The sequence below is a fragment of the Corapipo altera genome, unplaced genomic scaffold (assembly GCF_003945725.1).
Source record: "Corapipo altera isolate COAL_440 unplaced genomic scaffold, ASM394572v1 51, whole genome shotgun sequence".
Lineage (NCBI taxonomy): Eukaryota > Metazoa > Chordata > Aves > Passeriformes > Pipridae > Corapipo > Corapipo altera.
Window position 1 is genome coordinate 5,154,951 of NW_020884892.1, and position 250,917 is coordinate 5,405,867.

Here is a 250,917-nt window from a genome sequence, read left to right on the forward strand (position 1 = left end):
ATCTATGTATTACACATCCTTAACTAGCAGATAGTGAAGGAAAAGAAAAGGAAAAGGAAAATATTTTCCCATCTCTTGATATTTTATTGCTATAGTTAAAACATTTTGTGTGTTATTTTTTTGTTATCTTGATAGAAATATTAACTATCATTAAAAAAACCAAAGTAAATTCTACCTTTCCTGATGATGGGAAGAGCTGGAAAATATGATCCAAATAATTATGTCAAGACTTAATAGCTAGAAAACAAATGTAAAGAAATGAAGTTCTTTACATTACAATTCTTGTCCCTTTGAAAATTCTTTTGATCATGAGAGTCTCATTCAGGGTTAGGAAATACTTGGACTGTCAGTGGCTCTGTTAGTGGGATTCCTCAGCTAAGAGTCAGAATGAGCTGAAAAAATCAAGTTTAAGGTGACTCATTACAGGTCACATAAGGCATAAATAGCAAATGTAATCAATCCTCTGTTCTTCCCTGTTAATCAACAGTGGAAATAAACTGACTTTTCTATTTTCAAAGTAAGGTGTGTAATCACTAATTACATGTGGCAGACCAACTGCTAAACTGACATCACAGTAATTTTTAAAAATAAACTTATGACAAACTGAAGCATATCCTTCACTATTTCTATCCTGTGGTGCTAGTAGAAAACCTTTCTACATCACTTTTGTCAAGGAATATTCTAAAATCACCATCTCAGTCCAGAATCAGTCTACTGGGTGATTTGTATCTTTTCCAATGAATATAGAAGGATGTCCACACTCAGGAACAAACCAATGTACTTCTCATGACAGAGCTGTTTGAATGGTTTGAGTTTTCTGGAAAAGATTTTTTCTGGGGAAACCTATTTTGAAAGCTGTATAAAGCAATTAAACCTAACTTTAGTGTTACTGTTAACCATGGAGCAGGTTCCTCGGAGCATTTTACTCCACTAAGCTACAGAATCTTCACAAAAATAGAAAGCAGTCACAGGTGCTACAGTGAGTGTCGCCCTAATGTAAGAAAATCTGCAGAGGGTGTATGATTACATATCTGATACTACTTAAGGGTGTTGCCACATTTGGTTTTCAGTTCTATCTCCTTTTCCCCTCGCTAAATAGTACCATTTTAGAAAGGAACCTTCATTTCATAGGAGCTAGTCTAAGTTCAGGATCAGCCAGTCTTTTACGCTGCTATTTCAAGGAACTAAATGGCCTGAGAGAAACTGGCAAAGGGAGGACTCAGCAATTCTTTCCTCTTCCCTCCCAGTGACAACTAGACCGGTGGCAGAAGGAGGAATCAGCTGAAATGATAGATATTTGTAGATACAGGGAATCGGAGGGACGAGGTTACAGATAGTGCTTCCCTGTAATGTTGTGGATGGCTCAACTACTTCCTTTAAAAAACTCCACCTCTCTACCTCTCAGTAGTTCTGTTATCACCCGCCTTTCAGAGTTAGGTGGAAAAACAAAGTCAAGTGAAATCGACTGGAATTGCTTTTCCACTGTTTACCCAACCTCTTGATAAAGCCAACAGTCAGCTGCGTTCAGCAACAGTTTGTGTGAGTAGTGGATCAGTTGTTCTGGAAGAGCAGAGGCTTCAGAGGTGACCGTGCAAAGAATTCCCTGCTCCCCACCTGTCAGGGTACCCCAGCTGTCTGTTACCAAACATAATGGAGCGTTTATTTTCTTGTTTTCATGACACTATTTTAAGGATTCCTGAGCTGACCATTCCACATATCAGAAAAACTTTCTGTCTCTGAACTGAATTCATCAAAGAAATACTTATTTCAGCGACTAATCTTATTCTTCAAAGAGATTGTGCCTGTCTCTTTCTCTGACTACTAGTATTGTTAGATATCTGAGTTCAAATTATAACCCATTCATTCTTTTGTCTTCCTCCGAAATTAGACTTATCTAATAAACCCCCCTGAACTTACAGATGTGTAAGCTTTTGCAGGTTAGCTGCAAAAACCCTGTGTTCTGGTTGTGCCAGGTTGCCTGCCAGGAATAGAAGATGTACACCAACCACACTGATTCTAGTTTGCTAAACATAGAGTTTACTTATTCTAACCTCCACAGGCTGCAGTCACCTGTGTTGTAGTGGCACAGTTCCAGGATGTAAAAATATTAACCATTTTCAAAGCTCAGTTTACCAGACAGATGAAATTATTGGTGATAAAGTTAATTTTCATAACTTCTTGTTTTTGATTAATTAGTATTAAGATGTGTTTACTTGACAGCATTTATAAGACCATCTGTACTTTATTGAACATCTTTCACTGATTTAGTTGGAAGACTGATGTCTGCACTGCCAAATTCCTAGCTTGCCTTCAATGCTGTCTGAACTAATGGTATATTTAAAATAGGAATAATAATTATTCCAAACAAGATGGGGAACGAAGCTATGGCCAACACCTTCGGAAACCAACACCGTTAACTTTTACTTCTTGTACACTTGTGTGGATTCATTAATAGTCATCTATGGACTTATGCGAAGGATGGAAGAGACTTGTGGAAGCTCCCTCTCACATCACAAATTTCCTTTTCATAATGTATGTGAAAGATGGGAGCACTGGTGATAGAAAATTTTACCTAAAAAAAGTTGTACTTTCAAGAAAGGACTTATGATTTCAAGGATTTTTTTTTTTCCCTTTAAGAGTCTATGCAAATTTGTATTGTGTCTTCATTTTGTTAAAAGAAAGGATATAAATATATTTTTAAAAATAATTACTTTCACTCTTGAGGTCTGTGTTTCTGAAACTTACAGTTCTTAGAGAGAAGACACATTTATCTCTGTGCGTTTTCAACATCTTCTTTTTAGTCATGATACCAAACCACCCCAGTCCTTGTGGTTTACGTTTTTGGCAAGTTTGACATTTAGTTCTTTAATGGTTGTTAGAGAGCAAAAGGCAAAGGAGTTTCCATCTTTACTGAGGCTACATGAGGTTGTCATTGTCTAAACCCAGATGGCAACTAAGGCCCACACAGCTGCTCGCTCAACCGCCCCCATGAAGGGTGATGAGAATCAGAAAAGTGAGAAATCTCATGAGTTGAGAAAAAGACAGATTAACAGGGAAAGCAAAGGCTGCAAACACAAGCAAAGCAAACCAAGAGATTCATTCACCACTTCCTATGGGCAGGCAGGTGTTCAGCCATTCCCAGGAAAGTAGGGCTCCGTCACACATAACAGTGACTTGGGAAGACAAACACCATCACTCTGAGCACCCACCCTTTCCTTCTTCTTCCCCAGATTTATATGCTGAGGATGATGCCATATGGTCTGGGATATCCCTTGGGTCAGTTGGGGTTCTGAGACCTTTTCCAACTCCTTGTGCACTCCCAGCCTCCTTGCTGGTAGTGTGGGGTGAGGAGCAGAACAGGCTCTGTATAAGCACTACTCAGTGGCAATGAAACATCCCTGTTTTATCAACACTGTTTCCAGTACAAATCCTAAGCACAGCCCCTTACCAGCTGCTATGGAGAAAATTAAATCTACCTCAGCCAAAACCAGCACAATGGTTTACTGATGTTTGCACTTCAGCTGTTATACTAGAAACCCTGTATGAGGAAAAAAAAGAAACACATCTTATATGCAAAGCTGGAGAATTCATTGTTCACTTAATTAAAGTAAAAAAGTCTAATAAAAATAGAGGAAACACTTGTTGTTGCAATGATGCAGACAGTCACAGATCATCTTATCTATATAATCCAGGAATGTCTTAATATAATACCATAAAGATTATTGCATACATTTTTCTAATACTTACTCCTTTTCTGTGAAGTTTTGCTCAACCTTTTTTGTTTTCCTGGGTCTTGAAGTCAATGGCAGCAGCTTTTCTTGAGAAAAAGGGAAGCAGGGTGAGTTACATCAAATCTCAACACCCAAAGTTCAGAGGACTGCAATGCAGATGCTAGGACTTCATTTATTCTCATCCTTGGGTTAAGAGAATTTTTATACTTTGAATGTGCTCTGCACCCTGTTTTTCTTTTTTGGTCTACAGTTCTGCATTACGTCTGACTTTAGTCTATACTGAATATTTTAAATTTATTGGATATTTGATCCTTATTAATTTCATTATCCCTAAAAGCTTTTCTTACCCAGCTCCTAAAGTTACATTCCTTTAACAGTCTGGAACCGAACAGTGCTGAGCTTTTTATAAGTGTAGATGCTCTGGTGTAATCCATTCCTTATACTTTCAAAGCCTGTGCTATCTCTTCATACTTGGACCCTGCACCACATCATTATTCAGGAGTCATAGATCAGTCATTCTAAAGAGATTAAGTATTTGTTAACACAATCTGTCACAGATAATATATCCAAATTATTTCAGCAATGGGCTTTATGCCACACAGTTGTACAAAGCAAATAAAAGCAAGACAAGTTAGTTACCAGTTACCTGCTCCCCAGGCAACTCCTGTAATCTAAACCAAAACTCAAGGCACAGTCTAGACCCAACCAGACACAGTAAGCCTGACAAACCCCAGGAAAGAGGGTTTGCAGCTTTTGAAGCCTTTCATCTTTTTATTAGCAGTGCCAGCACTAGAAGTACTGGATTACAGAATATTATGAAGATTCCCCATAAATTACTGGGACTAGCAGCACCTTGGCAGAGCTCCGAGTGCTGTTCCAGCATGCAGGAGAGGAAGCCTACGGTGCAGGTGGCTGCATCTCCAGCTGGCCAAAACCACCCTGCTACTTGATACAACTCACTGAACATGAATTGTCATGTGCAGGATGACAGTGACTCCAGTCATTCCTATCTGCAGTGTATGAGGTCTGTTACTCCTCTTACCCTTTTAGGAGAGACCCTACTGCATTTTCAGGCCTACTGCATGTTAATGGTTGTGCTCAATGATCTGGGATGTCCTTTCCAATCTTAATGATTCTATGATTAAATGGTTCTATGAGATATACAATGTATTGGAAAGAGAGGGGAGATATCTACATCTTCACACAGTTTATATTCAACATAGGCTGATCTCTGTGTTCAGGGTGTGTAAGGGCTATACTTCAATGGGATCTGGGTTCCTAAATATGTGAATGTCTCTAGCTGAGTTTGCGTATTTCACCTATATGCTGTCTATACTTAGCAGCTGGGCAACCCCCAGGTAACCCTGTTGGGCATGTCCCCAGGGCATACCAGGTGGTATTTGAAGGTGGGTGATATTTGAAGGAATATTCTCTCCCTGCATGTGTTTACAGGATCACGGATTTACTTGTTGGGTGAGCAGAGACAGCAGTTTAAAAACTGTCACAAGCATGACCCTCAAGGTTAAGAAAGAAAACCTCTGGGTTGTGAAGTTCTGAGATCAAACAGGAATATAATATTTAGCAGCACTGTGATGCTGTGATGGCAAACCAAAAAAGCAAGTAACAAAATGTTCTTTTTCCAGCAAGTACTGCTGCACATGGCCTGGATGGTTTATTGTATTTAAAAAAATGTGGCCCTGGAAAGGTTATGGAGAACTTTACTGTCAACTAAATTCTTATCATGCTGCCCAATGACATATCTGGCTGAAAATTACTGTTTAATTCGAATCCAAGAGACGAATTTGTTTGCTATTATAAAAAAAAAAATGGAGAGCCGTTCTTGATAAAAGAACAGAAAAGAGACTTTATGGTCTCTTTTACCTGCAGTTCCAGCTGGTTACTGTTGTGAATTAAAATAATATATTTTTCAATAAAACACCTTCTTTTTTCCCTCCCAAATGACTACCCTTTTATTCATTATATATATATTATACTGACTTTTTAAAACTGTTCAAAAATTTGCTACAAATGTGTAGGAGTTGAATGATATATTTTCTTGTTAAAAATTTCTTCTATATGAGCTCCAGTGTTCTCTGCTTATCACTCAAGCTCCCGAGTTTCTGATTCTGAACATGAACGCCACAGTTCATGTCATTCATACTATAAAGGGGCAATTAGATTCATCATTATTACTTGGACAAAATATGTATCTGTACCTTGTAAATCTTCTTTACATCTGAGGATTTTTCAATATACCATAATTGAATTCACATTTTCTGGCATCTCTTAATAACCTTTCCTGTTCTTAGTATTACAATGAAGTAAAATGCTCGTAAGTGGATGCAGAGTGCAGCAAAGTGAGAGTCTCCTCTTTCTCCTGTGATACAGATATTTCAGTCAGTCTACACAGTTCAGAAGACATTCAGGGCTCAGTAGCTGTGGCTGCTGTAGCACAATCCAAGCATATTTAGCTTTTCCAAGACTTCCACTGAGTTTCACTCTCCTGGAGGTCACTGAATTTCTTTGAGATAATAGACCTGGTTGGTGGATTTCAGGGTTTCCAGAGGGAACAATTTTAATATGAAGGTAAGACAAGTTCAGTGATAGGTAGATTGACAAGGGCTTCCAAGGTCAGCCTTGCCTGAGAGACACAGGTGGCTCCCTTGACCTAACACAGACATCCATTCAAGTGACCAGAGGTTCTGAGAGACGAGGGAAAAGACAGGTGATTCTCGCAGTTTTTATACCATCACTTTCATGTACAACATCTGAAGGACAAAAATCGGTGTGTTTGAATTTACATTTCCCCAGTTGGGGAATCTAAATCATTGTACCAGCTGGTGTAGTATCACAGTTCTTTTCAGAACAAGAAAAAAAGTAACTGGGGTGGATTTCAGTAATAACTAGAGGGGATTCATGAGCTGTAACACAGTTTATAGCATCTATAAACTCAGTTTTTACTGTTCCAATACAAGATCCATGGTCAACTGAGTAAAAAATTCCAGAGTCTAATAAGTTTCACAGAAAAATTAAGAAGCGAAGAGGAAGGAAATGTGAAGGCAGTTGGCAGTTCTTAATACTGCATTACTACTAACCTCCTTTATTTATTGCCAGCTTCTTGGTTTATCTACCTGTCATGTCTAATTTTATTTAATTAAGTCCATTGAAAAAAATTCCATATTTTTCTTTTTATGAAACCATCACCAATTCAGACTTGAAACCTCTCCTTTTCTCAAAAACTTTGTTCGTCATTTAGAAAGTTGAAACAGTAGCAGGTGATGAATATTGATGTGCTATTTCCTGGTTTGTTTTTAGTTTTTCCACTGCACTCATTCAGAGTAATAGTAACAGTTAAAAATCCCTCCTCTTTACCACTCCTGCACATATTTCTCATATGAGCTTCAAATTTCAATTCCTGTAAATAGCTCAGTGATCATATTTTCCTGTCAACTCCTCCACCCCCCCTGCACTGGAGCCAATGCTGGATTTAATGACTTCATTTCCCAACATTTTCAATATCAAGACTTTTATAGGCAAAAAAAAAAAGATAAAAAAATGTACGGAAGTCTATGGGACTGTTTCTTGCTGAAGTGTGCTCAGGAGAAGAAGGAATGCACCCAAAAAACCTGTTTGTGCCTTGTATGCTGGGCTAAAATACGTATGTTAGGTACACACCTATGCTACTTCATCTATATACTGATGTCTCTTACCTCTCTACCTTCTGTCAGGTATAAATGCAGGTGTGAAGGGAAGTTGTGTCTATTTCCTGTTTTCACCTGATTTGTTTGATAAGTCTCTGTGTCTGCATTTATCTTCATCTATATTAATGCATGCTATTAGATAATCCTCTTGGTCTCTGCATTTCTGCCTCTAAGTGACATGCATTCAGCAATGTTCTTGTACTTCTTTGATTTAAGTTGCTTAGCTTAGAACAGCAAAATCAAGCAGTATTGCAGTGAAAGTCATGGTATTGCATGAATTTAGAAGTCATCTCCTGGGCAGGACCAAAGCCCCACAAGTCATCACCTTAACCAAGGAGTCAGACTGGAAGGATCATTTGTTAGTAATGTCAATGTCTGTAAAATAAAGAGTTTAATCCCCTGCATTGCGTCCTGTTAAAATCATATTTATTATACCGATCTACAAAGGTTACATGCATTCCATTGGGCATCAGGACAAAATTAGATTTGATATTATGGCTAACAGTAACTCCCAGAAGGCAAATGTTGTGACACTGAACTGTGAAAGGGCAAACTCTAAATGCTGATAGAAAAGGTTAACAGCATGCTGGCGAATATAATACAAAAGGAACACCCTACACTCTACAAATTTGACATAGAAAGTATGTAAGGAGCAATTCCAAAGACAGTGAATACCAAGAGAAAAAAGACAGCTGTTGTGGTTTAAACAACTAAGTGCCACACAGGCACTCATTCACTTCTCCATCACTGTCCATCATTTGTGGGATGGGGAAAAGAATCAGAAAAAAAAATAAAACCACTGGGTTGGGAAAAGGACAGTTTAATAACTTAAATAAATCAAATAGTCTAGTTATCATACTGACTCTGAAATACAGCAGTGCACCAGTTATTTGGAAGAAAATTAACTCAATCCCAGATGAAACCAGAACAGAAGACCACATCATTAGGCAGAAAAATGAGCATATTTTCTGAGGCTAAAGAAGCCTTCTTAAAAAACATATGGGAATCTTGTGTAAATAACACAATATAAGACAGATCTTGTCCAAATAAGACAGATGCCAGGTCTGGTGTAATTCAGAAATAAGGAAAGCCAAGGGAAGCTCAGAATAGTGGCAAAGTAAATGAAATAACAGTTATCCATAACAGAAAAAAAAAAAAAATCAACAACCCCCCCCCTCCCAAAACTCAAACAAACCACCAAATCCAAACAAGGAAGAACATACAGTAACACAGGATCCAAGAAACTAATGATGTGAGAAGGGCCATAGATGAAATTAAAGAAAAAGTAAAGGAAATGAGTGTTCTTTTCAAACAATCTTTACAGTAGAAAAAAGACAGGGAAAGTTTTACACCAAAGTCCTTTTTTATCCTTCTTCCATTACTTTAAAGTCTCTGGAGACTTAAAAAAACTTAAAAGAACTTATCAGGTCTCAAGTGCAGTAGTAAATAAGCTGTCATAGCTGCATTTCATCCAGGATCAGAATTAAATGAAGTGTGAAAAAGGTGACATACCTATGGGATCTGCTATCTTTCTCCTGAAAAAAACCCCTGCTTGTCAATGCAGAAGAAGCAGGATTTTATTACCCCTGGTTCCCACCTTTCCCTGGAGTTTTTTCTTTTGTCTTGATGGCTTTTTGCCACATCTTTCTGGGGCTTTAAACAATCCTTTCTGCTTCTACAAACCTACAGTGTAGTATATTTCCTCCTAATTAAAATAATCATAATTGATTCCTCCTAATCAATTCTTCCTAATTTTCCACCTTTACTATTTATATCTTCCTTGTCCATCTTTTCTATCCAATGTTTTCTGCAGGCTTCAAGTCACTCCTTTCTAACAAGTTTCATTTATATCGTCACAGCAAGAGAACTGTGGTTTCTTCCTGTTTCGTTAGAAATCTGCATTAGATGTTTAAGCTCTCGATGATGATGACAACACCTCCTTTTAGGAATGCTGTCTGACAAAAGGAAGGAGGGTGATACCATAGGGGGGTAAGAAACACTATGAATATTAAAGTAATTATAGGTGCTGAGAATTCAGTTACTATCACTTACAGTTTCACATTTTAGAGAATAATTTTCCAGCTTTAGTCATGCACATGTTGAACATCCGACTTCATTTTCTTCACTAGTCATCCAAGAGAGACAGGGTGTTTCTGAAGACAGTTGACCACATACCAAGGGAGGCAGTTGGTAAAGGCGTTTTATTGAGCAAGGTTGATTCTGCTCATGTTAGTGTGACAATGTCTAGTGCAGAGGTTCTTGGGATTAAAACCAATAGAGTTCTTTATGTTGATTTCTTATGAAGCTATTAAAAAGAAATTAGCATAATTGGCTTGAGGTTTCACTAAAATTAGAATTATTCCAAAGGGAAAGAAAGGCTGTTTGGGTTTGGGGAAGACTTATTTCCTGAGTTTGAACCATTTACTTAACCCTAAATTAAAACAAACAGGAAAAAAAGTGTATGATTTTTTCATACTTTGTCTTTATTTCATAGATACCAGGGATCAAATTCGGGGTTGAGAAATACCCTTGCAGAAAACAAATGAAGTGACAGAAGAGTGGGAGGAATAAGAGTTGTTATCCAAAATGTTCCTGACACCATCACACCCCTTCAAGTGTTTGTTAAATAATATATTAATAGTACATGTAGCCTGGGAAAACGTCATTCTGAACAGCTGCTGTAGAGAAGGCAAATGTGATCATGGTGGTAAGGCAATAGGGTGGGCTCTAACAAATGGCCTGGTAGCAAAACCTGTTCAATCCCAGTTGCTCTTAGAAACAATTCAGTACTACTTTCTGTGTGCAGCTTCGGTATATTTACAGTTCCAAGTGCAGCTTTATGAGGAGAACAAGTTCAGAGACTACTGATGCTCTATGCAACAGTCATTGGTGCACTCTCTTGCCATCTTTCACTTGCTCTGGCAGGCTGTCATGTTATATTTCAAGATGACCAAAAACTTAAACACCCATAGTCCTTGATGACCTTAATATCTGGTCTGAGGCAAATACCAGTAATGATCTGCATCTTGCTCATATGTCTGTCTCCATAAAATCCGTTGGTCTAGATGTTGTATGTGAAATACTAAAGCTGACTCTAAAAAGACATCAGTCTGAGGTGTGAAATTTGCCCACTCACTACAAAAGGGCACCATGCTTCTCTGCACGTTAAAGACTTGTTAGACATTTAGACAAGAACAAAAGTTGCTATTAACACTCTAGCAACACAGGTTTGTGCCAGACCCACAGACATCAGCATCCTTCAAGCAGGTGTGATGATAGGAAGTCCTCTTTCTGCTTGGATCAGAGACATGGGACATAGAAGTATGAGTGATCCCAACAGATGGATTACAATTATGATCCATCACAATTTAGGTGTGCCCTAAATGTTTGAACTTTCCTTCAGACAAACTTGTGCAGTGCATTTTCAGCAGCAAAGAGGAAGACAGACTGTCAGTGTATCAGCCAAGGTATACAGAGATTGTCTCTAGGCAGGTGGATGTATTTTTTCTTCTTTTCACTTCTATAAAGATTTGCAGATGTGTCTGGTTTGGGTTTAGTAAATGTATCCTTTTCCATTTTCCTCTGACTTGAATTAAGTGTGAACTTTGGGATGATTTTAATTGGTTATAATAAGGTATTTCATACCTTCATGTGTGGTGCTTAGGGACTGGGAGTTATGCTTTGAAACTACACAAGCTATTTTGGGAAATGGAAATTTGGTGTCCTTGGGGAGCTTCTTCCGGTAAACGTTGTCAACCAGAAGATTATTCTGAGGCTCAACAAGAAAATAGGAAGGACATTTCAACCAGTGGTTTCAAGGCAAGCTGTGATGTCAATTAATTTGTAGGTTTAGATTTCTGTGGTAAAGAGAGGCCAAGAAACCCTATGAAGCTAAATATGGACCTGTTTTCTTGAAATGATGTAACCAATCTAAACCTGCTGCATGGATTTGAATGTTAGATCTCATGAATTGCTTCAGGAAATCTTCATTAGAATTTTTCAGTCTGACCGTGATTGGTCAGCCCACCATACATGTCTGTGTCAGCTAATGATGGGATTTTGTTATCAACACCAGAATATTAGTAAAAACTCTATTACAGACCTTAAAGAATTAGTGTTGTAGTATTTTTTGTCACTTGTACATATGGTTTATGATTTGTGCCAGCTACCAACCAGAACATAACTTCTTGCTTGTGAAACATTTGCATGACTCCACAGCTGATCTCTCCCCATCTCAAATCTACCCCATCTTCCTGCCACCTTCCTACCAGGCCTTCTCTGTCCAGGTAACTGCCAACATGGTACCTCCTTCTGAAGTAATGTTTCTACAATATTATTGCAGATTTTCAACCTCATCTTGAAAGCAGACCCTGAGCCAGACCTCTTTTCCCCTCAGGTATAAACAGTGAAGCCCTGTGGTGGTTAGAATTTTAGCTAGTGCTTGGGATAATATACTAAAGAAAGCTCTTGGTACTTGCATTTAGTTACATTTTTGTAACAGATCAAGTGCTTATGTCCATAAAATCATCTTCATTTCTTCCCATTCTTTCTCTTGTGTAACAAACACCTTAAGGCAGAAAATGCTTTCAGATGCACTTGACGAAAATAGGTGTTCTCTCTCCATAGAAAGAATAAAATTTCAGTAGATAGATTGGAGAGTAAAATATGATTTAATAGCCTAAATCAAAGCTTAGTGATGCCAGTGAAAACATCCCTGTGGAAAGACGGCAAGAGGAAAAGCAAGTCGATATGAAGGCCATCAGATCAAGGGTTCCAGATATCAAATTTAGGTGATTTCTTTGGAAACGACTTAGCATGAAGCCAAATACACCTCCACACATAAACAAACACCCCCACAGTTTTACATAAGCTTGATTTTGGTCCGAAAACAGAGAAAAAGAGGAGAATCTCAAAATGTTTTTTTTGGCTTTTGTTAGAATTTTTACTTATCTTTCTTTATATCTGTGTTCCTTTCTCATAAGTGAGGTTTTCCTTTTTATTGCTAGTTGATGTGCAATTTTTCTGTCTGAGATCATTCACAAAGGACATAAAAGATGGATTTTTTTGATCCTGACTTCAGAGAAAAAAGTCAGCAATGCATTGAGAAAGAGAGTTAAACCTTACATGAACAGAAGGGAGAGAGCTGGCTGGTGTTTGTGCTCTGCACAATGACCGTTGTCTCTCAACTTTATTCCTAGGACATGGTAGAAACATGGAGCAATTCAGTCATTATTGGAAGTAACTCCACTTTCTGCTAACATTTTTGACAATGTAATAATATTCTGTGCAGGAGCACGTGCTACTAAGGGGTGTTTAGAATTAACACTAAAGTTTAGGTCATTTTCCCACATCCAACTACAATATAGTGTATTCTACAATCACTTGTCAGAGCTGTCAGTTACTTTGTCACTTTTGATTGCCTCTCTGTGAGTCTCAGGTTGCTTGACATGGCTCCAGTCAAGGAAGTCTGGTGACAAATATGTCAATGGCCTCCCTAGGAACCTGGCATGCCAACCATCATGTGATGCATATTCTTCATAATCTCAGATTAAAAGGCACAAATGTAAAAAAAGCCTATGTACCTCAAATAATGCAAGAATCCATCAGCTTTTAAAGGACAGTCCTTGTAAAAACATTGGTGTTTTTTCCCCCAAACATTTAGTAATTTTACTGGTAGCTGCCACTAATGAAAGTATTTTACATTCCATTTACTTGGTATTCAACCCGAGAGAGAGGGGAAACAAGACTGCTAAGACAGTGCATCATTCAGCCTTTGCTCTCAAAATAGTTGTAATACATTGAATATTTCTTTGCATCCTTCTCTACCATCACAATTTGTCTTCCAGTTGTGGAAACTTTGTATTCCATTGCATTGCTTCTCATGTGCACTTCAGATAATGAAATTTTTATAGTATGTGTACTTTGCCAACAATTATCACCAACTCTCATTTTTAATATCTCACTTTCAGCTATCTTGGCAGCCAGGGATGTTCCTGGAAAGGCTATTTTTTCACAGCTCAGCACTGCCCAAAAGCTCTCCTCTGTAGTGGAGGCAGTTTGATGTTGGTGTCAAGGAGAGCCATCCTGATTCTGAGGAGACTTACCTTTGTGTGACTGCAAATTTAATATTTTAAGTGCCTTCTCATATCTATCATCAACTCTCATGGGCTTGCTCATGGCCTGTAACTGAAGTTTGTCGAGATGCACATTTTGCAACCTCCACATCTGTCTTATTTGCAATAGTAAGGACTCGAGTGAATTAAATGTCCATTCACAGTCTTGTTACAAAATTCTCCTTCATGCTGCATTTTCTTCTGAGACAATAGTCTGTTCTTCAGATCCTCCATAGTGCACAGCTGAAAGGTCTTCAGCTTTTCTCTGTGGATCATTCCTTTGTCCTGCACTTTTTCGATTGTCATTTCTGTTACTGATGGAATTATGTGTGGCAAGATATGACAGCACCTTGACATCAGAAATTGCACAAAGTTGTTAATAATATCTTTTGTGATAATGTTTCTACATGCAAGTATAGCCTGCCATAGATTTTCTCTGACGCTTACAGTTCCCTTTAAAAGAGTCTTAAATATTTCTACTGCTAATTCAGTGCTGATATTTGACTGGCTGTGGGGAGGTGATGATGTGCTGTGAGTGAATTCTCTTTGCTGAGTAAATTGTACAGACTACCTGCCAGTAAACTGCAGTTTTCTGTCTGAAACAGAAGAGGCTGGAATAGCAGGCCCAGTGGAAAAGCCCCACTGCTCTCTCTTGTTTCTTTACAGAAACAAGTAAGAATTTGGAATACTGAAGCAGTGAAAGAAATAATTAATATTTGCTTCTGGTTTGTTCTGTGGTCTGTGAGTTACACAGTGCCCAGATATTATATCTTCCTTCTGCTTTCCCTGCTTTTCATAGCTTTTATGAAACCTGGAGACAATCAGGAAAGCTACTGAAGGAGCTGGAGCTTGCACAGTAGTAAACTCTGTCCTCCTCATTGCTTTGAGAAGAACTTTTACATATCTCCAACCCTCTCTTATCACCCTATATCTTTTGCACTTCATCTGCATGAACAGGTGATGGTGGGTAGTCAAAAATATGTGACTTCTTGGAAAATATTTTATTTGCGTACAGTTAATTTACATGAGTGTTCTAGTTGAAATTATCCCTGACTGCCCACATCCCTTTTCATGTGGATGGTGTCTTTCTCCTAGCAGTGAGAGTGGACCTGACAGAAAAGCCACTTTTCCCCACTCCATCACCATGCAGTGCCGCTTCCTTGTACACAGAGGCAGTTACAGTTGGAATTGCTGCTTTTCCAGTCCTTGCTGCACACGGATTTTGTGAAAGTAAAAATATCAGCATTTACCCCTTGCTCAGGCATCATCCAAACCACTCAGACAGTGTAGACAACTTAAAAGGAAGATGTTGGTAGAAAAGTTTGAATTTCTTTTATCCTTAGGTGTGACTCTCCTCTATTGCCCAGTCTATGTCCAGAGTCAGGACATAGCTCCTGGGAGGTAGTGAGGGTCCTGAATATCATTTTACAGTAACTGACATAACAATCTGGTTCTGATGGAATTTTAGCTTTGCTACCCTGCTGTTCTTAGTAGAGGGACAAGACAGTGATCTGCCACATCTTGCCTCTACTGTTTTCAGTTCCAGACACCAGTGTTGGCATCTGCAACTCTGTGCAGGATTCACAGATGCTCTTTACCACAGTTCTGATTCCATATGACCTGTTCAGTTCTATGTATCAACCAGTGCTCTCCAAGGTGCTGTGGAGCAATTGCCCTCCTAATGAAACAGCTTCCAGTGACTAGCTCTTGCCAATGCCTGTCTCTGTGCCAAGCACCCCAGTTATGCCTTAAGTGAGTGACACTTCAGTGTGAGACTTTGGCAGTGGCGTCATTTTAGTTCTCTCTAGGCAAATATAGTGCTTCCTTACCCTTCAATAGATACACTTCTGTTTATGCAGCTTGTGAACCCATTAATGATGTTAAATGGACTTGTTTGCTTCTATAAATTTACTTTGGACCATTATTACAAGCAGATATTGTACTAAGTAAAGGGTAACAGAGTAACATACAGGACCCATGGAAGGCAGGTAGAACTTTCCTGGTACCCAGTCAATAGCTCTGTTGAAAAATTTCATCATGCATTGTTTGAGCTCAGTATTTTTTCATTTTCTGTCTTTTTTACTTTTCTTCCTGAATACCCTGTCTCAGATTTAGTGCTGGTAAGCTGATGCATCCACAGGTCTTAGTTGAAATTGGATGTATGTTAACAGAATCAGCAGAAATTTTACCCTTATCTTTTCTTTGGTACTCTACTTTGATTTTGCATTACCAAAGTAATTTTATGATTCGTCATACTTTAATATTAATGTAGTTTTTCTTGATTCTTTTTTCTCTGATACAGAGCTGAGGTACTCTTTGTACTGGGCTCACAGTTGATGTCTCTTACACTGAGCTGCTTTTGATGCCTGCGTTTGCCCCTCTTCCTGGTCTCAAACGCACAAGGCAGGATGGTTGGTTTTGTTATTTCTGTATTAATAAATATAATTCATATTCAAGTAAAATTATTTCCTTAAAATTGCTATTTATTTTCTTCATACAACATACCTTTTAGTTAGGCTTTAGTATTAAAAAATTGCAAACTAGTATTTATGACTTAAATATGGAGGGCATTTCCTGTACTATCCCCCAAATACCTTTTTACATTCTGGTGCTCCTATGGGTTTCTGCTGCTGCTTTGAATCAGCCGCATTTCAGGTTTTCGCTATTAGGCCAGGTATATGCCTGCCTCATTTTCACAAGTCATTTGAAATATGAGCTCTGTTCCTGCTTTTGCATGCAAATACGGGTTTCAGAAAAGATAGTTTGGCTCCCTAAGCATTTGTACTAAAACCTTTTATTTGTTCTACTAAACACTCTGAAATCTGGTGGTATATTGATATCTTCTTCCATTCTCATAGATTTAATATTTGACATTGATGTGGTGCCTTGTGGATTGGCAAATGCTTTTCAAAATTTCCTAAGAAGTTACCTGAATTTGAGCATACCACAGACTTACTCTCTCACAGTGTTTTCGGTCCTTGTTATTCCTCTGTGTAGCTTGGGAGTAATCCTGTAATTCTACTGTTACAATCAAAAGAAGGTGTGACTTTTAAAGGATTGATTTCCATGTTGTTAGAGTCACAAATTTTGTAGGCTGCCACGCTTAATATTTTCATTATGTTGATGGAAATTATTCACTTATTTATCCTCCTTTGAGTGAACTTTATAATTAGTTTTAACTCCTGGATTCTGGTTTTTCATCATGCTAACACCATATTTAGGATTCAACAAGGGTGAAAAGAAACAAAAGACCTGACTTAGTCTTTCCATTCCTCCTTCATTACATGGCACTGTATCTCTTACATGGTGTTTTTTAAAGTACTGTTCCCTAAGGATATCATTGCAATGAATGTCCAGAAACATTGTGCTCGATGTGCATTAACCCATGTTTAAAACTACAGAGAGCACTGAGCAATAATCTCTGGAATTTGACTGGAGGCATTGCTTCTCACCTGTGTCAAGGAAGGATATGTTATAGACCTCAATGACTTCTGAGGTCCTGATATGCACCCCAGAGACATCTCATCTACAACAAACTCTCAGCACAAGCCCCTTCTCAGAGAAAGGAGAAGCTGTCTCACATGCCAGGGGGAAGAATAGGCAGTCTTTGAGTTGAGCAGTTTCCACGTCAGGATTTTGGTGAAACACAGCTAAAACCACCCATAGATGAAGCTTGTTTATTCCCTTTTACTGCTGGAGAGGGACATGGTGCCTTTAAAGCAGGCACAGCTGCTCACAACAGTGATGATTGCTGGAGGTCTGACTGCTTCTTGGCTTCCCCAAGGTTTCCACTTCAGAGGAGTATGGTTTGTCCCATCCTAAACCACTGTTCTCCAAATGGTGGTGATCTAACTTCTCATGTGACGCATGAAAAGGAAGAGATTTCTTCAAACCCTTAGTGTTTGATTAGTCTGTCCATGCCCCAGGAAAGCCAAGACCCTTGTGCCTGCCCAGTCTGTCGGAGGCCCGTTATGGAGACTCTTCACTGAGTGGTTCACCAGATTGGAGGGTGGCTTGACTGACTTGTTTGGAGTCATGAGTCAAACAGAGAGATCCCTCTTCGATCTCCACACCTTTACCCACTGCCAGCCACTGCTGGCACCTTTGAAGGACTCTCATTAACAGTTTACAGAATAATAGTATCTCACTGCAGAAACATTTTAAAGCAATATACTAATTCAAAGCAATATACTAACAAGCTCTAATCCCTACTAAAAGCCATCTCAAGACAATCATTCAGCATGCACAGACTATGGTTCTTAGGCTTCTTCTATGGGTGAGAAGACAGGCTCACCCTGCTGACTGACCCCAGAATTCTTCCAGCATACAATGGAGTCTTCCCCAGCTTTTCCCCATTTTTAACTTTTATATTATTTCTTTATGTTCAGGTGGAGCTTGACTGACTTTAGTCATATATGTTACTCATTGAGGGGTGGTTGTATCTTGGTGGTGGGTATCTCAGGATGGTACCTGAGATAACCTCGGGATGGGGACATGTGTCAGTCCAAGAAGAGTGATGTCCCCACAGTTGCTAATTCAACAGCAGGACAACTCCCTTGATTTTCAGCTGCTGTATGGTTTATTAGCTAGAAAGTACCACTGAGTTTCCTCCTTTGCAAGGGTTTACACAGAGCCTGGCCATGGTGTCTCCACTCTGCCCTGATAAGTTGCCCTTAGATTATATTGTATGTGGGAGATCAGGTTTGTTGACCCTGTTCAATTTCAGGGAGTAGCAACCTCATTTTACCCTATAATTTCTGTACCTTTATCTATTAACCTCCACTCATCTTCCCATACCATGGCAATGCCTCTGAGGCAAAGGCATTTCTCTGTAAAACTGTACAGACTTCATTGTGTGGGATACAACCAGTTCCTGTTCTCAAGCTTTCCTCTGAAACAGAGAACAGGAAAACTTTCCTTTTTCCTTAATGGGAGTTGCAACTGAGATGTTGTCACAAGCCTAAGATATTTATATCTCAGATTTATACTCCTGAGCCAAAGTCCATACTTTAATCCAGCTCTGGCTCATGGAAGTGTTTCAGATAAGAATTAAATTCCTTTGCCAGTGAACACTTCAATATTTTTTTTATTTATTAATTCTTTTCAATGAAGGATGATGAAACAAAACTAAAATGATAACATGATTCTTTCTGGTCAGAGAATTTGTATCACTATTTTTTTTTTATGAGTAGAAACACCCTTGAGATATTTTTTCATATCCACCTGCCTTTCAGAGAGCTGCTGGATAATGTAGTATCCCACCCAGTATCCTCCCAGGGTGGTTTTAAATACTGATGAGGCAGGGGAAATACATGCAACAGCTAGGCTATTTTCAGAAGCTTAAAACTGAAAACCAAGACCTAGAGGCAAGAAGAATTTTGGTCTCAGAGTTCAATGAGAGAACACAATAGAGATTCCTCGATTCAAATTTAGCTGCAATAAGAGCTTTATATTTAAAAACCCCTTTACAATTGTTACCCTGACATTATCTGACTTGCTAAAATCCCTGTTCAAATTGACATGACTTCCATGGGAATGGAGAATTTAGTTTTAACTGCTCAAACACTCAACTAGTTACCTGCTCAGTGAAGGAAAAATGAAAATGGTAAAGGGGTGGGGACGGATGATGATGAAAATTTGAAAGCCTGTTATGCAGAGGGTTGGAATGGAAAAGCTTAAGTTTTATTCTGGTCAGATTTCGTGGTTTAACCTCAACTGGCAACTAAGCACCACACAGCTACTTTGTCACTCCTGCCCTGAAGCAGGATTGGGGGAAGAGAAATGGAAGAGTAAAGTAATAAATCTTGTGGACTGAGTTAAAAACTGTTTAATAATTGAAAGAAACTTATTATTACTAATAATAATAGAAAAATTGTAATAATGATTTGTAATGAAAATAACAAAGAGAAAGAAATAAATCACAAGAAAGACAGAGAATGCCAATAAAAAACCTGGTCACAATCAACCTGCCAATGCCCAGGCAATGACTGAGCAGAGGCCTCCCCTTCAACCTTCTTCCACCTGTCATTGCTGAACATGACACTATAAAATATGAAATACCCCTGGGGTCATTTGGGGTCAGCTGTCCCAGCCTCCTCACTGGTGGGGCAGGATGAGGAGCAAAAAAGATTTTGACTCTGTGTAAGCCCTGCTCAGCAATAACTAAAACTTTCCTGTTTTATTAACACTCTTTCCAGCACAAATCCAAAATACAGCCCCATGCTAGCTACTATAAAGAAAATTAACTTCACACTTCACACCAACCAAAACCAGCACATCAGAGACTCAAAGATATGTGATTCCAGAAATGTGCTTTTATTCTCAAATAATATAAAAGTTTTTCATTGCAGCTGCTTAAATATTTGAACTTCTTTGAAAGGTTTTGTGTGTATAATCCTATCCATTATAATGAATAAAATACCTTTCTCTCCTTCTTTTTTCTCATTTTTTTTTCCAAAGGGATTTAAGTTTAGCATTGAAAAGGTCTACTTGAAGTTCCTTTCAACTGCAATTTATTATATAATATCTCATATATGGACCTACATTTATCTCAGGAACTTCTTTCCTCTTTTCATGAATTATGTCTGGAGTTCCAATCGTAAAGATCACACTTTCTTTCCTTTTTTCTCAGTCTTGTGCACTCTGCATATCACGGTCTGTCTTTCTCATCTTTTGACGGCTGATTGGTTTTCTTTTGAAGCTCGTTTTGTTCTTTGAACAATACAAGAATCCACTGCTTCCGATATCTTTTCTTTTTGTAACTAGTCTGTAAATTAAATTACTTTCAGTAGATATTTCGTGTGAAATAATAGTACACAAATACACTAATACCAGATCAAGAAAACAGCTCATAAAATGTTGCTTATCTGTTGTTTCTTTTGTCTTCTTTACTCCTTCTTCCAATCATTTTTATAATCAAAGACTGGGAATTTTGATTTTCACAAATCTCTCTCTCCTTTGGCCTGGTAAGTTCCATCATCCATTTGTCATTTTAAAGTTATTGTGCTTTTGATTGTTGCATGTGAGTCATTAGTTATTCAATATCATATTTTCTCTGCTTGGGTAGCTAAGTTAAATGAGGAGTTTACTTGTTGTTTGTGATAAAAGTCTGATCTCGCTAGCAAAGTATAACACTGACATCTCTCTGCCTGCCAGTTCTGTTGAGGAAGCTTCATAGTGAAAAAACATCCCTTCCAGCTCCTTCTTAACACCCTTTTTTGTCAAGTTGTCTTTTCTTCTTGGTTCTGGCTTTGTGCTCTCACTTCTGCTGCCGCCACTCTTTCTGCTGCTCAGCTTCTCCATGTTTCACACAGGTCCCGTCGGCACCCGTGTCCTGTGTCCTTTTCCAAGGTTATGTGCACTTCAGCACTACACCCTTTTCATTTAGTGACTACGCATCATCATCTCTTTACCTGTGATTCCCCCTGCTCCCAGTGAAAGTCAGTGAACATTTTACAGACAACGCTTTCTACTGGTTTTCCAAAGGGTTCAGGTTGCAGTCAGGCTTCCATGTGGATTTCTTAAGGAAATTCTCTGAAGATTTGAAGGAAAAAATACCAGTGTATTTTCCAGCAGCTCTCTGAAAGGCAGACAAATGTGAATATGAATAAATATCTCAAATCTGTCTGACAGTTGGAAACAGGGGTTGACACTGGATAAAGGTGTTAATGTGATTATCATCACTTTTATACTATTAAAAGTTGTTGGTAAACATAAGGAAGTTGACTCTGGGGTAATTGCTAGCAGAGTTCAAATACCATATCACTCAGGGTTGCATATTCATGGCCATGGATATCCAAGACAAACACAATATCACTCCTTAACACCCACTGTTCACAACCATGGCTGTTACCCAACAATAAGTTCAGCTTTCATCTATACCTGTGCTGCGGCACACACCTGCATCATTCATATAAAATTCCCTGCTATATGGACAATCACATTATATGCCAAAGTTTGATTTCACACTTAACTTTAGATCCCATATGTTGTCTGGTACTTTTGTGAAAAAATATTTGCTTACAGCAGGTAAGAGCAAACTGCATTGAGCAATTGAGAATCCCAGTATGATTCTCACTTTTAATATTGATTTTCTTTATTTTTCTCTATGGAAATCCCTTAGCTTTAACAAGAGGTTTTTTCCTAGATCAGACCTCACCTTCACTAAATAATAGCCTTTTAAAAGAGGTAGTGTTAAGACAGAGCTGTAAGTACTTTGCTTCCCCTTTTCCCCATAAGGAGTACAAGGCATAGGAACAAACAGGAATATAGACAGTTCATTGACATCAAATTGCAGTTCATAAGCTGTCTGCAGGCAGATACCCCAAATCACAGCAGTACCACTATGGGGACCTTGGCGCCTGTGCACTTTAGAGACTCCAGAGCACCTGTCACTTTCTGGGTAAGACAGATTCTCTTACCAACAGGTTCTTTCAGAAAAGATGTGAATCTCATTCTGAGTGACTCAGAGACCCGTTTAAGCACCAAAACTTGTTCTTTTTACTTTGAGTGAGGGTGCCAGGCTCAGTCATGATGTCATGATTCCAGAGTTGGCAGTAGAAGCCAGTCACTTTTGTGCAATTTGATGGCAAAGAAGAATCCCCAGTCAGGAGAATTATTCCGCTCCCCCCTGCAGAGAAACCACTAGGTTTATGTTATTAGGACCTGAGTTCTCTAGAGTTCTGCCTATATCAGTGTATTAAGGAGTGCCAGGGCAGTGCCAGGCAATCGTGTACACTGCTGAGGTACTGGAGGGGTCCCTGGCACCATTTTGACAGTCACCAACTGAATTACCTTTCAGTAATTCCCAGGCATGAAGGAGCTGTCACAGCTATCATCTTCTCCAACCGGCAGATGGTATGGAACCACTTGTCTTGAAAGTAAACTATTCTGGAATTATTGACAAGACATGATCAAAGACACATCTTGCTGCTGTGGATGTAGTCCTAACGTTCACAGTGCCAGTGCTTCGGTATCCAAACAGAACTCTCTTGAGAAATTCACAGCTTGTTTACACAGAAAATTCGATTTTGTGTAGGACTAACATTCACTCATAATGTCACATTCTTCCTAGGTTTTGCCAATCTGTTCTTATTCTGACCTAGTATATGCCATTGTCAACACTTAGGTAAGGTCATACCAGAAAAAAAAAAATCAGTGTATTGAAATCAGAGTATACACATGTGCATGAATTTAGAAAAACTGATCTAGAATATTTTAGTAAAGAATGGACTCCCCCCGAGCTCTTCAAACAGACATGAGAATAGACAAACCCTGCATTTCCCATTTGTAACTAATTCTAAAGGCTCTCACCATGACACTTTTCCATCTGAGAGTTTTTTTCCAAGAAGACTTGATATCACCTAGTAAAGTTAACAATTGCCTGTGCAACTGGCTTTATGTATTAAAAAAAAAAAAAAAAGTTTAATTTAGTTCTCATTTTTGAAAGAATTGTTTGTACTGTTTTGTCTAACTAAAAGCAATTCTTTAAAGAACAAAATTATCTGGGACATTTTGTGGTAAGTAATCTTTGTCTTCAGATGAAGACTTTGTCATTTTTACAAGATATGTTCCCTATTCTTAATCACATGGCTGCTTGAAGAATTGTATTTAAAAAATTTAATTCCCTACAGTAAGGTTCAGGGATTTCCCTGCTCAGTGAGTAACTGTCACTATCTGAAAACTGTGATATTAAGCACAATTTATGACATTAAAAAGGGTAAGCACTTCACCCTGATCAAATTGTGGTGACTTCCAAGAGTCAAAAATATCATTTCTTCCCACTACTCAAACCTGAAAATGTTCAATTGAAAAGCAGAAATGTCAACCTGGAATGAATTCCTAAATTCGTAAGCAGTTTCTCTTTTAGCAGCAGCATTTTCAGGTAACTTAGTACTTCATATGTCCCTTCTCATCTTCACCTCATTCAGCTACCAGCTGGATACCTCATGAAGCCCACAACAGCTGTCTCACAGCTCTGTGTGAGGTTAACCAGACTAACACACTGCCTTTCTCCTACTGTCTCTCTCTGGGATATATCTTAAAGATCTTTTTTCGTCCTAGACTCAGTTCATAGGATTGCAGTTATAGGATTGCAACCCACAGGGGTTGATCCTTTCAGAGCCAAGCAGGTCAGTCTATTTCTACAGATTTCTTTAAAATCTTAAGTAAGTGAAGTCTTAGAATGGGAAAATTCCTTTTTTCCAGAGCAGAAAAATAAACCTGAGAAGCACAAGTAATGGGGAATAATTAATGATTTTAAGTGCCATTTTGAAGGAAAGGAGAGCAATAGATGCACTTAGTGGAAATAAATCAAATGAAAGGAAAATTGCCTGCTAATAAATGTAAGATAGAAACTAAGAGGAAAATGTTTATATTCCTCTTTTCTTTATCTTTTTTTTTTCACCTAGATATTGAAGATACTAAGGCATCATTCTCAACTACTTAAGTTGTCTAATACCTCACTTCCAACTTTATGTTTTCTATTATTCATAGCATATATTTAATACCTGGGAGATACTGATATCCCAGTATGATGTAGAAACAAGAGCTTAGGTTTCCGCAACATAAACATTTACACTGTCAATTACAAGGAGATCCAAATTCTGCAGATAATCTAACACAATATGAATCACTCCTACTTTGGTTCTTCAGAAAGCATATACGATGTAGAAAGTTATTTGTCTGAACAAAGTTGGTAATCTGAAGGGTGGGATTTGCCTGATTATTTTTTCATTTTGTTGCTGAAAAAATTCAAACACTTAAATCATAAATTAATCACTTAGGCTTCCTCTTTCCTCACTGAAGTGAGGTTTTTTACATCTGAAGACTGAGTTATGGTTATGTTAGACACCCATTTTAGCACAGGATGACCCCTCTAAAATGGTGATTTTAGGTGAGCTGTATTCCAGTGCATGAGTGCTGTTTCTAGAATTCAGACCAAAACGAAATGATCAGTTTTGCTTGTTGAAGTATGTAGATGGAGTCAAGAAATATTTAACCAATAATTTTATGCCAAGGAAAAACATTTGCTTTATAAAAAGCTTATGGTAAAGAGTTTTAAATGTCTTATGTCAAAAGCTGGAGTATTTATTTAGGGGTTATTTTAATGCAGTTGTACTTAAAATATAGCCCAGAGATGATGCATAACCTTCAACTCTCCCTTTACATGTTCTATGTTGTGAAACACTTGTCAAATTAGTTTGTCTCCAGTTAATTAAAATGAAACATAAGCAGACCAAAACATTTTCTAATTTGTAGTTCTGCTCCTTAAATCAGTATTTTTGAACAATATGAGCTGTGTGGTTTAATTAACAGGGAATAAGGCTCTTCAGTTTGGCCCTGTATCACATTTTGTATAAAATGGTGTTTCTAATCCTTCATTAATTTACTCCCCACCATGACTAGCACAGTTCAAAGACAAAAATTAATATTTCCAGGGCTTAGTTATGCACAGTTATCTAGGCTCCTATCTTTTAATCTTGATTTCCACCCACGCCGCAGCTCCACAAGCAAGAGGATTAAGAAAATAGGACAGTGAGTGTGTTACTATCATTGCACTCTAATGCGTATGGAAGTTATTGGAGGATAATACAGTACATTATCTAACCTCAACCTACTCCAAAATGTGCTCTTCAAGTCACATTTAAGTGTCCCACCATGTATATCATTATTTTGTCCTTGCACAGTCCTTGGCAGCAATGGGAAATGGCCTGTGAATTTTGATTCCAACTCTTACAGACGGAAATGACTTAGGAAGTAAGAACCAAGAAGGATTTTTCCCATTCCTACCCACACAGCTCCTCTCAGATCAGTCCTTAGGTGAGATATCTCAGTGGGATGTGGTTTCCATAGGGGGTTAGAAAAAGTCACTTTGCTTGCAGATGTCAGTGTAAACACTGGTTTTAATGTTCACATTACTTCTCACTGCGAAGATACTGATCCCCTGCACCTGCAGATGATGTGTTGGCAGCAAAACTGGTGTGCTTTCTGGAATGGCTAGCAGTTCCATTTAGCAGCCAATCACAATTTTTGGAAAAAGGAAGTAAAGTTCCCTTGGATTGGTAATGCAGTGATGATAGATTTCCATCCTATCATCAGTTAAAGGATATAGTACATATGAGGTAGATTTTCTCTCTGAGACACTTTTTTTCACGAGGTTCATCCTTGTCTGGGAAAATGTGTAGCCTCCATGACTGGGCCTGCAATAGTTGTTCTCATGTTTTCATGTAACCCAACAGTGCTTTATTGGTGTAAATAGACAGAAAAGATGGGAGAAGGGGGTTGAAGACCATAAAATTAGGTTCACTTCAGAAGAATAATGACTATGTCCTATTTTTACATGTTCATTGCTGTCAGTGACACAGTTGCATCTTGCTGCTGCCACCTGTGTGGAGTAGAGTTCAGGCACTCAATCTGATTAAATTTAACTCTGGTTCCTTAAGATTCTTCTCCCTACTATTCCAGTCAGTGAAATGCTTAATTAAAGACAAGTTCTCATTATTGTTTGATTCTTTGAAGTTGTTATTCTACTGATATATATCTCTATTAGCAAATATAAAATTAATGTTCATGCCTGTATGCTTCATTAAAGAACTGATGCAGAACTGTAAACGCTTTGCCTAACAAATGGATTCTGCAATTTCTATCACATTACAGAAAGAGAATTAGATGGTATTTAGAAAAATAACAAAAAAAGGTTAGTGACAAAGTTGGTTAGCAATGGACATTAAGCCTGAACTTTTAATTTTATTTTTTTTTTTATTTGGACATATGACTAATGTGGTATTCTAACAGAAACAGAGAAAACAAAACATATGTGACTGTTCATTTGTATGTTCTTAATTCAAAAAGTAAAAAAGGAGACGTTGTTTTCTCACTGATGTGTTGGGCTAAGTCACATCACCTCACAGGGGATGACTTAGGTGCAGACTTATCACAGAATCACAAAATATGCTGAACTGGAAGGGACCCACAAGGATCACCGAAGTCCAGCTGCTGGCTCTGTGCAGGACCATCCCCAAGAATCACACCATGTGCCTAACAGCATTGTCCAAATGCTTCTTGAACTCTGTCAGGCTTGGTGCTGTGACCACTTCCTTGGGGAGCCTGTTTCCTGCCCAACCACGCTCTGGGTGAAGAACTTTTTTCTGATATCCAACCTAAACTTCCCCTGACACAACTTCAGGCTCTCTGGTCCTGTCACTGCTCACCAGAGATAAGAGATCAGTGCCTGCTCTTCCTCTTCCCTTTACCAGGAAGCTGTAACTGCAATGAGGTCTCCCCTCAGTCTCCTCTTCTCCAGGCTGAACAGACCAAGTGCCCTCAGCCGCTCCTCATACGGCTTCCCCTCAGGGCCCTTCACCATCTCTGTTGCCCTCCTTTGGACATTCTCTAATGGTTTAATATCTTTCTTACATTGTAATGACCAAAACTGCACAAAAGTTTCAAGGTGAGGCCATATACACATACAGTTACTTTGCAGTTCATCACTGGCACCATTTGCTGTGCCACAGTGTTTCTCTTGTCTGATTTCAAGTACCTACTCCAGAAATGTCTGTCTTAACATTTGTGTTGCATCTGCCAGATCTTTGAGGATGTCTCAGGTACCATGAGACATCTGAAATAGTGCTAAGTAGATACATGCAGTTGACTGAATCAAGTCCTTACAAGCAGCTGCAGAAGCACAACTGGCACGTAGTAACTTAGTGCACCACACCTTCTTCATTTCACAGAGCATTGGAGGAACATCTTTAATCCATATGAAAGTCTCATTATTTTCAGTACTTTGCCTTTGTTAAGAAACAGAATATGTTTTTTCTCAATTAAAAGAAAATACTGCAAAAGAAGTTTAGTGATTTATCACCTTCAAAAAGTACATAGAGTTTCATAATTTTTGAAACTTCTTCAAAAGACTTCAGTCTTTTCATGTGTGATCCTTGGATCCTTCATCTCTTTTTCAATTACTCTAATGTATTGTCTCCAAAGCAAAAAATGACCTCTTTTTGATCTACACTTAACCACAGCATGTGAGATGTTGGATCTGATAATTACCATACAAAAATAGGCATATTGTGTCAGAACTGAGATACAGTTATTCCACTATTTTATCTCTGACAGTGACCAACAGTTATTATCTGGGAGATGACATTAGACAGCAAATACTCATACTTCCCAAAAATACTCTCCTTGACTTCAGCAGTTTATAGAAGCAGATCCATTTAGATGACTCAGTGACTCCCAGAAACAGAGAGCTGTCCTTGTAAACAGTAGCCTGGGCAAATTCTCCATCCTGTGTGAAAGCTTCTCTCTTTAATTTCTTTTTTTTTTCAGTCTGCTACTTGCTAGTTTCCTTAAGGTTCATTTCCATTAAGCAGTCTGGTTTTGTACTACAAAAGACAACAAACACTCTAATCCCCATCCATCTTCTTTAGGATACCTGTGGTTTATAGGTCTCACTAATACTGTCCCGGACTGTTTGCAGGTTGAAAAAGCCTGCCCTACATAGGATGCAGAGCCTCTTCCAGACCTGTTCCAGACCCTTCCTCGCCCTTTTTTCTCTTCTGAAACTGTCTATTCACCCTTTTTTTTTGAGATAAAGATGGGCAGGGGTGAGAATATCATACTCTACAGAAGATTGGGACACATTGTGGACCTTTACAGTGGCATAATTATGTTCTTTAATTTATTTTTTTCCTGTAATTCTGAACATTCCACTTGCTTTGTTGACACTGTTTATCAGTAAGTTAATATTTTGATCCAATTATGTACTGTAACCACAGGTCTTCTTCCTGAGTGATAACAGTCCACCTGAAACCAATAATTTTCTATTAAAGTTTGGACTCTATTACTGCTTGAGTATCACTTAAAATTTATCTGCATTGAATGTTATTTGTCATTCTATTACTTCATTATTCAGTATTGTAATATCTTCCTCAAGTCATCAGCTGCCCTTTCTTCCCTACCATAACTTACCGAGTACCATCAGTGAATTTTATTGCCTCATTATTCACATCCCTTTCCCAGGACAGACATTGGGGAATTCCACTACTGACCTACCTGTACCATAAGTCTGATTGCTCACTGCTGTCCCCCTTTTCCTAGCAATTAATAAATTATTCTGCCGGACAAGGGGTTCATATTTTATATCACAGTAGCTTAATTTTGGTAAGAGCACTTAATAAGTTCCCTCGATGCCTTTCTTTGGCATTTTATTCCATATCTTTTGGACTCAAAATAAATGTATTAATAACTCCACATATTTATTGGTTCTTCAAAGTACCCCAGTAGGCATGTAAGATACGAATTCTTTTCCAAAGGCTACCTTAGCACACACACACTACTTATCCAGGTGACCATCAATTCTGCTCATCATTAAAGGATCTACTGGTCATCACACTATTATTATATAGTTTCTGGAGTTTCCCTTGAATGACCTGTTGGCTTCACATTAATGAACTTCCAATTCTCTGGAGCTTCTGCACTTCAAATATATTGATCATATCTAGCCTATTCAATTTGATTTAGAATGATCACATCAGATTTCTTATATATGAAAATTCACGCAATATTTTTGTTATGAAAAGACTGTTAAGTTATACAAGATAGGATCAGCCACTAGATTCTGTTTATTGCTTCACTTTTTCAGTAAATACAGTACTTCAGTGAGGAAAAAAAATCACAATTCATCCTTTTTTTAAGTGAAAATATCCATTAGCATAATCTCTGTGAGACTTTATTTTCAGTAGTTCTGAATTCTCTGTAGCTTATGGGCTACATTAAATATCTATTATCATAAACCACTACTTTCTTCTGTCATTCACTGCTCAGTATTTAGCATTTTTTCTTAGTCAGAGAGAAAAAAATGACAAAGGATTCTTTGAATAGGGTCCACTACAGAAGTGTACAGACCTGATATAAAAAAGACATTCAAATATATTTTAACTTCACCCAGTACAACAGCATATAGCCTACTTAACAAATAAATGATAATTTCACAACCAGGTAAGACCAACTCTTTTAAAAGCTATGAAATCAGGCCTTAATTGAATCTCACTTAGCCCTGTCCTTGTATTGGGAAACAGCATCAGAAAAAGTGAAAATAATAGCATTTTTCAAATTAAAGTAAATAACTTATTTTTTTCACAGCTGAAGTACATTATGCTTCTGAAGATTGGTATTTTCCCAACATAGCAGTTCTACACTCCATTGACCTGATATTGACTTTTAATTCAATTTGGTGCTCTTGCAAATATGGAGTTAATATCAAAAGCATGGTCCTTGATAACTGTGGAAATTTGAGAAAACTCTGCCTCAAACACACTAAATATGATTTTAGAAATCAAGTCAGCTTCTGTCTTTGGCAACACTTGTTGTGGAGGCTGTGTTTTTTAGAAAGAAATGTAAAAATAAAGTGAAACATACTGGAAGCCACCTAGAATCACAGGACACTTTTTTCAAGTAATCTACATTACATGTTGTTTAGGTTGGATTTGGCCAATAGTCTGAATTTTGAGTCTGGCATTATGGTCTTTGGCTACAGAAGGAGCCATGCTCTGTTGTACAGATGCCACATTTCATGCCAAAACCAACTATTACTTATTGACAAATTAGGTGTTTGTTTTGTATAGAATCTGTAAAATACACAGGGTAAAGTAACCTGTTGGCTTATATGATGTAATGATCATCTTCACATACTCAGCGGAGCCCAGCACACAGGATCTCCAGCAACCAGAATGGGACTATCACAAGCCCATGTTTCTGGACACCTGCAACTGGAGAAATGGGAGTGTGTGGGTATGTGTGTCACTGTGTGACAGTACTAAGCAAGACTCAGTGGTGAGAAGGTAAGAAGTTCAGGAAGCAGATATTGAAGCGGCCATAAGTTTGGGACAGACTGAGGTTCCATAAAGCCTGACAATCGGCTACCAGAGGGACCAGGATGTCCAAGCCAACTACTGGAGACATTGTAAGGTCTGGGGATCAACTGAGAGGTCCATTTGCATGTGTACATCTCTGCACATGAGGGAACTGGAGACGGAGGACTCGAGGGCAGTTCCTAGGATGGCTGAGTGTTTAATGCCTGTTACTGGTGGGTTCCACAGTGTGTGATCCCATATGTATTTGCATTCACATGCACAAGCACCTGGAGTGGGGAAGCAGAATGTACAAGCACCTGGAGTGGGGAAGCAGCCCTGCAGGGTCCCATGCTCAGGGGTCAACAATTGGGCAAACTGGGATGCAGGAACAATTGCTGGCTGTAGTGAGCATCTGATCCCAGGTGTGGGAAGGATCCACATTGCACATACTTGTGGGTTTCCCACTGACAGGCCTTCATACTGATCAACTGGAGAAGAGAATAGGATAAGGCCATTGGTGCTGTTTGTGTTTGAGTGCTGAGTTGACACATCTGTGCTGATCCATGTGTTCTGTCCTGTTTAGATGTGTTGCATATACATGCTCTGTGTATCTGTGCTTCCCGGGAACACGAGATCAATCCTGCTCCTGAGTGGCCTGGGGCATGGAGCTACTGTAATCTCGTAGCTATCAGACTATCACATTTGGCACTCCTGATGTATCTTGCAGTTTTTTTGTTTAGATGCATAGTAAAAAAAAAAATTCTCTCTAAAATGACCACTTGACTGGAAAAAAAGCTTTTATATTACATTATCTCTCTCGTTAGATAAGCCAAAATTTATTCAAGGATCTCCAAAAGATTGATGAAAAGCATGGTTATTTTTTTAGTTCTTTTTTTCTAGCTGAAAAAAAAAGCATCTAGTCTAAACTATTGCTTTTGGTGCTCCTATTACTTGTAGATCAACAGGCACATCCTGAAAAACTACCAATCCGACCATAAAATGGGTTTCAGGCAGAAGAGGTGAATTGTTATCTAATGTTTCTCTTCTTCAGAGATACTATAAGCAGGCTGGACACTTAACTGTTTGATAATTAAATTCAAGTACAAGTCTTACCCAACAAAGCAGAAAAGATTCACAGTCTATAGAAACTTTTCCTTCACCCTTGAGTTTCCCAAACCATTGGTTTTAATAATGTGTAAAATCAGATTGGTACCAAAAGGTATTTCTGTAGTGATACTGCTGTAAAAAGGATACCGTAACCATTCTCTCTTCCAGACCAGTGAACTGTCATAATGGCCTAATGTCTATTCAAGATCCATATCAGGTAAGAAAGAATCCCACGGGCCTGAGCTGTCAGAGCAAATAATAGATAAAAAGCCATTTAATACTCACGAGAAGAGTGTTTGGATAAAAACATTTTCCTTACATAAATGGTCATTTGGAGAATAAAAGCCTCAATTTTACCTTATTCGTAGCTAAGAAACTAAGTTTTCAGGGGCAGGGTTTTGTTTTGGTTTGGTTTTCTAAAACAAAACTACTTTTTTTTAAAAACGGTAACCAGTTTAATTTTAACACCACAGAAATCCAAAGTCTTTGGATAACAGTTTAAATAAGGTTTCACAAAATACTTTCTGAGTGTAATATGACCATGAATTAATTCAGAAGAATACAGTTATTGCACCTTGATATTACAAAGATAGTTTTTTTCAGACTCTACTTGAGACAGTAGGCTCCTTGTGATGGATGAAGTACAGAAACATGATCTGTGTCATATGGAGATCCACTGAAGTAAGAAGATTATCTGTACTGTGGTCTCTTTTTCTCAAACTGTATTAAGATGTTCATATTCCTGAATCCCATCAGCTGAGCTCAGCCTCAGTGCTGTGATGATCTCTCATTTCCCATTTCAAACGTGGCTGTCTCTGTGCAAGCCCTTGACAACCTCACCCCCAAAATATACACATCAAAGTACCTGAGAGAGAAAAAACATGACAGAGGGGAAGCATCATAGAAATAACAAGGTGACCTAAGTGAATTTCACATAAAGTCTATTGCTAATTGTAAATTTGGACCATGAAATCTGAACCATCAAATTTGCTGTCACAAAAGCAATTATTCTTGGAACAATTACTGGTTTCAGCCTCATTAGTCCTGCCTCCATTAATTTCCTCAATATCCACATCCACCACAGGAAACTGCTGATGAATATACTATGGGAGAAAGGTGTTTGAGGACAGGGGGTATTTAAGAAGGAAAACAAAGACTAAACACATTGAACTAAGCTAATAAACCATCCAGGTAGCAAAAAAGATGTGAGGATCTAAAAGAAATTCCATCATTTCCATTGATGATTGCATTTTTCTGCAGTTTACCATACTTTCTGTCTTGACAGAAGTGAAATGCCGGAGATACTGGATTAGAGTAAGAAGTAAAAACGACTTTGTGTGAAATGGTGCCAGAATTTTACACTGTAACAGGACAAACCCCACATTATACTAAAATACCTTTTGCTAAAGAATGTCCCAAAGCACTCTGATGCTGGGTCCAAGTCTCAGGGCTGTCCCAGGTGGAAAAGTGAATGGATTCACAGCATCTGTACCCTGTAAGTGGAGCTGTTTGTCCAGAGCCTTGTGAAGCAGAAGGGTTGCCCCTTGTCTGTTGGAGCATGTCCATAGAAGGGCAACAGAGCTGGTGAAGGGTCTAGAGAGTAAGTCGTATGAAGAGTGGCTGAGGGAGCTGAGGGCATTTATTCTGGAAAAAAGGATGGGCAGGAAGACCTTATCACTCTCCACAACTACCTGAAAGGAGGTTATAACCAGCTGGGAGGTCAGCCTCTCCTCCCATGCAACTAAGGACACAACTAGAAGAAATGAACTGAAGCTGAACCAGGGCGTGTTCGGGTTAGACATCAGGAAGAATTTCTTTACTGGAAGGGTTGTCAAGCATTGGAAAGGGCTGCCAAGGAAAGTGGTGGAGTCACCATCCCTGGAGGTGTTCAAGAAAGGACTGGATGTGGCACTTGGAGCCATGGTTTAATTGATGTGATGGTGTTCAGTCAAAGGTTGGACTTGATGACCTTGGAAGTCTTTTCCAATCTTGATGATTCTATGATTCTATTAATTCCTATGGAGATTCAAGCCAGTTCTTAATGGTATATTGGTCCTATTTAATGCTGAATTCAATTGTTAAAACAACATTGCAAAATCCCACCTAATCCTGTCCAGCAATATGTTGTCATGGAAACTTGAACCTATCTAGTCATTAATAACTTTCTTCACATGGGAACTTAAGTGCAATATTTTTCCAGGTTGAATCAAACTGCAAGTTTCCCAACTGACAATAACATCAACAGAATTTTTGAAGAACTGTTTCATTAATGGTCTGCTAATGTTTAATGTGAATAGAATTTAATAACCATAACATACGAAATTATTATGTAACTAATATCCAAATCATTATATGCAATAAGAATTGTATATTATGTATCTTTAATAACATCTATAAATATATGATATATCTATATATAATATACAATTATATTTGCTTTTTATATTGAATAAAACCCATATGATTTTATATAATAATATAATGACTTGAAAATTTGCTCACAACGATATCTTTATTTGATATCTTTATCTCTTTATGTATCTTAATTAATTTTCATAAAACAAGAGGTAACCTTTATTCTTAAGTTAAATTAAGTATAATAATATTAACAAAAGTTTATTTCCTTATTTCTCTACATCCTGATCTTGACTATATAGTGACTGGTAAAAATGCTAGGAAAAGAAACAATTTTTTCAAAGCAAGTAGATTGCTAGTAATATCCAAAGATGAGAGTATGATTTTTATGAGACTTTGTGTAACAAAAATGTGCCCATCAAATACTCAGAGACATGTCAGATAAATATCTGAGCTTTTGGATGATAAAACACGGAAATTCATATTCTTTTTTACTACTCACAGTCATTAAAACAGCTGGTTCATTTTTTTCTGTTGAAATTGAAGAAAGGAATTTTTTGTCATTTTCATACATTTTTAAATATATATTCTGTATGGAAAAAAACTTTTCTGTTTTTCTTTGTTTTGATTTGTTTTGGTTTTTAATGACAATTTAAAAATTAACTTATTGAGACGAAATCTGAATATTGATGGGGGCAAGACATCATTTTGATTAAAACCTTACCAAGCTGCTTCCTGGTGTCACAGTTTATTTGCTTCTTTTCTGTTATTCTCCTTCTCTGTTCAGGCTCACTGACCTGTACACATCTTTCATATGGTACCTCCTGACATACTGCAGTAGCTCAGTTAGAACAGGAGAAGAAAAGCACAGTGTGCAAAGTGGGCATCCTGATCAGGAAAAATACACATATATATTAAAAAAATTGCTGAGAGTACAGTGACTATAAACTGCAAATCCTATAATAACAGAACTTTTGACTTCCAGCCAGTGGTTTTAAAAAGTCCTCAGGTGTTTTCTTGCTATTTCTAAAAAATCAATGGCTTTAAAAAAAGAAAAACACTTTTCTGATAAGTCCCAGTTGCTGTAATTGTGACTTCCATGGCCATACAAATATAAAAATAGACAGAGAGACAAGAAGCCTGTCTTTATTTTTGGTTTTACCACTCACGGTTTGACATGGGGTACATCATATCACTCTGCTCTCCATTTCCAGTTCCACATTTGTCCTATGTCTCCTGAGTTGTCCTTCTCTTTTCCTCTGGGGCTATACAAATGAAATAAGCTTCATTTTAGAGAGCTGTGAATTTTAAGGACAGAACACTGATCTGAACTAAGCTCCTGGTCAACACAAGCACTAGCTTTTCACTGGACCATCATTTTTCAAAGTATGAGTCTAGAGTTTCAACAAAATGGAAAGAGTCTTTTTTTTTTCATCATTGCCTGCTCAGTTAAGGTCTGTGTCCAAAATTATATTGTCTGGCATCAGCTTCTAGCTTCTAACCATATTCTTATCAACTTTTCTTTCCTATATTAAGTTGGACTATGGCATCAGAAATATCCACTCCCATTGGTACGTCTCAGCTTTGATTAAATCTGGTACTTCTTTCCTTTAAACAAATTAAATGTATCTTTTTAAATACTTCACTAAAAGAAAAAAGGAAAATTCAGAGACCTCTAATCATCCTCCCAAGCCTTTTTCTGAGTTTTTCAGTCTAGCATAATTTTCATTTCAGACTGGCAGTCACTGCCACACACTGTATCCAAAACCTCTCTCTCAGGTAACAGTTCCAGTCATGAGGAATGAAAAGAACTGGATACCCCTTTGTAACAGGCAATTTACATTTAAACAAGTCCCAAGACACCTAAGTTAGTGAAATATAGATATAGTTCAACAAGTTGTATCACAATGATCTCAGGTGCACAGAATGGGAGGAATATGTATTATGGAAAGACATGATTGTTGCCAGAACTGGGCATACCTGAAACCTAGGCAGGACATAGGAGAGGAAAAGGAAGCTGCAGTATAAGTCCCCATCATTTTTCCACCTAAACCTTCCCTGCTAATAGGCATGCTCTTGGTGTAGTGGTAAGAGGTAGAAACAGAGTTAGAACCCCTTTCTTACTCAGTTGCAGACAGATGCCTCACCTGCCTTACCTGTAAGTTACATAGAGCCATTACAGGGTGGTCATGTTTAATTAATAGGCAAAATGTGGTTCTACCTCAGACAAAAAAGAATATGTATAAATGTATATAAAATGTGTGGACTTGACTTTTTTACTGGGCTGACAGCACTTCTGTTAAATACTGATATAAGAAATCTCAAAGATGCCTTGTCCAAAGGGATACGTGTCTCCAAATTTGGAGTGTCTTACACCTGAGGCAGTTATTTCTATTATTCTTTGGGAAATAGGTTGCACGAGTCAGGGACATAACTCTGCATTCCTAGACCGCAGGAGAAATACTAGAATTATAATGTGAAGAATATCCACTGGTAGCCGAACTATAACTGTAACCATGCCCTTTGACTACTGAAGTCTGCCTCTCTTTAATTCGTAGAATCATAGAATCAGCTGGGTTGAATGGGATGTCTGAGATCATCAAGTCCAACCCTTGGTCCACTACCGCCGTGGTTACCAGACCATGGCACTAAGTGCCACATCCAGTCTTATCTTAAAAACCTCCAGGGACAGAGAATCCACCACCTCCCTGGGCAGCCCATTCCAATGTCTGATTATCCTCTCTAAAGAATTTCTAATGTCTAACCTAAACCTTCCCTGGCACAGCTGAAGACCATGCCCTCTTGTCTTACTGATAGTTGCCTGGAAGAAGAGACCAATCCCCACCTGGCTACAGCCTCCTTTCAGGGAGTTATAGAGAGTAAGGAGGTCTCCCCTGAGCCTCCTCTTCTCCAGATTAAACAACCCCAGCTCCCTCAGCCTCTCCTCACAGGACTTGTGCTCAAGTCCCTTCACCAGCCTTGTTGCTCTCCTCTGGACCTGCTCCAGTACCTCAATACCCTTCTTGAACTGAGGGGCCCAGAACTGGACACAGTACTCCAGGTGTGGCCTCACCAGTGCTGAGTACAGGGGAAGAATCACTTCCCTGGCCCTGCTGGCCACACTGTTCCTGATCCAGGCCAGGATGCCATTGGCCTTCTTGGCCACCTGGGCACACTGCTGGCTCCTGTTCAGCTTCCTGTCAATCCAAACTCCCAGGTCCCTCCCTGCCTGACTGCTCTCCAACCACTCTGTGCCCAGCCTGTAGTGCTGCAGGGGGTTGTTGTGGCCAAAGTGCAGGACCCGGCACTTGGCCTTGTTATTCCTTTTTATCATGCTTGAGAATCTTTTAATTCATTAGGGAAATATTTGTGCCATTTAATATTCTTCCAATTGTATTAAGATAATAACAGAGACAGGTTTCATTTTTAAAAAATCTGTAAGCCATGGGCGTGAAGCCTTCCTCATCCTGAGATATCGTTATGCCAAAGGCCTGCACACAAGGCTTGAACTGTTTTTGTACAATCAGTGCACAGATTTACCTGGTATTTAGGGACTCTGTGGAAAAGTAGATTTTGCTTCCTTCAGCATCTATCATTGCTGCATTCTATCTATCTATCTATCTATCTATCTATCTATCTATCTATCTGTCTCTATCTTTCTGTCTATTTATCTGTCTATCTATCTAGTGAGTGTGCTATACACTGTAATTGTATACTAAATATCTTGCCATTTTTCCTATATTAATTTAAAAATTATTTTTTGTACAAGTCAATATCTCAATATGCCAGTAAGAAGTTGTATTTGGTTCTCTTTTAAGCTTTTTCTCTGAATACACCTAACTTTCTAGGTGAGATCTCTGGTCTCGATGATCTTCTTTGGTACTCACAGTGTACAAGCATAGCTCAGAGGAGCCTTGTACGTGAGTTACAGTTCATTTACTGGCCAGAAAAAAAATCTCTGTCCCAGAACTCAGAGACCATGGAGACTGCAAAGGAAGAGGAGTTGGTAGGGACAGAGATTGCTGGTGAGTGTTTACCTGAGGGATTTTTGGATTCTAACTCCATGTCTTAGAGCAGCATCAACATTCACCAAGGAACAGTGATGGTTATTCTGAAAACCACAATGTTTTCCTTGACTTTAGTGGGGATATGTAATTCATTATCAACATTTCCTTTGTGCTGTGTTGTAAAGGCATGGTCTGATTCTTCTCACTAAAGCAAATTGGAAATCAATGAAAGATTCTTGGTAACTAATGCATTGTAAATGAGTAACAACTAGACCTCTATGTAAGTAGCAGTGGTTTCCCCAGTCACAGGCTCTGAGTCCCTGTAATTTTGTGTCTTCAGTACTAAGTGTAGATCTCCTTCATGCTTGTCAAAGGGACTACCAACAGCTGTTGGAGAACAATGGACTGACAGGAAATTATCAAATACTTTCACTGCAACTGATGAAATAGCTTCTGAGGACTGTTAATACTCAGCTTTGCAGTAGCAAAGATCTTATGTCCTGTATGACCTACTCTTCTAAAAATGGAAAGGGCTTGAAATGATGTAATCAGAGGGAAGAAATCCTTCTTCTTCAAGCCACACAACATTAATGGTTAGAATAATAATGAGTTTTGACCACACCACATTGTCTATCTCATAGATTAAAACAGATGAAATCTCTGGATTTTTTGAAGAGTGATAAAGATAAAAACAGATCTGCAAACAGCATGAAGGACCTATGAATTTATCTAACTTCTGAGTGCTTCAGTGGACCAAGCAGAACTGTATATTAGAACAGCAAAGTTCTGGTTTGTACATAGCTATGCTAACAATGCTGCACTTTGTTCCAATGACACAAAGCATCTCCAACAGCCAACCAAACGATCCCAGTAACTGCCCTTTTTAGTGCAGGAATGTTACACCTTCATAACCCTGACCTTGTCAGATCTCAACTAATGGACATTCCTAGGGTTGACTTAGACTTAGGTGAAAGAAATGTGGTATCAAAACCATAACGTGCTCCAGTATTTACTTAATTTAATTGTATAAATTAGAATTGTCTACTTTTTTTTTTTTAATCATTCTGTCTGTATCAACACTTCCATTCAATCAGCTCTAGTAAACCCAGCCTCTGATCAGCCATGCAGGCAAGGTAGGGTGGTCATGATACCACAACACCTGCTGTGTTGGAAGAATCTCTGTCACTTTGTCACTAGTTTTTTGGTTCATTTCTGAAGCTCTGGTGATGTGTTAAATTTAATAAATTTATTAAGGCCTTGTAGCTTGTTGAATCCTGGTTAGGCTAAGTGGACTTAATTAGCCCCAAATAGGGTAAGTCAGGAGACTTTTGAGACTTACATGACAAGTTTTGGTTGAAAAAGGTATATTCTGGTCTGGATCTGAGCATGGGATTACTCACTGAAATAGATGTACCAATGGAAGGTCCTATGTGTATCCATAATTTAATCCTAATTTTTGGTTAAAATAATAGTATGGAAAAGGGTATATCACAACCATTTCAGACAGAATGGGTAAGAGTATGAGATGAGCACACATGAGTAACACATGAAGCAGTACAGGTCCAGTAGTTAGACTAAGAAATTTCTAGGATCAGATAATATCAGAAGCATGAGAAACAGCTGAGTCAAGGCTTCAGATGGACAAAAATTTAGAATAAACCACTTAATTGCTAAGCAGACATAAACATAATCTTTGCCTTATTTAGATTGCAAGGAAATAGTGTAATCATATCTAATTACATTTTTATAGATTAAAATGTTTCAGAATATTGATTGAAGTAAAAAAAGATGGTCTTGGCACCCCAAATACTTTCTTTTGTCCTTGAAGAATGGGACTGTAAACCTTCCTGTCTGAGATATCAAAATATTCTTGAAATCCAGTTTCTTGAACTTAGACAAATTAGGTAAGATTTCTGCACTAAAATTAGTTATTTCTCTCTCAGGAATTTTTGTTTGCATTTTTTGTTCACATTTTTTTACACAGCTCTTGTGAACAAGAGCAGCCTGCATTTGCTATGTCATATCTACATGGTATGATTTATATTTACTTAAATTTCACAATTATTTTGTTAAGTAAAAATATTTTAATCCAATCTCTATGTGAATTTTTTTCAACTTGCGGGTTACCCAAGTAATATCAGAAGGTCAACAAATCTTTATACTATTATACAGAAGAAAAAAACCCAAACAACAGATTTGATCCTTCTTGTGGATTAGTTTCCTTTATTGGTAACAAACACAAATATTTACAGTATAGCTGCATCCATACCATGGATGCTTTGCCAGTCTATTAGCAGTTAAATTTCTTCTTCTGTCCATATATCTCTAGTGTCAGAAGTTTATGTTTTACTGCCCTGTTTTAATTCCTTATACATTCTGACTTTATTTAAGGAAAGAATATATAGAAAAATACAAAAGCCATTGTTTGGTTCTTGCTGAGCAAAATACAGCACAGCACATCCCCTGAGAAAAGAAAAAAATAGCTGAATAATCCATATTAAAGACAGAACAAGCAAGGGAACATTGCTGAGAAGGTATAAAGCACATTTTATAGTGTTTCAGAGGTTCCTAAAATTCAGCATAAGAATGTGGAACAAAAAAAAAGAAACAAAAGCAAAAGAAGAAAACTGAAAGAAACAGCCTGGTTTATAAAAGTGCAGCACAAGAATAGCATAGTCTTGTGGTCTGAAAAACAGTAACAAGCAGGGAGCTCCTATGATCTCATACTGTCTCTAAGTGCAACATCCGTCATTTCTCTGTTCCCCAAGTGGAGATGATAACCAGGTATCCAGATGATAAACTCAGCAAGGAACTGGTCACTCGGGAAGCACACCTGCAGGCTGGATGTAAACAATTGCTTTGTAGGAATAGAGAAGTTCCTCAGCCAGGAGGTGCTTATGACAAAGTTCACAAGTTCTGCTTCTCAAGTTCTTCTCTGGTCTGTCATGTGAGTAAAAGCTTTTTTTATGTTCCAAAACTACAGAACACTGATCATACATTAGTGATCATACAGAGTCACTAAACTATTTTTTTCAATACTCTGGTAAGGCAGAATTCCTTAAAATCAATGCAAATATAAAACATAAGTCCCCTCTATAAAGCCAAGGAAATGCAAGGGGGCGTTATTGTAAAAAGAATCAAGATCAAGGACTACGTGAAGGAAAGAAAATTAAATCAAGCAAATTAAATTACATAAAACCAAACTACATAAGCAATAGGGGGAAGAGGAATTTGAATAGATGATGTATATAATCAGCAGAAAGGGACCTGTCAAATGTCTCCTAATGTCTTTGTTGTTCTATTACAAACTAGAACAACTGAAAGCCTACTCAGAAGAACAGTTTTTCTGGTTCCTTGATTTTTTTTGCGAAGTCCAATCTCCTCCTCTGCTTTGTATCTCCTATCTTCTACCACACTAAAATGTGCTACTATTCTGAAACAGTTGTGTTTCTGTTTGCTCTTCTTGAGCATGGGTGGATGAAACAGAAGTGAGGGTTGGGGTGTGAGCAGGAACTGGTGCCTATTTTGCAGGTTACATTTTTGGTGCAGGAAAGTATAAACACCCACAAAGTTCTGTTCTGCTGTACAAGCTGGCCAAGTCTGACTTCTATGGCTTCCTCCTCCTCATGTTTGCCTTTTTCAAAGACTATTTTTTCTCTTTTATGTGTAAGACACCAAGTCCGTACTGCAGAAGGTGGGAAAAGGCCTTCACCTCTCCAGATTTTGAGTTTTATTGTTGGATTTTGGTTTTCGTTTCAATGGTGTTTAATGGTGTTTAGCTCTTCCAAAAAAATAAAAGGCTTCTGTCATTCTGAAACAGTAAAGGAGAAAAAAGCTTCTCATGATAATGGAAAAATATACCAAATCCTGCAAAGAATGGAGAGCAAGATTTCTTTGTGTCTATCTAACTGAAAACTAAACTGAAGGTAGATTTATTTAGTCAGCAACAAGCCTGCTCTGAATCTATTCCTGTCTAGGGCAGAATTCTTGGATTTACCTCTGTAAATCTAACAAAACTCTGAAGAACAGGGCTTGATTTTAATGTGAAGAAATGGAAGCCCTGTTTCAATGAATGTTTCAGCACAGGAAAGGTTCTGAGATGGGTTAAACAAGCTAAAAATTTTATTCCCTCTAAAGAGATATTCTCAAGTATGTTTAACAGGAAACAAAAGAAATTCCAGTTATATGACAATGATGAAAATTAGAAATTAAAAAGGTGCTATCCATGTTTATCGTATTTTCAAAATAATTAATTCAATCCTTCAAGCTAAAGGGAGTATTTACATTCATTTTATTGGGATTTATTTCATCATTATGGGTTCAGTAGTTGTTATGCATCCCAACAGAACAGAAGCACCTCTGAACTCTGTTGCAGCATAAATGAAGATGTTAAAGCAAGGCATTAATGTAAAGATCCCATCTATAGGGAGAACTAAGAAATAGACTGATGGTTTAAGCAGAGATGTGCTGTCTTCAGAGAGGAGCTCCAAATGAGATCTTGTCTGAGCTCATTTGAAATTTGAGAAACTGGGATAGTATCTCAGTGTGCCCTTGTGCCAGTTTGTGTCACACTGCGTTATTTCCCATGCTGGGAACACTTACAAAACTTTTGAAATAATAAATGATCCTCATAAAAGTATATAGTACTACAAGATCAATCTAGCACAAGAAAATCAAACAGATCTTTGACTTCTAGTCACAAGTACATTTTCTGCTACTTTTCTAGTGTCCATCATTTTTTGTTCCTTACTTGAACCCTGTAAGAATTTTTAAAATCAATCTGCTATACTTTTTGTCCTTTTTTTTTCTTTCAGCTGAGGTTGTCACCTTTCCATTGGTGCTTTCTGCATACAAAATAACTCATCATAGCTGGGCTATTTGTTGGCTTTTTCATGGCCATTGACATTGCAGTTAACTTCAAACTGGGGAGAGAATTTGCTTGAAACAGAGATGTGCTTTTTGGCACAAGGAATAACAACAGAATCCTAATCAGATCCTGTGCCCCCTCCCCCTCCCCCCCAATTCATAGATTAATTCCAATTTATATTTGTAAATGTTTGTGTTTGAAAGACCCTTGCGGAAAATACAATATGACCATCAGAGCTGGGAACTTATGGACGTCTGCTGTCCTATTGCATTAGGAAGACAAAGGGGATAGAAATTACAATATTGTAACCTCTCACTCATGGGACACACCTCTGTGTTAAAGGTTATAATTATTTGCATATGAAGGTTCCAGAAGTGACAATTCATGTGTTTTCTTTTCTTATTTCCATCATAAAAAATGACAGATTCAAATAAGATCAGAATGCAAATATTTGTTTATATCTTACACCCCTTCTCTTGCCTGAATGGGATTCATTATATTATTGTTTTTACCTGTTAATTTTCTCAGTCATGTGTAAGGCTGAAAAAACAGCAATTTTGCCCAGAAGATGTCACAATCAAATCAGTTCAACCATGTCTGTATGCAGAGAAGAATATTGCAATGTGAAGCATAAACTGTGGTTAATTATTTAAGCTGTAAGTAACTTTTAAGAAACAAAAGAGTATATTAAGCACAGAGAGTAAATCTACTACAAGACACTCCCTACTAGAATGAGTCTGTTTTATAGTAGATTAAACTATAGCCTCAAACTACTTAATAATTTGGATTTAATGTTTCCAGTTTGTTAAATTTTAATATCAAATGACTGTGAAATTTCAGACAGAGTTTCAGGACAGGAAAGTTGCTGCTACCTAAGGGGGGAAAAAGAGATTAATGAGAACCAGAACAGGTTCTGATTTTATAGGGTTTTTGTATTTTGAACGTGAAAAGAGAGAAAAAGAAGAAAAAAACGATGTGACTAGTGATAACTAAGGAATTAATACCTCATAATTAATAATTAATTCATAAAAAAATAAGTCAATTATTTTGCTCTGTTTCAAGTTAGGAGCAGAGAAATGCACAATGGACAGTTGATTGTGTGGTATATGCAAGACATCTAACTTGAGTTCCATGCTATAGGATGACATTCCAGCTTCATTGAAGCCACAGTAAAATTCCCATCTACAGCTTTTATTATTACTGCAATAATATCTCTCCTCCTCAGAATAGCTAATGACTTTGCCCTCTCACCAGTCCAGTGTGTTTTACAATAGGAATTTAATATTTCTGGACAGACAACTCTACATGTTTTCTGATGAAGGTCTTCCAAGATATTTTTGTACGTCAATGTGTCCTGATCTTGTTCTGTACCTGACCTATGCAGACTGCACTCTGTGTCTTGGACCAAAGAGTGGAGATTCACAGAGGTCTACCAGGATTTTACAGTGTTGAGGCTTCCCAGGTATTAGCATTAAATATTTTAAATTGTCTGCATCGTGAAGAATGTGGCCAGCAGGTCAAGGGGGTGATTCTCCTCCTCCACTTGGCCCTAGTGAGGCCACATGTGGAGTTCTGTGTCCAGTTCTGGGCTCCTCAGTACAAGAGAAACGGAGAACTACTGGAGAGGGTCCAGTGGAGGCCATAACGATGATTTGGGGTCTGGAGTATCTCTTTTAAGAGGAGACACTGCAGGAGCTGGGCCTGTTTAGTCTGGAGAAGATTGAAAGGGGATGTCATTAATACATATAAATATCTCAAAGGCAGGTGCCAAGAGGATGGTGCCACTCTTTTCAGTGGTGCTCAGCGACAGGATGAGGAGCAATGGCCATGAACTAACGCACAAGAAGTTTCACCTCAACATGAGGAAGAACTTCTTTACATTGAGGGTGGCAGAGCACTGGAATGGGCTGCCCAGGGAGTGTGCGGAATGCCTCTCTGGAGGCGTTCCAAACACACTTGGATGTGTTCCTGTGTAACCTGCTCTAGGTGACCCTAGCTTGGCAGAGGGGTTGGACTGGATGATATCCCGAGGACCCTTCCAACCCTAACAATTCTGTGATTCTGCGTCTCTGTGACTCTGCATCACCAGCATGTTATGGTAGATGGGTATATATGGCATCTGGATATGGATGGGGCATTTAGAAATAGTGTAGAGTGAAAAATCTGAGATAACAAAGGAAATCTTTGATCACTAAAGTATTAAATTTGTGATTTGTGAGCCCAAGAGTTGAAACTTCTATGCTGTACAGTCCCTTCCTTCCTAATTGTGATAAACATTAAAATCACTGAACAGAGCAATCTGCTTTATCTGTTTGTTATATCCCTTCTGGAGGTTTTAGTAGGCCAGCTCCTGATGTTTTTATACGGAAACAAAAATCAAACTCTCACTGTCTACTTAATACTCACTACTTACAGATGAGAATAAGACGTTCATCCTTATTTGAATTTATTATTATTAAATTTTGAAGCTACCATTCATATGTATATGCTGAATGTCTTCAAAATCTTTTGGGATTGAAAACTTCAAAGTTTCCAGGTAGGACATGACGCCACACAGCTGACTATGAAGAAAACTCCTCTTGTTCATGAGTTTCCATCTTGCTGGGTACCCAAATGAGGTCAGGGTGAAGAGCAAATAACTGGGGCTTCATTTCCCTCTGTACCCTGTTGGTAGAACTCTCCAGGACACCCAAGGCTCCATTTTGACTGTGTTTTAGTCCTAATGCCTGGCAGGCACTGGGCTGTGGATGGAAGTGAACATAGCATGAGTCACCTTGGAGGAGAGGGAAGTACTGTGCTGTGAGTGGGAGGAAGCATTTGGATGAGCTGGCAGAAGCTGTGCCTGTCGCAGGACGCAAAGATCCATCATTATTCCTGAACTCAATCACACCAGTAGCTGGAAAGAATTCTTGACTTCCCTTGCCTGGTGACTGAACCACATCTCCCTGGTAAATCTTGATGGTATATCTGGATGACCTTCTCTGAGCTAGTGACTTTAGGCTGTGAATGGGTTAGGGCCGCATCTGATGTACCAGGTGTTTGGGAATCCAACTAAGTCTTGTAACCAGGCAGGGACTCTTGGAATGCTAAAGTAGATGTCTGTTAAGATCCACTCTGTGGACTTCAGGTCTTTTCTTAACTTTGTTTCAGGGTGGGAGGTAGCCAGGGTATTTATTGAATCATAGAATCATACAATGGTTTGGTTTGGAACGAACCTTAAAGATCATCTAATCCAACCCCAGTGCTGTGGGCCAGGACACCTTTCACTAGAAGGTAGAGGACAGGAAAAGGACTGATAATATCTGAAAATGTCTATCAGAAATGTTTTCTTTGCTAGTGCAGAAGTAGATCTGCACAGTGTGACAATAAAAGATGAGCCTTTGCAACCCAACATGATGGAGACGAGAATCCCTTTAAATTATCCTAGTTGCAAATCTTTCCCAGTAATGATATGCACATCACATGTATCTTATGATGAAGAGCATCTTCAACATTTACGTGGCACTTCTGATAATGAAGAGAGGCAAGTGGAACTGCCATCTTGGCTGGGGCATAAGGTGAGGGCTTAGGCCTGCACCTGATTTTCTGCTGTGTCATGTTTTCTTCCTTTGGCTGCACCTTCCCATCCCAAGGGCTCTCTGCAACTTCTCCCTCAGATGTGGTGAAAGCAGGAGCCAGAGAAGAATCAAAAATAAGCACTTCCTTCAGCTCCGGCTCTTTACTTTAGAAAAGCTGCTCTCATCCCTTGTGGCAGCTTGTCAGAATTAGAATCAGGCGACCTTAAATGTGTTTATCTTTTTATTAAGTAATTAGCCACATTGCAGAGTCCTGTGATTTCTTTTTGTGACTTAATCCTCGTAACTGAATTGCAGAGCTCTCCTAGAAATAGACTCAATAGGAACTTGGGAATAGCAATAATTACAAACCTCCTGAGCTTACCAGTCTCCCAAGTTAATGTATGTTTTAATTAGCTATTGGTACTTAATTCACTCCAAAAGGCAGTTCATTTAAACCATTGCAAAATCATTTAAAACTTATTTCAATTTTTGAATCAGAATATGAAATCAATGCCTAAAATATCTAGAAAGATCATGATTTTCATTCACATTTACTCAATGAGTTTCAGAGAGAAAAGGAAGAGAAAGATGGTTTTCATTTTGCCCACAGTTTTTCAGTGCATTGCTGGATAAATCCAGTGCTTAACAGCCCCACCTCCTGGTAAAAAAGAAATGAGAAAACAAAAATTTGTGTTTTGCTGGCAAATTTTTCTAGCCCTAGCTTGCATAATTTAAATGCTTTTGGTTTTTTATTTTTTCATGACAGCTCTGGAGCATATTTAGAGCTTTTTTTTTTCACTTTTACCCTGTATTCCCTCTTTCTTTTTTCTCACTTCACAGGGGTAATATATTCTAATAATTGCTTTTCTCCCTAATGCCTCCTTTAAAATAGCTGAAAAATACACTCTGATTTTTATACCTCCTCACAGACAAATCCAAAGCTAGAAATTAGAAAAACCCACGAGGATCTGGGAACTTCCGAAGCTGTTCTTGGATACAGTGTCACCAGGAGATAAAGCATTAGACCATGAGGAGATCCAAGATGGTATAAATCTTGGAGAATAAATCATTGTGTGTCAGGAAAGCCATATCTGGTAGCACGGATCAGTCTGCACCTGCCCTCAGGAAGGACATTTCCTGTGTGATTTTTTCCTGTGCAGAAATCTAAGTTCGCAGTTCATTTTTTTTTTCACAGTAATCTCCTAATGGCAACTTCTGATACCTTTTATCCTCTTTCCACTGATTCCTTGCCTTCAGAAGCAAATGTATAAAATTTCTGTAAACCAAAAATGGTTAATAACTAGAAAAGGACTGTCAGCATTTGGGAGATGAAAACAACCTGTATTCAATCCTTGGAACCATCATGAGGACAATGAAAAGGTCAGTGACTTCATTGCTAAACAGAGCATGCAAGGAGGGAGCATGGCACGAGCGTGAAGTGGGGCTGGATGCTGCACCATGAGAAAAATCTTCAGTATAAATCATGAGCAAGTTCTGTTAGGATCTGCCACTTTGGCTTTTCTGATTCAGTCTCTGCTTCTACCTCTGTGCCATCTTTAGGCTTGCCAGCACCTCTCTCCTTCTGTCAGCCCACATCTTCCACAACCTCAGGATTCCCAGCACTGTGTCTGGCCCTGCAGTATCATGCAGAGCGGAGACTGTGCTTTGACATGAGCTCCCTTTTGAGAAGGGCTTCTGAAGAGCAAGAATCATAGATTCATTGAATACCCTGAGTTGGAAGGGACCCACAAGGATCATTGAGTCCAACTCCTTGCCCTCCACAGGGCCATCCCCAAGAGTCACACCATGTGCCTAAGAGCACTGTCCAAGTGCTTCTTGAGCTCTGTCAGGCTTGGTGTCGTGACCACTACCCCGAGAAACCTGTTAAAGTGACCAACCACTCTCTGGATGAAGAATCTTTTCCTAATATCCAACCTAAAATTCCCCTGACAGAGTTACCTCCCATTCCTCAGGTCCTGTCACTGCTCGCCAGAGATAAGAGATCAGTGTCTGCCCTTCCTCTTCCCCTCACGAGGAATTTGTAACTGCAATGAGGTCTCCCCTCAGTCTCCTCTTCTCCAGGCTGCACAAACCAAGTGACCTCAGCCATTCCTCGTATGGCTTCCCCTCAAGGCCCTTCACCATCTGCATAGCCCTCCTTTAGATGTTTTCTAATAACTTTATACTTTTCTTATATTGCAGTGCCTAAAACTGACACAGTATCCAAGGTGAGGCTGTCCCAGTGCAGAGCAGAGTGGGACAATCCCCTCCTCGCTTGGCTGGTGATGTTTTGCCTGATGCCCTCCAGGACACGGTTGGCCCTCATGGCTGTCAGGGCACTGCTGACTTGCCATCAACCAGGACTCCCTGGTCTCTTTCCCCACTGCTACTTTTCATCATCTTCTTCCCCATTCTGCACATATATCTGGGGTTGTCCTATCTCAGGTGCAGAATTCAGCACTTGTCTTTGTTGAACTTTATATGGGTGGTGACTGCCCAGCCCTCTAATGAGTCCAAGTGTCTCTACAGGGCCTTCATCTACTTCAGCCTCCTGAGCAGCAGGGATCTGGTTGGGGTGGGAAGTGGCAAGAAGGTATTTCTTTTCTAGAATTAAATGCAAATGAGAATTATGAAGGAACACATTCTAAAGCATCACAAAGACTAGGAATGTTGTGCTTTTCCAGGTATTAGCTAGGGTATTTCTAATGGAGTTTGTCCAGCAATAATGTGTTTTAGTTTCCCCACTTGTCTGTAGGGTTAAAAGGCTTCTGCTAATACTTTTCAATAATACGCCTTTAAATACTAATCAAGATCAAGCCTAATGTTGCAACACGGCACATTAGCACGTGAGGGAAACCTTCTCCACTCATATCTGAAAGGGGCAAACCAGCCCTGGCCCCAGCATTTAGCTCCACATAATTGCTATTCCACTTGAAAGCTTAACAAAATGCTGCATTACATTTCAGGCACTATTGACTGCTCTTGGGGTGGATATACAGAATCAGTAGTGGGGTTTTTGTTTTAGGTAAAAGTGTAAGAGAGCTAAAAGGAGTACATGCCAGAACTCAAGAGCAATTGCAAGTGGTTGAGAGGCATTGGAATGTCATTGAGTCACAGCTTCAAAGATCAAAGCCCCATCTAGCTAAGTCCTTTCTTTTGCTCACATCTCCCATCACAGGTTGCTTGAGGCTGCCTTGAAGAGTCTCCTGGCTTTGTTCACCGCCTTCTCAATATATAGGCAGCTCTCTCTGGTTTGCTGTTTACTCTGGTTTAAAAACTAAATTAAGTCACTGGAGAGGAAAAAGGAAGGGGAGAGAGGATATCTGTGCACATGCCTTAAGGTTGAATTGAACCTTTTGTCTTGTTTAAAAGGTTGCCTACAGAAGAGAATAAATAATGAATTTACTCAGACGCAGACTTTGGTTCTACCAGCTTCTAAATGCATAATCATACAAAACATTCAGTGCCTAAATAATTTGCCAAAATGGGCTAATTTGATTCACCACTCACAGAAACAAACCCTGAGAGTATCCCACTTCATCTGTTTTACCTAAAACATTTACCTATGTTGCAAGAACCAGAATGAGGTCCATGAATCCAATTCAGTCGTTACTGGTAGAGAACAAAGGCCACTTAGGACTGAAATAACCAGCAAATTGACTCACCTCTCTGTGTCCATAACACAAACTGTGCTCATAGCAAGTATTGGACTGTGGATGTGTCATCAAAGATATTTAGGAAAAGAAACTGAAAATTAAGGATGTATCCTGTCATCTCCTCCTGGACTGTTCAGGGAGCTTGTAGCATTTCTTCCATGCTGCACTTAGCCATATAAATAAAAGAGGAGTTTGTTTTTCCAGGCTGTCAGGGAAAAACCTCTCAGGGAGCACTAAATTCACATAAAATTACTCTGTCAGTGCCTGGGGCTGGTACAGGGGTAATAGTGGCAGGACTCAAGAATTTGAGGAATGAAGTTGAAAGTTGTATATAACTGAAGAAAAAGAAATATTTTGAAAAGAAAAATGTAATTACCAGTATGCCTTGCGATTTAGAGCATCTGGAACACAAGCAGAAGAAAAATTTATAACTAATAAACTAATAAACTAAGAAACATATATATTTTTCTCAACAGTGTGTATAATCTTGCAAAGTAACCAATTAATAAATTGTTCATGAGCAGCTCACTGCAGTATTGGACCTTTGAGCTGTGTTAGATTACTACATGAAAAGCATTGGGATTGCTATTTGGAGCCAACCAAAGTAAAAATTTAATCAAAAGAATCAATATGTGAATGAATTCTGTAGCAAATAAACAATTCATGTGGTTTATGATTACATTCTAAATTTCTTTTTAATAGTTGCTTCCTAACATTCACTTCTTTGGGCTTACTATTGCATTCACAAATGTTTTGTGTCATATGTTTAAGCTGAATGTTAATCTACTGCAATTTTTCACTGAGAAAATACAATTAATAAATTAGATATTATCAATAATTAATATATATAAATAATAGATAAATGTTGATAAATTAATAATAAAGCCAATAGGGAAGAATTGAAAGCAAATACAAAGTCAATTCATTCAAAGTGGAGAAAGTATCAGGAAGGATTAGGAGACCAGTGCTGCCAGTAGTGGTTTCCATGGCTGTGAGAAAACCTTATGACTTCTGGGATGTCTTTATTTCCACTTTCAATCCTTCATTAATTTTGGCATGGAGCACAACACTGCCAGCAGAGTGCCTGGCATGATGGCAGTCTTATCCCTGCAATGTCCTCTGGTTGTGCCTGACATCTGAGTAGTCAGTTAAATAATTACAGTTTGTCATAGGTAAACATTTCTCAGTGTGTAACTATCTTAATGACCAAGGTTTTCTAGCAGTTGCTCACTTCTAACCTTGAAATGTTATAGGGCTTCTTAGAGGATTCCCAAAAATCAATCTTTCCCTGTAAATCTGATGAGAAAACACTGATGCTGGTAGAAAAACTATTTAGCTTTCATCATAGGAACAGATGAGTTTTGCTATGAAGTCCCACAGACGCAGGATCAAGAGCTGTGTTCTGCTGACTTTTTAACATTTTTTCATTCTTGAGGTTTCATAACAATCCCACTAGAGTTTCATACTGTGAAAGATAGCACCAGGGTAAATTAAGCAATGCTTTGATGACTTTAAGGAATCTGGATATATTAGGCAAAAATATCACTTTCCAACTTGGACAGGTCTTTTTTCTTGGGTTTGAGGAGCAAATAATTTAGATAAAACAATCTTTCTTCAAACCACTGTGTATCTTATAAAATGATCTTTCTTCAAGTTACTCTGTATCAGAACACGTAACTATGAAGTCGCAAGAATTGACTGTCCCATTGCACTGTTACTTTGCTCACTGGCTGTGACAGAAACTTTTCATGTAGGATTGCCATAAGCATTTTTCCTTCATGTTACTTCACGTTAATTCAGCCTATTAACTAAATATTTTGGCTGCTTGTCAGTAACAAAAAGAAGAATCTTTCTAAATGTGACCCTCTTCAAGAACAAAATATACACAGAGAGTCTGGCTTCAAACTGAGGAGACACACTGCAAGGGCAGCACAATGTAGAGAGAAAGCAGCCTTAGAAAAGGCTGTTTGCATCACCACTTCCAGTACATGTGTAGGGAGGTGCGTTATTCAGCACCACATGTCTCCTGCTGCCACAGCCAGCCTGGAAGCTTCTGCTGTTGCCCTTGCATTCATGTCTCTGGTGGGTGAACTCAATGCTGCAGTTACGTCTTGCTTCTCATACCAGCCCTGGCGGCATTAGCAATGGCCAAGGCAGAGTTAGCAAGCTCAGCTCCTTCAGGTCTCTCCCTCATCACAAATCATTGTCCAAGAGCTGTTTTAGTGTCACCTTCCTGTAAGGACTCAAAATGCAGTGGAATTCTAGGCTGAGAAGCATGGATCTGTGCATCCTCTGGCACTCAGCCAGTGACTGAAACAAAAGAATTGCTGGCAATGAATACAAACTGGCATTCATGTGCCTTCAAGAGTGCTGCACCTCTGTGCTCTGCTGTGCATGTTGGTGGAAAGAAAGAAGGAAAGTGTCCAATCAATGCTCTACTGCACTGCTTTTCCACAGCTAGCTACCTGGAGACTCATCTAACTTCCTAAACCAAACCATATTGGTCTAAAATGATATAGATACTAAAAACCACTGCAAAATAAGTTGTTTCAGGTTCTGAAGTTGATCTGTGAAGTTTGCATTAGAAAATAAGAGTAGTAGAACTGAAGTGTATCTTTTGAATGGGTCAACAAAGAGGTAAAGTCTTTCAATCTTCTCTGATTTGATTTCAAATGAAATTAAAAGGATTCAGGTTGAAAATAAACAAAAAGAATTTTCCAAAGGCTGAATTGTCCCTATTGTATTTCTAAATGGAAAACTACATCAGTCTCAGGAAGTTCCTTCAGATAAAAATATTTTCAGGCTGCAAGATTCTCAACTAATAGATCTGTTCCTATACTTTTATGGTCTGAAAGAGGGACATAATGGTAGGAGGTAAAAGAAATTTAGTAGTGACACAGAAAGATGGGGAAGACTGTTTTCAGTAGAATCACACCTGTGTATGTGCAGTCATGACCTCTGGCAGCTCTCTTCTTCACCCTTTAACATTTTGAAGGCTTTTTTTCTTTTCTTTCAAGTCTTATATTTGCTTTAAAGGGATGGGCAGTGTTGCGTGCCTTGTAGACCACTCTAGAGAACACATTAAATCATGTAGGCTGTTCTTTGCAAAGCATCTGTTACCTATTTGCCTGTGATTGCCCTGCATGAGACTTGCTGGTGTGGGTGTCCAGGGCTCCTGCACCAGCTCAGGCTGTAACCAGCAGTAAGGGTCAACTCAGTTACCAATGAAGGTCTGTGGGAGAGTAGGAGGAAGATTTCTCAGAATTTACCTCAGATGAGAGGATTGTTCAGATTATGTTTTTCCCTTGATGTTGGTGAGTTTTAAAGCTTGGCTTATCCTCTGTTTTTACAACTTACTTCAGTAATTTCAAACCTTTCTTCCTTTCTTATTCAGTTCAGAAGAAACTTTCCTTTCACAAACATAGTTCATCAGAGAAAGTTGTGCTCCATGACTTGGCTTCAGTGTTGTGAGCCAGCTGCTCCTGTTATCACTAAAGGGACTTGCCAACTTTCTTACCTCTTGCTTCTGTTTTGATTCATTATTCATGTAGAGAGAAAAGTATATAACCTAATCAAAATATTAAGACTTTGCCTCTGCTTTTAACTGCTTTCTTTGTCCTTTTCAACTCTGTAGAAAAGCTATTGCTGTTTCATAACAAATCTCTCACCATGACAGTCAAAAATTAGAGAAGGTGAAGCGTGATCCTGCTCTGTTCTTGAGGGAATTCTCTTCTATGCTTTTTCCTTTCTAAGAAAATTTTCTCCATTCTTTCCTAGAATGAGAAGAATAATCATGCAGGCAGGTGCTAGGCAAGAAATAGTCAAGACACAAGCATTTCAGAAGAGACTGTTAGATGATTTTCACCGAGCTCTTTCTCACCTGACTGTTAATCCTTCTTTCAGACTCCCTGATAAGCAGTGATTACTGCAGGTACCCTTTTATTTAGGAGAAATTCCATAAACTTTATGAGGAAAAATGGACCATGTCAAAATGTCTGAAAATAATTCCCTTCAAAGTTTACTAGATTTTTTGAATGGGTGAATTAAACTTAAATAGACTTTCTGGATGACAAACAGGAGGGGAATGATATCCTCTTCTGTGCTGTGGAACATGTTCTCTCACAAACAGAAAACAATTGCTTTTTCAAATGTCAGAGTCTATCCACAAACTCTTACACACTTCTAGACACAAATACCTCTCTCTAACAGGTATGATTATTTGTGTTTCATTTGTCAATACTGTCCAAAGGTGTAATACAAGGATAACTTGGCATCTTGAATTTGAAGGATACTTGTGTTGGTACGATCATTATGGCTCAAGCAAAAAGTGGATTTTCTTGAATCAGCCCTCCAATCTTCTGCAGACATCACACTCAAACATTATGATACAGTGCTTAGAAAGGAAGCAGACGGATGAGCAAACTGGAATCAGCAAGAGATTTCTGATCTGCCACTAATGATACAAGCAGTGTGCAACATGGTGAGAACAGTCTAGAAGTGAGAGTATTGGTATTATCATCACTAGTACTGAAGGAAGCGGTATGCAGGGTACATCATCTGACTAGCCACTTCTGAGCGTTTCAGGGACCTTACAGCACCTGACAGCTGTAGGTATACAAGTTTATCTGTGGTATTTATTCTGCAGTGTTAGTTGTTACTTGCTGGAGGGTGACATTATTTCTGGATGGCTTGTGCCTTGAACATGGTCTGACTGATTTAGCACCAAAAAAGCATCCTGTGGTTTACTCACAGGGAAAGTGAGCAATGTTTCCTAATAGAACTAAGCAGATATTCCTAATTTCATTGCCCTGATCTGGGGAATGAACACATCTCTTTAGGTACAGACTATTTTTCTTTACGGCTGCTTTACAAAACCATGGCCATTCACCCAATAAGTTCTGCAGATATTGAGGACCCAGATGAACTCCCCTGTGGCAGCTCTCCAGAAAGGTGGAGGTCAGCCTCTCTGATATCGATACAAGTCAAGTCTGTCATTACTCATTCACCTCCTGCTTCCTACAGCAGCTTTTCCACATTTTTCTTCTTGACCTACTTCAAAAGTGCAAGTCAATAGCTTGAGTTCTTTCACATATGTTGTAAGAAATACAGTAGGAAATGGGAATTAGAAATGGAGATTAGCATTCCTTTTTCTTACTTTTATTTCCTTTATCTTCTGGATGCAAACAAAATCCAATTTTTGCTTTATATAACAACAAAACATTCAGGAGAAATTAAAGAGAATCTTAGCAGAGACCATTAAACCTTACTTGATGTTCTTTCAAGGAGATTGCTAGCTGAATTATGAAATTCTGGACAAGTTCTCTCATCCGCACAAAACATGTCTTGTAAACAACTTTTGAACCCTTAATATATAACCTTCAGTCAGTAAAACCTTATAAAAACATCCTATATCTTTTGTGGAATGAGTGTAACAAAGAGCAGTTCTCTCATATGAAACACAGACGAAAACCTGGTAGCAATAAGGAATGTTCAAATGATGGAACAAATTCACTAGAAAGTATTTATTGATTGTGCTGTTCTTTCATCTAAAGGTGCATATAAGATAGACAAGGCTTGCAGAAAGACTTTATATCTTTCATTATACCAGATAGTACAGGTGGAAAAAAGCCCAAATTGTTAAGCTCTTAGCCCTTTTTCATATTAGCTCCTAATGGTATATTGTTAACTTCCACATAATCGTGGCAATCATTATAGCCCAACTACCTATGGATATTACATAGTCAAGGTTAACTATTGGCATTGTGCTGCCTGCTTCAATCTTGTGAGGTTAGGAGGTCTTACAGACAGAATTATTTGGCTCTTGGTGTTTTGTGTCCAGCTGGAGTTTATGTCAATGACACAAGTTAACTACTGGCACTGGCATAAAGCAAAGATTTGGAGGTGCATGCAGAGATGAAACAGGAGTGCTGAAGAGACTTTATTTATTTATTCCCTCTCTCTTGAAATCAAAGAGCCTTAGAGAAATATTTAAGATCTACCATAAATCTATAGAAGCAAAGTTTTGTCTACATAGAAAATAATTTGTATTTGTGGATGCAGTTGTGTGAGCCTACCCTCTGCCAAGCTTATTGCATACTTGTTTGCATCTGAACTGGCTTAATTATTCCATTGTTCAATTGTACCATTTAAATATGTGATTTGATCTGGGCTAGAAAATCTTCGAAATTTGTTTTCCTCAAAATGTGAGCACTGGAGCATTTTGCTTTCTGTGTGATATAAGAAAATTAGATTCAGTCTTGTGAGCTTGCTTGCTTTGAATGAAATTCTGCTGTAAATACAAGAGTCAAATGTGGTTATGAGAGTGTTTTTACTGCAGGTCTGGCCTGTTTTGTATTTGTTGCTGAACAAACATAGTCAGAAGAATTCATGCTGCACTGCAGTAAAACCTAAAATGGCATTAGAATATATTTGTGACAGCAGGATAAGAAAGCATCAAACTCCAGGATTTTTCTGTGAAAAAATAAGGTAATGAAAATTAAATAAATGAACTCTGCATTTTACTTACTTATTTGGTTACAGATTTTACCTAGAATTGAAGAAAGCCATTGTTTTAATACACTTTTTCTCATCCTAATGATGCCTTATAACCTTTCTAATGAATACCTTTTTCTGTCACTACAAGACCTGAATCTGTCAAATACTTTTTCTTCTTATTCTGTATTAAAAAATCCTGCTTTCGGGCACAGATTTTTTATTATTTTTCCTGTGAAACACACTGATTTATTGACTGTGACCAACACAGTGCCTTATTTCCTTGCTAAAAATTGGATATTTGCAAGGCATGGTAAAATTCTGGAGAGGGGGAGAGAGGCAGAAGAATGCTCCTGCAGGGAGGTCAGTGTTAATATGAGGACAACTATGGCGAATCCTATGGTCATATCCTATGGAGATGACCACTATGCTTCAGTCCTTCACAGCTCTCAGTCATGTACAGACATACACACTCTGATGAAGCAGAAAGGGGGAAAGATATTTCCTTGCCCTTCCCACTCACTCCGGCATAATTCCTCTTGCAGTTGTTAACTGTCTCTTTAAAATGACAGTATAGTTTGCAGGGGCCCTAAAGCTTGTTTGAATGATATATAATTGTGAGGCTGAAGCTGTCATATGGAACAATTTATATCTCTGCCTTACCTACACCCATCCAAACAGACAAAAAGATATCTCACTATATCCAAATGCCAGCCTAGGAGGAGGAATTAAAGCCAGACTACAGGAAGGTAGAATTATATCCTGAAAAGTCGTTGATTCTGACAACCATTTAGACATTGTCATGCAGAAGTCAGTAAGTGGGAACTTCAAATTGGATTGCATAGATAATATGCATTAGTAGGAATTTGTACCAGCTAGTGATGGAAGAGGAACAGAAAGATCCTTTTTAATTTATTTTGTTATTTAATTTGTTTGTTACTTTTGTACACATCATAGGAGAAACCAAGAGAGGAGCACTGTATCCAGATGTGGTTGTTAGACTGGAAAAAACTGGAACAGATACAAAAGGTTGTTACAAAAATAATTAGAGGGCTGAAGCACATACCTTCCTGTGGGAGACCTGAAGAACTGAATCTGCTCTGCTTTTCAAAAGATGACTGAGAGATGAATTGATTACAAAATGTTTGCGTTAATGAGGAGAAAATAGAGCTCTTTCATGTAGCAGAGAAAAACATAACAAGAATTAAGGACTACAAGCTTCAGTCCCCTAAATTGAAATTGGAAATTTGGCACATATTTTAAAAAATTAGGTTGATTAGCCAATAGTTTAAAACTGCTAAAGGAGACACTGCACACTTTGGTTACAGTTGGATGATAAGTTAAAACTGTCTGTAGGAGTACAACTTGCAGGTCATAAAATCATAAAATCATAACACCTGTGCAATGATGTGCGAGCTCTGAGCCACAACACCATTCTTCTGCTTGTTTCTGTCTATGCTAGTGTCCATCTACACCACTGCTTTCTCAATCTAACCATCTTCTCTAATAATCTCTGTCCTCTAATGTCATTAAGACTAAAACACAGATCTGGAAGTCCATATTTGAGATTTCTCTTCAAAAAAACGAGTCACCAGTGAGTACCACAGTGACATGATTAGGATGGAAGATACCCGATTAGGATGATTTGGGGTTTTTTGTGGGGCTTTATTCAACCTTCTGTCATTTCTTACACATTTCTGGTCATTCAAAGTGATCTTATTTGCTTTGTGATTCTTGATTGGTATGACAGGGTTAATAGAACTAAATAAGTTATCAGATAGCAACACTGTATTGCCAGGCAGGTCCCAAAATGCTAAGATTTTATGCTGATTCACCTTCATATGCTTTCACGTTCAAGAATTCAACATTCTTATGAACTCATTGATTTCCTGTAATTGTGACAGTACATATGTACTGAGTTTCTCTCGATATAACAAAATCCAGAGTGGAAAGTGGTTGACAGTGTTGTGAAGTCAGCAAGACGTAGACTAGCCTATGAAATGATAAAGGTGCCACTAGAAGTGTCGGAATTTATGCACATGGAATTTCAAAGAGATGAGACTCCAGGACCTGTAGGTCCAGGCCAAAGGGCCTGCAGAGGAAAATGCTGAATTATATAAAATAAAAATAAGCTTTATTTCTTGAATCCTGCATATGTACAATTTCAAGTTACAGAGCACAGCTGTGAAGATTTCCCAGAACAGAATAACAGCAAGGGATTCCTGCACTAGTATCCACACGGTTATTGTGGGTGAGTAAATGAACTGCAGCTGGTGAGAAGGTGCAGGCATTTCCACTGGCTTTTCCTGGAGTGATTTTGTTGCCATCTGCTCCCCTTTCATTTTGCAATTATTGTGCAGAAAGAAGCATGCAAATGTGAGTGCAATAAAGCTGGGGTCAGATTTGCCTCTGACATTAATGACTTTACACCTACCTTCAAGCCACACCTGCTGAGGTAAAATCTTGAGAAGGTCTAACGAGATACGAAGTCTCTAAACAAGCCACAGCAGCATGAGCCAAGATAACAGGCTGTGACAGGAAGAACTGCCAAGTATTCACTTGCAACTCTACTGCTCTCAAAGCATTAGGCACATAAAGGCTCCTTGGCATGGCATGAGCTGAGAAGCAGTTGTGGAAGGCGCTGCTACCATGAACTTGGCCAGACCAGCTGGTGTCAGTTGTGGCAGTCCACTCTCCAGTGCCCTGTGATCCTTGCAGTGCAATGAAGTGAAGCCTTCCGGTTGAGAAGGATCTCAGCTTGGAAGGATGGGTAGAGAATCCTGCCAACTGCGTGGTGGGGAACCACAGACAAAAAAGCCCATTTTGACCTCCTGTGTGCTCACCATCCAGAGAAAGTATAGGCTAAGACTAATGTCTGTGAAATTCTGCAGTGGGTTATCATCTGGAAGCCTCTAACTGGCACAACAGAGGGAGTTAGAGGTTACCAAATAATAAAAGAAATCCTCTTTCTGTTCTCAGTAGTACTTTCATGCTGGTGTAGTGCGTTGACCCTGGCCAGAGTCCAGTTACCCACTAAAGCCACTCTCTCACTCCCCTCTGCAACCAGACAAAGGAGAGAAAAAAAACCAGCTAAGGATTCATGAGTGGTGACAAGAGCTGGGAGATGTCACTTGCTGATTATCTTCACAGGCAAAACAGACTCAAAGTGGGAATATTACTTAAATTTATTACTGGCAGGATCAGAGCAAAAGAGTGAGAAGTAAAATAATTTCTGCCACCTTCCCCCCACCCCTCCTTGCTTCCATGTTCTCCCTCCTCTCCCCCAGAAGTGCAGGGGGATGGGGAATGGGTGTTGATGTCAATTGTTGTTTCTGCTCCTGCTCAGAGAGAGGAATCCTTCCCCTGCTCCCATGGGGTCCCTCATGGACCACTCCAATCTGAGTCCATCCCTCGGTCAGCAGTTCTTCCCAAACTTCTGTCCTGTGGGTCACTCCTCCATTGGGTGCAGCCCTTCATGAATGAGCTCTACCCACGTGGGTTCCCCACAGGGGCCACAAGTCCTATGCAGGAAAAATCTGCTCCAGTGTGGGCTTCCCTGTCCAGCAGGACCTGCTCCATTTTGGGCCTCCCACGGGATCACAGCCTCCTTCATGCATCCACGTGCTCCAGCATGGGCTCCTCCATGGGCTGTGGGTGGGTTTCTGCACCCCGATGGTCCCCCATGGGTTGCAGGGCACAGCTGCCCCACCATGGTCTGCACCACGGGCTGCAGGGCCACAGCTCCGGCGCCTGGAGCACCTCCTGCCCCTCCTTCTGCACTGACCTTGGTGTCTACATTGTTATTTCCATATTCTCACTCAGCTCTTCCCAGGCTGGAATTCTTTCTGTGCAATACCTTTCTGTTCTTAAATATGTTATCATAGAGGTGTTACTATTGCTTCTAATTGGCTCAGCCTTGGCCAGCAGCAGGAAGTCCCTCCTGGAGCCAGCTGGCATTGGCTCTACAAGACAGGGGAAGCTTCCAGCAGCTTCTAACAGAAGCCACCCCTGTAGCCCCCCTGCTACCAAAACCCAGCCACAGAAACCCGCTACAGCTGGTCATCTAACACATGGTATAAAAGGTAGGCCAGAACAGATGTTCGTGAATGTTACTATCATCTTGCTTCACCATCAGACCTTCTTCATTTGTAGTATACTTCTAGCCCTGATACCATTTTCTGATATCTTCAAATCAAGTTTGGATGCCTTTTTGAAAGAAAAATTTTTGCCAGACATACCAGTTTTAGTGCAAAGATAGCTAAATGAAAATTATGACCAAAATAACAATGATTACTGTACTCATGGTTTTTAGCCTTATACTAAGTGCACCTTTGATTTTTATTGTAAACTATGTAGTATTTAATGTGTACCTTTAAAATTGCAAAGAAAAAAACTAGAACCATGATTTGACTATGCACAATAACATCAGTGTTCTGGTGTATCCAGAACACTTTTAAGAAAAGCTCATACTTGGCTCGTGGTTTGAGTTGTTTGTTGGTTTTTATTTATTGCTTTTTAATGACTGGTCTGGCAAAACAGGTCTGCAGAGGAGTACACCCTGACAAAGCTGAGAAATGACAAGATAATGGTTCAGATAAAATAGAAAGTGTAAAAAAAACCCAAACCAGTGAGATCTTTTCAACCCACCTGATTACTTTTATCAAGTAGAAAGCTGAACAAAGGATGTGAACTAATGAGTAATAAGAAGGTTTTTTTTGAAATACAAAATTAAGGAGCAACATTGTATGTACTTGAATTCCTCCTAATGGCACTTCATCTTTTGACCAATACTGCCAAATAGATGCTTTCCTGGTAGAGATGTCTGTCCCCTCATCCACACACTGAACCTCATCCCAGGGCAGAAAATGAGCACTGAAATTAGCTATAGCACTCATCCAAACAGATTACCCACTTGCTTCAATACATACACTGAGTGCCCATGGCTTCAGCCCTATACTTGTAATGTCCATCTTTGAAATCTTTCCATGCTTTCAGAGCCACAGGCATGACCTTGTAGAACTTGTACTATTATTGAAATCATTAGTCTTGTCATAGCAACTGATCCTTAACTTACAAACATTTTGGTTCCCTAATTTCAGAGTCATTCATGCAAATGACAGCATGGCACAGAAATGCAGCAGCTGTTCACTCAAAAAATAATAAAAAAACCCACTTAATTTTAACAAGAGGAAGAAAGTTCTCATTTTGACACTGCTCCAAATATAAAGCCTTTTGGGTTCTTCTTTTCTTTATTAAATCAATAGATCATGACATTTAAATGACCGATGAAAGAATACATTTTACTTTTATATTTTATTATTGAGGATTAATATAAGTGATGATCTTAGAGACACACATACTAAACTCTCTTATTCCTGTGAATAGCACTGATGGTCTCTGTGGGAGCAGGAAAGGCTTCCTGCACATTGCCTGAAGTAGATTTCATTTTGTTATTTTAGTAAATTAGAATGATTTGTAGAAAGGGCAAAAAGTGGTGAGAAATGGGGATGAAACATGGACAAAATAGGGTAGTGTGAGGAAAATTTGGTGGACACTGAATGAATACATGATTTGTGCCTTTACCTGACTAACTCTGGGAGGTAGATGTTATCAGAGAAGCTCCTGATCAGATCTGTGTCTGTGATTTGCTCCCTGACTGTAGAAAATACGGTTCACCTGGATGGACAGGCTCTTTTGGTATCTAAAATAATTTGTTATGCATAACAAGCATTCCGAAGGTTTTATATAAATACCTGACTCCTCCTGAATTCTGAAAAAGTAGTCCACTAACCTGACTATAAGGAAATGAGCTTTACAGTCTTAGTCTCTTCTGTAAAACATACACATTTAGAGAGTTAAATACAACTGAATTTGTTACTTCTCTGTCTCCTGATTAGGGCTTGCGTAGACAAGGCAGCTGGATCCCTCTATCCACAGAGAAACGGCGGGAAACCTGACTGCCTCCAGATTTTGCAGTGCAATTCTGTGGGCCTATCTTTCTTATTAGGGCTGTTATTTACAGAGCAGTGGCTGAGATTGGTGATCCAGGCACTGTGAAAAGGTATAGCAAGGAGTGGCGACCTAAAGTGTTGCATTTAAGCTGTTTTGTTGGAAGGGCTGATTGAAAATCACATTTTCAACAAGCCTTTTTTTGGGGGGAAAGTAATATCTATTTTCCAATGCAACTTTGACATTGAAGCACAAAAATTCCCCAAAGATGCAATAACTGAAAATTCTGTATTTCAGAATGTTGTCAGAGTACTTCATGGTAACTGTGATCCAGTTGCATCATCCACCTTTCTCTTACAAACTACATCTCCCGTGATTCACTGAAGCTGAGAACACCCACAATACACTGGTAAAGACCATATGACCCATCAATCAAGACATAAAACAACCTGTTAATGTGCACCAAGGGGATACGCATATATCAGTGCTGTGAACTTCTACCTGTGAAATACCCTGGAAATATTTCAAAACTGAAATATTTCTCATTTCTACATTTTTTTTTAATTTTAATTTTTACAATAAAAGAAGAAACAGCAAAAAAACCACAACCAACCAAGCAACCACCCCCCCAAAAAAAACCCAACTGCTGATGTTGTAGCAAGCAAAGGGACAGAAAGAAAACAGAGGTACAGAAAGGTGGAGGGATATTCCCCAGAGATTGAGTTTATTTTCAGGATCTCTTTATTGTTTAGAATACTGCTGTGGTTCACGAGCTCTAAGACTGGAAGCGAAGTTGAGGGAGGCACCAGAGCAGGCTGTCAGGATGGAACATTAGTCATATCATCAGTCTATGCTTAAATAATTCCCATGTGTGCTGTTACACCAAGTTAAAGATACTGGATCTTATTTTCAACACTGTTGCACTTTCATGAAACCACTGAAATTAAGGAATTTGTTATAGAAGAAAATCAAACCTATTTTCTTTATTAAAAAAAAATTACTTGTAATTGGTAATTCTGTACATTTAAATACATGGATCAACCTTTGTGTTTTTCTTGGGGAAAATAAAAAACAGTGATTTCTTCTGCAAGCCTGCAGTAATTTGGGAGAGAAAAGCAGAAATCAGCTGTCATTGCAGAGAATGTCAGAGGAGTTTGTGGCACCAAGCCATAGTTAGGAGGTTAAAAAAAACTCTCCATCATGCCATGTTTTGTTCACATCATTGGAGAGAGATTAATGTTAAAATTAGCGGGTCATTATGCTCCTTGGGGAAAAGGTGTAAAGTTTACACTAATAAAAATACTTCTTGTAGCTTTACATACACAGTAGAGCTGGCACAGAAAAAAATCAGACTACAGAGGAGAAAAAGGAATCATGATCCAACCTGGTTGTTCGCTCCTCTTTCTCTTTGTGTATACAGTCACCTGCTCCCAGAATGAGAAAAATAAGAACTTATGTGAAAGCATATGATATCTTACTGCTCCAGTTGGGTAAGATGGGGAACGTAGAGGTCACTAGGATAAACCAGGGACAATAGGAGAGTGAAGGATGCAGTGACTCAGCAATGGCTCAACTGTGGACACCACTTTCTGTCTGTTATCTGGCTTGCATCCCGCTCAAGAGTCATGTTCAGTTGCTTACCTCATACCTTTTCCCTTCATTCAACCTTTGTACACATTCACATTTTTATGTTTTTGTCCACTTACTGCTGCTTCAGCAAAACTCTGCCCTAAAATGTTAAAAATGACAGTCAAATGATAAAATAAAAGGTCATCTGTGATGCAAACAAGGTGTTTTGCCAAGCTTCTCTCACATCATAATGTTTATCTGTTGCACTACCTGCTCTGCTTCTGTCTTGGCCATTCAGATAATGAGCCCCCCATAAAACAGCCTCGAGCTTCTGTTTGTATAGAAAGATAGATTTGGCTTGGAGCCGCCGATGCAGGTCTTTGCATGAGTGGAGTTGCTAAGCTACAAAGTTTAGCTGCTACCTTAAATTTGAGTAGTCTTTATGAAAAATAACTGCTTAGGATAGATACAACATGGAGTCATGCTCCCACTCACTTCTATAGAGCCCAGCCATGGCCACAGGACACTCCACAAAACAACAAACCACAGCATCATCTTTTAGACTCTGAGAAAAGGTGACATTTTGAACATCAACAGAAGATTCTCAAATGCCTCCTTTTAAAGGGACAAAACCCAAAACAATTATTTACCTTTATATTCCCCCCCCATAATACACCATTTCAACATGAACATGTTTCCACTGGAAGCGTTTGAGACCAAGAATGTAGAGAGAGGTAAAGAGGGAGCATATACGCTTATAAATAATAAGACACAGAAAGCTAAGGTAAAGAAAACTGCTAAGATGAGGAAAGACTGATGAATCCTCATGATACAAAGCCCAAGACAAACAGTAACTGTTAAGATTTAGGATAAGAGCATTACTCAGACAGATCATCATATAGCTGTCTCCTGTGAGAGCTATTTCATCTTACTCTGAAGTATTTGACTCTGGCCCTAGTCCATGAGTGGATAAATGAGTTGACAAATGTTATTTCTGACATTGTGGTAAATCTTATGTTCCACAAGCAGGACAGCTGGCAGGTTTTTAGACAGTCTGCTGGATTAGACTTTATTCACGCAAATCACTGCAAGGAGGCTGCACTATAATGTATTGCTCCATCACACCTCTACTGTTATGCCAAGCTTCTTGAACTGGTTTTTTTTCCCTCAAAGGACAGAATCACGAATTCCAATGAATCTTGATTAGACTGAGTGTGTGTATGGTCTGGCCCATAAGACAGACTTCTTGACTGAAAACACTGTAGAATATTTCACTCAATGTTTAATCTCAGCATCCTGGTCTTGCTGGGACAGACTTTCAAAGACACACGTGAGATGCATGGTAAAGAATAGCACCTGCACTGAGTAACCTTGCAATAAATTGTGAGCAGTTTTCTGGCCAAGAAGAAAGTTTCTTTTATTGTAAAATCTTAATTTAATTCAGCTACCTTATCTACTTTGTATGTAAGCCATTTTTCACAACTGGGGCTTTTTCTTCTCTTTATTTTGTTTTCCAAATATTTTGTTTTTCTTGTTAAAAATTCTTTTTGTGTGCACGTCTCTTTATCATTTTTCCTACTCTTCCCACACTGTATTTTCTCCTGAAATATGCTTTATATTTCTTTCTTGTTATATATTTTTAAGTTTTTCCTCATCATCACAGAGTCCTCTGGAAGTTTTTTGATTCTCTGCTAGAAAAGATATTTGAGGATCCTTCTTTTCATTTGAACACTTTGTATAAAAGCCAAAAAGCACAGGGACTGATAAGGAAGAAAGGTCAGTTGCTAATAGGAAAGGTTGCATCACAAATACACTTCTACACAGGGCCGCCACACCAATCACAGCAAAGGACACGCCAGCGTGTCGAGCTCTGCTTTTGTTCTGAAGGAATGTTCCTCCTGCTGTCAGATCTTCCTATGCAAATAAGACTTCTTGGATGGTAAAAAAAAAATAATTTCAAACAGACATAGAGGCTAATAAGCATTTAAAATGATACAATAAAATAAAGTTCTGGAAAATAGCTGGAGGAGACCCCTTCAGGAGTACTGTGTCCAGTTCTGGGGTCCTGGTCACAGGAAAGGCATGGACCTGTTAGAGTAAGTCCAGAGGAAGCCCATGAAGATCATGATTAGAGGGCTGGAGTACCTCTCCTGTGAAGGCAGGCTGAGCGAATTGAGGCTGTTTAGCCTGAAGAAGAGAAGGCTCCGGAGAAGCCTTTTGACTTCAGCAAATGACTTCACAGCAACATTCCAGTACTTGAACAAAGCCTGTGAGAAAGATGGGGACAAGCTGTTTTGCAGGACCTGTTGCAATAGGGTAAGGGACAAGGATTTTAAACTGAAGCAGGGTCGATTTAGATTACATATAAGGAAGAAATTTTTAGGATGAGGGTGGTGAAACACTGGCACAGGTTGTCCAGGGAGGTGGTAAATGCCCCATCCCTGGAAACATTCAAGCTCAGGCTGGATGGGGCTCCTAGCAACCTGATCAAGTTGAAGATGCCCCTGCTCATTGCAGGAGGCTTGGACCTGGTGAGCTCTTAAGTTTCCTTCTAACCCAAACTATTCTATGATTCTATAATAACTAAAGTTTAAATGTGCTTTGCTGTAAAGTGCAGACACACAAGAGAAAATTTAGAGTCCAGTGTCACTTTCTTGTGGCTACAGCAGAGGATGAGGAGATAAGATCTGGACTACTTTTTTTATTTGATTGTTTTGCTTAATTCTTTGACCAGTTTCATATGGCCTTGGGCTATTTGGGTAACTTGCTGCACCTTGGATTCCTCTTCCTAATTGCTGTTTTCTAATAAATTACATAAAACTGTGACATTTTCAAAGCAAAATGGACAGGAAATTGCACTTCAAATTCAGTGTATGTTTCTTAAAGTTCTTTTGTTTCCTCTTAGCACCCATCTTCAGTTCAGGGTTGGAAGGGCTTTAGAATAATTAAGCCAGACTCAATTGAATTTTAAATATTCTTCTCCAGACTTCCAACCAAAACTAAACCCCTCTTTAATCCAAGTTCAGATCAGCTGAATTTTCATCACAGAACAACCTGGAAAAGAAATCTCTGAATTCAACGTGAAAAGTTTTAGTGTTTACAATATTCCCAGGCGTGGGAACAGGAAGGGGTGAATTAGAGTGGTTGGAGTCGTAGTTCACCTTCCATTGCTATGGTGTAATGTGTTTGGAGACATGATTTATAAGCAGCTAATTTACTCTACCGCTCTGTTATAATTTCATCTTCAAAGTTATCTCTGTTTTCTTTTTAGATTACAAGATGTTCTCATTATTGCTATATCAGCAAGCTCCTCATAAATGTTGTGATACTGGGTGTTTTTCAAGAATACACAGTGATGGATGGAAAGAAGGAAGGGAAGAAGGGAAGGAGGAAAGGAAGCAAAGGAAGGGAGGAAAGAAGAAAGAAGGAAGGAAGGTAGGCAGGTGAGAAGCTAGTTAACTAAAAAATACTGGCAGTCAGAAACAGCTTTCCATGCCTAGTTCTACAAAACACCTGAAGTTTATACGTAAATTTTCTTTCATTCCAGCAGCACTAGGTACAAGCTCAAGTCCCTTATGTGTGTGTCTCTTTGCAGGATGGCAGTGTAAGAGATATGCAGCAGTATGCTCCCGCAGTTATTTTCACTGTTTTGCAATCTTTCTGACACTTTATATCAAAACACTGCTGTGAACTCCAATATCTGAAAGTACGTGACTGGAATGATCGCTTCCACATCTGGAGCATTCTGGAGTTCCACAGATGCACACGTTTAAATTTGAACACACATGGAATCAATCTGATGGTTACAAGAGATCATCAGTGAGACCTGAGGGCCTGCATGAGTGACTGCTCATGAAGGGGGCACGTGGAGAGCCTGTGCTGCTTTGACTGGTGAACAATTGGCTGATGCATCTTCAATCCATTTGGATTTAGATGACTTCTCCATTTTTTTGTTCAAATGTTGAAAATTTACTATGGAAAAGGCATTGAGTGGAAGCATTTGCAGTTATATGAAAACACTTGACAAAGTAAATATCTTTTATAGGGTCATAGAATTGTTTGGGTTGGAAATATCCTTAAATATCATCTAACTCCAACCCCTCTGCCATGGGCAGGGACAACCTTCTGCTAGACCAGGTTGTTCAAAGTTCTATCCAACTTGGCCTTGAACATTTCTGGGGATAGAGCATCCACAACTCTGGGCAAGTGTGCCTGTACCTCACCACTCTCACATTAAGAATTTCTTTCTAATGTCTAATCTAAACCTGTCCTCTTTCATTTTAAAGCTATTCCCCCCTGTCCTGTATATCCAGTATATCCAGAGCTGGAAGGGACCCACAAGGATGATTGAAATCAACTCCTCATCCTGCACAGGACCACCTCCAAGAGTCACACCATGTGCCTGATAGAATTGTCCAAGTGCTTGTTGTACTCTCTCAGGCTTATTGTTGTAACCACTTCTCTGAGGTGCCTGTTCCAGTGCCCAACCACCCTCTGGGGGAAGAACTTTTTCCTAATATCCCACCTAAACCTCCCCTGACACAACTTTAGACCATTCCCTCTGGTCCTGTCACTGGTCACCAGAGAGAAGAGATCAGTGCCTGCCCCTCCTCTTCCCCTCATGAGGAATTTGTAACTGCAATGAGGTCTCACCTCAGCCTCCTCCAAACCAAGTGACCTCAGCTAGTCCTCATGTGACTTCCCCTCTAGATTCTTCACCATCCTTGTAGCCCTCCTTTGGACATTTTCTATTAACTTTATATCTTTCTTACACTGTGGCTCCCAAAACCACACACAGTATTCAAGGTGAAGTACCTTCAGGTGAGCATGTAGTGAGTACTCGTTACACATCCTTGTAAAAAGTCCCTCTCCAGCTCTCTGGACAATGATGTTGTGTGGGATCAAGTTAAATATGATAGGGAAGAGCAAGTGATGTCACCAAGGTAGATGACATCACTTACTCTTCCTTCGTCCACCTGTGCTGTAACCTCACTGTAGAATGCCACCAAATCAGTCATGACTACTGAAGCCTCTCCTAATTTGTAGGAAATATTAAAAGAGTCATGTTAAATAGTAATTGAAACATTAACCTGATGGAAATTAGACATTTTTATTGAGCTTGTTATTGAAGGGTTGGAAAGAAAAACTGAAATTGTCCTGGACTTCTTAGTTGTACAGAGATTTACTATTTTGTTATTTTCTTATTTTTATTTATGTTGAAATGATAGCTGCACTATTTCTCTTACAAAATGCATTTTTGAAGGAGAAAGGGAATTTCTGAAAGGTTAAATAAATCATAGAGTCATAGAATCAGTTGGGTTGGAAGAGACCTCTGAGATCATCAAGTCCAACCCTTGATCCTCTACCGCTGTGGTTGCTAGACCATGGCACTAAGTGCCACATCCAGTCTCATCTTAAAAACCTCCAGGGATGGAGAATCCACCACTTCCCTGGGCAGCCCATTCCAATGTCTGATTAACCTCTCTGTAAAGAATTTCTTTCTAATATCTAACCTAAATCTTCCCTGGCAAAGCTGAAGACCATACCCTCTTGTCTCACTGATAGCTGCCTGGGAGAAGAGACCGACTCCCACCTGGCTACAACCTCCTTTCAGGGAGTCGTAGAGAGTGAGGAGGTCTCCCCTGAGCCTTAGCTGAGGCTGAACAACCTCAGCTCCCTCAGCCTGTCTTCATAGGACTTGTGCTCGAGTCCCTTCACCAGCCTTGTTGCTCTTCTCTGGACCTGCTCCAGCACCTCAATATCCTTCCTGAACTGAGGGGCCCAGAACTGCACACAGCACTCCAGGTGTGGCCTCACCAGCGCTGAGTACAGGGGAAGAATCACACTGCTGGCTCCTGTTCAGCTTCCTGTCAATCCAAACTCCCAGGTCCCTCCCTCCCTGGCTGCTCTCCAGCCACTCTGTGCCCAGCCTGTAGTGCTGCAGGGGGTTGTTGTGGCCAAAGTGCAGGACCCGGCCCAAATAGATCATGAATTGTGATTGCAAGGTTTGTTTTTTGTTTGTTTGGGTGTTTTTTGACATTTTGTTTTGTTTTAATTTTAAAATAAAAGTTAATTCTCACTGCAATCTATGCATGACACTGATTCCATCACTTATAAAAAATCCTGGCAAAAGTGAACTACCAGAAAAAGTGGAATACCTTTAAAAAAAGCTCATGTTTTTCAATTCAGCTCAGAGTACAAAGACTTTCCTTATGTACTTTTTAAAATCACATGGAAATTAAGCTGAATGAAAATAAAAAGTGGCAAAGACCAATATACACTTTCAAAATTTTTTTACTTTTTTTTATTGGTAGCATTAATATTAGTGTTTTCATAACACTAATCCAATGCTCCAGGAAAAAAAAAAAAAAAAAAAGAAGTAATGTCTCGAGCCACTCTAAAAGCATCCCTAGAAAAGATACTAGTTTCTTAATGACAGATCTTATTTTTGTTCCTTTTATGGACATAAATAGGTGCTACAATTCCAAATTAAAGACACAACAAATTTCCCTGACTGTGGACAGAGGTATGTGTAGAGACATATGTTCTTGATATTGTCTGTCCTCTTCCATGATCCTACTTAGAACACCATGGTGAACCTGCCTGTGGTGGTGTTCTTTTTGCAATCTGTAATTATTTCTAAAGAGCAGGCTGAGAGGCCTTTTCTCATGAGTGTTAGTGATCAGGAAGGCAGAATCTGTACACTACAGCAGGAAAATAGGGTAATTTTTATTGGGCCAGACACATAGGATGGTCTCCCTCATTTCCGCTTCCTATCTGCTCCTCTATGTAAGATAAGAATAAATATAATTTCTAATATAGCAAGCAGCAGTTCACAAGGTGTGAGAGAATAAATTCTTAGAGGGTGGATATATTTCTTACTCATACACACAAATGCCTTTTATCTGTCTATGTATCAAGGAATAGAAATGCTACCTGTCTGTCCTTTGCTCATTTAAAAGGCCATTCAATGAGCTACACTGAACATCTACCTAGCACAGGCCATGGACTTTAACCCAGAGGCTCCTGTGTTGAGCCTTGTGCTTCCGCATGAGCAAAGCAGGGCGAATCAAACCTATCCACCTCTCCCTGTTGCTTCCAGCAAACTCACTGTTTTCTGTGGGCCACAGGAGGAGCCGTGCAAAGCACACTGTGGTGTGCTCGCACCTCCATGGGTCGGAACTCCGTGTCCTTGTGGACTTGGAACCACTGTTCAGAACCACTGAGCTACCATACACCTTTCAAAGCATAGTATCTTTGCTACCTTATTTAAAAACACAAAACAGAGCAACAAGATATCCTCATTTTAGCTATCAATGGCAACATCATCTGTGGTACACAGTTAAGAGCCTTGAGAATGGAGGCAGTGCTGAATGGCTACTGAATTTCAAGCAAAGTCCAAGTATATCAATACCTTTGTTATGTGTGCAGATATGAAATTGTAAGGGAAGGGCAGGGACTGTGAGGAAAGAGATGAGTCTGAAAGTAATGATAAAAAGCTTTTGGGTAATGTTTTAATTATATTTATAGTATGCATAATTTATAATAGCTTTTCTAATATACTGAAGATATTCAGTCAGAATTATTGTTGCTTCCACAAAGAAAGTATAAAATTATAATCATGTTCATATTGCATTATTAGATAAAGTATGCAACAAAATTGTTTCTGGTTGGGGTTTTTTTGACATTCAGGAAGACTGTCATTCAAGATCAAAAAGCTAATGCTATGCAATATAAAAATTATTACAGAGATGTCACTGAAAATATATTGAATGCACACATTTCACAGCTCTTTCTTTTCATTATTCTTGTTCAGAAAAGAATGGGATTTTAAAGTATATTAAGAACTTGCTAAATTCATGATACATTGGCTATGTGTAGATAAAACTGTATAAAATAGAACTAATGTTTTTCTAAAAAAACCCCTCACTGTTTGCAGTATCTGGCAAATTACATTTACCACTGACATTTGAAAATTCTCCACGTAGTCTCTGTAAAAATAATGAGAAACCAAGGGCTGAAAATGAACAATTTTCTAGACACGTATTTGGTTTATAATAATAAAGTTCCATGCATGACTTACTTTTATCTTCTACATATGACATAATCAACGAAGAATATTTTTCACTTACAGTAATGAAACATACCTTTAGAGATAAATTATATGAGACCGAAAAATAAAATTAAAGGGAGGAATGGATGAATCAGAAAATTTCTAATAGTGATATGAACCAATGTTCTGCATACACCAGGTAACATTGCCTCCACCTTGATGGAGGCAAGCCTGCATATGTGCTCCTTGTATACCTGAGTGGCAGGAGGTGGCTCCATTTCCTTACTGTTCACCTTCTCTGCAGTGATTCACATCAGCTGCCTAAGGGCACAGGAACATATGCAGCTACTACACTCCAAAGCCTTCACCTTGTGTGACACTGGTTCACAACTGACTGACTACCTGTAAGTAATAACAGTTAAGTTTGCAGGCAGCCTGCAGCATGGTTCCAAGAAACGGGAACTGTCCATTTATTTCAGCTGTCTGGGAACATGTGTCAACCCTGGGAATGGTTTCATTTCCTGGAGAGAAAAGTGGATTTCCAATTTACACAAATTACTGTAAGCAAACATGTCATTCTGAATGACCATTAGGAGAATCTATTACCACATATTTTCCTATTTCAAAACAGAAAGGAAAAAGGCCATTAACTTTTTTCAAGCACAAGAAAGAAGCAGCATAGTTTTAAGAATTCAGTTGATGGAAGCAGCAATGTCATACTGAAACTATATATAAAGTCCTTGGTGAGCAGTTTTTTGCCCTAGTAACCCATAAGGTCAGAGCTTATTTTTTTAATTTATCATTGGAAATAGCACCTTTTAGTTTCCACCAAACCTAACTGTGGCTCAAAATGGAGAGACAGACTTGCTCAGTGAAATGCACAGTCTGTGTCCAAACTATCTTAGTGTGTATGAAGTCCACATTACAGTTACAAACTGATGGGGCAGCAGGTTGATAGTCTATTTAAAATGTGGGTGACAGAAAGGTATGTGGAATATGCAGATCTGCTTGTGTCATCCTCACTCTTCCAGGTTTTTGTCTTCATTTGAGGCAGCGTATAGAAAATAATTCAAGAAGTGACAGTATGAGAGGTCTTTGGGAGATAATCTCCAGTAATTTATTTAAGATGTTATCTCCTACCTTTCTACCTTGTCTTTATAGAAATATATATACTAAATCATTCCAGTTCATAGTCCAGTAGTCAAAAGATGTGGCTTAAAATAGCAAAGAAGGTAAATTTTTACTGAGACCTCAGAGAGTGAACTGCAGCAACTGTAACTTAGGCATTCTCTCAGCTCCTCCAAATTTGGGGTTGGATGGTTTCCTTCCTCAGAAAGGCAGGCTATGCAACTGAGAGGAACCTCTTACGGGGATCCCTTTCTTAGACACTGTGAGTCGGGAGTCCTGAGCCTCTAAACCAACTGCCAATGCAGCTTAGTTCCTTTCCACTCAAGGACATGGGAAGAGTCCTAAAAGGAGCAATATGGCACAAAACGTCACAAGGAAAATCAAGAAAAATCTGGGAAATTAGTTTAATTATTCCACATTTAAAAATAAAGCAACTAGCAAAGTCAGTCATGATAAAAAACATTCTACAAATTGAGTCTGGAACTGATCTAGGAGGTACAAACAAAACGGGAAAGAAGGAGCAGAAGGGAGGCCAGAAGTTATCTGACATGATTAAATGGCTGCTTCCAAATAGCAAAATGAGTCAAACAAAAATCTTTTATTATCTGACCCTAATGAAGTCAATAAACAGGAAGATAAGTAAACAGCTGTTAAGTAAGAAGAAAATTAGGAAGGCCAAGATGGATTTCAAAGAATAAATAGCTAATGGTGTGAAAACAAATGAAAATCAGGATCTCTGAAAGAGATCAATATTTCCACTGAATCATCAGAGGCTAAGAAGGAATATAAACATATTGATGAAGGTTTAGCAGATTTTTTTATAAGTTTCATGAAGGAGACTGCTGGGTGAATACTTACCGTGAACTCATTTTTTCCTGGCATGGAAAAAGAAATATTTTTGGATATTGAAATGTCAGGAAAAGAAACAATAACTTATAGAGTGATAAAATTCATCAGACCCAAATCAGACACACCTGGGAATTTCAAGGGAGCGTAAGTATGGAAAAATAATCTACGAAAATATGCAGTCTGTCTTCAAAATACCCATCCTTCCAAAACAGAAGAAGGTAGTAAATGTCACATGTAAACAACCACAGCCAGAATAACAAATACCTGGAGGGTATCTCAAGAGAGGAACCAGGCAGCCTGACCCTTGCAGAAGAAAGTTACGTCACCCTAATCCCTTGGAGTTTTCTATATGTCATTAGTGTAGTTGGTAAAGAGAGTATCACTGGCAACATATATATCAAGACTTAGCACTTAGCATTTTGAAAGGACTTTGATAAACATTTTGAGAGCAGGAACAGTCTAAACAGCAGGATCCATGGGGATCCAATGGGGTAGGGTGCTATTCAGTGCCATGGCTTAGACTGACTAATGTCAGGTTGTGTATTAGTGTTCCCTTCTTTCTTGTTGATGAAATTTGCTGTAGAGTTTGACTAGTGGGTCTGACATGCTGAGGACAGGTGAGACCCCACAAGCTTTGAACACATGAGTGTCATACCTGCACTAGGACTACTGTAGGGACACTAAGTGAACTGTGTCCAGAACACTTTGCATTCTCTTGCCTTATTCAGCATTTTTTTCTAAGAACCTGTATATCTCTGGGAACTAGCAAAGTCACTGCTCTGACTGACAGATATTGGGACCTTCAGGGTCTAGGTACCCTGTGTGGTGAGAGAGAACACAGCTGAGTGAGTTATTCCTGATAGCAAAGGCCAGTGCATTGCTGTACCTGCAGCCTTTTTTCCCATTACCTCTAACAAAATTGAGTTGATCTCTCTTACCTTCAATGTGCTGTGTTTGTTCATTCTCTGGCCTCTTTATGCATAATTGCAATCCAACTGAGATTGGGTATTTTACTAAAGATGTTAAATGTTACCAGCAATCTCCATTAGTATAAGAGGCCACACAGAGCTCCAAAGTGCCTTACATTAAGGTATTACTCCATTAAGGGCATTATTCCAATAGCAGAGGTTAAACTTTTCTGATTTGGTTGCTAACAGAATGACATTACAGAGAAGGACATGATTTCCAGGTCCTAGGAGAAAATTCTACTGTGTTCTCTGTTGCCTCCATAGACCAGGATCAACTCCTCATCCCCAGACTGGGGTGATTGGTTTCCAGTGTCCAGCTGGGACAGCAGGATTTCTTATAAACCTTGTGGCAAAGGAGCTGGGGTCACTATGAGGTCCTGAGAGCATGTCCCAAATGGCACTATATCTGTGCTTAGGCAGCTGGATCATGTTTAAAAAGCCGAATTTGCTAAGCACTTTAATAAATCATTTAGTTATATGAACATAGATGTTATACCTCTGTTTAGGTATCCAAATTTGAAAATTTTACTTTGACAGGATCTGTGGATTATTTCAATCATTATTTAGTTTTTTGTTTCAGTAAGTCAATGAAGCTCTCAGTTATTTTAGAAATTAAACTCGAATATTTTCAGATCTTATATATAATTATCTAAAACAAGAGTAATATATATTGATCACTAACAGATTTGCAATTTCTAAGTCTTTTTCTCATAATAGAAGTAGAAAAGGTTAACCCATGCTGTTTAGCAAAGATATTGCTCAACATTGAAAAGATCGAAGTTAATAAATAACTCTTTCAGGAATTATGTTTCTGATTACATTGTAACCTGTCTGAAAACCAACTAACAAAAGTTTGATAGGACTAGGTGGAGAGTTTGATTCTGGATATGTGGGATAGACTTCTATCTCATTTAACCTTAGCTGTGCACATCATAAAAAAATATGTCTCTGATTTTAAATTAATTAAAATTCCTGGTTTAGACAGTGGAGAGAGAGTACTTTTGGAGCAAAATTTCTCTGTTCACATTCAGATTCCCCTTTTTTGGGTGAAGTGTGTGGTACCATGCCTCTCTCATTGCCTGTGCAAGCAGTAGAAATGATCAGGTCATGTGTATATGTTTGCAGTAGGTCAGCTGAGGCCCATCCATACAAATAAGCATATTCACACCACCTCACACTAGACATCAAACTCAGGGATCCACACTAGGAAGCAAATCCCCCTTCAGGCTTTATACACAAAGAGAGAAGAGCAATCTATTGCCACAGGCCATGCAGAGATAAAGTCCAAAGTGCATTGTCCAAAAGCACCAGTCTGTTCATCTTTATAGAACTTTTCACATCCAGGGAAAGAAGTTCTAACTTGGGCACCCAGGTACAGGTGCCTACAGTTAGATGGTGGGACTATTTCCAGAGGTGGAAATTTAAAACCAAGGATCATGTCTTCCTCATTTTTACCTCTATAGATATTACCTAATTTTTTTTAATTACTAGCTGAAGTTTTTGTGGGATATTTGATCCAGATATTAAAAAAAATTTTTGAACCCATTTGGGTTTAGGTATTCTGAAATAGTAAAGTAGAACTTTAAATAATATATGCATGGAGGTTTATTTTAGTGGTGATATCTCTGTGGTTGCACCATTTTTTAAAAACTTTTCCTTTTTCTTTTTTCTCTCTTTTCTAATGTTTGACCTGAAGGAGCATGAAACTAACACTAGAAACAGAACAGGACTTTGGGAAAGAAATCTGCAGTACATGCACATTGCACTGATATTTTCTTGCCTGCAGCAGTAATTGTTTTTCAAAGTACATTTCCTGTCTTACAATTTTCTTACCTGCAGTAGCAAAATAAATAGTCATTTAGAAAAAACCCCAAACAAACCACTAAAAATCTCATTTATTTGGTTCTGACAATCTTGTCTGCTTAGGTCGCACACTGCCACTGGCCATTGTTCATGTCCTTGTTAAATCATTGGAACACAAATCCAAATGCTGTACAGTATTGCCTGTGATGGAAAAATTCATTTAAAACATAGAAGTGGAGAGTTCCTCTCTGCAGGAAAGGTGTAAGCAGCAGGTAGAGATGCAAGAAGGTTCAGGGAATGAATGTGCGTGGCCTAAGTCCAAGATCTCATGTGATATCAAATAACAGGTTTGAATAAAGTAAAATAAATCATCTCTGGACAGTTTTATTTTCTAAGGGCTCTGACACAAGTCAATGATCTACTGAATTAATTTTATCTCTTCAAAGATAGAGTTTATGTCTGGAGTAAATCACTATAAACATTGATTTACAATTTTTTTACTTCTGTTTTTGTTATTGTTTAAATTCTTACTCTGCAAGTAGCATTTTGGTAGAAAAAAATAACAGATGTGCTTTAGCCAAGTACTTTGCAAAGTATAGTGCCAATTCATGTGCCCTTCACTGAAGAAGTATAGCAAAAAATAGTTAGAAATATTTTATGGATTCTAGTTCTGTTGAGTACACATATAATCACAGTTTCTTACCTTTTTCTTTTGTATCTCATTCTATTTTTAATATTTGCTACCAGGATTAAAATGAGGCCGCTTTCTCCCAGATTGGAAATTTCATCCTTTTTGTACACAGCTATTAGATTTCACAGGTTTCATTAGAGTTTTCATTAAAGAATATGCAATAATGACAATGTGAAGGATTCAGACAATCAGCTCACTGGAGTCTCCAGGGGATGATTGTGACTTCACTTTGGGAAGTGTAAATTGTACCCTTGAAAAGGGAACTTGGATTATCAGTGATGCCAGATAGAATGCCAACACTGGGGGATGACCACCTGAGTAAAACAAGTGAAGGTTATACAAACCTCTGGTCACAAGTAGTGTTTCCAGGGTATGATACTGGGTTCAATATGGTTTTACATCCTCTAAAAGAACCAAGCTGGGGAGATGGAATGTGTTTCCTGCAAGCTGGTGTATGGCACTAAATGGAAGGAAGCCCAGTTTGGGCTCCCCAGATATTGACAAAGAGCACCAAGGTGAGCAGAAGACCATCAAGATGGTCAGGATGCTGAAGCACTAGACACATGGGGATGGGATACACTCCTCCGCAACCTAAATTATTCTGTTACTCTACTGTTCTAAGTAACCTGCAAATGGCATTTCTCTGTCTGTTGCTGTAAATAACTGCCTGAGAAAGCTTTGTTTTTGTCATTTCTCTTCCTCAGGAAAAAAAAAAAAAAGAAAACAAGTAGAAAAGAATCAAGACCATATGAGAAGAAGAAACCTGAATCTCCCATAAGGAGATTGTTCTCACAAAGGAGGTATATGATTCAGCATGGTAAATATACCTGTCATGACCTGTAATTTCTCATTCATATTATTGGCCATGAGTGTAGCAGAGCTGTAAGTGTTGAAGCTCTCTCTCTTACAGGATATTCAGTGTAGGGAGCATGTCTGAAGGCACATGGGATGTGCCAGGGCAGTGGGCCCGAGAGAGCATGCGCAGGTCACATATAACTCTATTGGCTGAAGAAGTCACATGGTAAACAGGGATATAAGGAGCGGGAATTTTGAAATAAAGCCTCTTTGACCACACCACCACGAGGAGCGTTATCTTTCCTTGTCATACAAGGGCAGCCGTTACTACAATTCAGGAACTTGGGCAGGAGCTTTCAGCTAACGCTGACCTGAGAATCTGCCCTGTGCACTGGCACTGAGAGGCTCTACTCGAGACAGCCTAAGCAAAACTACTGACATATGGCACATTGCTGGCTCTAAAAGATACTCAGTGTCTTCTTTTGCATCATACCCAAGCGATTGAGAAGACATCACTTAATTGTGTCTTTCTTCAAGTCAAGATGAAGAGTTGCTTTCACAGAGCTGTTGCAGTATTTATTGGCATTTTTTATAGAAAATACTGCAGTCAAATCATATATCTTAAAATTCTTGAAATTTAGCCTTGCAGAAAGGTGAAACTGTACTATTTTTACTCTTTCCTATATTGAGTTGCAACCCTATGTACGTTTTTATAGATACATTTTTATATAGTAACATCCTCTGAAAAGTACATAACATTGTGTATTAAAAGAAACTCATGATGATGGGGCAAGCAGATAGAAAAAGTAAAACTGGAAACTAAACTCAAAAGCCTTTAACAATTCATGTTTCTAAATCAAGAATGAAAACATAATAATTTCTTATATCTGAATGCAACCTTCTGCAAAACTGATGTTCATTTTCTTTGGGTATTAATGTCTATATATGATGTGGAGCATTGGAGTCCTAAGCCCAAAAATCCTATGTCCTGAGCTACCTATAGACTTCTGGCAGACATAAATTTGCCCTTGCTATAGTTTATACTTATCAGTCTTTAAGGCAGAAGCAATTAAACTAGAATAACTTGCTTCCTTCCTTGTCTGTACAGAAATAACCCTAATGCAGACTGATGAACGCTTGAGGCTACAAAGTAAAGCACTTAGAAATAAGGAAACATCACAGTCAATATGGCCCTGGGAATGGTAATTTGTGTATAAGCATTACAATACTGCATTTAAATACCTGATCATGAATTATTTTCGTTCCTTATCCTTGAATCGAGCCAAACTCATATGGGAGAGGAATTTATTGGGCAGTTTCAATAGTCTGACAGGTTGAACTGAAGAACTGGATCTTCCCTTTCCCTCTGCTATAGATTTCATGTGGTGCTGAAAAGAAACACCTCAGAAGTCATTGTTCTCTGAGCTCCTCTTTTACTGGGAAGGTGCCAAACAGCAGATCCCAGGATCTAATTTACTCAATTGCTGAGTGCTCACAGCTGCCACCAAAATTACTTTTAACAGAGAAAACAAGAAAATAATCTAAAAATCTCAGACAAGGGAGACATTGGACTGATAGTCAGAAGGTAGATGAGTCAAGACCATCTGCAACAACAACACTGGGGCTAAGTGCTTGCTATGCCAGTCCCCTTGAATTGTAAATACATGCGCACAGTATAGCAGAGTGGTGTCTGAGATCTGGGCATCTGAGATGACCTGTGATCTACAGAATAACTTCAACAGAGCCAGAAAGAAGTCTTTTGTGGGTCCCTCCTCTTTCCATAAAATCTTTCTTTCATATTGTAGTATTTGAGTTCTACCCTTTGCCTCTGCTCTTATGAATGACCACTTCATATCACATAGTACCAAGCTGGCCTTCAGATGTGCAAGACTGAAACTCCTGCATCAGGATTAAGACATAAATCTTCATGAGGGCTCCTACATTGCTCTGAGGTCATCTGAGCTCCTCAGCACTGTGGTGTAACCTCCAGAAAGAGGAGTTTATGACTGCAGAGAGGCACTTGAACTCCAGAGCTGTGAACCACTCTACTGCACTGGAAGATAGATTTAAAACAGTGTGAGCAAGAGAGTACTCAGAGTTAGAATAAATGCCTGGAAGCAGTAAAATCTTATCTTTCTGCTGAAAAATTATCTCTCCAGTAGGATTCTGTTTAAAGCCTTGTTGGCATAAATATAAAGGACAATTGCTATATTTTATCTTTTTTCTTTTTTACCCATTTTCTGATTTTCTATCATAATAATGCATGTTCAGTTTGGAATTTAACAGTCTTATCTGAGTGGTTAATTATAAAGTAACCATTAAAAGCTCAGTAAGCATTTATGAATTTTTGTCTTCTCTGACCTTACAAAGGCTGTCAGACAACAGACTTCTGGCGTTTTGATTTTTAGCTTTATCTTTGGTGTTTTATATTTGCTTCTTCATGAGTTTGCTTCACCTTTCTCTTTCAAATGTAAAAATCAAGTTGATCTCTCCAGAATTTAGTGAGGCAATACTGCTTTTACCTTGTTAATAATGAAAGGAAAAATATATCCTATCCAAAGAATTCTATGATATCCTGCCAACAGCTACCCTTAAAAAACTTTCATGGGAAAGTTTTGGAGGTTTTAATATTCCTTACTGCATCCCAGAATTGCTAATGTATCAAACAGTCATTTCTCCCATGGGGCATAGGAACTACAATTTAATTTCACTATCTTCTCCCCACAGAGTAGAGCTCAAGGGTGGTAATTCTTAGCTAACTGACAAAGGATTCAGTGGCCATGCCTCCTAGAAAAAGCATTCATACGTATAGATTAATATAATTAGTGGATTTTCTAAGCTGTGAGCTACAAACAACAGAAACTCCTAAATCTGTGAATAGAGGGAATCCTTTTAGGGCCAAACAGTTTTTAGTAACTGGGAAAAGAAGCTGGAACCCCAATAGCAAGGATTAATAAAGAGCAGGCAAGGAATCTAAGCATAATGTCGTGGTGAGATCTAAATCTGGTGCCACATAAGGGATTAAAGAGTGTGTGTGTGAACCCATCTGTGCAGGCTTCTCCTGTGCTATGGCCAGGAGAGACCCTCTCTGGGTCGTGGCCTGCTGAATACTCCATCACTACCCAGCCTCATCAGCTGAGAAGAGCAGCTGATACCTGCCTGGCACTTAGCACATTGCTAAGCTCCAGCATGAATAACCTGCCTTCCTTACAGCTGAGGATGGTTTTGTTCACCTTTTTTTCATATTTATATTCCCAGGATCTTAAACACAATAGCACTTCCTTTGATTGCTCACAGCTGCCTAATCAGCCTTGACATTAGAAGTCCTACTTTCCTTTTCTACCAAAAGAGAATGAACAACAGCCTCTCCCTACAGAATAGGTCAAACTTCAGAGACTACAGTTTTACCTGATTTTCAGATAATGCTTCTTCCCTTACCTGGCTTCCCACATCTCCAGACAGCAGCAGAACTCTCTAGCCCTGAGGATACAAGTACTCACAACAAACCCAGTCATAGTATCTGTTGTTGACTAGTTCTCAATTAGTTCCAAATTCAGATCAGTGAAAAGCCCAGATGAAGTCCAGAAGTACAGTGATTCTGAAAAATGCTGTGATGGTTAATATCTTAACCTCCTGCTTAATCCTCACTGCTCAAAAAAAGTTTGGCTGCTTTAATATAAAACTGAAAAAGAAATTTGGAAATGGGACAAAAGAACATTGTTCCAGTGAGCACTCAGAGAGGTTCACCCTGCTTGGTCCTCAGCTGTTATTTTATCTATTAACTGAACTGATTTCAGCTGCACTCAACTGCCTTCTGCCAACTGGAGGCAGGACATAGGCCTCATCTACTCTCTTCTTTGATTCGTAAATAAGTGAATAACTGTACAAACAAATGAAACTCATGGCTGTGAATCTGAGTAAATTCACCCAGGACCAATAACTAGATGCTAGGAAGGTACCACCTGAGGTTGAGAAGCGAGTCCAGAGGGCATCACCAAGATGATTAAAGGGGTTGAGAAAGTCTTCCATAAGAAAGATGAAGAGAATTCGGATTGTTCAGCTTAGAAAAGAGGCGGCTTCAGGGTGCCCTAATTGGAGTCTTCTGGTGTCTGTAGGGAACCTACAAGAAAGATGGAGAGGGGCTATTTACAAAAGCATGTAGTGACAGGATGGGGGGAGTGGCTTCAAACTGAAAGAGATTGGGTTTAGATTAGATATAGGAAGAAATTCTTTACTATGAGGGTGATGAGGCACTGGAACAGGTTGCCTGGAGAAGTTGTGGATGCCTCATCCCCGGAAATGTTCAAGGCCATGCTGGATGGAGCTCTGAGAAAACGTCCCTGCCCATAGCAGGGATGCCAGAACTAGATAATCTTTAATGTCCTTCCCAACCCAATCCATTCTATGATTTAAAAGTTAATTAGGTATTGGTATTGATTGACATTTTTAAGAACAGGTGTGGGTGAATTTAATAAAAACTTGTCAGATACATTTATATTTAAATGTGAGCAAAGGCCAACCCACAGGTCCCACTTTCCTACTGTGATGGACCATGGTGACACAAACAGAAGCTGTGAACTCAGTGCTGGTACACAGGAGAAAAAGACTGAAGGGAAAATATCAAATCCAAGCTATTCAAACTGAGGAGAAACAAGGACTAAGAAAATTGCTGTTAAAAAGAAACACAGGCAATGTCACTGACCACTTACATATTTCTTTTGAAAAGCAAGTGCAGGTATCAGAGTGCAGCCCTCTTCTCCAGTAGACCTTGCTAATCCTTTTTCATCCTTTAGCTCAGCACTGGGTTAAAGGTGCAATGGGGCTGGAAGGGAAACATCTGGAGCACATGGCCAAAAATAGAAAGTGTCTAAAAGCTGTCCAGGATGAGATGGCAGCCCAAACAGCCACAGTCTTCAGCAGGGCAGCAGGGATGTGCTTTTTGCAGTGTGGGCAGAGGACAGGCTCCTCGCAGTGCTTCCCTTACACTGCACTGACCTGCACCACACAGCACAGCAGTTTCCTCATGGAGGAGGAACCTGGAGGTAGGAACCTTTGGGAAACTACAAGTCTGTGTGGGTAAGGGAAGAAGTGCAGGTTTCTATTTCTCTCTGCCACAAAGAACCTGGAACAATCTTGCCCAGAAGAAAAGGTCATTCTTTCCACCACTGAGATTCAGATACAGAGACCAACTTAAACTGGTCACTGCTAGGACCAGTCTAACTCCTGTGTCTCCCATGGTGGCTGTATGGACCACCTGTGCTCATCCTAGAGGTGACCATGTCTTCCCTTGTGCTCCTACTCCAAACCTCTTCTTCCACCTTTGAAAAAATGACTTGCTACTTAGCCTAATGGATTGTCATGAACCTATATTCATTATTCTACCAAAACACCTTCTGATCCTGAGCAAGCAGGTGTGAAAATGATGCTCACAGGAAAAAAAATAAAAAAAAAAGGAGAAACCTTCTGCATTCTCAGAAGCCAAGTGCTCTCTGAACGAGGAGCTTTTGCTTAAGCCATGTCTGCTGAGACCTTCTGTCTCAGGAGTCTTGCTTTTTGCACAGCACAGGCTCTACCTTTGGTGAGAAATAAGCAGGCTTCAGGGGCTGGAGGATGCCTCAGCATCTGTTGTCTGTAGCCATGAATTAACTTCTCATTGGTGCTGTTGATAGGCTTGGCACATTCACAGGCTCGGAACTAGACAATGGCTATTGGCCACAGCATATGTACTCATTTATCCTGGATTTTCTTGTCTGTAAATGGGCATCTGCTCACTCAGCCTGGGAGACTGATATCACTGTTACTGCCCTACATGCCCCTGGATGCAGAAAATGGATACATTTTCAGTCTACTTGGACTACCTGGCCACCAAGGCTCAGGCTGCCATTTGCTATGCAGGTGTCAACTTTTAGCACTTCCTGTGCTAAAACCAGAATAAGGACATAGAAAATGGCATTTTTCTCTTCAAATTCAAATGGATTAGACAAACAACAATTCAGAGAAGGCTGAGAAAATAAACTCTAATTTTAGCTGCTGGTGAAGCACTATGGCACACAACTCCCTGTATGACTGTAAGCCTATCAGACAAGATTTACAGTGGTATCTAGACCTCTCAAGATAAAGATGTGTCAAGGGAGAGCTATTAAAGCATTCAAATGACTTTCCCCTTTACCTTCTGGGAGATTTAATGTCTTACCTGGATAGATAATTTTTTGCAAATCTTCCAGACATCTTTAAGGCACTTTAAGATTTCAGAGTCCTGAAGGAAGGTCCCATTTTAAAAGCAGATACAGTGCCCAGACCCTGTGCACAGCAGAGGGTCACTTCCTCCAGGAGTGCTGATCCCCATGGGGCATATTTCTGTGGATCCCTGTAGCTGACAGGTAACTCAGGGCTTTGAAAGTGCTCCTTGTAGGCAGCTGAGCTGTATGCACCATTTCATACTGGTCCCCTGCATTGTATCTAAAATAGCCAGATGGTGTGACTATTGCCCTCTATCCCAGCCAAAATATCTACCTTGTTATCCTTGTTGATTATGGCAGGAGCTAAGGGTAGGATACATCACACATAACTTTAGCCAACTCAAAGCTAAATAGAGTTTTTAAGTTTGTCTAACTTTTCCTCTGAAGTGATAGGAAAAAAAATAATTCAAAAGAGCAATTGATCCCTACAACAATACTTCACTCTTAAGATGACCTGGGTCACCCACTAGAGATAGTTACCCGTCTCCAACAAGTAAGGAGGAGGCAAGATGATGATTTCAGATAGTGAGTCAGGCTTTTTAGAAGATCTTGATTTCCTTTTATTCAAGCATTAGGTTCTTTTACAAAAAGAGAACAAGCTTACAGGCACACAGACACTTGAGCTGAAGAAGGGCTGGTGTATCCACAAACTTGTCTAGGTTATTTTTTTTCCCCCTCCCCCACCCCCCATTTTACTAATTATTTTAATCAAATGGGGGGTTTTCTCGTGGTTCTGTCTATACAACATAATGTCTATATTATGAATTTAGAATAGATAGCTGGCTAAGAGTTAGACAAGAACTCATATAGAATGGGTCTCATGTCAAATTACAGTGAGCTTCAGGTTACAAGACAGGAGCTGTGACTATGATGGGTTGACCTTGGCCAGCTCCCAGATACTGACCCTGCAGCTCCATCAGTCCATTTCCTCAGCAGGTCAGGGGACAAAACTAAATGGGAAGGCTCATGGTTTAAGATTTATACAGGGAAATTCACTTTCCACTTACTGTCATGGGCAACATAGATGATCTGGGGAAAAGTAATGTAGTTTATTGTCACTTTCGACAGATTCAAAAAGTGAGAAAAAAAATAAAATTAAAACACTTTCCACCACTCCTTGTTCCCAGGCCCACCTTTCCCCTTTCACACCTGATTTTTCTCCCCTGAAGGGTATAGGTAATAGGGATGCTGACAGTTCTGTGGAGACAGGACCAGACTCACTCCTCAGGGCACCTGCCTGTTGCCCCCAAGCCCAGCCATGGGGATGCAGTAGGAAAAATGAACAGTTCACCAGGGCAGAGCTCCCGTAAGCATCAAGGCCATGTTCACATAGCCCTTCACTCCAGCCTGGAGCTCCTCTGTTTGCAGAAGACAAACAGTCTGAGCTGTCTCAGTGGCTGAAAAGGCATCTCTCCCAGTACTGGTGTCAGCGGCAGTTTTCTTCCCCTCTTGGCTTGGTAACTCAACACAGAAATCCCACAAACTCCATGGGGAACAAGGGATATTTCTTTGGTTTTGTGCCTTGGACAAGGGCCACAGGCAAATGTAGTCAGTGGTACAGGCAGTGTTTAAAAACATAGTTAGAAAGAGATGTTGTAGGCAGTTGTACACACAGACAGGTGTCGCTGAAGGGTCTGTATTGTTCCTGGAGTAGTCATCCAGGTTACACCATCAATATAAGGTCCTTCACCCCATCCCACCAAACTACACCTTACTCAGTCTGTCCTTAACCTGACTCCTGTTAATTAAGAGAGTAATTTACATGAATGGCTGATATTACTGAAGCTTCCCAGTGAACATCCCACCTGAAGTCATTATCCTCTGTCTGAGCCTTCCTAATCACTATTCCACAGCAATCAATTAGGAGGTGACTAACGAGCAATTAGGCCTTCAGGAGAGTGGATAAACACTTCAGACACTAAGATCTGGCCTTGTGTAAGTATGCTTTGCAATCAAGAACAAAATCAAAGAACGACAAAATGTTCTGAAACCAGAATTAGTCCTCGAATAGAACAGTGCAAGACAGATGAGTGTGGCCTTTTGCTGGCACACAGAAAGGTGTCGTCTCCAGCCAGAGTCTCTTTCCAGGGATGTCAGTAATGTACTGAAAGCATAAAATTGCTCATGGAGCACCCAGGGCGGTTTTAAAAACACAAGATTCTTACCCCCATAGCAATGGCAAGAGGGAAGCCAGCTGAACCTGATAAATTAAAACTCTAGTGGCTGTTCAGCCTCCACTGCTCTTTGAAAGGTGACCCAGGTGCCTCTATCTAAATAAGCTTCATTTGATACACCCCTAAAGCAGTGAGTTTTCAGTTTTCCTGGTCTGTGGAAGGTCAACACATCCATCAGCAACTTGGCTGTATGATGGAGGTGAAAATCATATTCCCTCTTCTCAGAGACAGTCAAAACGGCATAGCTGGGAATCTTATTTCAGAAAAAGAAAAAACAGAAAACAAAAAACAAAACAAAACAAACAAACAAACAAAAAAAACCACAAAAAAAACCCCCAAAGTAAACCAACTAACCAACCAAAAAACAAACAAAACCACAAACAAAAAACTAACAGCATGGCTGAGTGAAAATTATTTAATTATTTGAAAATTTAACAAAAACTTTATTTTAACTGGGGAAATCAATGAAAAAATTAAACTGTTGTTCCTACTGGGTCTCAGAATATTTCATAGCATTTAATATTTTTCATTTGATAGTTGAGACACAATGGACTTACCTTTATCTAGGGGAAAAAAAATGTATCCAGGAAATCTTTCTAATGATTATTAATGTGTTGACTTGATGAGCAAATCAAGGATAGAATCTCTTCCATATTGTTGTAAATTTTATCCTTTTACCTTTTTTTTGTTGTTGTTTGGTTGAGGTTTTTTTTGTTTGTTTGTTTGTGGGGTTTTTGTTTTGTTTTGTTTTGTTTTGTTTTGTTTTGGGGAGTTTTTGTTTGTTTTTTGTTTTTTGTTTTTTTTTAATCAGAATGTGTACCCATCAGGAATACAGGGAATGAAGCACACTTGGGACAGAGCTTCCAGCTGCCTCAGTTCTTTGTGCAAGGTGTGTTTAGAGTAAGCCAAGTGGTCATCTCAGTAAATGCCAAATAATCTGACACATATTTCATTGCAGTCAGCAGCAAAGAATCAGGCCCAGGAGGAGTGAGGACACTAGAAATGAAATGTTTCATCAGCTCTTTTCAGTTTAGCGTTCATTTTTTGGGATGTGTCCTTTGGTGACCTTCTGAGGTTGTCAGGGCTGTGGAAGCAGCTGTATCTACAGGGAAACTTGTTCTGTCAGAGGTCTCTCTTCTTAAGTTAGCAGATGGGGATACAGAATGAAACTGAAATAAAAGTTCAGCTATTTGTACATTGTAAGTTTGTTTTTGCAATGTTTTCTTCTGTATTGTTTTGTTATTTTAACGGATGGCCCAGAACCCAGGTCCTTCTGACAGCAAATCATCTACCAAAAGCAAATAGCATAAAAAAGCTAAATGCAGAGCAACTGTCAGGGAGGTTTAAGGCAACATGTCAGCCGGAGCAATGGAGAGTTTGTTTCAAGCATGAGAAAAGTTCTGACACAAAGAAGGTCCCAGATGGAAGAGAGAGAAAGGAAGGCTTTGAGAATAAAAAGTTGGTTTTTTTTCCAAACTCTCAAAAGAGATAAAACAAGGACAATATTGGATTTGACACTGATATGAAATGGATGCGATCTCTACACACAGTGTGTTTGGAAAGTACTGGTAGTGCTGGATTCCCTGTAGCAACAATTTCTCTTCTAGACAGTGGAAATAGTAATAGAATAAAACCTTGTCTTTGTACCAGTAATTTCACAATAACCAGAGTTGTTGCTTGGAGTTTTCATCTTGTCTTAATATTAGAGGAAGAGATTTGCCAAAAGCCCCACAGAAAATTGCAAAAGGATACTGTGAGTAGAAAACCTCAGTCTGGAGGGTTCAAAAGACCTAGAGCCATGTCAGCAGGGCTTTGCAGGGGGATATGCTGTTTGATTGCTCATTGCAGAAAACCGAGGTCTGAAATCCAGGAAGACTTTAAATTCAATGGGAGGATTAATGGGTACCAGAGAACTCCATCCCCAGATTTCACTGTAGAAGAACCAGGGTCTTAGCCTCCACAAATCAAAGAGAGGTACAAGTTCATAGGCTTTGTATCTGCCTTAGCAGCTGTGGCTGAAATGCAGGTCTTTCTCTTCATACAGGACAGGTAACACACCTACAATGTGGGCATAACATTAACAACTGCAGTCTTCCTCTTGCAGTGTCAAAATATGCTGTATTTCCTGAACCCTTATTTCTTAGCATTATTTGTCTCTTTTATTTTTGTAATAAAAGGGAACTTCTGAATATAGAAGTGCTGTATATTTCTAAGATCAGAAGAAGAATGAAAATCTCAATGCTATTACTTTTCCCTTCAGTTTCTATACACCTTGTTGCTTAAATCAGTCTTGTATTTTCCCACTGTCTGTCTCCTGACTCCTGGAGGCCAGGCAGAAAGACAAGAAAAGGATAACCCATCATTCAGGGAATCTACAAAGCCCTAAAATAAGAGTGAGTTACTCCAGTACTTGCCCCACGCCTGCTCCCCAGTTCTTTCCTCCAAGGCAAAGCATCAGGTATCACTTAGTTCTGCTCCCTCCTGCCCTTTTCTCTAAACCAAAGTCACTCTGGGAGCAGAGGACTGAAGAGATTTAATCTTCTTCCCTTCTTATAGATAACTGTGGGCTCTAACATTCCAGACAGTTTTCTCATTGGAAAAGGCACTCACCCTGTGACTCTTTACCCATCTAGAAGATAAAGCAGTGGACTCCAGTGTGAGCAATGATTGTATTGGTGTTATTATTATCAGTGTTTTACCGTCAGACTATCAGGCAGATGTCTCCCACACTTTTTGGTCCTGAAACACATGAACCATTTAAACTAGAAGAACCAAAATGTTTGCTAAAGCAAGGGGCAGTAAACCAAAATCAAGGGATTATTGCTAGCTTTGATTCAACTTTGTGATGCATTATAGTTGTGCTCCTTTTTGTTCATTTGAAGTACAGGACAAAAATTATGCCTGAACTGTGGCATTACAATATTCCTCAATTTTTTGATCAGAGAAGTGAAGGTTTTCAACCATTCTCTTTTGCTGATGACATACAGAGAATAGGCATTTGTAATTGTATTAGACCTCTGCATTATCCACCCTAAAGTGGGTCAGTTGGAAATAGCCTCTAATACAAACCTGGAGACCTACTACAAGTTTTGTGTAGCAGGAGTCATGTAAATGTCAATCTTGGTTTTCAGCATTTTTTTATGTGTTTCATGTAATGTTGATAGTAAACTCTGGTTAATAGTCATCAATTTGTACGAACACTCAATTTTCTTAGTCTGTCTGAGATTAGACTGATCTTACCTCCAGTCTGGATGGTGTCAGGGCTTGTGTCATATTACTAGGTTAAAAATATATACTTTAAAACCGAGTCTGAAAGTAAAAATGGTGAATGGTGAATACCTCCACTGAGCATATCTTACTTGAACTATTTTTGAACACTTAAAACGTGCTGGCACATGATTTCTTGAGCATTAAGCTTCAACGAGTCTGTACATTTCCCAGCTCCCTTGAGAAACAATGGAAACAAAAAGCCTCAGATTTATCCTGGGTAACTGCAGGCATCAGCAAGAAGTACCCACATCAGGATGCTGTCAGCCTAAATCTCCGATTTATTTTGGAAAGAGAGACAGTTATCTCCATGAAAGCAGTGTTGTCTATATACCTTGTAAATTACGGATTCCATTTCTCTCCTTGAGGGAAAATGGAGTCGCCTGAACTCCTTCCTTACATTAAATCATTCAGTTAAGTGCCTACCAGCTGTAGTGAACCTGGGCCAAGGAAGGTGGAGTTTGTTGGACACAGCAAGAAACGTCTGTAGCCTACAGTTGCTTTCCTAACAAAGACAACAAGGGAACATTCAGTGGGTACCAGACCTGGACTGTATGTATTGCTATATTCTTCAGACCAGGATAATTTTGGTCTGGGACATCTAGCGCTTCCCCTAGGACCTCACAGAGGTCAGAAACTCTCAGTAACTAGTCTGTACACAACCACCCTTTAGACAGCAAGGAAAGTTAACAGTATGGACATGAGTTGTTCTCTGCCAGTCAGACAGAGTACTAAAGGATGACTTTAGACACAGGTATTTTACGAGAGCTGATGTAACTGGGGCTTGGATTAGCCCCAGATGCCTTCACACATCCCCTAACCAGTGCCAGATGCAGATATTTTCAAACTTGTCTTTTGTTAAAATCTAGCTGCTCATAAATCAATACTATAACAGCATCTCATTTGAAAAATGTGGGCAGCACTTTGAGATATTTCCACTGCCATGTCACTGGGTTATGATCTGCTTGTGATTTAAATGTTCTGATTGTTTTTATTCAAACCAAACAATTTCTGTTTCTCTTTGTGACCTTGCCAACGTAAACATGTCAGGGAAGGGGAAGGGTCACAGTTTGACAGACCTGCTCGCATGGCCATAGGAAATCACTCTCAAACAGACAAACCTGACTTAGAGAATTGTTGGCTTTTAATAAAATGGAAGTCTGCACTGTAAAACAGAGCTTGATGCTTAATAGAATACCTAAATTAGAAAGGAAAATAATACAGAATGCTCTGGGTTATTCTTTAGGAAATAAGATCACTAATCCATCATCATTGAAGGAGCACCAGATATCCCAAGGACCTCTTGCATTAGAATGGATAATGTAAACTAACTATGAATGAAAAAAAAAATCTATGCTTCTTTTTTTGTTGTTGTTGGTGGTGGTTTTGGTATGTGTATGTACATTTTGTACACAATGAACACATTTGGAGAAACCAATATTTTTTCTGAATTACTATAAAAATACAAATTAAATCTACCTCCATGCCATATGCAAGTCAATCTATGAATGGACCAGGGTTACCTCTTTGGAAGGATGGAAAGAATGCAAGGCTGACTGGCAAATAACTTCAAAACCTTCAAGGTGGAGAAGAAAATGCAAGCTGAACCTCCAAAGTTCTGTGCCAAACTCTTAATCATTCAACTTGTACATAGAGGGAGCCAAAGAGGACCATGATGGGCACCACAGTCAGTTCACTAGGGAACAAAATTGGAGGAACATCCAGTTCTGGGGGTCCCAGTTGCATTGAGGCACTTGCTGATAGGAAAATTGTTCGTAGAGTTCAGAAATCTGCAGGCTTTTGTCCATGGACTTGGGGACTTCTGGGGCATATAGCAGCTTCTGTGCCTGGACACCTCCACTTTTAGACAGAAAAGCCCCTCTTTTATCAGTCAGCTTTCTCTGATTCAACTGAGTGACTCACTGTTGCTGGAAGAGAGTGTGTACAAAACCTCACACAGCACTGGCCTTTGGTGGCTCCTGAGGAAAGGAAAAGTTCTTTCCCTTTGCCAGAGACAGAGAGTTGAATTTTTGCTGTGTTGAGGCAGGAGCAACTCAGTTCATGTCGAAGAGCTGCATACACTTCTTGATGATATGGGTTTAAGACATGTCCCCATCTGGTTTGGCAATATTTTCCACTTCCTTGATAAAGATTTTGTATATATGTACAGAGATATATGTCTCAAAAGACAACATCTAAATGTACAAAAGAGCTGCTTGAGGCCTGAATTTCTTCTTGAAATCAGTTCAGGACTTCCTAACTTCTGTAGCTTAAACTCTACAAGGGTTCAAACTAAATGATTGAATGCATTTCGGTACTAAATGTAAAAAATACCCTAGGATAAAAACACAACCATAGAAAAACTTAGGCTAGAAAGGACTCCTGGAAATGTCTAGTCCCACCCTCCTGCTCAAATCAAAACTAGTTTCAAATTTGGGTGAGGTAGCTCGGAGCCTGATTTAGGGTTCAGTCAAGGTCTGAATATCCCAAAGGATGGAGCTTCCAAAAACTCTGTGAACCCTTCTTCCAGTGGTTAATTACAATCATGGCAATTTTCTTTTTTCATTTATGTTCTCATGTTCCTTATATCTTAACTGAAGAACAAAGAGTTCCTAATGATCAGGAAAACAAGTAGGGTTCATGAGGAGAGGCTGATTAGAGAAATCAGGCAAATGGGGTGCAGAGAGAAGGTCTGAAATGCTGCTTGACAATGGTAGCAGCCATTTATATCAGCACTCTGGGATCCAAGAGAACTGTCAAAAGAAAAATGAAACCAGTGGAGGACTCATGGAATAATCCTGCTTATCAGTAGGCTCTGAGCCAATTTTTTCAGATTAAAAGCTTGATCACAAGGTGAGCTTTGCAAAGCTTTCATGCTTCTCACTGTCACAATAATGCATCAATTATTAGAATCTTAATTACCAACCAAAACAATCTACAGGGGGAAAAAAATATTCAGCATTCCATTTTTAGCTGCAGGTAGCTGCAGCTGGGCATGATTATAATAGCAATTATTAGTTTCCCATGGAAATTACAATGATATTTGTGAATAAACTTCCCCAAGTTTACATTGGAAGATTATTAAAAACAATATGGTCCATTGCTTAGTGGTGTCAAGCATTTAGAGGCTCCCTACAGGTGGCTTCCCAGACTCTCATCCATGTTTTTAAAAAGCAATCATTTCACTGCTTCTCATCATCTGTCTAACCCTGTGGACTCACATGAGCTCTTCATAGTCAAATTATCTTCACTTTTCTACTTATTCTCTTTATGGCATGTGGATTTCATTTGGTATTTCAGGGAGAGTATTTCAAACAGGCATCCAAACACAGCTGAAATATTGAAATCTTTCCCTCCTGTGATACAGAGAATAACTACCAACCCAGCACATCAGTATCATTTAGATTGCTGGTGAGATACTTCAAACTACTAGGTCTGAGGAGCAGCTCACATTAATCTGTAATGTAAAGGACTTAAGGGGGACTTTTTTAATATGGCACAACCAACTAATTAACAACAAAATGACCTTAACAATTCACATCACACTAGGATAATTGAATCCATGAGATCATGCCTCTGAAGTGGTATTAAAGCATAGCTTGTATGTACTGAGTGACAGCAGAAATGCAGAGACGTCATCAAAAACTGATCTATGGCTGAAAGGTGCAGCAGTACAGCTGCTAATGTGGAGTCACAACTGGATCATTAAAGTAATCACAAAGGCTGTGTTAATATGCATTTCAGCAGCAGAATGACTTACTTTAGGCTATCTTATTACTGGAACTAAAAGGCATAAGCTGTTTGCCAGGGCTGTTTTTGGAATAACTCTTGTACTAAAGCTATCCCAAAATAAAAATCTCCATCATAATGGAAACCATACTCTGCATCACATCCCTTAAGTCCCTTTTAAATACTTATGTCAGGCAATCAGCACTCTTTCTTTCATTTCTGTCAAGGTACATGTGCTTGGTACTTTGGTCTCAATCTCTCAGCCACACTTACAACTCCAAGAAACTCCTCCGGGAACCTTTTGACCAGCTGCTGAGGAAAGTGAGCTTTGTAAAAATGAAGAATTGTTTATTTACTTAAGCAGAGGAGAGAGTTAGCCCAAGAGCAAAGTGTCATCAAGTCTAACTAAAGTTCATAATCTTCTCACAAGTTTTGGATGCTCCTGGTTGACTCAAACAGCAGAGTTCATCGCCTGGAGCTTCCTTATCTTCCTCTGCCTCTCTTGGTCTCACTCTGAAATATCTTCCTCAAATATCTATTTTACTGCCTCACTTACTCCTCTAAGCCAGCTCCTGCTTCCCCCCAAACTGTCTGTAGAAATGGTTTTGTAAAAGTTCCCTTAATTTTTGATCTTTGATCTCCAATATTGTAAAAAAACCCAAACATGTCTGTGTCCTTGGCTACAGATGGATAAATAGGCACTTCCCCTAAGTCTTCTCTGTTCTTTCAAGGGCTTCTGATATTTTCTTTGAAGATATTTTTTCTCTACCTTTGTTTCATTTCTGGCTTCTCTTACCACAACCCTTTGGTCCTTGTGGCTTTATAAACAATACCAAGTAGGTAAATTGAAGGATACAGTTAATAGTTAAAAATTAACCAGATAGCTCCATTATCTGTGAACTCTTTTACAAGACACTATTCCAAAAGCTGGCTCTGGGCTGAAATAATTATGGTACTTTGAAAACAAAGTAATTATTTCCAATTAAATCACTTTTATTGTGCAATTAGAGTGCCATATGGAAGAGTTTTTGTCTTCAAAACATCTAGAAGCCATCTGAAGGATTGCAAAGAGGCAGGTTCATTCCCCCTGTGGAGACAGGAGGAAATTTTCTCAGGAACAAGCCTAACTCACAATAAAAGAAAGATATAATGCTATTAGAGAACATCCAGGGGACGGCTAAAAAGATGGGGAAGGATCTAAAGGCGAAGCCATACAAGGAGCAGCTGAAGTCACTTGGTTTGTTTAGCCTGGAGAAGAGGAGACTGAGGGGAGACCTCATTGCAGTTACAACTTCCTTGTGAGGGGAAGAGGAGGGGTAGACACTGATCTCTTCTCCGTAGTGACCAGTGACAGGACCTGAGGGAATGGCTTGAAGTTGTGTCAGGTGAGGCCTAGATTGGGTATTAGAAAAAGGCTCTTCCCCCAGAGAGTGGTTGGGCACTGGAACAGGCTCCCCAGGACAGTGGTCACAGCATCAAGCCTGACACAGTTCAAGAAGCATTTGGACAATACTCTCAGGCACATGGTGTGATTATTGGGGTGTCCTGTGCAGGGTAAGGAGCTGGACTCAATCATCCTTGTGGGTCCCTTCCAGCTGAGGATATCCTATGACTCCATGATTCATCTGTTCACTGACTTTTGTGGCTTCAGGTAGCAGCTCAACTATAAGGAATTAAATCTGGTTCAAGCATATTAGTACTTGCTTTAAGCTCTTCTGAGAGAAAAGTCACAACTTCTATTGCAATGTTTCCAACTTCCAAACTGCTTTAAGACACTAATGATACAGAACAACCTGACATTTGCTTCTGACCAATAAAAGGTGAGTAGGAGCCTGACAATTTTTTCATTCTACAATTGGAAGGTTTAAGAATAGAAATCCTGAAAAAAGAGAAACTGACATGTACAAACCTAGTAAGCTTTACTGTCCTTTTCTAAGAATAAAGGGGAAAAAAACCCCACAAGTTCTGCCACAAATAGGTAAGAGTGAAGGCAGGAGAAATAATGAAGAAGCACTAACTCCCCACTCCCAGATTAGCTCATTTCCATACTAAGGGTTCCTAGGATCCGTGCTCTGCTGCAGATGTTGGGGGAATTGGAGCAGCCAGCTCTGGTTCCAGCAGTTCTGAGGGAAAACTGTGAATGTCAGGGGCTGGCCCATGATGGGAAGAAGTTATCTCACATCAAAGCAGCTGTGTCCTGCCATGCAGCTGCTTTGGTCCAATTAGTCTGCTGTGCCTTGTATTTCTTAGGTATCTGAGATGCTTCCAGACTTATTTTTATCCTGCAGGATCTTAAGTGAAGAGACCATTAAAACTAACGATCTAAAACCTGTACTAGAGCTGCTTCTATGTCTTATTAGATGTTCAAAGGCAGAAATTACAAAGGGTTTTCCCCGGCCTTTGGCATACATTTGGGTGAAACCCTATTGGCTGTGCCAGTGTACGTCTTGCAGACCGTCTAGTGCACCTGCAGTTTGTTTGTACGCACCTCTGTACATTGAGCATGTGGCATCAGACATGATGAGCTGGGACAAGAGCTTCATCAAAAGCAAACCCTAAAGTCTGTGATCAATTTTTACCCCGTCTCCAGAGCTCTAAGGTCTTTGAAACTCCTTTTTGACATTTTCCAGCCTTCCTCCCCTTACTTTACATGCTTCCAATTTATTATTGAAGATAATTTTTTTTCATATATGATCATCTTTCAAGGTTTATTCAGAAGAGATTCTAAAATTACAAACTATACTAATACAGTTGTCTCTTCAAAAGAGCATTTTATAACAATTTCATAGTTCTTAACAGGACTTTGTACTTTTTCCCTGTGTCTCAAATGAGCTTTAACAAAGAGAGCCCAAAACTGGTTAAGCTTTAAACAAACTTTCATCAAGGACAGACCAATTGAAAGTTTTACATTTTTTTAAAAGTGTTTAACTTTGTCATAATCGTGCTACCATGGATTAGACAGAGTTTTTAAATCCCATCTTTACCTTTTCCTAATGTTAAAATTTTCAAAGAATCATGTCTTAAACCAAATTATTCCAGGTGCCAGCTGAGAAATTTGCATCAAAACAACTTAGTAGAAGCAAATTTGGACTACCGAGGAAATTATTTTTTATAGTGTCTGATTTCTGCAGAACATTCTGGCTTTTTACTGAAAACAGAGCACGAATCAAAACACTTCCCTTCTAAAAAGCTACTGTAGTTACTCATAATGATTATAATTTAAATGCACTGGTCTCCTTTCTGGACAAGTTTATCTGTCAGCATCTCAGTTTCCATAGTCAAGAAGGTGCCAATATAACACAAGCCATTTCTGAAAATGAGGATTAGGACTATAGCATGGAAACAAGCATAAGGATGGAGCACATAAGTGAGGAGGAATGGAGAGGATTGGATCAAAGAGTTTTCAGGATAAACATGGTCTTCTTTCCCACTCACTGTCCATGTCTCTATAAAATCACTGTCCTTCTCTGAGTTCAGTGGTTGGTTTTTCCCTGGCTTTAGGGTTCTCTACTGGATGAACTGAGAACCCAAATCTTGTTGTAACCTAATCACCAGTCCCATCCCTTGCTCCATCACCTTCTGCTCATAACTGAAACCCTTTCAGGGACCCTGGCTCAGGTTCATCATTTGCCACGTCTTGGACTGCCAACAGACCCTGTTACCAGCATCCAACTCTGTCCACCGTGACAAGACCCTGTGGCACTCTGTCCTATTAGAGATGGCATTGTCTGCATAAGGATGACTCCCAGTTCCTTCAACAGAAAATATTCAATCTGAAAGCCAGGAACATCATATCAGAAGGAAGAAAATGATTTAGCACCTGTGGGCCAGTATATCTTTATAACTACTCAGTGCTGGTATGTGCTATTCTGCTGTTTGCATGACATGAAGGGAGAAAAAACTTTTCCATAGCAAAACAGCATGTCAAGGTTAACCTAAGTATTCCAATATTGGAAGAAAGAAAGGCTTCAGAATACTACCTGGCAGGAGGGGACATGGAAAGTTGAGCTGTTATTAACATACACGGCTGTGGGGAGTCATCATGAGTTTTCTTGACATACATGAGCTGAGATTTCCAAAATCATGAAACCACTGCCCACAGGAAAAGAAAATAAATAACATGCTTTGTTCTAGCATTTGTTAAATCTTAAAATTTAACATTGTTTTAATTAAATTAATTAAATTTAATTAAATTAATTAAATTTAATTAAATTAATTTTTAAATTAATTTAACATTAATTTAAAATTGTTAAATTAGACAATAAAAGTATGAGAAAATTGGCATAATAATTTCCACATATGTCGGGAGTCTGAGAGAATACGAAGTACAGCACTAGTGGTTAACAGGGGCTGTATGGTACTAAGCCTTTGATAGACTTCCTACCATCCTCAGGGACGTACAAGTTTTAAATTATATGGAAAACAGAAAAGGCATCTGAGCCTGAACACCCTCAATGGCTAGTAAAACTTTACATTTTGGAAATGCACATTGCCTCAGTTACGGGAGTTCATGGAGTTGTCCTGAAGAAGTGACCTGTCCTGGTCTATTACTTCTGGACCTCTTGTGACCTGATTTAATCAGAAACACAAAAATATACCCACAACAATGTAACAAAAATGTAATAAATCTTTGATAAAGTACTTCCTTAAATTATTGATTTCTTCTCTTTCTAGATGCTACCAATGTGCTTGAGAGGCAACCTAGAGTTCATAACATTATAGATTCTAATCAGACATATTCAGCTTTCATCCGTATCCTTGGCAATTATATTAGAGGTATAGTTATCCACAAAAATCTCTGTTTGGGAGACAAGAGAATTACAAATTTAATGTCCCTACATAAGCTTTTCTTTTCCCAAGCTTGAAACTCCTTCCACCTGCTCTGCTGCATATTGAGGAGACTGTCAGGGGCCAAATCTATCCTGTGTATTCCAATGCTCAAGAGATTTGCTATTTAACAAAGTTTTAAGATCTTGAAGAATATGTGGGGCTCAAAGCCAGGGAATATCCCTACCGAAATAAGATAAAGAAACAAAACCATAGGGGATTGTACTGTATAAAACAAATAAACAACAAAACTGAAGAGGTTGTGTATCAGTTGATCAAAGATTGGTAAATACACATAAGACAAGAGTATATGTTATTTTGTTCTGGAAATGGAAGAAAAAGAGCTATTTTACAGCAGAGGAAGAGATAGAAGGTATAGACTGACACAGAGCAAAAATACCTGTAGATTGGCCTCTAAGAAACAGTCTCATGGTAATGTCTGTTAGCTGGAGAGAAACATGTCCATGGTAGGTAGCACTTCATTTTAGACATTAAAAACTGGACAAAACAGAACAAGTCAATTAGGTGTAAGCACAGATATGGAGGAGGTTACTGAATAACAAAACTTTCCCTTCAGTCTTACCTCTGACTTGAAAATCTGACAGTCAGGAATGAAGCTGTAGAACAATACATGCTAGGTTTCATTGTCTTCAGGAGGATGCATGTGGGATTGATTTTGTTCTGGAAGCAGAAACTCTTTTATTTAAAGAGAGGAAATAAAGAGCACGGATGATTTTTTGATTGCAGCTGAGTCAGAAACGTCTCTAGATCTCAGTCAAAATAGACCTGTTAAAGGCACTGCAAAAGCTCATGCCAGAATTGGTAAAAGTCTGAAAACATATTCAGCCCATCTCTCTGCCAGTTTGAGGTTCACTCAGATATTCTTGTAGGACTGTATTTCCCAGTTTAGTCATGGAGGCTGATAACAGGGCTTATCCCTGTGAGCTCAGGCTGCACATCGTTATTGACTAAAGGAGAGAAACTTTCAACAAGCAGCTGCAGAGAAATATTTGGATAATCTGGGCTGAGATAGTGTTTCTGCCACTTACAATTCAATCATCATGGCATCCTTAATCCTATACAGTAGTAACCTTTGTGGTTACTGAACCGCTCATGGTTTTGTTTGAGTTCCTCTGTCCCTGCCCACAAGATGGTTTGATAGGGGTAGAGGACAGAGATCATAGAATCATAGAGTATCCTGAGTTGGAAGGTACCTACAGGGATCATAGATTCCAATTCCTTGGATTGCTCCAGCCTTGCAAAGAGAGTTGGAAGCTTTGTGTGGGGAGTCCCTGATGATGTTTCCACCATGGTGGAGGACACGCCAGCATGTCACCACACACAAGCTGCCGTCAGCAAGACACGTAGAAAGAGGCAGAGACAAGTAAAGGATATTTCTGACCAAATAGCTTCTTCCCAGACACAGGTCTAAGAAACTCTACCAGATCCCAGGAGAGAGAAGAACAGGAAAGCATTCCTTGGAAAAAATTTCTCCCAGCTATATGTCCCAGAGTATTCAACTAAGACATCCTATTGCTCCTGCCTTCTTTGTATAGCACTTCTTCACCCAGACACCTCACTCCTTCTTCTGTGCTCCCAAGCCTTTATAAGACCAGACAACCTTCCTCCTCTAATGGTTCCTCTTAACACAAAGGGGTCTCTTACCTCGTTGGTAGTCTCATTTCTCTGAATAGAAAAACATCACCCTTTTCTTCCTTAAAAGTATGAGGCAGAAATGCAAGAAACTCACTCCATTCTCCCTGGACACTCAGTTAATCGTTACAGCCCACTTACCAGTACTTAAGTGCAGCTTTCACCTGCAACTCCTCAAGCTGTGGAGGAACTATGTAGGTTCAGGTTTCGTTTAGCCAAAGGGTCTCTTGAGTGTGTCCTCTGCCTTGGCAGTTCAGATCCTAAGAAATATCCCTACTCAAATAAATGGGACAATTTAGCAGTGACATAGATAATTACATTTTTTTTTTCTAATCTACTGACTAGAATCTCTGCCTCTGGTGTTTTTAGGATTCCACAGCTCTGCTGAATCCACCTATTTTCAGCCTAGACCCTTCTACATATTTACTGCTCAGCCAACTAAAGTTATTATTATTATGCATTAGAATTTTACATTTGCATTTCACCCTTGTCATTGCAGTGGAATCAAAGGCCTAGTACAGTACAGATCCAGCCTTTCTATTTTTGGGGGGACAGTAAACACCTCTGATGTCAAAGCTATATTTTAGTAAACACATTGCTGGCATATATAATACCTGTTGTTTTTACCAAGTTTAATGGCATGAACCATATAAATTCTTCTATCTCCAGCCCATCCAGCATTCCTCGGACTGCACTGTACTTTTAGGGGGAAAAAACATAAAGGTCATTCTGTTTTTCTGAGGCAGCTACTCTAATACAAATGGAAAATTTGTGAGGGTGCCCAGCAGGTTTTCCCACATCCAAAGGACTCAGAAAGGAAAGTGGTTTCCAATAAGACATTACTATAATAATCTTGGTAATCCTGACTATTGGTATGATGTGAATCAAGAGCATAGGTGAATAAAGCCTCCATTCCAAGGGACAGAGTGAATGACTGAGATATTCACCTACAACTCCTGATGTTTAATACTTCAATGTGAGGCACAGTCACAGGTAGCTGGGAAAGAGTAGAGTCACCCTGGGTGGGTCTTTTTCAGGCTCCTTTTTTAGCAGATATTTTGTATAAATGGTTTTAATAAATGGTTCCACATTCAGTGGGTCAGACAAAGATTGTCCCAGCACCTGTGTGATGAGGGGCCCACAGCACATCTGAAGGTGTAGCTTCAGATATCTGCATCAGATAAAATAGGATTTAGGAGATTAATTTCCTTTATTTCAGTTGAGTAACTGAACCACTAGACCCTTGCTAGGAATGTCTTTGAAAGGCTTTCTCGTTCTGACAAGAAATTCCAACAAAGCTTTTCTTGGTGGGAAAAAAAAAATCTTTGGTCAAACATGCCTGACTGCTGTGACTGGCACTGAGCGAACCACCGGCACGGTTCTTTGGTGCTATCTCCAGTTCCTGTTATGGGCCATGCCTGTCATATGTTTCCCTGATATTTCCTCGTTTATGATCTACTTCTTTCAGTGGTTTAAATCACATCTTCTTCAAATTCCTCTCCTAGAAAAAGGACAGTAAAGTCTAGAGTTTTTCCTTTGGGTTTCTTTCTTCATTTAATATGGGACAAGTGCATATGCTGACCTCCTTCTCTTGAGAAACTCTTAACACTGACTCCTCCAAAGAGGCAAAGATCTTCCCAATCCAGCAGTGCCTCCATCTTCCCAGGTCCTGTCACTGCTATTCTCTTTCTCTCCTTTTCTGGACTCACACTGAAATCATTAAATGACTCAGGAGGCCCTTGGAGTAAGAATTCCCCTGTGTGTTTTGGTCCCACCACAGCATCAGCTTCTGAAATGCCTTGACAAAAGAAAGTAACATTCACCATGTGATCCTGGGGTGAAATAGAAGTTTACTGGGAATGCAACTCCTTGGATACTTTTTCTGTGGGAAATGTCATTCTACATTAAGAAGAAGGAGGTAAAATAGAAGTTCTATTCTTAATTATTATTCTTAATCCTAGATTAAGATTTACCCTAATAGCTCATTCCCTGGGTGTCCTCAGCTAGTGTGTAGCGAGGAACCAGGGTGAAACACAGATGCACAAGTCACAGGTATTTGCTGATTTTGCACTTTAGAATACGTGGGAAAATTGACTCTGTTTCTTATTTTGAGAAAAGGCAGCAAAAGCTCTTCTGTCTTTGAAGTGTCCTTTCGTTTGGTTATGGGCATTGCCTGCATGGGAGACCCATTCCATAGTGTCCAAGTAAATGAGTTTCAGAGCATAAAGTGTCAGTAATGGCAGTAACCACTCGGTATAAGTGTCAGAACTTCATAGTTTCAGGCACCTGCAGTTCAGCATAACAATGACACCCCATGGCTATACAAATATAAATTGGGAGACAAGCTGGCAAGGTGGAATAGATTGACTCTTGGGGTGAAAACAGTGCTTCTCAGGAGAGTACAGCAAAGTAAGACTCTTGGAAACCTTTCCATGCTGAGAAGACCAGAACTGGTGTCAGTGGAGCTAACTTGGGAACAAATGAGTTCACAACAGCTGCCATCCAGCAGCCTTTGTTCTGCTGCTCCTGAGGAACCACTACAGCAAATGAGAGGCAGCAAAGAGAGGTCCAGCTGAATGGTCCATTCATTCTACTAGATGGCAAGAAATAAAATACATCGAGAGACACAGTGCACCCTGAAGGTTGAATCCTGCCTGCTGGGTTTTAGACTCCTTCCGGACAGGAATGGGTGACTATGTTTGGTCTGCCAAACAGAACTGGAGAAAAGTGGTTGCACTTCTGCCAGCCTCTCTGCTGAGTCAAGAGAGTCTCAATAAGATGAGAACATGGCCTTGTATGTTCAGTTCATACAAAATACTGAGGTCTGCAAAAATACGAAGCATTATGAGAGCAAATGTACAAGCATCTAGGACTCTGAGCTATTGAAATAAAGAAAGATGAATAGCTACATTTCAACAGTGAAGAGCCCATCAAGGATAAAAAAATAATTCCTCCCTGTGCTGCAGAAATTGTTAAAATTGAGCTGCTAGAAGCTGATGTTTCTTTAAAAAGAAATTCTTAACTTGTCCTCCTCCCATAGTGCTATATGTACAATTTAAATTAACACGGAGTAAATGAAGTTTTGAAATGCAAATGTGAATATGAGTCAAGAATACATTTTAAATAAAGTTTACATATGGTGATGACAAGTGTCATCACATCTAAGTAATATCCACCACGCTCTTCAGAAAATCACTAACTCAGTTTGAATGCCTTCTTTGTGTAGTGAAATAAGTATTGGTCAGAGAGAAATACCTAAATAGCAATATCCTGTACAGTTATAAAACATTAATACTTGTTTTGTGTGCTTTATTTCCTTTACTATTCTTATAATACTGCTCCTTAAGGTTTTTAGGAGATGACATTTGAAGGCAGCACCTGAACACAACCAAATTAAGTGCTCCTTTCAAACTTTCCTGATGGCTACATCCCCTGCATCTCAGACCATGCTTTTTTAACTGTTTCTGGAAGGTCCAGTATTTCTTGATATGCACTTCTCAAAATTGGTGCCCAGCCATTGAGGGCATCAACAGCTCTTTACTGGTCCTGATGCACTTCTCCCAGGGCCCCCCCAACCCCTGCCCATGGCCCAGGATTCCATCTCAGCCCACCCCAGGGCCATCAGTCCCTTCCCCAGCAATGCTGTAGGATGACAGTCCCCAGCTCCACAGGCTGATGTCCCAGCATCAGCCCTATCTCTGTCCCCACAGAACTGTCTGATGACCTGGGATGGGGCTGCACAGCCCCACCAGGGGAGTGTGGCCTGTACCCATTCCCTGGAGAGTCTCTGACACTCACTTGTACTCAGCTGTGACCTTACCAGTATTGAACAGAGTGGAAAAAGCTGTTCCACAAGCCTTAAAGGACTACCTTTCTGCTTATGCACCACAATGTTTGTTTTTCCTGCAACAACATGACATTGTTGGCTCAATTTCAATAGCCCCCAGATCATTTCTTGCAGAACTGCTATTCAAGCAGCTGTTCCCCATCATGTGCTAGTATAACTGATTATTTCTGCTCATATACAGTACTTTGCACTCGCCCCTAGTGAATTGCATCTTCTGTTCTTTTCTTTGTTTTTCTTGACAATATCTTGAATTAGACAATATTGTTTTTAAATCCAGTTGTACCCTTCAACTATGGGTTGCTACTATTTGTCCTGGTACTTAATAAGTACAGCACTTGTTCTGTCATACAAGCTTTTAGCTCTGGTAGGTATTTTAAAGTGTAAATAATGCAGTGCTACTGCAGTTAAAAAAAGTCAATGATCTAAAAACACACAGTTAAAATGGTCCACCAGGTTGTTTGCGAGGACTTTCTGAATTTAGATGGCCAAAATATAGAAGCTGAATAATCACAAGTACATTTACTGGTTTTGGACAACTCTCAGTTCAAATCCTGAGAAGACCTTTTTTTTCTATTCTGAATTTGTGACACTAAAGCTTTATCACTTTTCCAGGCTCCTGCTAAGATTCTGTCAGCTTCTGTAAAAATGATGAAAACTACTGTATTTCCCCCTAAATATTTAAATATTTCCCTGCCGTAATTTCTTCAGGAGTCTCAGAAGAAACCAACTGTTATGTAAAGGCCATTGTTCACCACAGTGGTCATGACTGATCCCACATGTGCTTCTCTTGTTATCTCTAATTCCGGATGATTCTTCACTATATGTAAGTGCTACATTCCATCCTGGGCTGCAAATCCATTGGAACCAGAGATATTTTTTTACTATACATTTGTAGAGAGAGTTATGTAATGGGGTTATAATCACAACTTGAATTCAAAGAAAATATCATATGCAAAATCTTAGAGAAATCAAAAACACTGGGCTTTCATTTCAGAGGCATCTCTCATGTTTTGTGATGTGAGCTGTATTGGAGTAACACTTGGGATCAACAGGCGGAAGTATCAACCACAGCATTCTTTTACTGCTAAAACAAAATGTCTGAGCTGCTGTATGCTGAAAACATCCACTGGAAATTCTTGATTAAAGAGTTGCCAAAAAACTTAGAGCAGAGTGTAGTGCAGTGTAAGTTTCCTTCTTACATAGTGCTGGAATTTAAGATATTTTATCTCCCATTATGATTCCAGAAAAAAAATGTTGTGTTCTTCCCCATACAACTGAGATTAGATGCAACTGTCTCTTGTGAAATTATTGTAAATAATATTAATCACAATAACATTACCTGTAGCTGATTCTCATACAGAACTGTTTAACTTGGATTTAGAGGCCTATAGGTGTCGTAGCATTCTCTGTGTCTGCTTCATGGAAAATGCTTTTGGATCCTTTGTACTATGTGGCAATGAGATGATGTTCTCCTTGGCTCCAAGTAACCTCACAACATTGAAAACAGAGTAGATGCAAGCTTTAGGACTGCCGTTGCCTTTTCTATTCATGTAAGAGAAGATCAAAGTAATCTCATATGTAGGGTAGACCACCTACAGACCAGTCTTAAATCTTCATCTGCAGCACCAAAAATCTGCCATTGCTATCAAAAGGAAACCAGATTTAATCTTCCACAGCAAATCTTGCAACACTAGAAAATGACAGGTTTTGGTGATTTAAAGAAATGCAATATCAAATAAACTGCTCAAACATGAATCTATTATCCTCCCCCTATGCCAAGGAAGATGTTACTGAATGTAAAAACAAGATAATAGAATTGAGAAACAAGTGCTCTGCTGAGCCCATACACATTAATAGTATCATTTCAGAGAATGACTAAAGATTGCCATGAGTCAACGATTCCTCCTAAACATTTTGTCTAAGAACACCTACCATCCCAGCTTGACTGGCAATGAACAGATTAGAGTGCTTCAGTTATGATGGGAGCTCAGTTTGAAATAAGTCACTGTTAATACCAGCACACCAGGCATCAGTGCTCTCTGTGTCACACAGCAAGTCACTTAAAGGGTTATTTTGCATACTCTCCGTATTCTAATGCAAGAAACCTTCATAAAGAAGATAAGGGAGTGAAGGGCAAGAGTTTTGTTGGTGGGGAAAAGCAATGTCTAGGAATCCAGCTGGGTTAAACCCTGTTCTTATCTGCAGGCCAGCAAAATGAAGTCCTACACATTCATATACAAAAGGTATCTGATGAAGCAACGTTTCAAAAGCATAAGACAGGTGCTCTCCAAAACCTGCCTGCCACCCTGTCAGATCATTAAAGAGCTGCTTGAGAACTCAGATTAGGGCCTCTGAATCTAAGATGATGTGGTGAAAGTCTTTCTTGGCCCAGTACTTTTGTAGCTTTAGCATCCTTGAACCCCAACAGGCCTGGAAGCCCAGGCCACAGTCTCAGGGCTTCCAGCTTCCCTGGTTCAGGAAAGGGGCATGCAAAGAAAGGAGTTCTCAAGAGCCAAATGGTTGGATTCATATTTTATTTGAAAATTGAACAGAATTCTTCCTTCCTAGGCAGAAAATGGAGAAGAAAAACAAAAAGGAATTTCCTTTCCCTTGGAAATATGAGGGTTTCTAGGTTTTGTTCCTGCTCCAAAGTTTAATACACACACATTAGCACATGCATACACAATCTTAACAAACTTTCCCCCCCTTTGATCTGGCAGACAGGGAGATTTCCTCTTAGGTTATGTCTTATACTGAAGTAACTGCAGGATGCTGATCTGAATGGATTTAAAATCTCATACAATGTAACATTTCCCTATTTATGGCCTAATTAATTTATTGTATACATCCACAGGAAACATCTCCATCCTGTAAAAAGAGAAACACTTTGAAATCCGCTTGTCAAAACCTCTACAATGAGCTAAGAATTATTATTCCAAGTGAAAAAGTTATACAAATAGCCTTATGTGTGTTTTTTTATGTTTTAAGTTGCTTTTGAACATCTCAAATTCAAGTCTCCTTTCTAGTGTTAATTGCAGTTTTAGCTTCACCTATCACTCCCACTACTTGCTGCTTCAGATAACAAATCAAGAATAAAATGTTTGTAAATGGTTTGTCTGATGTGGATTATAAAGATTTCATGTTAGAAGTGAATTTAATATTCATTTCCTTTTAACTTCTGTTGCAATTAGCATGTAAGTCAAAGGTCTTTTGTATTAAACAAAAATATATTTCCTTCAGTGGAATCCCATAAAGTATCCAAAAGCATCTACTGCTTTGTAAAAATATGATTCATTCAACAGTGCAGGTGCTCCAGGGATTACCAGCATTACAGGAGAGTGATGGTGTGCATAGAGGAGAGAGATGAGCAAAGAAACAGCTGATCTCTTAAATCTGGTTGGGAAAGGGTAAACAGGTGGAGGGAAACTTCTGGGAGGTCCAGAGAGCAATGTGAAGAACAGCAGTTCTGTTTTGGGAAGTTTTTTTTCAAATTATTGAAAATGCATTTGATTCTGAATTCAGATAAAGGCCCTCCTTTCCAAATGAAAAAGAACAGTCTTTCATAATCAATCTTGTTTACTTTAAGGACTCTACCATGTTTCATGTTTGATTCTGAAAAAAGCCCCCAAAAAACAAAACAAAAACCAAATCTTAAATTCACTGTCATAAAAATGTAGGTTTTTTCTAAGACCTGAAAATTTCCATCATGTTAATGCCTTCTGAAGGTTAGTTTTCAGGAAAACAGAAACAATTGCTTGTATAGACAGATTATTTTTTTTTCAGTACTAAACAGCCATTCCTGTTCAGCACCAATGCCCACAGAGTCACAAATAAAAGACTTGCAGTGGTCACAGATGCTAATCCGGTTTCAAAACTAGAGCAACAGCTGGGTGAGTGAGGAAGGAGTGGACCTGGAAGAGAGAGGAGAAAAACACAGCTCCAACCATGTTTATTTAAAAGGTGCATATTCTTCTCCAACCCCTTATTTTCCTCTGTTAAATCCACATGCTTACACCATCTTCTGACCTATTTATGTGGATATGTGTGTCTGTGAAGGGAGGGAGAGATATCTCATTTATTTTCATGTGAGGGAACTTTAACTTCATAACATGGAGAAGCAATAGCATCCATACTAAAAAAAAAACCAAAACAAACTCTTAAAAAAAAAGAATAAAAAACAAAGTAAAAATCTTCTTTTAAAGTATGGACATTAAAATTGACATTTCTTACTACCGTTTTATACTATAACTGACTTGATTTCTTAAAATTCTTTATTTTTTTTGTTCTTTTTTTTATTTCCCCAGACCTTGTAGTATTGCTGTGGAATGTAATAATTTAGCTTCATTGCCTGCAAACTTAAAAACATTTCACTATTGTTTTTACTGTACTGAAAGAAATCATCTGCAAACCCCAAGAAAAGTTGATTGTTTCCATCATCTCTTAAGCTATGTGTCCTCATCTTCTTTCTCTCTGGTCTTTCAGTCCATAAAACCTGGCTTTTCTTCTACCATGGCTTTCCCTAATCAGTCTGAATGCTTTTACTATCCAGTGTTACAATTTTCAATTCATTCCCTTATGCTCTGTGTTTTCTTCAACATTGTATTGAGACAGATACTGTATTGAGATACGCATTCATTTAAGTAAAGCAATAGACAGATTTTTTTAAAAGAAGACTTAATCAATAGTAGAAGTTATTTGGGGATTTTTGTGGTTTGTTTTTTTTTTTTTGGTTTTTTGGTTGGTTGGTTGGTTTGTTTTTTTGGTTGGTTTTTTGTTTGTTTTTTTGTTGTTGTTGTTGTTGTTGTTGTTGTTTTTTACATATTAGAATGTCTAAATTGTTGCCAAACATAAGAGGAAAAAAAAAAAAAAGAGGGAGTTATTGGGAAAAAAAATCCCATAAACCACCAAACAGGTAAGGAGACAATATAGGCCAATTTGCTCATGTTCTGTCATTTCCATCATTACTGAAGTTTCATGCTTCATGTGTACATGAAGAGATACAGAGGCTATATGTCAGTTGTTCACTTTTCCTTTCTCAAATTGTTTTTTTGAGTCTATACTTAAATAAATAGGATGTATAATAACACAAGTGTTCCTTAATAGTGTGTTGGATATTGAAGCCATGTTTATTGGAGAACCCTGGAGTGCTTTGCAGAGCACGGTGCCAGGTTCACAATCCTGAGGACATAAATAGTCCTACTAAATTGAATGAGATCATTATTTGCATGATTAAATATCATAACATTAAACTGTACAGAAATGCTACTGCTGTGGGTAGAGAGGGGGAAGAAGGAGAGGAGGGTGACATAAACTTTCAGGTGACAGGAGAGGAATGAATTCTGCCTGATTTCATCCTTCAAAAGCCTTCTAGTGACAGTATTATTTTTAAATGGCTTTTAGTGATTTTGTGGCACTGCCAAGTCATTTAGTTCTTTTAAAAAAAGAAAAAAAATCAAATAGCAACAAAGACTGAATTATGCTCAGTTCTAATCTAGTGCCAGCTGAACCCTATTGGGACTTAGAGGACTTAGGAGGTGTGTGTGAAATTACCTTGTTGGACCCCCAGCTCATCCACCCTTCAGTGGCAGCCAGGGCTGTGGCAGGCTCACCCCTTTCCTACTCCCCAGAATGGTCAGGCATCCTCCTTACTCTGCAGAGCCAAGAGCATTGCAGTAGTGGGTCCCTGTGCTCAGAAAGACCTTGTCCCCTCTTGGTAACCCTCCACAAAGATGCCCAGTACTTCTGAGGCCGATTCAGAAATACAGGCAAAAAATGAGCACATCGACTGTTACCTAAAGGCACTGCACTGCTTTGCCATCACCACTGAAGAGAGAGTAGGCTCACCAAACACACAGATGGCACAGAGCTGGGGAGGGCTGCTGGCATGGAGGAGGACAGGTTTAGTACTCAACATGTTCTATTTCAAATTGGGCATACAGGGTGGAAAAAGTACAATACATTCCAGTGAGGGCAAATGCAAGATACTTCATGTAGGCTGTCATGCACATATGGAACAAGTGACACCTGCCCAAGCCTTGAGGACAGCAAAGTTTCATTAGGTCATCAGTTCTAGATAAGTGTGAGGATGACAGATATCTCACAGTATGTATAAATAGGAGTCCAGATCATAAAGTATAGTCTTAGACATAAGATAACTTTCCACTGTAGAACGAAGCCAAGCTGTATGCATCTCACAGAGGGAAAAGAAAGAAAATAAAATCACAAAAAAAGTGTACATAATCCAGAACAAACAGAAAAGAGACCTAGAAAATGCGACCCATAGGGAGGAAAATGACAGAAATTAGGTTATTTAGGTTATTTAGTCTAAGAAATGAGAATAGGAAGAGCGAATGGATGGAAGAGACATTCATTAAATATGTATAGAATACTGCCAGGACAATCTGGCCTCCCTGTTTTGTGGTGGACAGGACAAGAAGTGATGTGCTTGGTAAATGTGATTTGCTTAGTGAATGCTGCAAGGAAAGTTCAGGTTAGATATGAAAATGATAAGGATGGAGAAGCATAAAAATAGACTGCTTGGAGATGTACAGAGCCTCTATTCCAGGAAAAATGGTGAGGGTAGATCTTATTCTGCCATAAGACCAAGGACTCTTCCAGTCCTGTGATTCAGTGATTACAGCAACATTAGAGAACTGAGAGCTCCCTATCTTGGTTTCATCTTATCTCTTTTGAACCAATGTCTCCTTAAGCTGCATTGTAAATTTGTTTCCTTTTCCTTTGATTTAGCATGATTTGTGTTGAGTAATCTGATTTCTTTCAGTGCTCTGGGATAATGTCACTAACAATTACAATTCCTTTTATAAAAGAAATATATAAGTCATTATATAAGACTTTCCCACTTACATTTCCCAGTAACATTTTCATCTTGAAGTAATGTTGCAATTTCCATGGAATTTATCTAGGAGTAAGGATATGTGTCTCTATTATTATGGTGAAACTAGTCTTAACCCTTTCCAGGTTAGCAGGGTCATGCTGAAACACAGGAAAGACCCATCCCTGTTCACAAAAACATCACTCTTTCCTTATCTGGACTCTTGTGAACAAGAATTTCCTCTGCTTATATCTGTACAAAACTTGCCTCACACATGGGACACAGACTTGGCTGGAATTCTCAAATCTATTGTAGTGCAAATACAGAAACAAAGAATGAAATCCTTCCTAAAGCTCCATGTCTTCCTTACAATAATAATAATAAAAGGTGAACTAAGTAATGACTGCCGGAAGGGTGTTCATGGAGGTTCAGGCCCACTGGAAGTCAAGCATCACATGCCTTGTTCAAGCTCCCCAACTCCCAACAGAAGCCAGAGCTCCTTATAGAGTAGCACAGCTCCTTTCCAGGCAGTGGCTCTGTCCACACACATCCTCAGTGCTGACAGAAGGAAGCTGTACATTTGTCTCAAGGAATACAGCAGGCATCACTCTTGTCTTTTGAAACACAAAGAAAACACCTCTCCCTTAATTTGCCATAGTCTAACTGCCTTTCCTCCAGGACAGGGTTCAGACCCTTTAACAAGGTTTACTATGGACAGACGAGGGATAGGAAGGGTAAAGACCTGCTCTTCTCCAGGCTGTGCACAACACTCCAGGTTTGCTGGTACAAAGAGAATCCATAAGGAGAGGAGCAGGGACAATTTCATCTGCCAAAGTGGAAAGTGAGGAGTGGTTTTAACTCCAGGCTCTGTGCATGGGACAGTTTCTATTATTTCTCCAGTGTCTTTAATGTAAGTGCTGTCAGGATAGGAGCCATCAAACACACTCACTGTGACCAGAGTCACAATCCTGGTAGTGACAGCACCTTTCTGAGAGGGCCTGAACTGTCACAGGCAGAGATGGAGGGGTTCCCAGGGCTCCCCCACCCCGGGGCAGGAGCGCTCCCTCCAAGCAAGGCCTGAGGTTCTCCCTTGTGCCGGATCAGAGGGCTGCAGCATCAACTCCCACTGAGCGTTCTGGGTGGATGCACCTGTCAGGCACTGCGGGACAGTCCGGGACACCCAGAGAAGTGCAGCTTGGAGAAACCCGAGTGACGCTCGGAGGAGTCTCCTGGGACTAGAGGACCTGCTGTGTGGCAGCCCCCGCCCGCTGATCCCCCTCCCGGTGCCACGGCTGCGGCTGCTTTAACCGGGCCGGGGCGGGGGGGATGAGTGTCGGGCATCAGCTGACCGCGCCGGGCTCTGCCTCCTCCCGGGCCGCCCGCCCGCAGCTCCACTCCGGCGGCGGCGGCGGCTCCGCCGCGCTGGTCCCGGCAGCTCCCGGGGCATCACCGCCGCCGGCTCCCCGCAGGCACCGCGCTCCCCACGCCTTGCCCTCGTCCCTTCCTCCTGCTCCTCCTCCTCCTCTTCCCTGCCCCCGGGGAAGCCCCAGAGCCAGAGCACTCCCTGCCCCGACCCGCAGAGAAGTTGAGATGCTCCCATCGGGCTTCCCAGAGCTCTGAGTTTAGGGCGGGATTTTCGTTCCCCTCTATGTCGTTTTTTTTTTGGGTGTTTTTTTTTTTTTTTTTTAGGTTTGGTTTTTGATGTGATTTTTTATTTACTCCTTTTTTTTCCCCCTTCCTTTTTTCTCGTTACCAAGCAAGCCGAGCGCCTGCGATGGATGGCAGAAGCTCCCCGTGATCCCGGGCGGCGCTCCCTGAGGGACATGCCCCGCTGTCGAGGGAATGCGGGCGGGCAGCCCCCGGCCGGCGTTTCCGGAGCTGTGACCGAGGATGCCCGCGACCTGGCCGCTTCTCCCTTCCTGCCCGAGCTCGCAGCGCTGCCGCTGACCGCAGCCGCAGGAATTACAGCAGCTCCCGGGCACCAGACCTCGGAGCGGAGCCCCGGGATCCCCGGAGAGAGGCGCTGCCCGCAGTGAACGGCTCCGCAAGGCGGCTGCCCCCACCCCTCCGCGCCTCCGGCCTCCGGATGGGGCCAAGGATCTCCCACCGGGCAGCGGGACTGCGCCCGTAGATGCTCCGCTCCTCCCTCCTCCTCCTCCTCCTCTCCGGACCCGCGGCTCGGCTCCCTCCCAGCGCACCGCCCCGAGAAGGGCTCGCTCCCAGCCCACCGGGGCTCCGGGGCTGCTCTGCCGCCGGGCTCCGCGGGATGCGGCTCCGCGGGGCTCCGGGGGAGCGGGAGCGGGGCTCGGGCTGCCTGCGCTGAGCCGGCGCAGCCGCCCCGCGGACCCCGGCGGCCAACCAGCCCCGCCGCCAGCCGCGCCGCCAGACACGGGGACCTGCCTATAAATGTGATCCCCGCACCGCCACCCCGCCGTCGCCGCCACCCGCCCTCCGCCATCCCCTCCCTCCTCTCCCGTGGTTCCATCCCTCCCCCTGTTCCCCTCCCCAAAGACGGTGTGTGCCCCCCGCCCCCCCGTCCCGCGCGCCGGTGCTCTGCCCCCCGCCAGTCACCAACATGGAGCTCTCGGAGGTGCGGTGCCTGAGCGACAGCGATGAACTTTACACCATCAACAGGACCCCCCCCGGCAGCGGCAGACCCCAGCGCCTGCTGTGGCAGACGGCCGTGCGCCACATTACCGAGCAGCGCTTCATCCAGGAGCACAGCAGCAGCAGTGGCGGCAGCAGCAGCGGGGGGGGCAAGGGCTTCAGCTCCGAGGAGACCTGCTGCCCCAACCACCACCCCCACCCGCCGCACCACCACCACCACCTCCGGCGGCAGTCGGCCGGACGGAGTTTAGGCAGCGACCGCCACAACAACGGAGGCACCAAAGTCTTCCCGGAGCGCACGAGCAGCAGTGGGGACCTGGGCTTTCTGCCCCTGGACTGTGCCCCCAGCAACTCCGACTTCTTCCTCAACTGGGGCTATACATATCGCGGAGTGATCTTCCCCACTCTCCGCAACTCCTTCAAGTCCCGGGACTTGGAGCGCCTTTACCAGCGCTACTTCTTGGGCCAGCGGCGCAAATCTGAGGTGGTCATGAACATCCTGGACGTGCTGACCAAGCTGACCCTACTGTTCCTCCACTTGACCCTGGCCTCTGCTCCCATGGACCCTATTAAGGGCATCCTATTGGGCTTCTTCACTGGCATCGAGGTGGTGATCTGTGCCTTAGTGGTGGTCAGGAAGGACACGACCTCGTACACCTACCTGCAGTACAGTGGTGTTGTCACTTGGGTGGCCATGGCCACACAGATCCTGGCTGCAGGCCTGGGCTGTGGCCTCCTTGGGGACGGCATTGGCTATGTGCTTTTCACGCTTTTTGCGACCTACAGCATGCTCCCGCTACCACTCACCTGGGCCATCCTGGCTGGGCTGGTCACCTCTGTCCTGCAGCTCGTCATGCAGCTGGTAATCCCCAGGTTCGCCGTGACTTCCCTCAACCAGGTACTGTGGTGAGGAGAGGGTGGGAACTGTCCTCTTTCTCCGTCACCCTGAGTGAGAGGAGGTGTAAGTGTCCCAAAAGATCCTCTCCCTTGCAATCAGGTGCTCAGAAGTTCATTACCCAGGGGGGGGGATCATAGGCAAAATGAAAGCTTTCTGTCTCCCTCTCCTCCGCCACCCTTTTCTCATCCCAGTGTTTTACCTCAAGCTGGGAGTAGGGACAATTCCTAACCACTCTGTCCCCTCTCCTTGTACATTCACTACACTGCTGTCCCTTGAAATAACTTTTGAAAGGAGAAGCTCCTTGGGCAAGTGGGGAGGATGGGACATTTATCATTCCCCTCCCTGACTTCTAGCAGTGGTTTGGGGCTTGAGATGACTCTGTCTTAGCCAAACTTTCACACTGTGCCCGTTTTTCTTGCTCGTGCTTTTAAACTCTGAATCAGCTGGAGGAATTGGTACAATTATATGTGAAGGGCAGCTTGATCTGAGTAATGGGAAAACAGGAGCAAAGCTCCTTTGCAAGGAGAAACCAGTGAAACCTCAGTGAAACCAGGGCAAAGCTCCCCTGGGGATATTTGATGTGAGATCCTAGGCTGTCTTTGGAGGACACTGAGAAACCTTTTCTGCTGGTAGTCATGGGGCAAACATTGTTGTGCTGCATCCTTAGAAGTGATGTCTAGGACAGAGTACTGGTTACATGGTGGAGTGGTGCGTGGTGCAAACCGCTGAGAGGTACTGGGCAAGACAGGGTCTGCAGGGTTAAAACCAGGTCTAACCTGACTTAACACTCAGATGGCTTCTTCCACAGAAAAATGAGAATGCACCAAATTCCCAATATCCCTGCAAGGCAAGAAAACACTGGCTAACTAGGACAACTTAATCCTGGAGATTCTAGCTGCTCCCTTTCCCCCTCCTTTCCCAGACTGTCACAGCTCTGTGCTACCAATATTTCACAGCAGATTATCATCTCCATTTGGCTCTGGAGAGAAGGGGGTGGAGGTACTGGCAGATAATCCCAAAAGGAGGGAGAGTATAGAGGAATGTGTTGTTGGTGGGATATTGTTTACACGAGTGCTGGGATGTGCAGCTGGAAAGTGACTGATCTTGCATCTGGAAGTTTTGATGATTGTGGTTCTTAGGACACATCTGCATTCCTTAGACCCTGGCACTCCCAAAACCCCTGCACACCCTGCCCATTCCCTTACTCCATGCATTTGTTACATGTGGGCTGTCTGACTCACTTCCCAGTGATTGGGCTCACCCTGTTTCAGGAGAAGCTGCCCTGGTGTGTTGTGCCTGGCTAAACCCTGTGGATGTAAGACAATTAGGCTGTGCAGAGTTGTTCCCCAGCTCTTGGTAACATGCCGATGAATGAACTGCAGCCGCGCACCGTGTCCTACTCCCATGCATTGCTGGTGCTATTACTGATGGGTCAATAGCTGTGTGAGTTATGCTGATTTCTTAATTTACTTCCATGTCCTCTCCTGGAGCAATGAGTAATGTGCTGCTATCTCATTACCCGCCAGTATCACAGCTGTTTAGCTGGTCCACGCACACATGCATTTGCCACAGACATTTCCCAGGAGAGATACTAATATCTTCATTTTGCAGACAGTTGTGTGAATGAACTGCCTTTGAGCGGTGCACAATGAGAGATTGTCAGCCAGATGATTGCCTTCATGAACTACATATATAAATCCCTTAACAGGATCCGTGCAGCTTGTCACACGGCGGTGCTTATTTACAGTGGCTCTCGCCTGCCCAGGGACCGCTTAATGTCGCCCGATTATGCGCTGCTTCGGCCGTTTTGCCTCCAGTCCCTACGGGAGAGGCCGGATCCTTCCCCGCGGCTCTCTCCAGCCGGATGCCGCGGGGAGCGCGGTGGGATGCGCGGGTTGCGGAGCTCGGCTCCACGGGCGCTGTCCCCCCGCGCGGTGCTGAAGCCGCCGCGGCGCGGCCCGGGGGCTCCCTCCAGCGGCCCCGGAGGGACGGACCCTGTCCGCGACCCCCAACCCGCCTCCCGCGACTCCCCATCCCCTTCGCGGAGTGGTCCAGGGCTCATCCCGGGGGCTCCGGGAAGCCGCAGCTGGTGCCCGGGGGGAGGCGCAGCCTTACTTTGTCACTTTTTGGTGTTGCACCATTTTTTTTTTACTTTTTGCAGAGAATTACCTAGCCCTTTCAAATGTTAGTGAATGAGGGCTTTTAAGGCTGATGAAGGATATATAACTGTTACTTGTCAAGCGAACAGAGAGAATTTAAATGGCTCTGTCATCGAGTTTATGTAGGAAATTTTTTTGGCCAATGCAGATTTCTTCACCCTGCAGGCAAAACACTCTCTTTTCTAATGGGGCTTATTTTCCCAGGTAAAATGCTGCATCTGTCCTTCAAAGAAACCTTACAAGGCTAAATGAACTATTTGATCAGTAGTAATATCTGTGAGCATCTTACTGTGCCTCAGGATGCAGGCAGATGCTTACGCTGGACCAAAACCAAAATTTAAGTATGCAATGAAAGAAAAAAACAGAAAGTAAAACTCTGATCATGGTATGTATAATGGGTTTTCCACTGATTTTTCTAAGATAAAGATTTCATGCAGGGAAAATACTGAATTCAATTCTGGACAGAAAGAATTGTCTACCCTGGAGTCAGTTTAGTACTGTACCCAGTAGCATCCATGGGCAAAATGGTTCTGATTCTCTTCTCAGTCACACAGTTATAAGTCAACTATAAGTCTAAGCTCCTAAAGTTGCAACAGTTTACACAGGAGGAAAATCAATTGCTTTGACCTGTTTTCCCTTAACCTCTTAATTAATTAATATTAGTTTTCATTGATAAGTATGTTCACCAGGAGTTCAAACCATTAGTAATGCTGAACAGATGTGTGCAGTACTAGTGCCTGATTTTGCTGTTTCTTGTAGTTAACAAAGCATTCATTATCATGAATACAAATAATGCTCACTGTTCACCTTTTTTTTCTTGCAATAAAATTTAACACATCACCTGATTTTTCTTTCCTTGCATCTCAAAATAAATTTGAACCAACTTTCTAGGTAAAGGTGAAGGAGAAAGACTGCCTTGAAATTGGATTTTCTTAAAGTAACCAAAACAAATGTAGACTCACTAGTTTCAATCCCGTCAAGTGCTGAGTGCTTTTGGGGAGATACAACCACCCTTAAACCCAGCTGATCCCAGCCTGAAATGCTGAGGAATGTGCTGTTGCTCAGGTGTGTGTGTGGGGGGAAACATGAAAAAGGAGCTGATATCATGACTTAGGTAAAGGCAGCACTGGTGCTGACTTGACTAAAGATTGTGTCAGGAAGCAAATGATAAATGCAAGATCTTACTGGTAAACAAGTGCAGTACATTGATATGTGTGCCTTGTCAGACACCATCCTAGGGGTGGTGCTTGCCTCTGATATGACCCAAAATGAAAGTTTTATTTGTATTTCATTCATTCTTACTTTTTCCTTGGTAATAATTGTTACAATCCAAAATTTCTGAGACTATACATGTGTTTCAGGCATATGGGGAAGAACAAACAACTCAGAGCTCCTTCCTGTTATGTAACATGGGCAGATGATAATATACATATGAATTTTGACAGACTTGAAATTATGTAAGCTACATACACACTCTGGATTTTAATCCTCTGCCTTTACAATCTTCACTCACATGAGAAAATTCCACCAGAGTCAGCAAACGTACTCTTGTGAGTAAATCACCTGCATAAGGGATATCTTGAAGGACCAAGTGGGTAGTATTATGACTGGATAAATTCATTCTTTTCTCTCTGTTTCCATCTGTCTTTCCAAGCCTAGGCAGTTTTGTGAATTAATATGGAGATATTTTTCTTGCTTATTTTTTCCCCAACCCCTCTCTCAATGTTATTAATAGAGGAAAGACAGAATTCATGAAGTCACAAGGAGCCCTACAGAGATAAATCTCTATGATATTACAATGGCAACTGACAGCTTTTGCATTCATATTCCAGCTACATGTTTTCAAATTCTGATCATAGATATCAGTATATGTGTATATACAAAACACACTCATCTCTTCAAAATTTCTGCCAAATGCTTGTGGAAAATCTATTAAATCTGTGAAATATAAGGACATTTCAAAGCTAGCTACCCATTGAGAATTAGAATCAAAACATTCCACCTTTATTCTCATAGTTACTTTTGTAGCATTATTTGTTATTCATTTTTCTGCTATAGTCTGTCGTGACCAACCTGACTGTATCATTTTAGACTAGATTACAAACTGCTTTCCTTTTATATCCCGTAATATCACCTGACCAGTATCAGTAGGTCACAGCATAATTACATTAGAATTGAATACACTTTTCTCTGAAGCCACTGCATCATTGTTGTGCTAAGTAGGACAAATGCATTAAGCATATTTACAGTGTGATGATTAATTGCCTCCAAAATGGAGGAACTCAGGTAGAACCATGAATGAAACCCGCTTTTATCAGCTGATTTCAGCCTACAACAGTTAGTGTGGTTCTTCTCAGTGCAAGTCATTTTGCTAGATTTGATGTGACATTTTTTTCTGCTGTCAGAACACTTCTGGATTGCTTTTAAGGTTTTGTTTATTACTTGTTTGTTGTTTCTTATGGCCTAGAAAGAGGCATACGCTCCAAAACAGCAACATCTAATGCAAAATAATCACACACCAGAGCAGCACTCTTAGAGCTGACAATTAACAGCAGATCTTATTTGAATGATCCTTATGAGTCTGTACAGAAGACTGAAGGGGATAAACATCTCCAGTGCAGCCTCTTACTGCACTTCTCAACACTTTCAGTGATGTCATTGGAACAGGAAAGAGAAGAAGGGAAAATTAGAACTATTCAAGGGATTCATCTCTTTCCAGAGGGCAGAGAAGGTGGCAAGTAGAAGGACTCTTCCTTACATTTTCCTTATTTCTGGAGTATCTGACTATGCATGAGATAAACTAGAGTGTTTCATGTAAAAGGTAAAATTTAGTAAACAGAAAGGAATAATGCTTTTAAATTAATGTTTGGGTTGATGGAAACTCCAAACCTGGAAATCCTTACTCAGCTCCTGCCTGGCACTTCATCTCCGGAGGCCCCTGGTTAACATCTCATCAACAAGATGTGTTCAGGTCCAGACAAGTGCTCAGTGCACTGGGTGGGGAACAGGCTGAAAGTGAAACCCAGCAGGTGGTGGCAAATGGCTCCTTTTCCAAGTGACCACCACAAGTGGGGCCCCCAAGGGATTGATAGTGAGCCCAGTGCTGCTTAATATCTTAACAAGTGATCTGGAATATGGGATCAAAATTTGTCCATGGTCACCAACTGAGGAGGGAAGTCAACACCTTGGAGGGGAAAACCACTCTGTGGGAAGACCTGTATTGGCTGGAAGAGTGGGCTAACAAGATCCTTATGAGTTTCAACAAGGACAAGTGTAAAATCTTTCATCTGGGAAAACATAATCCAGTATTGCTGCACAGGCTGGGAACTGCCTGGCTGGGGAGCAAATCTGTGGAAAGGGACCCAGGGGTCCTGCTAGACAAGCAGCTCTGTATGGGTGAGCAGTGTGCAGCTGGAGCAGAGAAAGCCAAAAGGATGCTGGGCTGCACTGACCAGGACATTCCCAGTAGAGACCAAGTCACTATCCCAGTCTACTCAGCTCTTGCCAGGCCACATCTGGAATACTGTGTTCAGGTTTGGTCCCCAATAAAGATGTAAACTGGCTAGACAGCGTCTGAAGAGGGGTCACAAAGATGACCAAAGGAAGGTGAAGCCTGACATATGGGGAAAGGCTGACAGAACTGGGCTTGTTCAGCCTTGAGAAAAGAAGGCTTAGGATAGACATTCTCACCATGCTCCAGTGTTTAAAGGATTGCAACAAAGAAGATCAGAATCTCTTTTTAGGAGTCACATGAAAACAACAAGGGGTAATGGGTACAAGTAAATCCTGGGGAGATTCTGATTGGACACTACACGAAAAAATTTTGCAATGAGAATAATCTCCCCAGGGAAGTGCTGGATTCACCCACACTGGATATTTTTAAGATTCATCTGGACAAGGTGGTGGACCATCTTGTTTAGACTGCTTTTGTCAAGAAAGTCTGGACCAGCTGATGCTTGAGGTCTCTTCCAACCTGGTATTCTACAAGTCTGTGAATATATGGTCACATTTCTCTAAATATAATCTTCTTGCACTTAGCTGTGCTTCTGTTTCTGTGCATCTCATGAAGTGCCTCAATGACTCCATGTTAAAGTTACCAGGCAGCCTACCCAGAATCCAAATACTGTTTTACTTGGAACACATTTTGCAGTGGTACTACAGACACAGCCCAGTGTCAGTCAGTAGAGATGGTTATTGTGCTCTTCCTCTGTGTAACAAATGTGGTGGTGCAGATGTTCCTGAGATGTGGCAGACCAAGGTTTAAATCCTTTTTTCCCCAGGCAGGATTGAAATTTGCCTCTTTTACCTCCCCAAAGAGTTTCCAAAGCAAACTTTCCCTGATTTTTAGCACAACTGTTCTTCTGGGAATATAAAAGGTTAAGATTCAGTGTGGGAAAGAAAAAAACAATAATCCTGACTCTGTAACCAAGTGATTATGGAATTCATGTCTGGAGGTGTCCTTGCTGAACATTTTATAATGTTACTTAATCATTCCCTTGAGCACATGTCCGAACCATCATACTGTACAGTCTAGTCCCCACTCTTTGACATGATGACTCTTGAACCCAAATATTTATGGGAAAACATCACTGTGATTCTCTAAATCGTAGCGAAAAATGAGGTTTAAGACATAGTCCCTGTCTTTCATAGTTCCATTATAGTTGTCTCTCCTCTCATTCATCACACTGTTTATTTTATATTCATCTGAGACATTAGAGTCTTTTTGCATATTGTGTAAGGATCTGTAAGAGCATAGTGGCAACATAGGCTTCTGGATTACATTCTAGTAGTCATGTGTCTGCACATGAGGTACACAAGGACCTTGCTTCATGGCTCCTGAGCCTTTTTTTTGTTCATCTTGTCCTTCCTTCAGAGACAAACTCTGTTTCACTTGCTTTGTTCTTGGTGCAGTGCAGCTTGTACCTATCTCCAGTGCAGAAAGGACTGGAGAGTTTCAATCTGGTCCAAGGAAGGAAGTGAATGCAAATCACTGGTTTAGTGCTGCAGTGAATCTTGAGCATTTTGTTACAGCCTCACTCATTTAAACCAGGGATAAAAGAGACCTGTCTGGTCAAAAGAGATCAAGCATAAGAAGTCCTGAGTACTTGACATTTCTTGGAACTAAAAATTTTGCTAAAGGGTATTATTAAGGCCTGCCTAACTCACAGATTCCCAACAGCTTGATTTAGGGACCTGGTTTAAAACCCAGAGAGTGTAATATAGAGAATCCCATAGATATGAGGATTTTTAGGGGAACCGAGAAGATGACTTCTCTGGACTCTCTTTAGGGAAAGTATTGTTCTGAATCCACATTTCTTCTGAAAGAGAACACAAAAGTGGACATTCAGTTCCTCCAGGAATCTTTTGGAATGAGCTCTGTCATGTTTATCTCTCTAAACACCCAGGTCTGCTGACAGAGATACTAGTGTGGTGCTGCCTAATCTAGAACAAAAAATATCAGGAATTGTGCACAGGCGAACCACAAAGCCAGGCAGCCATTGGCTGATGGAGTAATATCTCATCATGCGAGTTGTATTTATTAGCAACTATTTTAAGAAGTGCTGCTATTTCATTTGCCAGCTTCTGCTGCAAGGCTTCACACAGTTAGCCCTAGAGGAGAGAGGAAGGCTGCTGAGTTCATTAATTAACCATTGCTGCAGCCTGAGAAGCAGCTGAAGCATATCAGTGTAACGACCTCAACAAATAATTGTACTTTTCCCAAACAGGCTACTGTTGGTGTTATGATTTTATATGATGTATATATTTTTAATCTAGAAAACAGAATGTATAAATGAAATAATATTTGAGTGATTTCACTTAATTCTTTTACATCAATTTTTTTTCAAATTTGATTTAATCACCACTTTACAGTTTTGTATTTTCTTGTATCTTTAATTTCCTTTGTCTTAACAGTACATTCCCTTAAAAATAAAATGCAGAAATCCTTTACTGAAATCAATGGAAGCATTCAACAGTGTCAGCATCTTAATTAGGAAAATCAGTTTATTTCTTTGGAAGGATCCGATCTCCAGGCGCTTTATTATTTCTCCTTTGTTCAAACTCACCTGCTTCATTTACCTCAGAGCTACTCAGGAATGCAGCTAAATATTCTGTGCTCCTTATTTTGGGTCTAGTACAGCAGAAGACTCATCCATCAATCCACAACTATCAACAAAATGCAAAGAAGAATTAGTAATAACAACAAGGAAAAAATGAATAAGCACAGAAGATCTAAATTATATTACGCTGTATACCGGGTGGTTTATAATTCTGGAGCAAGGTAAAGAAATTACTTAGATCTCAAGGCAGTTATTCAAATAGCTGTACAAGACCTAGGTATTCACATTCTTTTATCTTATGACTCTGTCATACGTGAAAGTAACTCTAATACTTATTAGTATTAATAATCTTCATAAGCATACTAGATAGAGTTATAATTGACACAGAAATCATCCCACATGTGCTCAGTATGAGTCTAATTTAATGTACAGATATGCATGTTCACTTAGAGGAGGGAATGATACCACAGATTTCAGTTCGGGATTGGGAATCAGTACCATGTCCATTCCATCACTAAATTTATCATTGGTTTGTGCTGACCCACACATATCATTTTACCGTTCTGAGCTTCATTTAATTAGAAAATTTGCCTTTTTCAATTACTGCAATATGTGGCTAATATTGCTTTGAGATTTTTCTTTTAAAATATGTCAGATGTCTTCTATGATACATCAAAAGAGGAGTAGGGCATTGGCTTCTGTCAGCCATATAGATTTTTGTTAAAAATGAATACATTAAATGCAGTGGAAATGTGTGCATATAACTTAATTCTTTTTTAAAAGACCCAGTTTGACATAATTCTTTTTAGACTTGGCAGGTATGTCCTACAAGGAGCAGTTAAGGACTCTAGTTTTGTCTAGTTTGGAGAAGAGGAGGTTGAGGGGTAACCTCACTGCTCTCTACAGCTTTCTGAGGAGGGCAAGAGGAAAGGGAGATGCTGAGCTCTTCTCCCTCGTATCCAGTGATAGCACATGTTGGAGTGGTTAAAAGCTGCATTGGGAGAGGCTCAAAATGGACATTAGGAAGCATTTCTTTACTGAAAAGGGTGTTCAAACACTAGAGCAGGCTTCCTAGAGAACTGGTCAGCACTCCAAGACTGTTGGTGTTTAAGAGGCATTTGAACAATGTCCTTAATAACAGGCTTTAACTTTTGATGGCCCCTGAAGTGGTTCGGCAGTTGGACAAGATGGCTGTTGTAGGTCCCATTCAAGTAAAATATTCTATTCTATTCTATTCTATTCTATTCTATTCTATTCTATTCTATTCTATTCTATTCTATTCTTTTGCTTCAGCCTGATCGTCAGTGACTCTTATCTGCGCTGACAAGATGTTAAAGTAGATGCCACATAAGTGGAAAAGGACTTGTGGATGCTGCTTGACAGCCACCTGAACATGAGCCAGTGTGTGCCCAGGTGGCCAAAAAAGCCAATGACATCCTGGGTGTATCAACTATAGCGTGACCAGTGAGACCAGAGGGCAGTGACTGCCCCCATGTACTCAGCACTGGTGAGGCTGCACCTTGAATCCTGCATTTAGTTTTGGGCCCCTCAGTACAAGAAAGACATTTAGGGGCTGGAGGAGCTCCAGAGAAGGGCAACAGAGCTGAGGAAGGGTCTGAAGCACAAGTGTCATGAGGAGCAGCTGAGGGAGCTGGGGGTGTTTAGCCTGGAGAAAAGGAGGCTCAGGGGAGACATTGCTCTCTACAACTCCCTGACAGGAGGTTGTAGCCGGGTGGGGTTCACCCTCTTCTCTCGGATAACAAGAGACAAGACAAGAGGAAATGGCCTTAAGTTTCCCCAGGGGAGGTTTAGATTGGATATTAGGTAAAATTTCTTCATCAAAAGAACTGTGAAGCAGTGGAACAGGCTTCCCAGTGAAGTGGTTGAGTCACCATCTGTGGAGGGATTTAAAAGACATGTAGATGTGTCACTTAGTGACCGGTTTAGTGGTGGACTTGGCTGTGCTGAGTTAGAGGTTGGACTTGATGATCTTAGAGATGTTTTCCAATCTAAGCTATTCTATTATTCTATATAGTAACTTATTCTTGAAACATTAAGGGAGCAGTATACCCCAAAATGGTTGGAGAGATTTATAGCAGATTCCTCCAAGATCTGAATGTCCTTGAGAGTAGCCATTGAAAATTCCTCTTTGAGACTTAGGTAGATCTTGAGTCATATGAATGTTGCCCAAGGACATTACTGTAAAAATTTGTTGACATTTCCAAAATGTAACCAAATGCCACTCTGACTGATGCTATGACAGTTTCCATGTTCTCCCCAATCCTGAGAGTAATAGCAGCTTGTTGACAATAATAGGAAGAGAAGAATTTATTATATGTATTTCATTTGTGCTAATGTAATTGCTTTTGTCTGCTGCGTTCCATTAGTCACCTGAGAGGCTGTAAGAAATTACAGAAGTACACATGAAGTGTTCTCATTTTCTATGTGATAGTACAGGATGATAGGGCCTCCAATAATCTTCTTGTAATCTTAATAGCTCTTCATCCTTAGAAATCACTTTTCCAATGACTTACTACTTTTTTTTCCTGCAAAAATTTACTCGTGTCTTTAGAATAACTAGACACAAATGTACATAATAGTTATGTACATTTTCTGACGACAGCCACTCTTCTTTGCTATTACCACATAGTAAAATATCTAGCATAAGTATTCAGTTCCAATCCCATCAACGATCAAAACAATAAAATCCAAAAGCTTTAAGGATAGAAGTCTCAAGATAATGTTACTTTGGGGAGGGAGTGTAAAAGAATGCATCTCTTAATATTATGCCAATTATTTCAAACTCAAGAAAAACTCTCATATGCATAAAGATGAGTATAAGTTTAAGTTGTTTGATGACCTGGGACTTATAAACTTAGTACAAAGATTTCTAAGGTGGCTGTTCCTTTCCTCTTCAAGCAGTTAACAGAACTTTTGATGCCCAGTTTGCTACCAGAACCTGCTACCTTCCTTATTAAGTTTACAAATGGTCTATCCAAATGGATTTATTAAAGAACCCTTCTGATTACGTATAAGAAGGAAGACTATTTGAGGTCATTTGTGGTTTTCTTCTGCAACACAAAGCTTCTGTAATTTAACTTGACCTAGTTGATTTTTTTTTAAATATGAAAACAACAAATGTAGGTAACAAAATCAAATAATATCCCATATATAAATTTCTAAAGTTTCAAACCAATTAACAGATTTACATATATTTGTATTATATTGATACAAACACCCTGCAAAAGCAATGCTGTGAAATTTCATGATTTATTCCTTTTTTTGTAACTTGCTTTCAGATTCAGTAATTACATTTGCAAGTCAAAATAATATTTACTATGTTCCTAAAGTTTGTGTATATCTAAAGAGGGTTTAGAGGTGTAATTTAAAAATGGAAAATACACACACCATTAAGAGATGTTTTTTTCTAATTACTATCATTAAAAACTTAAAGTATAATCTGGAAATCAAACTGTCATATACTGGCTAACAGTAATATGGATTCAGCCATTGCAGATTTTAAGAGAACTTTGAAAGGTGTTTAGTCAAAGCTTAGTGTCCTTTATCATATAATGGCAATTTAAGGAGTCTCAGACAAGAAAAGAGAAAATCTAGAGCACCCTACAAATAAGGAAATAATTAAAAATCCAAATCATAAACACATAAACACACAGAGAAACCCTGTAAATTTTCTCACAGACTTTGTATGAAACCTATGGTCTCCAAAACATGGAAGGATAGGTAGTCATAGAAATTATTCCCAGGATAGTCATCTGGCTTAAAGCCCATTTTTCAAAGTCATCTAGGAACTTAAAAGTTCAGCAAGGTAGCAAGAGAGATTTTCAACACTCCACAAGCTAAGGGACTCCTTAAATCACTGTAGTGGTTTTAAGAGTATTTTATGGGACTCACTGTCTCCCAGCAAACTCAATAATCTTATGTGCATACAACACAAAACTGGGAGGAGTGACTGGTGCACTACCATTCAGAGGGGCCTTGGTGGGCTGGGGAAATGGGCTGACAGGAACACCATGGAACCATAGAATCATAGTGTTGTTAAGGTTGGAAAAGACTTCTAAGATCATCTGTCCAACTCTGAACCCAGCACCACTGTTTTCACCACTGAACCATGACCCCAAATGCCACATCCACATGCCTTTTCAATAGTTTCAGGGATGGTGACTCCACCACTTCCCTGTTTCAATGCCTGATCACCCTTTCAGTAAAGAAATCTTTCCCTATATATAATCGAAATCTCCTCTGGCAGAACTTTAGGTCATTTCCTCTTGTCCTGTCACTTCCTACATAGGAGAAAAGACCAACACCCACCTGGCTATAGCCTCCTTTCAAGTAGTTGCAGAGAGTTATAAGGCCTACCCTGAGCCGCCTTCTTCTCTAGGTTAAACACCCCCACCCCCTCAGCCTATCCTCATAAGACTTGTGCTCCAGACCCTTCCCCAGCTCTGTTCAGCAAAAGGGGAATGTAACATTCTGTACCTTGAAGGGAATAACCCCCTGCACCAGTACAGACTGGCAGATGACCATCTGGAAAGCAGCTCTGCAGAGGAGGCCCTGGGGGACCTGGTAGACACCAAATTGACCATGAACCAGCAGTGGGAAGGCCAACAGCCTCAGGCAGAACATTCTCATCGGACTGAGGAAGTCAATATTTCCTTCCTGTTTAGTCCTAGTGAAACACATCTGGAGTGCCATGCCCAGTGCTGGACTACTCAGTACAGGAGAGACATGGACATACTGGAGTTAGTCCAGAGAAGGGCTATGAAGGGCTGCCAAATAAGGAAAGGCTGAGAGAGCTGGGACTGTTCAGGCTGGAGATGAGAAGTTACGGGGGAATGTGTGGGGTTGTAATCTGATAATTATATATAAATACATTGCTGGGAGTAGTAAAGAAGACAGAGGCAAACTCTTCTCAGCAGTGCCCAGGGACAGGATGAGAGTCAATGGGCATGAACTGAAACACAGTAAGTTCCACTTAAACATAAAAATACCTTTTTTACTGTAAGGGTGAAGGAGCACTACAACAGGTTGCCTAGAGATGCTGTAAAGTCTTTGTCTGGGAAAAATCTGACTGGACAAGACCTAAGCAACTTACTTTGGGTGATCCTACTTTGAGGAAGTACATTTGAATATATGATCTCCAGAAGTCCTTTCCAAACTTTATTCTGTGATTCTGCAATGGCAGTACATGTATTGTTTCAAGTATGCAAATATGAAGATGCTGAGGATCTGGAGGGCAGAACTAACATTTCCAAATCCAGCCTGAGGATGATCACATGGTCATGTGCAAGAAGCAGCTCCTGTGATCACAATGTGAGACTTGGTTTCATATACACATCATACCTATGCACACACTTCAGTCCATTCTGGCCTCAGGTCCTGGGAGGGACTTAGCTGCAGGCCTGTATCATAGAATCATACAACCATTTAGATTAGCAAAGACACTTTACGTCATCAAGTACAACCATAAACCCAACCAAGTCCACTACAAGTCCACCTGACCTGGCACATCACTTCTTCATGAGAGTTGTTCTATGGGCTCATCACCATTATAGGGTCCAAAATTCAAAGCAGCAACCTTGCTTTTCCCATTCCCATCTGGTGACATCAGGCACTCCCAGAGCACAAGCTTATGGCAAACGTCAGGCACATGCACACTCTATGTTTCCTTTGGCAAACAATTCTCCCTCCACCTCCTAGATCTCTGTGATCTGTGCAATATTACAGGTGGGAGAGACTGAAGAATATCAGTAATACGTGTCCTTTCTTTCCACCAGCAAAAAGATCTCCTCTACTAGTACCAACCATTCAGTTTCAGATGGTCAGATTGCTCCGTAAGTGTTTGGAGATATCTGATATACCTGTGTGGGTACTGTGGTCTCTCTCTGGGTTTCTCAGCAGTCTTACCTGCCAAAGAAAGCTGGTGATGGGTTTACTCTTAGGCAGTTTGCCTATGAATGCTAGAACAACATCTTGAGCAACTGACACTATCCTTCTTCAAAAAAACCCCACGCACTAACCTTCTCCCAACAAAGCACTGATGATCTTTAAACATATTGTTTTCAGTCTCAGTGGATCCTGCTCATTTTCACTACTTCTGTAAGATAGAGGGTTGTTCTAGATAAAAGGAAGCTGAAGAAACAGCAGTGACAGCCTTCAAATAAGGAAGGAGTTGCTACAGAGAGAAAGAAATCAATTGTTCTCTTGTTTCATCTATAACTACCATGAGATAATGTGTTAAATTATTATAAGGAGTAGTTACATCAGATAGCAGGAGAAATCTCAAAAAAACAACCTACTAACTATAATTTCAATAACCTCATTTTTCTTTGGAAGGCTTTACCCTAAGGTATGATTAGGCAGTTTGGAGAGGCATTTTTTAGGAGTGATTTAGGCAATATCCATGACCTACAATATGAGTTAAGTGACATAACAAGGTCCTCTCATGCCCTATTTTCTACAATAAAATTATACTGGCTCCTCATTCTGGCTACGATGCCAAGTGTTCTGAGCCCCAGTTTCCAAAGAAGAAAATAATTTTATATTTATAATGATTGTTGCACTGAAGCTGATGGATTAATGTGAACTAGTTTCATGTATATAGTCTGAAATGCTACAGCTTCAGGTGTTTATAGTTGTGGTTTGTTAAGGATATGTTGTATAAACCATTAACCAATAATATTAGTGATAGTGGAAGAAAATGACAGAATCTTATTGTCTCTTCCAACAACTGGTGAAAGGACTGTGTTGTCAATAGAGTCCTTTTGGAGATGAAGAAGCAGAAAAGAGTGATCTATTGAATAAGTTGGGGCCACTTTTGCCCAGTGAAAAGTATTTTTCAGGTCATCATCTGCTCATTTTATTTGACCTCCAATCTTCCTCCTCTTATGTCATAAACATGGTCTGATTTGTTTTATTTTCATATATGTATAATATAAATTTATTCAGAGGAGCATTGTTATTGTAGATTTTGTTCGTTATATTAATTTGTAGTGCATATGACACCTAATTACAAAGAATAAGGGTTTTCTTGGTTTCTGCTCTAAGAAAATATGTAAATACCTGTGCACATTAAAAGATGTGTCTGAAATCTTTGGGACTGCAGCTGACTTTAGAACTATTCTTAGAGATATAGTGCACATGAAAATAATAGAAACAATACAGAAATACGTAAGTAAATGTAGTGATTTGTTCATGCTTGCTGAGTAGCTGGATCATCATTAAGAGAAGAAAGAGTCCTGGTTCTAACTTTGCATCTGCATCCACCCTAAATGTGAAGGCTCATGGGATAGCTCCTCTGTTGCAAAGTTTCTCCTTGTGTAACACCCATAGTGGGTCCAATGGGTGTTTTCTGTTACTGGAGTAACAGCTTCCCTAGGGTTGAGCATCCCACTCTGATGGAAAGCAGGGAATTGGCTTTTACCTTAGAACAGACACAAAATATTTCCTTCTTTCTTCAATAAAGAAAAAGCCCTTAACAGAGCACAATTGTGATTGAGGGAACCTGGTGGTTAATGTTCTCTTCAAGGGCAATAAGCTCTGACCTTACCAGGATATTTTAATCACGTTTCTCATGTTTGGAAGGGCAGTTCAGTCTTTCAGCAAAATGCTTTCATTTACAGACTAGAAAATCAGTAGTAGCCATTCAGGAAAACTATACAGATGACTTTAATGACATATTTTTAGACAACTACTTCTACTCCTGCCAGATACAAAATTCATGATGGATTTTTTTTCAAAGTAAAGGATGGTATAAAACACACAGGTGAAATACAAGTACTCTTGTTCTTCTTAGTGCAAATTAGGTTGTAGATAGATGTAGACCATCCCGGTTTTTTTGTCATTATAATAATTTTGAAGATGTGCATATTGACAGTTTATGGATTAGGATGAAATTTTTTCCAGGAATGTCTGGATCATCCCATCCAAATCCAGTAGTATTGCTGTGTTCCTGCAAGCCCTGGACTGGACTGGCTCCTGAGCTACCACCTCTCACAATTTCAAGTCCTGCGGATCAGTGATGTCTTGTGCTCCAGAAAGAGTTTTTATTGAATACTGAAGTCAGCAGGAGCTGTAATCTCCCAGGGGAGGGATTTTGCCACTCTGAGTGGCCACGACTCTTCCATTTCGGTTGAACTCATTGGAAACTGGAAGGTGAGGGCTACCATGTGCTGCCCACATGCTGTAGATGTATTCTGAATCTGAAATATCTCTAAGTAGCCACATTTTCCCTTCTTGGTGCCACCAGTGAGGTACCAATCTAAGAAAGGTATTTGCTCTCCTAAAAGTCTGAGCTTCTCAGAAACGCGGTAGTTGCACTTCTTCACTGTTTACTAGAGAAATAGAAAAAATGTGAGGGTTGTGGTGTATTTTATATAAACCACCAAGAACTGAAAATTTTAACACACAGACACACACACACATTGTTCTTTTTAAAGCTAGCACTCCATAAAACTGTACTAGTTCTCCAGATTTGTGGTGCTTGTCTCTATACATTGTTCCCCAGTATTTTTTTTTTCTAGTATCATCCTGTGAGGTATTTAAGTTTCCCTGTTCTACTTTTTTTAGTAGTATTTTTCTCCTTAAAAATAATTACAATGATTTAGAGACTTTCTCTTTTTTATAAACTCTTTGTGTAAATACTACATAGGAATATGTCAGAAGGTAAGAAAGAAGGCCAGAATGAATGTTAAAGGTTATTTATGATACTGATACACTGTGAATTTACGGCACAAAAATGTTAGGTTTGTGCTCACATAATGAGTAATTGTGCTGACTTTAATAAACAGATGTGGATGTTCATGAGGATGGTAACATTAAGAAGTAATTTGAACTTATTCTTAGTTTCACCCAGAATTTAATATAGGTTACACACATGGTTACTGTACGGTGTCGATCATGAGATGTCAGCTTAATATCAACAACTACTGTGTTCATAGTGCTGTTTACAGACATAGTTTTAATCACTTTCAGCACCACACTATCAAAGCAAAACAAAAAAAACCTTGAAAAATAGCGCTTGGCTGGGGCCTTATTTTTCTTTAAGAAAAGAAAATATAATTTATTTTCAGTTTGAAACATTTGCATGTACCTTGGGAAGGGTGTATCTGATCAATGCTGACTGGCTGAGTGACAGAACTTACACTGTAGGAACTGATTTCATCCTTGTAGAGTAAAAAAGTTTTAAAATTGGTATCAAGGAGACATAAGTGATTCTCTAGGATATCTGAAATGCTTTGTTTCACTCGTGTTCTGATATCTAACAAATCAAAATTGTTGGAGGCAACTGCTTAAAAAGCCATCAAAGCCAGGAGGCATATCTCCATCAAACAGAGTGGGCTCTGGATTGAATGTTAAACACTAGGAAGTGTCTCAGCCTGTCATTAAATGTGACCTTTGTCCTTACACTTCTCCACAGATTTAACTATTAGAGCTGTTTGGCTTTCAAAAAATGTTAACTAATTGAAGGATCAATTTATAAAAAACTGATTGTCTTTTGCTTTCTTTTTTTAAGCTCAGAGGTAATATTCTCTCCACTGACTGAAATTCCAGTAAGAAATCCACTTTGTCAGCTAATTCTTGGCTGAAATTCTGGAATGGTTTTTGTGCCACAAAACACCTTGTCATCAGCCTTGGTATTCATATGCCAGCATGTCCAAGGCCACACACAATTTCTTTTCAAACACTGGTCTGCTGAGTGCTCCTAAGAAAGCAATGTTTACATATCCTGACGGCAGCTATATTGATTTAAATATTGGATCAATGCTCAGGAAAACCAAACACTGCTTTGTCCAAGAAAATTTTCTTTTGAAGACAATAACCCTCTGTGTGAGTAGGTTAAAACTGACCTTGCTCCAGAGTGACTGTCTTTACACAAAACTGCAAAAATGTGGACATCATTATGGCTGTACATTGGATCAAACCCTCAATGAACGGCACAGAGCTGTTGTGACGTAAACCATCTGGGGGGCTTCTCTTGTTAGTTTATGTCCATCAAGATTTAATAGCCTCCTGCAGCTCTCCCTGGTATCAGCAGGATTCATTATTCAACATCAGAGACAGCAGTTTTGTCTTGTGTCATTTATTTAATATTCCATGAACAGAACAGTTTCTGTTTCTCATGCTTACACAAGCAGGGAAAACAAAGGCATGGTTTGTATTGTCAGGCAAGGAGAATTTGGCCAGTGGTAAATATCAGGGTTTGATATTAATCCTATCCTTGTTTTAAACCAGAGTAAGCCACCACCTTCAAAGGAATTAGTCCTAGGTCACACCACCGTTGTTGCAGAATGAATCCTGACCTATATGTCTCTTCTGCTAGCAAAGTGTCAGGAGAAACCTAATCCTTCATTATTTATCTGGGGTGTATTCTGCAAGCCAAAGGACTGAATCAAATCTTTCCCACAGTACTCTGTACTTTTGATGTCAGTTTGACTTCTTCTAGCTCACCACACTGAGGCATTCACTGTGACTAATAGCAAAACAACACCCACAGGTTTCACAAAGGAAAATGTTTGTCCTTGCCTAAGTCTCTGAGATAAAGTTTTAATCCAGCTGGTCTGGAATGTTGTAACTTCTCGTGGCTTTTGTCTGGTACATTTCCATCTGCTCCCATGTCCCTTCCCTATTTTCTGTCCAGGATGTCTCCTGATAGTTTAAAAAAAAATAAGATAAAGCAGAGTTAAAGAAAATATAAATAACGTTTAGATATTAATAAAATTCCTGTTTAATCCTGAGTGATTAATGTCTTCTGCTGTGCCTAAGCTGTGTTCGGCTCACCTTCTGGAGGACAAAGGCTCCTGGGCCCTATTACCCAAACCCCAACCATTCTAAAGTTTTCCTTGCAAGTTCATCCGTATCTTCATGGGCTCTCCATTTCCTGCGGTCCCTCAAAATCATATCAGCACTGTTTCTCAGTGTGGTTAAGGATACATGAAATTCTGTGTACACTGAAATCAGACTATAACCTACTGCCTTTATTGTCCCCAAGATTTTTCCAAAGTAAGGACAGGTTTCATGTTTACAGCCCAACATTAGCATCAGGGATAGCTGAGAAAATGAGAATTTGGGTATTTTTCAAGGGATATTTGAAGGTTTTACTAGGAAAGGAATCTAAAATTGGAATTGTTGAGTTCTACCTTTTCGTGGTTTTCAGGAGATCACCACAATCAGCAACAAATCAAGATACCAAAGGAGAAAATAAACACAGAGAATATAAATTTTTACTGGAGTTTTCAGGTCACTTTTCAAAAGATAATTTTAAATGGAAACAGAACAGCCATAATGAGAGAGAAGATATTTTCTGTATTTTTTTCTGGGCTAGCAAACCTTAAGCCACTTCTAGGAACTTTAAACTTATTCTTGTCTCAGGTGTCAATCAGCTGTAGATTCAGTGGGCAAACTCTGTTACCAGTTACACCTGTGCAAAATGGCATCCACTTATAGGTGCAACCGTGGGGAAAAGCTAGTCTTGTCATTGGTCTGCTGTTAAAAATGCTGATAATAAAATGTAAAGAGCTTCTGTTTCCAGCATTGTTTTGGCTTTTTTTTCTGGGGGGGGGGGGGGGGGGGGGGGGTGAATAGTTTAAGAAAAGAACAGCTGTGGGGGGTGGTTTGTTTGTCAGTAGGTATCACTGATTAACACACAGAGCTGATTAGTAGAGTTTCCCATCAGAGTAGAAACAGACTTTGAAGGACAAGGGTTGTTTGGAAAAGGACATTCAACACTTTGATATCCCTCAAGCATTTTTTTTATTACCAGTATTTTCAGTATTATTTCAGTTAAACCTATTAACTTTTTAATAGGTATTATTGTCACTCTCACACAGACTGGAGTGCCTTTTGTAAGGTTGTCTATTTCTTGTTAAGTGTCCAAGAGTAAAGGAGGGCAATGAAGGTGGTGAAGGGCCTTGAGGGGAAGCCGTATGAGGAGCCGCTGAAAGCACTTGGTCTGTTCAACCTGGAGAAGAGTAGACTGAGGGGAGACCTCATTGCAGTTACAACTTCCTGGTGAGGGGCAGAGGAGGGGCAAGCACTGATCTCTCCTCTCTTGGTGACCAGTGACAGGACCCAAGAGAATGGCTTGAATTTGTGTCGGGGAGGTTTAAGTTGGATATTATAGGAAAAGGTTCTTCCCCCAGAGGGTGGTTGGGCACTGGTACAGCCTCCCCAGGACGGTGGTCACAGCACCAAGCCTGACAGAGTTCAAGGAGCCTTTGGACAATACTCTCACACACATGGTGTGACTCTTGGGTCCTGTGCAGGGTCAGGAGTTGGACTTGATGATCCTTGTGAGTCCCTTCCAAGTCAGCATATTCTGTGATTCTCTGATTCTGTAAAGATCATTATGTTCTGCTGTTACTTTCTTTTTCCATTGCAATACCAAAAGGGAAAAATGTTTGCAGAATCTTGCTTCTCTCTTGCTCCTATGACCACAGCTTGGTAATTCAGAGTAAAACACACAAGATCTGGACTCACATAGCTAGGAAGAAAAATGAAAAACTTCTCTTGTGCAGTCTGTTGTTAGAGCTTTGTAAAATGCACTGAAGCAGGGTCACCTGCACACAAATCATGACAATTGCCAGTTCCATTGGGAACAGACAGGGAATATGGCCTGCAGCTAATTTCTGGGATATGGATACATTTGAGCAGATGAAAACAGCATTAAGGTATGTCAGAAAAGATGAACAGCTGTCAGCCCTACAAACATAATTATTGCTCACTCAATTTTGACATCTTTGGATAAGGGCCATTATTCAAAGGAATAAAAACAGCTGTGCAGAACACCATCCCAAACCCACTTAGCAGAAATGCACGCTACATAATTTTGTTTTCCTTAAAATGTGGTTAAACTCTTTCCAGTGCTGCAAAACAACTATGATGAAGGTTCTTTTTTTCTTTTTCTATCATTACTCCTAATCAGCTACATAATCTATTAAGGGAACTACTGGGTGTTCTTCTGCTTTGGCTATCTTGTATTAACTTAGGTAGAACTATTGGTAATCAGCCATTGGAATGGGTTGCCCAGGGAAGCGGTGGATTCTCCGTCCCTGGAGGATTTTAAGATGAGGCTGGATGTGGCACTTAGTGCCATGGTCTAGCAACTGTGGTGGTAGTGGATCAAGGGTTGGACTTGATGATCTCAGAGGTCCTTTCCAACCTGTCTGATTCTATGATTCTATGATTGTGATAATTTGAGGAAAATTTCCAGAAGTTACTTTCACGTTAGACATTCTATTTTTGGTTGACCAGGCTCATCCTAAAACTCAGTGATGCTCTCAGACTTTTCTAGATCATGTGTCAGCTGGAATTTTTTGTCACTGAGATGATTTCTAATGCCTGATCCCCAAATACCGGTATATCTCTATTGGGAGACAGTTATTTACAATTAAGATATCCATGCATGTAATGCAAGGGCAAAAATTAACATTGGGTAAGGATAGCTTAAAAAAAACCCGCAAGCACTACTTTTGATTCTTAATATTCAAGGATATTGTGGGTGTACTTCCCCATTTCAGATTAATTTCTTTTAAATCTTTGGTTAGATGTTGTAACTTTTATTCTAAATAATTAATTTCTATAGTGGCTTTAAATGGAATGTGGGCTTCTATTGAACATAATTACTTTGGTATTTGTTTTGAACAATAAATATTAATCTTGTAAAGGAGGTCAACTTCTGCACAGAACCATTGAATCATAGACTATTCTGAGTTGGAAGGGACCCACAAGGATTATCGAGGCCCAACTCCTGGCCCTTCACAGGATGATCCCCAAGAGTCACACCATGTGCCTGAGTGTATTATCCAAATGCTCTTTGAACTCTCTTGGGCTTGGTGCTGTGACCACTGCCCTGGGGAGGCTGTTCCAGTGCCCAACCACCCTCTGGGGGAAGAACCTTTTCCTATAATATCCAACTTAAACCTCCCCTGACACAGCTCCAGACCATTCTCTCGGTTCTCTCTCTGGTCACCAAGAGAGAAGAGATCAGTGCCTTCCTCTCCTCTTCCCCTCATGAGGAAACTGTAGACTATGATGAGGTCTCCCCTGTCTCCTCGAGTGCCCTCAGCCACTATGGGTTCCTCTCTAGGCCCTTTACCATCTTTGTAGCCCTCCTTTGGACCTTTTTTAATAGAGTTATATCTTTCTTATATTTTGGCTCCCGAAACAGCAAACGGGTCTCAAGGAGAGGCTGCACTAGTGTAGAACAGAGCAGGACAATCCCCTCCCTCGCATGGCTGGCGATGCTTTGCCAGATGCCCCCTAGGACACAGTTGGCCCTACTGGCTTCCAGGGTATTGCTTACTCATATTCAACTTGCCATCAGCCAGGACCCCCAGCTCCCTTTCTACAGCCCTCTCCCAGGTGCAGAATCTGGCACTTGTCTTTGTTGAACTTCATACGGTTGGTGATTGCCCAGGTTTCTCTGCAACTTGTCTGGGTTTCTCTGCAGGGTCCCTCTGTCTTCGAGAGAGTCAACAGCTCCTCCCAGTTTAGTATCATCAGTAACAGAAAAGCGAAGGGAAAATTTTAAAGTCGGACAGAGCTTCATGAGTCTGAAATATGAAAGTGCAGAAAGGGAAACCACAGCTGCTTTACGTTTCCTTTTGAGCAGCGAGCTAGGAAATACTATCACTTCATTTCCTGACTTTTCCTGACTGCCACAGGCTGCTTCTAGTGTGTTCTCTGCTGTGAAGACATTTGTGCTGTGCCTTGTTTTTTGCTGGTTTTTGTGTGTTGTTACAGGATCTACTCCTGGTTAAACAGCACAGGTAATTTAAAATATTTCTGTAGAACATGTGCTGTGGTTTCGAAGTTATATATATTTGGAGAAAACAGATTCCTGTCTGAGCCTTTTATGCTTATTTATAAACACACTAAATGAGGTGATGTTTTTGGACAATAAAATGATGACATCTGGAAGGTTTGGCTTTAGATTTCTTGTTGTAATTATCCTGCACTACAGCTCTCTCTGAGTAGAGGGAGAAGGTACCTAACTAGCACACAGAAAACACTGAATGAAGAGGGTTATTCGTGTCAAAAAGATAAGATTGTTCTTTGTAAATGGTAACATTTCAGGTATCTGCAGGTAATAGCACCCTGTGTGTAAAATGATAACAAAGGAGGGATGTGCTGCTCAGTGAACAGGGAACATGATCACCAGATTTCATTGCATAGTTCAGGATCATTTCCTAGATGAGGGTCAGATAGTTCAGCAAAGTACCCTTAGCCATGGAGAACAGTTACTAAAAAGTGAAGATCATTTACCCATCCCTGTCCATTCTCCTAAATGCATGGGCTATGACCCTGCCACTGACATTGTCCCTGTCCTGTCTATTCACTTTAACATCTATAAAAAAAACCAAAAAAACACCTAAAAAAGGTTATCCAAAGTTCCAGAATAACTTTTTTTTAATTAAAATTATTCCTGAACTCTAAGTTATAGACAAACTTGAAGGGAGTTAGAGGACATGGGCTGAAAATTTGGGGCTGCTCAATGGCACTAGCAGGGTTATGTATTTCCTTGACTGCCTCTGTGCATCACTCCAGCTCTGTCAACCCCATGTGTCGGATATGATATGATTGATATATTATATGATATGATGATATGATTTCCTTGAAAGATCTCTTGTACCACACCATCTTACAAAAGTCTTGCCATAGTTGGTAGCTGACTTACCAAATTTGTATGATTTGAGCTACCTATAAGCAACTTAATCAGAAATTTGATTGCCTGTATTTCTAATAGATTCAGTGAGAAGAAGAAAGAAATAGCTCTTTTTCTAATAGAAAATTGGACTCCTGTTCTGAATATTAAAGATACATATTTTCAAACTATGTCTTGAACTGGAACAATTGATTTTATGAAAACATGTCATTATTCAGAATGAAAATGGTGTTTGTTTTCTAAATAATAAGCAGCACAGGAGCAGTAGGCATGTTAGGATATTCTGCAATAGGATGGAGAAAATTGTGTGTGAAACCACTCGCTCTCACTGAAAGTAATTTAATAATTTCTTTTGGTACATCTTCTGTTTTGATAGGGCAACCTGGCTTGCAGTATGCAGGTTTCATGCACCTTAAAGGCCAGACTGTGTCCCTAAGTACATAGTAAAGACCTCTCTAAAAGCAGCAAGATCAGTCTTCTCAAAAGGTCTCAGCTCTCCTAGAGGCATAAATAACATCTGAGTTTTTGAAGAACCAGCCAATGTTCCCGTGGGAGCTGTGCACAGCTGAACCACAAAACTCAGTTCTAAACACAAAATCAGATGGTGACACTGGTACAAATGGCTCCTTTCACATTTAGCAAATCAAGGGTGGGTGGGGTAAAGCACTGCTCTTAACCATCATAGTGTGGGCTTGACTAAATTTACTATGAATAAACATTATGCTATTCTCCATCTCTGTCTTCTCAGGGGTATGGTGTATTTCTGTCTTTCAGTGAAGTGTGTATATGTAGATCAGACAAAAAAGTAGCACTCACTCCAGCTGTAAGTAGGAGTTAAACAGCTGTTTTACTTATGCACTGGAAAATATAGAGGATCAGGGACAGAGGAGCTTTCTGGAAAGCCACGGAATCAGTTTGGCACCTTTGCAGGCCAGATTGGTTTCCAATAAAAGCTGATGGAGAAGCACCCACAAACTAAAACAAACCAAATACCCTCCTACCGTGGCCACTGGCATTTAGCAGTCAGACACAGGAGAAGTCAGAAGGAGTGAACCTGGAGAATAAAAACATGATTTACAAGGTGATTTAACAATAAGGCAGCAATGATTTCAGTTTAATGAGTTGGCAGCAGTGCCAGCTATGAATGTTCACGTGCTTCCTCTTCCCGTGGAGGCTGTGCTGTGAACTTAATCAGACAACTGTTCTAGATACGAAAATCACTGCCAGCGCCAAATGTTTGTTTTTCAAGTTGGCCAAGTTCCCTGATATAATTCACAGTATGGTCCCACAAATAATTGATCTGGCACAACAAAGGGGAAGCTGTACTGAGGGATCAAGGTGGGCAAGAGGCAGTGCAGAGAAACAGGTACTTACCAGTTTCTCTGCCAAGAGCTTTGATTCATAAAACCATGCTCTCAGTGGGAAATGGAGGCTTGCTGCAGCCCAGCAGTGAGAGAATGGTAAAGTCTGTGCTGCCAGATGTTCCTGTTCTAGACAAAGTAGAGCATTTTGGTCTTCTCATGCAACCCTCAGTTCATTCCTGATGATCAGTTCTTATACCAGCATGTTATTTTCCCTTGATTAAACACAAGGAAGAGGGTGATGGAGGAGGGAGAGAAGACAATGGGTTTTCTGAGACATTTTAATTATAAAAAACACAACCTTTTGGTGAGCTTCTATTTTTAGTTAAACAAGTAATGATGAATCAAGACGCTTCTTCGGTCTTAATTATCCAATAATAATTACTATAGCAACCAGTTGTTTTATGTGGCACATGCTGAAAACCTTCTTAAAGAAGCACAACACTTTTTACTTTTCCAGCTTTCCCAAAGCAGACAAGACCGACTCTACTCTGTTCTGAAGCCAATCCAAAATTAGAAAGCAAAATAGGGAAATAATTAAATAATTTCCCACCAGCTCATTTTAGGAACTAATGAAATTCATACACTTTAGGATTGACAGACCCAAAGACTGTCCAGCTAGACAATACATTGAAAACCATTTTTTTGCTTCTCACATGTGTTTTGGTGACATCAGCCCCAGTACTACTCTGTTTCTGTGCAGCAGAACAAAATTACCTGTTGAAGAGGTTAATAATAAGTTTATTTCTGCAGAGCTCACTAAGGTGTCTTTCTGCACTTGAGGTAGTAACACACAAGTTCAGTGTCCTTCTGGATTTCAGAATTGTTTCTAAACTTTATCAGCCTTTTCTCCGCTGCCTCCACTGTGCTTTCCATGTGGATGTATGCTGCTGTTGGCTCAACTTCATGATGAAGACTGCCTGTGGCAATTGCTGTCTTTTAGGGCCAGCTATCAATCAACACATTTCCAACCCATTGGGTTTGTTGAATGTTCATAATATTCACTTTTCCTTAGGTTAGGGGCTCTTTGGAAGTGCTGAACTCAGTCAATCTCTACACACTCCATAAATGTCTATTAGTGGCTGGCACATTTCAAAACAAAAACTCATGGCAAAACTAAAACAGAGTTCAGTTATGAATTTTGAAGCTTTGAAAATTCTGGCATTTGCAAACACTTCTTTAACTTGTCCCCAGTCATTCATAAACTCACAAGATTCTGTGTAAATTCCAAATGAAAGCCAACTCAATTAGGTGCTCTGATAGCAGAAATGCCCACAAATTACTGTTATGTCTAGTCCGGTAACTCACCTGTGCTCTTCTGAACTTCTTGTTTCCTGAACTACATCCAATTTTGTCTTTAAAAACTGTCTGTGACTGATTACCTACCACTTCACAACAGGCTTGGGAGCTACCTTACCATATTTTCAATGAGTTTTCCTTTTCCTGTTCTCTTGCATTACTATACTGTACCTACTTTGATTATAACTTCTTCCTGACCGGCTGTGTCCAGTAACTTTTAATTGTTCCTTTGAAATCTGCTGGTTCCCAAATCAGCTCAAAATGTTGACTTGGTTTCAGTTGTCTTGGCAAAGCCCTTCTAATACAATGAGTAGCAGATACATATGAAATTATTTGAATCAACATGTGTTGTCAAATTTAAACTAAGCTTATTTGTCTGATTTGCATCCTCTCCTTTCATAATATTCCCATAACATGGAAACATAGCTAGTTTCCATACTGATTTTGCAAAGGGCTCTGAGGTACCTGTATGGAGGGCACTTTATAAATGTAAATTTATTTAATAAGTGAACTAAGTTCTTATTCTCCTCTTATGAGAAATTAAAAGCAGAGTTTTGGAGTAAGAATTTCAATGTTTGCTTCTTCTTGGGCCCCTCACTTCATAAAGGATGCTGAGGTACTGGAGTGTTTCCAAAGGAGGGCAACAAAGCTGGTAAAAGGTCTAGAAAACTTGTTCTATGAGGAGCAGCTGTGGGAATTAGGGTTGTTTAGTCTGGAGAAGAGAAGGCTCAGGAGGGACCTCATTGCTTTCCACAACTACCTGAAAGAAGGTTGTAGAGAGGTGGGAGTCAGTCTCTTCTGCCATGTCTCAAGTGAAAGGACAAGAGGACATGGCCTTAACTTGCACCAGGGAAGGTTTAGATTAGATATCAGGAAAAAAAATTTCCCTGAGAGAGCAGTTAGGCATTGGAATAAGTTGTTCAAGGCAGTGGTGGAGTCACTGTCTCTGGAAGTGGCCAAGAGACATCTGGATGTGGCACTTGGGGATGTTTTAGGGGTGATTATGGGGCTGAGATTCTTGAAGGGCTCTTCCAACCTTGATAATTTTGTGATTTTATGATTCTAAGTATTTCAATGATCTTGTCAAGTAACTTTCTTTAGCTCTGTTCATCCTATTATGTGATTATGTGCAACTGCACGTTCAGCAGAAATAGTGGCGATTGTGTTACACAGATATTCCAAGGCAGTTGGTGATGGGTGTCTTCTTAGCATTTAATAAATATTCAAGAAGCAGACCTCCTCAGAGCCCCATTTAACATCAAAATATATCATTCACGGCTTTTTAGGTCACTTGATGTGTCTACTACTATTGGTTACAGGAGTGCTGTGCAAGGTACAAATAGACTTACAAACGTTGTGAAAATATTTTCTTCTTTTCGCATTGTACCCTCTACCATACTATGTGAGCATTGATTATTTTCAGGTGAGTCAAAAAGATACGTACATCCTCTAAAATCAGTCTACCCTGGCTTGTAGGTTGTAGAAAATAACCTAAGAATTCTGGAATTGGCCCTAGTAAGCCCTAGGAAAAAGGAGTGGCAATGAAGGATTCAAGTCTCATATGTCTTTTTTATTCTTTTATTAAAATGAGCTACTAATTAAAAATTAGTATGCCTTGCAACTTATAGTGCTTTACTCTTTGGATTGCTTTCAATCGGACTAGTAGGTGTAAGAAAAGCAGATTCTGCCTCTGCATAAGCTGTTGTTTTACCTGTAACATGTTTTCCATTATTCCCTTTGTCCAAATCAAATTATGTGCTCATGAAATCTAATTGAAGGCCAAATTCTAATGCATTTGCTCTAAGGAGATCTGCTGAAGTGAGTGGCAGTAGTCCTGAGTGTTAGCAGAGACGGGTGACTGAACTCGGCTCACGAGGAAATTGCAACTGAATTTGTGAGCAAAGGAGAGCACCTCGACAATTTCACTGTGGAAATGCACATTTTAAATATTCTGAAGGGATTTTCTTTTTTTTTTTTCATCCTCTAATCTAGCTTTCCTAGTGTGTGTGAACACCAATTATCAGTTCATGTCGAAGTTAAAAGTCAGTTAAAAAGGCGTGAAAGGCTGACTCCTCCAGCCACCTACAGCTGATTTCAGTTGTCCTGCTGAACAATGCAATTCTGAACTAGTACTAATCTCATGTCAGCTCATCATACGCCTCCCAGTAGCCTGCACCAGAAAGGAGTTATGTCATAGCTGAATTAATTCATTCTCTGATTTATTTTGGAGCAAATGCAGAGAATGCCTGGGGGAAGCTGGCCAGTCCAGGGCAACCTGTCTCCAGTAAAACAGGGTAAGGCAGATAACAGGGGAAAAGCAGTAAGCACGGAGGTGGAATAGTGATAAACACAGAGTGACTAAAGAGTCTCAAATTCCTCCCTTTCAAATAGTAAAAGTAAGGGGTTATATTTTAAGACAGTAAAATCAAGAATGGTGAGAGGCAAATGAATTGGAAATGATTAGTCACTGTTTATAACCATAATGCAGCACTCAAAGCTGTGAATTAAAGCAAAAAAAAAAAAAAGGAAACATTTTTATCATAAAGTGCCTAAATAAATTGTAAAAATCTTTGTTACTGAGTGTCATAGGGACCAAAAGTACAATCAACTTGAGAAAGGCATCAGAAAATTGTGCAGCACTGGGTATACCACATCTAGCTGTAAACTGCAGGATCCTGGAGGCCAGGAAGGTGCAAGGATCATGCTAATCATTCCCTACTTCTCACAAGCCTAGCCTAGACATCTATTACTGGATAAAGTTTAACAAAACTTCATCTGAAGTTAGGATATGCATTATTATTTGATCATAGCTTATCAACTGCAAATTAATTCCCTGTACTATAGTAGAACAATACTCCATTTCAGAAATATGGCAATATATAAAGTTGAAGTTTCTTCTAGATGCATTTGGTTTCATATCAGACCTCACTTTCAAACCCACGTGACTGTGGGGATTGCAGGTCTGAGTCAAAGCATCGCAATGAGATTAGAGAGTCTTCTATTAGGACAAACAACACTTGGATTTTGGGAAGACTGATTATTAGATAATGTTAAGAAAATACGACATCTAGCCCAAAATGTTCTGCAATCACAGATTACTGGAGCATTCAAGACTTTTAACAAAACATCACTTAAAGCTTGCTGTACTCTTGTACATATTATCTGCTGTTTTATCCTTGTACTCTTACCTGAACACTCTGTGTTTTCACTCTGTGTTTACCTGAGCACTCTGTGTTTACCAGAGGCAGTATTCTGAATGATGAACACCTGATCTGTCTTGGTGTGGTAGTTCTGGTGTTGTTATGATCCTGTAGGTATCAACCAAAGCTATCAGAGCCTGGGTGCCTTTGAAATCTCAACCAATAACAAGGATGAGATATTGGATAAAGTGCTGAGATTCCATGTCTGTCCTGTCTCTAGTGCAGTCAAATATTGCCAGTTTCTTACTCACTTTCCCAAACAATCCTCCCTTCAATGGTGTTGATGTGCCCTCCCTCAAAAACATGCAGAGCACAGAGAGATATCTGTGAAAGACAAATAAGCCACTGAAATTTGCACCATCCAAGGATCCACTCCCATTTGGCTCTTTTGAGTTCACATGGAAAAGGAAGAAGCTGTGACGCACAAGGAAATATTTTCTACAAGGAAAATGAGTTCAGCTCTTATGTAGACTTCAGCAAAGAAAAAGTGTGTGTACACAGGCAATGGCTAGGCAAGAATTTAGTTATCCTTTCAGCTTCCCCTGTTGAATGGTTCAGAATTCACATTGTGGAAATTCATGCTTTGGCATCAGCTGAAAATGAATTTACATAATTTGGTCAATAATAACACAATAACTAGTATCACTGATACTAATTCTTAGTTAACTGACATTCTTTGTTTTCCTTAATATGGTTTGCTTCCCAAACTAAGCCATGGAACAAATCACAAAGTTGCTCTTGCAGGACAGGCAGTGCAAAAACAAATTGTTAATTATGTTTGTAATCAGTCCTGGTGAGAGCTCTGTGAGTCAGTTTTTGGAAATATCATTTGTGGTTCAACTAGAGTTTAATCCCCCAAATGCTCCATATCTCATCCTCAAGGCAGATACAATTTTGCAAGTTTGATACCTCTACTTAAGATCTAAGAGATTCTTTTACGTAAACTTTCCTAACTGCTATTTTTGCAGCCTACAGAGCAGTCATTCTCTCTGTCTCTTTCTTTTTTTTAAACAGATATTTTTGCTTCTCCTGTCTAATCAAATCTTATTTGTTGTTCATTGCAGATAGCAGCTCAGGCAGTGTTATTTATGTGTATGAACACTGCAGGAATCTTCATTAGCTACTTGTCAGACAGAGCACAACGTCAAGCCTTCCTGGAGACCAGAAGATGCGTAGAGGCCAGACTGAGACTAGAGACAGAAAACCAGCGACAGGTATTGGAGAAACAATCCTATTTTTGTATTAACTGGTATTGATAATTGTACAAGACCGGGCTTTTGTCTGGACCTTGCTGACTCCAATGTGATGCCACTTGATCTATGCAGGTTAAATTAGTTTTATGCTGTTATTTTGCTGGTGTGTTTTGCTTGCGAGTTGATATGACATCCTAAAGATTTTCACTGGGAATCAGGATGAATAGAGAGTGGCTCTTCATTGTCCTTTCCCATAGAAGAGACCATCAAATGAAACAGCAACTGGCAGGTGTTAAAAAAACCAGTTCTTTACACAAGAGGGACTAAGCTAGGGAACTTTGTGTTTCAGAGTGTTGAGGATAGTAAAACTTGTATTAGTCAAGTGAAGGATATTCAAGAACCATCTGGACGCAATCCTCTGCCACGTGCTCTGGGATGACCCTGCTTGGGCAGGGAGGTTGGACCAGATGACCCACTGTGGTCCCTTCCAGCCTTACCTGTTCTGTGATTCTGTGAGTCTGTGAAAACCAAGTTCCTGGAAGTGAACCCAGTCAAGGCAGAGAAAATACTGAAGCGTCACCTCTGGCTCACAGAGGGATTTTTGAAGCTGGAGCATCACTATATGCTTTCTTTGTTCTCAAACTCCCTCTGAAAAGATATGATCAACTTTTGGTCACTGTGTGCAATAGCGTACTGGGTCAAGCGAACTTCTGATCTGAATAGGTATTGTTGTTCTTAGATACATCATCTTTTCTAATCCAAAATAAGAGGTATTGGATAAAAAGAAGTTTACTGCTTATTATTTTCTACCAAGGAAGCAGCAATGACATGTAGCATGTTCTATGTATTTTGCATTCCCACTGAAATATCAGAAGGTTCGCCTGTTGTTTAAAATCTTGCATTAAGATCAAAATACAACCTGTATATATAAATATATATATGTTATGCTGCTAATTCATTCTCAAATGAATGTAGCTATTCATTTTGCCTTTTTTGTATAAATATGTATATTGATTCCCAAATTTATTTAGTTTGCCCCTTGAAAGTCATACTCTTATACAGAGTTCTAGGAAGATGTCCTATTCTTGACTTTATTGACTAATGACTCAGTATGAATATATAACTGTGCTGAGTAATGCCAAGTACTTCTGCCAATAAATCTCTGTAACCATTGCTGACTGAAGAGGCTTAGAGGGATGTTATCTAGGATGCACTGTTCTCATTTTAACTGTAGAATCACATTTTTATGCCTTTTGGATTCTTTCAGGGCGAGGTTTTTTTCTTTTTTATTCTTGTCTAATCTTGCATAAACTATTATTTTTTAATCTTTATTTTTACCATAGTTTTCTAGAGTTCATCATAAAAAAATTTATAAAACACTAACAAAAGATTACCTTGTTTCCTTGTTCCACATTATACTGAGGATTTTCCATTAGATTTATCTTATCCTCTCATGGGAAATGAAGTTTGTACACAGACAAAGATTTTTGGAAATTTAATTTTGCTGAACTTGTACTTTCTATTAGGAAAACGAAGACAGATTGTTTCCATTTGGTAGGAAGATTTTTTTTTCGAGAGGGGGAAAGTAGTGGTTGGATCTGAAATATTTGGTTTTAATCAGTCAATGTTGAACTGTGCATTTTGTCTTGGCCCAGTGCCTTGCAAGGCTTTGGGGTTGTAATGTTCCCTGAGGGCAGAACTTCCTGGAGACTTATCTCACCAAAGCTGAAACTCACCTATAACCAAACAAAGTAGTGTGTCACAAGCATCATATGACTGGAAATGTATAAGGAAAATTGCACTTAGGCCAAGGAAAATGCCCACAGGAGAAAAATATGGACAACAGGACGCCAAATGAAAGATCTCTTCTAAAACTCAATTTAATAGTAAACGAAACCAAAAATTTAGGTACAAAACATTTTGAAATATTTCTCATTAATTTTTTTTGGAACTTTGAAACTGTGTTATTATGCACACCTGTGTATATATTATTAACAATAAATTATAACAATATTAACAAAATATTCCAATACTGGAACATGTTGGGAAATGGAGAACCTGCTTCCCTCAGTCTTATATTTTTTCCCTTTGCTTCTGCAGTAACATCTCACTGAAGCGATTTTTAAACATATTTGCCTTAAGAAGACTGGCAAGGTCACATTTTAGGTGACCACTTTTTTTAGCAGCTTGCTTATGCTCACTTGATCAGTACACAGGCAGTAATTCAGTGACTGCTAGCATTTTTCTCTCTTGAAGACATATATTTCATAATACATGGAATTGGTGGTCCACATGAATGTAAAAACCCTATTACCTGTTAATGCTTATCACCTCTTAAAAAGCAAGGATTAAATCCTGATCAAATAGACTAAATTAATTCTACGCCTTTCTAGAAAATATCTCTAATATATGAAGGGGTGAAAAAAGGTGGAAAAAGAGTGTGCAGGACAATAGTTGTGGCTTCTGAAAATTTCTAAAAATATGGTTGAGGAGCTAAAAATATGCAGAGAAAATAGAATAATCATTATTTCTGTAATTCTTCCAGACAATAATTCCAGAAATTCCAAATTCTGTTCCACTTCAGTTGCTTTCCCCTTCACTTCCCATAAACTGTCTAAAGTAAAGATTTCTTACAGGATGGTGAAGTATTTTGTGGCTTTTGGTGGTGGTACTGCTACATTTTGTAGTAATGGATTACTTAATTTAAATCTCTAGAGGCTTCTTTCATCCCCGCACAGCTTCTGCTTCTAAAACTGAAAATAATAGATAATTACAATGGGTAATTGTATTAATATGTCATATATATGGCACCTCATATGAACTATGACAGCTTGACAGATAGGTCCCTTTAAAGTTCAGTTTTGTCTTTACCTTGTTTAAATCAAAAGACAAGTAAAATTAAAGTAAGAAAAAACCAACGTGAGCTTAAAACTACAACAAGGAATGGTATGCTCATCCCCAAGCAATTGCTGAATAAGGCTCCAATTTTATATAATCATAGAAGTTATATAAATGCTTCAGACATATTTCTATTCATTACTGTGCATTATTAAAACTAAGAAATCTAGTTTCTGCCCTCTCAAAATAACCTTCCAATTTCTCAATAACCCTTAGATTTATAATCTCTAATCATCTGTCATTCGAATAACTATAAATGCTTCTGCTATCGTGCAGTATTGTACAATGCCTAAAAGAGTCAGTCATAGAAAGTCACCCGACTGTAAGCCAAACATTTTATACTCTATGTTTTAGAGACAAGCAAGAGGTACCATCAGAAAGACAGAACTGTAAAAGGAAACAATAATACTGATAAGTAAAGATTTCTGTATTTTTTGAGAACCCTCTAATGAGCACTTGTAGATTTTCTGGAATACAAATATGTTTTCTACTATATCAGCATCTGTTTTGTGGTGAAAACCAAGAGATTGTTTTGTATTTCCAGATATATTTCATACAGATGAGCTAAGGCTTTTTTCAGTTAAAGCAGTTTCATTCATTCACTTGCCATCATTGCATAAAATGCAATGAAAATAGAAGGTGAAACAATGAAAATTCCACTAGGGATGAAAAAACTTTTTTGTTGTTCTTCATGCTGCTCTGAGCTGAAACTTGGACAGTTAGATGTGATAGTGTATTTTCCGGGTGTCATTATTTTCCAGCAGTCTCTCCCTTTTATGGGGTTTTCAGGGTTCAAGAATTCCTTGCTCTATTTCGTTATTGCTGTAAAGTTTCCCAGTTTGACAGTAAAAGCCATTTTGTTGTTCAGAAATGTCTGGGCCTATGGTCTCTGTAAAAATGAATTAGCTCCATTGGCTCACTGTCCACAGAAAATATCTTCAAGTGCAAGTTCAGCTTTTATGCCAACTTCAATTTATTCACTTTTTGCACGAGAAGGAAGAGGATGAAGTACCGACCTGGATGATGGAAAAGACTTTACATTGCCTGGCTGGTCCTTCCCTGGCTACTGGGAAACGTGTCTCCAGTTTTTAGGTGACTCAGTTTCCAGTGTTCATGTTTCCAGAAGTCTGTACAATAAAATTCCTACATATTTTTACCTCCTTCCTGCCCCATCACCATTTGCCTTCAACAAGACTTTAAAATAAAATTTTCACAAGTATTTCAGGAAGTCAGGACTTTCAGTCGTATTTTCAGATTATCAAGGATCTGATTTTTTTATTGTTATTCTTTTGTTTTTAAGCACCTGGGGTTGCTAAAAGTACATATTAGCATTTTCAATTACAATGAAATTTCTAACTCTAATTACTCTATTATTAAAGTGAACTGTAGTGTGGCTACAAAGGAGAATTACTCCAGCAGTCATTGTTAATGATGTTTATGCACTTAACTGTATGGTATTATCTGTGTGACACCATGTGGAAATTCCAGCACTCTGTGAAATTGAGGGAACATCTGTGTCTACTTATTTCCCAATTTTCATTACACAATTAGAATTTTGGTGAAGATCTAAAACATTTCAGAGCTTGACATACTAAAAGGAGACCCAGCTGCTGATGAGTACCAGAAAGACTGTATAATAAAAAGATAGAAATATCAGAGAAGCAAGCTGCAGAAGATAGCACAAACGTGTTGTAAAAGCAGTCTCAGTTTAGCAGTTATTGGTAAAATAATGACTTTAAATATTTTCTGATTATTGTAGTTAGCTGCTTGTGCTTGGGTTGTATTTGTATCAACCAACCAAATACAGCAGCCATAAAATGTCTTCCAATTTTGTATTCTACACATTGCAATTATAAATAAAAAACAAACATGAGGTTATCAGTTTTCATAAGTCCAATTTATTCCAATAATATCATAACTCCACTACCTGTTTGAAATTTTGGGTCAATATTTTCATTTGATATCTATGTACTTCAAAAATGTTAACAACCAGTGCTATACTTTGTTAATAACCACTTCAAAGACAATGTCTTTCTTTTTACCTTGATTTTACTCAAGGACACAGCAGGTGATTCTGCTTTCATCATATCTGGGCAACAAAAATAGAAACTAACTCACTTTTGTAATTAGCTACTGAAAACTTTTAAAAAACAATGCACATATAAGTTCCCTCATTGTGAGAATACCGTGAAATTGCTTTAATGAAGAGCAGGAACCTGCACTAAATTTCTTTTTCATTTCTATTTCTCCTGATACAAAATCCCTAAGTTTTAAATGTTAAATCCATGACATGTTAAATCCAGACACATATTGAATGTTGATGACTTTATGAAGAATTACATTTATAATATATGCCTGATGTCCTAACCTGCTCTTTCTCCAATCTCTACTTGAAATTTGTTTAACATTTTAAACCCTGAAATACTACCATTTAATTATAAAGAGTCTCTCAGATAACCGTGAGACTGCTTTTTCCTCCCCCACGTATACATATGCCAGGCTATACATATCTGAAAACTATTATTGTGCAAGGAGGTTAATATTTGACTAACTGAAGCCTAGACAGGGAAAATCACAGAAATTAAATGGCTAAATTTATTAAAGCTGGAAGGCTATAAAAATCAGTCCAGCCCTTACACCTTTTCTTGTAATAAGATTGCAACATTGCAGGACAGTTATTCAAAGAAAATACATTTTACTCATAATTAAGAAACTTCTATGTCATGGCCACACTTCTACTCTCATTCCAAGACCTCCAAGACTAATAAAGTCTGGATAAAGCAATATGGATGGGAGATTGCTTTCAAGCTAAACAAAGTTGTTCAACTGTATAGTAGTAGTATGAATAACCTCTGCTCTGAAGTAATGTTCAGAAAAACTCAACATATAGCCTCTCTGGAACATTTTATTTACATTATTTCTGGTAAATATAGAGTACCTAATAGCATCTTATGAAAGAAGGATCTTTGCAGTTGTTTTAGATGAGAGGAGAAATCAGTCCATATGTGTTTGATGTTTGTATTCATCCTCTGGAGAGGTGTTCATTCTTGTTCTCAGTGTAGCAGGTTATGCATCTTTCATGAAAAGAAAACCCTACCTGGTGTACAGAGCACACCGGCAAAGCTGCACTGCCCTGCTGTGCTAAGGTATTGGGAGGGAGTAAACTCAAACCAGAAAGAAATTCTTTGGTTTTCAAGTCCTGAAAAAACAAATAAAGAAAATTATTCTATTTTAAGAGTAATTTTGTGCAATTTCAGTGGAGTTACCTAGTGCTAAAAGGTACTATCACCACGATGCATTAGTATTTTTAGCTGTACTGTTTAAATTCCTCTCCAACAGTCTTTAGCAAGCAGACTCCTTTGTCTGCAGACATAATCTCAAGTTTTACCAAGAAAAGCTCTCTTATATGGAAATAAAGCTCCTTCTTAATGGTTTCCTTAAGCCTTATGAAAATATTCCTACACATCTAACACACTGGCAGCAGAAATGGAGCTGAAGGCTAGAGGAAGGAGGAAGGAGCAAAGAAAGATGGTGGAGGACAAGCACTGTCTGTCTCCAGTCTTGCAAGGAGTACTCAGGTGAGAAGGTCCAGGCTGGTATCATACCCGACCCACTGGGCTTCTGGGGATGCTCCCTATCAAGGTGGGATGAAGATGGGTGTCTGCAAGTATTAATTATGGGTTTGGTCAGGTCAGTGTGGAGCAAGAAGAAAAAACTTTTCTACATTAAATGGTCTAAGACAATACCCTAGCAGACAATTCCTCCCTGCAAGTCCTGCCACTGCTTTACTAATTTCTTTCTCCTGGGAGATTCCAAAAATCCAGTTAAAACTCATTTTGAAAGTTGAAACAGTTTGGATATTGTTTCATTCGATTTCCATAAAGGATTAGAGCTCAACACTTGAAAAAACCATTTGTCTGAGTGAGAAGGGGGTTGTTTTGTTTTCTAGGTATGAACACACATTCTATTTTTCTAGTGAGTATGAGAGCTGGAAAATGAGAAGACAGTCCTTAGTCTTCAGAACAATCTGCTGTTGGCATATTTAATCTCTCTCCTGTATGTTATCTTTGGAAAAACTGTAATCCTGTCTTAATCTCTTTTTCCATTAGAAAGCTGTTCTGTTTGACCATTTGTTTCCTTCTACCTCTACTTCCAGAGGACTTTTTTTTCACACTTTCCCCTGCAACAATCTCTATTATTCTAAAGGCTTTAAGAAGATCTCTGCAGATTGATGAACTCTGGTTTGTTTTTGGCTTTTTGTTGGGCTTTTGGGGGGTTTTTTTTTGGTAAAGCAGCTTACATGTTATGTAGGGTTTATCAAGCTCTTACAAATCTAGAATTTAATCAACCACCAGTACTTTGCAACCTCTAAAATAAGAGCAGATTGGACTGGGATTGGAAGAGACAGTTTAAGAGGGCTAAACACCATAAAGTCTTTTAAATATATATATAAATATATAAATATATATAAAAATATATATATTACTGGTGGTAAGAATATCCCTCTAAATTGGTATGAGGATAAAGTTCAGGTTTAGCTTAAAAAATAAAAAAAATAATATGAATTTTAGAGAGTACATGTTCGTTCTTTGTAAAAGTAATTTAAAATGCTTCATATTTAAAAATTATTATCAGAATAACTGAGCATCTATTTTTAAAGGGTAAAAAATAAACTCACCAAAAAAAATTGTGTAAGCCTATGGTTAGATATTGCATTTTATTCAGCTTTTTTTTCTTTATAGGAATGAATCTGTTGAATGTGAGATTGTCTGAAATTTTGCAGTTATCCAGACTTTCTTTCATCTTAGTGCCTGTTGCTAAAGAACCATGATCCCCATAGAAATTTTTTCTTGATGTTGCTCCTTCAGAACTTAAGAGGATCAAAGTACAACACACTGCTCAATACAAGTGAAGGAATGTGCAAAGTTTATGTTGTTCTTCACAATCCATATCCATATTATTGTCTAAGTCCATTAACAGACTTCTCCTCTTTATTGGTGAGGGGAAGCAATATATACATGTACTTATGCTTTTGTAGGTGCCAGTACGTACAATTGCTACATCTCCTTTTCTCCAAACAGCCCATTTCTTAACCCCTTTGAAGTAAAAACCAAAATATTTTAAATGTCAGATTTTAGATGTTGCTCCTTTACATTTGCGGCTGATCTTTCTTGTCTCAGAACATAACCCTCATATTTTGTTTTCAAGTAGAAATCTAAGGTAAAATCAAGATAAAAATTATCCACTGCCTTCTCTCCCACTCCTTGCAAATCTGGAGAAGTCACATGGATTGAATCAGAATAATGAGATTTACAGCCGATGCTGGAGATGGGAATCAGACCCTGAACTGCAATTTATGAAGGGAAAAATAATCCCAGAGTGTCAGATCTTCAGGCAGGGGAGCTTTCCCTGGAAGAAATTGGTGAGAAGGAAACCTTTGTTTCCCCTTCCTAGTAGATGGATTTTGGATTTACTAAGGATAAAACTCCTTTCTGAAAACGTGTGTGGTACTTTGATTTCTAAATCAGTCTGTTCAAACGCCATACTGGTTGATAGTGAATGGGATTGACTGGGTTTCGGTGGCCTGTGCCTCCTGTGTTTTCAGCTCCTTGCTGCAGAGGGGGGTCTCTAATAAAAAAAAAGCCATTATCACAGATGTCACCAACTACTGACCCTTGCTGATGTGTCAGGGAAATGGACAAAGATAAAATGAGTAAGGGGACTGAAATAGTTTCAGCCCCAACAGTGATAAGACACTTCTGCCAGCTGGGCTGCCCTACAGTTATCTCTTCTTAATAAAGAACTGCAGGCTCCAAATTCATCAGGTTAGTGATATCCTGAGTTCTGAATATACTTACTCATTTTAAGATCATCTTTTTTTCTAGTTCAGGATCATAACTCTTAGGGTGCTAAGGAACTTTCCTTAGTGCCCTGAAAGGACCATAGGAGGACTCTCAAATTAATATCCCTACAAGATGTGTAATTAATAGAGAGACTCTGTGATCCAGATAATGGTTTTAAATCATCTGATCATAAACAGTAGCAATTCCAAGGTAGATAGAGTCAAGTTACTGATGCCATTTATGAGATAATTTAAAGTAAGATAAAATAATTGTCTTAACATTTATAAACAGGCTGATGGTCTTTCACATAATCAGTATTCAAGTGCACATCTACAAGCCTATTAAAGGGGGTTTGATTTTCAGAAACGAAGATTTAACAGTAGAAAAGTCAAAGCAGTTCTAGAGAAGCAAAAGTGTACACAAACACAGCATAACAGGTCAGATGGGGCCATTCTGATATTTTAGACGAAATTTGAATTGTAGGAGCTGTTTTGTGCTCATTTTCTATTCTAGTAAAACAAGGAAAAACTTAAGATTATGCCATTATTGAATCAGTCCCCAGCAGTTTTTTCTATCTTTCTCCTGTTCCTTAGCTATGACCCTGACCTTCCCGTGCAAACTAACTGAAATTTATGAAAGCCAATACTCTAGAAGACAGTACAAAGCTTTTCATCAAGATATATGTCTTATTTCCATATAAATTCTTTTCTTCCAGATATTTGTCTCCTCTAAAATTGTTTAATAAAGGATAAATAACAAAAAACTCATCATGATATTTGGAAGAAACAAAATTAAAAAACTATAAAATTTTCCTTTTCGTGTATTAGATATTTCTAATTGATTACTGTGGGGCTGGGGAGTATCACTTGTAAGCATTCAACTCAGGAGTCCTCAGCATAAGCAGGACATGGACCTCTTCAAGCAAGTCTAGAGGAGAATCATGAAGATGATCAGAGGGATGGGTCACCTCTGCTATGAAGACAGGCTGACACTTGAGATTGTTCAACCTGGGGAAGAAAACACTCCAGGGAGACCTTACAGCACCTTCCAGTACTTAAAAGGGCTACAACAGAGATGGAGAGGGACTTTTGACAAGGGCATGTAGTGATAGGACAAGAAGAATGGCTTCAAACTGACAGAGAGTAGGCTGAGATTAGGTATTAGGAATAAATTCATTGCTGTGGGGTTGATGAAGCACTGGAATAGGCTGGCCAGAGAAGTTGTGGATGCCCCATCTCTGAAAGTGTTCAAAGCCAGGTTGGATGGAACTTTGAACAACCTGGTCTAGTGGAAGGTGTTCATTCCACTTAAAGATCATCCATCTTTAAGATGATCTTTAAGATCCCTTTCAACTCAAACCATTACAGGATTCTATGATAAATGGTCACGTCTACAAGACAGGGTGGTAATACAAATTGTTTTGTAATTTCTGCTTTTTACCACAGGTCTTTGTGGGATAGTTGGGTTTCACAATGAAAAGTAAGTCTAACATGCTCTTCATTCAAGAGGTAAAAATCGTGTTAGGATCCAGAGGATGTGGAATTATTAACAATTTCATGTACTCAATACAGAAACTTAATTTCAGAGTACTTAAGACATGTAGTTCTTATTGCCTAAGTTAAAGACAGCTCAAATAACAAAGTACTGTCAGGAGATTGTCTTATGATGTAGCCTAGCAGAGCAAACACCTGGACACTGCTGTCAAGGAGCACAAGCATCTTGCAGCTCTTATCTCCAGGCATATCCTAACACCCACTCGTGCTGCCATCCCAGTGCTGCTCATGTGGCCTTATGATGAGCTAATTCATTGCACCTGTTCCATATAGCATAATCACTGGCTACAGTTACCATCATGATCAACTGAGCTACTTTTTAGATTATTTTTGTAAATATTTTTTTGTAAATATTTTGTAGAGGAATGAATTTTTTTAAGTTTAAATATACACACAGCAGCAGTAACCAGTATCATGCCAAAAAAAAAAAAAGGACAGGGAGGGTTGTTCCACCACTTCCCAGTATGCTACAGGATCAGCTAAGCATTTATGAAGTCAAAATGATACTGGGAAAAAAGCCAAACTAGTAGCCCTGCAATCAGCCTTCTACTTCTCAGGGGTTTCAGGGCAAGCGGGCACTAAGACTGTGATATCTCTACAGAGCCAACTGGCTTATAAAATAGGTACCTCCTTTTACACCTGGAAATAGACTGTTAGTCATCAAGCCATGTCAGGATTTTGTAAAGTGCCTTCAGGTACTTGAATTTTCAAACCATTCACCATCCAACCAAAGCAAAAGACCAGCAGTACCTTGCAGTCCTTCCCTTCAGCATCTGCTGTTCTGGACAGTAGTATTGAGGAAATATTGGATAACATGTCCTTCCTAGAAGTGTGTGGAAAAGGTTTTTCCTTCTTGCATTACCATGAACTCTGCAACACTTTCCAGTTAATAATTGATTATAAAAAGTCCTGACTCTCATAAACACTGGGTTATCAGTTTGGATGAGGCTCTAGCTATGTTTCATAGCCAATGGCTAAACAAAAGGAGAGTCCAAGAACTCCTCTGTGATCTGGCCCTGTTTCTCCTTGGAAACAGCAGATGCCTAAATGGAACATGCAGCCAAGGATGGGATGACTTGGAATGGTAATTGCCTGAATTAAAATAAAACAAAGTTGATACGGCTCATATCGCACATTGCAGCAGTAAAAGCTAATAGGCAGCCTCATAACCCCACAAGTCTGAATGTATTATATATTGCAGTTAGGCTCCATATTTTTTAATTAATTCCCATTGTCTTGGTAACAGACAAAAAAGAACAGATGCAAATAGGCTGTCCATTGTGCACTAAGTAAGAACAAAGGAATTTCTCTTTAAAGCTGTTCATCATAATGAGAAGTGCTAATTCCCATTTTCTTGAGTGGCATTTACAATAATTACATCTATCCCAAACATTGCCATGTTTTCAGTAGAAAACAATACCATTTTTATCTACTTCCTTTAAATGTAATAAAATCTCATGTGCTCCAGAAAGGCTAAAAACCACTGCTCTCAATGGTCCCCTTCATATGCTATTAAGTTCAGTGTTTAGGACAACAAAATCTCCGTGGTATTAATTGTAAATGTTGTTAAAGACAAGCTTGATGGTTCTGGAACAATGATTCTTAAAAATCAAGATGAAAACGTGGAATAGTTTCTCTAGAGCCTCTGTCAAGTTAAATATTTCTGGGGTGTGCCCACTCCAATTTTAGACTAGTGTCTGAGGAATAGCCATTAGCTACTTGTTTCCCAACCCAAAGATATCCTCCCACAAACATATATGTGGGTTCACCCATTTGATGGTATGTGTAGAAGAGGAAGAACAGACCCTAAACTGACCTGTCAATCAGGAGGGGCTTTTCATCCCTTGGCAAAGCCAACCCCAGTAAAGATGTTTTAAAACAAAGGAAAATCTATACCATCTCAGGGGAGCTGGTGCAGGGAGCTTATGCTGACAGCAGACCCTGTAGGCAAACCTTGGGGAGTTTGACCTTCCTCTTAGCAATCCCCTGCAGATCCCAAATTGCTTGTTTATATTTTGTGCTTGTTGGTGTTTTGTTCTCTCTGATCAGCCCCAGTGGAAAGGTTTCCAGTTTTTATTCACAAGATGGAGACCTGGCACACTGGCTAATTGCCTCTTCTTAAAAACTGTTGCAAGGGTCAGTATTTATTCATCAGGGACATGTCCCACTTCTCCATGAATGTGCCTTCCTATGTTTGTGGGTCATGAGCACTGTTGATACCCCCTGATTTCAGTGCAAGTGACACAAGGGATTGGTGCCTGCACACCACAGCGAAGATGTTCGACAAAGAATGACTATTGCAGATGCATAAAACAAAAAATGAGCCTTAGAGACAGTATCAATATTATATTACAGTTGTGGGACTTTAAATAGATGTATGTGACTCATGAAGTTCATTTACTTTGTCACTTCAGGATTTATCTCACTGTTCCTAAATTTTCCTGGAGGGGTAGATTGGGTAGGAGTCAGCTCCATATTTAGATGCCTCCTAAACTAGGTGACTACACATTCTTTACACCTATGAGGTCCTACTACCATCAGCTGAGATCTAGTCAATACAGACAACAGAACCCAGAGAGACCTGTAGTGACACCAAAAGAGTCATCTACATATGATCTGTTGAGTATCTCTCCAGATTCATTGAATAAAATGGAACTTTGGGCATACCTACATTATAGTAACCAAAAATCAGGTGTCTGAATTCAGACCTGAATCCTACCATCAGTTTGTTACATATAGCAATTTCTACCGGTCTTTATTCTTTACCTTGGTTATTCTTCAGGTTAAAGGCTCTTTTTTCTTTTGTTTACTCTAAACTCTGACTGTTCCATCTTAAAGACTAGGGCTGATTCATGTCATGAATGGTTATTAGGATAATAGTTCACCAGCTCTTTTCTGGCATCCCTTTGTTGCTATCGTCCTTCTTCTCTGTCTTTTCTCTTGAACAAATATATCTCCATTTCTTTTGAAACTACTTACTGCTACTGCTGTTCACCCTTGAACCACTTAGCCCATTGCTCAACTAGCAAGCTTTCAATAGAACTGGGTAACGTAGTTTCTCTCACCCTGGAGTTCATGACACTGCTTTATTCTTCTCTGAAATAGAGAAGATATTTTTTCTCATGCCTTCCCCTCCAGCTCTGACAGTGCCTTCCAGGAGAGATTGACTAGAAATGTGAGGACTCTTTGATTGTGCAAATAGTAAGATACAGAAAACTATAAAAAAAAATTGCAGGTGTTTTTTCTCTGGGATTTGCTACTACTCTTTTACACATGACCCCCACTCATTTGCGCTGTTCTTTCATGCCACAGTATCTAAATCTGTGAAATGGGAACAATAATATTTAATGAGTTTAAAGGGGAGTTGTGTGGCAAGGATCGTTATATAAAGGGAACAGTGACCTGACTCTCATTCTTTAGTAACCAAAAATATTTTTTAACTGCTGGATTGAAGCAAAGTAATGTGAAAGGCCTGTGAAGAGGGACATATCTTGGTCCACAAAACACTAGCATCAGCTGCAGGAAAAGAAAGGATGGAAGTGATCCACACTAGAGTCCATCTCTCAGCTTCCAATTTGAGGAAGGGCTCTGGTTCAGCATCCCCATCACCTTGTCAGTGTGATGTGGTGTAAGAGCAGCTTGGGACAGCAAGAGACTGCTGATGCCCACAGAGGGAAAAATTTTCTGTCCTTTGAATGTTTCAGAACCAAAGAATTGATTGGTGGCTGAAGTACCATATGAAATATATATAGACACACTCACACATACACAATTAAATGTTATTTTTCTTGTAGTGCTCCTCCACAGCATGACACAGATAATGCAGAATAGTGACATGAGCTGTGTATGCACCTTTACTTGTGATCCAATGAAGGCTCATCACATGTTGCAGAGCTAATGGAGGAGGGCTGCTGCAGGGGCATACTAATTAACCTCAGTTTTATGGGTCATTGCCAGATCTTATGTGCAGACAAGAACGTTTAACTTACCTTAATGAGTAGCATGAAGGTTAGGCTATCAAATGTGCTGGGCACATTTTTCTTGGCTTAGTGAACATGTGTCAAGTCAACTATGTTTTATTTTAAATAAACGTTCTAGAGGCATTGCTTAATACCTTCTTAAGTGAATGCAAATAAGGAACAGAAGATTTTCCTACTAGAAAAAAAAGAACATTCTCCATTTAAACCATATATCTATGAAGAAATTATCTTTTTATGTTCTCTTATCACAGATTTCAAAAACAGTTCAGTAATAACCACGATTTCTGTTTGCTTTCTTTTATCTCCTTTTCATTTTGAATTTGTTTTCCTATTTGTCTTCTTACATGGATAAGGTAGGAAATAACATATTGCTTTTTACAGTGAAAAAAATTTATATTATTCTGTATATATCTTCGCAAGAAGTCATCAAACACTTTAATCATACAACTCCCTGAAAGACTGATCTGATTTGTTCAGAGGGTGGATTTATTATGTGGTCATATTGAGCTATGTATCTTAATAGTGAAGGAATAAGAGAATATATAGCCTAAGTGCCTTCTCTTATAGGAGGCTTAAGGACAAAAAATATAAAAAATATTTCTGGTTCATAGAATATCAATCAGCAGCTCTTCCCAAACATGTCATCTTCGGATGCCATGGGACAATTGCTTATGAGTGAAGCTACCTCAGGGCAAGATATTTCTGTGAAAACTTGCTTTTGCAGGAGTATAAAGGACCTCCTGAGGGACTGGTTTTCTTCTTGCTATCACAAGCATCACATCCAGTGTTTACACATCAGAAGAGTATAGGATAGAGGAATTCCCAGGTGGAAAGGGCGGAAGAAATTCAAGACAATGCAGATATGCTAAAATTAACACCACCTTGTATGACAAAAAGGAAAGTCTGAGCTGGGCTTTTTAGCAGAGTAAGGGATGAGCTCCCTGTGTTATAGCTCACCACCTGCTCTGCGTCAGCCATTGCTGCCTCACATTACTTTTTGTCTCTCCCTCCCAAAGACAACACTTGATTTAGTAAAGGTTTCTAGAACAAGTGTATTAAAGATCAGTAGATTCTCAGATTTCTCATCTTCTGTGTTAACCTGTTATGCAGGCAGGAGCACAGGAGAAAGCCACCATCTCAGAATGAAGCTTAATACACCTCTGCTCCAGTTAAGCAATTAGCAGCATGTGTTTTCTCTTCTTAAGCAAATGCACAGTTCACCTCAGCTGGGTCTGCCATCTAGACAAATGGAGGTGTTTATCCACAATGTGTTTCCATTGTAGCTGAGGATTGTTTACTAACTACTGACTAAGACCACTCAGAGTGAAAATTCTTCATGTAAACTGTAAAAATTGTGAGTTAGGAATGATATCACCTCCTATGAATCCTAGGGAGACATTCCTTCATTTTTTTCAGATGTTTCATGTATGGCTACATTTCATCCATGACATTGAATCCTGATGGCATAAAAATCATTATTTTCATGACTGTTTTGCATATTTCTCTCATTCCACCCATCATCCCTCTTTGATCTGTCTTGTTCTCTCTGACCAGCTTTTTACCCTCAAGAAGGGACATAACCCACAGCCTGGATAAGATGAGGTTTTTTTATATCCTCTTACTATCAAGTTGCCCCACAAAAAACTCAACATCAGTTTCTCTGACAGCAAGGAGAAGAGAGAAGGGTAGGGGAGAGAAGAGGAGGGTAGGGTAGAGTGTTGTCCAAACACATCTTGAACTCTGTCAGTCTTGGAACTTTGACCATTTCCTTGGGGAGCCTATTGCAGTGTCCAACTACCCTCTGGCTGAAAAAAGTTATCCTAATATCCAGCCTAAACCTCCTCTGACACAGCTTCATGCCCTTCCCTATAAATGCATTCTCCACAGTAGTGTTACTAAACTGCTTTGAAAACACAGGAAGATATTCACACTGCACTGTATTTCCTCTGTTGGCATTACCTGGGAGAACTTTACTCATCTGTGTCATCTGCAGTTTCCGTATGTGTCTGATTTGGAGGTTCATGTCTGGCTTTCCCTAGACATATCCTACTCCCTGAAATGTCGCCTGAAATTTGGTGATAAGTAGCTTACAGAACTTATGTTCTCTTCTTTAGTTCACTAAGATTTCACTATTTGCAATTCTGTAAAGCAAAAGAACCAGTCTGGTAAAAAACTGTTGGCTTTGCCTCAGAGTAATCTGGGGTGATATGTTCCAATACTGGACAAATCTGACTAATTAAAAGCAAAAAAAAAAAACGAAACTGAGGATAAGGGGACATAATCACAATATTTTAGTACAAAAAGATTATTACAGAGAAGGCAGCAATCAATAATTATCCATAACCACTTTGAAAGGATTAAAAGAAAGCTTAATTTGCGGAGAAACAGATTTGGGTTGGATACTTGCAAAATCTGTCGATGCCGTAAACTGATGAGCTACTGAAACAGGGACATTCTAAAATCTCTCAGGCAGTGATCTAGGGTTTTCATGAAAGACTGATTATCTTCTGAGGGCTTTCCTGGCTCTGCTTACATATGGTTGGTTAGAGCATGGTACTAATAACACCAAGGTCATGGATTAAATCCCTATACAGGCCGTTCACCTAAGAGTTGGATGGTCTTTGTGGGTCCGTGTGTCCCTTCTAATTCAGAATATTCTTTGAAATTCTGTGGAAGTTCTGTGGTTAGCTATAATATGACAGGGGCTGGAAAACAGCACTTGTGTTTATATGTATGTATCTCCTTATACACTAATATTAGAAGTACAGGTACATTAATATGCACAGATGTACTGTGTTTGCACACTAATAATAAACTAATATACATGGATACTCTACTAATACACATTAAAGATATACATTATAAGTAAGCATGTGCATGTATATAATCACATATCACTTCAACTTGTCTCAAATGTTACTCTTCCTGAGTGTTCCTGAGACACAGACAAAACTCATCAGAAATGCTGAATATGTTCTCCAGTCTTCCCTTCAGAGAGGGCCAGTTTGAGTGGCTTCAGTTGAACTCATTTGCATTCTTCTTTATCTAAACCAGTCAGTCCAGAGACATACTAGACTCTGGACTAGGTTGGTTGGTTGGTAAGGTAACCTATCACAAGGTCTGAGACAGAAGTTTTAGAGAAGAGGGTAACACCCTAAATAACCAGCTATCCAGCTCTAAACAGGGCACTGTGAAGTACCAGTTCAGACTGATACTGACCCTTGGCTTTCCTCTTTGTTTTAGGAACGGCTGGTGCTCTCTGTCTTACCACGGTTTGTAGTCCTGGAAATGATAAATGATATGACCAATGTAGAGGATGAACATTTGCAACACCAGTTTCATAAGATCTACATTCATCGCTATGAGAATGTCAGGTGGGTGGAGTAGCCTGTCTTTAGTGTTTAAGGTCTCAGATGCTGCTAAATGACTTGTTTGAGAGTTTCCTTTCTGTTGCTTCATTAATTAATAAATTAGAAAACTAGTGTACCCTTGTTCAATCCCTGAGCAGAGAAGCATTTTGGGGCCTTATTTTACTCATCAGGATGGATGGATGTCATTGTCATAGAAAGATCTGTTTGAACTGAACTCTGAGTGTGGACCATTTGGGTCTTTTTTTTTTTCCTTCACTTCTTTACCCTTGCTGTTCAGGATTGCATAGAAAGGGAATCCCTGCTTACATGTGGACACATATTCTGCCACAACCTATTGGTTCACGTCACACACTGAAACATGAGATGGAGACTTGTAAGATGCTCTCAGAGATGATTCCTTGTTATATGGCTCCTCTGTTTAGTAGCCATTTTCATTTAATCAGTCTTATTATTATTTTCTTAATCCTATTTCTTTATTCCGTTCTCTAAATTTTGCCTTTCCCGGAGTTAGTTAGCAGGAAGGTGATAGTTATTCTACCTGTGAGCTGCTACTAAAGGTAATAAGCCCTAATTGTACATTTACACCAGAATAATTATGACAGTACAGAATCTTGTGTTTATTGTGGTTCCCGACCACTAGAATACTTTGCTAACATGTTTTATAGGTTTGTCCCAAACCACAGAGGCAAATGATAGAGTGAGTAACATTGAAATTATCATTGAAGGAAGTGAAAAATAACATTCTTGGATATGTTGGGAGATAATTTGCTAGGAAAGAATGTACTTTGCCTTTTGATGAAACCCAAATATAACTTTGCCTGGACAAGTTCAATAAATGTAATTTGCACTTCTGCAAAAGAGTAAATTGATTATCTACTTCTTCTGTGGCCAAGCAGTAGCTCAGATATATTATTTTATTCTATTAAATCTGCTTGAAAGTATCAAGGACCCTCAAAAAAGGTTTGAGTTGCACTAAATTAAAAAGTCTTCCATTAACCTTTTTCATTCCCAAGGTAAATATTGCTGTAGAAGAATAAAAATAGGGGGAAGATAGCCCTTTTTTTTGAATGGAAAAGGGTTATAGTGAGAGATAAAAAGTCAAAACATATTTTATACTTGAAAGAGATTTAAAATTAAGATTCTGCAGGCTTTACAGTACAGGCACTTGTTGGCTTCTATGCACACTGCCAGAAACTAGATCTTTTTAAAACTAGGTTTAACCTTATTTTTTTCCTAAATGTTAAACACTGAATACTACCTAAACCAACACTACATGATTCCTTAAAACTAGTATCCAGTTAGAAACTTTTGTTGTTTTGATAATTAAAAGTGTAGAAAATAGCATTTTAAAAATCTTATTTTTATAAATGCTGGCTATTATTACTATTCATTCCTTTTCTTGATACTTTACCTTTTAATTTTACTTTTCCTCACTGGTAAAAATCTTACCAAGTTTGTGAGACTCTTGTTTAATCATCACCCAAATCCTTACCAGCCCATACATTTGAAGATGATTTGTAATATCAGTATTCAACCTGATCATTACTGTATTTATTATTGTGTACATTAGTAATTCTCACACAAATTGTATCTTGTTCAACACAAGCCTTCAGCTAAAGTGAAACAAAATCTTCAGCTACTCAAATTGTAACACCAATTATTAGTTGACTTTCAAGTGTTAACAAGATTCGTTTGTGTTATTACCGGTTTGTACCAGAAAGATATGTGACTTTTTGAACATTACTACTTTTTAAAATAAACAACACTTTTTTCATCTAATAAGTACTGAGCTATTACATGCTTTGGCCTGGGTGACAACCTGCACATCACAGACTTTGTGTGTATGTGTGTGTTTCTCTATATTCATATGTGGTCATTGTAGGCACAGTGAACAGCTGAAAGACTAGAAAATTCACTGGATGTTAAAATATAGGATAAAACTCTGTTTGCAACTAGCTTGTTATCTTAGATTCCACCACAACTTCAGGCACACAATTTGATACACCCAATGTCAAAGTGTGATCTCACTGGACTCCCTGTAAAGTAAATAAAATGAAAAAGGAATTATCCAATTAAAGATTCATACCCTAAAAAGAGAACACTATACTTCTGACTCAGGAACTTCTGTCAAATGTCTAAAATTGATGCAATAAAACTGACCTGAGCCTGGTATATATCAAGACTGTCATTAATCTGTCTGTAGTCTAAGGATTTGAGTCTTATACAGCACACAGATTAAAAAAAGCCTGAAAATCACAGTAAAATGAAATTGCTGAAATCAAACCTGCTGTAAAAAACCATCTATACATAAACCCACCCTCAAAGAACACTGTCAGATACTAATAGACCTGTGAGTGTGAAATCTATCTGTTTTATACAGCCCTCTATATTAAGGGTACACCATGCCTCAGGCTTCTCATTAATAAAAGGGAACAGCTGTACTTATTAAAGCTTAAATATATTTTCCTGAATGTTTTGAAAATCTAGAATTTTATGAATTCCATTTTGGGCAAAACTCTTGTTTAGTATTTGTTTAATCCCTTCAATATTTATATTCAGTACTCCTGAATCTCCAGAAGTCTAGAGCAAAAGTAGCATGACTTCAAAACTATTAAAATGAGCCTTCCACAGTAAATTACTAGGAGGTAACTTAGGACATTCAGACATCAAAGGAAATAGACTGCAATATTAATATTTTTTTCTTTTTTATAGCATTCTTTTTGCAGATGTCAAAGGGTTCACCAACCTTTCCACAACTCTGTCAGCCCAGGAGCTGGTCCGAATGCTGAATGAACTCTTTGCCAGATTTGATCGACTAGCACACGTGAGTTAAAAACAGTGTATTTGGAAAAAGACAAAATTAGTTCTGTATTTGGGAAATACCCTCTGATCACTTTGAACAATAATCATCCAGATTTTCCCCATAGGGATTTTGTACAACCATTGAGGTTGGAAGACACTGAGAAATTTCATCAAAAGTGATGAGTTCTGATAGCAAGTGAAAACCGAGGTAGTCAGCAGAACTTTGTGCTTCTGTGGTGCTGGACCAAGAATGGTATAAAAGCAGATCACCTATCACAATATCTAAGAAAGCTTTATACTTGTGATCTGTGCTGGAAAATTTTTGTTGTCTTTTTTTTTTTTTTTTTTAGACCATAGTTTCATTTTGTCTTTTCATCTGAGGACTGAGGAAAGTTTAGGTCATGTAATCACTCCCTACAATCATTATAATGGTTAGTTACTAGCAGGGTTTACAATCTTTAGGTTGGATTCTGTCTAACTCAACAATGAAATTAATTAAACACAGCAGAGGAAATTATTACATCAGGCAAATTAGTCACTACTTAATTAGCACTGACCAGGAAAAAAAACAGAGCACAAAAATACAAGCAGATCACATGCTCAGTTTTGCTAGGCTAGCATCTTTTATTCTTTTTCAAGTTTCTTTGGTCAAAATTTCATTTAATGAGACTATCTTTAGGTTTCAACATCTGAGCTGACTAATAAGGCTATCAAGTGGAGGCAATGAGGTACATTCAATAGAGTTTACCCTATAATTTATCCAACCAAATGTTCCGACCTACTGTGGGAAAACATTAACTTAATTCTGAACATCATAGACCATGTTATCTATTTACTCTCAAGGTAGCCCACGGTGACTTTGTCTAATGTACAGATCTATACCCCTCGCTGATTTTTATATATTTCTAGTTCAGGGTTATGGGATATTTGTACATGAATTGCATGGGCATCAGTGAGAACCTTGGGGTTTTCTCTTAGCTGACAAATTAAAATCAAAGAAGGCAAGACTTCTGTAATTATTCACAGTTCTTTAGAGTTAACTATTTTTATATAAAAAAGCAAAGTATTTTCTTATGTACAGAGTGATGCCATAACCCATTGCCTGGGTACTGGCAAATTGGTAAATGCAACTTACTATATTTGCTTTGCAAACAAAAAACCTCTCATCAATTTTGATCTACACTGAAAACCAAACATGGTGAAAGAATTACCTCAGTCTTGTCTTTTAGAAACCTCATAGGGGTAATGTCTGCTTTTGTGTGGCTTGACAAAAATAGCTACTTTAACTGAAGAAATATATTGTACACCAAATTAAATGTATGTATGTCACAGAAGTATTTTAGGAAGAATGTGTACATAAAATGTTTCATCGCCTTGCTTCACAATTCAGTTTTGGCTGGTATTCATGATCATTAACCATATTTTGTAATCATTCCATAATCTATATTTAACCAATACAGATTATGTATAGAAAGACTAGATCCAATAAAGGATTTAAGACTAAGGAAGGCATTTACACCTAAAAGTCTAATCCAGAGAATCTACCCTCACTTGCCACTTGGTATTTTTAATTATATGGGAACGTCCCAGTCCCTAAATTCAAGAGTCTAGGCTCCTTCATGCATTTTCTTTCGTAGTTTGGGAATTTGTATTTTTCTTCTACACATCCTTGATTAGACTAATCCACTGGTCTAGAACAATCCTCTGAAAAAGTGGAAGACACAGGCAAGAATCACTGCAGAAATTGAACAGATTTGACAACAGAGATTAGAATGATCTGACCAGAACTAATTAAAATTTAGAAAAAAGAAAGGCATTTTGATTGTGTTCCTCTTATGTGACTTCTGAGACCTGGATGTCATGACAACTGTCTGATATCCTGACAAAAGTGATGCTCAACAGAGAGGAGCATCTCTTGGTTCCCTAGAGAGGTTTTTGGTGTTTCTGTCCAACCCAAGGAGATGAATTCTCCCTCTTCACTTTATAGGAAACCAAGACTCTTCACTGGACTCTTATGGAGGGGGCTAACTGCCTAAAATAAAAGTGTCTAAAACTTGTATTGAACTTAACCTTTGCCTTTTTTGGAAATGGACGCTGACTGGTTCTTGTCCCAGATTTTAAGGACTTATGAATTACACAGACATATCAACCTACACAACTGATATTGTATGAAGCTTTCACACCTGGTAAAGGTGTATCTTTTGGAAAAATTCCTAGTTTTCATCTGAAGGTACCAGAAAATGGAGAAATAATTCAGCGTGGTTTGTTTCCTATTTGATTTTTTTCTGACTATGAATTACATCCATTGATTCTTGCTATGACCCATTATTCCCAGACAAAAGAACAATCTCGTAGCTACTGACTTTCTCTGAGAATACATTTGCATGCTTTGATCAAGGTGCCTCTTACATTTCCTTTTGATAAAAGAAACAGACCAAGCTCATTGTGAGGTTTTTTTACTCCTTAAGATTTATTACTTCAAATAGTTTTGGGGACTGCTTTTCTGCAACACCTCCACTTTTCCTGAATCCCTTTTAAAGCACTGAAAACAGTGTTCTGGACTAACCTCCACTAGCATGATGGAGGCAGATCAACACCATCACTCCTATTCTCTTTTTCTTTGATCATTGTCCAAATATTATGCTTCTGAGCATACAATAATAACATTTTTGTACTGAAAAATATTATTTTTGGGGTTTATGTCTTTGCTACCATGTTGTGACCCTGATGTCTGCATTGTAATCGTTCATTTTATTTGTCTTATCCCTTTTGCAAATGTTACTAGCAAAGGTTTCTTACTTGCCTGTAAATTCTTGACAGGCCTTTTGGAAAGTGGTCCTTTCAAGAGCTCCCAAGAAGGATCTTCCTGTAAGGAGGATTACACATCTAGGTTTCAGATCTACCACTTAACTGCTTCTTAATCAGCTTAACTAGAGTTATCAAAACTCTTTCAAATAGACACTGTTACTCAGACTCTTGGGTTTTGCTAAGAATTACCATCAAAGCAAAGAGGTCAATTGCTGAAGGCTTGAGGGAGTTTCTTTAGATTTTAAGGAAAATCCTTATAAATCCCTATTTACTTCTAAATAAAAGTATTATTTTATAATACCATATAAAGAATTGTTGGATCTTCTCTAATGTCTTATATAAATCATATAATATTAAAGAAGACAATATTTCACAGCTTGGTGATGAATGTAATTTGGCTTAGTTTCTTGTTTCTCTTATTAAGCCTTATTAAGCAATGCAGAAGGAATGAGAGCTCTGAGATTTATTTTTTTTTTTAATCTTCTCTAGGTTACAAGAAGTATTATGGCATATGTCAATGCATATAATTAATAAAAATCTGTAATATCTGTATTATTACCACAGAACACTTTGAATAAAAGTTCAATATTTCATATAAGAAAAAAATGCAATAATATGTTATGTACATCTACTTCCCCTTTCTAATCACTTTATGATATTTGTAAAAGATTTATAGTTATTAAAGAGAAAAGTGACATTTAGATAGGAAGAGAAATAAGTTGGCATAAAACAGAACTGAAGAAAACATTTCCTTATATATTCATCTACTGAAAGGGCTAAACAGAAACTTAATTAATATTAATACTTTCCTTAGGCAGAAATTTTGAGGAGAGAAGGAAAACAAGATGACATTCAGTAAGACACTTAATCCTAAAAAAGGTCCTGCTTTGATGAAATAATAGGGTTTTTTATGTTTGTTTTTCCTCTGCCTTCTCTGCAGTGCTAGATGTCAGCCAATATTATGTTTTAAATTTTCATATTTCTAAATTCATTTATACTGTGTGTAGATTCAGTTTCCAATATGACAAAGAGGAAAGACTAAAAACCTAAATAAATGAATTTATTAAAGAAGTGATGATTTTGTTGTGTTTGATTTTTTTTCTAAGAGAGGTGTCCTTTTTCTGTAACCTTGATTATATTTTCTCCTGTGATGTTGCAGAGAAGCTGCCAAAAAATCCAACAGTGTATTACCAATTTTACTTGTGCCTAGTGTTTCTAGGGGTGAAAACCAACCTAACTACAACCAACCTAACTCCACAACAATGCATCAGCCTATAGCCCCAGTACAATACCTGCACCTGCTGGTATCAGGAAGGGACGACTGGTGGCTCTTTTATTTCCATGACAAAGATACTCCTCTTGAAGTGCTTTACTGTTCCAGGACACATTTCAGCTCTGAGCTGGCAGCGCTTTGTTCTTTGGTGATATTACCTTCAAGCATATAATCTGCAGGAGTCCAGAGACTCCCTAAAAAACACCCTGTCTGTTTAAACATATATACTAGTAAAAAAAGGCTGCGAATTTCTTCACATGTATATATTTGTGTTGCTGTATCAAGAAGCAGAGTTACACTGGAGTATGAGCGTGCATATGTGATATTTAGTTCCTTATATGGACATCATATATATAGAATTATGGTAAAGGGAGGGAGTGAATACTCTTTTCACAGTGCTTAATTATAGGATGTTTTTCCTCCTAACCAGTGTCAATAATTAATTGCCATTAGACAATTGGTATTAACCAATGAATAAGTAATCCCATTAAACAATGTTCTCACTGAAGTAGTAGTATTTCAGATGGCAAAGAGCCCATCAAAACACCTGAATAGTCAAATAAAACCCCAGACCACAAAACACTTTATAAGTGATCATATGTGGGCTTTTTATGAAAAAAAAGTCAGATGAAAATTTAAGTTTTGAAATTTCTCAGTAATTCAGAAACTAAGACTTATGCAAATCCAAACCTAAAAAAAAAAAAAAGAAAAAGCCAAAAAACCAAAAGCCTGACTTTGTGACTAAATTAGGATTTGAACAAAACTTAGGCTTCACAAGTATATTCTCAGAAATTGTCCTTTATCATAGAATCATAGGTTAGAAAAGACCTCCAAGATTACTGAGTTCAACCACTTACTTAACACTTCCAGGGCCACTACGAAACCATGTCCCTTAGCACCACACTCACATGTCTTTAAAATACCTCCAGGGTTGACTACTCAATCACTTCCCTGGGCAGCCTGTGCCAGTGCTTGACAACACTTTGATGAAGAAATTTTCTCTAATAGCCAATCTAAATCTCCCCTGGTGCAACTTGAGGCCATTTCCTCTTGTCCTCTTTGTTACTTGGGAGAAAAGACCAACCTCCACCTGGCTGCAACCTCCTTTCAGATTGTTATAGAGAACAGTAAGGTTTCCTCTCAACCTCCATTCCTCCAGGCTAAACACCCCCACCTCCCTCAGCTACTCCTCCTAAGACTTGTGCCCCAGACCCTTCTCCAGCTTTGTCATCCCTCTCTGGACACACTTCAGAACCTCAGTATCTTTCTTTTCATGAGGGGGCCAAAACTGAACACAGGATTTGAGGTGTGGCCTCACCAGTACTGAGTGCAGAGGGACAATCACTGCCCTGGTCCTACTGGCCACATTATTCCTGATACAGGCCAGGACACCATTGGCCTTCTTGGCCACCTAGGCACATGCTTGTTCAGATGTTATTGACCAGTGACCCACACACCCGAAGTAATTAAAGTTTTAGAAACTCCTAAGGGGCAAAATTTCCCTGAAGAATTGTTCTTGCCTTATCTAGAAAGAAACACCTCAAATCTTTCTAACAGGAATTTCCACATCTGAAATCATGGCATAATCTCCTAATTCACATTAGCTGGCAAGGCAAATTCCTCACCAGACACAACAGTCACAGCTGTTTTTCTTCTACAGTATGTCAAGGAACAGAAATTGTTGATATAATATATTATAAAACTCACACAGGAACATGCCTCAATTCCTTCTCCAGCATGAGAGACCCAAACCCCATATTTTCTGTCAGCCTGGAGGAGTCTTAACCACCTCACCATAGGTTATTCTAAAGAAAAAAAAACATTCCTTACATGATTTGTTAAAATATGTACAAAGTTTTTAATAGAGGGCCATACCATACTTAAGTATTTCGTGGTTCCGGCAGAGGATGAAAGATTGCCACATTTTTCCCTTTATGTGTATGAAAAATAGAAACAATCCTTGCAACTGGGTCCCAGACCTGGTCCTCATTTTTGCCTATATCACCAGGCTTGAGAACTCCCCTCCATCTGGCTCTCTCAGGGTCCCCCCTCTGTTTTCCAAAGTGACAGAGCTGAAATAGAAGGAATTTGGATGGACTTCTCTCTCCTACCCACCCTAAATGAGACTGCTGATTAAGAGCTTTGGCCTAGGCCCCATTCATGCTGAGAAAAACCCTTTATCCAGGTTTCCTCTACCTTAAGCAAATGTTACAGGAACTGAGATATTGTAGACAAAGCCAAGTCCCTGCCTCCTCCCATTCTGGTTGCCTTTTAAAAGAAGACTTATGTGTATCATCCCTTTGTTCTGTTGTTCAGCCTCAGCAATTTCTTATCTACAGTGTTCTAAATATTTAGCTTAAATATAAAAATTGAAAGAAAATTGGACTTTTCTGTGGGTTGTTCACTAGCCTATAGTGTTCCCTTCAAAAGTAGATGAAGTGATTAATTCACCACGGGCAGAATTTAAAAAGTGGTGCAACTTATAAAGCACAATAACTTTTTTCCCCTTGTCAGAAATTTAGCCCAAGGAAACAAGAAATATTAATGAAGTCTCTGACTGTGTCTTTCAGTAACTCGATATTTGAGCAACTCATTTCTGCAGCTCCACCTTATGCCAATTTACTTGGCTTCCTTTCCAGTCACTAGGGGTGTATTTAATAAGCTCAAACATAAATCATTCACCACATACGAGATAATTATTTATGAAAAATATGCATATTTTCTTTTGCTCTGGATTACGGTGAATTGGAAAAAGATTTCTTATCAATTGCCACTGAATTAATCTAGAAATATTATTAAAAATAGTCAAGCATTTGAGTCTGCTCAATATTCCCCAGGCAAAAATTCTGATTGGAATTAATCTTGGCAGAATCAGGCCCCTTAATCTTTCACTTGCAGCAAATGAAAAGCTGCAAGTAAGGGGGGAAAAGAGCCTCTATTTGTGACAAGCTGAGAATTTAATTGATACCTTCAGTAATTGCTATTAATGAATGAGTATGGGAAGGGGTGTGAGGTTGATGGATACTCATGTGAATGTCTATATAATATCAGCTGTCATTTACATGCCCAAGGACAGCGTCTGGAATTGCTTATGAAAAGGGAAACAGGAATAGAATAAATTAAAGAGAAGATGATGATAGACTCACAACAGTGTTTTAACACTGTACTGAAAAATATTACCTGTATCAATGTTCCTGTGGGCCCATTTTCTCTTATTTAAATAATTTACTCATTTTATAATTTCTTCATACGTTTGGATTTTTTATTAATTTCCTTTTAATTTCAACTTTACACTCTAAGACACCACTGCAGTGACATGATTTTAGGAAGTGGGCTTGAGCTTTACAGCATGACAAAAATCTTGATTTCTACTATTATCATTTTATACCCCTGAAAAGTGGGTAGGTCCTTACAAAACTCAGTCTCCTATTTAAAACTACAGTATGGTTACCCACATTAGCCATGAATCTAACCTTAATGCATTAGTACAATCACTCCAACTAAGCCTCCAGTCTAAACTGTAGATGTGATTAAACTACTGAGTTATTGGAGGGAATCTCAGGAGACTATGTCAAAGGCAGATGACATTATCTCCCTGTCCTTCCTGTCAGTTTTTGAATTATCTTTCTCTAGGTGAAATATTTGCAGTGATAAAAAGTCCAGAGTGTACTTCTGAAACAACTATAATGGGAATAATAAGGGAAGAATAAAAAGCATGAGAGCAATTTAGTCAGACCATAACACAGTTCACATTTAAGTGTCACAATAATTTGACTAAGAGGAAAAAAGAAGAAGACAAAGAATCATTTAAAAGCTCCTAGTGGCTTCTTGTGTTAATAGACACACCTTGCCTGACCCCTGCACTGGTCTAGTAGGATGTAAATCTTATGTCATGTTTGTTAGTCCTGTGTGGGTCTTTCACATACCCAAGTGTCTCACCGATACGCTGCAAGTTTAGGAACAGACAACTGAACTGAAGCCCAGTCAACTGCTTTAGCTGTGAGCTGAATCAGACCCCAGGCTCCCCTGACTGCACTGCCTGGCTCTCCTCTGACGGTAGTGGCAAGCTTGACTGCTGGCTGGCATATGGACACCTACATACAGTCATCTCCGTTTGGATATCTCACTCCATAGACAACTTCCCGAGCTCTGGCAAATGAGTGAGGTGACATATCATGACAAGAAAAAACAAACAGTCATGTGCAGCTGAACAGATCTCCTGTGTCACACACACGCACTTGCAGACCCTAATAAGCAGGTCTTGTCGTGCTTCAGATTCTTACTTCCTATTCTTGTAAAAAGCACATCTCTGGAACTGTCTGCTTTGTTCTGAATTTCAGACATGCAGTAAGGTGACAGAAGTTTCACGTGTTTTTACTGGGATCAACACTTCAGCCAGTTTAAGCAAGGCATTAAGAACCAAACAACTGAGGGGTTTTTTCTGTTGTAGACTATGTTTTTTAACTGTGCTGAATTAGATTCTCGCTTAACAGGTGCTTCCCACATCCTCAGATAAGCAGGTTCTAAAAGTGCATGATAAATGTTGCATGCAAAAATGTAATTAAAAAACTAAAATATGATAATACTCGAGATATATCGTTCTTCCTTCCTTTCTTCCATTCTTTCTTTCTTTCCTAGAAATTGACTGGTTTTCCCTTTTTTATCATCTATTCTACTACGAAGATATTATTTGTAATGTATATGCAGTGACTGAAGAGAGTGAAAGTGCTGGTTTTTACTTTATTCCACCTCAGTCAAAACAATATGATGTTATAAATGATCATTTTACTTTGTATATGTAAAAGTAAGAATCGCTTAGAATGTAAATCACTTCAGTGACACTATTAGAAAAGCCAAAGTACTTTAGAATCTGTGGTTTCTAATATCTTTATCTCTTTACATTTTGGCTAACCAGGAAACACAAACTGAAGCTTAAGGAAGCCCATTAACAGTTTGACATGCACTGATTTATGCCATTGAGACCTACCCACTTGTCAATTAAATTTTATGTTTCATAGTTTCAGTCTATAGCAAAAAAAAAAAAGGGTGAAACTCTTTATTTTATTTTTTTTTTCACTGAGGAGGAAATGTGCAAAAAACCCTATTGTTTTGTTGGATTTTAGGATGTACAATTTCAGTTGCAGCCATATGAAAAATGCCCAGTGTTCACTTGTGTGGGTCTGCAGCCGGGCTGAAGAGAAGGGGGCAAGGAAAAAGGAGAGCTACATATGAATTCAGTTTGGAATTTTGTGTGAAACTTGGATAGCACAGCATTGCACTCTGCAAGACAGCGTTGGTATTAGCTGGAGACTTAACCAAAGCTTCAAACACAGTCAGCTCCTACTGATGATTTAAGGAGATTTCAGGGTGAATCAGCTTACTTTGGCCCTGTGCCCAGAGCAGATTTTACTGTCACTGGAATGCTTAAGGCTTCAGTTGACTTTGGAAAAAGCTTTGGGTTGTAGGTTCCCTGTGCCACTCCAGGATTGCTAAAGACTTGTCTGAGGTTAACTACAAAGCTTCATTCTCCCTAGAATGGGAAAACTTTGAATGGGGCCTGTAGTCCCATTCATTTGGACAATACTCAATTCCTGGGGCAGAGCCAGCATTCACATATGCTCCTATATCCTACTTAAAATTGTTTTACCAGAATGCTTAATGTATCCCCACTCCTTTGATTACTGCAGTCTCCACCACAGATTGCCAGAGAGAAGAGAAAAGCTGAAACACATATCATAGGCCAAATTTTGCTGTTTTAGAAATTAAATTCACATTTTGCTCCTAGGGTAAAGGATGTCTCTAGTTGGATGCCAAAGAAACATCCTTTCTCCACAGCATGAGCCTAATGCAAGACACCTTTTTGAGATCCTTGACATGCAGATACTTGATAAGATCCTATAGCTGTTGGGAATCCTTGAGTGTGACAATGGAAACATTAGCTGGGCAAGGATTATCAGTGGGAGGAAAGAGGTTTTTCATTTATTTCTAGTGTAAACAGGGGGCAGAAAAGATGCCCTGGAGGAATATAGTCTAAAATGGGTTATTCATTATCTCAGCTGGTGTTTCTGAATCCTTGGCCTAGCTTCCACCTAGCTCTGATGAAACCTTTCTCCTTACCAGCAAGGGCAACTTGTATTAGCATAGAAGAAAAAGCACTATATCTTTTTGTGCTGAAAATGGAAAGATACTTTATTTCAAAAATTATATAAATCACACTTGTATTAGCGACAAACAGGAAACATACAGAAACAAGTTGGTTTCTTTTTGTTTGGTTGGTTTGGGGGTGTTTTTTGTCTTTTGTTGTTGTTGGTTTTTTGGAGGGGGTTGTTTGTTTGTTTTGGTTTGTTTTGGTTTGGTTTTATTTTAATACAGTAATTTTTCTACCACTTTTATATTCACATTAAAATTATAAAAAAAATCACTAATATTTTCTGTCTCTTTCATACATTTATGCTTAGGAACATCATTGTCTCAGAATAAAGATTCTGGGGGACTGTTACTACTGTGTGTCAGGGCTGCCAGAACCTCGCCAGGATCATGCACACTGCTGTGTTGAAATGGGGCTCAGCATGATCAAAACTATCAGGTAATGCTTTTTTTTTCCATTCTTCCCGATTCATTGTTTCTGCCTGAACTTCTTCCCTGAGAATGCTATTACTAGACAAGTAATTCTTATGTTGGATCAGAAACCTCAGGATTGTCACTGTGAAAAGGGCAAGACTTTTTTGATCTATGTAGTGCATGGGAACAGTTACTGAATTGTTTTATTAACCTGTTCTGCTTTAGAGATGTAACACAATAGCTGTGTGTGCATTGCAAGTGAGAGGTTTCACAGTTCTTGACAGTTCTCATTTTGTACTGTTGTCTTTATCAAGAGGAGTTTGAGGAGGAGGAATTGCTTCCTATAATCCCCTTAATAAAATTAAACAACAATATAAAAACAAAATAGACAGCTGTGACTATCCTTTAGCCTGGAAACTAACTCATAGACAAACTCATAAGCACTGAGATTTGCCAGATGAGCAAATTTTACCTGTTAAATTAGGTTGGTGCTTAAATCCACAAGCACTGGAAGTGTTTTAATTAAGGGATGTGTTCTCATCATGTAAATATAATTATGTTGCTGATAGATTATTGTATTTTGATGCAATTATACTTAATAATAACCATGTTTCAGTAGTCCATGTGTAGAGCTTGTCCAGTGAGTTACCATGACAGTGGCTGACATCTAATGCTCCGAGAAAGGTTTTCTCCATCTTTTTAATCCTTGTAATTTTTTATTGGTATAACATGTCAAAGTTCTTGAGTTTCTCATATCCAAATAATTTTTCATTCACTGTTTTTTTATAAAACATTGTAGCCTAACACAAGTATTCTCTTCTTTCTGTGGGTATATTGCTGTCCAATCTCTTTATCTGCTTCTTTTCCAGACTGCTTTGCCCCTTTAATCTGAGTCTGTCTTATGACATACATCAGACAGTTAATGCATACTGCAGCTACATTACTGAGCTCTTAATAGAGAAAGAATTTTACAAAAATTAATTAATGAAAAAATCTAACTGAATAATGGTTATGCAACAATGATATCTAAGAAGGCTGGATTCAATTATCGCAGACTAAATATTGCACAAAGTAATCAATATTTTGCTTCTGGAATCCCCACAGTGAAAGTGAAACGAATTAGAGAACACAGTGATGAGAAAAAATGTACCGGCATTGTTAAAATTTCTTGGAGACACATATCAAAACTTTTGTATTTGCTTGGTAATACCACCTGCAACCAACCCATTGTAAGTCCTTTTCCTTCTAAGACATTAAATTTCTCTGAATCTCCTTACCCATGTGCAATGAAGTCTATAACACCTTGTGCCCTTTCATGAATCGGGTTGTGAAGGCAGTAATCCAGTAGAAATGATGGTCTATTTTTAGTATCTTAAATGACAGCTATAGTCATTCGGAGCCATGAAACCAAAGTCCACTGGGGCTTGGGTCATCCATCCCAGACTAATTTAGTTCAGATCTCCTCCAATTTGTTTGATAATCCCAGTATGTGAATTTCTGTCTATTTAATGAGCATGATGTTACTGATCCTAATGTGTGCTTATATAGTTGACAGGGAGGACCATCCTGCCATGGAATATTAGAAATACTTAAGTCCACGTTTCTGAGAGAATTTAGAATTATCTACAGTCTATTATTTAGAATTAAGAAAGTAAATGTCTTTCTTAGTTAAGATGAAAAAAATCCTTTAAAGAAAACTGAGCTTTTATGATATTCGTCCCTATGGAATTTTATCATATTTAAAACCTGCTGGAAATGACATTTTGATGATTATAAAATTTTTTATCTTCATCTGAACTTTTTACAAAATAAATATTTTGTATGTCTAAAATAATAGGGAGACGATTCAAGATATGAGAAACCACCCTTCAGATTCAACAGGTACATTGAACTTATACAGACAAACATTTCTCTCCACTGACAACAGGTAGTTGATAACATTGTAGTGATCAGTACTAACACTTCTGGTGAGGCAGTGCCCAAAAAACCTATGACCTCAGGGTATCATTGCCAAATATTCCTTCCAGTCTCCTTGATGACTTCACGGTCAAAGGGATTAGAACAAGAATATCAAATCCATTCATTACACAACATGTAAAATAAATCTACAGGGACAGGTTGTCTCACAAGGGACTTCTGAGTGTTTTCATTCAGCTTGCACCCACCCATATATCTAAATTGTTAATTTATTGTTAATTGAGCGTCTACATCTTGATTTTATGCTCATATACTGAGGATCTAGACTTGAGTTTTGCAGCTCCACTTCTCTCTTTGAAAATGAACTGTTCAGAACTCAACAGAATAATCCAAGAAAGGTTATGATTTTCTCTGTAATGATTTTTTTTCATCACTATACCTTGTTACAAATCTTACAAAAGAAAAGCTATTATTGTTATTCTAATCTGTCTTCTTGTACTTTGCTCCATTAACGGTTGAGAACAATTGAAAGACAACTTTCAACCATGGGAAGGTTCCATGAAATCTGATATTTACTCCAAAGTAAGGCAGCTTTGCTCCATCACATTTGAGCATGAGCAAAAATCCTAACTCCATCTGTCTTGCAAAACCCAACATCCTCTAAATTCTCATTAGCTTCAACTGGAAATGCAAATTAAAATAAAAATAATAAGCTCTTCATGAGGGGTTCATTTGTTTAGCTGGTTCTAATACCTTTTCACATGCAGCACAACTCTCCTTGTGTTTAATTTTATTGTATTAATGCCTGTCTGTACTGACAGCTGATAGAAATGAGATACTAGTGGAATGTTTAGTCATCAGATGATAATGTTTCATTTGCACAGTTATCACACAAGCTAAGTGGGTGTCAGAGATAACACCACCTTCTCAAATGTCCTTATTCTTAACATCTCTGTGACTGGGAGGAGAAGAGGGAGGTATGTTCTGTGAGGCTCAACTCCTCAAGGACTCGCCTTCACAGTATAAAAAGGGAAATCGCACAATACCTACAACAGTGGAAATTCAAACAAACCTTTGTGCTGGTATATTTGATTGGTAAATCAAAGAGTCCTGAGTGGTTTCATTTGTTGGATTATTTCCCACTAAAATACCAGCTTAAAGAGTAATTATTATGACAGAATAAATAGTTCCAGTATGCAATATAAACTAAACTCCAGAAATTAGATAACAGCTTGTCTTCATTAAAAGTCTGTAATTAACTACTAATATTAAGATGTATTCATGAGAGAGGGAAATAAAGGAAAACTAGAAAAAAAATCAAACCAAAACCCACAACCAAAAATATCTCAAGACACCACAATTATTTCAGATGATCTCACTGTCTGACCTGCAGGTTTCCTGCCCCTTAGCATGAAAAAGATGCTTTTAACTTCATCTGTTGAGTATTAACAAAAATCATGAAGTAATCAATGATTGTTAAAAGAGTTACTCAGGCAGTAAAATAGCCAGAAATTGTTTTCATATTCCATTATTAGTAATTCATTATTTAATTATATAATTAAATAATGATACAATTGATCCAGTTCTGGATTCCTTCCACAGATTATTTCTTCTATAATGTACAAGACTCTGCCATGACTCAGCAAAGTTTGATTCCCAGAAGAGAGAATAAGTCTTCACAAAACCAAAACCTAATGCTTACCTTCATTTCTGTGTGGTGGTGGAAAGGGACATTGCAAGATATTCACAAGTTCAGCCTGCACTTTTCAGACAGTTCTCAGAGTGAATTGGTTTCACACCAGACTTGATCATATTGTCACCTCCACGTGTCTGTTTCAGCCACTGACTGAATGAAAAGAGCATGAGGACAGTTTGTCTTTCCCTGTTTTTTCTGTTGGATGTCTATGTGAACTGAACCAGGTAGAGATGAATAGGTTTATGTACTTCTGAGACCACTTTCCTTTGAATGTGCCACCAAATACCATCAAAGCTATATTTGTAAAATAGTATAGAAGTATATATATTTTTATAACATAGTTTTCAAATGAAAAAGAAGAATTCTAATAATACTGTGTGTGGTCTCTTGTAATATGCTACATTCCTGCCTCTCAGAGCAGACTGACATAAGAAACAGGAATGTAGCAGTACTTTAACTCTGCCCATGTTGCTATAGTATCTGTCTGAACTCAGAGCAAGTCAGTTATATTAGTGATAAATCTGATGATATGAAACTTCTCTAGATAGTAGTTTCTGCTGACAGTGGATTCCAGCTTTAATTCCAAGTTAAACTCACCCTGGAGCTATTTTAAACTGGCTTCTTGGGATAGTATCTCCCTTAAATTGTAAATTCAACCTGTCTAAAGTTCCCCTACAAAGTGTTGCATCCCATAAATCATATTACCTGAGCTGTATTCTTTAAAGTGTTCAGTAGTTTAGTGCATCCTGCTATGCAGTTTTTTAAAAATAATGGATATCTCCTTCACAAGCATGACAAAGTTCCCAGAGTCCTACTGAGAAGGTTATTTAACTCAGTTCACCTACTACCCTCTCATGTCAGCACCAAAAAGCATTTTAGTTCATTTAGGAAAATTCCACAATTCTGTTGAGTCAAACCAAAAAGTTCTCGATGTAACTGAACCTTATGATCATAAGACAGTTCGGTTTGGAGAGGGCATCAGAAGTTCACCCTTCTGCTTAAAGCAGGGTCAGCTAAGACCCTTATTTATTTCAAGCAGAATACATACACCTTCCTATTACATCTGCATGAGGATAATAGCAACTATGACTTGATGGGTGAATTAAACAGCTCCAGGGAGTGTTTGCTGTGACTAAGAAAAAGTGGAACAGACTGGCCAACTCCATTTTTCTGAAATCTTTTTGCTTCCAAAACCAGGCAGTTGCATCCAAACTATCTACTGGAAATGATCTTCATCACGTGCAAAGTGTTGAATCTGGAAACAGGTTGTGAGAGAGTTTGTTGACCAGGAAAGAAACATTCTGGGGGTGATTTAAGTATCTCAAAGCATAGACAGAACCTTGCACAGTTAGACTGGTCAGCACAAACATAGCCAGTGCATCATTTTCTGAACCTGTAGAGTGTGAATTCCAGGGCATTCAGATTTTTGACAGCTACAGAAAAGGTTGAAAATCAGATTTCTGGCTTTTGACTCACCTTTTACATTAGAAAAATCTCTGATTAACAGCACAAAAATCAAATACCTATCAAAGAATGATGACCAGAAGGAAATGCCAAGATCCAACTACAATCAATTACTTTTTTTTATCACTTTCTGGACTAAAATTAGATGAATGGCATGAATAGCATCAGTCATGGTTACCTCATCCTGGATAAGATGTCAAACCGCTTGTGAACTAAACAGGGCTGCTTTATAGATCATCAATAATGCATCTTCATGCATGCACTTTGTCAAAGTATTTGCAGAGATCTGTAAAGTAGTTGAAACAAATACATTTTTTTTAATTAGAAGTTTCATTGACAGTTGAATAAATTTAAGAGAGAGAACTAAAAGATGTGGAACACCTGAGCTTATGCAGAATGAACTCTGTTCATTTTTTCAGTATCTAGTACATGCTATTATTTATGAGAAGCTTTTTCTGAATGAATTAGAGCTACCACTATTGATGAAGGTGATCCAAGCTTTATTATCTCAAAGGTTTTAAGTGCTTTTTTCCTATAGTTATATATAAACAAGACCTCCTAAACTAAGTGGTAGTCTGGCTATTAGGGAGTTGGATCTGACCATGATGAAGTCCCCTTCTTTACATAATTCAGAAATCTGTTTTACCCCATACCACTCTGAATTTTAAAGAAAAAAAATACTTATAATTCCATAGCTTTTTACATATTAATCAATCCACTCACATTTAAACTACAACCACTTATTCTTTATTCAGTTTAATACCTTACAACAAAAGGTTAACTGTTGTTTCCACAGTTTTTCAACAGCTCTGCTCTTTCTTATGTTGCAAATAATAAATATGAGCCATACTAGATCAGTCTTGTGCTTTGATTCAATCCTGGACAAGGCTTTTTAAATACATCTCAGGTTGCCTTTGGCTCCATTCAGGCAGGTCCCCTCATGCAATTAGTTTCCCATCTATCAGCATGAGAGCACATTGCTGTGCAGGACGAGTCAGAGGAGGATCCAAAGACAGGGCCCTGCAGCCTCACCAGCACTGCAGCAGAGAAACAGAATGTCCCTCAACCAAAGACTGCAGGCAGGGAGCCAAATCCACAGTCAGGTGATGAAGAGCTGAGATCTAATATCACCTGAGCAGCACACAGAAAGAGTTGCTGTGAAACTGTGGAAGACAACAGATAAGGTAAGGGGGATAGGACCTTGATTGATATCTCTTAAACACTGATAGGCTTGGGACATTAACGCCTCTCTAAGCCTATTTCACAGTTTGACCACCATCTTGGTAAAGAAATGTTTCCTAATGTCCAGGCTGAACCTCCACTGATGCAGTTTTGGACCATTCCCATGTATTCTATCACTGGATTCTAGTGAGAAACATTCAGCACCTCCCTCTCCCCTTCCCCTCCTCAGAAAGCTGTAGAGAGCAATGAGAATCCCCCTCAGGGTTCTGTTCTCCAAACTAGACAAGCCCAGAGCCCTCAGCCGCTCCTCACAGGATGTGCCTTCCAGCCCTGTGACCAGCTTTGTTGTGCTCCTTGGGATGCATTCAAGGGCCTTCACATCCTTCTTAACAGGTGGGTCCCAGCACTGCACAGAGGGCTCCAGGTGAGGCCACACCAACACTGAACACAGTGGAATAATCCTCTCTTTTGTCCAGCTGGTCGTGCTGGATGGGGTTTGCCCTCTGGGCTACCAGGGCACACTGCTGACTCCTGTTGAGCTGCTGCCCAGATCCCTTTCTGCAGGGCTGATCTCCAGTCACTGCTCTCCCAGTTTACATTCACGCCCAGTGTTACTCCATCAGGTATTTGGACTTGCTAAATTCCATACCATTGATGATTGCCCAGTGCTAGTATTTGTCCAATGTTAAATACTAATGTTTATTGGCAATTAAATGCTTTATTACTTAAAACATAAATTGGTAAAATAGAGTGTGTGTCTATATATGCGTAGGGAAAGATTACATAAATATATGCCATTAAAACATTTTATTAAACGTAAGGTCCTCTTATTGAGTGCATTTTTCAATGAAAAGCTTCTTGCTCAATTCCCATAGATACAGTTAGCTTTTATTTCAAGATAAGGAAATCAGACATAAAACAAGAAATAATTATCTTAGTCTGAACAAAAGAAAAAGGCAGGCTGGGGAAATAATCATGTAGGGAGTTGTGTGATAATTCCTCTGACAGTTATGAGTGTTAGTTTAGGTATTTTTATACAATATAAAAATTCTTCAAAACAGATTGCAAATCACAGTGGTCTCACTTATCTTAGCTGTTCTTACAACACTTAAAGTGTCTCAGTGTGGAGGAGTTGTTCCACATCCCGTCTTCCAGAGACAGGTGTTTGTTTGTTTGATTTTGATATTTCATCCCTCTAGTTTGCAAAGCAATAAAGACATTTGTAAATGAATATTATGAACTTGAAGTACTAGAACACAGATAAATTCCATTTCAAGGCTTCTTTTTTATTATTTTATGGTCAACTTTTTAAAATCTTCTTTTAGATGTCTGAAATACGTGGACTTCCTGATAAAATGAATGGATCTTGTTGTAGGCAAACAAATGCACTGGGACTTATCATATACCTGACTTTCTCCAAGCTTTCATAATATTCAGGAAAGAGAAATAAAGATGAATTTCTTATTTTCAATTCTTCACAGTTTTATACATTTTCTCTCAATTTTAGAACTCTTCTTTCTTGTTTGTTTTTTTCCCCTTACAAACAGAACTGATGCTCCATTGCAACAATGAAAGGCCAAATATTGAATGCAGTAAGCAATTTACCCTTTTCTCCTCTAGAGAAAATCTATCAAGGTCATGACTGAGGCATCTGAGGCAGTGGCAGTTAGCTTCAGAGTTGTGAAATAGAGCTATTTATTCTTTGTCTGCCATGTGGTGTGATCTTGCTGTGCTTCTGTTGACTTCAGTGACCACAGAACTGAGAGTCTCTACAGAGAAACAGCAGCTTTGTTTGTAGAGCAACAGTAGCAGCATGAGTTTATTATCCTCAGCACACTCTTCAAATATTAATGAACATGAGCTCTGACACTATTTCTGGTGCAAATAATTATTGTCACACAGACAGAATTGGAAAAGTGGTGTTTTTGTCATCCCAGTGGATACAGCTCAATTATTTTAGTTGTGAACTTCCCAAGGTGATAGAATCACAGAATCACTAAGGTTGGAAAAGACCTCTGGGATCATCAAGCCCAACCTTCAACCTAATACCACCATGCACACTAAATCCTATTACAAAATGCCTACTCGTTCTTTGAACAATTCCAGGGATGGTTATTCCACCACTTCCCTGAGAAGCTCGTTCCAATGCTGAACCCTCTTTCAGGGAAGAATTTTTTCCCAATACCCAACCTGAACCTTCCCTGGTATATCTTGAGGCCACTTCCCCTTCGCTAGTTCCCTGGGAGAAGAGGCAGACTCCAAAGAGCCCAACCATTGTTGTCGAGCCCCAACATTAACCTGACGGTGTCTGTCATTGATGTGCTGAAGTATCTCAATACTGATTTGGAAGAAATATTTATTCCTGGGTCTAAGACACCAATTAAGGTGCCTGTGGCTGTGTACAATATCTGTGATCTCATATCAGAAGAGGAAGATACTATTTTAACACAGTAACATTCCCTTTATAATCAACAGACATATTAGTTGAAAACAGTGCTGTGACAAAGTCCCTCTTCTGAAACTGTAAACAAATATGCCCATGTGTGTTTACTTTTGAGGTGAAATGGTCTTTGCCATCACAGAGAATGGAAGAAACTGATTTTAAACTTACACGGTTATTACGACAGAGCAATCAGTATTCTGGTCAAATCTACTAAAAATAATTACACTTTGCACAAAAAATAACTCTGGAAAATTCCAACCAATAAAAAAACATTTTTGAAAATTTGAAAATAATTCAAAAACTACAGCAGATAATACAAACATACACAGGTTTGATGAAAACAGTTTTCATACTGTTCCTGAATTGTCTTTTATAATTCCAAGCTAAAGGAGTCAATAAGTCCAACAAAATACTTTCACTCAGGCATGTTTTTCTCTTTTCTCTCTTTCTATCTGACCAGGATAATAAGTGTGCCACTGAGCCATTCATGCAATTAAGTGCTTAATGATAAACTGGCTTTTAGAGCCATTTTATCACTATGTGTACTTTGCTACCTAGAAATTTATCTCTTCATTTTGCAGGCTAGGCTGCACTTTACAACAAATTGACATCATTTTACATCATATCCTTTTCTAAAAGATAGGGAAAACTGTGGTATATACTCCATATGGTCTTTTTTCTTTCTTTTTGTGTTTTGTTAAACAGATATGTAAGGTCGAGAACGAAGCACGACATTGACATGAGAATAGGGATACACTCGGGATCGGTTCTGTGTGGAGTGCTGGGCCTGCGGAAGTGGCAGTTTGATGTCTGGTCATGGGACGTGGATATCGCAAACAAACTCGAGTCAGGTGGAATTCCTGGGTAAGACAAGGTGTATTTCCCACAGTCAGAAAACATTGCCAACACATTACACTGTTAACCTTGCCAACAGATTAACTATCTTACGTTATTTCATCAACTATGACCTCTAATCAGAAAAGGTAGAAATGGTCAGCTTGCAGAGGCATTTGGAAAGACAGGACAAAAATATTTATTTTTCTTTGCCAACCTTGATTTTCTTAAAAAGATCAATTTTTGTTTTCAGCCCATATAATACTCAGAGGTAGCCCAAATTTCCCAGTTAGGTGTTGACCATGAGGTTTTCCAGGATTCATTCTCTCATCCTTTGCATTCAAATGATATTATGAGGCACAAGGCTATAATTTCTTTTATCTCATAATGCACAAAGTGTGTGAAGAATTATGTGTTCATAGGTCAGTAGGATAGTAACAAGTTATTATGAACAGCAGGCTTTCCAGGTAGTCTTTTATATAATTTGATGCTTTAGTAGATGTTTTGAGGCATTTTTCTCAACCTGTCTGTATGTGAAAATGTATGATTTTCCACTGAGCTGCCTGGTTTTTCTGTGTCTGAGTGTCTGATGCAGATGATTCACCTGGAAGTTGAATGTATTTCTGCCTGACATGGTCTATATATCACACTAGTTGGGAAGGTGCAAATCCTAAATCTGAAGCAATAGTAGTGATTGCAGAAATCTTCTGTTTGTTTTCAGTTCCACCTTCCATTGATGAAAAATGTAGAAAAATATCACCTATACAATTCAATTTTTAGTCATGGAATTTAGAGGTAATAGCAGCAAACAGCTTTATGTGGAAAAAGTCTAAGTGATGCTGTCACCTTGAATGACAGAGATTTTAAGTCATCAAAACTGAGTCATGTGCTCTACTCCCTACACACACATCAGGATCTGTCAGAGCTGTCATGTTCCCAGGAAGTTGGAAGGAAATTTGCTTCATATTTTGCAAATGCAGGCCCCTTCCACAGTTCTATATAGTAAACCTTTACATTAATATATATTCTTGGAATCAGCAGAAAATGAAACACTGCATGTTCTGAGAACAACTTCTGTACTCTGCATATGCCACCGGTGCATAAAATTTCCCAAAAAAAATTTATTGCCTGTTGCTTATCCCACTTGGTAGCCCTGGATGACTAAGGTGCTGCTTTGTTAACACGAGCAGACAAATCATCTAAGTTTCACTATCTGCACCAGCGAAAAGCATAGGCTGTTGCTGTTAATGTGTGCAAGTTGTATGGCTATTAATGAATAACCCAGAAAATGCGCAATCTTGCTGTATATAAGATGCCAGGCTGGGTTTCAGTCTATCAGAGCAGAGTGATTTCCACTCCTGGCTATCAGTGTGTCAGCACAACAAAGCCTGTATGTGATAGCAATCCACGAAGTCCCTTAGAATAGTGGTTTACATCAGAGTTTCCTAGTGCACAGAGCAGATTAATAGAGCACTTAAGTTCATTTCAACCTCTCCTTATTTCTTTCTGCTGCCAGCATTCAAATCTCCCTGTTTGCCATAATACCAAGGTCATTCCCATTCCCAGAGCTGCTTCACCAGAAACACTTCCCTGGGGTTATGCCCGGTCTTGCTCCCAAGGTGTGAAACAAGAGCAAAGATGAACCACAGCCCTTTCCTCAGGGCATAGTCGAGGGAGGCAGCTTAGGATGGGGAAGATCCTTCCACTGCGTCTGGGAGCATGAAAGAAGGGGCTCACCTCTTTCCCTCAATGGCTGCATGTCACCCTGAGACCTCCTGGGCATGGGTGATGTGGGGAGAGATTGCCCCTGAGTGAAGCAGCATAAGCCAGCAGCTCAGCTACCATGGGAGAAGGCAATTATGAGCATTGAAGAAAAGCAATAATTTCTGTTTTTCTGAGAGGAAAAAAAAAGTGTCCACAGCACCTGAGAAGGAAACCATATAAGATCCTATAGTGTTATTTCAGTGACATTTTTCTACCATGATCCTGTATTCTGATAGTCTTTGCCTGGTGTATGGAGGTATTCATCTATGGTATTGAGTTACATAAAACCTAATAAATAATTTTCCAGGATGTTTCAATGACAGGTATCATCTAACACTTTGGGCTTGATATGTTTTCCACAGTAGGACAGGCTATAATCTTTGACTTCAATACTCAGGTTCCCTGTGTACTGTATTTGTCTAAAATTAGAAAGATGTCTGTTTGTTACACATTTTAAGTTTTTTTAAGCAAGCAGTGCAAAAGGTGAAACCAGAAAATACTTTTTTAATCTACCAACTATTTATTAATATTTGGTCCATTTAAGGGTATTGCATCAATACCTATCTCCACACTCTGTTTAACGCTGTTATCATTTCCACTAAAAAATCCATATTTCAGGGCTGTATAATATAACCCTTCAAAATTATATTAGTTGAAACTAAGCACAAAGATAGTCACCTTGGCAACTAATGTATCGCTTTCTTTTTTTATTTTGTTTTGTTTTGTTTTTTCTTTAATTTTATGTTAGTACTTTACTTAAATCAATTTAGTCTATTTGGATTTCTAAGAGTTAGGAAATGTTTTGTCTTTCTGAGAGGTGTTATACTCTGCCTTTAAAGTCCAGGCCAAAAGTTGCTTGTATTTGAGAAACATTTTTAGTGAGTTTTATTGTAGTTTTACAATATTTGACTACAAAATACTACTTATCTCTGTGGTCATTATAACAGCATGATTTCAGAGCGAGAAAGATGTACAAGATCTGGGAAAAACAAGGGAAGCTGAGACAGGTTAAAAATTGGCTGGGATACAAAATTTTGATCTTTTAACTGGATACTGATATTTAATGCTCCACATAAACACGGTTTGTTCCAAATTCTGACACTCCTGGCAGCTTCACACTGCTTAAAGACAATCAGCACTTTATTTTCTGAAAATACATGCACATCATACATGCACTTATAGACTATAGTCTTTTACTCCATCAATATGAATTTAACCCTGTAATAGGATCCTTTAAGTTCCAGAAGGAAGTTCCCAAGGGGCGTGCTAGCACCATTTCCTTCACAGGAGATAAACCAAATTCTGGTGCCTCAGAAGAGCACCTCAGTATGTGTCATAAAGGAGTGATCAAGAATTTTAGCTGACTCTGAATTTTAGGAATCTATATGCAAGTCTGTATTTCAGAAAGTACCATGCACACAAAGTTTAAAGAATGAGCCAGTTTAAAGGTCACTGCAACTATTTGTTTGAGTTAGATAAATGTCTAATGAGCAACTCTTACTGCATTTATGATGCAGCATTGTGAAGTATAACATACCTGTCCATGTTCACGTGCTTTAGAGGTGTCTACAATTTATCCTACATGTATGAACTTGAAGATTTCTCAAAAATAGAAACAAGAAAGCCCCTACCAGTTTTAGTTGGAAGACATCCAAATTCCTATCATGTTCTTGCAAAATCTGAGCTCTTAAATTCAACTTCACTTTTGCCAAATCTTTTTGAGTTCATTGCTTAATCTCTTAACAGAAATTATTACCACACTTACCTTTGTATAATTTCCCTATTTCCCTAATTTACCACAGGTGCAATCATATCACTAATTTCAATGCCTAAGCTACCTCAGGTAACAGAAGGAAATTAAAGAGCTTCACATAAATTGGTCTAATGCGTACCATATATTTTTCTTTCACCATATGAAGTGCCAATTTTTGTTTATTCTGAATACCATTTTACTCAGGAAGGTCTCCCTTTAAAGAATTACTGTGAGTAAAGGTGTCAAGTGTGAATGTCAAAGGGCTTTTTCCTGTGACAAGACTTTGTCCATTCATGAGATCCTATTGATGTGAACATGTCTTCAGAGTACTTGCCCCCAAATAAAGTTCCTGGTTTTGAATACATTATTTTAATTTTCTTCATAGAAAACATGGTATATAATAGAATCCCTTCTATTTATCCACGATGTTAAACACTGCACAGAGTTCAAAAACTCCTTCTTACCTGTGTATACTAGAGCACAATCAGTATTTGCTACTCCTTTTTTCACTTATGCAGGAGAATTCACATCTCCAAAGCCACTCTGGACTGCCTGAATGGGGATTATAAGGTTGAAGAAGGGCATGGCAAAGAGCGTAATGAATTCTTGAGGAAGCATAACATTGAGACTTATTTAATTAAACAACCTGAGGAGAGCCTATTGACTTTGCCTGAAGATATTGTGAAAGAGGCTGTCAGCTCCTCTGACAGGAGAAACAGTGGAGCTACGTTTACTGAAGGATCTTGGAGCCCCGAACTTCCATTTGATAACATAGTGGGAAAACAAAATGTAAGTCAAACTTCCTTTAATGTCATCAAGTAAGAATGCATGTTTGAGTGTACTTTAATAATGGAGGCCTCAGAGGAGACAAATTCATCTTTAACTTTTATTCTAACACGTACTGTAAAAGCAGAGGATTAAACAAATTGTTTCAAGGCAATTCAATTGTTCCGAACTGGGGAAATGCCAGTGGACCAGAGGTTTTGGGTTTGTTTTTCTTTTCTGACTAAAATTAAATACCACACAGCTTAGTTTTAATTGAACCAGTCCATGAAAAAGTAAATTAAAAACAAAGCTAATGTTACTAAACTAGCTGGGACATTCTAGTCAAAGTGTATATCTCATTGCATGGTTTCACTGCACTGTTCTCAAGTAAAGGGATGAGGGAAACAATGCTTTGCCAAAAGCATAGTATAAGTTATTAATATATGAGGGAAAGAAAAAGATCTACCTTTAAAAAGCATCTTGTGAAAACAGGTTGTGTGTTTTTCCACTTTTTTTCACAAAAAACATTAAAACCTGATACTCTAAGACATAGTTAAGGTTCACTAACAGATGAATTAGTCTCTGATGTCATGTGTAGCTCAATAGAAATATGAGATAATAGCAACTGCTCCTGATCAGATCTTTTCCAAAAACACTGCATGGCTAATTGCTAGCACCCTGGCAACCAGAAATTCTGGTACACTAATAAAAATCATTTTATGAAGTCTGCTTGGTTAGAAGAATTAAAGATGAAAAGGTTAAAATGCCCTCAGACTCCACTCTTTTTCACTGCACTTGAAAGATCGATAACTCTTTATGAAGCAAGGCCAGCTGAAGCTTTCTTCCATTTTCTTTGAGAGACCTGTAATGACATGATACATTCTTTCTTCTACTGCACAACCTTATTCCTACTTGTCTGAACTGTCTGTTGAACCTCAAGCATTGTTGTGTGGAGATCTTGCTTTGTCAGCTGTCTTCTGCTTCTTACAAATGTGCTCAGAAGTGATAAAATTTCACAATCAATCAGCCCATGGCAGTGTCTTCGTCTCTTCAAACTGAAATTGAGCATGGCATAGTTTATATAAAACACCTGTCTTATATATGTTCTGTACATCTGTGTATCTGCATGTATGCTGCCATTTAGTATTCTCTGTATCTTGTTGACCTGTCTCTATATTCTCCTTTCATTAGTAATAGAGGTATGGGTGCATGCTGCTGTGAATATCTCCTGACCTGTCTCTATTTCTTCTTTTTTCCCTTTAAGATATTCCAATTTCTGTAGTTCAAAAAAATCTATGTGGTGTAGGCTATAATTTCATTGATTGTTTTCTCATCTAAACATGACCTTGATGCTAACAAAGACAAGGAATGAAATAAAGTACTAGTGTTTTTATTCAATTATTGAACAACTCCTGCACCATACTAGTAAAAAGGCCACAAAAATAATTGAAATAGGCATAGCTAAACAGTTGCTTTAAAGCATATTTTTGTCTCATGGCAATAAACAACCCATTTTTAGAGCAGTTTCTCACTGTTTTTCAAGAACTTAGGTTTCTGTTGGAAGTAGATGTAATTTTTTATAACACAGTTTTACAATAAGCTTTTTGGTGGAGATAAGATTTTAAAAATCTGCTATTCCATGTATGATTCAATTGTTATGTAATTTTCAATTTACAGCTGAGAAAATAGAGAGTACTGCTCATAAATAATGTATTTCAGCTCAAAATTCAGATGATAGATTTAAATTATACTAGGATATAGTAGCTTTTTCCAGAGGTGTGTCAGTCTTGGACAGAATAAGCATTTAATAACATTAATTATGCAGCTTAAAGGTCACTGTCAGCAGCAGGCTTTGAGAATCCTAGTAGCAGCAACCCAACAATGAATCACTTCTGTGTGTTTGAATATTTGCCAATAGCATTTAAATTATTTCTTTACCCCATGTAAGTTACAGCAAATTTTGAGCAATGCTGATTACGTGTATATTACTTTTAGCTGTAGTTGTGTTAGGAAGCATGTGAAAAGGCAAAGTCTTTGTTGAGTTCTCATACCAAACTAAAATTCATCCCAATCCATGCTCATTACCTCAAACTCATTTTCTATGAGCAGCCTAAGTCGGTGTTGATATTGGAGAAGGGAACATGGAAGATGTGCTGATATGAGTAAGGAACAGAATAACCACTTTTTATGTAGGCAGTCACAGATATTAACAAAAACTACATCTGTCCACAGCACGTTTAGCACCATGTGCCTTGGTGAGGTGTCCTGGTGCTAATGGTGAGATAAGCCAAGAGTGCAAGTGTCTCCTCTAAAATTCAGACATGACCAATATGGATGGATTTTTCTGTTATTGAAAAAAGGGTCTGAGCATCTTTCTTAAAATAAGAAAGTTGGACAGAAGTTATTCTATGTCGAGTGAAGGCCTCCTCCTCTAAAATAAATTAATTGTTGTTAAAGTTGGATTTCTTCTGTGTGCCTTACAAAAAGAGTAGTTGAAAGCATAATACGATCAGTGTGAGTGGTGCTAGAGGCACCCGGTGGGCCTTTAATGATGTGAATTAAGAAAAAAAAAACATACGTAGAATGTCTTCTATAAGCATATTTTACTAGTGGTTGCAGTGAATCTTAACAGTTGTCACAAAAATTATACTAAAAGACTGCCAGAATGGCAGGCAAGTCTAAACAAAAGAGTGACATTGCGAACAAATGACCTGGATTTGTGTGCCTACTGACTGTCCCAGGTGTTGATCCCTCACACAGCTCAACTCCTAAACATAAGGATTTTGTGCCACTCGTGGTGCTCTAGGCAGCCTAAAATGATCTGTATGAAAAAGAGCCTTTAAAAGACCCATAATCATCTGGACTACCAGTTAGAAGGTCAGGTAAGAGACTCTGAGGTCTCAGGTAGTGCTGAATACTTCTGCTGAAACATGATGAGTAAGAGCTTGATTCAGCTTCTGGACTGTGGCTGCCCTTTGTAGTTCGAGAAACCTCAGAGCACCCCCACTGGTCCCCACCTGTAGCACATTATGTTCCTAAGTCTTGTGCCACATCTCCTGACTCCTGACTGTTGTCCAGGGTATCCCAGGGTATCTCAGCTGACCACAGCATCTGGAGTGTATATTGGCAGTACCAGAAGTTTAGACAGTGAACACCTAGACACCTTCATTTAGGTGTCTTCCTTTTGAATTAAATCCTACCTGCATCCTGTCTTTTTAGATGTGTGTATTTTCTTATATCCCTCCAAAACCCCGTGTTTGCAGTATGAAAAAAAAAAATAATACAAAACCTTCCTAGAGTTTTCTAAATGGCACTGATTAAAAATTTCCCTTCTTGTTGAGAGCAGGATGCTTGGACTTGTTGCAGGAAAACTTTGCAGGAAGGAAGTAAAATCTAATCTAAGCTGACATTTTAAAGTCTCTATAAAATATGTCTACTGTTGGAGTTTTATTATTTGTTTGCTTTCACTCATCCTCTTTCAGTCTCAGATGCAAGCTTGGCTAGGCTTTTCCCTAATAGAACCTTGTGTTTGTTCCTGCATGATGAATGGTTATTGTCAGCATCAGGAAACTTCAAAAGCCCATTGTGGAATTCACAACTGTATCTTCCATACAGCTGTTCATAAAAGTGTAGGAGAGGTAATAGGAACAACAAATGTTTCTTTATGTTGACATGACACAGTCTTAAAAGATGCACAGCAAAGAGGGGTATACAGACAAAAAATGCATTTAGAACATATTCTTGAGACAATAATTTGCATGACATTTTTCATTGTTGTTATTGCTAATTACAGGGAAGCAATTTTCTTAAGTAGGTGTATGGGTACGAGGAATAGAAAACTCCATGAAACACAAATATGAATTTCCTTGTTATCTTCTGAAAATAAATGCAAGTTCAGAATCTATTTTTGCACTAATACCACAGGCACCATAGACATAGTAGTGATATTATGTCATGTTAATCTACGATGAATTCTAAACCACTTCATACAATCTGAAGACAAGTCTTCCTATCAATCAAATCTTAAAATATAATTTGAAGCAAAATGTAGTTGTTTACTAGGATGAACTGAGATTATTTTTCTCATGTAAGTAAAACACGATGCTCAGCTAAAACATTAGGGACCTTCTCCACCCTCGTTTCCAGTGGAGAAGTAGAACTATGAGCTAATTCTGAGGAATCAATGTACACAACAACATCTGATGTGATCTCCTCCTTTAACAGTGACTTCAGGGCCACTTGTGCCATTTCAGTCACTAAAAATTAATAACAACTTTTAGCTCATTTTAAAAGAGATAGGAGAACTTAAAGTAGTGTGTAGTGTGTAATAATGTAGTATTTATCCATTTGACTCAATGGATTGTTTTCTCCAAGGTTAAGATACGGAGTCAGGCATATCTGAAACTTCAGTATGAGAAAAGTTTCCTTGGTACTGATTTTTTCTCCAAATGTTGATGATACTGATTTGCTAGACAGAAGAAGGGAAGATTTGAGTAGAGTGGTTTGCCAAACCTTCACAATTTAAGTCATTTTTTTACTAAGTGAACAGAAAAACTGTTTTTCACTTAAACAGAGAGAATATTTAAATCCTGATGCCCTTTTCTGCCTTATATTGGGGTCTCAAGCTACTGATGAAGAGATGGAACATGAGATACTATCTGTGACTACCTGTGACTATGGAGTCCATGGACTTGATTTTAGGACTGTAAGGATAGTTGCCACTTTGGGTTTGGCAGTGAGTACCTGAGACCCTTCCTGTGTTTAAATATACTCTCCAAGATTCATCAGAATGTATCTGGGGAGGATGGTTTGAATATGAACAAGGGTAATCTCCCTCTAGCATTTGTATGATCCAAAAGAATTTGCTTTACTGGTTTATCTAGTGACAATACATCCTAAACTCCTGCTTCAACAATGCCCAATAGGAGGTACAGCTGAAGGTCTTTATAGTAAGGACCTATGGAATAAATTTTCTCAAGCAAAAGTGTATTTCTTATCCATATTAATTCTGAAATGTCTTGTGGTATCTTTTCCATTCATTAACATTTCCTAACCATTGGGAGTATCACACCGGTAGAATTTTTGCTATTCAAGTGGGACAGAGCTGCTTCACAGTGGTTTGTGTCAGGAAGTGATACCATGAAAACAGGAATGAATTATTCCCTTTATGAAAACTAACTCTTTGCTGAAGGTGAAGCACCCTTCATACTATCTCTGTTAGAATTCCTTTGCGAAGCTATGCAAAAGTATTTTCTTTTTTTTTCTTTTGATTAGTCAATGAAGTACCAAAGGAATAATGTATTTGAGACAATATTTAAAATAATAATGTGAATTACAGTTAAATTAAATCATATAGCCTAACTGCAATCTAGATTGGCTGACATATATCAGTAGTGAAGAAGAACATACTATTTGAAAACTCACACTAAAGTAATCAGAAATGTCACCTTCTTCACTCCTGACTAACTGATCTGTTCCTTAACTATACACATACAGCAACTCTAAGATAAGAAAAACCTCATTAATCCTGTTTTGTGACTTTTGTTTTCTGAATTTTGTTTTCTGTATTTTCCATTTCTATTTACTAAAATTGCTCCCCTCATGCATGCTCTAATATTGAAATAGCTGTATTTGGAAAGGGGAATATAGTCCTAGTGCTCAGTGCAGCAGCAAACCTCCTAGTCTGTATTAAAGAAGGCATCAAAGTAATCCCCTTAATGTACTGTATGTGTTTAGTGGAACAGACTTATTATTTTACACTTCTGTAGATTTCATTGAATGAATTGCATGGAATGCTGTAATGGTTTGCAATGCAACATGATCTAAAACATTGCATTTTTAACCCAAGGGGACCAGCAGGTTTATTCTGTTTGCATGTGCTTTCCCCTAGACTCTGGCTGCCCTAACAAGAAATTCAATAAATCTGCTTCCAAACCATCTTGCACAAGCTTTGCATGTCCAGTCTGGGCCTGAGGAAATTAACAAGCGAATAGAGCACACCATCGACTTACGGAGTGGCGATAAATTGAGAAGAGAGCATATCAAGCCTTTTTCACTGATGTTTAAAGACTCCAGCCTGGAGCATAAGGTAGCTGGGTCTTGGTAGCTGCATTATTCACAACTCAAATTGTAATAAATGTTCACTGAAGCAGAGAAGCTGTAGGTTCTGGCTTGCATTGTTTGTTTTCTTGTTTTGGTTTTCTTTTTCATTTTGTTTCAGTTCTCAGAAGCTGGGATTGAGCTAGAGTTCATAATACATGGTGTCATGATACAGGTGTTATAATGCTGAAATGACTGCATTTCACTGTTGGAAAATAAGTCTACTGAGCGAACTTGCCTTCTGAACAACATCCATTTCCCGTGTTCCACTTGCTGTCAAGTATAAGCAGTTTTCTGTCAGATGACAGGTTACTTTGTCACTAACAGTGATTAAGCATGTTAATAAACTTACACTTCCATTAAAAAATATATCTATATCTATATAGATATTTTCCTTTCATTTAGTCACAGAATCCCTCTGATATCCTCTAGACAGCTGTTTTGCTTTTTTCAAGTCAATACTAATTTTTCAACTCTTTGTTTTAAACATCCTTTTTTAAAATTTGCTTCCAAGTGGTCAATATTGTTTGCATCTTTGCTGCTTCTCAACAGCAATATGATCTCACTAGTTTCTATTTCACTCTACATCCAGATGTAAGTTATAAGTTTAAAAAGACAAGGCAATGGGAGAATGTTCCTTGAAAGCTGATGGCACAGGGTGAGTGAGGTTGCACAGATCTCAAATAATTTCATTGACTTGTATGCTACTACAGTGCAGCAACAGCAGGTCTGCAGTATGATGTGCACTTGACTGAAAAGAAATGAAAATAATGGGGAATTGGAAACGTGGAGGCTCACTTCTCCATCATTGCTTTAACCTCCACTGGAAAACAGACTTTTTCACTTGACTTATGGTAGACTAGTCCTCAAGAAGTCTCTTTGGAGAGACCTTGAAGCATATCTAAGCCCTTATTGCATAAGCAATCCTGTAGAAGGAAAAAGAAATGTTTGTTAAAAAAAAATAAAGTATTCTATTTCCCCATGGGGATATTTATGACACTGAGACACAGGTAGAATACCCAAAGCCAAATTATCCACTAATAATTATCTAGTGAAACAGAAGATATGAAGACATTTCTTTCAGTTTGAAGACATTTCTTCAGATATGAAGACATTTCTTTCAGTAAAGCTTTCATGTAAAGCTGACAGAGACACAGAGGAAGGGAAATCCAAGAGTGCTGATATCAATTATCAATTATCAGCCACAACAAAAAAAAAAAGAAAACAAACAAGCAAACAAAAAACCCCCACCAAAACACAAAACACATCTATAAGAGAAGTGTAGAATTCAATTTAAATGTAATTTAAGGAGAAAAAAAAAGAACCCTGCTCTAATCCATCTCATTACACAGGTCAGATTTAAAATATTTATAAAGTTTTAACTGCATCTGGATAACAAAAGGTCTATTTAAAACTTAACATTTTTAGTAGGTTTGATACATTTTCTTCCCAGTATGACATTTCCAATGAAAAACTGTGCTGCAGTGTTTGGAAAGTGATGCTTTTGTTCAGTATTTCCTTAGGTGTTAATCCCCACCAGTAAACGCAGGTAATAAAAACACAAAATCTTTCCAGTAAAGTTGACTGAATCCTCTTTCTAGTTTCTAAATTAGGCCGGTTTTTCACATTACACACAGAAGTAAAGTTTTAAAAAATATCACTGCTGCTTTATTTGCTCTGGTACATTTGCTCTATCTAACCTCGAACACTTCGATAGCTGCTGGCCAGCAACCTCCTTGTTTCTGTTCAGGATGCTGGGACATCATGAGTATGCTCAGATAATGATGGGGAATGCAACAGGATACAAAGGGATGATGTGGATTAAGGAAAATTATTTATAGTGTCCTCTTTATTGTAGGCAGGAACAATGTCCTGTGGGACCACATGGGATATGTCCCTTTCCTCCTCATTTGTCTGTGCAGTAATTACAGGTTTGTCCTCATAACCTTAGTGTTTAACCATAGTCTACAGGTAGACATGAAAAAAGTAACATTTGAATAATTTTCCTACAGAAAGTAGCTATTTCCCCCATGCTATCTTATATCACTACCACTTTCTCCCTTCTTCCTTCTCGTTTAGAAAACAAACCAAACTCAGGTTTGAATTGGAACCTTGTAAAGCTCTTCCAGCAGTCTTTTTCCTCTGCTCTCCCCACCCCTAACATTTCAGTCTGGAATTATGTTTTTTTTTTTCTAACCATTAACATTTTGCAACTGCTTACATGACCTTCTACCCCGACATCGTGAGCTGTTCCCTGCAGAGTGGCTGATGGAGCAGACAGTGTGTGTCTATTGCCCTCCCATCTCCCACTGTTGTTCCCATTTGCTGCCACTCACCTTCTGTTCAGCACAGTGACAGGTTGAAGTCAGAGGGAGCTCTGGAGTAAAGTAACTTCCCCCACACAGACTGTTATGCCCTCTCATTTAGCCATCACACTTTCAGGCAGAGCTGGCATTTGCCTAATACTTATTTCTGTTATCTGTAAGTACCTCTTGCCCCAGACTTTACAGTAGGCAGAAAAACCAGTGCCCATGGCTGAAATTCTGATCAAGAAGCGTTAACCTTGTTCAATGAGAATTATGTTAGTGTTCTGCACCTCAAATGACAGAAAAGTGACTAACCTTATGAGTAATAAACTATATTTCTTCCTTCTGAATTAGTAACACAACTACCATCGTGTAGGATCATGGGGTGACATGAATAGATCTGAAATATCATACTGGACTTCTGTTTAAACAGTTTGGTTTGGGATTCTTTCACTATTAAACAATTGCAGACATCATGTTTACACTAGCAGTGAAATTTCTGTTTTGCTTCCCTTGAGATTTCAAAAAGTTAGAAAAAAATCCCAAAATAATTCTGGAACTGGCATGCCCAAAACTACCATGGATCACAGAACCTGGTTTGCACTGATTTACATGACTGGTATATCACAGCAGTTTAAGCCACTATAATGGCTTAACCAGTCCTCTGTTATCTCATTGCTCTATGTCCTTCTCAGTGATAGAATAAATCTGTATTCCACAGCAAGCAGTAGAGGTTGTATTAGTGAATGGATTATCTGCTCGAGGTAGTATGTGCATTTCCACGTGAATTCTGTAATTCTCTGGTTTTCATAGGACTTGTGCAGGATCCCCACCTGGTATACTTTATAGATCCTTCACTCAAATAGACTAGTCATTACTAACCTTTATTTCACTCATTATCACTTTTATGTCATTTAGAGACAATATACTCTCAGTTTTGCTAGAGGTTCTTTTCACAAATAGCATGTGGGCTGATAGAGCAATTCATCATAGGAGAGTGCTTCTGATGGTAGCACGTAAATATACTAAGAGTTTCCAAATATGTAATGGCTCATAAGGAAAATATGCTACTACTTCAAATGATTCCAATAATTAAAAGATATCAACATGATGATCTACCTTAATATCAGTGACTTGGAAATATCAATACCATGTCCTTTCTTATAGGATAAAGCAGAGATACAGGGCAGGGAATTTACATGCTGGTAGGGTTTTGTTAAAGAAAGTTTCCAGTGTAAAGATTGGATTAAATATAAAGATATTCTAAGTCTTCCTGCATATTTGTTTCTAGATTATAAATCAGACTGGTCTTAGAGGTGAATCATCTACATATTTTCTGAGAGATGAGCACACTGAAAATATCAAAAGGACTCTGAATTTCATAGTACAGGTTTTCTTAGTTCAAATATTAGAATTAAACATCTAAGTGTCTCTGTTTCAGAATTTCTGATGAGTAAGACAAATAAAAAATTAAATTAGTAGAGGAACAATTTTGCTATTCCTGCATGCAGACATGGGTATCAGCTCCTTCCTTCAACCCAAAAACTTCCAGTAGCAAGGAGTTCTGCAAGAAACACTGGGCAAACTCCATGTCGGTTCAGCAACTTTTCTATTATTGGTCAGCAACTAGATCTGTGTCTACCCTTTAGTCTTCTCAGGAGTTCATTTCTTCATCTGCCTTGGACTTCTTGATACATCTTATTCTGTCTCTCACCTGTATTGCAGAAGTTTTTTCATCATTGCTCTGAAGATAAAAAACATGGTCTCCCATTTAATTCATAAGGTCCTATCTGAGTCAAAAGCATCACTGAGGATAAGCCCAAAAACCTTACTCCCCAGAGCACATTTTCTCTAGGTGAATACATAAAGCCTCTTGTATTACCAGGGCTCCCCTTTCAAAGAGCTGTGGGAAAAGAGGAGGGGTGGGGAATAAGCAGCATTAATCAGCAGAGGAAACTTGGCCTTTCTCACACCAACTCAGTTTCAGACAGCTGACTGGGCAAACCAGAAGGTAAACAGTTCCCTCCCAACAGTGTAGGTGAATGGCTCAAGCCCCATGGGAAGCAGGGAGTGCCTTCACTACGCCATGAGCAAGTCACTCCAGTGCAGGTAGGTCTGTGGGATGTTGCAGTGAAGGTTTTCATTACAGATAAGGTCACAACATGATTCTTCCTACCACTCTACATGGCTCTGGTTAGCTACGCACCTCCTATGCCTTTTGAAGGGCCTTGAGGCTTAGTCAGTCCTCCAATTACTTATCCAAGTCATTAAGGGGTAGACTGCTACAGAACTGCTATGTTTATCATTTATGTCAGTGCTGCCTAGGGATGTCAACAATTCCTCAACACAATATTCTTACTGATTAGAACACAGCATCCATCCTTTTGACATAATGCTCAACGCAGCAGGTCATTCTATGTTTGTGTTTCATTCATTTAGTTTGCTATAATTTCCCTATGGAACAGCTGAGATTTCATGTTATATTTTAAGGAATACACCTTTTTTTTTTCTCTAATCAAAAAAAGCCCTGCTCTATTATTTACGCAGACTGACACAGTTCTCTTTTCCTGCACATGAAATCAGGGCCAGTGCCTCTGTGCTTCCTGCAGCAAAGTGAAGTGGAGTTGACTGTGAGCACTGTCAAAAATAATGTCAAAGTGATACTGCCAAAGGAGAGACAAGGTATAATCACAGGAGAGGAGGAGTAAAAATGAGAGACACCAACAAATAAACCCCCTATCTTACTCATAGCAAATGGGGGTAGGAAAGAGAAAATCCTTTTTCCCATTTTGGGAGTTTGAGACTCCTTTGACGAAATGTTCATAGCTGAAATGAAGTCCCTACCAAAGGTCCAGGTAGGGAATATAGCTGAGGTCTAGATAGGATCTTCCTTCAAGAGCAAATTAGTTATAAAATCCAGCTAACAGCTGAACTCTCTCAGTGTTTGTCACTGACATATTTCTTAACCGGTTTTACTTTTTATCACTTATAATGCTTTCTAGGCATTTATAACAGCAGTTTACCCTATTTCCAAATTGCTGAGGAAAGATTCTGGTATGTGATATCTCTGACTCTGATTTCCTTTTGTTCTGTCCAAGTAACTCTTAGACCCTTCAAAACTGCAAGAGTTTAAATAAAATGGAGTTATTGTTCAGAGGAAGAAAAATTACCGGGGCAAGACTCTGTGGGATTTCTTATAAGGTGAAGAAAATTTAGTGGTATCCATATAGGATAAAGAGAAATACAAAAACAGGTCTATGGACTATTCTTCATCTGCTGTAAACAACTTTTAAGGAGTTTAACTGAATTAGCAATGATAAGTACCAGCTGATGACTTGGCTAACATTTCCACTTTAACTGTTTTGTGGCTTGTGGATGTATCTGATACTCCTTTTCTTGGTAATTCCCATAAAAAGGAACAGCATTTCCAGTGGTTTAATATGATGGAGCAAAATACTTTTTCAATAAATTGTAATAATAATGCATTTCAAGTAGTCTTTTACATAATATTATCTTCATTTTCTCCTTGGAGAATGACCATATTGCCAAGTTTCTCCACAGCCCCTGAATAAGTTAGGATGTAGAGATCATGACCCACATCCCAAAGCTACAGAATGTCCAAACTGTACTTTTCTTAAAAAAGAGAAGTAAAAAAAAAAAGAATGGCTTCAATTTAGCCAGCATGGAGACACCTCTGTGCCATCATGCATGCAGAGTCACAGATGACTTCAGTGTTTGTCTTCAGGTGAAAAAAACTTGTTATTAAGGACTTTATTAAGTGAATAAATATTAAGTATTTAGTATTCTGCTCAGCAGCACAAGCTCCTAATATCTTCCTGAGGCTTTATAAAGCAAATAATTTTAAAGTAGAAAAATTTGTTTTGCAAATTACAGAGTTTCACTCTCTTGGTTAAAATATTTCACCAGCTTATTAATAATTTATTTGTTGCGTTTAATTTTAAAAAACAAATTCAGGTTTATTGATTTATTAGCTCTTTGTGGCACTTTTCTCAGCATCTCCTATATACATCAGTCTTTTTGAAACTGCTGCATGGATTAACAGCTCATTTACTCTTCTGTGTTTGTTTTTTTTTTATTCTAGTATTCTCAAATGCGGGATGAAGTATTCAAATCAAACTTGGTGTGTGCATTTATTGTTCTTGTATTTATCACGGCTATCCAAAGCTTACTTCCTTCTTCCAGGTAAATACAGAAATATATCTTTATATATCTTTAGGCACTCTTGGGGAGACAGCAAGATAGCATTCCTAAGCTTGATGTGCAATAAAGTAATAAAATCTGCTTGTTCCCTAAAAGTGTTTGGTAATACTTTTTTGCAATATTAACGACTTTTGTGTCACATTATCTGCAGCTACATGTTTTCAAGTGAGACAGCAGCATCTACTGTTATTATGTTATTGTCTTTTCAAATAGAATGACCACTGAGATAAATGGGAACTTTGAGTTACAAAAATTTGTCACGGTGTGTCCTGGTGAAACAGTATCCAGACTTATAACAGTGCCTCTTTTCTATGTGGCTGGTAACCACCTTGGGTATCAGCAATTCTTTTGATTTTGTTTCATACATGCTATGTAAGAAAATCGTACTCTTTGTTGCTGATAAAGTGTATTACCTAGCTGAGGGAAGGCAATCTTGTGCTATTAAGAAGCAAGGAGGTGATCTGGTAGATCTGTTTTCACTTGTTCTTTTCTCTGGGGCTCACCAAAGCAACAGTTTCCTATCAAGGTGATGAAAATGTGACATAGATGAAAGCCCTGTGTTTTCATTTCAGAGTCAAACCCATCAACTGGCACTTTTGTCTACTATTTAATAGTGACAAAAGTGTGTGCAAGGATTGAGGTCAGTTTTCTAGAACAGGACTGCCACTTATAAACAAGTCTCTGGTCCCATTTGGTCTTTGACAGAGCAAGTGCTAAAATGGAAATGCCCAGATGAACATAATTCTCAGATGGTTTCCAACACTCAGATGAACCTTAACTTACCACTGACCATAGAGTAACTTTAAAAATATTTGTATTAAGAAATAAGACATTTATTGTGATACAGTATTGCAGCAAGATTTCTGGAATCATCTCTGGAAGACCTGATTTACTGGGTTTATGTCTAAGAACACCAAAGTGGTGGTTAGGTGCAGGCAGACAACTATACTCTATAGCAGTGGCGTCCCATGTGTTTTGTAATTCTCAGCTAGAGAAAACACCCTGATCTTCTGCTGTTCCTTATGTGCTATGTTGCTCTGATACTAGTAAGTTTGCCTGCTTTTTTAAAGTTCTTCCAATACACATTCAAAATTCTTCACTTCTGGTAGCTGTTTTTGCTTGTTAGTTTATTTGTTTGTTTGTTAATTTTTTTCCTCAATATGTACAAGAAGATTTATGGATCTGATTAATCTGATTTCCAAAACGATTTCTGCTGCTATATCAATCAAAATACATTTTTTTATAACTGGACAGGTTCATCTCTGTTAATTCTGGTGCTTCTGTGTGTCTGGTGCCATTGGAATTAGGGGGGAAGGAGTCACACAGTCACATTGCCTGGTTTCCTATCTTGCCAGTAGTCTTTTGTCTGTGGATCTTTATGGCTCTAAATGTTAAAGAGGCTGTAAATGCAAATAGGTTGAAAGGAAGATTAGATAAATTCCTACCAGAAAAGATCAGCAGAGGTTTATAAACAAAAGTGTGGCCTTGGCCTCAACGATGCCCTTAAAGGTTGATTGCTGGAACCAGGGAAGATATTTAGGGAAAGGATATTTACCACTCTCCCTTTTGCGAGAGAAATTTTGGAGCCCTATGAGTGTTTTATGGCAGTCCTTATGTTCTGCCAGGAGTTGAAGATCACTGACAAGGCTTAAGAAGGCAAATTTTGGTCTTGGTTTTTCAAATTCTGATACTCTGCTTCAAAAAATATGTTTCAGCTTTTAAAAAGCATGCCTGTCAACAGATGAGCAACCCTAAAATAACAGGATAGGAGTTTTGAGTGAGAAGGTTTCAATATGCTTAAACATATTGAATGAGAAAATAATCTGGAAGTTCAAATTTCCTCAGTTCCAGTTCTAAAAGCAATTCAAGGTATGAGCAAATGAACCAACTAGCAGAAAGTAAGACAAGATTTGGATTCAGAGAGTCTTTCAGATAACTGCATGATCACATGTTATACCTCTGGAAGATATCGATGAAGTAAAGTAGCATGGAAATAATTTCTATGAAACAACTAATTATAATTCACATGTAAGAGTTTTTCAGTGAATGCTTCAGATTTCTGTTGAACAAGGATGAAATTTTGTATTTGCTTAAGTAGATGTGAGAATATTTCTTTGAGCTGAGTCTTTTGGCAATTTCTGAAAATTTGGTGAAAGAAAACATTATTTAAATCATCATAAAACATATCTTACTAAAGTTCTTCAGGGAGTTTCCCAGGTAGCTTGTCTTAGTCTGTGTGTTAAAGAAGGGAATCACATTTCAACAGAAGGAAATCTACTCTGTATGGGAGTTTCAGAATTTTATCTCAGCTTACATCTATCTCCCTGAGGATAAACATTTGATCCATTTGTACTTTTTCGCTGACAGGGCAGACACATCACTGAATTTAAAAATCTTTGCAATAGTTTTCATTCTTTGAAATATTGAGTTGGGTAAATTACTCTAAGTGAGATAAATTAATGCCATATTTCTACTCTAATTATCCTCTACAAAACCATTATGTTAAATTGCTAACCTTGCAGTGATTCATCTGCTCCATCTGAGAGGCCTGGGAGTTTCATTCATTTCCTGCAATGAACTTTTTATATGCTCATAAGGGCCATAGATCATACTACAGTAGACTGCTGAACTACTCTTATTTCTATCAGTTTTTTGCTGGGTTATTCTTGTGAGAGGAGGAAAAACACATTTCAAACTGTTGTTCATTTAAACACCTGCATTGTCTGCTTTACATAAATTTTCCTTCTAGTTCAAGTCTTGATTTAAGACTGTACATGAGGAAGAGGGAAGGCAAAAGCTCATTTCAAACTTCACTTATCTTGGCAATAAGGGAACCCCTAAAGAGAAAACCATTTGGTCTTGGATCTCGTCTTGAATGAAGGGGGAATCCAACCCAGGTGTCCTAGTTCTGATAGAAGTTCACAGACAGAAGAGTATTATGGTTTTTTGTTCCAATTCCTCTAATCTTGTCTATATGTTCTACAGTACTTGATCCTATCAGCATACTGCCAACATCTTAGGACAGATACTGGATTGACCAATCTAGGAGGTCACAATGTACCAACTTCAGTTTTGTTTTTACATCGAGCAGGCTTAAACAAGAGACAAAAACATCAATCTTCCATTTAACAGCTACAGTGGAAAAATTCTTGTTGCCTATCTATTTATTGTGAACAAATAAAAGGCCACAGTTTCTCAGGCACCTGAGGTATTTACACTGAATTTCAGATTTATATCCCAGATTTAGGTCTGTACCTTATAGTACCTTAATTCAAAAGCATGACTCTTACATATAGAGTTGGGCAATCTAAGATAAGAACTCATGTTTAGTATCCTCAGGCCTGACCTCTTGAGGTTTGATCCTAATCTTTTTCAAGGCCTTAATTTGGTTTCATTTAGAGCTGGGTCAGGCTAGGTCAGCAGAACTGGTAAGCTATATCTGCATATATAGACTGTTTATATATATCTGAGATATAGTTAGAAACTATCAGTTCCAAATCAGATCTCAGTCATCTGGTTTTGTAAAGCAGGAAGGCTGTTGCAAAATGCTGCTGTACCGTGGGAGACTGAAGGAATTGATCTCACATCACTGTCTGTCAGTGCAGTGTCTATAACCCCGGTTCAAAGAATAGCCACTGGAGAATGGGTCAAACAGTGTCAAGATGCCTTCTATCTGCATAAATCGAAGACGCTGCTGTGCACTGAGGTGAATTGTAATCTGAACTACACGGCTCTCTTGTTGAGCTCTCTTGACTCCCTTAACTAGTTCTCCATGAACATGTTGCCCAACTTTTCTCTGGATTTATTGGCTGTCATTCCCTTATCTTTCAGAGGGCTGTAGCACCTCCCTATTAAGACAGGCTGAGACAGTTGGGGTTGTTCAGCCTGGAGAAGATTCCAGGGACACCCTTCAGGACTTTCCAGTACCCACAAGAAAGAGACTTTTTACAAGGGCGATAGGACAAGGAGGGATGGCCTCAAACTGAAAGAAGGCAGAATTAGACTGGATATTAGGAATAAATTCTTTACTGTGAGGGTGATGAGGCATGGGAACAGGTTTCCCAGAGAGGTTGTGGATCTCCCATCCTTATAAATGTTCAAGGCCAGGCTGGTTGGAGCTTTGAGCAACCTGGTCTAGTGGAAGGTGTCCATGACCACGACAGGGGAGTTGGGACTAAATGATCTTGAAGGTCCCTTCCAACCCAAACCATTCTATGATTATATGATTCCTGTGTATTTTCATAGTCAGAAGCTGCTCTCAAGACATCATTGCATTGTGTCTCTTTTTGGTATCTTTGGAACTTTCAGCAAGTCCTGAGAATCTTCCCGTAAAACTTTTAGTTGCATGTGATGAAATCTGTTTCTCCTGCTCCAAACTTTGTTTCTTCATTCTTCACTCTTTCTTTTATAATACAGTTTGGTTTTGCTGCATATGTTGTCCCTTCTCTCAAAAGTAAACTTTACTTCTGGGTAAGCTGCTGGAGAGCATGGGACATTTTAGGGAGCATCTCGAGTGTCCTGTATTCAACTCACACATAAAACTTTGACAAATCTTGTTGGAGTGAAATGCTGACCCAAGTGAAGAAAACTTTTCATGCCAATGGTACATCATCAGAACAGCGTCAAAGCTAATATTACCACATGGAAGCTCTCAATGGAAGTTAATGTGTAATTCATCTAATTTCAATTAATCTGAGAACAGCAGTTCCATATTGATATTTTCACATTTTATTTCAATATGCTTAAAATATAGTTTAGTACTATGAAAAAATATAATTTTATGCATATATATCTTACTTATGGAGATTCAGACATTTTCCAAATGAAAAACTCTCTGTTAGCAATAGACTTGTTTTCTGTCTGTTATCTTTTTAACGCATTTTCTTTTCTGGACTCTTACATTACAAATCTCATTTATTCTGAAGTTCTGAGAGTAGATGCACATATAAACCATAGCTGCATTACTGTAAATTATTTTGAGTCTTGCATTTTGTTTTATACTTTGATCATAGTTTTGTGTTAGCTTGATTAATTTTAGTAGGTGATAGACAAAAACATTTGAAGCAAATTGCATATTTTTCCACCCTGATACTTTAAAGGAGGCATTGTCTGTTTGGATTACTAGAAAGGAATAATTTTTAAGCAAATATTGTCTTTAAAACCAACAGATTAAATGTACCTGAATTTCTATAATAACAGCTGAATTAGGACATTAAAAATCAGAACATTCTTTTAAAGTTAATGTTCAAAATTAAGCAGGCTAACATATACAGGAGTACAGTTCTGCACTTAAATCTCAGTTTGACAAATATGCCTCCTATGTTATTTTTCTCCCAACATGACCCACATTTCTCCACATATGCACTCACTTATGCCTACCTTTTTTAAAAAAAAAAAAAGTTGCTTTTGAATATAAAAATTTTAATTTTGCCTGTTTTCTCAAGTTATTTTCCACTAACATCAGTACTGTGAGGAAGATGTAATCACAGTTTTCACATAAAATACCCAGTGCAACTTTGGTGTCTCCTTAGTGCAAATATTTTAGACTCTAATCATTAGTTGCAAACATGGCCAGAGCTAAGAAATGCCAGTTCCAACACAGATTTATTCTCAAACTTGTCCTGCTATATCCATGTATCCTCTCCTGCCATTAAATCAGTTTGGTTTCCTTTTCTCCTTGGCCATGAAACTATTACACTCTGGTGAAACTTTATAGAGTGAAAGCTGAAGTTAAAAGGCTCAAACCACAGATCTGAATTCTGATCTGTATGAGTTTAGAATTTTCTCTTCTAACCCCAAATTCGAATGTCCTGAAATTGAGGAGAGTTTCAGGTAGTTTGAGATAAAGTCTGTTCAGTTTTGGGAAGTGGACTGACTGACCTACTGAAAAATGACAAAAGAGCTGTGCTGATGTTTTCACTTCTATTTCCACTTTATACTCCTAAATTTGTCTTACTGTAGGGCACAAGTATACAAATAGCTTTACACCCTACCCAAAGAGAAGAGGGATAGGTGATCTGTAGAAAAATCTAAAACTTCATGTTTTCAGTAAGACAAAACATGTTTACAGAAGTATTAATGAGAGAGTACAGCTTACCTACAGCCTGGAAGTGCAGAAGTCTCTCTGGAGCACCCTGATCGTCCACTTTCTAAGACTTTTTTTCAGTGAGACATTGTGATTAAATCACTGTAGAGTACTGGCACATACACAATTAGGTTAGTAGAAATTTTAATTACTTAATTCAAAACCTCAAGGTTAATCATTCTCCTTATAGCAAAAATACCAAGAAAAGTGGAGTGAGGAGGGTAGAGGTTTGTAGGAGCAGTGGAGTTACTTTTATTTTGCATGGATTTGATCTTTGGGAAAACAGACAAAGAAAGACAGTGATTGGCACAAATGGGACATAGAAACTTGTGAAGTGCTGAGTGCTTTCTACTCAGTGAAGTAAAACAATTTACTGCATTTTCCAACCACATAGGATACTTGATTGACTTCAGGTCCCATATTTATGCAAGAAAAAGGAATAAATTTAGAAAAAATAAAATGAAAATTAGGCTGGAAGATATTATTGGGTTTAATGGTACTTTCAAAGTCATTGAACTATTTTGCATATGCACTTATCAATACTTGATTAAAGATCACATTTACAAGAACAAAGTTTATAAGGTATGCCAAACAATGGGGTTTATTTAAACACTTTGATTATAGAATACTTTTTCATATGCTTTATACTTTGAAAGGCTACCATGAAAACAGTAGATGAGTTCTTTTGCTTTTTTTGGAAACCAATGAGATTCTTATCTGCAGTTGACCCATTATTAATTAAAATTAGAGGAATCTTTCACTTCTGTAATTATTGTATTCTGACTTACTCCAGAAAACAGGTGCATTACTGTACTCACTTTAGAGAATATGACCCTCAGTACAGTATGAGTTTAAGAGACCTGTGATGTGATGCATAGAAAACAATCCTCCACTAAACTACCCCCAAACTAGTCTGAGTGGAACCGGATCATACAAACACAGCATCAGAATCCTACAGGCTCAATAGAACTGCTCTGAAAAAAACTTAAGACAACTGTGTACCAAAAGAAAGAACATTCCTGACATTTGGACTCTACATAGACACATATAGGCACTGGCAATGATTTATTTCCCTGGCTTGTTTGTCCAACAACAGTTTCTCAGCAAGAAACCATGTGAAGTAAAGGCAACATGAACAAAAGTTTGTTCTCTCTGGGTTTTTTACTGAGACTAATTGTCTCAGATTTATGACAACCGATATTTCCTAATCTTACCTGTTTACACATTTATTTTTATTAGCAGTAGCACTGTGTTGAGGTTTAACGCTGGATTCTTTTTTTTTTTTCTAGGGTGATACCCATGGTCATTCAGTTTTCTATTCTGATTATGCTGCACTCCGCTCTTGTGCTGATCACTACAGCAGAGGATTACAAATGTTTACCCTTAATGCTCCGGAAAACTTGCTGCTGGATTAATGAGACCTACCTGGCAAGGAATGTCATTATATTTGCATCCATTCTGATTAATTTTCTTGGAGCCATCATCAATATTGTAAGCTTACAGGGAATCAAGGAATATTATACAGGAAAAGATGCTTTATGAATTATTAAGCTTGCTACAGGACTTGTTAACTAATGTGTCTATAAGCCAGCTATGATTTAGATAATAAAAAAAATGGCAAAGTATCACAGCTTCAGGAAATTCAGTCCATTGTCTAACCTATGTATTTCTGAAATATTTAATTATTTCTCCCTACTGAGGATCATCTATTTTTAAAACCTTTTTTCTACTTTCTATCCACCCTTGTGAAGCATTTGCAATTTTCTGGCATTCTGTTATACTTTTTAAAGACTGTCAAGTAATGCTTATGGTTATTAAATTCCTCTTCTCAGAAGTTTTCAGATTATCTCAGAGTTCTCCCATTAATTAGATTACTAAAAGAAAAATTAAAAGAATTACTAAAATAATAATTTAAAAAACTCCAATAGAATCCTGATTATCCTGATGTATTCAGTAACAAGAGAATTAGGCAAATTATAATGTCAGACAACCTGACAGGTGCTGATATCTGAGCCAAGAATGTCCTAAATGTCTCACTGATAGATTAAAAGCAACATTTTCATCACTCTTTCCTCTTGTTGGGCATCTTCTGGTTATGGATGTAGCAGTGCTTTTTCATCTGTACGTTATTCTTTATAAATATTTCACTCCTTCTAAATGAGACCAGGAATGCATTTAGTGACAGTAATAACAGTAGCAACTCGGACAACACAACAGCAACAATAATTATCCTAACACAATTAAAAATAATTATTATTACATCAGTGGAGTAAGTATGCTGAGGTCTGATATTTCAGAGGTTTGCCTTGGCTTTTGCTAACAGACATGAGATTTTATTATGCTCTAGTGTTGTCATTTTTCCACAATTTAATTCAGGTGGTCAATATGTGAGGACTCAGTAGCTGCCTGTGTTCTATAGTGATGCCATGCAGTCACTGATAGGAGAGTTAGTCAGAGAGAGAAGAATGCAGCCACTGATTTCTGTCCTTACAGAGAAAATATAAATACGGTAAAGACAGGAAGTTCAGTGGGGTTGAAAACTTCCTATAGACAGGACCGGTGGTACATTACAGTAAAGATCACTAAGGAATGTTATAGAATTTAGAGGTTTTTAAATCATATTTTAACACATATTTTCCAGGAAAGATTTTGGTAGAATTAATCTTACTGTTGAAACAAGGTGATCTCTAACAGACTATTCGTGCACAATATGCTATGGATACATGATAACAAGATTTTCCCTTGATTTGTGTTTTTTTTTTTTTAAGATTGTGCAATCTTCTGGGATGCCTAGCCCAAAAACAGTCAAAATAAAAGTAATAGTTTTTACTGCCATACCAGTGGGTTTCTATAAAGCAGTAAACAGTTACATTTATTGTCATATATTTAGACCATCAATGACTTGAGCCACTGAGTCCTGACCTCCACAGGAAATCACAACATTCTTATAACCTCATTAGTTTAATAAGTCAAAATTCTGCTATAATAATGTCTTTTTTTCTGGAGGGACATGCATGTATTCAAGAACAGGTAATGCACCTCAGCCTTGTAGCTACCTATGTCCACTGAATTCAACTGCAGAAGCTTTCTTACGGGAGCCATAAGGCTTCAGTTTTACCAGGGAAGCAATGAGTCTTGCAGTTCTTTACATCAAGTGCATTCTTATTGTTATAAAATTAAAATAAAGTTTCTGACCAAGAAAGGTTTTTAAAAAAACACCTGTAGTGGTTCTGACAACACTCTGCCCTGCAGAGAGGTGCTGTACACTTCATAAACTGTCAGAAGGTACCATTAGCTATCCAGTGTCATGGAAGATTGCACAGCCAGCCTAGATAATAATAATACTGTATTGCAGAGGTGACTGAACTGCTGAAAGAACAAACAAAATAGTTCCAAGTTCAAAATTAGTTAGAATTTAATTATAAGAAATTGACCCTCATTAAACAAATTCCCTAGTTGTGTTGGAAAAAAAAGACCAGTGAACTAGCTTGTACATACCAGGTTGATGAAATGACCTAGTATAAACATACAGATTGGATTAATATATGTAATAGGAGACTCCATCTGCTTTAACAGTCAAAATATGACACGATTAATGATTTTTTTCCTATGTTTTAAGACTGTTCTGCATTGCAGATCAACACTGATATTTTGTTTATGTTTAACACACTGTGTTGGAAGTACCATTAAAATGAATGTAGGTCATAACAGCAAAAGGCAGTATTGTATTATCAAACCATTGAATCATGAATGATTTCATTCCCTTCCATTCTAAGCATCTCAGTTGCTGTTCTGGGATCACATTACGTTTTGGTACAACCAATTCTGCATCATGCCATAGAAATGAAGGATAGATGTCCCACATCCAGAAGGATAACACAGCAATGTAGCAGAAGAAAACTGCTTGCAGACAAGGGCACTCATGCAATTTGATTTTATGCTCCCAATTAAATAATTTCACCGTAGTTTATGGTAAAGTCTAAGTATTTTGAGAGAGTAATTTTTAAGAGTCCAACATCAGTTCTCTGAAACTCCCAGTGGAGCTTATCTTTCCACTTTGCAAGAGAGCATAGGGATGCTGTTCAGATACTAAATGTCTGTAGCATGAATAGCTCCCCCCTCTCCATTTCACTGCCACAGTATGTCTTATTGTCCATTTAGTCAGTCCTTGGTGCCAGTCAGGGAGCTGGCATGAAGAGCAGCAGGTCAGCCAGTTCCATCCCTGAACCCCGCCAGCCACACAAGCAATTAGTCTCCAGTGCACGTTATAGACCTGATTTTGTTTTATTTCTTCACAGCTATGGTGTGATTTTGACAAACCAATAGCCCTGAAGAACCAGACTTTCAATTCATCTGCTTCTTTTACGGACATCTGTTCCTGTCCTGAGGTATTTCTGAGCGTGCCTTTGAATTTGAGGCATGGATCCACAAAGGTTATATGGCAACCATTATCTGGAATGGATGATGGGTACTGCTGGTGGAGTCAGGGGCCTCAACACTCTGAAGCTGAACATTTCCATCTATCCATATGCTAATAGCAAAAGCAGAGGCTGGTTACAGAAGGAGTTAATCTTATGATCTAATGGGGTATTACAACCAAGATTCAACCTTTGAACTTCAAACAGAACCTTTATGCTGGAAACACATTCAGCAATTCAATTGCAATAAAACACAGTACCAAAGTTGTAAGAATCTAATGGAGAGTAACATTTCTTACATGGTAAAACCAACAGTCAGTCTGCTGTGGTTATTTAAGTTTGCTTTAGGAGCAAAAAAAAAGTAATCATCTCTAAGATGAGCAAGCAGGCAACAAAATGAATGGATTAGTCATGTGTAGATAAGTATGTTACTTAGAAAGTCATATGGCAGTGTCATGATACTGCCAGCAGTATGCTCTAAACAGCAGGGATGCAGACTTTCCTACAGAGGAACTGTACTAAAGAAAAACTGTACTCAGAAAAATGAATACTATCTCTCCTAAAGCTGTGTGATAGGAGGTAATTTAAACTACATTTGGGCTGTGGGTGGTGATGTTGCTATTTTAAATCTGAACAGCTCATGACCATGATTGTCTCTCTTTATCCAGTATCAGCTGCATGGATTGCATTTGACAGATGACTAATCATTGAGAAAGAATGAGACAATTAAGAGATTAGAAAATGAGATATGAGCAAAACTTCCAGGCATTTTAAGAGAGTAAAATAACCAAGCTAAACATACAATGTTTAATATTAAAAAAAAAAAAAAAAAAAAAAAAAACAAAAAACACCCACAAAAACAAACCAAAAAAACCCCACTGAAATCTGTGGTTTTTTGTACTCTTCAGGAAGCATGGGAAAAGAATTAAAGCGGGAATATCATTCTCCCATCCTGATTAATGTGCGTCTTGTGGAAGTTCAGAATACAGTCAGAATACAGAGGAATATAAATTTCTTTCTCTCTGTTGACTTTTCATTAGGAAACTACTGCATGCAGCATCTGTCCTTTTCCTCTTTTAATTATGGAGAATGCCATTTCCCCCATAATGAAATGAAAATGCCATAAAGGCACAGAGAAGGATTTCTGTTGACATGGAGGTGCCATGCAAAATAGAGAATTTGTAATTTCACATTCTATTTTAGCAAAACCCTTATTTTCAAAGTGCCCTGGATCCTGAGAGTACCTAGCTGAGCAATGAAATACAAAGTAATTTTTCTATACTTCATAACACTTAATTATTTATGTAGATACTTATGAAAATATATAGTCACTGATCACCAAAAGTAAACAGTGTTGTTTTCTGTTCAGTATTTTGTCTTCACTGGTGTGCTGGCAATGGTGACTTGTGCAGTCTTTCTCCGTCTCAACTCTGTCCTGAAGCTGGCAGTGCTTCTCATCATGATTGCGATCTATTCTCTGCTGACTGAGACCATTTATGCCTCCCTTTTTCTGCAATATGACAACTTTAACCACAATGGAGAGTAAGTGTTCACAGCTCCCTTTAGGAACTGCTTTTTCACAAGGCAATGGGTCAAGTCTTGCCAGAGTATATGTGTACTGGGTAGCCCCATATTAAATATCGAGTGATGGTCACAAGAGGAAATGACTAATTCAAAATGATTTATAATGTGATTCTTTTTCAAGTCTTTTTATTAAAATGTTCATTTCATGAGGACATTTAAATATTGAACCGGGTTTGTCTTTTATGTCTCCTATAGTCTATCAATGCTGATTAAAAATACATATTGCAGTGCATACACATTGGTTGCTTCTACTCTTGAAAGCTCCAGAGATACTGATAAAAACTTTCACTTCAATTTAAACAAACTGAAGTGAACAATTGATTTTTTGGGGGGCAGAGTTTTAATTGAATAAAATCCAATCTATAATGTGCAGTTGTGAAAGATATAAGGAATACAGGGATGATACTGTTTTGTAGGAGAGTGTTCGAAGGACAGACTTCTCCTCTCAGGTTTCCTTCCCAGCAAGAGGAGTTGAAGAGGAGAACAGAAGAGACACAATAATTTGCAGAGTTAGAGGTGCAATAAGTGTTGCAATAACTGAATCTAGAGCAACACTGATTTAGCTCATTCAGAGAGACACTTCAGTCTTTGATACTTGACCAATTTAGTATTGCAGTTGCTTGTGCTTGTAAATGCGTGCCAGACGAAGATCCTCAGAACAGCAGAAAAGCATGGATTTGTGGTGCAATTAGTTCTCACAACAGCCACATCTTTACACAGAGTAAGGCTCTGCATGCATATCTTTCCCTACTAGCTTCTGACAGTAGTGAGGTACTAAAAATTTGGTGTTGCAGTTCCTTTTTCTAATGCTAGTTATCCTCCTACAGATATATTACATATTCACAGTAGACCCCAGCTAATTATGACAAATGGCAACGAGCAATATTTTGGCTAAGTTACTAGAAGTAGAAATCATGACAATTGTCCTTAATTAGGAACACATTTCTGTGTGAAAATCTAGGGGAATTCAGAGTAGTCTCTATTCTCTGTGTCAGTGAAACTCTCCAGTGACTGTCAACATAGAAGAGTAAGAAAGAGACAGGAATATCCACTGGAGTAGCCAACAGCCCAGGGTACAGGGAAATCAGCTGAGATGCTCCACTCTCAAGTCAAGGATGTGAACTTCAGCTCTGACATTAGGGAGCATGAGGTTCAAGGCTGTGTGCCCAGAAACTTTTTTTTTTTTTTAATCTATACCAATCAGTTGAATAAAGGGGATTGCAACTCCCTCCAAAACTCATTTATCTGTTGTGGCTAAAGCTACATCACCACAACATGCCATAACAGGGGAGTTCATAACTAAGACCTTTAAGGTTGTTGCCTTTAGCCAGTGTACAAGGGGTCTTTTTGGAATGTATTCTTTTTGAGGTTGTATTTCAGGCAACTTAAAAATGGGAAACATTTGAATTCCAACATATTTGCAGATGACAAGGATGTTTCCTGCTTGTCTTTTGCTCTATACTGATGACTCATCCCATAGCAGCACATTTCCTTACAGCAAATACTTCATTAGGACCACAAAGTCAGTTCAGTTAGGTCTCTAACAAGAAAGTTTCCTTTTGGTTTAGTCTTCATCAAGTTCTGCTCTTTCTCTCTTTTATTTCTCTGTCATAGGAGTCCTTCTCTGACAAACATCACCTGATACTTTTTTTCAAAATTACTATGGAAAATGGATTCAGTGTCTGGACTTTGCTTTGTTCTTAAATCTCAAGGTAGACTAAAGACTGTCCCAAAGTGTCTTCCAACTTCTGGTTCTCATTTACTTATTTATTAACTTTTTTCAAATATTTGGGCTTTAAGCACTTCTTAACAATTTCCTCATTTTTTCTCAACTCTCTTCAACAAAGTAATTGCCAAGTATCCATGTTCAATTTTCCTCCAAATTTCTTTCTTTATCCTTATTTTTACTATAAGGTTGGCTCTACCATTTTCCAATTCTCTTCATTTATATTTCTTCCCATGGGAAACATGCTTTTTAAAAAAAAAATTACATACAGAGATATTTTCTTCATTTTTTTAATCTGTAATTTCTCTCCATATTTATTTGGAAGCCCCTGAAGCTTTGAACCCCTTTCGCCTCTTTCACCTTATTTTGTCACACTTTCTTCATGCTCCACACAGAGCACCTAAGCGACTTCATACAGATTTCATACAGCCAGTACCTTCCTGGCACATCTTCTTTGCTTCCCCACAGTCTGCAAAGGTTTCCTTTACTTCCCCTGTCACAGGCAGACAGCTCTTCTCTGCTCTCCTCTTTGTGGCTCAGTAAAACCAGTCCTAACTACTGTTTCCAAATATTTTGATTCCCTTTTAAGCCACACTTCCTTCCTGTCATCTTTCTCACAATGTTAAATTCCATCTCCTGCCTTGGGGTTCATCTTTTATCTCTAGGCTCATTTCCTGGGCTTTTACTTTCACAATCTGGAAGTTTCCCTTTCCCAGCTCCAGCCTCAACCTTTCCCTGCCAAGATCCTACCTCCTGCACTCCACAGGGGCTGTGGTGTTCATGGCTCCCAGGGAGAGAGTGACTGACACACAGCTTGCACATCACGTTTGAAAGAGAAAGCTCATCACCTTCTGTGTACCTCCTGTAGGCTACAGTTTAGTTATTTAAGGCATGTGTCTCCAAACAGCGAGCACTCCAGTTACGCTCCTGTTCTCTCTTTACAGCTAAATTAAATTTTCAAATACAGGGGATTTTTTTAAAGAACAACAAAATTATCATAGTGACTTATGAAATGAAAATTCTGAACAATTACAGCACTGACAAATCAATAACTGTATTTTACTTTGGATTTTTTTTTTTCCAGCACAGACTTCCTGGGTACAAAAGAGGCGTCTTTACTCCTGATGGCAATGTTCCTTTTAGCTGTATTCTATCATGGTCAACAGGTAATGCAAACATTTGCTTTAACCATTCTCTCTAGCCCTTGCAATTACAGGATGTGACAATAATTACTTTCAAAATACCAACTGCCTTTTTATCCACTTGAGCAGATGACCTTTCACAATTTAATAAACCATATGCAGGATCTGATTAAAGAAAGACCACATCTGACACTGCCTACCAGTTTTAAAGAACATGTGCAATATTATATTCAACAATACACAAGTTATATTGCATTTCATAATAGAAACTGAAGGAAGAAATAGGACGTCATTTATTTTAGACATGTGTAATTCTGGAGGCACCTGACAGTTTCAGTGCACTTGAGTAAGCATAAAACCAGAATATAGAAAGGGATTAATAAACAGTAAATAATAAAACTCCTGTGAAATAGCTTAGTATGTTTATAAAGAAAAAGCAACAGACTTGAGGAAATAAATAAAATTTGAGTTAAGCACCGATACTAACTACTTCGTGTCATGGACCACTTGCAAGAATCCTTTCATATGCACCTAGACTATAATCAGTATTTGGGGATGTTGGTCCTTTAGGACTGATATCCTTGAAGAGGAACTGAAAAACTGGGTATATCAGGAATCCATACACAGTGCACAGGGAGAGTGAATTATGAAAAATTTAGATTTAAAATAAAAAATGCATTGAGTAAAAACCAGCTAAAGCAGAGTGTTTTCTTCACAGCATTTCTGGCTCTCAAGCTCTGGGCTGCTGAATGTCAAATGTGCTGACTTGAGGCAGTTTCTGTTCACATAAAGCAAACAGGATCATTGTATTAAAGCAAGCAGCAAACTTTTAGACATTGTCCAACTTGCCTAAAGATTTTCCCCTCAAGAGCATTAGGCTGATTAATACCAACATTTCTCAATCCTCCTGGAGTGAGGTAGTAAGAAAGGAATAATTCTGTGATGAATAAGACAGTATTATAAGCTTTATTACAACTTTGTAAGTTGTGCCAGGACTTATGGCCTCCATTTCTTCCACAGGAGAACAAAAAGAAGGCAACACCTAAATATTCTAGTAATTTCCCTCCTTTTTAATCTTCTTTTTGAGGAAATGAGGAATGAGTGGGTAGCAGAAGCAAGGGATTAAATGCTTTTCGTGCCCAGATTTAAGTTTGACAGAAAGCAATGTACTGTGACATTTCTTAAACAAGATGTAAAGTCCACTTGGGAAAAATATGGAGAAAATTAGAACTGAACATCCCAAATTTGTGATAAGCCCTATAATATTCACAGTGATTCTTACCATATGCCAAGATACAAATCTCAGGCTTGGGAATCAGCTTATGTACCAAGAAAGGCACCACCAGAGGAGTTTAGGTAGAGAAAGAATGAGGCAGAATCCAGGCAATACTCTTCAGGATCACAACTAGGGGTGTAAACATCTGTCTTCTACAAAAGCCTGATCTGGGGTGTTTTAGAGTGTTTTCCAGCCTAGAGGCCTGTTAGCAGAGCACAGGTTCTTTTCCATTCTATTAATCTTTCTTGTTCCATAAAACAGGATGGCTGCACTAAAACTGCCCTTGGAAATAGTCCCTGAGATGTGCTAATTCCTTCATGTTCTCCCAAACCATTCATAAGGCCACTCTATCAATTTAACAGTATCCAACATCAGTGCCCAGGAAAATTTCCTTGTACTGTTAAATTTCTTATTACAGAGTCAAACTAAAGGTCTCTGTATAGTTGCCAATTAAATGCATGTATAAAAATTACTTCCAGAACACAAAAAAAACCTCAACACTTCAATAGAGTGAATTGAGGAGCACAGTAAGCCTAATAAAGCTGTGCTCCATCACAGCTTTGCATCTCACAAACTGCGAAAGTATTCTGAAGTAGAATAGTTTAAAACTTGGCTCATTCTAGGTGGATTTACCAAAAAAGATCCTTTTTGTAAGATTAAATTTATGGACATTCAATTTCTAAATAACTACCTATTGTTTTTTATCCATTGTGATTTAAAGTTTATCCCAACTTTTGCACCCAAAATTGAAAATTAAATTAGAGAAAAACGTGTGTGATAGTAGCTTATTTGAGCTTTCTTAAAATCTGATCTGGATTTTAAGAATAATTTTAATAATTAAAAGTATTTGTGTTACTGTTAGACACCATTATAGGCTAATTCCCTATTAGAAATTCAGTTTCATCTGGAAGTACATCTTTTTTTAACACAAGTAATGCATAATTTACAGCAGTGCTTCTGAAAACTAAATTTGAGAAAAAACACACAGAAGAAGTGTTGTGGATAATTTTAAGGCTAGGCCTAATCTGCTGTAAAATGTGTTCATTTACTGCTTTGTCTTTTTAATGAGTTCAAGTAGAATATTTTGTGGGAACATAAACTATGCCTTGAAATCTTATCATACTACAATACCAGTCTTCTCTACTAGAATTTCACCCCTAGTGAAAACATGCAATACAAAAAGTTTAACCCTGAGCAAAACTTTCTGCCATAGCTTTTAAAAGAGGAGGTTTTAACAATTGGAAAGAGAGAATAAAACTACCCACAGAAGACTCAGTCCTTCCTCTCCTTCCACCCCAGTCAGAATTTAAAAAAAGGCCTTTTGAAAGAGAGGGTAAAATCCTCTCTGGTTTCTTTTAGATTGTAGATCTGAGCATAGATCTTGCCTACACCAGCTGAGTGTTCTGGTGTAGGCAAGTGTTGACTGACTGACTGACTGGTTTGCTCCCATTTCTGGGGCTCTTTGGTACAGAGACATGAACTTTGCCAGGGTAGGCACAGACAGCTCTGTACCCAATAAACACTGGATGCCAGGGCTGTATCTTAACTCTGTAGACCCTTGTGGAAGGGAGGAAGGACTGACTTCTCTGCACAGCAATTTATCTGAAACAAGCATGACCCTCTAAACCTCCTTCATCCTTGTGAAAAAGAGGTGGAATGAGGAAATGTGAAGAGGAAATTGCTCCAGATGAAAAAAGAGGAAGACATTCCTAATTCTGGCATTATGCTTCAGATTTTTCATTACCTTTTCCATATTCAGACTTCTATTTCATTATCTTTGCTATACTAATTCAGAATGGATATTTGCTTGTTTTATCCGGAGTTAAATTTTTTTTGGTCATTGAGAGTGTCCCTTTGGGATGTAAATTCTCTTTTCTCCTCCTCTAAAGAAGAATGTGCTGCCACTCAAACTCTGATTCTTAACTTGTGCTTTCCTTGCCTGTAGCAATAGTTTGCGGAGTGGGTGGGTTGTGAAGCATGTGGTGGACATAGTATTAGGCTTCCTGTGTAATACATTTCTTTTTTCTTCACTCACAATTGGAATTAGGGGTGTTTCATAGAGCAAGAAAACACATTTTGAGATTTAAGTTGCAGTCATTTTTATTGGCACCAGTATGCCCAGGAATATTTCTTCAGACAGTCAAACAAGAAGCCCAAAACTCAACCCTATAATTTTGTTAGTCTTAGCAAATATAAGAACTTAGTAAAGTATCTTCTTCACATTTTCTATTTTTAAACCTTATATGTAGCACACCTTTATCTCTGAGCTGACAGTGTCATCTTGGTAGTCCACTGATGATGCAAGAAAAGTATTTCATGTTACAATGTGATCATAAATAAGCAGAATGACATTATCTAAAATGTAAAGATTAGCTATTCTGAGCTAGGCTTAGAGATGTGACATGTCCCTGTAGAGCAGCTGTGAAAAACTGTACCACCATTTTTTGCAAAGCTCTTATTGTAGTAGCATTAAATATCTTGAAGCATCAAAGTACTCAGAATCCATCAGCAGCTCCTGTTTCAAGTCAATCTGTAAAATACCTTTAGAATTTGCAAAATTAGTCAACGTTTCCTTCTCAGTTAGTTGGTAGAGATAAAAGTCAGTTATCTGCTATGAGCTCTGTGTTCTAGTACAAAAGGAAGGGGGAAGGAAACTGAAAAATATTGAAGGTACTTTTTCCTGACTGGTTTTTTTTGTGCCATTAATAAAGAGAATTAATGGTCCCAAGATAGAAGATCAACATAGTAGTAGAAAAGAGACTGTTTATAAGGGTATTAACAGCACCCAGAGGCAAGTAAATCACTGCCAAGTTGCATACAGGCTTTGGAACTTTTAGCTGTCACTTTTAGCTTTCAGCCACTGTCACTTTTAGCTTTTAGGAAAGAAAGTTCCCTGGAGTACAGTCAACCTATAAGCTCCCTTGCAAGGTGCTTTGCATTTTCTTCTGAAGAGTTTGCCATTCATCACTGCTGCTGACTTAAAAATGTGACCAAGATGAGTCACTAAACAATGCCTGAACCCTCTCTTAGTCACTCCCACACACTGCAGGTTTGTCCTTTATTTCAGTTTGGTACATGAATTATATCCCAAAAAATTCCTTAATCCCAGCATCTCTTGACAAATCACTTGATGTCCCTCAAAATTGTAAAAATTCATCTATTTGCTGGCATAATATGTTTCTATGATGGGTATTATTAGTATTAGGGCACGTCAAACTTCACAAATATATTTTCTCTTTCAGTTTACTGACTGTAGAAATATTTCCATCATTTTCTACAATGCTGTAGCTTAATAAGTCACCTCTTGTACAAGCTACAGAGTCAGTTGCCTTAAAATCTGCTTAAAACTCTTCTTCAGTGTGAAGCACAAGAGTTCTGGCAGTGTTGGTCTTGTTCATGTGTTGACACACATGTGCCTCTCAGGCAAGCAACATGATGTTTTGACACATTCCCTGCTTCAGCTAGCAGACAGTTGCCATTCATATATATATGAATATGCACCTATATACATATATATAACTAAACAATGCATATATATGTATGCATATATAAGCTCTGCTGTGCACAGCTCTTGTTCTGCATACACACAGCACTGAAAACCATTTAACTCCAATTTGTAGCAAGGTATCAGGCACTGCCACTGTGCATGTACTAAACTGTGATTGCAGGCTCTGGTCCCACAGTACATCAGGCACAGAGTATTTGAGGGGGTGACAAATAGCATGTTTTCCACTATTTTTTAGAAGACTTAAGTTGAAAATAACTGCGTTTCCCGACAGTAAAACTATGTCATTTTGGTGCCAAAGATTTGAAAGTTCTCTTTGGAAGTACATTGGGCTGTTATACATAGCTTTGCTGAAAGATACTTATCCTTGAGAAGGACATCTCTACCAATTGTTTAGAATTACCCTTGTCCTATTTTGTCATGAAACTCATTTAATTTGAAAACATATATGAAAACAGGAACATATTTATTTCATATCAATACCAATATCTGCCAATACCTTAACTCCTATCTGACTCCATTATCTAAATAATAAAGAGGTGTTTAAAAGGAAAATAATTTTGTGACATTTTCTATCCACTGATCATAGCGGTAATATGACAATTATTATTTTACCCAAGATTATTCTGTGACTCTCACTGTACATAGGGCAAAGAAATAATCTCTTTTTCTGGCAAATAAATCAAATGCTTTCAAAGATCTTCAGCAGCACTGAAGCTTGAAGCACAAGTAGCCTACCGAGATGACAATACAATCTCTACTTTATATTTGTCTCTTTTTTCTTTCTGGAACTACAGCTTGAATACACAGCAAGGCTGGATTTTCTGTGGCGTGTACAAGCAAAAGAAGAAATCAATGAAATGAAGGAGCTGAGGGAGCACAATGAAAACATGCTACGGAATATTTTACCCAGCCATGTTGCCCGTCACTTCCTGGAGAAGGATCGAGATAATGAAGTATGTGTCAGTTTTATTTCTGATACTTTTGTTTAATTAGTAAAAGAAAAGCAGATCTGTTAGGAAATTGTTGAAACTTAGTTCTCTATAGGATTTATTGCACAAATACTGCCAATATTTGGTATCTGATTCACACTGAAAAAAAAAAAATTTTGTTTTGAAATAAAGGTTCTAGGGCCACATCTGGACTGATGTTTCAATGTTCAGACTCAACAGAAGGAAATATATGGACCTACTAGAGCAAGTCTAGCAGACAGTCACCAAGATGATTAGGGAATTGGGGCACATGACATATGAGGAGAATCTGACAGACCTGGGATCGTTCAACTTTAAGAGCAAAATGCTGAAAGACGATGTCATTCTTGTCTTTCAGTACCTAATGGGTGTTTATAGAGAAGAAATTATTAGAGGTCTGGAGCATCTCTCTTATGAAGAGAGACTGCAGGAGCTGGGCCTCTTTAATCTGGAGAAGACTGAGAGGGGATCTCATTAATGTATATAAATATCTCAAAGGTGGATGCCAAGAGGATGATGCCAGACTTTTTATGGTACTGCCCAGCAACAAGACGAGGAGCAATGGCCTTAACTAAAACACAAGAAGTTACACCTCAACATGAGGGAGAACTTCTTTACATTGAGGGTGACAGAGCACTGGAATGGGCTGCCCAGGGAGGTCATGGATTCTGCCTCTCTGGAGACATTCAAAACCCACCTGGATGCATTCCTGTGTAACCTGCTTTAGGTGACCATGCCTTGGCAGTGGGGGGTTGGACTGGATGACCTCCAGAGGTCTCTTCAAACCTGTGATTCAAATCTGTGATTCTGTGAATACAGAGCCAAGATCAGCCCTCAACTGAAGAAGGCCATGAAAGGCTTGACCTAGTTGGCCCTACTTTGAAAGAAAACTGTATTAAATGACATTCAGAAGTCCCTTCTAACCTATGAGTCTATGAAGATCTATTATTCATAGAAATGACATGTGAATTTAACAGAATGTCTGTGCAAACTTACAGTAGCCCAGTGTTGCAGAAGTACTATTAGAGCCCTGCTGATGATTATGGAAGCAATCTGTGCAACAGGCGGCACCAGACCTGAGGTTCTCGTATCTTCAGATACAAGAGAACATTTTTGCCATTTCATATTGCCCCTGAATTTCCTCTTTATGGCAATTAACAAAACACCCATTTCAGAAACATAGTTTGTGGCTATGTTCCTAAAAAGTGTTTGCAGTACACAAAGAAAAATATGTTAAAGGAGCCTATGGATATTCCTAAGACAAAGTTTGAAGAGGAATAAAGGAAAGTTCAGAATTTGTTTCTGAAAGCAGCAGTAAATCACTAACTTCTTGTTTGAAATAAGGCAAATGCATATTATAATATTATCTGTAAATAAAGTCTACTGTATGATAAAACTGGAATATTCTCACATAATGTTGGAATAATCTTTTAGAAAATGGGGAGATATTTTGCAAGATTCACATTGCCAGAACTGACATATCTTTCATTATGCAGCAATAAGACATCAAGGCCACAATTTTCTGATTGTACATTTTGGAAATAGACATAGCCAGACAAATTAGACTGCACAATGAGGAATCATTGTGTTCTGATTTCAAGTGTCACCTAGGGAAGGATGACACAGTGAGAAGCTACAAGAAAAGGTACTTTAGAAATCAATCTCTTGAGAAATTTTACACTCCGTGGGTATTAAACTGCCATAAAAACACTGCTCTGCACATGAGAAAATGTATGTGTGAAAGCAACAAGGTTAAAATGTTTCATTGCAAATGGAGCAGACCCCGACTCCAACCAAGAGTGTATTCTGGCATATCTGCATCATGGATTTTCAGGAAATAAGTTTCTTATCTTACACTTTCATGCACATACAGTCATATGCATAATAATCTTCAGAAGTAAGCAGATGCCCCATGGCTCACTGCTGATGCTTCAGTAATTTGCCACTGAATTCAATTCCACCACCCCTGTTTTTTGTAAGGCAATTTCCAGAGTAACTATACTTGTGGATGATTTATGTATGAGCTGGCAGACTGTAACATCTACCAGATTTCAGTACAATCAATCCTGCAGTTCATGTCTGGCCATTAAGTTAATTTCTCTGCTCTCAAAAAAATGAATTCCCAAATGTGTAGTGTAGCATTTTCTCATGGAAGTATTATTTCTGTCTTGATGCTTCTTACTAAAAATAGAGGACCAGAGCAGCTGAAGGCTCAGCCAGTTGTTTTCTATCTTCATGATCTGAGGAAAGAGTATGCCTGAGCATGTTCGTGCGTCTCCTAGCACATATTGTCAAATCTTCCATAAACATCCACAAACTAATTTGTGTATTATCTTTCTCTATACTCATAAAACGGAATAAGAGTGTCCTTAGAGTGTGGCCTCCACAACCCTGAAGATTTTCTTCCATGAAAGACAGTGTAAGGGCAGGAAAGGAATCAATCGTGTTTTCTCAATCAAAGCTTTGCAGCGACTTCGCAAACTGGAAAGATTTCTCCACTTTTACTGTGGGACACTTTGTTAAAGAGCCCAGTTAAGTAGCAGCATTAATGGCATATTAAAGTGCAGGCCTGGGATTCAGGATGCTTTTCTAGGGAGAAGCAGGATTAAGGAGGAAGAGCCTGAAGTGTTCACACCAAGTGCACGGCAACCAACAGTAAATCTTTTTAATATGAGACCAAAGCACCAAAATTTTTTAAAGCCACTACCAAGAACATTGAGAAAAAAGTATTTCAGGTCAGAATGGCAGGAGAAAAGTCCCAAAACAGAAATGGAAGTGTCCACCATTGGGTAAAACTGAATCTTGGGAAAAATTGGGTAAAATTGAATCTTGGGAAAAAAATCAACAAAGGAGAGTGCATATGGTAGTGGTATATTACCAGGAGTTACTGTGAAGCTCTGTCCTTGGCATTTTTAAAGTTGAAATTAATTTATTCCTAAAAATTAGCTTTAGTTCAGAGAAGAACTGTCCACATGTTCACACAGGTAATGGCACAAAGCCCTCCATCAGTATCAGAGTGAATTATATGAATAATGTAAGTGGGAGTTTATTGCAGGGCATACTTTGTCCTAATAGCCTCCTGTGACTGATCCTTTATAAGCTGCTTTCTGTCCCCAGTAACTCTACTATCACCCTCACTTCTGTTTCTCTCTCCTTTCAAACCCTATTAGCAGGAACATCTCCCCGAGCAAGGCAACCAAAGAGCTCCATAGTCACCGTACAAGAACCCCAGTTTACCAGAGAGTAAGGGTTCTCTGAAACTTGTGAATAAACAAACTTGTAAAGAGCTGCAGTAGTTTGAAGTACAAATTATCCACCAGAAAATGTGGTAATTGAGAGTATTTTTTATAAAGACGTCATATTAGACATTTTAAGTGCTCTCATCTTATCCCCGTCAATAAATAAATTTATAAATATATTGTCATTTACAAAAGTTTGAGACAGACTTAAACAATAATAAATAGCAAATATTAGGTTCCTTTTACTCGTCTAAGTGTTCGGTTATTTGCTATTCATACTTGCAAATGAATCCTTCATTTCTTCAAGTCATTCCCCTTATAAATTAAAAGGGAAATTTCTATTTCATTTTTGCTGGTGTAACCCCTTGATCTGAGAAGCAGAAGGAGCAGGCTCTCAAAGAAAGGGTAAACCCTGCATACAATCTGCAATAAAAACATAAGAGCTGTCAGCCTCATCCTGTTGAACTTGGCTAACACTTCATACATTAATGCCAACATCAGATATTAAGGTATTATGCATGGAGAAAGTAACAAAACTATTTTAATTGCAGTTAATTACATTTTTTCCCTATGTTACCACTTCAATTCATCATTATTCATTGTTCTTTTAGGAATTATACTCTCAATCCTATGATGCTGTTGGTGTGATGTTTGCTTCTATTCCTGGATTTGCTGACTTTTATTCCCAGACTGAGATGAATAACCAAGGAGTAGAATGTCTGCGCTTGCTGAATGAAATCATTGCAGACTTTGATGAGGTAATACCAGCTACTAGAGAAAACCTGATAGTGCTTAAACAGTGAGTTCTAAAATATAAAATATCTCATCCTAAATTATCAAATTTAGTAATTATTTTGCTTCCAATAATTGACTGATTTTTTTTTTTTGCTCCAATTAAAATTGTCTGGTTTGGTTTTATGCCATTCATCTTGCCAAACATTGATCTGAATGACCTAGTGAGATAGAGGCTGAAAGCAATACTTGAGTGTAAACATCCATAAGTAAAAGCTCAGATCTGTGTAACTAGAAGAAGAAAATGCCTTAGTTCTGTAGAAGAAATAAGTATGAACATATTTCAGCAGTTCTGGAAAATAGTGGTCTAAATGCAAACAGATAAAAATGTTGTTTTGAAGGTACTGGTTGAATGGACTCAATGAATGCTAAAGGTAAGATAGTGCCAAGTTAAATGCAAAGCACAGAAGTAAATGTTGGGTAGAGAATGAAAGGTAGTGGTGATATATTAACTGAGGAGAATTGTCTGGTCAGGGATTTTAGAGAGGTAAATGAAGTAAAGCTGCTTGTTTTACTTAGGAATTCAGAGTTGAAGGGAATTTATTTTTTTTTTAATGGAGACAAAAAGGAAAAAGAATTTATTTAGGTATCCTGTCCAGGTAATTTCAGAAAAGGAGCTGAGGAAGGGATAAGATAAACAGGAGAAGAAGAATCAGATTGCCAATGTAGCTATTGCTGGGTGGAAGTAAAGGAAACCTGGTAAGTAAGGAGGAATTTGCACACTAAGTATTGCATACTCTGCTAACTAGTTAGTAAGGAAGCTTAGACAGGTGGTATCAAGCCTTGCAATGAGCCTAAGAGGAACTGAGAAAAGAGACAAAGCACTAACCAATGAAGAGCTTTGAAAATACTTCAAAACCAGGAAGGGTGCAAAAATGCTGCCAAAATTACCTGGCATAGGGAATTTTAACCTGTACACTGCAAGCAGTTTTCAGGAGTGTGTAGCCCTCCTCAGCTTCCTGAGTAGTAGAAACAGAATTTGAACCATCTCTACTTATCAGTGAGATTGGATCTGTGTGCCAGACTGGAATGGTCCGGATGGAATAGGGAAGGGGAAAATGTGGAACCGTTGGTCTGTGACTCCTCATTCTGGGCACCTCCACAGGGAACGTTCATAGAGTGGCTGCTCATAAAACCAGGGTTAAGATCACCAGACTCTGAGAGACACTGAAATTGAGAGTTTATCCTTATAATTGGTGCGATACTAAAACCATTAGTGAGAAGAATTCACAGGGAATGTATTCCTGTGGATTTTGGTAAAGAACAAAATTACTCTCCCATGAAAAGAACTCTGTCACCTGCTAAGCTCCTGCACTGCTTTCCCTATGGGTATAAATACCCACTTCTTACCTCCGAGATCTTGCACAGCTGTCAGCATGCTTCTTGATTAATAGCTTTGTTTTTCTTTCCAGATCTGATTAAAATGATTACCGCTCAAACTTAAATTAATTCATGGCAATAGTCTTTGCATTAAGATATTTTGTCATGCACGTTCACGCAATCTTCACAATAAAATTCCATTGTTGCTGTGGCGATTACTGAAGACAAGGTTTTCATCAAAACCTTAACGCAATATTACTTTCAGGTCCCTAACACCGGCTCTGTAATTAATAAAGGACCTAATTAGGGACTGTATTATGTCCCAGACATACTTTGTTGAATAATAGGTATGTTCTTGGTATGAGTATTAAATGAAATTATGTGATCCCCTGCTGACTGCTAACCTACTTGCAGCATGGTCTCGTCATTAGTTTATTCTGTCTAAGCAATGTGAAAGGTGATATGCCAGAAAAATCAACTCAAGTGAGTAATGTTACCTATGGAAAATGAACCAAAAGGCATTCTGAGCATTCAGGGCTATCAATGATTCCAGGTAAATATTGAGTGACACTACATGACGTCACTATTCCTTTTTTTCATTATGCTCCTTGCCAAGATTTTCTGCTGTCTCAGTACAGTCCAGGAAGCAAAACACACGTGCAGACTGAGAGCAGAACAGGTCTGTGACCCATGGGAAAACTTTGTTCCTCAGCATCACGTGAACACCTCTGTAGAGATACTCCAATGCAGAAAGCACAGGAGAGTAAGACACGGACACCTGATACCATTTGACATATCCTGATTTGAGAAAACAACACGGGATTTCAGCTGCCATTACCAGAAAACTCATGTTGTTCTAGAGCAAGCCGTTGGAGGTTTTGGAGGGAAGTGTGCTCTAACATACATGTTTAGACAACTGAATTCAGTTCCTAAGCTCAAATCAGATTCTACACTGTGAGTCCCCTCTTTTCATTACCGAGACAATAGTATTAGGGATGATCTGTCCATAGGGTCAGGATGATGTTTCTGAATGAAAGGAGAGGTAAAAATACAAATTGAAACAAATTGAAAAAATACAAATTTCTGGCTTGGAAAATGTGATAGGTGCAAAAAAAGGAAATCTGGAAAATAAGGAAATCTTATTTCTTCTATTTAGAGGGTTTTCCTTGTTACTGCAAAACAGTGGGGTTACAGTCTGGGTCTGTTATTTTGCTTTCCACGTAATGGATCTATGTTGGACAAAGCCAGTCAAACAAAAAATAATGAATGGTGAAACAGAACCTGCCACTGAAAACTGCATGGGGTAGGTGCCCACAGAGCAGTCAAGTTGTGGCTGGGTGTTTCTTAGGGAGCTGGGGGAACATGGTCCAAAACTCAGTCTTGCAGAGTAGGTGTTTGACTCTTCTCAAAAGACAGCCTCCACTCAGGGGTTTTTCCCTCACGGTTCACAAATCTTTTGACTTCCAAGTTATCCAGTTTTCCTCTCAGCTGAGGCAGAATTGGAGGTGTTGGTTTCTGGACTGACTAAAAGAAACAAAGAGGAACATTGAAAATCTACTTTTATAATTACCTATTTTTTGTATGACTGTAGTCTTAAGACACATACAAGGCTAAAGTCTTAGAGAAGTTGGACCAAAAATTAACATTGGAGCATTTCTCCTGAAATCATGAGTCTTGAAGGATTTCTTTTAAAATGCAATATTCTTTCTAGCCTTTTTAATCTATCATTTATGTCTCTTAATGTTACAGTTGGGATTTGTGCTTTAATAGGAGTTTTCTTGTTCACAGTTGGGGTTTTTTCCTCACATTTTCTTTATCCTGCAGTGATTTACATAATGAATATGACAACAGGTATTAATATACTATGTTGCCACAAGCAGAGGTTTCAACAGAACACTGGATCCTCTTTTCCGATTTCCTTTGATTACCTTTCAGTTTTGTGCCATGTCCTGGAATATTCTTTTTTTTACTATCTTGTACATGTTATCCCAGGTCTAAGCTCCCTACAACCTTGGCTGTGCAAGAATTGTAGCATCAAGCTTTTTAGGTACAAATCACATTCTAGTGTTTGAAAATGTTCCGTGGACTATTATGGTAAATTAGCAGTCTATTTAAAATGTAGCAAATAGCAGCTGATTTAAGACTGAGTTGGAATATCTTTCCCCAATATCAAAATCCATCAACCTGTCATACTGTGAAGAAAATAATTGGTAAATAGATTGTTATTTGAAAAAGGAAAGAAGCTATTGAACAGGCCAGATATAGCAAGGGGGGGAAAAAAACGAGATTTGGAACAATAATGAACAAGGGGTAAAAAGACAACCTGAGATCATTTTTTCTAAATTATCTCACAGACAATAGTTTCCTTCTTTCTTAAAAAGAGTAATTTTAGATATTTATTATATGTTTTAAATTAGTGTTCTGTTTGCTGTTACTTTCAGCAACCATGAGGAAATGAAAATATAGACTGTTTTCATCTAAGATTCTTTTCTCCCCTTGCCCACACACCTGGTGCTCTGAGACTGCTCACAAAGGCAGAGCTGCGAGAAATGATCTTTAAGAGAGCAGTTGGAAGGGCTGCCCTTGTAGGAGGGAAAGGTACATCATGGGCTTTTCTGGCAGTTTGAAGAAAAATGAGAAGCAGGTCAAGTTTTTGGAGTTTCCTGGCTTGGATGGGAGCCATTAACCATATGGCTTTGTATTCCCTCCGCTCAGTGCTGAGCAGCCTCCCATTAGAGACAGATGGTGCAATATCTGCACACGAACAGCAAAGCTTCCAAGACCCCAGTGCTCCAGCTGACGTACACTGTGGTTAGTTCAATGGCAGGGGATATTTCATGTTATGCCTTTGGTATGTTTCTCCCTTTGAATTAAATAATCCCCTTAATAGACAGGAAATTCCAACCCACAGAATGGAAAAAGAATGCACAACAGTGTATGAAAAATAAGGGGGAAATATTTCATTAAATTCTTGCCTGACCACAGAAAGACTTTTTTTTTTTCATTTAAACCACAAGTGGAGACTTTAGAACTGAAAGTTTGAAATTCCTTTACTTTGTGAACTGATTTTTTTTTCCCAGAACTTGCTAACCATATTGATACCTGCATTCATTACATACCATACAGTTTATCACAGATTCCCGGAGTATTTGGCATTAACATCAGCAATAAACATTTTAAAAGCCTGTGATGAGATGACTAATGGCCATGTACCACAGTCTATTGTCATTGATTGAGTCCACATCCTGAACTCTGCTTAAGTCTTTCAAGGAATGCAAGACTAGTTTCTATTCCATGAAAATCTTATGTTAAGCCATAAATATAGACTTGGAATAGGGACCAAACTGTCACTCCCACTTCACTCAGTGCTTCAGTCACTAGAATAAATTTATTCTTCCTTTTCCAGATTCTCAAATTCTTTATACCTACTTAACACCCATAGAATCATAGAATGGTTTGGGTTGAAGGGACCTTAAAGATCAACTAGTTCCAATCCTCCTGCCATGGGCAGGGACACCTTCCACTAGACCAGGTTTCCCAGAGCCTCATCTAGCCTGGCCTTGAACACTGGTCTCATCACCTGAATTGTTGCTGTAACAGCACTTAATTTGTAAACAGAGTTCCTCCAAAAGAGTTTTAAGAACACTTTTAAGTGATCAAATCTTCTTCTATTCACACATACATACACAGAGAGTTTGTCTTCAGTAGTAGTCAGTGATCATACCTCAAGAAATGCAGGACTCAGATGCATTTATGTTAAGCTGGAATATGTGTGTCTTACATTAGCCATTACGGGATTTACCAAACAGCACAATTTGGTTTGAATGCACTCTGTGAGTAGGTGATGTTGCAAAGTCCCAGATGACTGTGTCCCAGAACCCAGAATAAACTGTGTGCCATGACCAAATGGAAAATACCACAAGTGTAAAGATTCATTTTCATACCTGTATAAGTATTTTGTGTTAATAATTACAAAAGTAACAGTATTTTTTTACATATGTGTTAGTTACTAGGTGAAGAGAGATTTCAAGATATTGAAAAAATTAAAACAATTGGCAGCACATACATGGCCGTGTCAGGATTATCACCTGAAAAACAGGTAAGAGAATAGTTTTCTTTAAGAAGCAAAGCTTGTGATTTGTCTAACCATTCATATCATAAAATATTAGTGTTATCTTTGTGTTGCTCATAAAGCTGTTTTGGCTAAAATAAAATAGACATTTGGGGCTTCTGGTAGACAATAGTTGCACTTCTTGATGAATTGAAATGCCATCTTCTGCTCGGAACAAGAACCATATGGATTCTTTCCTCAAATTTAGGTTTATAGGAGAAAAAAACTTCCTTTCAATCACACCAATATGAATCTAGATCAGGTCTATCTATATCTTCAGAAATACTCTGAAGTCATCACTGTAACTCAGACTGGAACATGACTGACAACCTTCAACAATTGATGAAGACAGAAGATCTATTAACTGACAGCATCCTTATGCAAGTGTAATGCTGCATTTGTACTGTTTTGTGACACAGCTTATCTACAGACAGCACAATAACTATACATCAGCAAGAAAGCAGACCATCAATTCAACTGAAGAACAAGCAAAGCAAGCTGAGGGGGAAATCAGTCACAGAGGACACATACACAGTCACAGCCATAAACCTCAGATAAGTCAGATGAGAGAAATACATTATTAATTCCACACAAGAACTTGCCTGGAAACAGGGTCTCCAAAGGAGTTAGATGAGGCTCTAAAACACATTCAGTGAGAAGTTGGCTGTTGCTCAAATCTGTCTTTTTGGCAACTGGTGCCTCTCCCCAGGGATGAGCATCACAAAAGGGGTGTGTTGCCCTGGATCAGTCCCAGATTGAGAATCAGATCTGCCCACGATGATCACAATTGCCAGAAAAGCAGAAGCCAGATTAGCAAGAGCTTTATAAACTAGAACTTTTCCATTGTTTTTCTAGAATACATTATAAAACACATGGAGTGTAACTAGCTGAGCATTTCCCACCCACAGAATAACAAGTGCTGCTGACAGCTAGAAATCCACAAAACTAGACATGCATGGGACTGTTGATTGTTCCAAGTCAAAATATTTCTGTGTACAGATGGGCAGAGAGGGACTGAACATCAGGGAGGTAGCTGGTTATAGCTACATGGCTCCTAACCTCTTCTTTTGATCCTTGAGGGAGATAAAAATCCAAAGGGAGAAAAGCTTCACTGCCTTTCCGAGACTGATTAACTCATCTCTTTTCTTGAACTGTAAGAGCTTAATGGAATTTTAAAGTATGTTTGAGATATACCTGTCTTCATACATATATGTCTGCCACCTTATCAGCATCTAAGAAGTGTAGGCTGCTGAGGGAGGTTGCAGTGCTGCAATCAGAATGAGGTTGAGGACAAAGCCTGAGCACAGTGTGAAAAGAACAGGGTGATGCCAGAGAGAGGTTCAACACTGAGGATGATGAAAACTGCAAAAGAGCTGGACTGCATGACCCATAGAGAGACTTGAACTAAAAACTGGACATTCAAAGAAAGAATTACCTTGCTTCAGAACAGATGACATGATATCACACCATCACTGGGCCAAACACATAGTTGTTCCTTACTCCACTGCCTCCCTTGAGAGTCCTTGCCCCATTATCTGCTCTGTTTGTGTTCGGGAAAGACCAAAATCCACTGCTGGTCCACATCTGTATATTGACTGCCCTGTAGGAATCAAAATGTAGGGGAAAGAGTGGGAAGTGACTTGACTGCCCTAAGCAAAGGTGATTAAGGAGCTACAGAAGAGCCTTTTATCTCTCCCTTAACTGGTCCCAGGTTACTTGGCTTTCCCTGTTGTTCTGTCATTGTTCCATCCCTGAGAGCACTGGAATTGGTGCTTTTCCTGGGTGACAGTTTCAGCAAAGAAGAATCACATCTTTCACTTCTTTTGCTCTACCTCTTGCTTACATGGGTCATCTCTGGTTCTCGCTAGTTTTTGACCCTTGCACCTGAGCTATCTCAATCCTCTTTCTCAGCCTTAGATTTCACATGCCTTTTTAATTCTCATGATTGTCTGTGAGATTGTTGATGGGAAGTTATTTTCTTTGGTATTTTACACCAAGTTTCTCTCTATCCAGGTATACAAATGTTGTAAGATAAATGGGAAGCATTACCATTAATAACACCCTACCTCTCTTGGATCTAGTATGTTGAGGCTGTTCTTATAGATTCCAAATTCAAATACTTGGCACTTGGTAGGGATGGGTGGGTAAATGCAAAACATTTCTAACATATTGGTCTATAACTTCTTCCTCAGCAATGTGAAGACAAATGGGGACATTTGTGTGCCCTGGCTGACTTCTCCATAGCTCTGAATGAAAGCATACAGGAGATCAACAAGCATTCATTTAACAACTTTGAACTCCGTATTGGTAAGCATGGTTCAAACACAAGAATTAAAGTGGGGTTTTGTCTGCAAGGAGCTGACTCCAAAGAGTGCACTCCAGGGGCAATGCATGGATGTGTACAATTTAGGAGAGTCCAAATACGTAATCCTCTGTTTTCAAACTGACTTCATCCTAGGCAAAATCGGAAACCAAAAGTACTCCATTTGCCTAATATTGGCTCTGACTTGGGGATTGCACGAGTTCAAATTTTCAGTGAATTGTGAGTGGGGAGAGTAGTTAAGCTACTGTCTTTATCAAGTCTGGGCAAGAGATCATAGATATAACACAGAAAGTGATCTAGACAGCTCAGACCTAGCCCCAGGATTGGTACTCACACAGTCTCTAATTAATTTCCCTGTCTAGGATTCTTCTTCAGTAAAGGGGTAGAAGTAGCTTCTTTTAAACCCTGAGAGTAGTACTTTAGTTTTGCACAAAAATTGAATTTCAGTTCCAATCTGGCCAGTGGCAGCAGCTCTGAATCGCTGTGATAGGGAGCTATTATCCTGGATGGGATGTCTTGGATGGCTAATGGAATGGGACATGAAACAATGGATATATGACACATAGAAGGAGTAAATCTGAAGATGTACATCTTCTCATGCTGATTGGATCACTGGCCAAAAACAAAAACCGCATGGAAGAAACATGTCATTTACAACCCTGCCATAGAAAATCTGAAGTATATTCAGCAGTCACAGCATGGAGGGTCACAGTACCACTATCTGATCTGCACTTCCTAACAGTTTTGAATGCAAAACTCTCAGTTCCCAAGATTTCTCAGAGAACAGGCATCCACTCTTAATAAGTGTGGATCACTTGCAAAGATTTAATAGAGCGTGAATACAACACTCTTTGGAAATATTTCTATGACCATTTCGAAAAAATCTTTTTAAAAAACCCTGAGAAACTAAAACCCTTTTCCCAGAGATGTGTCTTACAGTCTCACTAAATGTATGTTTAAATCACTGATACAGAAAAAAACAAGTTATTGCTTGTCTTGAATTTATGCAACAATCTTACAAGATACAGTCATTATATAACTTCAGAGAATGTTTTAATATTTTCACTTCATCAAACATAAGAATGTAATTTCCTGGCTGTATAACACTAACAAGGTTGCCTTCAACAAGGCAGAAAGATCCTTCCAGAGAAATCTTTCTTACTATGTGAGAATAAGTTTGCAGGAACTTTGATAATAATGTGTACAATACAGATGACACATAAGTAATATGATTCCATTGACACAGATGTCCTATAAAATAACCCTGTGGATATCACTTTTCATGTTTTCTAGCTTTTCCAGCTTTTTTTTCCCCTTAGTTTCTTTATATATACACCTCTTCCTTGACCTCAGAGATAAGTGGATCTGAACTAGTCTTCATCTGGTTCTTAAGAGCAAATATGGTCTTTAACCATCCTTGTATAACCATTTATCTTCTCAATTTTTATTTTTTTTTATTTGTTATTAGGGATTAGCCATGGCTCTGTCGTAGCTGGAGTTATCGGTGCTAAGAAACCCCAATACGACATCTGGGGCAAAACAGTTAATTTAGCCAGTCGAATGGACAGCACAGGTGTTAGTGACAGAATACAAGTGCCTGAAGAAACGTATCTGATCCTGAAGGACCGGGGATTTGCCTTCGACTACCGAGGAGAGATTTATGTCAAAGGTATCAGTGAACAGGAAGGAAAAATTAAAACATATTTTCTTCTAGGAAGAGTACAACCAAATCCTTTAATCTTACAACCAAGAAAACTGACTGGACAGTATTCATTAGCAGCTGTTGTATTAGGACTTGTACAGTCTCTTAACAGGCAAAAACAGAAACAAATCCTTAATGAGAACAATAACTCTGGAATCATAAAAGGACATTACAACCGGAGGACTTTGCTCACTCCCGGTGGATCTGAGGCAGCAGCCCAGGCAGAGGGGGCTGACAAAACTGAATTGCCATAATCAGCATTGTTTGTGTTCTTTTTTTTTTTATTATTTCTTTTATATATAAAAATAAATATACAAATAAAAAGGGTTTAATTTTTTTTAGAAGAAGTGTGATTTTTTACCGGTGTGATATTTCTATGAGATTCAAATTCCTACACTTTTACAATGGTGCCAGCATCTCTCCCCACCAGCCATGGTTAGCCTCTGAATGTCCAGACACAGTAGCCGTAGGCCACCACTCTGCTGTGTCAGCTACCTGCAGAAAGGCACAAGAATAAAACCCTGGCAGGAAGGATTTAGAACATGAATTGTGTAGGGAGTTAGTGATGGCAAAAGGAGGGAATACTGCCCACACTTTTCAGATGAAAGCAAAGCAAAAGCAAATTGAGTAGGTTCTTCTCACCCTCAGTTGCCTTCAAATAAATTTATACACATCTAAGATAGTTGCCTGGTCCCCATAACAACAGGGAAAACCTAGACCATACAGCCAAAGAATTCTAAGGCATGTTATCTGCCCAGATGTGAGGATCTGGGAGATGAGATGAATCTCGTCCTAAACTCACTGAGTCCACTGTTTGCGGACTCTTGAAAGATAGACTAAGGTGCCCTTCTCATAGGTGAGTGACTGCACTACAGGTAGATAAATTGTGTGCTGGCGTCTTCCTGACCTCTTGCATCCAAGCCAGGAAGTCAAGGCTCTCCTGTGGGCATCGAGTCATGTCTGTCATTCTTGTTTGGAGGGCTCAGACATACTGTGGTGCTCAGACACACTGGCACAAAACATCTATGAACAGATAACAGAATTACACCTTGAATGATGTGTCTGGAGACTTCAGCTGAAATAGTTCCCTGGTCAAGGAACTAATCAAGTTCTCTGGAGTATCTTTCCAGCACTCAGCTCTCAACTTGTCACCAGTCTGAGTTCTCACCAAAATGAGGGTTGTCTGAGGCTGTAAAATGAGTATGTGTTGAAGTACAGCAGGAGATAAAACTCACTGCTAAACTCCCACTCAATTGCCTCAAGAAGAGGAGGAGCAAACACTGAGAATACTCTAAATCATCTGTGTGCCAACACAGAGAAAAACCTGCTGGGATGCTACAATGGCATGCTGTGGTGCTATAAAAGGAAATCAAAAGGTGCATCAAAAGGAAGTTAATTTTTGGGGGAATGGCTACTCAACTTCACCTTGGAAAGAGTAAACACATAACTCAGGTTCCTGTTCACATTGGTTCCATGATTCATACTGAGCTGTAAAGTGCACGAATGAACCTCTCATCAAGTTGTGTGCTCAAAGGAGCTGGGTTTGTCTCAGTAAATATTATCTTTAAAGTAAATCACAGATGGAAGAGCAGAACCTGTAATCACACAGTAATCCTCAGATGAGACCACACTCAAACAATAAAGTGCAACACACCGATTCTTTGTAAATACAAAGACTTCCCTTTTGCAGGCTGTTACTTGTTCCTTAATGAAAACTGGGGCTTTTTATGAACATTGTCACTGGATTAACCTCATTTTAGAAGATGACCAATTTGGCTACGAAATCTCAATTCCTACATTTTATAAGACACTACTGTATACTAACAAAAGAGGCATCAAAACATGAAAGTGTTTAATTGTAATGAGATGAAAAATAATGCTTTCCGTTGTAAAATAATAAGGGCAAAATTTTATTGGTTGACTGCCATCTTCAGAAATAGAAAATAATAAAAATTAATTAATAAATTCCACAGAAAATTATATCACTGAACAGTGAGTCTGAACACAGACAGTAAAGAGCAGTCTGAAATATTATACCCAGTGATGATGCTGCCAGTAATTGAGGTCTTGTTCCAAACTGATTACTCCTTTGCATCCCCACAAATGTGGATTTTTATGCCACGCAGGGAAAGCTTAGCCCCTCAGCTCACCTAGACCAATGCTGATACTGTCGGAGATGAAGACAAGGAAGTGATGGTATCTGAAGCAGTTAAAATAATTTCACATTTACAGTGGCATTTGAGGCACTGAATAAGGAAGCCTTGGCTGGTTTAAATAGCTCATTAACAGCTGTCCTCTCCTTCACAGCTTATTTCTGTGCTGTATGGGTTGACTTCTGGTCCTCTAAACATAGCTAATAGCCCAGCTGAACTGGTTTTCTAATTCTCACCACTGCTGCCAGCCTCTGTAATGACAATTAACGTTGAGTGGAAGGTTTAACTAGATAACAGGATTGGAGACTGGAGCTCTGAGGGCAACTTCACTGCTCCTTAGCATGTCCCCAAATCTCCTGCTTCTTATCATAGCGACCCATGGCTTTCTCTGTTATTCCTCTCAAAATCCCCATTAGCATAATTATGTTCCCAAGAAAAATTGCCTGAGTCTGTGTTGACCAGATAAGGAGTTTGCTAAACCAGCTCATTGCCATGAGTAATTCTTTAGTGAGGAATTTCACCTGTGACTGTTGCAGGTAAATCCCTGCTTGGGACTATTTGTCTACACTTGCTGGCTATTTGTCACCCCAGCAACTGTACTGTGTTTTCCTTTCCCAAGTGTGATGATCTTACAGGTTTAGCAATGTCATTTCTCATTGTAGCATCTGTTTTCTGTGGAACATCAGCTATTATTTATGCTCTCAGTCTACTAGTTGTACTCCATGACTTTATGGTACCATTAGAGCATTCAGCTTTCCCTCACAACTGTCTTCAGGGTTTCTAGTTCATGAAGGATAAAACTGCTCATTCCAGAAGGACCTATAAAGCCAAAAGACCTAGTTATTATCCCTTGAAACATGCATGCCTGGGTTAATAAAAGCAAATTACCTTGATACCATAACTCTTTGGCCAAACCAGCTTGCAAATGAGAGCTTTCATAGATTTTCCCCATTAGGAGAAAGGAGGAGAAAGCCTTGGCAGAATCTGACTATACTCTTTGATATCACCTTATTTATTTCTATAAATACACTCTACAGACACAAACAGCAGCCACCTGCTTCCTTAGAAATTTGTACCTCAGTTCCTCCAACAAGCTCCACGTCATAAGCTCTTGTCACTTAAATGTTTTCTAAATAAACAGGCTGAAACCTACAGTTTTCTTGTCTCAAAAGTAACGTACAATTTAACCACATCAAGGGCAGTTTATGCCAGCTTTGAAGTAATCATTCTTAATCACTGAAGCAGATGGAATATTGACTATCTGGACAACATTTCTGTACCAAAATCATTACTCTACAGCACTTCAAGAACATTTTTCCAACCACCACTCCTATATTCTAGGAGTATCGGGGCAAGAGTGATTGTTTGTGGGGCAGTAAGGGGGTTTTAGTGTTGATTAATTCAGCATTCACCAATTTTTATAATATCTATTTAAAAAGTCATAGTTCAGGTACTGATACCTGTCAAGGTGTCTACTCTTGGCTCACACTTAGACTCAAAACAGTGAGTTTACCTCTACAGAGAACAATGTGATAGGTGTGATATCATTTAGAACTGTGTTCTAAGAAAAAAAAAAGATTCAAAAAGCTTTTAAACACAGGGAAAAGTGTAATTCATTGTCCTCAACTTTAGTCCATTCCTGATTATTTCACAGTTGTTTTAACATTATGAAGAGCACAGCAGAAACAAAAAAAAAAAAAAAAGAAAAACTCATCTAATCCTTTTCTCATAAGCAGAACTTCAGTTGCCTTTCCTAAGTGCAATGAGAGTCAAGGAGTTTAAGCAAATATCCAGCACAGCAAAGTGGCTGATAGCCAAGTGTCCTGTTGCTGCACACTGAGGAGCTGCAAGGCAGGGAGCAGAGAGCCCAGCTCCATGGCTGACTTGATAAGCATGCAGCAAAATGATCAGAGGAGCAGGAAATAACCACATTAACCATCGTAAATGGTACATGGTGAGCGTTATAATTGCACAGTCAACTTATTAACCTCCCCATCAATCTTTTTCTGTGCAGTGACACAATTAAGGGGTAGTGGTTTCCCCAGCTCTGTGCTTGGCTGGAGGAGGGGAAAAAATATGATAGTGGAGCGGCTGGTAGACAGGAGGGAAGGAGTAGAAATTCAATATGTATATCTGCAGGCTCTTGAAACTTACTGCAGTTTTTAAGGAATGCTCGCATTAGCTCAGCTGGAAGAAAAATATATTTCCTTGGTTTCATTACTTAAGTAGATAAGGCCTCTTTTTTATTAAAAAAAAAAAAAAAAATTCACTTGTCCATTTTCCACTAAGCTCTTTCATATATGATGGTTGTAAGTGTTACAGAGCCACCCAGAGACTGATTCATTCAGCTCGTTCATGTGAAAACAATAGCAATGTGCAGGGCTGGTTAGACAGTACCTCCTATAAAAAACCACCTCGTGCTACTTTTCCTGATTCAGATATCCCTCAGCTCAAGGTGGTTTTTTTTCTGGTTGATAAATATGTTAATATTGATATACTGAACATCTCTTTGTTTCATAGTCCATGTACTTTTTGAGGGTTTTGAAATCAGTACCTCCTTCAGCTTTGCAATATTAACTAAAAAAAAAAAAAAAGCACCATTGTTGCCACATGGAAAAAAAGAAGAGAATCAATCACAGCTGGTTTGCTGAAAATCTAAGGTTCTAAAACAAAGAACATATGTGTGAAATGACTTTTGATTGCAAACCCCACTTCCAGCAGCAGTGACAGGGGGTACTCCAACGGATATATTCAGTGACAGGATATTAAGTATCATTTTAATTAACTCATCAGTTACTTAAAATAATAAAAGTACAACAGCCTCTTCCTATTCATCATTCCTCACAGAGACTATTTTGACAGACTGTCAGTTCTGTAAGGTTCCATATATCACCAAGTAATTTTGCTTCAGATGAGTGATTATGTCTTTTGGATGTGCCCAGATCGATGTTCTAAAGCTGCATCCGGAGTCAGGAGTCACATCCCTGTCTCTGGGGTCAGCACATTTTCCTTGGGGAAGACCAAGACTTGGAGTGGCACCAACTCATTCCCCATGGCCCTGTTCCTGAGGAAGGTGAGAACAGGGGCTTGAACAAGCTGGGAGCTGTACTTTAACACTTTTTCCATCTGAATAATAGTGGGGAGAATATCCTAGCAGGATCTATCCCACAGGGTTAATCAGGTCGCTGCTTTTACAACTCATTCTTCCTTAGCAGTCTAATAACCTGCAAGTTGTTACACTGGCCACTCAGCAGCTTAGGTGTCCCAGACCTGCTGACAGGATAATGAGGGCACAGGGAATATATCCCACATGCCACAGCTGACACTGCAGTGTGTCCCTGGAATTCCCCTGGAATTCCCCTTTTCCTAGCAATTAACTTGGGAGGACCCATTATCTCTCAGAAACAATCATATGAATGCCAGCATGTAAGTTTTCATGGAACCATCTCTAACAACATACTTTTCTGTTGTTGATTTTGTCTTTTCCTTGTTTGTTGCTTCCTGCAGAACAAACAGAAATCCATCCACTCGGAATTTATTCAGAAACAAAAAACATACCTGTGTCCAGTACTTCAAAATTAACTTTCAGACACCTAACCATACCTTACTATGTATTCTTTAATTAAGAGTCAAAAAAACATCCTTATAGCTCCGATCTATTATCTTTTTTTTTTTTTTAAACTCATCCTGGAATATGCCTTCTGAATGTCAGAAAGTATTGCATCTTAACATCAACACACTGGGGTGAAGTCAGTTTTGCTCCGTGTTCCAAAGGTTAAGAAATTACCAGTAAAACTAACAAAACAAACCCCTTAATCAGTCTTTGGAGCAGAAACTGGTATCCTTCTTTAAGGTGGAAGCCACAACATCTAGACAACAGACATCCTCACCTTTGCTCTACATCATAACTTCAAATTTGGGCACCTGTCTTCTGTGTAAGTTCATTTTAGGTGTCAGGCTCCTTCAGCCCTGGCTCACAGTTTAGCAGCAGTCTTTGTTACTCTAAGGCCAATGGGACCTGGGCAGAGACTGTACCTCTGTCCTTGGCACTGGTGAGGCTGCACTTCAAATCTTCAAATCCTGTGTCTAATTCTGGGCCCCTCCCTACAAGAAAGACATGCAGGTGCTGAAGCATGTCCAGAGAAGGACAATGGAGCTGGTGAAGAGTCTGGGGTATAAGTCCTATGAGGAGCAGCTGAGGAAATTGGGCTTGTTTAGCCTGGAGAAAAGGATGCTCAGGGGAAACCTTATCGCTTTCTACAACTCCCGCAGAGGTGGTAGCCAGGTGGGGGTTGGTCTCTTCTCCCAGTACCAAGCAACAGAACAAGAGGAAATGGCCTCAATCCGCACAAGGAGAGGTTTAGATTAGATATTAGGAAAAATTTCTTCACATAAAGGGTTATCAAGCATTGCAACAGACTGTCCAGGGAAGTAGTGAAGTCACCATCCCTTGAGAGATTTAAAAGATGTGTAGACGTGGCACCTGGGACACGGTTTAATAGTGGTGTTGGCACTGCTGGGTTAACAGTTGGACTCAATGATCTTAAAGGTCTATTCTCATCTAAATAATTCTACGATTCTGACCTCAGGATCCCTAAGACCATCAAAAATATGTTCATAAACATTCTGTGGTAGGTCAGTGACATAACTGAGTCAAGCAGTATAGCTTATGAAAATGAAGGTTTCAGTGGAGTTGATTTATTCCAATGTATGAATACTTTCATGGGCCAAACCCAGTAGTTTCTTGAGACCTCTTTAATCTAGTGAAGAAAAGAAGAACAACAGTTATGATGGGAATTTAAATAAGGTCACACTGGAAATAAAGTACATCCATTTGACAGCAAACATGCCTAGCCACTGGAAAAAGACACCATGAATAACAATGGATCTGTTATCTCCCAAAGAGTTCAAAACAAGATTATGGAGACTTTTTTGAAATTATGCTTTATTGAAATACAAATGTCTGAGTCCTCTGGTGGAGAACAGTGCACTTTTCTACAATCTGTAAAATCCCACAGGCAGGCTGGATACTTCAAGCTTTCCTATATCCATGACTTTGGCATTATCGCTTCACCTCCGAGACAAAACAATCAAAACAGGAAAAGGCAAAACCCTCAGGCCTGAGAATGTTTCACAGCTCTTGCTAGTACTGAAGTACTCACTGAAGATGAGGAAGGCAAACCTTTTCCATTTCATGCATTGATCCAGAGCCTTGAAAAAACATAACTAGTTATATGTCTCCCTTTTTGAAGGCACTGGAGGCATTGCAAAACAGTGGCTTGGTTCACTGGCAGACACTCCACCAAGCTGTTTAGCTTCCCTATCACTTATGTAACTGCTTCATTGATTTTACCAAAAAAACCCTGTAGTGAAGCATCAGGAAAGAAACTGATATTGCCCCAATTGTGTTCCACCAATCCCACCTACCACCTCCCACTGAGCTGTTTGTCCCCAGTGCTCAGAGCAATAACTCCCCATAGCATTGTTCCAAGAAAGGTTGTAAGATCCACTGGGGAAGATCATTTGCTTCTTAATAGGAGTCTCTTCACAGAGGATTTAGTGAGATCTCAGGAAGTGTTTGGGGTAGTTGAGTTGTATGACCTTGGCTAAATGAGGATGTTTGTACTTTCCCTTATAACTAGAAAAGTGGCATTAAGTTAAATGACTGAAGGTTTTCTACAAGAGTAGCTTTTGATGATGATGTGTCCCTGTCATTTTTGTGTAAGCCTATCTTACATATTACATATGTAAGATATCCAGCCTGACAAAGCTTCTAGAGGCTTTTATTCCACATCCAGAAAAGCCTCTTCTGAATAGAAAACACAGGATGCAGTAAAAGAAGAATGGAAAGAAAAGCTTCCTCTCAACTTCTGTGGAGGGAAGAAAAGGAGTTCCAAATAACCCAAATAATCCAATTACCTATTTCCAACCTCCATTTCTCAAACTTCTCACAAAGGCTGACAAGACGAATGTTTCCCCTTCTCTCCCCAAAATGCACTGTTACCTAATTCTGTCACCAAGATAAGAGTAAGTTAAGTCCTGATATTTCACTTGGATTAGTAGTTCCCACAAAATGACAGAGGCGAGAGATTTGTAGTGGAAAGTCACAATGGCAAGGCAGAATAATAGTCTCTCCTGCTCTGAATTATTAATAGTACCTCACCACAGAGCACAGCCCAGTCACACTGTTCTCTTGTCTGGGGTCTGAGAAGAAGGGACCACAGTTTCCATTGTTCTTCAAACCTTTTAACACTGCTGCCAGCCCACCCAGCTATTTCACACTAGGGATAGTTTCAGGACAGGGCAGACTTAAAGATATAGCATCCTGCTCAGAGGCGTGAAATGAAGATTTCACATGGGTTATTTTGGGAAGACATTTTCAATTGCATCTAAATGGAGGAAGAACAGTTTAGTGCTCCCAAGCCACTCAGACTCTGTTAAAAAAATAGTAACATTTTTAATTATATAAGCAAACAATTGCATCTGAATTGCCATGCACCATGATTCCTTTCTAATCATTGTCTTTATGCAGTTTATCCCACAGGTTCAGTTGTTCACTCTTTTTCTAACACATCTAACAGGTTTAAATGGTATTTTTGAGGCAGAGAAGAAGCTTCTTTATGACAACAGGAAAGTACTTTGCTGTCATATGTGTCCTGGAATCATTGTGACTCATGGGAAACACCAGTAAGCACAACTAAGCGGTTTGTCAGTCAAGCATTTGCTGTGTCCAAGTAGATGGTCTAAAATATAATGGCCTTACTTTCTAAACAGTTTGAAATTTGAGCTGCAGCACACTAGAGTAAGTTATCTCCATCATACCCTTCTATGGTTGTTCCTGACCTATGTAAAAAGGTCTTTCTGCAGAAACATCTTTATTTACAACCTACCCTGTCTCCTCTGTCTTTGATAGGTGAAAAGATTCAAGGTTTGGCTGCTTGCAGGGGAATCACGAATTTGGTTTTTTACATTAATTTACCTAGAAAATATAAGACTGTATTTCTACAGCAGAAGCTCACTTTTACTCTTTGAAAGCAGAAGAAAAGAAGACACTTAAAACCTGAATCATGTATAAATGACATAGCAATTTCTTTTTGCACCTGCAGGCAGGATGTAATTATTGGCCAGAGAGATGGAAAAGATGAAGCATACACAGCTGACCAAGGTACTAATTTTGACTCCCATAGCAGTGAATAGCCTGGCTCAGGATAAATCCAGCCTGCTCATCACGAGCCAGACAGAAGTTGCTTTTGTAGGTACCCTCTTCACAACGCCACCATAAGGAGATGCAGGGATAATTTATACAGAGCTGTGGGCATTGCCTGTGGGCACAGTCCTTCAGCACGTTATGTCCCTGGTTTTACTATCTTGTACTGAAAGCATCTAGGGCTGGATAGTCTCAATAAATTAGTTTTATGATCCAACATGAAATTAGCATTTATTTCTGACCTCAGGTGCTTTTAATTTATGATCTGGACCCTATCTGTCAGTCTACCAAGTCCTGCAATTTGTCTCCCAGCCACGGAGATAGCAAATACTTTGAATAGTGGTACATAGGTTGCATTTCTTCAAGTATTCACGGAAATCTAACTCCTTCCCTGTATTGTCTGAAGACTCCTTAGTCACTTCAAGCCTTCACTCTCCTGATGCAAATCTCAGCCACAGATACATGGAATGGAGGAATGGATGAGCACAAAGTTTTTCTGGAGAAACAACCAGCTCAACCAGGACTCTTCTTCCCAAGACATACAGCAAAAAGCAACTACTGGTACCTCAGACACACCTGTGAATTTTCTTCCTAATCTGACCTCTGCTGTTGACTTTCCCTCATGATCATCATCCTGCCAGTATTGAGAGGTCACTCCAGGGACTTGGCATTCTTCATTTTGAATCTTGTACTCTTGCTGGACTGTAGCCCTCAAGAGCATGATGTTCATTACCGTGGTTGCCAAAGCACATTAGGGACTGCTGAAGAGTCTATTTCCAGAGCAATCAGATTATAACAGACACCTTTCCTGACCTTTGCTGTAGCACTTGGCTGCATGACATCAGGTTTGGTGCTGGAACACTAATATGCACATTTTTATGGAACAATTTTAGCAGATACAACTTCCCACACTTGACATTACCTGAACCCTTGTTAGAGAGCAGTGAAAATTTTTCCATTGCTTTTGGTAAGATAGTTGGTACCATGGTGAAAATGATGGAAGCTATAAAGAGCCACAGGTACAGAAATAGAAAGGATGCAAAACTGCATGCAGAACATGAACATGAGCAAGCACAGACTCATACCTGGATATCTGGAACAAGCTGCCATGAAACCAAGGTGCTTCTGTGTCTCACCTCATTTATAAGTCAATAAACACCCAAACAAATAACATGTTGGCAGGTAGTGGGAAGTAAAAAGAAACAATGCAAACTCCTTTTGGAGGCAGGGTGCTTGAACTAAATCAGAGGAATTCACTAAGCTTGCTTAAAAAATGGCTCTGGAAAACAATCACATCTGCTGACTATTGCAGTCTAATTCATCTGCAAATCTGTCATGCTACTCACAGTGGAAAACCACTAGCATTAGAAATCCCTCCAGTATTTTCTGAGAGATCCATTTACGTGTAGTCATTGTTTAGGTAGCTACAAACAACTTTCCCTCTTTCTTGCTTTCCTGTGACACCCTTAAATAGTGCTCAGTCTTTTACCAGCACAGAATGCTAATGTGCAGAAAGGTCTGCTGCTTTCAGTCCTCTACAGTGCATCATTTTTTAAGAGGAGCTCACATGGACCTCTAATAAACAATCACCAGATGTTCTTCTAATGCTCAATAGCCCCTGCCCGGAACAAGGAATGCAGATATGACCAAAAATATAACACTACTGTATTTATAGCTGAGCAAAAAGTTAAAACACATGGAATTCATCTGAATTTGCTCAAAGATCACATCAGTTTCCCAGAAGGACACATAATATCTAAATTTTTCAGGTCAGCTGTAGGGCCCAAACTAACCTAGAGGTTTGGTATGTCAATTGGAAAATGTGTGGGTTTGGCAGAGTGGTTGGACTAGAGTCCCTTCCAACACACAACAGTCTATGACTCCAGGCTTTGAATGAGATAGGAATCGAAATGAGAAGGGAGGAGGCAGAAAACAGATGGACTTTTCTAACCTGATTCCTTCTGGCAATCCTCACCACTTTCTGTGTTTCTCTTAAGCATAGGACAAAGATTTTTTTAGTATCTTTGTCCTATACAGCAGCCAGATGTGCCAGGAAGACCTAAATGCAAATAACAGGGAGAATAACAACCAGCACATCTCCCTGATGGACCTCAGCAATCCCTGGACTTTTTAGCACTACAGCTATCCAGTGTGCCTATCCCTGTCAATGGAACACAAGATGCTGCAAAAGTCAACACCACCATGCTCCAGCTGCACAGACAAACTGTTGTTCCCCACAATGGCACCCATTGCATTGACTGGGTGCCAACTCTGACAACTCTTGGTAGTTGCAAAGTAGAGCCTGTTGGCTTAAAACAACCTTCATTATATTGCAACCCATGAAGCTCTGGGACCCCTGTTGTTTCTGATCAAGAAACACACCGTGAGACCCACCTCAAGTCAGTGGCCTCAGCCATTGAGAAGTCACTTCAATCTCCTGGGAGAAATGAAACTTGCTCAGCAGTTTCACCTTGTTGATACATAACCCAGCATTATCTAATGTTAAAGTGGAAGGTTAATATTAAAAACTCTTCCTACAGGAATTATTGTACTAGAAAATCCTGCAAACACAGATCATGGTGAGACTACGCAAGGCTCCCTGAGTGGTCTTAGGTTACATTAATCACTTCACTAGCTACTTCTGTAAGTGTGCCTATAACGACAGACTTAAAGAGTTTGCTACAAAAGTAGACAAGTGGGATGAATAGGGAAGGAAATGAAGAGCCCTAAGCACCAGATGGATTTGTCTGATGCTTTCTGGCTTTTTCATATCAGAGTCGAAAATGGATTTCATGTTGTTGATTCTAAAACAGACCTAAAGGACCAAGCTGTGTCACTTCAGATAGCAAAAGTTTTTAAGGATGCTTTTCTGAACTGACCATACACATCTGTCAAACTTTTCTTTCTCACCACAAACAAACTCTTATAGAAGAGTTTCTGCCTGAGGAGTTTAATCCTCTTAGAGCCTCAAAAGAGACTCATATAGATTTTTGTCTGTTTTCTGTCACTATTAGAGGATTTGATTGATTCTTTCATTATTCTTCCAACTCAGAATAATGGAGAGTGGCATTTTACTTGGAGAGATACACATTGGCTTTAAAAACACTCCCAGTTCATCCATCTGCTGGAGCTCTGGGGACCTGAATGGTACTTAACTATTTTAGATGTTCAGCCTAGCAGAGAAAAAAATTAATTTTCCCTTGTTTCAAAGTGCTACAACTATGAATTAACAGTTGTATCCCATGTGTGTTTCTCCTTTGGTCTTAACCGGGTCTTGGCCAGAGCCTTTCCTGCCCTGGAATAGATCTAGGGCTGACTCTTGCAGCCCTCAAGGGACAGGACCAGGCCCCCCATCCCAGCAAGCCATAGCAGAAGCATGATCCAAAGACCATAAAAAGACACTGGTGCCCTGGGGTCAGGCAGATGTGCTAAGAAAGCTTGCATGAATGCAGGCAGGTCCCAGACAAGACCCAGCCTCCTGCTCACACCAACCACAAAGCGTGATGCTCTGCAGGGAGTGTTGGGTTGTGTCAGTCTACGAGCAGCAGACAGGGTACAGTGGTTAGTTATCACTTTTAGTTTGAATCTGAAAAGGACAACTTCACTAGGAAAAAAGAAATAAGACAGCTTGCAGAAAATAAAAAAAGGTGAGGGACAGAGGCACGCAGACAATCTTGTTTAGTTCAGCCTTCCAGGCAGCCAAAGTTGCCTCAGTCCCAGATAAAACATCAGCTCTGTATGCCTACATCCACTTCAGATAGCATGGGGACATGATCCACTTCTCCATCTGAGCAGCAGTTCGGAGCCTTTTTTAGGTGCTTCCCTTGGGGTAGATGCTCAGTGTTTGTTTTCTGGCAATCAGGCACATGGTGAAGGGATGACCAGGTCTTGCATCCAGACTCAATAGCCCTTGGGCAACACTTAGAAAGTGATAGTTTTCCTGCATCCTCAGCCCCAGCTAAACTGTATTGTCTTTGGTCACACCTATGGCTTGCTGCATTTCACATCTCATTCTACAGCATTCACTGGAAGCAACAAGCATGGAGTGGAATGAACAAACCTATCTCCGCGTTCCTGTTCCTCTCACTTGTGTTCTGGTGTCACCCAGAGCACACTTTCTCTCGGATACAATATGGCAGCAGTGGTAGCAGAAAACATCACCATACTGAGGCTACAAAATGCCTGAGATTTGTGTCTATTTCCAAGCTTTAATGCAGCCCCTGGAAAGATGCCTTCACTTTCCTATGCTAGTTGTTTTCATTTTCCCCTCTACCTTCTGTTTGTCATTTATTTAGAAGCTGAAACCTTTAAATAGAGAAAAGTTGCCTGTATATTTTAGAGGTAATTAACATGCTGGTGCCCTGGTTGCCTGCAGGATTGCAGAACATATGAATGAAAATCCTGCACAGAACTACTTTGATTAAATCTCTATTTGTGTTCAGCACAGCCACTGCGGCTCACAGGCACTCCCCCAGCAACTCAAAACAGCTATAACACCCTGACTTCTGCTTGAATAGCTCTGGGCAAAGCTGCAAAACAACCATCCACACCCCCGCC

The 250,917-nt window shown here is 38.9% G+C and overlaps 1 protein-coding gene and 1 long non-coding RNA gene across 3 annotated transcripts; one reads left to right on the plus strand and one right to left on the minus strand.

Annotated features, from left to right (window-relative positions):
• Positions 1–113,329: 113,329 nt before the first annotated feature.
• ADCY8 (adenylate cyclase 8) lies at positions 113,330–237,341 on the plus strand. 2 transcript variants are annotated; one of them, XM_027645671.1, is made up of 18 exons: positions 113,330–114,320; positions 145,145–145,294; positions 162,791–162,921; positions 165,631–165,742; positions 176,260–176,387; positions 185,770–185,928; positions 189,934–190,204; positions 196,071–196,268; positions 202,688–202,788; positions 210,181–210,382; positions 213,190–213,279; positions 214,679–214,851; positions 217,704–217,785; positions 223,340–223,498; positions 227,364–227,510; positions 232,871–232,963; positions 235,168–235,282; positions 236,767–237,341. In XM_027645671.1, the coding sequence occupies exons 1-18, from the start codon at positions 113,391–113,393 to the stop codon at positions 237,252–237,254; spliced, it is 3,729 nt and encodes a 1,242-aa protein (XP_027501472.1). In that variant the 5' UTR covers positions 113,330–113,390; the 3' UTR covers positions 237,255–237,341. The 2 variants fall into 2 exon arrangements, with proteins under 2 accessions (XP_027501472.1, XP_027501473.1); XM_027645672.1 differs by lacking the exon at positions 196,071–196,268.
• On the minus strand, positions 206,862–218,662 carry LOC113948223. The gene is made up of 3 exons (XR_003528043.1): positions 218,651–218,662; positions 215,813–215,819; positions 206,862–207,035 (listed from the first exon to the last, which is right to left on the minus strand). It is a non-coding gene; the product is annotated as an uncharacterized LOC113948223 (long non-coding RNA).
• Positions 237,342–250,917: the final 13,576 nt, after the last annotated feature.

What these genes read in the sequence shown, in the direction of transcription:
- ADCY8 (XM_027645671.1), top strand. Translation starts at nt 113,391, where the DNA reads ATGGAGCTCTCGGAGGTGCGGTGCCTGAGCGACAGCGATGAACTTTAC. An exon ending in GAGTCAGGTGGAATTCCTGG is followed by an intron (nt 185,929 to 189,933) that starts GTAAGACAAGGT and finishes TCACTTATGCAG; the next exon opens with GAGAATTCACATCTCCAAAG. An exon ending in AACTTTAACCACAATGGAGA is followed by an intron (nt 214,852 to 217,703) that starts GTAAGTGTTCAC and finishes TTTTTTTTCCAG; the next exon opens with CACAGACTTCCTGGGTACAA.